Here is a 268,790-nt window from a genome sequence, read left to right as displayed (position 1 = left end):
GGATGGATGATTAAACTTGACATAAGCAGATAGATAGAATTAAAAAAAAAAAACAAAAGAGAAGACTGGGAGAAAATGATGAAACTGTAGGACTTCCTGGTATGAGCTTTCTGGCTGTTTAACCAATGTACAGTTGTATTTAACCGTGACCTAGGTTCCTGCTAGTGTCAGGGACTGTAGCATTACCTCCTCAAAAACTTCCTGTGGCTGAAGATAAGATTCACATTTGATCTGAAGAGCAGTGTTGGCAGTATAAGTATCATGAATCCATAAGTCTGTCCATGATCACCTGAGTCTCTTCCCTCAAGTGAACAATTTCAAAGTGTACTCCACCATAAACAAACATCTGTTTACAAACAGAGCCGGGAGGTAACTCAGGCATCTTCAAATTATCAACGTGCATTGTGGGAAGCGAAGCTCCAGCCATTTCCGTGTCGTGTTTGTGTGCAGCCATATGATATCATATGGTTATGGCTGCATGAACCTCCGCTTTCTATGTTTTATATATAGATGTATAAAAAATGTTGTTTTATCTATCTATCTATCTATCTATCTATCTATCTATCTCTATCTATCTATCTATCTATCTACTATCTATCTATCTATCTATCTATCTATCTATATCTATCTATATCTATATATATATATTTGTTGTGGTGTGTGTGTGTGGTGTGTGTAGTGTTATGTGTAAGAATCTGAATCCGAATTGTTTTTATTGTCATTTGACAGCACACTACATCAAACGAAATTAAGATCGATGGGGTATAGTTGGCACAAGGGGGTAAATTTAGCACAGCTTGAATGTAAATTGAGCATGTAGTAGATTCAAGCTGTACGCAAATACTAGTATGCAGCAACTCATCTCAAGTGGATCACAATAAACAAATCCATCTTATATCATGTTTATTGGAATTTGCCATTAACAATCACTGGCTGTGTAACTGTAAGAGCACAGCATAATAATCCTACATCCATTCACTTTTACTGACAAAAACCATGACAACCAGAGAAATGAAGTTAACACATGGTTGAATGTTATAGTGATCCCAATAATATGGAAATCGACTTGCCTAATTTTTACTGTTTTCTTCGGAAAATCTGCACAGGGGTAAATTCAGTATGACAGGTTTCACTACCAGATGTTTACATTGAAAAGAATGCGTTTGCGCATGCCCAACGGTTTGGAGTATGCACATAATCCTTAGGCGGTAAAAAAAATATGGGGTAAAAATTGTACGTGGCAACGGTTCTGGTAGGACTGTGACAGGCTGTGACTCACTATAAACTTGAATATTAGTCATATTAAGAAACATCATCTGAGCCTACAATATAACATCTTATCGTCCGCTGGCAATAAACGAGGCTGTCCCTTTCATAGCAGCCAGGTCATGCATTTCCACATTCAATTATGAGCCAACAACAACACATCTCACAGTGACAGCAGTTTTGTGTCACTTCTCTAGTGTGATGCTGAACTACCTCGAGTACGCTCCTACTCGAAGTGTCAAGTAGAGAGGTAAGTTGACTGCCAGCTCCGATGTTAGTCAAACTCTTTCAGTGGTTCAGCACTGAGTCCAACCGGGTATTTCCTGTGATTGGCTGGTCGATCTGTCACTCAAGCTGATCTGACCTATGTGTTTACTCTTTGTGTATTTGGGTAGGTTCCTACTTGCTTAAGTTCTCTCTGGCTGATCTGTAGAATTTCTTCTGATAACTGGCTACTTTGGTTTATCTCATGAAAAGTGTGGGGAATGAAATCGTCACTTCAAAAAGTTGAGGGTTTATAACATCGACGCCCATGGTATATAATTATTGTCACTTAATGATTTAAATCATACTGATGAATCAAAAATAATGTAGGAAATGTGATGCAGCGTGAACCAAACAACCTCGACTTCTGTCTGCTGATACACAGCAGAAAACAATAAATCCTTAACTTTGGTCTGTGGGGAAATAAACAAACCTGGAAGGATTAGTTTGGGTCTCAGTGAGGAAGGAGACAAAAGAAAAAAGACACTCATGTCATCTGCCGCGTTGCTATGGTTTCATCTGTGAGACTCAACAGCCAGTTAATGACAGAGGGCTTCTTTCCATTTTGTTGTTGGTTCTATTTTCCATGTCTCACAAACCATCATTGTTACATCTGACAACCATCCAAGCAAATGAGTTAAGACAGAAACTGGAGTTTGACTGTGACAAACATCTGACCTCAGGGAAGAAGGATACAGGAAAAGATGAATGTGCAGAATATGCCAGCCATGGAAGGAGTATAAAAGAAGGGCGTGATGTGGGAGGAAATAGTGTTGTGCAAGTTACTTCCAAACTGTAATCCATTACAGATTACTTGTTACTGTCATTTAAACGTAATTCCTTACCTTAATATTACTGTCTCAGAATTGTAATGCCTTACATAACTCCTGTATTACTTTTGAGTTATATACAGACTCTCATCATAAATGGTGCATACACAGTAGAACCCAACCCCCCAAAGTCAAATAATACCCTCTCCCCCAAATACAGGAGATAGGAGAGCCTTGGGATGGATAACTTTGTGCCCTGAAGTACATGTAGATGGATAGTTCAGAAAGTAACACTATGGTCTATGACAGTGTTTCTCATGGGGGTGGTACCAAGGGGGTGTTAGGATACCATCGGGGGTGTTTGGAATGAGAAAGCTGAGACCAAAATGGGGGGTGTTAGTCTGTGTAAGTATCAATATCAAGCAGCATGTTGTGTCAATTATGGCAAATTTCTGTGTGTCCCCCCCCCCACACACCACCACCACCACTACCACCACCACCCTTCACAAGGGGGGCACTACCTATGCAACGTATATAAGCTCCGTCAGACTCAACCCCCCACCCCGCTCGAAAACTTGTCATGGAAAGGTATACCCCCCCCATCCAGTCGCAAATGTTTTTTTTTTTGGGGGGTGGGGGGTGGGGGGGTTAGCAGGAGGTCATGATGATGTAAAAGGGCATTTTCTTCAAAAAAGGTTGAGAAACACTGGTCTATGATGTTCAAATCCCAGCAGGAACGCTTGCATTTTTCAGCATTTTACATGTTCAAACAGGGGGCGGGCCAAGAATGCCAGTAGATAAATCCAGTTGATAAAGAATTCTAACTAGTCATAGAAACGTTAGCTTACCTTGTCATTGCTGATTACAGGGATCATGCTAACTAGCTTCTGTAAAGCAGGGTTAGGGTTAGTAATGAGCATGTACTACATGGACAATGGACTGCTTTCTGCTGTCTTCACTCATTGGCTGAACACAAACAGGAATAGAACTTTACAGACGCATTTTTGATTCCTTAAGGTTTCACGGTCTTGCTGTTTTTTGTTTTTTTCATTTGAGTAATTAATTGTGCATGAAAAGTATGTTGTAACTCAAGCACTATTGAATATGTACCAAGTAAAATATTAGAGCCCGACCGATATGGGATTTTTTGGGGCCGATGCCGATACCGATGTTGGGGGCTAAAAAAAGCCGATATCCAATATATTAGCCGATATCCGATACTGGCCGATATCTGATATTGGCCGATAACCGATATATTGGCCGATATATGAAATAAGAACAATGATCTACACAGGATATAACAATCTTATTTTAGATAATTGTGGACAGGTGGATTAACAGTTGCATAAATCTTTGTTTATTTTACTAAGATCGTTTACACAACTTTCAAATGCAAACTATGCAATCACAAAAATAATTAGAGCAAAAAATACTGACCACAAAATTATGTTTTCACTCACAAATTTGGATGTGTCTGCCTCACAGCACTACAACTTCCCATGTGGACTAAGGTCTAAACTGAGCATGTGCAGAGTGAATTAGTTGAGTCCTACGTTGTTCCTGATTGGAGCAATAGCAAGAGTTACAGCTGATCCGTGTTACAACTGTCCCCAGTCTCCCCTACACTAATAACACCAAGGCCTGCCTGCAGAATGAAACTGTGAGGTAGACAGGAAGTGCACGGACTTGGGTGTGTGTGGGGGGGGTGAATACTTCATAAGACGGGGGGTCCATGATTTTCAGGGGGGGGGGGGAGTAGGGGGGGTCAGCGTGCGGTAGCGGTCTGTGATTTTCGCCGGTGGGGGTTGGGGGGTTGGTCAGAGCGGGGGGCATTAGCAGTCCATCTTTGTCAGAGAGTGCAAGGGGGGGGGGTAGCTCCGTGATTATGTGATTGTGTGTGGGGGTGATAGCGTCATTGTCTGAGCAGGAGTGAAAGTGAAACTAACTTGCTTTACTGTTCGTCTGACTCTCCAGCGCGCACACACACACACACACACACACACACACACACAAACAGGAGCAGCGAGCGACACAATCTCCGCGCAGCAAAAAAGTTAATACATAGGCTAAATATTGGCTGATGTTGGTTAATTGGTGAAACACTATAATCGGCTCGATTAATCGGCCGGCGATTAATAGGTCGGGCTCTATAAAATATTAATGAAAATTGATTAATGCCTTTCACTACTGCATTACAGCAAAATAATCTGTTACTGTAATGCATTACTTTTACTGTGTTACTCCAAACACTGGAAAATAGCAACATAAAAATTTTGGAGAAAGTGGATGATGAATGCAGGTGAAGTGATGGAAAAAGTTAGGCGTAAAGGATGGCTGAGGATAGATGGAGAGACCAAAGAAAAAGAAGGGAATGAGGGGAAGAGGAAAGATGGATAATTCTAGCACACTGAGATAATCACAAGGAAAAAGAGTGATTGCAAACGAAGGCAGAGGTAGCAAGAAAGAATAAGAGAAGAACCTGGAGGTGAGGGAGAAAAGAGTGATGGACGTATGGAGCAGAGCGACGTGAGAGAGAAAAACACAAAGCTGCCAACAGATGCCTCTGTGGGGATGAGGGAGCAAACAAACACAGGAGGGAACGAGTGTTTCATGGAGCCCCTGGTTGTTTTCAGCCCGGGTGGAAGACAACGATAAGGGAGGAAGGTGTGTGTGTGAGTGTGTGAGCGTTAGAGAGGAAGAGGAGAGCGATGAAAGAAAGAAAGAGGACAGAGGGAGCTGGAAGCTTAATAAGTCATTTTCAGTCATATTAACACAGCAGTGCATGCTGCAGTCTGCCAGGAACACACACACAGACACAGACAAAACACCACACAGCACTACTGCCACTGAGACAGCCTCTGTGTCTACTCTGATATTTAACTACTATTTATTTATCATTATTATTACTATTATTTTATTTCAGGGAAAAATGTGGCCATATTTGGAGAAAAGGTTGGAGGAGTGAGAGTGAAATCAGCCTTCAGAAACTTACCTTAACCCATAAAGACCCAAACAGCCACTGTCGACCAAAAGCATCTGCTGATCTAAACTGTTTTACCTGTTGATCCACTAATCCTATCAATACATGTAAAAAAATGTTGTAAAATACAGTTTGTTATCTTTTCATGGTCATCAGATATGACCCATTTGGACGCTGAGGCTCCGTAGTTACCATGGAAACACCGTCATCGTCTACAACATTGATTTACCGGTAAAACCCATGGAGTTGGATCAATGACGGTGGATGGACACATTTAGTTTATGTTCAGTTAATGACATTTTGCTTAAAAAAAAAAAAGATTTTTCTTCAGTTTTTCTGTTTTAATATAATAACCTTTGAATTTACTCTGAGTTTTCATGAGCATCTACATTAAGTATAGGAAACCAAATATAGGAAAATACATGATTTACAGTGAAAAGTGGAAAAATACGTAGGATAGTATTATAATAAATGGTGATCAATCACTTAAGAAAGGTTGTCCTTTATTAATCCACTAAAAACTCCCCCTGATAACTCATGAATTCATGAGTTCTAAGTTAAATCATGAGGGACGACGTGTCATCACACAGCCCAACACAGCCTCACTTGCTCTGAACTCTGGCCCGTAGACCAACTCCACTCTTGTTTTCATTTTGTTTAATTATTTATGCCTGATGAGTGTCATACCTACTAATATTATAGTTTTTTTTGGTTCATTTATTTAATTAATCTCAGACTGGGATGCATTACTGGGGAGTTTGTAGGGTGGGGGGAGGGATGGGGTGGGTATTGTATTTATGTTATGTGAAAAATCCATTGTTTTTTCTTTTACGACTGTCACTTTTTTTTTTTTTTTTTTTTTTAACTTTGATTCCAAACAAAAGGGCATTGAAAAAAAAAGTTTTTTTCTTCAGTTTTCTCTGTTTTGATATAATCACCTTATAATAACCCTTGAATTTACTTTGAGTTTCATGAGCATCTACATTAAGTATAGAAAATCAAATATAGGAAAATACATGATTTTCAGGGAAAATGCAAAAATACATAGGATAATATTATAATAAATGGTGATAAGTCACCTAAGGAAGGTTGTCCTCTATTAATGCACTAAAAACTCTCCCTGATAACTCATGAATTCATGAGCTTAAAGTTAAATCATGAGGGACGACATGTGTCATCACACAGCCCAACACAACCTCACTTGCTCTCAAATCTGGCCTGTAGACCAACTCCACTCTTGTTTTCCTTTTGTTTAATTATTAGCCTGATGAGTGTCATACCTACTAATATTATTGGATTTTTTGGATTTATTTATTTTTTAATCCCAAATTAGGATGCATTACCTGGGAGTTTGTTGGGTGGGCAGAGGGATGGGGTGGGTATTGTATTTCTGTTATCTGAAAAATCCAAAAGCATTGTTTTTCTTGTATGACTGTCACTATTTTTTTTTTTTTAACCTGGATTCCAATATAAAGAGTGTTGAAAAAAAATCTTCCGTTTTCTCTGTTTTGATATAATAACCTTTGGATTTACTCTGAGTTTTCATGAGCATTTACATTAAGTATAGGAAATCAAATACAGGAAAACACGTTTTACAGTTAAAATGGAAAAATACATAGGATAATATCATAATAAATTATGATAACTCACTTAAGAACGGTTAAATAGAGAGAAAAAAATTCATTTGGGAACAGACACAAAATTAGAAATGGGTCTTTATGGGTTAAAGGGCAGAATTTTTTTTTAAAAATTACCCAAGTGTCCTTTGAGTTTTTAGTCCAGATGGAGGAGGCAGAATTTATGACCTACATTCTCAATTTTTAAGGACTTTTAAGGACACTGACTTCTTTCTGATATCAAAAATGAATGCTACAAGTGTACCCCAGGTGCTGAAAACAGATACCAGGGGCTCATGCCTAAATGACAGGTTGTGATGACTTTGGAGTGAAATGGAGCTTGACTTATTTTGCCACCAGCCACTAGAGGACATGGTGTTGTTTTGGCTTTACCTTTGGGGAACTGTCACTAACACAGACTGTAGATGACATTACACACTGTGGCTTTCAGGATTCATTTACACAAACTTCGTCCAGGACTGTTCCAATGTTCAGGATCCTTCTAAGGCACAAGTGTCAAACATACGGCCCATGGGCCAAACTGGCCCACCAGAGGGTCCAGCCTGGCCCGTTGGATGTATTTGTGAAATGCAAAAATTACGCTGAAGATAAAACAATCAAGGATGTTAAAGTCATTTTAGTTAGTTCTACATACAGACCAATTCAATGTCAAATGAGTCAGACCAGTAAAATTCTAACTGTAAAACATAACAACTTATAAATAATGACAACCTTTTTACTTTGTTTTACTATTAAAAAAAAGTAAAATTACATGAAAATGTTTAAATTTATAAACTATCCTTTCACAAAAATTGTAAATAACCTGAACAAATATGAACAACCTATAATGTCTGAAGACAAGTAAGTGTAATTTGACCATATTCGGTCTGTTACAAAATGTTTTGTGTATTTGTAGATCCACGGTGATCTGTACATTGTAATGCAATTGTATGTAATTGTTACCACAGAAATCATGCTAACTAGCTTCTGTAAAGCAGGGTTAGGGTTAGTAATGAGCATACGTCCATGTGGACAGTGGACTGTCTTCTGCTGTCTTCACCCATTGGCTGAACACCAACCGGAAATAGAACTTTACAGACACATTTTTGATTCCAAAATCCATGTTTCCCAACCTTTTTGGCTCGTGACCCCATTTTAACATCACAAATTTCTGCGACCCCAGACATTCAAAACAGAGACTTTTTTTTTTGTTGAAATTAATTTTTTTGATCATCTAATAGTTTGCTATACTATGTTGCAAATAAAGGTTAATTTTTTAGTCTATATAATGTATATTATTGGACGGAGGCAGAAAAGCCAGGTGATTACTGCACAAGTGAGAATTTTATTTATTTTATTTATTTTATCTACAGTCAGTCCAGCTGGAATTTACAAGGCCGACAATTAATACTGAACAAACAATAACTCAAACTATGAATTATGAAAGAGCTGCAGCATCTGAAACCCACCACAATGAACACTGGAAAGTTACATGATCAGGTCAATCAAAATATGCCGTCTCAGATACTATGTCCTGCATTTTTTTAAGCTTGATTTTTATTAGAAAAACTGTGTGGTTTATAATTATAATGAAATATATTGAATCATTACAAAATATTTTTTATCAGTAATTGTTTTTTTTTTTATCAATTACTAGAAATTTCAGGCAACCCCATTTGATTTCCAGGCGACCCCACATGGGGTCGCAGCCCAAGGTTGAAAAATGCCTTAAGGTCTCACGGGCTTGCTGTTGTTTTTTTTATTTTTTTATTTTTTATTTGAACTATTAAATTATGGGCAAAAAGTGTGTTCTAATGCAGGCACTATTGAACATGTACCGAGTAATATATTAATGAAAATTGATTAGTAATGCCTTTCACTACTGCAATATGGCAAAAAGTAATCTGTTACTGTAATGCATTACTTTTGTAACATGCCACTCCCAACGCTGAAAACAACTAATGTATTTCTGAATGAAAGAATGCTGAAATAGCCAGGTAAGCTATCTGAGGAAGCAAAACAAAATGTACAACACATGGGTTTTACAGCTATTGAATATTTATTAAACTCAACAAAACACTTGAAGAGGTCAAGGTACTGGATTCAAAACCATGGAGGAGCTGGAAAAACATGACTGAGACTCATCTGGACCATCGATGAGGTACAAAGAAACAACACTTCATCTGATAGAAGAGACATTAGTGACATACAGCTAAAAACAGAGACTTCAGAGCTAACAGTTGGAACTGAATCATCTGATTACTCTGAATACAATGCACAAGACATGGAAGATGAAATAAACCCAGACAATATATTGTTTTTTTTATCTGTCAATATTAAGTGTGACTTCTACACCAACAAAGAATATGATTATTCCATTGAATTAGAGGAGAAAATGTCAATTATCTATTTTTATAATAAAAGTAAGAATGCAAATCTTAATGCCATCAAACAGTATTTAGTAGTTTGTTCATCATTTCAACATTCTAACAGTTTATGAAACTCAGTTCAATAATGATGAAGGTATGGAGTTGGATTTAGAAGGACATGAAATTAATTATGTAAACAGTTTGAATAAAGCAGGCGGTGGAGTCGCCATATATGTTATAAAAATTTTAAATGTAATAAATGATGTGTCAGTAGCAGCCAAGGACACACTGGAGCGTATATGAGCTGAAATCTATGATGAAAAGGAAAAAAAGTAGTCATTAGTTGGTCACTGGGTTCAAGTGTGGAACGGTTTAATGAGTGGATGGGAAAGGGTTGTCTCCTTTCTGTCCATCTGTCCCACTGTCAGTTACACAGAAAAACTTGAATTTTTGATTTCTAGAAGGATCCATCTTATGGTGTCATATACTGATATTCTACACTATCTGGATTTTTTTTTTTTTGGTTATTTATTTATTTAATCTCAGGTTGGAATGCATTACCTGGGAGTTTTTGGGTGGGGGGAGGGATGGGGTGGGTATTGTATTCATGTTATGTGAAAAATCCAAAAGCATTGTTTTTCCTTGTATGACTGTCACCTTCTTTTTTTTTTTTTTTTTTTTTTACCTTGATTCCAATAAAAAGAACATCGAAAAAAAATATTACACACACACACACACACACATATATATATATATACATATATATAATATATAATAATATATATATATATATATATATATATATATGATGTGTGTGTGTGTGTGTATGTATATATATATATATATATATACATATATATATATATATATATATATATATATATATTATATGTAATAATTTTTTTTGATGTTTTTTTTATTGGAATCAATATATATATATATATATATATATATATATATATATATATTATAATATATATATATACATACACACACACACTAGTGGTCAAAAATGTTAGAACATCCCAATTTTTCCAGTTTTGTATGTATCTTTGAAATGCTTTGGACATCATTATTTTCAGCTCCTCTCCTAAATGAAGCAAGCCTCAATATGTGCTTCACAGAAACACCCCCTCCATTATTTGACACAGGCTTCAAAGCCTCGGCACATCCCGAAACATCACTACAATCCCATATGTATGCTAACGCTATTAGTGACTTCCGTTAATGCACAAAAATAAAAGTATTAAGTAACACAAGGAGCCTCAGCTGACTAAGTACAGTGTCTGAACATCTTAATATATGACAATACTTACAGATGTTTTTGTAGGGCCAAAAAACAGGGAAGTGGTCTGTAACTTGCGGTGGCCCAGAGGTGCAACCAGCCCAAAATTATCCATATGAGAAAAAAACAAGAGAACAGCCCAGAAAATTATCCACTATAAGAAAAAAAGCCATTATCCACCTTTTCAATTAAAGGGGGGGCTGTTTACCTGAAAGGTCTCTTGTTTAAAATTAAGGCCACCAGAAAAAATACGCATAGCAAAATTTAAGGCCTTCAGCTAATGTGGCTAATGCTAACAAAGTAACCCACCAAAAGCGGAGGTCAGTGCGCTAAAAATAAACTTATTTTAAAATAAATAGTGGATAATTTTGGGGGCTAGTGGATTATTTTTTGGGCATTTCTCTTTTTTTTTTATAGTGGATAATTTTTTTGGGCTAGTGGATATTGTTTTGGGCTGTTGCACCTTGGGCCACCGTAGTAACTGGAACCAAACTGACCAGACTTCTGTAGCAGTTTAGCAACTACAGTAGCTGTGAACAGACAAAACACACCAACCCAAACTGAATTATCTGTGTCCACAGGGGGCAGCACACCCACCTTTACTTCATTGAATGCCACAAAGTCCCAGTTGTTGTCCCAGTTGTTGGCTGGAGCGAAGGAAAACCAGACTTCCGTCTGTAAACACAGTGCGTGTCTGTGTGGTCTCGTATTCCGTCAGGACCTCTTTAGTGCATGTGGGTCACTTCAGGGTCACATTCAGTTCAGACTCAAAACTGATACAAGTCACATTTAATGTAGAATATGAACCAACACACCACACAAAAAATCAGATTTCACCAAAATCTGATAGTGCAATAGCCCTGCCATGTGGACAGAGCCTCAGTGATGTTTTCGATACTTTAAAACATCAGTAATTCTTTAAAATACAGATTGGTTTTTGTGGTGGTTTTCATCTACAGGGTCCGATCTGAATGGAGGTAGAACAGAAACAGAACCCAAAAGTTGATTGTTTATTGTAAATATTGAAGATTCAACTCTGACTTTGATCAAACGTAAAGCAAACTTCTCCCCGCCAACAGTAGCAGCATCATGGGTAATTTAGTGTTAAGAGCAAAACAGCAAAGTCCAGTTTAGAAACATCCTCATGAATTATAGAAGCCCCGCCCCTTTGGTTTGAACTGTTAGCCATAGCTCCATATTTGTGAACCAATGGGTGATGATGCAGTTCCTCATTCACCGATGTATACGTCTGTAATAAAAATAAGAAAGAGGAACTGTGTTCATAAAGACGACGATCAGCATCAGAACAACATGAAGAACCCATCTGTTCTTGGGTGAGTTCAGACAGTTATAGTTCTTAATTCATTTGTTCATGAATTTGTTCGTTCATTTGTTCACTCATTTACTCATTCATGTGTTCATTTGGTCATTCATTTTGTTCATTCGTTTGTTCATTCATTCATTCATTTGTTCCTTCATTCACTCATCGTGCATTTGTTCGTTCAGTCATTCGTTCATTTGTTCATTCATTGTTCATTCATTTGTTCATTCGTTTGTTCATTTGTTTGTTTATTCATTCATTCGTTCATTTGTTCATTCACTCATTTGTCATTCCATCTTCCAGTCCTGTCATCTGTCTTGTCTTTAAACTCATCATTCTCGTATAAGAGTTGCTTGTCAGCGTACAATGTGATTCTGCTGATATTTGACCTTTGAACGTCACACCAGCTGTTGAATGATGTGGGTGAAACTGCTCCTGGACCGTGTGGATCCACATGGATCCACCTCAGATCCATGGTCTGTTTGGGTGGTTTGACTCACTGATGCTTTACAAACAGACTGAAGAACGAGGGAAGAGGAAGTCGAACCAAGGCCTCACACTCCACTTTCAACTGTCAGTGTGCGACCACAGGAAGTTTCAGCCGTCGGAGACGAACAGAGACCAAGATGGTTTGAGGACTTTAGAACCAACTCAGGGTTCCTCAGGGTTCTCTGAATGTTCTCCCATACCCAGTAGAATGTGGAAGCTCAGACCAGTAGAAGACGCTCTAACAGTCAAATGACTGCAGATGTTTGACTTCCTGTTCCAGGAGGCGGAGCCCAAACACATGAACCTGATGTCATCCAGTCCATGATGTCACTGTCTGTGGTCTCAGGTTTGTCCACCTCTGGACAATGTCCAACTGGTCACATCAATGACAGACACAGAACTGCTGAACAAGCACTATGACTCTGACCTGTGTCCTCTGTCCCCTGACCAGTGTCCTCAATTCTGTGTCCCCTAACGTGTGTTGTCTGTCCTCTGACCGGTGTCCTGTGTTTTCTTTCCTGTGTCCTCTTTCCAGTGTCCACTGACCTGTGTCCTCTGTCCTCTGTCTTCTGCCCTGTGTCCTCTGACCAGTGTCCTCTGCCCTGTTTCCTCTCTCCTCTTACCTGTGTCCTGTGTCCTCTTTCCAGTGTCCTCTGACCTGTGTCCTCTGTCCTCTTCAGGTGTCTGTGTCCTGCTGCTGTCTGGACTGACTGTTTCTGCAGGTGAGATGAAGTCCATTTATAGACTGTCTTCTGTCTATTATGAATGAGTGTAAATGTTGGACTTCCTGTTGGGGTTTGTTCCAGTTCTGTCCAGACTAAACAGAACCATGTATCTCCAGCGATGCCCCAAACCAACTCCATATCAGAACATTCACACATTCTGTTTGAACAAGAACATTGTGTTTCAATATGTTTAGGTCCTGAAACATCAGATTATTTTCCTAAAAGTACTAATTTGAATCTGCTTCATGGACTTTGACTCAGGTTCTATTAAATGAATGCGGAACGGACACCGTCATTGTTGAGGATCCTGACAGGAACCTTTATGTGCAGATACAGAGCAGAGTTCTGCTGATCCTCAGGTCTGTCAAATGTTCTATTGGCGCTGATTAATCCAACGCTGTGTTTGGTTCTGGATCCAGTTCTGATGAACCCGTGGACTGATGGTAGATCAGGAGCTAACACTGATATCATGTTCTGTTGTCTCCTACAGGTTTCACCACCACTACCTCTGGTCCTACAACTCCATCTCTGATCCTATAACTTCATATCTGGTCCTATAACTTCATCCTCTTTTCCTACACATTCATCTCTGGTCCTACAACTTCATCCTCTGGTCCTATAACTTCATCCTCTTTTCCTACACATTCATCCTCTGGTCCTAAACTTCATCCTCTGGTCCTATAACTTCATCCTCTTTTCCTACACATTCATCCCTGGTCCTACACTTTCATCCTCTGACCCTACAACTACATCCTCTGATCCTGGTTCTTCGGTGTCCGTCGTGTGGCTGTTCTACCGCCTGCTGGTCATGAGTCCGTACTGTGTCTCCACTGTCCTGATGGTGTCAATCTACTGGAAAAGAAACACAGGTTCTCCAAAGTTCTAGATACTTGTATGTTCTAGGTTCTCATATGTTCTCGGTTGTTGTATGTTCTAGGTCCTCGTGTGTTTGAGGTTCTGGTATGTTCTCTGTATGTTTCTGTGCCCAATCCCAGCTTTTAGTCCATCCAGTCATGTGGATGTTTGGTCTGCTCTAATGACTGGTCATTCTAGGTTCTAGTATGTTCTATGTTCTTGTGTGTCTAGGTCCTCATATGATCTAGGTTCTGGTATGTTTCTATATTTCTCTCTGTCCAATCCCAGCGTTTATTCCATCCCAGTCTTGTGTCCTCATGTGGATGTTGGGTCTTGTCTAATGATGGTCGTTCTATCTGATTCAGAACTCTGCAGCTAGGTTATTAACCAAAACCAAGAAGAGAGAGCACATTACTCAGTGTTGGTTTCCCTGCACTGGCTACCGGTAACCTACAGAATTGATTTTAAGATACTACTCCTCACGTATAAAGCTCTAAATGGAACCGGACCAAGTTACATTGCAAACTCACTGATCAATTATGTACAAACTAGAACACTGAGGTCATCAAACGCAGGGTTACTAGCGACTCCCAGAAATATTACAAAGAAAATGGGGGACGCAGCCTTTACTAACTATGCACCAAAGTTATGGAATACAATTCCAAAAGACATTAGAGAAGCCAGTTCGCTGAATATATTTAAAACCAAATTAAAACATTTTTATTCTCATCAGCCTTTGAAAGGAGATAAAATGGGGTCACAATTCAGGAACCAGGAATGTGCGGTTTTCATTTTTATTTTATTTTATTGTATTCTGTTTTTATTTTTTATTTACTGTATTTCAAATTTCATCTTATTTCTTGCAGTTCAAAATTCTATGTATAATCAAATATTTTAATGTGCGCGCTTTTATTTTTATTTTATTGTATTTCTCTCACATTTCATCTTATTTCTTGCACTTCAAAAATTCTATGCATAATCAAATATTTAATGTGCGCTGTTTTTATATTTTTATTTTATTGTATTTCTAATCAAATCTAAATGTATTTTAATATTGTATTTTTTTCAATCAATGTGAAGCACTTTGGGCTACAATTTCTGTACGAAAGGTGCTATACAAATAAAGTTTATTATTATTATATTATTCTTATTATTATTATTATTATTATTATATTATTATGTTCTCATATGTTCTAGGTCCTCGTATGTTCTAGGTTCTGGTATGTTCTAGGTTCTCATATGTTCTCTGTTCTGCATGTTCTCTGTATGTCTCTCTGTCCAATCCCAGTGTTTAGTCTGTCCCAGTCCTGTGTCCTCATGTGGATGTTGGGTCTGGTCTAATGACTGGTGGACACAGTCACAGGTTTGGTTCTGATGTGATGTTCTGGTTGGAGTTCAGCTCAGTTTTAGTTGGAACCCGATCACAGGCTTAGGCTTAAACCTAGGATTAAAACACACTCACTGGATTTCTCCAGATTTAACTAAACTAGAGTTTTCCTGAAGTCCAACCAAAGAGTTTGGATGGTTTAAAGCTGAAAGTGTCCAGGAGTCTGGAGTGAACCGGATCGATCCGGATCCTTCAGGTTCTGCAGGTCTGACTCATGTAAGAGGTAACACTTGGTCTGGATCATTCTGGACACCAGCTGATGTTCCTCATGGACTCAGTGGGGACGCCTAGTGGCCGTCAGCAGTACCACATGTTCAAGCACTGGTCGTGAACACCTGGACCTGAGCTGTGTTTAACTCCCACAGGAGGCAGAGCAGCCGTCGCCATGGAGACTAGGCAGCGGCACGTCAGAGACGAAGAGTACGAAAACGTGGCTGCAGACGTCGCCGTGGAGACGAGGCAGTGGTACGTTGAAGACGAAGACTACGAAAACGTGGCTGCAGGTGTCACCATTGAACACGACTTCTGAAGAGATGAGTCGACTTCGACACCGAATATGTTTTTATTTCTAATTTTACACTTTTCATCTGGAACAGAAACTGAAAAACAAAGTTTTTTTTTCTTTTTTATACATGATGTGATTCCCAAACTGAACAGATAAGTTTGTAAATAAATGTTTCATAAACTCTTCAATACTTTTAATCTGGTTTATCTGTTGGTCATATTTTAAATATCAAACTTTACTCATTATTTCATTATTATTCCTTTTTTCCACTCCACCTTTATTCATTCTAATAAATCAAAAATAACCTCACTGAGTTTGTGTTCCATTCTTCATCAGTTGAACTCAGATCTCAGTCTGTTTGTGTGTGTTACTAAAGGCTGTTTGTGTCATATTGTTCTAAATCTGTGTAAATGTGTGTTAGTGAACACTGAGAATCCATCCACCTCACAGCTGGACCATCCACAGGATGAGTGGACACAAGGACTATTGGACAGGTGGACCTTAGGGTGGACACTAGAAAAGGACAGGACTATTGGACAGGTGGACCTTAGGATGGACACTAGAAAAGGACAGGACTATTGGACAGGGGACCTTAGGATGGACACTAGAAAAGGACAGGACTATTGGACAGGTGGACCTTAGGATGGACACTAGAAAAGGACAGTCTGTGGAGCGGCGACTTTCGTTTGCGTTCCACCACAGTATTGCAGGCAGTGCAGAACAGTATACTTCCGCTTTTGTGTAACACATGTGGAAACTGACTTCCATGAACTCTGGCAGTGATATTTGTCGGTAAATATGAATGTTTTGAATCGCACGTCTTCATCTTCTCAACTGTCAACAAGGAAGTGAACGTGATGACGTACATGTCACGTAGACAGGGGTGGGTGAAGGGGGACTAAGGTGATTAGTCAAATTTGCACAAAATTTGCAGTGATTGACGAAATTGCAGCCCCACACAGAATTTGCGGTGATTGGGTGAATTTGCGTTAATAGTTGCGATAGCAAATCGTGAATTCCTGGAGGGGCTGACTACATAAACGCGATCCAAACTCTACTATCCAAACTATCCAAACTCTGTTCAAACTCTGCACTGACCGTAACTCTCAATCAAAAACCCACATTTTGAACGAGCCTGAGGGGTTTATACTGCTGTCAAACCTGAATCAGATAGAAATATCTCTGAACCACTTCGCGAAGCAGTCACGTGGTACAGCGGGCAGCGAGGCTTCAGATGTCAGTATTTTCGGCTCCTCCCCTAAATGAAGCAAGCCTCGATTTGCGCTTCACAGAACACCCCCTCCATTACTTAACACAAACTTCAAAGCCTTGGCACATCCCGTAACATCACTAGAAAATTCCATATGTATGCTAACACTATTAGCGACTTCCGTTAATGCACAAAAATAAAAGTATTAAGTAACACAAGGAGCCTCAGCTGACTGAGTACAGTGTTTGACAATCTTAATGTATAACAATACTTATAGACAGATGTTTTGTAGGGCCAAAAAACGGGGAACTGGTCTGTAACTTGCGGTGGCCCAGAGGTGCAACAGCCAAAATATTAACCATATGAGAAAAAAAGAGAACAGCCCAGAAAATTATCCACTAAGAAAAAAAGCTGTTATCCACCTTTTCAATTAAAGGGGGTGCGTTTACCTGAAAGGTCTCTGCTTTAAAATTAAGGCCACCAGAAAAAAATAAAAGCATAGGCTGAAAATTTTTAAGCCTTCAGCTAATGTGGCTAATGCTAACGAAGTAACCCACCAAAAGCGGAGGTCAGTGCGCTAAAAATAAACTTATTTTTAAAACATGTAGTGGATAATTTCTGGGGGCTAGTGGATTATTTTTTGGGCTGTTGCACCTCTGGGCCACCGTAGTAACTGGAACCAAACTGACCAGACATCTGTAGCAGTTTAGCAACTACAGTAGCTGTGAACAGACAAACCCAACAGGAAACCCATATTTCCCTCTGTAAACACTGTGTGTGTCTGCCTGGTCTCGTAGTCCATCAGGACCTCTTTAGTGTCCTGTGTCCCTGTCCACTGACCTGCATCCTCTGACCTCTATCCTGTGTCCTCAGTTCTGTGTCGTGTGTCCTCTGACCGGTGTCCTGTGTCTTTTAACATCTGTCCTCTGTCTTCTATCCTGTGTCTCTGACATGTGTTCCTCTGACCTGTGTCCTCTGTCTCTTCAGGTGTCTGTGTCCTGCTGCTGTCTGGACTGACTGTTTCTGCAGGTGAGATGATGAATTCAACCAGTCAGACTCAATAACAGTTGGACATTTGGTCCATGTGTCTTTAACCTGTTGAATGTGTTGACTCTGTCCAGTCTCTGTGGACGTCCGTCCAAACCGTCAGCAGTTCTTCAAAGAGACAGTTTGTCTGTGGGTTGTGCAGATGTTAAGACAGATGGATGGACAGTGAAGAGGACACAGACGAACGGAAACACTCAGACATGTGGAGACAGAGAAGGGAGTTTGGATGGATGGGCTGGTCATCCTGCGTCCTCTCACTTCTCTTTCCATCGTCCAGTGGAGTTTACTGGTGTGAGACCAGTTCAGGACAGCAGAGTGACCAGGTGTCCATCACTGTAACAGGTGAATAAAGTGAGCTGTGATTGGTTGAACTGTGTCTCTAACAGGATTGGTGGTTCCTGAGGGAACTCCAGCTTTAACTGTAAGTTTCGAGTGTGGCCTTATGGGTAGCAGGTTCTGTTCCAGACAGTGGACCACAGCTCAGTCTGACCACCCAATCAGGTGTCTGTATAGTTGGTGTGAGGACAGTGGGCGGAGTCACAACATATTATGTTTATGGTGGAAGGACTGAAGTGATGGTTTGATGTGAGAGAGCACAGAGGACATAAAGGTATATATTCTTTTTTTTTTTTTTACATTTGGAATCAATCTTTTAAAATATTCTGAAGTCCTTGCACCATAAACCGTTCTTCTCGCCGGTGTCTGTTTCTTAGATGTAAACTCAGTGATGCCCCTGGAGGCCTGGAGCACTTCTGTTATGTGAGTGGATATGCAGCGTTTTCTTTCTTGCATTTGTTTTAGTTTCTGCAGCACTCTTTTCTTACAGCACATTTCCGTATTTGCAGCACATTTCTATATTTGCGGCATTGTTCTCTAGCATTCCTTTCTTATATGCAGCACATTCTTTTTTTTTTTTAACTTGTCTTTGTTCAGCATCATAACAGCAGTCTGGCTGCCTTTTGGTGCTGAACAAATTTGCTTTGCTAAGGGAAACTTCATGAAGTATCTGAGGCTCCCTTTGATATTTGACTGTCTTTATTATGAGTTTTGTTGAACCACATTTCGATGTCGGACCTGACATGAAGGAACAGGGGGGAGGAGAAGAAAGGGGAGAAGAGAATGAAAGAGTGAAGGAAGGGGAAAAGGAAGAAAAAGGAGGTGAAGACCCTCACAAGAGAATATCAACAATACAAACAATAAAACCATGGTATAATTAGAATGGTAACAATAACTAGAACAAGCACTGAGTAAACTGGACAGAAAGACAGAAAAAAAATTACAATAAAATTAAATAACTAATACCTTTTAAATGAGGAATATAGAAAAGAAAACATGAAGAGAATATCATAAACAACGACAGCGCAAATAATACCGGCAACAAATCCACACAACATCAGTTGTTCACATTAAGTGACTTCATCAGAGTAAAGTAAAGAGAATAAGGCAAGGAGCAGCACATTCTTTCAATATGCAAGTCGTTTCTGTATATGATGCGTGTTTGACCTGTCGGCCACCGGAAATTATTACTATAAAATATAATACATTTTTACCTTACTTACAAAGACTTCCACTAACGTTTAACAGGACTGTTTCCTGGTCCGTTACCCAGTGTGTGTTGGGAATCAATCAATGCACCTTAAATGTCAACATGACCTTTTCCATTTTATTCTACTGGTCCTGAGGGAGAATAAAAGTACTGGAGTGTCTTGTAGGTGTACTATGCCTGTGAAGCACTAGTATATTATGGCTTTTTCAAATACACACATGTCTTTCAAACACCTAAGTATGACTCCATCTGTACTGCAGTGCAACCCCATGATGCATTTATGTTCATATTAAAACAGTTTGGCCCAGAAAGCCTCTGAGTGAAGTCCAGTGGTCTGTACTATAGTGTTAGGTTGAATCAAAGACCAGAATGGGGTCATAAACTGTAAAAAAAAAAAAAAAAAAAAAAAAATGTAATATTCCAGCAGTTCGGGTGCCAAAAAATACTGTTAAATAATGGAAAATAACCATCTCATAAATTAAAATATACTTTTTTGCCCTAACTTTACATGAGATTTTGCATATTTTTTTGACTTTTTAATGTTTAATAAAGAATATTTACATGTATTAAAACAATTAAATTACCTATAAATATGGACGAACATTGTCACAAAACAAATAATAGGGCTTAAAATTGCGGAAAAGTTCTGCTATTAATTGGTGTTTATCACATAATTTTATGTTAAAACTCGTATATCACTTCTCTAGAGTTAAACTTGCAAAATGTTCCCTGACATAAATCTATCTGCGACAGACGCAAGCAGGCCCCAGCAACAATATACCGCATGCTATGGTCCAGCTCAAACTGACCCCCTTCTGGAACTCTTTTTTTGATTTCATTTCCAAGGTATATGGGTGCCGTATTCAGCCATCTCCGCTTACTGCTAATTTTGGTCTCAATTTCATGCCCGGATGACTCAGTTCCTTCAGCTAACCTACAAAAAGTTGTGGCCTTTGCATCTTTACTAGCTAGGCGTACCATTCTCTTCAAATGGAAGGACTCATTACCTCCAACAACGATCCAATGGATAGAGATATCATGTTAATATAAAGTTAGAAAAAATTAGGTACACCCTAAATAACCTCTATCAATAAATTTTACAAAATATGGGAGCCTCTCTTACACTGTGTGAATATGTGCCTGGCCTGGAACTTTAAAAACATTTTAGGTGTTATATTGGTTATTGACCTGTTTATTCATTTATGTATGTATGTATGTATGTATGTATTTATTTATTTATTTATTTATTTCTTTCCTCCTTTAACAGTACCAGAATGCACTGTCTTGACTGTCTTTATGCGTGTCTTGTTTGTATTGCCTTTTTTTTTTTCTTCTCTTGGGTTCTGTCTGTTTATCATGTCTAGTGTCAGTCTTTGTATTATGAATAAATTGCTTGAAATTATAAATGTTAAACTTGTGAAATTAAAAATTCTGTAAATGTTGAAAAGTTCTATAAATAAAATTAAAAAAAAAAAACAAACAAAAAAAAAACTTGTATATCAATTAATATTGGATGTAATAAAATGATACACCACACATAAAACATTTGATTTATCTTTCAAAACCTGTCAATTAACTGTTAATAAACTAGTTGTCTGGATTTAAATTCCAACAATTTACTGTTAATTTAAGATCATAAAAAGTATAAACCTTATATTTATAGGTCATTTCCCATTTAATCATGTGGCTTTCTTGGATAATTTCTTAGAAAAGTACAGTTTTGACATAAAGTCACACAGGCCATGGAACAATAAGATGTCAGCCACAGTGCAACTTAAAGAGCACAGGGTGTGTTTTTAATTTGGTAAGTTCAGTGTTGACATCAAGTAGAACTACACGCCTACGCCTGAACAAAAATACAAAAACAAACACAAAAAGGACAATAAACATTACCATACATATATTAACCCCAAATTTACACTAACACCACAACCCTGCTGAAACCCCTGCACAGAAAAAGAACCACACAATCACCAATATGCCCAATACCCACAATGCAATGCAAACATACCACAACATTATCTTTCAGCCTGATCACAATCAAGAGTACCAGAAAGGGTGCATATATAGATAAAAAAAAAAAAAAAAAAAAAAAAAAAAAAAAAAGAAATGCTCTATCAAAAAATTAGAGAGGCCATTTATTTGTCTGATATTTCTCTTTTAAAGCCCCAAATATTTTTGTATTATGGTGTATTCTAAAAATTTCGCAGGCTTGTACCCTGTCAAATCAGAAATTATTGGGTGTACGGACACTACAGCCTAATAGCCTCCATATTTAATGCCTACAAAGATATATAAATGTTTCAGCACTCAGGATAATCATGCAATTGTTTATTGCATAGATGTCGTGTCCAAGCATGCACGCTGATAAATTCCATATATTGACAGAAACAATAAAATTAGACCCACATATTTTGAATATGGTTACGGACACTACTTTGGTGTACAGACTCTACAAGATTGGAATGGAAATCTGGCTTATCACATGGTCGCATCTCTGTTAGATCTGTAACTAAGTCTTTCTGGTACTGGAGTAAATAAACGTTTGTGAACAAGTTATAACAATACATCTATAAGGCATACAACGATATATTGATGGAAGTATATTGGTGTACGGACACTACGTGAATTCTGGTGAACAATGCACCATTGAAAACATGCGGTTTGACGTAAACATCTGTTTGCCACATTGTTACCAAATTTTCTGCAGCCAGGGAGCAGACCCAAAATCTATCTAGTTGTGCATATTTAGTCATAATTATACTGAAATAACAGGTTCCCATTCTATTATTACAATTAAAGGGCTGTAAAAGAAGGGTTTTCAGAACAAAATGGTTGATTGTCTTAATTACTGAAAATAAGAATTGATAATCAAACAGCTGTTCACAAAAATGATCAATAAATGAAAAGCACTGTGATGTGTGTATTTTGTAATAAAAAAGACACAGGAGTTGAGTAGTAGTTATTATTGTGTTACAAAACATTATGTACAATAATTTGCTGTCTTATAACAATAAAATTGTGCACATGTTTTCATTGGGTCGCCATTTTATCAGTTTTTTATCCGATTTTCTTCAAATTTGGAGGATTGCAAGATCTAGTAATAAGATGGCCAAAGAAAACAGTTTGGAATGGTTTTGGGGGTATCTTTTTGCAATACTGATTAATAACTGATGTAAATATACTGTACACCTTGATTGTTATCAGGCCGTTTGCTTTTAAAAACTGTCATAATACAGATAACCACAACCGTTTATATTTACAATATTCTACTGCTAATTTAAGAATATGTGAAGTGTTGTGGTACTGCTGCCCACTATGAAACGAATATGACAAGATGACGTTGAGCAGAATGCACCTGTTCCATGTCCCTTTGCATTTCGGGTACGTGATCAGGCGTCAAACACCTGCTGAGCTGTCTGCATATATTAGTGTTTGTTTTAACGTTCCACTGGAGAAAACGTCGCCACTCCTGTGAACTGTAATCTTCCATTTTAGCATCAAGAGTAATTGAGGATTTGACAAGCAGCATTCGGAGCTTAGAGCACCCTTCACTTTTGACACACAAACACATATATAGTATACTCATACACACTCCATCTGTTGCAGTCACTCACACAAACACACACACATACACCAATAAAACATAAGCCTGGAGGCGCTGAAGGAAATGAAGTGCTTGTGTGAGTAATGATGGGGGGAGTGAAACAGAAAGGAAAAGAGGAAAACTGAGAAAATAAGAGGAAGACATGAGGAAACAGAGGCAAGGAATGGAGATATGAGATAATATCTAAACTCATATGTGTTTTAGGTTACTACAACATACACTGTACAGGGTGTCCCAAAAAATTTGACATCATTTCATCACCTAATAATTTGTTTAAAATGTGTTTACTTTTTTTGCTCAAAAAAGTGTAATCATTTTTATTGTTCTGCTTTCAGGAATAGACTTGCCGTTTATTGCAACAGAAAAGGCATTCTGTGTATTGAAGTACACCTAAATTCAGTCAAATGTAAATTTGTTAGAAAATTTCATAAACAAGCGCCAACAGGAAAGTAGATTTGGACGTGGCATAAGAAGTTTCAAGAGGGAGGGCTGTTTGTGTCAGAAAAAAAGGATCTGGACGGCTGGCAGTTTCAGTAGTCACTCCGATATGGATATCTCAAATGATGTCATTTTTTTTGGGACACCCTGTACAACATACTGAAGAAAAAAAACATATTAAACAGGTGGTTCCAGGCACAACAAACCCCCGCCCCTCACATGTATTGTAGCTTATTTTGGCATCAGTCCAGCTCATGTCATCATGTCTATGTGTGTGCTGGTGTCAGCATGTCAACTGCCTCTATATGTGTGCCAAGTTTGAAGTAAATTGAAACAAAATTAAAATTTCGACCATTATAAGTAAATGGGAGAAGAAAAATAGGTAAAAAAAAATTCATTAAAAATGTGAACTTTGGCCTACTTTTCCCAAAATGTAATCACCATCTGTTCTGGGTCACTAACAATCTATGAACCCAATTTGGTATGAATTTGACCAATAGCTTTGCTGGTAGAGTGTTAACAAACAAACAAACAAACTGAACCAAAAACAATGATGAATGAGTTCAAGCAGATTAATGTCAGGTTTTCATCCAAATGCATCAGAAATTTTAAGATAATTTTTGGAAAATCAGTTAAGACAGTGAAGGACATGAGACATGGATTAGTCATGTGTTGTGTTCAACAGATCCGTTTCTAAGAGCTGATGCTTTCCAGTGAATCAGAAGAGATTCCTATGGAATGAGAGCCAGATCCCCACTTTTTTGTCCTTTGGCTGCTCAGCTCTCTCTCTCTCAGTGACTCATCTCTGCTCACAGCAGAACTTTGTTTCTATTGGGCAGCATGGTGGTCATGGGGCCAAAATGAGATGTTATCCTGAGGAACCCCTTATCCAACCAGCAGTGGAGCCACTGTGGGGCGGTGTCAGGCCTAGACCTCAGTCTGCCCACGTCTGCTGAAGGTGATGGAGGGGGACGCTGGCTATTCTGGCAGCATCTGATTTGTCTCATTCTTACTGAGTTTGGTTCTGTAATGGTTCTGTCTCTGTTATGTGGATTTATTAGCAGTGTTTTTTTCATTTTGTTTTTGTGAAATTACAAGTTTGACAGTAAATCTGTCTTCATGCACTACTTACTGCATTTCCACTACATGGTACCGACTCGACTCGACTGCGTTTTTGCGTTCCATTACGAAAAAAGGACCTGGAATCTGGTACTTTCTGTTTTTTTAGTATCAACTCTGCCAAGGTTCCAAGACTGGGGGAACAGATACTAAAACATGATGTGTAACACTGCAGACCACTAATGGGTCAGAGAGTTGTCTCTGTGACCCACCATTTTACAAAAAACAGATATGGAAGTTTACAGTAAATATACCGGTAGGTTAATCCACATGATGACAGCCCGTAAAACTACACCATGGTTGGTCAAGGAGATTCAGTCTTTGGTGGCCGACGTAAAAATTCAGCATGAGCTTGATGAGACAACATGCAACAAGCTAGTTTATCAGTGACTCTCTGAAAAGATGACATGGAAGTAATAAGCCACATCGCTATGATGTCCAGGTACTCAAGTTCGTAGTATCCTGTAATGGAAACTGTCTCCAGGAACAGTACCTGGTACCCAAGTCGGGCTGAGTTGAGTTTTAGATATTTCCCTCTTCTAGCACACCTAGTCCAATTAATGATCAGCTCATCATCAAGTTCTGCGAAGCTGAAAATGATGTAATGGCTTCCAGATGTGATGGAAGAGGGAAATATCTAAAACATGCAGGATATCGGCCCTCGAGGACCAGAGTTTGACCACCCCTGCTCTAAGTCTTTTACTCACTCAGGTGTTATAATGCTACATATAATATCCAGATAAAGAAGGCCTGAAAAGCTGATGGCTGACATCTTACATTAAATCTATGGTGTTAGCCTGTCCAGCCATCTGGTTTTCTCAGTGTATTCAATACTGAGAAAACAGTCTGGAATTGGGCCAATCATTATGAAATATGCATGATCTATTCTATACCAACCAATCACAAGTCTGGGGGTGGATGTTTTGCAATTTGCCATACGAACCAACGTCTTTTTGTCACGAGTCAAAGTCAGTTCAAAGTCCGCAAAAACTCTCTCCAACTGTTGTTGGTTGTTTACTTGATACAAACATTAGGGTAGAATTACAGATTACACCCTGTATTCTCAAGTTTCTGTGACAAAAGCAGACAGTAATCATTACCTCCACCAGGAGGTGTTGTGATCACTTTGCATTGTGTGTTTGTTTGTTTGTTAGCAAGATAAGTCAAAACGTTACGGACGGATTTTCATGAAATTTCAGGAAATGTTGATACTGGCACAGGAACAAATGATTAAATTTTGGAGGTGATCGGGGGGGCACAGATCTGTCTTGGTGGAGGTCTGCACTCTCCGAGTGATTTTCTTGTTCAATGAAGTTTGTACTCAACCACCACCACCACACTATGATGGAAACATGCTGAGGTTTGTTGACATTAGGGATCTGCTCATCGCATAGTTACAATCACATCCGTCTTATCTGTGATTGGTTTACCTCTGCGCCTCTTAGTCCCACCTTCATATTTTGATTCAAATCCCGCAATTCCAGACAAATTTCTCATTGAGAAAGACGGATGTCTGACCAGGCTACTATGGGGTCACTTTGTGCTCAGACAACCGTGGCATTTGTAGGAACAAAATGGTTTTAAATTCAACCATAGTCAGCAAAACTTCCTAATAACTTGGACGCTGGCCTCTTTCTTGGCAGAACAAAAGGCAGTTCCAGTGGTGAACAAAATCCAATGAAAGTCAAGCCAAAGCATTTACTGCTCAAGCTAGGGATGTGTTAGTCACTGGTGCTATCAACAGCCTAAGCTCAATTTGATTTACTTGCAGATGAAACAAACCAAAGACCCCTTACATATCAAGAACTGCCTCAACCACTTTTGAAGTAATGCAGTGTTTTTATTTGCTGCTAAACTCAAATGCCTCACATCACCAGCACAGCCCAGACACGATGCAGTGAACTGGAATAACTCAAATGTCAAAACACATCACAGTGAAACAGTCGAGGTGAGGAGGTGGAAGAAGACAGGTAGGAAGAAAGGGAGGAGGGATGGAAAGGGTGGAAATAAAGGATAGGGAGAGGAAAAGGGACAGTGTTGTGGGTGTGCTATAAAGTGGAGGGCAGCTGGGACAGTTTGTCCAGAGGACGGAACAGTCTCCACACACCATAAAACACTGTGATTCAAGAATGGATGAGTAAAGGTCAAACAAGGAGACAGAAAACATTTACAGTGAAACACAGAAACAACAGAAAGTCTGGGAGAAAGAGAGGGAGTGAAATTTTGAGGAATACATTGGAGAGTATTTCCTGTGGTGTAACATTAAATTTGGAGGGATTTAAATTTGTTGTGAACAGCACTGAAAGATGACAAAAAAAGAAAGTACAAGTCTTCCAGATAATACGGTAGTTTCCAAAAGTTTGACCTTTTAGCACAGTCAGCTAGAATGTGTACCAATGTAAATACATATTGTTGTTTTTTTAATTTTAGTTTATCAGAACAAGTTTGACCATACTGGGCAAAATCGTACCAAGTTCCAAGACTTGCACAGGTCTTGGATTCTCTTCCACTATTCCTGACCTTCCTCCACTTTGTGCTTCAGGCTTCATGGATGTTGGAGTGGTTTCAGATGAAGCAACATCTAAGGACATCCCATAAGAAAGGCAGTAGTCTATTGGTGGAATGCTGAGGCTCATTGTCATGCTAAAATACAGCTCAACGACCAAGTTTCACAGGAAGTGCATTATCTCCTTCAAAATGTCTCGGAACACAATGGGATGAATTTGACCTGTCCAGGGCTGCTAGTACTGGACAGGTCTTCAAACTATGATACTAGCCCAACCATGACTGTTAATGCTCCACCAGACATACTGAGAACCATCAGATCCAAACAAGGTGCGCTGTGTGTCATGGTATTAAGATAAGATAAGATAAGATAAGATAAGATAAGATAAGATAAGATAAGATAAGATAAGATAAGATAAGACATTATTGATCCCACCATGGGGAAATTTAACGGTATACAGCAGCAATATGTAACACACCAGTGCAAAAGAAAAGGCAGGTAGGAATAAACGTTCTTAAAAGTATAAAAAATTAAGTATAAAGTTTTATGTATGTATGTAAGTTTTATTTATGTATTATGTCACTATGTCTCACTGCAACAGTTCAAGGTTCAGTATGAAAGATTTGTACTTAGAGTGAAGTTTGTGTCCACTGAGCCTGTTTTTTGCTGAGAACCTTTAGTTTGTCGATGTTAGTTAACTTATAGCTTGCTAATTTCAACTGAACTGGTCTTAAAAAGAAGTTAAAAACATTGGAAATTCAAAGGCTATAGCTGTAGTAATCACCTCCTTCTTTGGCTGATATCATCAGCTTTTGACCAGAGGTCATGTTAACTAAAGACAAATCCAAAAGCTGTCCATCATTTTGACAGATTGGAACTAAGGGCAAAGTATCCTAAGATTTAATCATTTAGTTGCAGCGCTGTGTGGATAATATCTTACATTTAAATCTGGGTGCATTCAGTGCACTGAAGAGCTGCAGACTGAAGGCCTTGGAACATATCATGGAGCAACATGGCAGTTATTTCACTGCACTGCTGTGTATTGATTGTAACTCATCATATATTTACACTTGGTCACAACCCTTCAGACACTGGACAGACATTATAATATCATTATAATATCATCTATTATAATATCCATTTTCAACATGCAGAGCTGTCTGATAGTGGCTGCAGCCGTTCTGTGTGTGTGTTAGGGACCAAGCAGTAATGCAGCAAGGAGGCACGACTAAAGGCTTCAAAAATGGCTTTGGACATTGTCATTTTCAGCTCCTTCCCTAAATGAAGCAAGCCTTGATACGTGCTTTGTGGAAACGCCCCCTCCATTACTCGACACACACTTTGAAGCCACGGCACATCTCATCACATCACTAAACAAAAGGATTAATATAACAAAATATAATCAAATAATATGAGTAATTTTGTCACTCTACAGCAGTGTTTTTCAACCTTGGGGCTGCGACCCCACGTGGGATCACCTTGAATTCAAATGGGGTTGTCTGAAATTTCTAGTAATTGATAAAAATAAAAAATTAAAAAAAAATTACTAATAAAAATATTTTTTGCTGATTCAGTATATATTTCATTATAATTAAAACATCACATACTTTTCCTAATAAAAATTCAAGTTCAAATAAAATGCAGGATATAATATCTGAGAAGGCATATCTTGATTGACCCGATCATGTGACTTCACTTCAACCTGCTTCAACCTGCCTGGACACAGTCACAGTCAGAAAACTGGACTGAAAAGAGAATAGAAATATTTCTTCGCCCGCCTGATCACGCTAAGACGTCTATTAGAAACTGAGAAGCAGACACCAAAAAGGTGCATTATATACATTGTATAGTCTAAATGTCATCTAAAAGTAACATTTATTTGCAACATAGTATAGCAAACTATTATATGATCAAAAACGAATTACTTTTAGCAAAAAAAAAAAAAAAAGTCTCCACTTTGAATGTTTGGGGTCGCCAGAAATTTGTGATGTTAAAATGGGGTCACGAGTCAAAAAAGGTTGGGAACCACTGCACTAATGTGTTGTTATGTGTGTATGCCATAAAACATTGTAAGGTTAAAATCAATGTAAAATGAACTAAACTGTGTTTGTTAAATCACTAAATGTGTGGTTGGCTGCAACTGAAAGGACCATGTGGTGATGATAAACTAAAAGTAACTGAAAATGAGAAAAAACTGTGTGGAGTGATAAACCAATGAGGTGGAAGTGTGTTTAATACTACCCCTGTGTGGCTGTGGTCACCACAGTGCGCATGCTGCAGGATTTCCTCCTGGTTATTTGAGTGCTTGGGGAATCTCACATTAAGACACATCACAGTTTTACAGCTTCTAATCACCTCTCTTGAAAAATGTTCCTCAAGTTCAAGCGACCCTGAAAATGCCTTTTTCCAGTCTGGCAAAAAGGCACAAGACATGTTTTAGAACAGTGTTATTATAACCACGTATTGTCTGTCTGAGGAAAAGACAAGAAACAGAAAGACTATTGCAAACTCTATTTCTGATTTCTAAGGCCTTCACTGCAGAAATGCCCCATTTGAAACAAGAAAAACTAGAAAAGCACTCAGAGAGCGCAGACCTCCGCCAAGGCAGATCATCCCCCAACACCACCAAAATTTAATCATTTGTTCCTTGTGCCTGTATCAACATTTCCTGAAAATTTCATGAAAATCTGTCCATAACTTTTGAGTTATTTTGCACACAGACAAACAGACAGACAGACAAACCCTGATGAAAACATAACCTCCGCCGTTACACTTGGCAGAGGTAACTAGAAAAGCACTTGGACCCCCCCAATCACCACCAAAATTTAATCATTTAGTCCTTGTGCTAGTATCAACATTTGCTGAAAATTTCATCAAAATCCTTCCATAACTTTTTGAGTGATCTTGCCAACAGACAAACAAACAAATGCACAAAGAAAACCCAATGAAAGCATAACCTCCTTGGCAGAGGTAATAATCCCTAAAATGAGGTTAAAATCATGTATTTCAAGCCAAACAATCTGCCAATGGGGTAAGCATTTTTTTCTTGGTAAGAATTCTCTAAATTAGCATGACATTCTTGCCACTGACATTCTTACAGGAACAAGCAATCACTCTCACATTGACACCAAAATTACACAGATTGACCAATTACTTGGTGCATGCAACATACAAACTCCACACAGAAAGGTCGTCTGGTGTTGAAATCGAACCCAGGACCTTCTTGCTGTGAGGTGGCAGTGCTAACCACTGCACCACAAATGTCTGTTCCCCATGTAGACAGAGACTGATCTCATGAAATGGCGTTGTATGTCACCTCAGTTCTTATGGCTTTTGGCGTCCTATACCTGTACGTATGCATTTTCGACCGTTTGTGTTATTCAACGCCATTTGATTGTGTATCAGTTTCTCTCCGGTTCACATAACCCTAACCCTAACCTTCAGTGCGTGGAATATGATGCAATGTGAACATCCACGCAGAAAGGTTATGATGTGTACAGATAACACACCAATTAAAAGTGGCATGTATATTTACGCGAGTCATGAGATCACGTTGCTAATGTGTCTTCACCAAGGGGAAAGGACCTCAGCTCCAATGTGAAGCCAATGCTTATTAATGTGTGTCTTAAAAACTGATGTTGCGCTTTATTTCTCATGCACTTTACCACTGTATTATTTATTTGAGATCTGCCTGTGTGTGTGTGTGTGTGTGTGTGTGTGTGTGTGTGTGTGTGTGTGTGTGTGTGTGTGTGTGTGTGTGAGTGAATGAATAACTAATGAAGAGCTTTTTAATTTTGTTGTATTGTACATTGCAATGGCAATAAATTATTCTATTCTATTCTATTCTATTCTATTCTATTCTATTCTATTCTATTCTATTCTATTCTTTTCTATTCTATTCTATTCTATCTCCATTTCTTCAGGAGTCATTGTGGTTCCCCTTATATGGATTCACTTATATGGTCTCATGGTCCCTTTTCACATTACTCCATTAATAATACTGTATTTTCAGGCTAAGAGAAGGCTCTGGCATCAGCATGTGAGCTGTGATTGACAGGTGTGTATAAGAGATTTTCACAGTTTGTGTTTATTAAATAAAGATGATCTTTTCCTGACATATAGCTCAGCTGGGGTTGTGGTTCCATAATAGGCTGTAATATTAAATTACTCTCATATTTATTACACTCACACTCATACTGTTTTATTTAACCAGCAGGTAACAAAGTGAAGTGGAGAAAAGCTCAGCATAGGACTGTACATCCAAAAATCAGAAAACACATAACTTTTCTGCTTCTTCATCACAAGAGGATGGTCCAGATGTAACACTGACATTTTTGACAAAACTAGAATAATTGTTTTTTATCTATATGTTTTCTATTGTCTCCACTCTCAAGGTCGGTTTATGCTTCAGCTTGTTCTCTCTTTCTAAAAAAGAAAAACTGGGCTGCCAATCATTCAGTTTTCTTTACTAGAAACTTAATTGAAACAAGAAAACCACTCGGAGGGCGCAGACCTCCGCCAAGGCAGATCAGTTGCCCCCCCCCCCCCCCCCCCCCCCCCCCCCCCCGATCACCACCAAAATTTAATCATGTGTTCCTTGTGCCAGTATCAACATTTCCTGAAATTTTCATCCAAATCCGTCCATTAATTTTTTTAATAACAGAGGATTATCTGTTTGTAATGGCATAAAATGTTATTCTATGGAATGATTCAGAGGTTAAATGTTAACTACATCATGACTTTTTGGACAGTTTTATCGTGTAGTGTTGTATTTACTCTTTTCTGATATCTCTTTAACCCATAAAAACCCAAACATTCACCAGTGTCCAAAACCTCCTACTGATATAAACTGTTTAATCCTTGTTTATCCATTCATTCAATCAATACATATAAATAATTGTTGTAAAATACAGTTTGTCATCTTTTCATAGTCATCAGACATGACCCATAGGCTATATTCTGATGACTCAACTTACTTCAGTGTTGTTCAATCAGCATGATTAATTAGTGCAATTTTACCACTTAAATATGTAGCTGTACCTACCCAGTCAAAATAAGTTATCCATGATCATATTATACAAGTTAATGTGACCCAAGACAATTAAGTCAAATCCTTCCTTAGTAAATATGTTGAAACAACTTTTACAAATAAAGGTGGACCCAGACATTGCAAATAAGTGATACGATAACACTTTACAATAACGGTCCCTTAATTATCATTAGTTAGTGCATTATTAAGCCTTAATTAACTGTTTAATAATATATTAACAATCACTATTATGTATTACTTAGCATTAGGTAACATTAGTTAATGTATTAATAAGCAGTTAATTAATGTTTACTACTCAAAGTTAGTTAATCAGTTATTAAGCATTAATAAAAGTTGAATAATGTAATTAGTTCTCATTATGTATGCACTACTCAGCATTAATTAACACATTGTTTATATATTAGTAAGCTGTTAATAATGTCTCTAGTAATCGTTTACTAATGGTGCTGAGAAGGGCAGCTGTCTGCTACTGCGTTCCCAGTGCCATTGGCAGTACCAGTTGCTTTCATTGGTACTGGTGCCATCACTGTTGTCATTGCTGGTACTGGTGCCGGGCTGGTCGGTCATGGGAGCACATGGAGCTCATGTGTGTGTGTGTGTGTGAGGGGAACAGGGAGACTGGACTTGAGCTCAGGCTCTGAAGCACAGCAGAGTTTAACCCTGTAGAGCCTGAACCATTAAACCATTGACAGAAAATTCCAGTTCTTTGAAACTGGAGCCTATATTGGTCCTTCTGAACAACCCAATATATATATATTTTTTTCAAATATCAATTTCCATGTATGAGTTTAAATTTTGTATCATATTTGATATATCAGGTCTCAATGCTCAAATATTATTATTTTTGAACAAACAAAAACATAATATAACACAAATATGTCTAACAAATTGGTAATTCCTTTTCAAAATTGTCAAAGTTCTTCCTCCTTCCTTATTAATGACAGTCTTGTACTGTCACTGGAAAGGCCTCTGGTGAATAGATTCCTCCCCCCGGTGGATTATCTGTGTATTGCATGTATCTAATTGTATACATCAGGTTTTTCAAGAAAAAAACATTCATACTGATCATTTGGAGGGCGTCAAAACTCATATATCAAATATGATATGTTTGACATTATAGGGTTAACATTAGTCACCTGACCTAACCCTTAATAAATACTTAACTGCCTCCTAAACATTATTTAACCATAGATAACCATTAGTGAATGCTTGTTGGACCCTTAGTATGAAGTGTAAACATGTATCCCTTAGGAAATGCATAACAGTGGTGAATAAGCATCACTTAACGATTATTATTTTGTCTCCTCACAAGACCAGGCTACACACACAGAAGAAAAAAACAAGAACTAGGAAATTCATCTGGACAGATGGGTAGACTGACTGAAGACAGGCTGCTATTTTCATGCTCTCTCACCATTTTGCTGTTTTTCTTCCATGTTCTTTTCTAAATATGAAATCAGATCTTCATGTTTAAGTAATGCTTATGAGCCATGCATTTATTAAAGGTTAGGTCAGGTTACTAATGTTAAGCTCCGCTGAGCTTCAGAGCCTAAGCTCCAGCCCAGTCTCCCTGTTCCTCTCACCCAAACACGAGCTCCAACAACAGCAACTGGTACCAGCAATGGCACTGGGAACGTAGTAGCAGACAGCTACCCTTCTCAACCCCATTAGTAAATGATTACTGGAGACATTATCAACGGCTTATTAATATATAAACAATGTGCTAATTAATGCTGAGTAGTGCATACATAATGAGAACTAATTACATGGCTCAGGTGGTAGAGTGGGTCGTCCAATACCCGAAGGGTTGGTGGTTCGAATCCCGCTCCGTCCTAGTCAGTCCGTTGTGTCCTTGGGCAAGACACTTCACCCTCCTTGCCTCCAGTCACTCACACTAGTGTATGAATGCGTAGGAATGTTCGGTGGTGGTTGAAGGAGCCGTAGGCGTAAATTGTCAGCCACGCTTCTGTCAGTCTGCCCCAGGACAGCTGTGGATACAGATGTAGTTTACCACCACCAGAGGGGGAATGTGAGAGCGAATGAATAATGGGTCAATAATGTAAAGCGCTTTGGGTGTCTAGAAAAGTGCTATTATTATTATTATTATTATTATTATTATTATTATTATTATTATTATTATTATTCAACTTTTGTTGATGCTTAATAATTTAACTAATTTTGAGTTGTAAACATTAATTACCCACTTATTGATATATTAACTAATATGTTACCTAATGCTAAGTAATACATGATAATGATTGTTAATATATTATTAAACAGTTAATTAATGCTTAATAATGCACTAACTAACATTAATTAAGGGACCATTATTTTAAAGTGTTACCAGTAATAGTAACACCAATACTTTATGTTCACTCAACAGACTTAAAATTAGTTGGTTCAAAAAAATTGTGTCTCATGAAATGAAAGCATCTTAATTAGGTGGAAATTCTTTCCATAATTTTATTATGTTCATCCAACAAATTGTTTCTTTGGGTGCATTTGGGTGTTCAGAGGCTCCGTTGTCAATGTGAAAACACCATCATCTTCTACAACATTGATTCACCAGTAAAACCAATGGAGTTGGATCAATGGCAGTGGATGGACACACTGGGTTTATGTTCAGTTAATGATAGATTTTGATGAAAACGTCACCTTTTCTTCAGTTTTCTCTGTTTCTCTAATAATAACCCTCAATTTTAATCTGAGCTTTTATGAATATCTACACAATCTGTGAATTAAATATAGGAAAATACATGATTTACATGACACTTCTCCTTGCTCCAAACCCCAAATCTCATCGTCTGCTGTCTACCTTTTCCTTTTTTTCACACTATTCCCTGTATTCCTTTCAAATCCATGAAAAAATTCCAACATGTGTTCATGTGTACTGTGTGAAAACTGTATGATATTTTATATTTGTGCTTTGCATTATCTTGTGTTCTTCACTGCAAATTTCGAAGAAAAGGGTTCAGTGGTGGTGCACCAGTTAGGAGCAGCGGCCCGATGTCCCTATCGACCGCAATCTTGTTTGATGTACTCTGTGCTGTATGTACACTGTGCTGTCAAATGACAATAAAGCAATCTGAAATCTGAATTTTACTGAAAAAGCACAAAGTAAAGAGGATCATATTACAATAATACGTGATAAATCAATTAACAAATGTTAAATATAGAGAAAATTTCATTTGGGAACCGCCACAAAAGTAGCACTGGGTCTTTATGGGTTAAGACAATCCCAGTGTTACAAGGTCAGGCGGAACAACCAAGACCTGGTCCCATCTCAGTCCTAACAGAACACAGTTTTATATTTTATAATTGTTACATTGTAGCAGTGAAAGATGCTTAATCTTCTATTCCTAAAATGTCCATATAAAATAGGAAGGGAGAAAGAATGTCCCCGAGCAAGGAAAAGAGAGAGTTTCCTCCTCCAATCTCAACTCCTCTGCTGAAGCTAAAATGGCATAAATATAAATCTATTTTCTCTGGGTATAAAAATACCGCCAGTTCCAATATTCTCGCTGTCGGGTAATAGCTTCCTTATCTAGACTCTCTGTAGTCTGGAATTAAAGGAAAGTGAAAAAACCATGTACGTCCATAGCCCTTCCCACACATACTCCTCTGCTGCACACATACGCCTGTGGTAATACAAAGTTAAAGCCAGTTAATGGGACGCTAATTATTTGTCCGGCAGAAGACTGGTGCCCTGCCATTCTGACTTTAGGCCTTCTCCGTTCAACAAATCAAACTTATTAACAATCCTTTCCAAGCTGTTGCAAACCATTGATTATGTCTAAGCCTTCCTGAGCCTTCCTTCTGCGATACCACACCAGGATTGGCTTATCTGGGCTCTAGGATCCAATAGATGACTTTAATTTAAACATGCTGCACACAGGAATTAGAATGGAGTCCCATTTAAAAGTCAGCAGTCACAGACGAGTGTATGTACTAGTATCAGAAATAAGGCAGATGCAGAAGGCAGGCAGACGTCATCCTCCACAGTCAGGGTCTCCTCCAGGTATCTGCCTGTTAAAAGGAAGTTCCTCCTTCCACTGTCGCCAAGAGTTTGCTCCTGGAGGATTCTGTTGGTGTCTGCGAGTTGGCTCTTTAAGAGTCTGGTCATGAGCAGCTCTAAATGTAAAGTTTCATTGGGTAAGTTATTATGACTTAATGCTGTGCTAATGGACTGGACAGTGACTGATGAATGTGAAGCTCCACAGGTTTAACCAAACTTAAGGCCATTTAAAAACATTTACTTCATTGTATGAAAAGGTGCTGCAGAAGAATGCATTTTCAAGGAAAACCTTTTAGTTCAAGCATTTACTCTTAAATGAACATCAGTCACAGAATATGACAATTTTTTAGATCCTAACAGATGTTTTGGCCACATACGTACATACATACATATATACATACATACATGCATACATACATATATACATGCATACATACATACATTCATAGATTACATATATACAGTACATACATACATACATACATACATACATACATACATTACATATATACAGTACATACATACATACATACATACATACATACATACATACATACATTACATATATACAGTACATACATACATACATACATACATACATACATTACATATATACAGTACATACATACATACATACATACATACATACATTACATATATACAGTACATACATACATACATACATACATACATACATACATACATACATACATACATTACATATATACAGTACATACATACATACATACATACATACATACAGTATGTGTATACAGTACATACATACATACATACATACATACATACATACATACATACATACATACATACAGTACGTATATACAGTACATACATACATACATACATACATACATACATGCATACATACATTGCATACATTACATACATTACATACATACATTACATATATACAGTACATACATACATACATACATACATACATACATACATACATACATAACATAACATAACATAACATATATACAGTACATACATACATACATACATACATACATACAGTACTTACATACATACATACATACATACATACATACATGCATTACATATATACAGTACATACATACATACATACATGCATGCATTATATATATACAGTACATACATACATTCATACATACATACATACATACGTACGTACGTACATACATACATACATACATACAATACATACATTCAGTATATACATACATACATATATACAGTACATACATACAAACATACATACATACTGTATGTATGTATGCATATATATACACACACACACATTCAGTACATACATACATTCATACATACATATATACATACTGTATATATATATATATATATATATATATATATATATATATATATATATACATACAGTACATACATACATTCCTACATACATACATACATTACTAAGGTGGCCTTTAGATCTGTTGTTTCTGCAGCATTGAAATGAACATGCATATTTATTTCTGTCTCTTTTCAACAACACAGGAAATATGTGCACAGCCTTTATCTTGCACAGACTTTAACCTTTACAACCCATTTAGTTCTATTTTTTACATGTCTTTTAAGGCTGTGCACATATTTCCTGTATTTTCTTATAACACCAATCATATACACTATAAATAACACTGTGGCCACTGACAGCTGAAGTGGTCATAATGTTTGTACGTGTTGTTACAACACCATCTGTAAGTGTGGAGGATACATTAGGCTGCAAGTTAACATTTAATCCTTGAAGTTGATGCGTTGGAAGTAAAAAAGACAGAAATGAGCAAGTTTAGTGACGTAAGCGACTGTGGCAAGGGACAGACAGACAGACAGACAGACAGACAGACAGACAGACAGACAGATAGATAGATAGATAGATAGATAGATAGATAGATAGATAGATAGATAGATAGATAGATAGATAGATAGATAGATAGATAGATAGATAGATAGATAGATAGATAGATAGATAGATAGATAGATAGATAGATAGGCAGGCAGACAGACAGACAGATAGATATTGAATATAATTATAACAAGAATTTTTTATATGAATACTGGACATTTATATAATAGTATCTCATTTGTAAACATGCCATTCACCTTTTGCTCTTAAGTTACTTACAATTACTCATTTAAATAGAAGCTATAACAAACACGCATATTCTGAACTTATTATTAGCTTTCATCCTGCATACTGCGTGGCTCAAGGCTAAGTAAGTTGAATCACTCAGTGTGCTTTAAAGAAACATTTATTCAAACCTGAATAATTTTCTTCCTGCTCACTGCTGTATAAAAAGAAAACTGAAGCGATCTATCTTAGACAAAGATGGTACTCGAAAATCTATTCACAGGCATGACTGCATAGCAACGTATGACACCTCATATGCAACACATTTGTTTGACATTGCACAGATATCCCTCCAACAACTTTGTTAATACTTCCTCTTGCATCTGTGGTAAGATTTTCGCAGTTATATGTTCTCAATGAAATGTCAGAGGACAACTTGTGAACTGACACAAGTTTAGTTTGAAATGTCATACTATGAACTACTGAAAAATGTCTTTGTTATGGGAAGTGGTTACTTATGAGCTCACCAGCTGATAGGCCATGAGCTATTATGAAGACGTTGTGACTGACATCGTCTTCATTGCCGTCTTCATTAGCAATTTCTTCAAACATCGTCTCTGACCAAACTACTGGTTGGATTGACGAAGAAAAGTGGAATGTTGCAGTGCCCAGTATTCCCATTTTAAACATTGCATAACTGTGGACCACCTGCTGTGGAACTTGTCAAACATATCAAGCTTGTTGTTTCCTTCACTGTCCACTTATTGATGAGTCACAGACTTACTGTCTACCACTACTGACTTCCCCAACCAAGTATCTTCCTTTTACTGTTTAAGGTAAAATGTATACATAGGTGGAGTTTACATGTAACCAATTGTTAGTTACCCTAACATGGGAAAAGACTAAACTTATATAAGCTTTGAAAATTCTTCTGTTGGTCAGAAAGCAGGGGGTAAGGCTTTGGACAATTGCAGTCTGTTGTCTCAATATTTTTCCATGTAACAATATATTTGCTTTAACCCCAGTTCAGTGAGTTTTTGTATTCTTGCTTCAGAATGGTGTCCAGAGTGCTAGAAACTTCCATGACAGGATTCATTTCAAATTTCATATGTAGCTTCCTTTAGGATAATGTCTACAAAATCTTTGCAAAGTTTACCACTTTATTTAGTTTACTACTAGATACTTAGATTTTTTAAGTTCTGATTCATTTTTGAAATATTAAAAATGTGCCTGAAAATGGTCCATATTTTGATGGCTTGTAACATGTAAATAGTCAAAGATATCAACATAATTCCTATTGATCACTGATAGGAAGTCATATATGCACTTTCATTTATTTGTTGAGTTCTCCTCCAGTGAAAGTACCACCCACTTCTGTTGGGAGATGGATCTCCTGCATCAACACCACAAGACCCTAACATAGAGACAAGGGATGGGAATTGTTAAGAATTTAACGATTCTGATTCCATTATTGATTTTGCTTATCGATCCATTTCCTTATTGATTCTCTTATCGATTCTCATTGGGTGAGGGAATAAAAGAGTACACACAGGTGTGTTTGCATTAACTGTCTTTTATATTTCCATCTGCACAGAAAATATAACATATACAGTATGTACAAATGATAGCAACAGGTGATGCTAGCCCCAGTTCAGGGGGCGGAGCGGCAGCGCCGTGCAGTGAAAGTGAAACTAAAGTCATTTTACTAATTCCTCTATTGCCACATGTCCACTTTGTCGAACCAGTTCGACTGGGCTTGGATCGTCTCCCGTTGTTGTGCACCTCATTTCCTTTCCCTACCTTCGCAAACTTATATTTGGGTACGACGTTTGTTGCCCGCACCAGAACCGGAACTGGGCCCGGCATTCACTCTGCTGCTACATTCACTAAATAGCATATCAAATACGTGACATTCCTGTAAATGAATCACATGCTGTGTGGACAAATGTTGGAGCATATTGGAGGGATTCCACCCTAAATGAAAGCTTTGCAAGTGTTACAAGTGGACCTGGTGTCGTCTTTTTAGGCTGTTTCTGCTTCAACACCACGTTGGCTACATTCTGACCAAAACAATGCAGCGTACGCATGACGTCATTGCCCATGCGCAACGAATGTGGAATCAATAAGCAGAATCGTTAATCAGGCAGGCAAACGATTCCAAGGAATCGAGCTTCTGGGATCCGGTTCTCAAAAAGAACTGGTTCTCGATTCCCATCCCTAATGGAGACAGAACCTGACAACCTCATAAATTCAACTGGGGATTGATTCTTGATAGAACATGCTGGTGAGACACAGGGATATTGTTCCTATTATTTATTTTATTTTATTTATTTAGAACATGCAAAGAAACAAAATAAAACAAAATGAAGCAAATTAAGACAAAAACAGAAAAACATTTAAATGAACAGAATCTATCTTCAAGTACATGCAAGTCTGAGTTTTGCATGGTCGATAATAGGAAGCTGGTATGGTTTTCTGAGTTCTGAATCTTTCCACTTCAGCAATGTGTAAAGCGTGTCCCTGTTCATACATCCTTCCTTAAAAACATAATGGCTGTCATCAACACAATAACCTTCTTTATTAATGGTATTATAGTGATACTAATCTGACATAATGGAAAATAAAACACAGCTTGTATAAATAAAAACAGGACCGCTATCCCTGTGTCTCACCAGCACCTTCTATCAATAATCAATATCAAGTTGAATTTGTGAGGTGGTCAGGTTCTGTCTCTGTGTTAGAGTCCTGTGGTGTTGATGCAGGGGATCAATCTCCCAATAAAAGTAGGTGGTACTTTCACTGGAGGAGAACTAATTCAACCAAAGTTCATATATGACTTCCTATCAGTGCTCTATATTGATATCTCTAACCATTTCCATGATATAAGCCATCAAAATATGGACCATTATAAATAAAAGCACATTTTAAATGTTTAAAAAAAATATGGCAAAAATTTGGCAAAAATGTAAAAATCTAAATTTCTCCAAAGTGTGAACAAATTTTGGAGGCTAAAAGCTAAAAAGGATAAGACTGGAGGAAAGGAAGGGAAAATCATCTGTTTAGACAATCTGGTAAGTTCTTAAATGTTCCAATATATAGTTGTGCTTCTAATAAACAAAGTCAACACTAGTGTTAGACAGTGGTTCCCATTGGTTTCTAAGGGTGAATAATATGCCCTATAAAACAGGACAAACTCTCCAGGGCCTGTATCCTCCAAGGCAAAAGTTGGCTTTGCATTTGGTCTGAACACACTGTTTCATGTTTCATACAAGATGATTTTCTTGCAACACCAGGATCAACATATTAAAAAAAGACAAAAATCTTCAAAACTGATGATAATTACATCACTTTCAGAAGTACTTGAGTATGCACTAAGTAGCAAACATTAGCCAGATGGTGGGATGGAATTGAGCATAAACACCCACAGCTAAAAATGAAGCTGTAAAAGTCCAAAAAACTGAAGTAGCTCAAATGGCCACTTGAAAATGGCTCCAAAAGACAGTAAATTCCCACAGAAACCGTACGTTAAAGAGGTCAACATTACAACAGTGTGTAAGTGTCTACATAATAGAATCTTCATAGGACTTCACAAAAAAAAAAAAAAAAAAATCTTTAAAAATCCTTAATAAAAAAAAAAAAAGTCACATTCATTTCATCACTGCAACATTTTAGTTAAGTAGGCTCTAATCTGCCGAGGGGACTGTGAAGTGTCACAAAGAAAAACACTTTAGGACAAAATACACTGTCCATGAAGGGAACTACCATTTTATCAATTACAACAGGAGAATGCTCCACATATCCTGTCTTCAAAACTCAAACCAAACAGTGGCTAAAAGCAAACCAGTGTTGTGATCATTTTTAACTTTTAACTGTGTTGTACTTTTAATGTGTTGTATTTTTATTGTGTTGTTCTTTCATTGTTCTATTTTTATGTTTTAATTGCGATGTTTTATGTTACCTGCCTAGGGGCTCCAGATGCAAATTAGCATTTTCACTATAATCTAGCAAATTTACATCTGATGTTGTTCAATAAAGATGATAATTAATGTGTATTGTCTGTGCCAAATCTGAAGCCGTGATTCTCGCCCGGAAAAAGGTGGTTTGCCCTCTCTGGGTCGGTGGAGAGTCTTTGCCCCAAGTGGAGGAGTTTAAGTATCTTGGGGTCTTGTTCACGAGTGAGGGAAGGATGGAGCATGAGATTGACAGACGGATCGGTGCAGTGTCTGCAGTAATGCAATCGCTGTATCGGTGGGTTGTGGTGAAGAAGGAGCTGAGCCGAGAGGCGAAGCTCTCGATTTACCGGTCAATCTACGTTCCTACCCTCACCTATGGTCATGAGCTTTGGGTCATGACCGAAAGGACAAGATCCCGGATACAAGCGGTCGAAATGAGTTTCCTCCGCAGGGTGGCTGGGCACACCCTTAGGGATAGGGTGAGGAGCTCAGTCACCAGGGAGGAGCTCGGAGTAGAGCCACTGCTCCTCCACATCCAGAGGGGCCAGCTGAGGTGGCTCGGGCATCTGTTTCGGATACCTCCTGGACGCCTCCCCAGGTAGGTGTTCCGGGCATGTCCTGCCGGAAGGAGGCCTTGGGGAAGACCTAGGACACGTTGGAGAGACTGTCTCTTGGCTGGCCTGGGAACACCTCAGAGTCCCCCTGGAAGAGCTGGAGGAGGTGTCAGGGGTGAGGGAGGTCTGGGCGTCCCTGCTGAGACTGTTGCCCCCGATAAGCGGCAGACAATGGATGGATGGATGTCTTTGCCAAATAAATAAATATTAGAGAGAATTCATGGAAAACATTCCCTGATAAACATTAGATTATTATCATTATTGCAGTGAGTATTGTGCTAATGTTAGCATTTAGCACACCTGTGATCACACAATGTGATCATGAATGTTTGATGCTGGATTGATTTCATTTCACTACTTGGCTAGCTTAGAGTATTAGTCATACTTAAAGGGATCATATTTTGCCAAACTACCTTTATTAGTCTTGGGCTCATTTATTTGTGTATTTGGACCCTAATAGTTCCAAAATTCTGAATTTAAACCCTCCAGGTGCTGCAAAGCTATCTTATTCATTTTGGCAAAAATCCAGGGGATTTCTACAACCCATTTTAATTCATTCTTTATTTGTTGCGTCTATAACTAGTTACATCACGACATTTGCACATATAAGGTCAAGACTTCCAATGAATATACACAACAGGGATTCAAACATTGTGGACTGGAGCATTACTTACTGAGCTATCTGTCCACATGTTCTTTGAGGCACAAATGTATGTGTCCCAAGGCTCTCCTTCCTAGCTCCTGTACTTCGGAGGGGGGTTATTATTTGACTTTGTGGGGGGTTGGGTTTTACTGCACACATGCCATTTAATCTGTGATGAGAGTCTTTATGTGACTCCAAAGTAATACAGGGGTCTTGTAACACATTACAATTCTGAGACAGTAATATTGTAGGGAAAGGAATTACTTTTGAATTGCAGTAACAAGCAGGAAGTTATCAGTTATTGGTATCGGTTGTAAAAAACATTTATCGTGTATTCCTACTTTGGTTAGTTTGTCTCTATTACCTTCTTGGTTCAGTGGACTTGGCCCAAAGTCATCACCAGAAATACTTTCAGTTAAAAAAAAACGTCCGGCAGATGAATTAAAAATCAGCAGTGAACTTTTCAACCTCATAAAGACAATTTGAACAGATCTCCTTATCTCATCTTTTTCTCATATCTCCAAAAAATCTGAGTTGCTCACCCTCTGCGAGAGGTGCATTACAATCCGTTCATTGGTGAGCATGATTTAGAAAAATGTCACTTATCTTTCAGAGACAGAAAAAGCGCAGCCACAATTCATCATCTAACATCTGCGACGGCTTGTGGGGGTGTTATCACTGTCTCAGGCTCAGGCTTAAATTACCTGCAGTCCTTGAAAATGTACCATGATGTGTTTCAATTTTGTAATCAATCATATTCAAGAAGGGACTTTTTTATGACAGTGAAATCATCTTTAAAGGAATCCAGGTAAAGATGATGGATGTGACAGTGGAGTCTGCGGAGTTTAACGCTGGAATGAGAATGCTCACTATTTCTTACTCTTTTTCAGTAAATTAGAATTAGCTTGATAAGATCTTGTCTAATAGTCTTAAGCTCATCCCTCTTGTCCAAATACATGCACATGTTTATTTATTTTATTTATTTAACTTTTATTTAACCAGAAAAAAATCCCATTGAGATTAAGAACCTCGTTTTCAAGGGAGTCCTGGCCAAAAGGCAGCATGAAATACAACGCACAAAAATTTACAGGACAAGTCAAACTATGAAAAACAAGTGCAAGTTATTGACTTAGTCTCTAGCGCTTTGAGTTTGGATTTAAAATCATTTAAGGAAATCAGTTCTGTCAGTTTCCAGTCTTTTAGCAACATATTCCATGTGCAAGGAGCAGAGTTCACTGGAAAAAGTCCAAATCTTATCAAGTGTATTTTTTTTAATCTCTAGTCCAAATATCTCATCACACTTGAAAAAGGACATAATCACCTAAAGAGTAACTTTTCAGTGAGATAGAAGAACTTATTTTTAGACAATAGATCTGGAAAATCTTATTTCAAGAAATCTTACCAAGATAATTACCTCCACCAAGGAGGTTATGTTTTCATCAGGGTTTGTCTGTTCACAAGATAGCTCAAAAAGTTATGGATGGATTTTTATGAAATTTTCTGGAAATACTGATACTGGCACAAAAAACAAATGATTAAATTTTGGTGGTGATTGGGGGGGCTGATCTGCCTTGGTGGAGGTCTGTGCTCTCTGAGTGCTTTTCTAGTTTTCACTTGTTCCATTTGCAGATTTTTTTTTTGCTTGAATTAAGCCAAAAAAATCTTGAATTAATTTTGATGACAATATAGGACATACACTTAAAATACAAAAAACACAGTGAATAACATTATAATAAATGGTGATAAATCACTTAAGAAAGGCTAAATAGAGAGAAAAAATTCCTCTGGGAACTGACATAAAGTAGCACTGGGTCTTTGTGGGTTGAATATGTAATTTGTTTTGTGGTTCTTTTTTACTTCTCTTTTTTTCTTGTTTCTTGTTTCCTGTTTGTGCAGTTTCAAGAGTGAACAACACAAACGATTACTCTTCTCAGACACAGAGTGTTAATTAAACCCAGGTGCCAGACTTTCTGGTCATGTTATCTCCTTTTTTGTAGATACATCCTTAAAACTGAAACATGTTTCAGGCCCGACTGTGGCAAAATTCATTCTTTGTGAATATGGTCTTGAATGTGCATTTCACCCAATAACATCATCTCATTTTGCCTTGACTTCCTCCATCTTTGCTCATTTTCATACTAGTACATTGTATTAACACTGCAGATATACTGTAGGTCCTGGTCTGTGGACTTGTAGGTGCACCTCTGCATTGGTCCACATGGGCTGATATTTATCCAGGTGTAGAATATTCACTGTAGTGGCTTGGTTATTCAAAAACATTGCAACATAATAAAGTACTTATTTATTAATGCAGCAACCATTCTGTTCATGACTGAAACTAAAAGTAGTACCTGATAGTACCTACAATTACATAATGAAAACAAAAAAAACAGAACTGTGCTTTTTGATGCTTTTTGAACCTGAGTTGAGGTGAAGCTGTCTGTGCAAATGCAGCTTAAGTATGATTGGCTAAAATGACAAACTTTAGGATTCAAAGTGTCACTCCAATCATGAGTGGGGCTTCATCTATGTCGGTTCATAAAAGAATTTAAGGTAATCACATTACTGGTCTCAAAGCCCCCAAACAGCTGAGCTGGTGGCAGTAAGCCATGATGATATCACAGCGATTGGAATAGTTTCAACACCGTAGTACTTATGCATTATATTTACTTTACTGTACTTTACTTTACTATTTATTATTGCACCTTATTGTTAAATTACCCAGTTCTATTTGTACTTCTAATTTATTATGTATAGCGCTGTGTATAGTTTGCTCTTGTGTTTTATTTTTCATTCTTATATTCTATTTTTTACTATGTCAAATGCTGTTGCTGCACTGCAGTTTCTCAAATTGGGATAAAGTCTGTCAGTCAGTCTGTCTGTTGGTCTGTCTATATATCTATATACCAAATGTACATGATGTGTATAATCTATGTATACATGTAGGCAATGTGGGTTTTCATGGGAAATTGAACTACTGACTGTAACACGGTGCCAAACTCATCTTCAACATCTTTTCAGATCAGAGGCAGCAGATTTTGTCACAGATCTGTTCTACTGCATTCAGATGGTGGCAGGATTTGATTTGCTAAAGGGGACGGTTTTCATACTGCATGAGGCTGTTCCGCTTCTAATCTCATCAGACATGTCTACAGGTTGAAAGGATTTGGTTTTTAATTTGTTTATGTCAGTGTTTTTGCATTCTTATGTAAGTTCTTCATGTTTCCTTCAACCGTTTTAGTTTGCTGTTGATAAAACCGGCCGAGGCAAAACCAACCATCCGGTTTTTATGAGTGTTCTCATCATCTGAGACTCCATTGTTAAATTAAATTCATTATAAAAACTAAACTCTTCCAACCAACTTTGCACTGTCTTATTTAAATCAAAGTCATACTTGTTTCACCCTTCTCCCCCTCTGCACAGCAAAGCAATTTTTAAGGCTGATTTTCATTTTAATGCCAAAATGTTAAATTGCTGCTTCCTCCTGAGAGGCTGCAGTCTCAGACTCCAGCTCTGTTGGCAAGGGTCCTGGGTCTGCTCTTGCTGCTGTGTGTTTTGGATTTTATTTCATTTTTAGCTGGCAAATTTACCCTAGGTATCTCAATCAGTCATCTTTAAAGAGGTCTGACAGGATTTAGGGGTTCTGATGGATCTGACTGACAGGAGGACTGGATCCCACTAATCACAGCTGTCTGTGTGCAGTTACCGTAACAAAGGAGATCAGAAGTTTGACTCATGGTCATTCACTTTGGTTACTTTAGTTCAGGATGGTATTCTTCAGAAATGGAATAACGTGTAATATTATTATTTAAGTATTAATGTCATTTCTCCACACTTTTAATCAGATTTAGCATGCTCGCTTCTTCTACAAATATGACAAAAAAGCTTAAGTACAAGCCACTTGTAAAATGTGAGCGTGGCATTTGCAGACACAGAATAACACTGATAGCATTTAAAAGGTAATATAGCTGCTGCATTTCAGCTGAGACATAGCTCAGCTTGGCTCCATTTATGCACAAAAACAACTCTGGGTTCGGAAAGGATTGAGATTTGGGCCAAAACAAGAAATGCGCATGATAAATCTTAACAAAACAAATAGATAAATAAATAATCTCCATGTCATCAGAGGTCTTATCCGTCTAAGATGTGTCATTTTTGATAACATTATTTGATTGGCATCGCATTTTTATTCATGTACTTATTTCTATAACCACCAGGGGTCATTAAATAGCAACAGGAGATACTGTCCATTCTAGTGGCCTTCAGAATAAAACCGGCATCATTATTTTTCTGTTAACCCTATAATGCCAGACATATCATATTTGATACATGAGTTTTGAAGCCCTCTACATGATCAGTGTGATTTTTTTTTCTTGAAAAACCTGGTGTATACAATTAGATACATGCAATACATGAATAATCCACCAGGGGGAGGAATTCATTCACCAGAGGCCTTTCCAGTGACACTACAAGACTGTCATTAATGAGGAAGGAGGCAGAACTTTGACAATTTTGGAAAGGAATTACCGATTTGTTTGACATGTTTGTGTTATATTATGTTTTTGTTTGTTCAAAAATAATAATATTTGAGCATTGAGACCTGATGTGTCAAAATGTGATACGTGGGTAAGCACCTCACTGGTTCAGGAAAACTTTGACTGTCTTTGTTGTGATCACACTGTCAGCGATGTGATACAAAATTGAAACACATACATGGAAATTGATATTCGAAAAAAAAAAATTGTTTTTTCAGAAGGACCAATAAAGGCTCCAGTTTCAAAGAACTGGAATTTTCTGTCAGTGATTTAATAGAGCAGGCTTTACAGGGTTAAGGTCAGGCTAGACAGTCAGGGAAGGTACTAATTTTAATTTTAATTCATGGATTTAAAAAAAAACAAAATAAAATAAAAAGATAAACAAACAAATAAATAAGTAACAAGTATAAAGAACAAAAGCAATTAATGCACATAAATGTTTTAACAAATATTACCAATATATAACAGCAGACTTTAAAAACATAGCATCCACTCTGATTGAATACAATTAATTTCATTAGCCCTATATCCTACAGAGATGAACACATTTGAAACAATATTCAATATGAGCCATTCCACTGAATATAAACACTACAAAAAAGGAATATCTGTCTAAGATAAACTGACTTTAATTTGGAATATTTATCTTGAAAGATCATTTTTTAGATTCATTTACTTACTGAGACTTAATCTTGTTCAGATTATTTCACTAACTAACTTTAATTAATATTTATAACAAAATAAGCTCCATTGTTGGGAAACGAGTATGGAGGACACAGGAACTGTTGGCCCTCAAGAAATTTTTACTTGTTTAATGCGGTTTTACCTATAAATTTCTGAGTCATTACATATAAGAGTTATAACAAATAAGAATTTTAGCATTTTTTAAATTTTAGCATTCTATAATCCTTTGATTATATTTTCTTATTTTAAGAAAACTTTATAAGTGCATTTTTCTTACTGCACTTTACCCAATAATGAGTTTAATTTTCTTATTTTAGTACAGGTCTTTTTTGCAGTGAAGGTAATTGATACAGAACAATACTACTTACCTGAATAGGCCAGGGTGCTTCTCCAAACTGGAGCCATACTGCCACCTACTGTCAGTAACAGAAAATGGCAGCAAGTTGGCCTCAGAAGGTATCATTTTTTGCCTGTGTCTTCACGCATCTACCTAACGTGGTCTGCAAATTTTGCTGTGGGGATATTTCAGATAAAATAATGGATCACTTTTTATTCTCATGACAGAAGCTGAACTCTGTGACACGCTACAGCTTTAGCACACATGCACATTTCACCATGTTAAGTTATTTTATGTTCTTTTTGTCAGTGTTTACATTTCACTACATCATGCCAAGTGTTACTTACTTTTATGTCAGATTTATGAGGCTCTAACAAGTTCTATCCATGAGAGCTGGGCTGTTCCTAATTAAAGCACAGTGTGAAAGAAACTCTAATTTCAGAGGTAAATCCTGTTACCACAATACTTTCAGTCTTTTGGGAGACAAAAGCAGGTCAAATCATGCTATAACAGACCACCACAGTCTGTTTAATTCAAACATTTACATATACACATACATATACATAAACATATATAACAATATAACATAATAATATATAACTTAAGTCAACTCCAAACTTTTCTCTATGTTTTAGAGTGGGAAAAAAAAGTAAATTTACATTATGAAAAGGTTTACATCTGCAAACTATCCTCTCAAACAATGTGAATAACATGAACAAAGTGAAAAAATAAGTGTAATATCAACAATATTATGCCTCAGTTTATCATTTACACATGTTCATTATAATGTTCAGATGTTCAGTGGATCAACAAATACACAAAACCTTTAATAACAGAATAAAATTGTACTTACTTCTCTTAAGACATCTCAGGTTGTTCATATTTGTTCAGGTTATTCAATTTTTTTTGCGAAATTATACTTTGTTTTAGTGTAAATACATGAAAATGTTTACATTTACGAACAGACAAATTTGGAGCTGTGAGTATATATAGATTATTATAATAGTATTTTACTGGTCCTGCCCTCTTGAGATTGAATGGGTCTGAATGTGGAACCTGAACTAAAAGGACTGTTAATATCTTAGTGTCATTTTTGCATTTCACAAATTCATCCCAAGGGCCAGACTGGACCCTTTGGAGGGCTGGATTTGGCCCCCGGGCCACATGTTTGACACCTGTGGTTTAATTGATGGGAAATGGGAAGTAACAGTGACAACTACAGTTGTACACTATCTCCCAATGATGGTGTCACCACTCCATAATGTACCACCATTCCCTGTACAGAGTCTGGATAAATACAGTTCCATGCACAACACAATCTAACCTTTTAAGCTGTTACCTTTATCAGAGATAGGCATCAGGGAGCCTGCTAAAGAGCTAAAATCAATCCATTTATTTCCAAGTTATTACAGTTTTTCTCAGTCACTTTGGTACATTTCTTTAATCACCCCTGACATTCGCAAAACAGTAAGTGCATTTCTCAAAACAATTCATACAAATAGTAAAACACCATGGATTACCTGCAAAAGTCAGTCTTTTGTTCAAAATCCTTAGTTCATCTCTCAAAAGTAAATATCTGTGTCAATGAACATGTCAGTGTCATCAGAATGACAAGTCCTTGTGTCATTGTGTATGGATAAGACAGTCAAAGCTTAGTCATGTTGTTAATGTAACAGTGCAGTCTGGAGGGATGCTCTGATGTAAACTATGGCTAAAGTTTGGATGACAATTATTGTAAACTGTAAATTACACCTTAGTGTAGTAAGTGGGAGATTGTTTTCAAGAAACTGGACAAGATTCACATTTACATTCTTATTGTTTGTAACATAACTGACAGAACTGCATAGCACAAAGAAAAAAATTAAAAACCAAAAGTAGAAATGTGAACATAGGACAATCTCCTTTGGGATAACTGTCCATGCAGTGCTGTAGGGATGACAGTGCAGTCTTCCTACACCTCCTGATGTTCCTGTCTGTTGGGCCACAAATTTTCATCCACATCTCAATGAATATCTTCTCTTCGTTAGAGAAAGTCAAGATTCACTTGGGAGCGATTTATCAATTCAGGACAGATTTAGAAAAAAGTCTAATGGAAATGTATAGAAATATGCTTGACTTATGACAACTTGTCCAATCATTTTTCACATAAAGACTTAAATGATGAACTAATGCCTAAATGTTGTGGGTGGTGAGACAATTCAACAGAGACCCTTTACAATACATTTGGATCAACATGACATAAGCAACTGATAATGCAGGAAACAGCAGAGAATTGTACATAATAATTTGCATGGATGTACCAAAGCATTTGCAACTTATTCAAAGAAATGAGAAACTGCTTTTCTGATGCACGAGTGACACAATGATGTGAAGACTGAACAAGTAGTTTTGAGAATTTCAATTCTGATCTGAGAAATGTACCAAAGCGACTGAGAAAAACTGTAATACTGCCTCAGTGGCAGTGGCGAATAACAGGAATGGATCTACATCGCAGACCTCAGAGACCTCTCACACCAAATATTTTACAATACTACCCTCAAGTGGTGGAGCTCTGTTCTAACAGTCCTTGTGTTGCTTATGTGGTTTAACAGTCAACATCTGATCAAATATCTGTGTGTAAAGTGAGTGTGTGATTAACCTACAAGAGAGCTCACGTCGGTGATTATAATCGTGGTGCATGTGCCACCGCAAGCCAATGCTAAGGTTGCCATGGAAACGCTACACCACTCCATTAACCAGCAGCTCTCGGCACACTAGGACTCTATTAAAATCACAGCAGGGGACTTCAACCACACAAACCTGAAGTCTGTCCTGCCAAGATTCTACAAAAACATGAGTTTCCCGACGAGGGAAAACAACACTCTTGACCAGATCTAAACCAACATTCCAGATGCCTACAGGGTGGGGAAGCAAAATTTACAATATTTTGAGGCAGGGATTGAAAGACAGTGTATGACCAATTAGTTTATTGAAAGTCATGAGAATTTATTTGCCACAAGAAAATTCACATAATAGAAAATGTTTTTATTCTGTGTCCTCCTTCTTTCTCAATAACTGCCTTCACACGCTTCCTGAAACTTGTGCAAGTGTTCCTCAAATATTCAGGTGACAACTTCTCCCATTCTTCTTTAATAGTATCTTCCAGACTTTCTCGTAATAGTTTTGCTCATAGTCATTCTCTTCTTTCCATTATAAACAGTCTATATGGACACTCCAACTATTTTTGAAATCTCCTTTGGTGTGACGAGTGCATTCAGCAAATCACACACTCTTTGACGTTTGCTTTCCTGATTACTCATATGGGCAAAAGTTTCTGAAAAGGTATGGATAATAGTGTTAGGTATGATTATGACATCAATATATGTTTGGTTTCAAAACAACTGACGTAGTGCCTGCTGAGAAAATACAACTAAATGTTCATTGTAAATTTCGCTTCCCCACCCTGTACAAAGCCACCCCCTGGCCACATCTGGGACTCTGTGATCACTTCTCTCTGTCCCTGATTCCTGCTTATAAACCTGAAGTCTGTAGGCAAAGATCAAGTTCTAAAACAGTCCAGGTGTGGTCTGAGGAAGCCACCTCAGCCCTACAGGACTGTTTTGAATCTACAGACTGGAGAGTATTCTCAGAGGGGACACATCTGCTGTGCTCTCCTACATCAGCTACTGTGCTGACAGTGTGATCACAACAAAGATGGTCAAAGTTTTCCTGAACCAGCAAGGTGTGTACCCTGCTTAGAGCACGAGACGATGCCTTCAAGTCAGGTGACCAGCAAGCTTAAAGAGAGGCACACCAGTCCCTGCAGAAAGGCGTCAAAGATGCCAAGCATAAATACAAACAGCACATCAAGGAAAACGTTGACAACAACAATACCAGGAACATGTGCCAGGGGATCAAAGAACTCACACAGACACCAACAGACTCCACAGACACCACCCTACTGGACACCCTGAACCAGTTCCTCACTCGCTTCCACCAACGCATCGGAGAAGCCAACACATGCACCGCTCTCCTTGAGGTCGACGCCCTCATTCAGCTGCAGCAGCATTAGGTCAGAGGCACCCTGCACAGAGTCAACACGAGGAAAGCTGCTGGTCCAGATGGAGGTGCTGGAAAGTTGCCTAGGGCATGCACAGACCAGCCAGTGGGGGTTTTCACCACCGTCTTCAACCTCTCACTGCTGCAGTCTGCGGTTCCCACCTGCCTTAAGTCAGCCACTAGTTCCAGTACCCAAGAAGAACACAGTGTGCTGCTCAAACGACTGTCGCCCAGCTGCCCTAACCCCCACCATCACAAAATGTTTCAAGAGACTCATCTTACCCCACATCAAGGCCGTCATCCCTGCTGACCTCGATCCACATCAGTTTGCATATAGAGCAAACAGGTCAAAAGAGGATGCCATCACAACGGTGCTCCACAATGAGGTTATAATAGGTTTGGGGTTTTCATTATATTCATTCATTTTCTGAACCCACTTTATCCTCACTAGGGTCACGGGGGTCGCTTGGAGCCTATCCCAGCTACATAGGGGCGAAGGCGGGGTACACCCTGGACAAGTCGCCAGTTCATCGCAGGGCTGAACATATAGAGACAAACAATCACTCTCACATTCACACCTATGGCAATTTAGATTAACCAATTAACTTTTCAGTGTATGTCTTTGGATGGTGGGAGGAAGCCAGAGTACCCAGAGAGAACCCACGCAGGGAGAACATGCAAACTCCACACAGAAAGGTCCCACCCCCCGTCGACTGGTGTTGGAATCGAACCCAGGACCTTCTTGCTCTGAGGCACAAGTGCTAACCACTGCACCACTGTGTCGCCCAGTTTTCATTATAGTTTAGTTTTATTTAGTTTGGACTTTTTTTCTCTAATTCAGTTAGCTTTAATTAGTTTTTAGAGCAGGTTTGATAGTTTTTATTAGTTTTTGTTATTTTGTAAATACTTAGTTTTAGTTTAGTTTTAGTTTTTTTATATCGTTTCTCTTCTTCGCTGTCAAATTCAAATAAATCCGAGACAGGACTCTGCTGCTTTCTCCCAACTTTAGTCTCCATGTTTCCAGGTAGAGTGAGGACGAAAAGACGACTCTAAACCACAAGTGATGAGATGTGACGGACCGTTAAATATCATATGGTGCCACCAGCTAAAATTGCTTGAGGGAAATAAATTGATTTCATATCAATCCGACATTGACAAAGACGAAAACGAAGGGAATTTTATCCATAATTTTTATGCGTTTTAGTTAGTTTTATAACCACACAATACAGTTTCAGTTAGTTATCGTTTTTTTCTTTTAATTATAGTTTTATTTATTTCAGTTAACGAAAATGTTTTTACAATTCTAGTTTTCGTCATTTCGTTGGTTTTCGTTAAAGATAATAACCTTGCTCCACACACGCCTCACTCACCTGGACTATAGAAACACTTATGTGAGGATGCTGTTTGTGGACTTCAGCTCCACCTTTAACACAGTCATACTACACAAACTGGTGAAGAAGTTAGGCAACCTGGGTCTGGGCAGTTCACTGTGCACGTGGATACTGGACTTCCACACCATCGGACCCCAGAACGTCAGGATAAGAGACCACATCTCATCCACGCTTATCCTGAACACTGGTACACCACAGGGGTGTGTTCTCAGCCCCCTCCTTTTCTCAGTTTTTATCCATGACTGTTCCCCCATCCACACCAGCAACACCATCATCAAGTTTGCCAACGACACCACCATCATAGAACTGATCAAAGACAACGAGTCAGCCTACAGGGACGAGGTTCGGCATCTGTGGTGATGGTGTCACAACAATAATCTGGACCTAAACACCATACCATACCAACTTTATTTATAATGCACTTTAGGAACTTTACAGCTGGCCAAAGTGCCGTACACCAAACATAAAACAAGGGATTAAATAAGTAAATAAGTAAGTAAAACTAATGGTAACACAGGGTGTAAAGAGGGCTAAGAACAACAAAATACAACCATCATAAAAACAAAGACAAATTAAAATCTGATAAAAACAGTGTAAAAAAAACCCGACATGTCACTCATTGATTAAAAGCCAATGAGAAAAAGTGTGTTTTTAGATGGATACTGGTTCCAACTGGTTCCACAACTTTGGGGCGACAACAGAAAAGGCACAGTCCCCACGAAGCTTCTTTTTAGTTTCTGGAACCACAAGCTGCAGCAGATCTGCTGACCTGAGAGCACGAGGGGGGGGGGGGGGGGGGGGGGCGTAGAGGTGAATCAGGTCAGACAGGTAGGAGGGGGCAAGACCATTCAAACATTTAAAAGCAAATAGAAGAATTTTAAAATCAACTCTAAAACGCACTGGCAAAAAACACATCTAAAACCAAGGAGATGGTAATGGACTTCAGGAGATCCAAACTAATTGAGCACTCCCCCCTCTACATCAGTGGAGATAAGGTAGAGAGGGTGGAGAGTTTCAAGTTCCTTGGAGTCCATATCTCAGCAGACCCCACCTGGTCCACGAACATCTCTCACCAGGTGGGGAAGGCACAACAGAGGCTGTACTCCCTCAGGAAGCTCTGCTAGGCCCACCTACCCTGACCCCTGTTAATAAACTTCTACTGCTCCACCACTGAGAGCCTCCTGACCTACTGCTGTACAGTGTGTAACTGCTGTACTGCAGAGGACAGGACAGGTGATCAGGACAACACTACGCCCCCTCAGTGACACCTACAATGGCAGACTCCAGCGGAAAGCCAGTAAAATAATCAAAGACCCCTCACACCCTGGACACTCCCTCCTCTCCCCCCTCCCCCCCAGAAGGAGATTCCGAACACTAAAAACAAGAACAAACAAACTGAAGCACATTTTTTACCCCTCAGCGGTTAAATGTGCGATGAACTGGTACCCCGCCTTCGCCCCCATGTAGCTGGGATAGGCTCCAAGCGACCCCCATGACCCTAGTAAGGATAAAGCGGGTTCAGAAAATGAAAGAATGAATAAATGAAGCGGTTAAATGTGGCCTCCCACCCCCACCACTGACAGAACAACCACAATATTCACCCCACCTCAGTGCAATAGCCACAACACATGTGCCTTGTTTTTTTTTTTCCTTTTTATTCTACCTTGTACATATCCTATATTATCTGTATATATCCTTATTTGTTGTACATATTCATCTGTAGTATAAGGTTAGCTTTTGTATATTTCAGTGGTTCTAGTAGTACTTTAGTAGCATATGTTTTTATTTGTTTTATTCTGGAGCTTTTGCACATGCCTATATTTTTCTTTAGTATTTTGTGTGATATTTTTATACAGTCATTTTTGCTGTGTTTTTGCTGTTAAATAGAACAGAGCTGCTAAACTGATTTTCATTGTTCCTGTGACAATAAAGATCTATTCTATTCTATTCTATTCTATTCTATTCTATTCTATTCTATTCTATTCTATTCTATTCTATTCTGCAGGAATATAGTAGCTCTACACAGCTTTTATGTTGTTCTGTTTGAAGTTTGAGGTAGTTGGGCTGTATTGCCTCCCCATCACCTAACACTTGCTTTAGAAATGTTTATATTTTAATCCAGATTGTCAGCTGTGGTTCTATTACAACTCTTCAGTAATCAGTCAGTCAACTTTTATCTGTGCTCCAGACATCACTTAGAGGTAACCCTTCTTTAAAATGATGGTCAAATTCAAACTCAGCAGAAGAAATACACAGTTCAGTTGAGAATTGTTGTCAGTTGGTGACAAATGAAGACTCTATAAGAGGGATTTTAAGAAAGTAAAAACAATAGAATACATAATAACAAAATAAAACAGAGCTACATAGTTTGTTTTTTATGTGCTCATGGGTTTGTTCCCTACAGTTGTGGAAGTTCAAATATAATAGTCATTTTAAAACATGCTTCTAATAGTGTAATATAGGTTCAAATTCAACATGAAATTTACTATTAACAAGAGTATGAGCAAGAGATGGACTCCAATAGAAACAAGTAAATAAGCTATAACTAGTATGAGCGCAACAGGATAGCCATTGCTCTGCCTATGGCTCTCACTCAGGGTGCAACTTTACAAATTACAAAAATACAGAAAAAATAAACAAAAAGGCCAATAAGCATTGCCATACACACATTAAGTCAAAACTAGTACCAACACAACAACCCCGCTGAATTCTTGTGCATAAAAATAACACATTTACAACAAAATACCCACTACCCATAATGCACTGCAGCAAACATGCCACAATATGCTTTGTCTTGTTTATTGTTTTAGACTGTACAACAATGAACATATTTTCTCTTAACTAACTTAACCCTCCTATTACCCTCAAATATTACTAACACATTTATATTTGCCTCCAGAAAATGATTTACATAAAACTGTTGACCAAGTTTTTGTGTCAGGCACTTTGTTTATTTGTTGAATACATAAATAACCCCTTGATAATGAAACCTGTCAGTGAGTTGACCTGTCCTCTAGCACCACCATCAGGGCAAACTTTAAATAAGAACTAATGTATGTTGAAAAGTTTTTATATAAATCTTCTCAAATTTACTGACATCATTAATGACCACAAGAGTATGAATCTTATTGGTTTTGGTGATGACATGACCTTTCCTGTAGCGCCACCATCAGGTCAAACTTTCAGTTTTCAGAGTTAGTGTATCTTGAAAATCTCTTCTAATCTGGGGTGCACATTCATGACTCTCACAGAATGAACCATCGTGATTGATGCTGATGACCCCCCCTTTCCCGTCATAAACATTAATTTACTTATTCTCATCTCCTTTTTTGTAACATGTTTGTGGTTGACTTGGATGTGATCAACTCCAAGCATACATTGGCTTCCTCATTTTGGCAGGAGTTCACAGGTCAAGTTGTTTCCCACATGGAGAATTATCAAAGTTCTGGTGGGAATAGTTGTGTTCCCCTCCCCCACCCCTGTTATGTATCAACTCAAAAGCATCAACTCTGTGTGTGGGGATGTTAGGTCCCCAGAGGAACCCAGAGGAACAGCAGTGTGTGCTATATGTGGTCAGCACATTGAAAAAATATCATCATGAGAATTTTTGCTTAATCAGTTGTCCCCATCAAATTAGGAAAAATCATGAAATACGAAACAAAAAAAACAAAAAAAAAAGTCAACTGTTATTTTTTGAATGATAAACATTGAACAGGGTCATACTGACCCCAAAGATAATACAAGGTTTAATGCATTTCATTTGTAAATATAAATCTCAGATTCAGCCTGAAATACATTGAATACATGATAAGTGAAATAATTAAGCATGTTTCAGGGGTGGTTTTAAAGTTATAAGGTACATAACATTGCAGAGTCTTCATTTTCACATTTTGCGTTTCCAGATGTGAAACACTTTTTCTGTTTGGAACAAGTGGGGACCAAGGTTATTATCGTTAACGAAAACTAACGAAAATTAGAATTGAAAAAACACTTTCGTTAACTGAAATACATAAAAACTGTACTTAAAAGAAAAAAACAATAACTAACTGAAACTGTATTGTGTGCTTACAAAACTAACTAAAACTTATAGAAATTATGGATAAAATTCCCTTCGTTTTCATTTTTGTCAATGTTGGACTGATATGAAATCGATTTATTTCACTCAAGCAATTTTAGCTGGTGGCACCATTCGACACTTCACCGTCCGTCACTTCTTGTCACTTGTCGTTTAGAGTCGGGCTATCATCCCCACTCTATCTGACAACATAGAGATTAAAGTTTGGAGAAAGCAGCAGAGTCCTGTATGGGATTTCTTCAAATACGATGGCGAGGAAGATAAAAGATATGAAAAAACTAAAGCTAATACTAAAACTAAACTAAAACTGAGTATTTAGAATAAAAATTAAAACTTATAAAAACTAGCAAACCTGCTCTAAAAACTAATTGAAACTAGCTGAATTAGAGAAAAAAGTCAAAACTAAATAAACTGCCTGTTAAAACATAATTTTTCAAAACTATATGACCAAACGAAGAACAATATAGATAAATGGATGAATCTCCCAATTTCATTAGCGGGACGAATAAATATTATTAGAATGAACATTTTACCCAAATTTCTATTTTTGTTTCAAAGTATTCCAATTTTGATAAATAAAGCTTTTTTCAATAAATTAGATACTTTAATATCTAGTGACTATGTCTCTCGGCTGGCCTGGGAACGCCTTGGGGTCCCCCCGGAAGAGCTGGAGGAAGTGTCTGGGGAGAGGGAAGTCTGGGCATCCCTGCTTAGACTGTTACCCCCACGACCCGGCCCCCGGAAGAAGCGGAAGATAATAAATGAATATCTAGTTTCATATGGAATAAAAAAACTCCAAGAATTAAAAAGATTTTCTTACAAAGACTGAAATCTCAGGGAGGTATGGGACTACCTAACTTTCGACTTTATTACTGGCCCTGTAATATTTGCTCTTTGTTATTTAGCCTTTGTACCCGAGAGACTGAGTGGACAAGGATGGAGAACCACAGCTGTTACCCTTCCTCATTACAAGCATATATTTATTTAGCTCTCCCTATTTCTAAGTTAAAATTTAAGAACCCAGTAGTCTCTCACACAGTCACAATCTGGTCTCAGATAAGGAAGTATTATGGATGGGATAGTACTTCTTTATTAACTCCATTAATAAACAACCACATGTTTACACCATCCCTTTCAAACCAATTCTACCAGTGGAATCTCAAAGGAATAAATTCTATAAGAGATTTATTTATAAATAAAGTTTTCCCTACATTCCATTAGCTACGAGAACAATACAACATAGATAAAAGAGACTTTTTCAAATATTACAGCTCCGAAGCTTTGTAAAAACTATATTTCCGTTCTTTCCTGATCAGCCTCCTGATTCCATAATGGATACATTGTTTTTGTCTGATCCTTTTAAAAAAAGGTGCAATAGCTAAAATCCACAATGTGCTGTCACAGTTGGACTGTACTACCACACTGGATCATTTAAAGAGGGCCTGGCAAGAGGATTTGGGTGTAGACATTGTATACAATCAATAGTTAAAAGCCCAAGAACATGTTCACTCCTCCTCTGTATGCATCAGACACGGTCTATTGCAATTTAAGATTCTACACAGACTTCATTTATCAAAGCTGAAACTATCAAAGATGTTTCCCTCAGTAAACCCCTCCTGTGACAGATGTAAACAGGGGCCGGCCTGACTTGCACATACAGGGTGGGGAAGCAAAATTTACAATATTTTGAGGCAGGGATTGAAAGACAGTGTATGACCAATTAGTTTATTGAAAGTCATGAGAATTTGTTTGCCACAAGAAAATGTACATAATAGAAAATGTTTTTATTCTGTGTCCTCCTTCTTTCTCAATAACTGCCTTCACACGCTTCCTGAAACTTGCGCAAGTGTTCCTCAAATATTGGGGTGACAACTTCTCCCATTCTTCTTTAATAGTATCTTCCAGACTTTCTCGTAATAGTTTTGCTCATAGTCATTCTCTTCTTTCCATTATAAACAGTCTTTATGGACACTCCAACTATTTTTGAAATCTCCTTTGGTGTGACGAGTGCATTCAGCAAATCACACACTCTGTGACGTTTGCTTTCCCGATTACTCATATGGGCAAAAGTTTCTGAAAAGGTATGGATAATAGTGTTAGGTATGATTATGACATCAATATATGTTTGGTTTCAAAACAACTGACGTAGTGCCTGCTGAGGAAAAACAACTAAATGTTCATTGTAAATTTTGCTTCCCCACCCTGTATGTTTTGGAAAAGTCCTTGTATCAAATTATACTGGGCCAAGATATTTCAGACTTTATCCAAAATCTTTAAAAAACAACTTAAACCAGATCCAGTTTTTGCTTTGTTTGGTGTGAAGCCGGCTGCTGTAGAGCTTTCCAACAACCAAAACAATATGATATGGTTTGTGGTGTTGCTAGCGCGAAGATAAATCCTATTAAATTGGAAACAAAAAACTCCCCCCGCCCATTCAGCCTTAATGAGAGAAGTAATGAAACACTTACAATTGGAAAAAATTAAATTTTCATTAAAAGGGAAATTAAATGCATTCCACTCAACATGGCAACCTGTCATTGATTATTTTAATAATGCAAATGGGTAAACAACTTAGGATGGGCAATATATGATGTCCTCAGTTTGGTTTTTTGATGTTCAGTGTTTGCTGTTGTTTGTGTGCTTTTTGTTTTACTGCGTGTTCTCATTTTTGTTGCATTGAGCACAATGAATGTATATGAACACGTTTTTGTTACTATGTGAAAAAACTCAATAAAGAGAATTTAAAAAATGAATAAATAAATAAATAAAACTAAACTATAATGAAAAATCCAAAACTATTATAACCTTGGTGGGGACTACATCAGCCCGGTCCAGGACCCAGACCTTCTCCTTCCTCAGCCAGACCTTTGGAATGTGTGTACATTGCACTTATGCACTGACTTATTGAAATATTAATACACATCCCTTGATAAGTTGCGGTTTTGAATAGAGCCTCAATTGTGCCAACGACCTTTGACCCCAGACCATTATAGACCTTGGCTTGTGGACTGGCTGGATTGTGGTTTGGAGCACATGGCTTCCATTCCCTCCAAAAACTCAAGGATAGTGTCTGGCCCAGGCCCGGACTGGCTAATCGGGAGGACCGGGACAATTCCCGGTGGGCCGGTATAATATTTGGGCCGCGAGGGCCGGAGTTCACTTTAAATATGTATTTAATATTTTATTTATTTATTTATTTTTTGGGGGCCGGTGTTCAGTCATAGCACTGAGTTGACCACGTAATCTGCAGCTGCTGTTCCTGGGCCCCACCCCCTCTACTAGTAAACTGTTTGTTTTCTTCCTATTTTTTTTGCGGACACACCGTGACCTGGCGTAACATCTCCTTGCATACGGTTAGCAGCTCTATACTGTAGCTGTGGAGCATATACGATATGTGCTCTGTAGGCTATGTCGATGCTCAGCTGTGTTTGCTGTTTGAGACATGGATAATAGAAAGAGCAAAGGTGGTGTGGAGAAGGCAAGAATTAAAAAGAGGAAAGCTCTGGAAGCAAACGCAGCCAAATGTGACAAAATCTGCAACTTTTTCACAGAAACGACCTCCGGTTGGAAACAACTAATGAGGACGATGAACCGGGTAAACCACCTTTCAAGTTAGTTAATTATCGAGTCAGTGAATTATGTGGCATTGTGACGTGGAACATAATGTTATGTCATTTAAATAATAGTATGATGTGACGCCACGTAAGTGGGAAACTTTGTCTTGTAGCTCCTCAGATTTAGAAAGCAGATCCAGCAGCAGACACCAGCCATGAGGCTTTGCAAAATAGAAGATTTGTGCTGAGAATTATGAGCATTTTTAAACTGTGCTTTAGTGTCAGAAGCAGAGCCAGGAGCCAGTAGTGATGAGGGGATTGTTCCTGTCAGGATGGAAGGAAAAGGTGAGCTGTCGGAACAGACTGTGTAAACAAACATTAGTTCCAGTAAAACCACTTTCTATACCCAAACGATAATACTGGCCTATTTTATTTTTTATTATTAAAAGTGAGACAGTAAATACACAAAGCCCACAACTGAAAGGCAATAGTATAAAGTAATATTAAATAAGCCTGCATATTTTGCCAGTGTAAAGATCTGAACTGGTTCAGTAAGTCCAAATGTCTGTAGATATTATTTTTTATTGTGATCCAGGTGCAGGCGAGTCTAGAGAAACTGGTGGAAGTGTGAAAGGGAGAGCAGAGTCTACTGATGACAGAGGAGCAGCTCAGCAGCACAACCCTGAACCACTAGGCACAAATGACACAGATGAAGATGAGTCTGCTGTTAGCTTTGATTGCTTTGCTCACCCTCAGTCACAGGATATACATATTTTTTTCTTATCATCCTCATCAAACCCCTAATATCACTATACCAAAAGTTTTCAATAGCATCGATGGAACAAACCGCAAGTAAGTTGTGATGGAAATCTTTTGTTGCAGAGGATACCAAAATAATAGTTATTAGAAAGTGCAGCAAGCTTTATTTATTTATTTTTTTTTAATTTTTAATATTTTTATACTTTCATTTCATTTCAAACATTTTAAAGGTTTGAAAAATGTTAACACTTATAAGAACAAAAATATAGATTCTGTTATTGTTGTGTTGTGAGGAATAATAATGTTGGAGATGTCAATGTGCACTCACTTTTGAAATAAATCCACATTGTGAAACAACCTTTACTTGCGCTGAATTGGAAATATTTTAGAAAATACACTGAATTACAAGGCTGTGCAGAACAGTGTGTAGACCTAACATGTAAGGTTATAATTGCATGATTTTAATAATAATCGGTCGTGATCTAAAGTGGGCCGGTCTGAGGTATGAAACTCCAGGGCTGAAAATGAGTCTCAGTCCGGCCCTGGTCTGGCCTGAGCTGATCCACATTTCCACTGACTGCTGGTCTATACCAGTCCATGACGCCTCTGAACACAGTTTAACATTAGAATTCCCTTTGGGTCAGTAAAGGTCGAACTGGCCTTTGTGGGATTAACCTTATATTGTGGAGCTTGACCCAGGTCCTCCACGGTAATTCAGACCCATGTGGTTCTATCAGCTCCAGATGAATAGTGGCTCTCCATATGGTGTTGTCTGAGGGATCAGAGCTCATGATGTTCAGTTTAGGCTTGAACCTTTGCCTTTTAACTGAAATACATCCTTGAATCTTATAATTCTGTTCTGTAACATAGTGGCTGATTTATCTAAATCTCTTCCTGTATCACTGGTTTACAAGTAAAATGCTTCCAGAATAAAAGTAGTGAAATTTTACCACACTGTAAAAAAAATAATAATAATTTAACAGAATTTTCACTGTTTATTTTACAGATTTTCCTGTATTTTTAAGATATAGGAAAATATCAATGAAATGACAAAAATAGACTGTGATTTTACACGTCAAATGTAAAATAACATGAAAAAACTGTAACTGTGAATAACCATAAAATTTCCATTTTTTAAAAGATTTTTTTTTTTCACAGAAAAATACAGTTAAAATATATTTGCAAATGTATCGTAGTTTCACAAATGTTTATTTTCTATTTATGAGATTAAACTGTTAATTTAAAGTTTAACTATGTAAAAAATAATGATAAAACGAGATAAAATTACTGACAATTAACCGGAAAAGAAGTATTTGTTCTGTAAGTTTAACAAGACTTGTTTGTTAATTGACAAATATCTTGTGTAATTATGGGAGGTTTCACAACAAAAATGTTGAATATGTTGTGAATGTGTAACATGTATAAGCACTGATAAACTGTCCAAATACAGTTTTTATCAGTGGATTGTATAACTTAGTCTCATTGAAAATTGTTTATATATACATTTAGAGGTAATTTGATTGTTTTAATGCATGTAAATATTCTTTATTAAACATTAAAGAGTCCAAAAAAATATGCAAAATCTCATGTAAAGTTAGGGCAAGAAACTGTATTTTAATTATTGAAAATTACCGGTTTTTTTAATGAGATGGTTATTTTCCGTTATTTAACAGTATTTTTTCGGCACCCCTGCTGCCGGAATAATACCATTTTTTACAGGTTTTTCTTTTTACAGTGCACGTGTGAGTGACTGATAAAGAAAAATCAAGTCATACAGTCGTGGAAAACATTATTAGACCACCCCTTGTTTTATTCAATTTCTTGTTCATTTTAATGCCTGGTACAACTAAAGGTACATTTGTTTGGAAAAATCTGATGATAAAAACAAAAATAGCTCATATTAGTTTAATTTAAGAGCTGATATCTATCCATTTTCCATGTTTTCTTGATAATAACCAAAATCACCTCAGTTCTTCCATCAATATCTGTGGCATTGTACTGACAAAATCAGTGCTTTTAGGCATTCTATGTTTTCTTTTCTGGCTGTTTTAGTCACATGATACCCACAGGAGTTAGTACTTGATTGCATAACCATTGTTTTTGATGACTTTTGATGGTCTAGCAATTTTTTTTGCGACTATAAATGCTGGTTGGCTGAAGTTTCCAAGATACTGTCTTGGGTCAAAATGTGAATTTGAGAATTAATGAGAGAATGGGTTTAACGCCAAAGGAAAATTAGTGTCAGAGCTACCAGACCTGCTACAAAGCACTGTCTGCACATGACAATACAATCACTTTACAGGTTCTATTTAGTGGAACATTTATAAATCTATTGTATAAATGTACATAAACCAGTATGTATGTGTAATAGAATTTTATCATATACCTTAAAAACATCAGCAAACCAGCACTTTTGTAATTTGTTTTCCATTTAATCTTATTAAAATACATAACATTTAGCACATTTCATCCCTGAAGTAGTTAATTTCTAAAAAAAAAAAAAAAAAAAAAAAAAAAATTGTAGACCAGTGATTCATTTATGTACTGGAGATGGAGAGATGAGTTTCAGCTTCAGCTCAGTCATTACACTTGACTGAAGGACTGGTACAAAAATTAAAATGGAAAAAATGAGCTGAATACTGATGTTGTTGCTCCCTTAATGACTGGCTCTGCACTAGTGTGGTTTCATTGGTGTGATCCTCTGGTCACGTATCACACATACACATCCTGTATGTGAGGATCCTCACGTAGACTGAGTGCTGCATGGTATATGGGTTTTTTAGCCCTGCAGGATGACTTACATAAATGTAGAACAGATGTCCTGACGACCAATGGTTTGATTATTGTACTTTTTTCAAACTGATACTATTTTATTTCAGATGCAACAGGGTCATGGAGATGATCATTCACAACAAAATGTGGAAAGGGTTAACTCCTACAAATATTCAATTTTTTTATTAAGTTTAATGATGGTCTTAAATTTTATGTAAACACAATTAGTGAGAAATGAGAAAAACAAGGTATTTACCGTATCTATAAACAAAACTCCTTTTCAGGCGAGTCCTGCCATTGTTATATGACTGCATATTAGAGCCACATAAGAAAATAAAAACACTCGTCACTATGAGAATAAAGTTGGAAAATATCAAGATAAAACCCATCATTTTATGAGAATAAAGTTGAATACAAAAAGAGTCACAATTTTATGAGAATAAAGCCATAATGTTATAAGAATAAAGTTGTAGTTTAAAAAAAAAATTACAGCTTTAATGAAAATAATACCGCACTTTTATGAAATTAAAGTCATCATATTTTGAGAATTAAGTCATAATATTATGAGAATAATGTCGTAATTTAAAAACAGGTGGGTAAAAAATCTGAATTTACAACAATAAGGTCGTACCCCCTGTTTAGCCGCATTATGTAATAAATTCTCATTATGTAATAAAAGTTCAAAATGTAATAAGAATGTCACGTCATCTTGTAATAAAGCCGCATTATGTAATAAACTGACGCATTTTGTAATAAACTACCTCAGTGCATTGTGTTGTAAATTTTTTCACATTATGTAGTAAATTATTACAATTTGAGAAATTTATTACAAAATACACTTGACTCATTCAGTCATTTAGACACGTGTTTGGCACTGATTAGTGTGTGTTTATCAGCAAAATACATTTTAGTTACAAGTTAGGTGTGTGACAGTTTAGCTCTTTTTTTATATCTAGAAATGTTGTTTACATTGTTAAAGACACTTTCCTGAGTATTTTTTTTTTTCAGCTGCCATAAACACTTTATATTGATCGAAATATATTCAGCAAAATACATTTTAGTTGCAAGTTAGCCACCAAAGGTGTGACAGTTTAGTTCTTTTTTATATCCAGAAATGTTGTTTACATTGTTAAAGACACTTTCCTGAGTTTTTTTTTTTCAACTGGCATAGACACCTTATATTGATCAAAATATTTTAATTTGCCTTAAAAAGGTTCATTTTAGAAATAAAGCCATTTATTGTTCAACATCAGCATTTTCTACTTTGTGTGTGCATGTTGGAGTGTGTACTAATTGCGAATGTAATGGTAATAGGTGGGCTATCATTATCACTACTACAACTACTAATCTGCAGGGCTACTTCAATTAAAGAGGGGAAAAAAATCTACTTGAGTGTCGTTATTACATAATGAACCATGTAATTACATTTTCCTGAAAATAAAAATGTGTCAAGTGTATTTTGTAATAAATTTCTCAAATTGTAACAACTTACTACATAATGCGAAATAATTTACTACATAATGCACCGAGGTACTTTATTACAAAATGCGTCAGTTTATTACATAATGCGGCTTTATTACAAGATGATGTGACATTCTTATTACATTTTGAACTTTTATTACATAATGGGAATTTATTACATAATGAGGCTCAACACCCCCTCATCGCATAATGGAGAACTTGGAACATCTTGTGAGGTTCTACTTTCATTTGGGGTTTATGTACGGCCAGATACTGAGCCTATTAGCCTATTAGCTCAGTTCTTCTATAAGACTGTTTTAGGAGGCTCTCTGTTAACATGCAACTGTTAAAACATACCCCAGCATGTGGTGCAGCCTCTCCCAGTGGTGGGGTACGTTTTAAAAAAGGAATAGCATGTATTTAATATGAACTAAACTGTGATATTCTACCATCAGCAGCAGACAAACGTGGGTTCTTTTTATCAAAAAATGAGTGACTTAGCTGAGGTACAAAGTATTACAACCATTCTTATTGTCTCTTACATGATTGTGTAAATGAACAAATGTCATTCAGTCACCTGATTAAAATAAATAAAAGAACAGTCTTGATTTATTGCATTGTCACAGTTCTTTCGCAACTATGACAACATGGGCTGAAGAGAATGAGGAAGGATATTTCATAAAACCTTCACTGTTTCCAAAGGAGTAACAGTGTGGTGTGGGTTTCAGTGATAAGAAATTTAAGACATCTTACCACTAAATAAGTGGGTTTATCTGTACTCTAGACTGACACTGAGCTAAATGTGAATAGCAAACTGAAACAAATAGAAAATATGGTGATCTGTTCACAAATTCATAAGCTTAAACTAGATTTAATTTTGTCTGTACTGCCTTGACTTCACTTTTTAGCTGTTTTTTTTTCTTTTTTCATTGGGTTTCTGAGGTACAGAAATACTTTCCAAAGACTTTTACTGTAAATTAATGCAAGGAATTAATTTGCATCACTGTAAAACCTTTTGGATATAACTGTAAATACAGAGGAGCCATGGGCAGATCTAAAGTCAGACAATAAGTGAGAATCTCCATATATACAGTATATGAATGGATTTTAAGACTATTTTGTAGGATGATATTTTGTGTTTAAAAAAACGCAAAACTATGCAGCTCAAAGTAAAAATGTTGAAATCAAAGTATTCCACACAAGTAAATGTCTTGCTCTGTATAAAATTACAATAACTGGATTTAAGGTGTGGTGAAGAACAATGAACCCTGTTGGAGCTTGTAGACATGGTGGCGGTTTGTTTTTACAACCAGATATTTAAGAGCACAGCGCATAGGGGCCATGTATGGCGCAAGGAAGCTGTCCAAATATCTGTGTGCATAAGACAGATATGTGTGCATATTAGCCTATAGTTGTGCAAAATAAATATAGTTGTGCAAAAAAATAAACATTTGTAAACTCTTGAATGACTTCAGTCGTACATAAAATATATTGTGTGTATTTTATCTGTCAGGATAGGAATGAAAAAGTTTTGACAACAAGAATTACAAACAACAAAACAATGCAACTTTATGATTATGCTTTCTCCGTTATAAATACAAATTCACCAACGTGACTCAAAAATATGTCACCGCTTCACAGGTATTATGTAGCGAGCGGAATATACATGGATTCCACAGACTGACCATGAGTTCAGGTTCCCTCTCATGGCAAGATTGGGCAGGATCACTGTGCAAGATAGCTGACGAAATCAGAAAACGAAATCAGGTCAAACTAGAAGTACTCGGAGAGCGCAGACCTCTGCCAAGGCTGATCAGTGGCCCCCCCCCCCGTGGGCCCCCCCACGCCAAGGAGGTTATGTTTTTGCCAGGGTTTGTTTGTTTGTTTGTCTGTCTGTTTGTCTGTCCGTTAGTGTGCAACATAACTCAAAAAGTTATGGACAGATTTTGATGAAATTTTCAGGGTTTGTTGGAAATGGGCCCCCCCGTGGGCCCCCCCCACCCCCGATCACCACCAAAATTTAATCATTTCTTCCTTATCCCATTTCCAACAAACCCTGAAAATTTCATCAAAATCTGTCCATAACTTTTTGAGTTATGTTGCACACTAACGGACAGACAAACAGACAGACAAACAAACAAACAAACCTTGGCAAAAACATAACCTCCTTGGCGGAGGTAATCAAACCATTTGTACATTGATCTGACCACAGAGAAGGAACCTGAACACATGTTCTATCTGTGGAATTCATGTATCCTCTGTTCCATAAATAATGCCTGTGAAGTGGTGACATATTTTTAGCTTACGGCCTGTCGGCCGTAAGCTATTGTCATCATGCATCTGGTTTCGTCGTCGTCTGTCATCGTCTGTCATCGTCGTCTGTCGTCCGTTACAAACTTTCAATCGTCTTCTTCTCCTAAACTACAATTTCGATTGACTTCAAACTTGGTATACAGCTTCTTTATGATGATGTCAACAAAAGTTAGTGAAATTATTTGGATCTGGATCTGATTCTGGATTTGGTGCGACTTTGAAAAATTTCCCCATTATAAGAGATAGGAAGTGGATCGATGCACTAACTCAGTAAATATAAATGATATCAAGTGTAAATTTCTACAGTCCAGCCCTGATGGGGAGATGACCAAAACATAATGTCCACATGCTGATCAGGATCTTCTTCTGGATCCGGGAACTTACGGAAAATTTAACATGGGCTCTTATGGAGAAAAAATTTCAATCGTCTTCTTCTCCGAAACTCCAGTTCTGATTGACTTCAAACTTGGTATACAGCTTCTGTATGATGATGTCAACGCAAGGTATTCAAATTATTTCAATACGGATCTGATTCTGGATTTGGTGCGACTGAAAAATTTTCCCATTATAACAGATAGGAAGTAGATTGATCCAATAAATCAGTAAGTATCAATGATATCAAGTTGGAATTTGAATTTTTTACAGATCTGATTGGAATATGACCAAAACATGGGTTATTTCTGTAATATAATAAATACACAGAACTGGGTGATACTAAATGGCATCTGGATACATTTCCCCAAGCTTTTAATTTGGCCGGTAAGCTACAGGGCCATTGGTCCTATTTTTGACAGTAGAGTCACGTTGGTGAATTCGTATTTGTGATGGAGAAAACACAATCATGAAGCTGCATTTCGTATTTGTAATTCTTGTCAAAACTTATTCAATCATATTCTGACAGATAAAATACACACAAGACATTTTATGTACAGCTGAACTCATTCCAGAGTTTATTTATTTTTTGCACAACCACAGACTAAAATGCACACATTTCTATCTTAAGCACACAAATATTTTGACAGTAACCTTACCCCATAGCGGTGGCGCCTGATTGGTCTTTTTCAAACCAGTTGAACTAGTTGCCTGTAAGACAACAATAAGGGACAACAATAGCCTGTGTGTCAGCATCCCCGCTCTGCCCTCACTACGACACATCCACGGCGGGCTGCTACTGGATGACGTAGTGTGCGTCACTGCTGCAGGCCACGCCCCTCCTCCTCCTCCTCCTCCTCCTCTCCGCCTCTGTGCAGTTCGTCCTTCTCCATCTCCGTCACGTTACAACAGCAGCTTCCCGTTCCTGCCTCCTCCTGTCAGCGAGAAACTACAACCACTCCGGTGAGTTTTATTCTTTTTCTTTAATACTAGAGCTCACGAGGGAGTACAGTTTTCTTCTTCTCCACTTCCTGTAGAGTTTGTCACACTAACTCGTCATGAAGCCAGAAAAAGTTGCGGAATAGAAAGTGGAAAGGTGTGGCCTGTGTGTTTTTCTAAAGTTTTTTCTGTAACTGTAATCCTCCCACTTCATTTTAAAGTCACTCAGTAGACTCGATGTGGACGCGGAAGTGGGCTGCCGTGATCTGTCACACCTTAAACTTCTACTTGTACCGTGTAACTGTTCCTGTTGCGTCCATTGTACCTGAACAGGAAAAGAAAGGCAGGTGATAGTGAAGTTAATGAGCCTGTGTCCTCCACGAGCCCTCTGAGGTCAGATGTCCCCGCGTGACACTTATATTCCTCACAGGATGACGTGTGACGCATTTGGAGCTCGTGCACTGTAAGACCGGATAGTTGATGTTACTTAAAAAATCTCAGGTAACTCTTTGCCTTAAAAAATGTAAGTAATGAGTCATTAAAACTTGAGTGTATTAAACTTAAATGCTTAATTTGAATGGAATTGCTATTTTAAGTACAACACACTAAATGCCAAGTTTACTTAACCTAAAATTTGTGGCAATGTCAATTGCTTTGTATAATCATTAGACTTACTATCATCAGTTCATTGGACTCAATTCCAAGTTTATTTAAATTAAAATCTTTTGCAATATATAATAAAGTGCTTTGTATAGTTAATCAACTAAATATATTATGGCATGGATGGAAGTTAGCTCAATGCTACTTGCCAGCTTAGGAAATGCTTTTAATTTGGCAAGGCATTAAATTTTCCATTGTACAAGAACAATCATAGATGAACAGTAAATCCATTTTTGGGCCTATGGCTTTGACTCATAGTGCAGCTCTACAAAAATCCAAAAACAAACACAACTAGAAGCAGTCAGAGAGCGCAGACCTCCGCCAAAATTTAATCATTTGTTCCTTGTGCCAGTATCAACATTTCCTGAAATTTTCATCCAAATCCATCCATAACTTTTTGAGTTTTCATGCACACAGACAGACAAACAGTCAAACCAACACCGACAAAAACATAAGCCTAACATAACTTAAAAGGCCAATAAACACTGACATACACACATTCAGTCCAAATTAACACCAACACCATAACCCCACTGAACCCCTGCACAGAAAAAGAACACATTTACAACAACATGCCCAATACCCACAATGCAATGCGGCGATTAAAAGGTCTGGTCATCACTAAAACTGAGTGATTTAAATCCATTCAACTTTTTTGTACTTTCGACTATGTCTACAAATTAGTAGAGTATACTTAACATTTTATAGTAATGGAATAAAACTTTAATCATTTAAGTACATTGTAATTAAAGCATTTTAGTAAATACAACTTCTGGGCTTACAGTGTGGGAAAGGAGTGAGTGGATAGAAGTTATAAACGTTGTAAATGATGTAAAAGTGGAACATAACTTACTAAAAGTCATGGGTTTTCGTGAGCATTTTTTCTCCTACCTTTACTGGAGTTTGAATGTTGAATGTATAGGCTAACGCCCCTGGGATCATACTATGTCTATTTGTTTTTTTGTTTATTTGTTTGTTTTGATGATGCCTATGTCATCATTATTTATATTTTTAGATTTTTTTTAATTTATAGTGAACGAGTGATGTACTGTATAAATGTTGGCTGTTTTATGTTTTGTTTCTGTCACCTGCCTAGGGACTGCAGATGAAAACTAGTTATTTTTACTAATTCTGGCATATTTACATAGGTATATGTTTTATACAGCTATGTTCATAGGTGTACATGGCCCCTATTAAATAAACCAATAAAATAACTAGAAAAGCACTCAGAGAGCACAGACCTCCACCAAGGCAGATCAGTGCCCCCACCCCACCCCCATCACCACCAAAATTTAATCATTTGTTCCTTGTGCCAGTATCAACATTTCCTGAAATTTTCATCCAAATCTGTCCATAACTTTTTGAGTTATCTTGCACACGGACAGATAGACAGACAGACAAACCAACACTGGCAAAAGCATAACCTCCTTGGCGGAGGTAAAAATAAAAAAATATGTATCATATGTTACAACCACCTCAAATTCCAGATTATACATCTGTGTAAATGACAGTAATGAAACATTATAGTTGTATATTGACTTATGAAGCCTTAATTTATTACATTCGATTTTTCAACAAAATATATCCATTTTTAACAGTGCCTCTGTGCTTTTTCTTCAAACTCTATAATGACAGGGAACTTCAAGCAAAAAATGAACACTGAATGAATCACAGACATTAGCAATATCAAGCATATAAACTGTAATTTCCCAGTTTGGGATAAATAAAGTACATCTATCTATCGATCTATCGATATTACATATTAATACAAACATATTATGACTGTATATCGACAGCTGAAAGATATATTTGGTGTATAATGTAACAGAAACATTTGGTGATAAGTTAACATGCTAAATCTCCAGTAAAGGTCAGAGAAAAAATGTTCACAGAAACCCTCAACTTTTAGTATGTGCCTGTAAAAGTGATTACTGGAGTCCTTCGGGGGTCATTTTGACAGTTTCCTTACCCCTGGAGACTTTTCTACCGTTAAAGGGTTAAATACATTTTGATTGTCAGTCTCAGATTTCCACATCCTGTAGTATTGTTCTTTTCCACTGTTATCTGGAGAGGTGTAAATATACACAGTCTGGTCAAAATAAAAAGTCACCACCTGAATTTAACTAACCAAAGATAAGATGTGTTTCAGCTGCAGCAAGTTCTTTCACCCTAACTGTTGCAGTGTAGCTTCTCATTTTTGAAACAACCATCATTTTGTAGAGAGCATAAAGACTGGACTGTGTTTCAGTGGAAAAAAAAAGTCATGTGGTCTGATGAGTTCAGACTGAAGGGTGCATCAGAGTGAGAGGAGAGGTGGATGATGTGATTACCCATCATGCCTAGTACCTACAGTACAAGGCTGTGGGGGCAATGCTGTCTGAGGTTGCTTCAATTAGTTAGCGCTAGGTTCAGCAGTGTTATTTGTCCTTAAACTAACGCTGCCTTCACATGCTATGGGAATTATGGAAAATACTAGTTACAAACTCGAAAATTGCACATGAACGCTCCCTCAGGTCGTATTTTCCATTGGAGAACTGGTAAAAGAATTTGATACACAAGCTGCTGAGGCAAAAAAAAAAAAACCTTTAAACTTTTCAACATGACGGAGAGCAGCGAGGGATTCATGGCAAATGATAAACAATGCTTTTATTAATGTTCTGCTGCTGTTAGGATACATGATGATTTTGCACAGTCTGTTAAAACAGAAATTTTAATGTGCGTTTGTTTTCATACGCCTTTGTGACTGAAACAATGATTATCTGGTACTAAGTCTTAGCTACATTAACTGTTTGTTGTAAACTGTATGTTTCCTAACATAGTGGTGTTTAATACCTGAGATTTGTTGACAGCTGTAATATGTGCTGTGATTTCTTTCTCTTTTCTGACTCTGTTAGGCTGTGATTTCCTAGAAAGAAATTAAATCCTCCCTTCACTTGCTATGGGAGTTATGGTAAATACTAGTTACAAACTCAAAAATTGCACATGAACGTCCCCTCACGTTGCATTCTCCACTTGAGAAACTGGGAAAAAACATTTGATACACGAGCTGCAGAGATGAAAATAGCCTTTGAACTTTTCAACATGACAGCAAGTAATGAAAGATTCATCGCAAATGATAAACAATGCTTTTATTAACATTCTGCTGCTATTAGCTGATGATTTTGCACATTTATTGCATACACAATTAGCAAAACAAAAATAATTAACAAAAAAATGCTGTAGCAGATGAATTAACACGTCCAAAACTGTTTGTCCAAAGTAGCAGGTCACCATAAATTGTGATCCATTTTTTTTATTTCACTACGACAACAAAAGCACTTCAACAAAACGCACTTATTATTTCAAATTCCCAAGTGGAAAGGTTCATCTTCCCGACAGCATGTGAAGGCAGCATAACTTGCAGATTTCAGTTTCATTGAATCCCACAAAAATGTAGGGATAGAAAGGAGTGGGGTATTAAAAAACGGCCCCTCTCCATGTCTTTTCATAAACCCTTTACAAGTGGAAGAAAGTTATGTAGAAATCTTGTGTTGTGATTTCATAAGATTACACAATCACCTCTGTCACATGACTTCCCATCGAACTAATGTGGGGCAACTCCAACATGGGTCAGTAGTAATTGAAGCCTGTGTTTTGTTCATTTGTTTCTTTCACAGTAACCATGACTCACGCCTATCCATTCCTGAGCACTGAGCAGAAGAAGGAGCTCAGTGATATCGCTCAGAGGATTGTGGCTGCAGGGAAAGGAATCCTGGCGGCAGATGAATCCACAGGTAGGACACAGTTCAGACTTGCGCAGGAGAACTGCTGTGCCATGCTTATCCTGTTAACATCAACAGCTACTGCATTCCACATCACTTATCATGACATTCAATTATAAACGTCTTTTCAACAATCCTCTTCTCCAAAACTACTGGTCAGATTAATTTCAAATGTTTTATGTAGCTTCCTTGGAACAATGTCTACAAAGTTTGTTCACATTTTTGAGAAATTTTGTTTTTAAAGGTGTCGTACATAGGATTGTGGCCAAAACTGGTACTACAATCACATTCAAAATCCTGTAGAGCGTGGTATTCCCTCCGCCTCCCCCCAGTCTAGGGGTTGCCAGATACAGCATGAGCATCTACTAGTAGCATTTCCACTAATCCTTGCCACCACACCATAAATTTCATACAAAAAAAATCATCACCAGACTTATTAGACATAAGTATAATAAGTATAGGCCAGGACAAACATCCTGCCCACTCAAATGAAAGTTTGCAAAGATTCAGGAGATAGGGCAAAGGTAAATGAGCCTTAAGTTTCACCTTTACTTCTGTGAAGTACAAGCAGCACAGATCGCTACCGTACCCACGCCCCCATAGTATTATAAGAAACTACTACCCCCCCCCCCCCCCCCCCCCCCCCCCCCCGGCCAAAACACAGACACCCCCCCTCCCATTTTGGATTACACACCGCTACATGAAGAGGTCACTTCCACAGAAAACACTGTACTACAAGGAGCTACCATGGCAAGAGACAAGTCCTACACTGGTACCCGGTCTCTTCACCAGTCCCGGACCGGCAGTCTCTTCACCAGGGCCAGGAAAAGAGACCATAGCCCGGCCCCGGGAGAAGACACCACCGCACTGAGACTGTCTGGAGACACCACGGCCCTGGCTCTCAGTGGTTCTTATTGGTGGTCAGACTAAGGCAGAGCCAGTGTCAGTCTTCAAATTCTTCTCTGCTTTCAGCCGTCTCCATGTTTCAAAATCATCTCTTATACATATCCTTGTTTTGTTTCTTTGTCACAACATATTTGGGAATAATAAGAGGCCTTTTAGGTTGATTAACGTCAGACATTTGTGATCAGAAATGTTCCGGCTGCAGCTCAGTGGGAACTGGCAACCTGGATGCTGAAAGGCTACTGACTCTGATTGGCAGACAGTTGATGGGCGGAGCATCAGACCAAAACACACAATGACAACATAAACATCATTTCGGGGCTGACACTGAGCTTTTCAAATGCAAATATTCTGGCTGGACTGCTGCTGTCAGTGATATCAGTATTTGAAATGAACATGATTCCTTAATGTCTGGTGACAGTCAAGGCTATTTTATAATTACTTACAACATAATTCCTACATACTGCACCTTTAAAATTTTTGCCGAACTTTTGAAATATTAATAATTTATCTTTTGTTATAATAGGCCATATTTTGATGGTTTATAAAAAGGAAATGCTTTGAGATATCAGTAGAGTTACTATTGAGCATTGATAGGAAGTCATATATGGACTGTCATTTAATTAGCTGTGTTCTCCTCCAGTGAAAGTACCGCCCAATTCTATTGGGAGTTTGACCTCCTACATCGAAACCACAGGACTCTAACATAGCAGCAGATTCAAGTTGTTATTGATTCTTGATAGAACATGCCGGTGAGCTACAGGGTTATTGGTCCTATTTTTTTGGTATTGTACCCTCATAGTCAAACCAAACCAATTAATCGGTCTGTCTCCAGTGCATAATTAGTATCAGAGACACACAGTTCACAACACAACACAGACCACAGGAGATTCATAGAAGACACCTGATTAACTCAGCTCACTGTTACTGAAACAGACCTGCAGCTACAGTTAGATGCTGTGGCTGAGTGGGATCCTATAAAGAAGTAATATTGTGCTTTTTTAAATGGAATTATACATTTTAAAACATTTCCCTCTGGTCTACATTAACTGTAAATGCTCTGCTTGGGTCTGAATTCTTCATTAATTCAACTCCACAAGTCCATCTTCAACCCTCGTCTAAGTAATGACACCAGAAAGGTTGTTTTGAGCACTGACCCTTTAAAGCCACTCCACACCCCACCCCCTCCAGGTTGTTGCCTATGCTTCTCTGTCCCATTCAGCTACTTATGTTTGTTAATACAACCAACAACTGAACATTTTAGGTAATCGGCTCAAAGTTTAGACATATTTTCAGTATGGACAACAACCACTGCTGCTGACAAACAATTATGTCGTACTCGGAGAAATGTTTGTCGGAAGTCTAGACCTTATATGTGCAAATGTCGTGACGTAAATAGTTATAAATGTAACAAATTAAGAAGGAATTAAAACAGGTTGTAGAAATCCACTCGATTTTTGCCAAAATGAATATAAAGATAGCTTTGCAGCACCTGGAGGGTTCAAATTCAAACTTTTTGAAATATTAGGGTCCAAATACACAAATAAATGAACCGAAGACCAATAAAAGTGGGTTTAGATAAATATAACCCCTTTAATACAACAGGGTCAAGTCACGCGGCTATGTAGGGAGTGCCCGACTACATTTTATACTGTAATTCAAAAAGTATTTAAGATAGAGACATGAATAATACACAGTTTTAAAGGTATTAACTAGTACTTGAAGCTTATAAAAAGAAACAAAAGATATAATGCCATCTTTTGCCGTAAAAATTTGAAAAACTGCATGGTTATGTAGGGAACAAAAATTAACATCTAAATTTTCCTTTTTTTTTTTTTTAACATTTTAAAAGTGCAGTTGCAAGTGTCTCCTAACTATGAAAATTTGCTGAGATGTTCTTTAAGGTGTCTATTTTGATAAACTATGGATGCATTTTTTATTTTTTAAATAAACAACCCCTGTCCTGCTGCTGTCGTTAGTTAATTTAATTAGCAGACAGGCTAGTAACAAACACATAACTACAGTATGTGTTCAGCTTATATAGCTTATACATTGGTGCAGCCCTGAAAAGGAAGTGACAAGATCAAGCAGAAGATGTTAGGCCTGTATTTAATTCCCTAGTTGGTTCCAAAAACACTTTTCTTTGGACACTTCCAGCCTGGTAAAGACCCTCTTGTTTAAAGTCCTGGTTGAAATGCTGTGTCCACCTCCACATGTCTTCCGGTACACCCAGGCAGTATGGCCAAGCGCTTCCAGGGCATCAACGTAGAGAACACAGAGGAGAACAGGAGACTTTACCGCCAGCTGCTCTTCACCGCTGACGACCGGGTGAACCCCTGCATTGGTGGCGTAATCTTCTTCCATGAGACTCTGTATCAGAAGACGGACGATGGCAAGCTCTTCCCCCAGCTGATCAAAGAGAAGGGCATAGTGGTGGGTATCAAGGTGGACAAGGGTGTAGTGCCCCTCGCTGGCACCAACGGAGAGACCACCACTCAAGGTGAGAGGTGTACTTCACTATTCTGTGGTTAGTCCAGATCCCTACTGCTTTTTATTTGACTAAATCATCCATGTCTTGAAAAGAAATAGCAAAAAACCAGACCATCACCATCAATACTTTAAAGGAACATTTAGTATTTACATGGATGTTTTCACACTACACTGCAAAAATCTAAATCTTACCAAGTATATTTTTCTCATTTCTAGTCCAAATATCTCATCACACTTAAAATAAGACATAATCACCTAAAGAGTAACTTTTCAGTGAGATATAACAACTGATTTATTAGACAATAGATCTTGAAATCTTATTTCAAGAAATATTACCAAGATAATTTTTGCTTGTTCCATTGGCAGATTTTTTTGCTTGAATTAAGCAAAAAAAAATGTTGAATTAAGAAAAACTCTTGAATTAAGCAAAAAAAAAAATCTTGAATGAAGCAAATAAAATCTGGCAAGATAATTTTCACTTAATCCACTGGCAGATTTTTTTGTTTGAATTAAGGGAAAAAAATTGAATTAAGCAAAAAAAAATCTTGAATTAAGCAAAAAAAAATCTTGAATTAAGCAAAAAAGTCTGCCTTTCTGTGTGGAGTTTGCATGTTCTCCCCGTGTCTGTGTGGGTTCTCTCCGAGTACTATGGCTTCCTCCCAACATCCAAAGACATGCACTGATAGGTTAATTAGTAAATCTAAATTGCCCATAGGTGTGAATGTGAGAGTGATCGTTTGTCTCTATATGTCAGCCCTGCATTGAACTGGCGAAATGTCCAAGATGTACCCTGCCTTCACCCATAAGTAGCTGGGATAGGCTCCAAGCGATCCCCGTGACCTTACTGAGGATAAAGCAGGTTCAGAAAATGAATGAATGAATGAATGAAATCTGCCAATGGAACAAGTGAAAATTATCTTGGTAAGATTTCTTGAAAAAAGATTTTCAGGAGCTATTGTCTAAAAATAAGTTCTTATATCTCACTTAAAATAAGACATAATCAGCTAAAGAGTAACTTGTAAGTGTGATAAGATATTTTGACTAGAAATGAGAAAAATACACTTGGTAAGATTTAGATTTTTGCACTGTAATGTTTTTATCAGTTAGACCTTATGTCTTTGTGTGTCTTTGGCAGGTCTGGATGGACTCTATGAGCGCTGTGCTCAGTATAAAAAGGATGGTGCTGATTTTGCCAAGTGGAGATGTGTGTTGAAGATTACTCCCACGACCCCATCCAACCTGGCCATCCTGGAGAATGCCAATGTTTTGGCCCGATACGCTAGTATCTGCCAAATGGTTAGTCACACACATACACCCTCTTAACATCCATTACATCACTAGCTATTCTGGGGTTAGGTTTGCAGGTGAGCCTTGGTTTAGCCACATGTTAAACACAGAAACTAGAAGATCCCTTTCAAATCAAGTCTAATATGAGCAGTTGTGTTCTCAGTTACATGTCAGTCTAATCTCTATTGTTTCTGTCATGCAGTTATATTGTGCCTCTTATCATACTGCTGGTATTAAATTTAATTAACTAGCAGCACATTGTATGACACCAAAAGTTAATAATGGATAGGATTTATTCTATTTTATGACCTCACTGATTTACACTGACTCCATTATTCATTCATCCAATCACACACTGGTGATAATCTGTACATCAGAGGATACATCTGGGCGAAGTCAAGGGAAGGTTAACATCTGGTCAAAAAAATTAAATTACAGTAATGTACGCCATGGGTTCATTTTATAAACTCTCATAAATAAACTAAATTTATTCCAAATACAGTGATATTTGACTATTATATTATTTATGTCATATTCTAGCCACACAGTGTTTAAAATTAATAAATGCATATATCTATGTAAAATACATTTGAATATAATGTTAATATTATTTGTGTTGTAAATATTGTAAAAAAAAAAAAAAAGATATATTGATAATTGAAATAAAAAATGATTAATTTAATATTTACTTTCGTTGTTCATCTGTGATGCTGCCATTTATCAAAACTCTTTCTATTTAGGTATGATCAAATATTTTTTTCCTCTAACCAATTATTTGGTTTTAAAATAGAGGGTTTAAGGTATACACTGAATACGTTTTAGGATGAAAATGTTGTAGGAACTTCACTCTTCAGAATTTCGTAATTCTTGCAAAAAATGTATGTTAATTTTTTTGTCCATCCATGACACAGTGGTTTTTAATATTTTTTATTTAAAAATATATGAAACTAAATTTTGCCCTTTGAGTGTGTTTAAGATGGCATTCAGACCTTTACAGTTATGTGTAATATTTGTCTTGAACTTGTCTGGTTCAAAAGTTATGAATCAAAAAGTAGTGGGCGGTCCATCCGTGACACCCTTGGCCTCATCCATCTCCCTCTTCAACCACCACCAAACATTCATAGGTTTTCATACACCAATGTGAGTGCCAAGGTGGGTGAAGTGTCCTCCCCAAGGAAGTGATGACCCTCTGGTTATTGGACAACCTGCTCTTTTTCCTGAGCCACAGACCCCCCCCCCCCCCCCCCCCAGGTTCATCCATATATGTTTTTTTGTTGGTTTTTTTTTTAACTGTTCCTGTGTTTCCGGACCAGCCTTTGTTTATTCCTGTTGACCTCCAACCTCCTTATTAGAGACCCAGCTTTTTGATTCCTGGTTTTTATTCAAGGGAGTACGATAGAATTGCCAAAGTTCAGCTGTGGACTGTGTTTTTTTGACAGTGGTGATGTAACTCGACATGTTACTGTGCACGAGCTCAGACTTTTCAGGTCACCACTGCCCCATCAGCCTCACTACTGCGTACACAGGCCACAACCAAAAGGAGATGTGTTTTTTGTTGTCATGACACTGATTACTGCGTTCTCTGCCATCTGCTGCTTAATGCCTTTGCCTTTGTACCCCCCCAGCATGGCATCGTGCCCATCGTGGAGCCAGAGATCCTCCCAGATGGAGACCATGACCTGCAGCGGTGCCAGTATGTCACTGAGAAGGTGAGTAATGATCAGTGTCATAATAAAACCTAATCACTGCAGCCAACGGTTCAGGTACAGGAGCAGTCTCATGACTGGACAGGTTGGTGAAATCTGCACAGCATATACAAGGATTTATTAGCTGGAGTCACTTTTCCATTGACCCTCAATTTGCGCGAATATAACTTGCACATAAAAATTTACCTAATGGAAAAATGACAATTTCACCAAAACTCTCATTTTTCGATTAAAAGTTTTGGCACTGGCAAGAGCTGGTTTTTCAGGCGTAGTGCAACTGGTATATCATGCAAAACTGCAATGAAAAGACCGTTTTCCGAAACTAGAGTCACGTGAATAAAAAAAAAAAATTGGATATTGACAGACGTTACAACAAGCAAAGAAGAAGAGTTTTAAAAGAAACGTGTCCGGGAAACTGAATAATTTTTTAATTTAGCATGGGACAGAGGGGTAGTATACAGGGTGTCCCATAAGTCTCCATACATAGGAAAAATAAACGTTTCTTGACATAAACCATTTGTATTTATATAATATGCTCTATATGACTGCCATTTTGTCGGGAACACATTTCAATGCGTGTCCTCCACTGCTGAAGAACTATAAAGAAGAAATATAAAGAAATACATGTTAGAACCATATATGTATGGAATGTATTATGTCTCCTATGTATGGAGACTTATGGGACACCCTGTATAATAATTATGAATATATCTGTAAATCAACACATTATTTAGGTTCGTCACTATGTTTATGAAATGACTTCTTATGTCATCTCGCGATAATAAATAAACAAATCATTGCATTTGTGATTTAATGGAAAAACTGACATTACGCACTTCTGTTTTTTCGACATTTAGTAAATATTGGTAAAGTTTTGTACATATGTCCAATGGAAAAGCGACTTGTGCTGTGGTGGCTATTCTATGTTAGAACACTGAAAACAAGATAATTTATAGTCTTTTTTTATTTTGAAAAAAAAAAAAAAAGGTTACTTGATTTTATATGGCAAATTTTGAATAGTAAATATATGTTGTATGTGTACAACTTAACCCTTGTGTGGTGGTCAGATTTTTATTATTCACCCAGTGTACGTGGGTGTGGTGGACCTGCTGCATCTGGGGGTTTTTAATTCAGCATAATCAAACAATTTAATGTTAAAATACTCAACAGATGTTTATTTCATCCCAATTACAAGCAACATAAAAAGCATATATGTTTAATATCTGCCATTTGCTTTTGCTAGATCACATTTATGAATTAAAGTGCTACTCATTTTTATTTATTGTTGTTTTTTTTTTAATAAAATGTAGTGTAATCATGATATGAGATGATAAAATTAATAAAAAATTAATTACTCATTTTTCTTAAAAGAAAAATGAAAACAGGTCCCATAGACCCAAACACCATACAAGGGTTAATGATATCCATTCAGTTTGACTAGTTTGACTTGGATTAAGTACAAACATAGAATCTAGTGCTCAGGAGTTTAAACATAACACAAAAAATGTCTGTCATAAAACTTTTCATGTAAAATGTAGAAACATATACTTACAAAACTACTAGTAATTCATAAAAATGAAAAAGGTGGGGATGTTGCAGCACAGGTTGAGCAGGACAATTTGTACACATGGCAAATGGCACTGCACTTCCATTAATTTAGAGTTTCTATTTTGATTTCACATCTGGCACAATCTGCCAAAATATGTCTAAATAATCTACCGCTAATGTAATTCAGACAGATTATCTTTCTAATGTCTGAACCTTACAAAATATTATTCATGTGTTTCTGAATATATGTGGAAATTTCCCAGACACTTTGGTACTGCTGTTCTGTACAGACAGCTGGCAGTAGCATCACACAGGAGATGAAACCATTAGTGGTTAAAAAAAAAGGCTTTTTGCTCTTACACGTGGCGTAGCAGTGACTTCATTAACACCACATTGGTCAGGATCTGTCAGGCATTAATGCTGTACGTTCTGTTCTCTGCCGTTACACGCACATTACAAACAGTCCTGTCCTCTGTGCTGTCAGGACACATTTATTTTTACGTAGCTAACCGTCCAAGATAAGCCACAGATCATCTGATTCTCCTAAAATCTGGTGGAAGAGTTCACTGTTATATCATTAAACTTTAATTCAACATCACCCAAGCTACAAAAACTTTAAGACTTGAAGAAAAAGAAAGTTCTTTGGCTGAGCAGTGTGTTTACACAAGTGAAATACAACTGTTAACTACACCAGCCTAAATGTATGCTGTAAACTGCATTGATTTTTGACAAAAGGGTCAGATCAAGCCAAAGTGAACATTAGTGTCAAAATTAGTTACACATCATTTCTCAAATAGGCTCATTTTTTGTAGAAAAAAAAGATATAAAGATGTTATCACTATAAAATGAAACCTAAAAAGGACTAAAATATGTAAATGAACCATTAACTTTAATAATGATATTTTTTTTCTTGCTTGTGTCAGTGATTTGTTTAATCTGTGAATCTGTAGGAACTAATTATTCAACAGTACATGAATATACAAAGGTTCTGTCCAGTCCAATTATTAGTCAAATATTCTCCGCTATTATCTGTTTATATCACCTCAGTTGTAATATGTCTGTTCAATAAAAGTTTATGATCATATGTTTACTTTTTTAGTTCTAGTAAAGTCTTTTATTCTGATACTGAACAAAGGTCCAAACTGCTGTCCCTGTGTCACAACATATGTGTTCATAAACACGTATCATTTAAACATTTTTTTCCAGTATTGATCACAATTGTAGTTTAACATCAAAGCTAAAACCCTATGTTTCATTTAGGATCCATTTATGATGAGAATAGCATTTTTTGTACATTTGTGTAAAGTGAAAAAAAGATGTTCATTTTGAGTCCCTGTGTCACGCAGAAGTAATTTAAGTATTTTTACCCCAAAATTTTATTTCTATAAATTGTAACATGTGTCATGTGAAAGTAAGTACTCAGACCTATTCATAGATGTATTAAACATGGAGATCAGTTATTTAGTTTAAACACAGAGACTATTGAACAGGACATGTGTCCCTGTTTCACTGCTTGATCTGGCCCTTGCTGAGCTTGTGATGAATTTCACCCTTGTGGCTACTTTGTAAATCACACACACACACACACACACACACACACACACACACACACACACACACGCACACACACACACACACACACACACACTGCTTTGTCTTATTAACGCTGGTTTAGCAGCTGCAAAAGCCAGAGTCCTTTTATTGATCTGACCCACTGGTTTGTGCATAGATCCATTAAAGGGGTCATATTTTGCCAAGCCCACTTTCATTAGTCTTTGGTTCATTTATTTGTGTATTTGGACCCTAATAGTTCATGCAGTTTGAATTTGAACCCTCCAGGTGCTGCAAAGCTATCTTTATATTCATTCTGGCAAAAATTGAGTGGATTTCTACATCCTGTTTTAATTCCTTCTTAATTTGTTACGTTTTATAACTAGTTACGTCACGACATTTGCACATATACTGTAAGGTTCAGACTTCAGACTTCAGACTACATTTCTCAGAGTACGACGTAATAGTTTCTCAGCAGCAGTGGCTGTTGTCCATACTGAAAATATGTCCAAACTTCGAGCAGATTACCTAAAATGTTCAGTTGTAGGTTGAACAGGGCAGAGCAGCACACCCAACAACCTGGAGGGGGCGGGGCCTGAAGTGGCTCATTTGCATTTAAAGGGACAGCGCTCCAAACCACCTTTCTGGTGTCACTAGTCAGAAATAGGGTTGAAGATGAACCTGTGGAGTTGAATTAATGAAGAATTCAGACCCAAGCAGAGCATTTACAGTTTATGTAGACCACAGGGCAATTTTTGAAAATGAAGAATTCCATTTAAAAAAAGCAAAATATCACTTCTTTAACACTTGCCTGGTGGTGAGGTGGATGTGCTAGTGCCAGACACAGACACATCTGTGTGGAAGTATAGTTCCACTGTTCACCAACTGCATGTACATCATCCTGGTGTTCTGGCTTTCATCCTATTCATATCTAATGGAGGACAGGATGAGGTTCTGTTGTCTGTTATTTGAGTCTGTGTGGTTCAGTGGAGTGTGTTTGTGTCGGTCAGGTGCTGGCTGCTGTGTACAAGGCTCTGTCTGATCACCACGTCTACCTGGAAGGGACGCTGCTCAAACCCAACATGGTGACCGCTGGACACTCCTGCCCCACAAAGTACAGCCCTCAGGAGATCGCCCTGGCAACTGTCACAGCTCTGCGTCGCGCTGTGCCCCCCGCTGTGCCAGGTGAGATGACATATCCATGTTACATGCACGTTGGCATGATTATGACGTCCTTCTAACCCTCCTTTTCATCTGCCTTCCCCTCCAGGTGTGACCTTCCTGTCTGGTGGTCAGAGCGAGGAGGAGGCCACAGTCAACCTGAACGCCATCAACCAGTGCCCCCTACACCGGCCTTGGGCCCTTACCTTTTCTTTTGGCCGGGCCTTGCAGGCGTCAGCACTCAAAGCCTGGGGAGGGAAGAAGGAGAACGGCAAGGCCTGCCAGGACGAGTACATCAAGAGAGCTCTGGTAGGACACCTGGGAACCCCTGACTTTTTCTAAATCTGCCCAAATTTACCCAATTAAAGAGTGAGTCAGTGCAATATTCAGGTCAGAGCCAAAGTTAAAATGAAAGAATTTACATGTAGTCATCCAATTAGCAGCCACATAAACAAATAAATGAGCTGGAAATGGGGTTACCAAGCACAAACCCCATAGTTTGGCAGAAACGTCTCCTTTGCTTTCATTCTAAACTACAGAAGAGCCAGATCTAGCAGTGATACATGTCCTGTTCAATAGTCTCTGTGTTTAAACTAAATAATTTATCTCCATGTTTAATACATGTATGAATAGGCCTCAGTAAGTCCTTTCACATGACACATGTTACAATTTACAGAAATAACATTTGGGGGTAAATATACTTAAATTACAGCTGCGTGACACTGGGACTCAAAATGAACATCTTTTTTTTTTTTCACTTTATGTAAATGTACAAAACACACTGTTCTCATCGTAAATGGATCCTAAATGAAACATAGAGCTTTAGCTCTGATGTTAAACTACAATTGTGATCAATATTGGATAAAAATGTGTAAATGATAAGTTTTTATGAACACAGATATGTTGTGACATGGGGACAGCAGTTTGTACCTTTGTTCAGTACCAGAATAAAAGACTGGCTGGAACTAAAACAGTACAAATATGATCATAAACTTTTATTGAACATACATATTATAACTGAAGTGATATATACAGATAATAGCAGAGAATATTTGACTAATAATTGGACTGGACAGAACCTTTCTATATTCTTGTACTGTTGAATAATTTGTTCCTACAAATTCACAAACTGAAAATATCACTGACACAAGAACAAATATTATTATTAAAGTTAATAGTCTATTTACATATTTAGTCCTTTTTAGGTTGTATTTTATAGGTTATATCTTTTTTTTTCTACAAGTGATACTGACATTTTGTAAACGGTTCCATAAAATACAGTTCTTAAACTAAAAAATGAGCCTATTTGAGAAATGACAGGTGAAATTTTAATTTTTGACACTGATGTTCACTTTCACTTGATCTGGCCCAGAAACAGATGCGCCACTGATTTGCTTCTATTCTATTTAACCCATAAAGACCCAGCACTACTATTATTTCCCAAAATTCCCAAATGACTTTTCTTTCTATTTAACCTTTCTTAAGTGATTTATCACATTTATTATACTATTATCCTCTCTATTTTGCATTTGTTTCAGTATAAATCAGGTATTTTCCTATATTTAATTTACTGATCATGTAGATGTTTGTAAAACGCTCAGATTAAAGTTGAGGGTTATTATATCAGAAACAGAAAAAACTGATGAAAAAGTGACTTTTTCAGCAAATTTCTCATAACTGAACATAAACCCAGTGTGTCCATCCACTGTCATTGATCCAACTCCATGGATTTTACTGGTGAATCAATGTTGTAGAAGATGACAGTGTTTCCATGGTAATTACAGAACCTCTGAATGTCCAAATGGGTCATATCTGATGGCCATGAAAAGATGAATAACTGTATTTTACACCAATTATTTACATGTAGTGATAGGATTAGTGGATCAGCAGGTATTAAACAATTTAGATAAGTACTGGTAGATGGTTTTGGTTGGTGGTGACTGTGCGGGTGTTTGAGGGTTAATTTAATTCAAAACCCAGTTTTCAAATATGTTATTTATGTGACAATTTATATCTTGAATGACGGAGTCCAGTGACACATTGCAGCTTTTCAAACAAAGTGTAACAGATGCAGTGGTGCCCATTAATTTGTTGATTGGTTTCGGCTGTTTTGAGTTTGGTATTTTGACACCCATTACTGGAGAAGTTTTTAAAATTTGGACTTTGAGTTTGACTGTCCAAGATGTGACAAGAATGAAACAAAAAAACAAAAAAAAAACACATGCATGAGTTTGTCTCACGGGAAAAAATCAAAATCTTACCAAACGTATTTTTCTCATTTCTAGTCAAAATATCTCATCACACTTAAAATAAGGCCTAATCACCTAAAGAGTAACTTTTCAGTGAGATATAAGAACTGATTTTTAGACAATAGATCTGGAAAATCTTATTTCAAGAAATCTTACCAAGATAATTTTTACTTGTTCCATTGGCAGATTTTTTTTTTTTGCTTAATTCAAACAAAAATATTAAATATACAGGGTGGGGAAGCAAATTTTGAGGCAGGGATTGAAAGACAGTGTATGACCAATTAGTTTATTGAAAGTCATGAGAATTTATTTGCCACAAGAAAATTTACATAATAGAAAATGTTTTTATTCTGTGTCCTCCTTCTTTCTCAATAACTGCCTTCACACGCTTCCTGAAACTTGCGCAAGTGTTCCTCAAATATCGGGGTGACAACTTCTCCCATTCTTCTTTAATAGTATCTTCCAGACTTTCTCGTAATAGTTTTGCTCATAGTCATTCTCTTCTTTCCATTATAAACAGTCTTTATGGACACTCCAACTATTTTTGAAATCTCCTTTGGTGTGACGAGTGCATTCAGCAAATCACACACTCTTTGACGTTTGCTTTCCTGATTACTCATATGGGCAAAAGTTTCTGAAAAGGTATGGATAATAGTGTTAGGTATGATTATGACATCAGTATATGTTTGGTTTCAAAACAATTGGCGTAGTGCCTGCTGAGAAAAAACAACTAAATGTTCATTGTAAATTTTGCTTCCCCACCCTGTATATTGTAAAGTGTCTTTGAGTTCTATGAAAACCGCTATACAAATAAAATGTATTATTATTATTATTATTATTATTATTATTATTATTATTATATTCAATTCAATTTTATTTGTAGAGCCCTATGTCAAAACAAGGTTGCCTCACAGGGCTTTACAGTAACCCAATATCTTGTATTAATTTGTTTTACTTGTTTTTAGAAGGGCATTTTTCCAGTGCTCACTGTCTTTTGACTTTGTGTGTCTGCAGAATAACAGTATGGCTGCGGTTGGGAAGTACGTGTCCTCTGAAAACAAGGGCGCAGCAGCTCAGGAGTCTCTGTTTGTGGCCGACCACGCCTACTGAAGTCACCTCACACCTGTAACATCCAACAGCGTACAACAGCACTAATAAGTATCAGCCGTTACCCTTGTAGTAGTGTACTTCCTGTAGATTGATTTTAGAAATGGAAAACGTTACAGTATTTGTGTTTATGCACTTAAACGCCACATAATCCAGAGAAAAACAGTTCTTTCACACTTGTTCTCAGATCTTAATAAATATGAACCTGTGCCTTCATGAAACATCTTGAACCAAATGCAAGGCCTTACAGAGAATGTTACAGTGCATATAGAATTTAAAGTGTATACACTGGAAAGACTTGGATTAAAATTACCTGCAACTATTCATGTGTTGTGTCCTTCAGTATCAGGCTGGGCTGAATGAGTGCATCACACTGTCAGACTCCACACCAGGGTACGAGTCTGCCTGGTAAAAGGAAGGTTTCCCTCACCACTGTCACCAGTCACAAATGTTTACTCCTGGAGGATTCTGTCGGGTTTCTGTAAATTGGCTTGAGAGTCTGGTTTCGACCGGCTCGATATGTAAAGTGTCATGATAAGATAACTTTTATGATTTGGCGCTATATAAATAAAATTTGACTGATTGATTGAGTGACGAGTTGACACAAGGTCTAAAACGATAAGCAAGTCAAAGCATATTTTATTGACTGCTTTATTTTTACTTTCACAACTTTGGGGTTGTAGGACCAAACTCATGAGCACTTAAAAACACTGTGTATTTCTGTTTTATTTTTATATATCCTATTGTTTTTACTTTCTTAAAATCACTCTTACAGATTCTTCATTTGTTACCAATAGACAACAATTCTCAACTGAACTGTGTATTTCTTCTGTTGGGTTTGAATTTGACAATCATTTTAAAGAAGGGTTACCTGTAAGTGATCTCTGGAGCATAGATAACAACAAGGTTATTATTGTTAACGAAAACTAATGAAATGACAAAAACTAGAACTGAAAAAACATTTTCGTTAACTGAAACAAATAAAAAGTATAATTTAAGAGAAAAAAATAACTAACTGAAACTGTTTTGTGTGCTTACAAAACTAACTAAAATGTACAAAAATTATGGATAAAATTCCCTTTGTTTTCATCTTTGTCAATGTTGGATTGATACGAAAGCCATTTATTTCACTCTAGCAATTTTAGCTAGCGACACCAAATGCCACTTCACGGTCCGTCACCTCTTGCCACTTGTCGTATAGTCGTCTTTTCGTTCCCACTCTACCTGGAAACATGGAGACTAAAGTTGGGAGAAAGCAGCAGAGTCCTGTCTGGGATTTATTTGAATATGACGGCGAAGAAGAGAAAAGATACGACAAAACTAAAACTAAGCATTTAGAAAAAAAATGAAAACTAATAAAAACCTGCTCTAAAAACTAATTAAAACTAACCAAATTGGAGAAAAAAAGTCAAAACTAAATAAAATTAAACTACAATGAAAAATCCAAAACGTATAATCTTGGTTGACACATCACAAAAGTACAGGACGAACGACTGAGAAACACATGAAGAAGCAGGGTCTGATTCCACCTGTAGAAACCTGCCATGAATCTGAACTCCAGGGCTCATGGTCATTATTCACAAAGCTTTCCTCACATAAAGAGTTTGTGTTGAAATTCCCAGAAAAGAACCTTAAACACCCAACCTGATATGGTGACTGGCATAAATATACACACCACTTTTAACTGGCGTGTTGTCTGTATGTATTATAAGCTTTCCGTGTGTATGTTCATGCTGTTATTAGCCCTCCTGTCCAACCTGAATCGATGCGTCAAATACCACACACAGGGTTAGGGTTATGTCAACCAGAGATCTTGGCATAAATTAACACGCAATCAAATGGCGTTGAATAACACGCGAATGGTCAAAAATGCATAGGTATAGCACGCCAAATGCCAGAAGAACTGGTGTGACATACAGCGGCTTTAATAGAGATCAGTCTGAAACACCAGTCCAAAAGGGTCCACATACAGAATATGCATGGACCCAACAGGGTCTCATATTGAACCTGAGGCAACAATTGTAATATTTGGCATTACATCACATTCTTTTCATTGCCTTCACCACTCTTGTAGCTCATAGACTAATCGTACTTAAATGAAAACATAAACAACCAACCTTTAAATCTTGGTTTCTGGATCTTTTCTTTTTTTTTTTTTTTTAGACTTTTTTATTTGTTTTTTTCAACAAACAGACAATACAACACACAAAACACACAAACCAGGGGTCACTGGTTGAACACAAAATATTTAAATCCCAGACAGAAGTAACTGAGCATCGTTTTGTTTATAGTCCAGACATTTTCTCCAGCGCTTCAGGAAGATGTGTTCCTTGAGTCATAGGTAGTAAGTCAGTGTTTCCATGGAGCAGATTTCCTCTATTATACCCTTGTTATGGCCTTTTTGGAAACAATTATAAGAATTTTAAAGAGGTATTTGTCTTCTGTCTCTAATACATTTCCAGGTAGCAGTCCCAGCAAAAGGAATTTGGGGTCCTTAGGAATTGTGAAGGTCATAATACCCTCAATTATTTCAAAAAGCCTTTGCCAGAAAGATTTCAATTTTATACAAGTCCAGAAAATGTGAGAGTGATTAGCATTTTTGTGCCCGCACTGTCTCCAATAATATTGTTGATGTCCCCTACTTTATAATAATAATAATAATAATAATAATAGCTTTATTTATAGAGCACCTTTTAAAAACAAAGTTTACAAAGTGCTTTTGACAAACAAGTAAAGGGCACAACAGCAGGATACAAGATGTAAGTAAAAACACTAAAACAGAAGCAACACCATAGGAGAGATGCGTACCACAATGCAGAAACATGACACTTCGAATAAATTAAATCAATTGGAATAAAGAGGGCAGGGATAACGTAACATGATGCTGTTAAATCAATGCAAAAATAAAGGCGTGAGATGAAACAACATCATGTATGAGAATATAATATAACTTTAGTAGTGATATGTGGTGGAATAAAGAATCTGTTCAGGCTGTTCCACCCAAATTCCCTCCATCTTTTAGAGCTCGTAGAAGTTTGTTGTGTGTTGCACATTGTAAACCAATCACTCTCAGACAAGACAATACCCAGCTCATCCTCCCATTTTGACCTAACGTATAATGTGTTGTTTCCATTTGATTTCTCTAGCCACTTATATAATTTAGAAATAATTTTACTTGGCAGAGGTTTCTGGATCTTTTACATCATTTAACATTAGGAAAAAATTAATATTCTATAAGAGGATGTGCCAGTAAGTGTTTTCAGTACCTGGGAACCTGTTCTGAATCACATAAAAGAGGTCCATCCCTCACTTATTCCAGAGTAATTTTAATAAGAATGGATTGGATTTATTTAGCGCCTTTCTAGACACCCAAAGTGCTTTACATTACACTGGTCAACAACAAATTTATTAAGTTTTTTGAGCTGATTTAGGATAATTTTGGTGTGCTGAATCCAAAAATCACATTAATTTTGCTCAATCAGGTCAACTTTCTGAACTATGCTACATATTGGCTTTTTAACATTTTTGCTTATATTTATGGGCATTTTCACATCATATGATACAAAATTCTTTCATATTTCTTGCAATAAACGAGTTCTGAAGATTTTACTTTTGCCAATTTATGATTAATGTTTTTTTTAATATTACAGGTGAATGAAATGGCTTCGACTAGAAGATCTTGCAAAAATAAGCCTGACATATTCTGCTACATCTGCGGTGAATACACCATTGTACCTAACAGGAATCAAGTGATCAAATGATTTTTTTTCTCTTAAAACCTATTTTGGGTGAGAACTATATAAAAAATCAACTGATAAAGTCACAAAAATGTAATCAATTTTGTGAGAAGATCAAATGTTTCAAAATCAAATTAGCAAAAAAGCCTGACCTGATTGAAAAAAACAGATGTCATTTTTGGATTTAGCGGTGCAAAATGGTCCGAATTCAGCTGAAAAAACCTAGACAACTTGCAAAAAACATTTTTTTGGAACCCAGTGTTATTGACCCATTATTCATTCACTCTCACACTGGTGGTGGTAAACTACATGTGTAGCCACAGCTGCCCTCCGACCACCACCAAACATTCATACACCAGTGTGAGTGGCACTGGAGGCAGGGAGGGTGAAGTGTCTTGCCCAAGGACACAATGGACTGACTAGGACAGAGCAGGATTCGAACCGCCAACACCTCAGTTATTGAACAACCCGCTCTACCACCTGAGCCACAGCCGCCCCCAGTATGAGTCTGTGGCTAATGTCTGAGTTCCTTATTTTTTGTTTATTTATTATTATTCTTAATCATCTTTTTTATGCACCATAAAACAGGGTGGGAATGTTCATGGGTTTGGGTAGAAAAAAAAAAGACTGTATTGTGCTTTTCTGGATGACTCAATGTGTAATAAAAACACTTTGAACAAAAAAAAAACAAACAAGAATATGCATCGACCATCCATTCTTTCTGCAGCAAAACTTACTACAGGACTGCAGACGTTAGACGAGGAGACTAAAGCTGGATGTGAAATCAGTGACCTGCTAAAACCCACATTCACTAACTTTTCTGAATCATAATACACATAATCTAAAAAATGCCTGATATTTTCCATGTAGATTTTATTTATTTATTTAGAACATGTAAAAAACCCCAAACACAAACAAAAAAACAAAACAAAATAAAAACAAAATAAAACATTCAAATGGACAGAATCTATTGCCAAGCACATAGAAGTCTGAATTTTGCATGGTCAAAAAGGAGTAGGAAGAAGTATAAACTTATTTAATCCTACCCCCCAGTGCTTTTACACCTTTATCACTAACTTGATACAAGACTCAAACAATACTATTTTCCTAATTTTAACATCAAACCACAAATTGTAGTCAACATCTGGATACATTTTTACACACTATAGAACAGTGGTTCTCAAACTTTTTACAGCGGAGTACCCTCTGAAATATATATTTTTTTAGCCAAGTACCCCTAACTGTCACTTCAGAATTTTTGATTGAAAAAAAATTAGGTAAAATTTGTTCCTGTGCCAAAGGTGTTAAAGGTGTTTGTTTTTTGTTTTTTTTTTCAAATGTTTGTAAACAAACAACATATATTTAACTTTAATATATTAAAAATAACAAATCTTTATAAGTAAATTTTGTGTGCAAAATACAAACTGAAAAGTGCCCTCGTTCACTGATAAGAAAAATAAATGAATCGGTCATTAATGAATAAATTAACCTTTCATCAACAAAAAAAAAAAATAGTATCCTTATTACTCAAACTCATCTTGAATAATATAAAATAGAATTGTTCTTAAAATGTTACTTAAGCTTAGGAGGGGCTCAGAGTTTTTAAAACCATTCAAATGAAATACAGTCAGGAGTGTCAGTTTTATTATATGAATGTATTTAGTGTGTTTTATTATTCAGCATTAATCCTCATTATTTATTTTGTATTCTGTACATGATGACTTATTTAATGTATTTTTCCAAAACAATTTCAAGTACCCCCATTTGAGACAGACTGCTATAGAACGTAGATTGGACTAAGATGCAGATCTGCTGGACACGTTCCTCAGTTCAGGAACACTTTGTCAGTTGTTGGCCACAGAGCTCAGATCTGCACCCAGATTCCAACATTACTGTTCCCTCCTCCTCACCTTTCCTATACGTCAGGGGTCGGCAACCTTAAACACTCAGAGCCATTTAGACCCATTTCCCACGGAAAGGAAAACACCGGGAGCCACAAAACCCTGCTGACGACTAAAACGAACATAAGACTGTATATGTGGTTTTTTACCTTAACCCTTTCATGCACAAATTATGAGAACCTTAATCAAAATTTTTACCTGAGTGTTTTTATTCCTCTTCAGGCATGAAAAAAAATAATGTGATTGAAAATTTTCTTCTGAAAAATAAATTTAAAAAAATAAATAAAATAAAAAATATATTAAAAAAAAATACATAAAAAAAAAAATAATAATGAAAAAAAAAAAAAAATCTTATGAACCTATTTTTCATGAAGTTGCAAAAATGTCCACTCAGCTGGACACCACACGTTTAATTTTTGACGCACAGAAACATGTATTTACTGATAAATTGTGAGAAAACTATGGGGAGGGCTTGTGATTCTGGGGGTTTATGGTCAGTAGAGATCTACATAATGTTACCGATTCATGTCAGAAAAGATATGTAGTATCTTAAAACTTTAATAAAGATATGTGTAAAAAAAAAAATCAAAAAAAAAAAATCCATGAATATACAGGAGAACAGCTGTAGAATAGCTGTCCACTGTAGTGACCAGTGTGCATGAGAGGGTTAATGCTAAGTATTAAAAAACCCTACAGTGTTACATTTATGAAATCAGTGAACTGCTGTGGAGGAAACCAAATTTTATTTCTGTATGCAATAAAAACATTTTGAACTCCGAAAAAAAAAAAGACGCTGGGTTGAAGGTTACGTTCCAATAAAATACTCATTGTCTGTTTGAGTCCTCCTCGTACAGCAGGGCTCTCAAACTCATGTTCTTTCAGGTTCCACATTCAGCCCAATTTGATCTGCAGTGGGCCGGACCAGTAAAATAATAACAGAATAACCTATAAATAATGACAACTCACCATTTTTGTCTTTGTTTTAGTGCAAAAACCCCCATTAAATTATGAAAATACTTATTTTTACAAACTATCCAAACAAAACAGATGTGAATAACCTAAAAAAAAAAAATGAAATTTCTTAAGAAAAATAAGTGCAATATTAACAATATTCTGCCTCAACTTATCATTTGTCCATGTGCATTATGGATCACATCTACACAGACACTAAACACTGAGGAACAGGCAGAAAAGAGTTCAAATTGTGCTTAATTTTCTTTAGACATTTCAGGTTGTTCATATGTGTTCAGGTTATTCACATTTTATTGTTACAGGAAAGTTTGTAAATGTAAATATTTTCATATTTTAATCTTATTTTTCACACTAAAACAAAGACAAAAATTTGAAGTTGTCATTATTTATTGACATAATGTAAGATTATTTCCACATCAAACCATGAAGAAAATATGGAGTCATTATTTTTACCTCCACCAAGGAGGTTATGTTTTTGCCAGGGTTTGTTTGTCTGTCTGTTTGTTTGTCTGTCCGTTAGTGTGCAACATAACTCAAAAAGTTATGGACAGATTTTGATGAAATTTTCAGGGTTTGTTGGAAATGGGATAAGGAAGAAATGATTAACTTTTGGGGGTGATCCGGAAGAAATCCTGGATTCTGGATCACTTTGAAATTTTCGTTAACATTGTGGTAAATGGGGCCAAAATTTTCGTTTCCCAATATCTCGCTTAATTATTGACCAAAACTCATGAAATTTAACTCAGGAATTGACAATGGGGTCCTCTATCACATTTCAAAGGCTGATCCGGATCTGATCCAGAAGGCGGATTTTATCTCAATTTATATAAAAAATGGGGGTGCCCTTACTTTTTGGCCTACTGTGCCTTTAATTTGGATAAAAATTTCAGGAAATGTTGATACTGGCACAAGGAACAAATAATTAAATTTTGGTGGTGATCGGGGGTGGGAGGGCCCACGGGGGGGCCCACTGATCAGCCTTGGCGGAGGTCTGCGCTCTCCGAGTGCTTCTAGTTTGGAGGTTATTATTATTTGACTGCAGATCATACTGGTCTGTATGTGGAACCTGAAGTAAAATAAGTTCCACAGCCTTGACTGTGGAATTTTTGCGATTTGCAAATTCATCCCACGGGCCGGATTGGAACCTTTGGTGGGCCACATGTTTGAGATCCCTGTCGTACAGCGTTCATGAAATGAAAAACCACATTCAAACTATCATGCAAACCAAAAGTGCCGTCTGTTTCTTTGTGTCATCCTTTTATCTCATGTGCTGGAGCGTGCAGTCAGCTGTCAGCCTGAATAAAAAAGGACTATTTCACTAAAGAATGTCAAAATAACAGCCAATTAGAATATTTATTTTACCAGGTTTATGGGATTTTAGCTCCTGAACCTCTTTTTCATGTTCGTATAAGTGTCAGAGGTTGCATTCCATTCCATCCGTCTGCAGATCGGGTTGGCTTCCACCTGCCAGTGCACTCATATTCAGCAGGATGGACCCACAGTCAGTTCAGTGACAGGGAAGGATCATGTTTATTTCCTCTGAACTCAAATTGTTTCCCAAATGACCTTTTCATTGCATTGACTGCAGACTGTAAAAACTATGAAAGGATCAAATTATGAGCTTGTATTTCAGCAGGTTCAGGTGCGCTGCCATATCTACCATCAAGTGCAGCTTTTCCAGCCACTCTGGACGTTCCAGCTCAGGACAGGTGAGCCCTTCGTCGCCCAAGAAAGTTTTCAAACCGCAAACAGTTTCAGCCCCTCCCCTGTGGACAGACACCAGACTGTTGAACAGCAGGAGATCAGAAGACAGGCTTTAACCTCATCCACTAATGGAACTGACGGGGATTTAAACCTTTGGCCACTATTTTATTGAGAGACAAAAATTTAAAAACGTTGAATTTTAATGTTACAAGATCACCATAATGTTCAAATATAGACTTATATAAAAAAAAACAACAACAAAAAAACTAACTAAAATAAAATGAATTTAAATTTAATACTCATCATTAGAGGGTTAGGGTGCAGTGGATAGCAAGGTTAGAATAGTTTTGGATTTTTCATTATAGTTTAGTTTTATTTAGTTTTGACTTTTTTCTCTAATTCAGTTAGTTTTAATTAGTTTTTAGAGCAGGTTTCCAAGTTTTTATTAGTTTTTTATTTTCTAACTGCTTAGTTTTAGCTTTTTAATATCTTTTTTCTTCTTCTCTGTCATATTCAAATAAATCCCAGACAGGACTCTGCTGCTTTCTCCTAACTTTAGTTTCCATGTTTCCAGGTGGAGTGGGTACCAGAAGACGACTGTAAACCACAAGTGATGAGAGGTGACGGACTGTTAAATATCATATGGAGTCAGCAGCTAAAATTGCTTGAGGGAAATAAATCGATTTCATATCAATCTGACGTTGACAAAGACGAAAACTAAGGGAATTTTATCCATAATTTTATACGTTTTAGTTTTGTAAGCACACAATACAGTTTCAGTTAGTTACCGTTTTTTCTTTTAATTATAGTTTTTATTTATTTCAGTTAACGAAAATGTTTTTGTTAGTTTTCGTTAACGATAATAACCTTGGTGGATAGCACTCGTGCCTCACAGCTAGAGGGTCTTGGGTTCCATTCCAGCGTTTCTGTGTGAAGTTTGCATGTTCTCCCCGTGTCTGCGAGGGTTCTCTCTGGGTACTCTGGCTCCTCCCACCATCCAAAGACAGGCACTGATAGGTGAATCAGTTAATCTAAATTGTCCATAGGTGTGAATGTGAGTGTTCGTCTCTATATGTTCAGCCCTGCTGGGACATGCTCAGGGTGTACCCCGCCTTTGCCCATAAGTAGCTGGGATAGGCTCCAGCGACCCCCGTGACCCTAGTGAGGATAAAGTGGGTTCAGAAAATAAACGAATACTCATTCATGTTCCCAGAGCCGCAACCGAGGATGAAAGAGTCTGCTCTATTTGAACATGGATCCACTGACAGCCCGACTCCTCCGTCCACGACAGCAGAGTGATGCAGAGAAACAACAGTGTCAGGATGGATGTTTTGGAACGTGGTTTTATTTTAAAAGCTTCTTTCTGTTAATGAGACCTCCATCACAAGTGCCTCCCCTTAACTGCTCACATTTCATCTAAACTCAAAGCCCATACCTCTGGACTATCAAAGGGATCCCACCCCTCCAACTCAGGACTAACAGAGATCAAGTCTGTACATTGTGTGTTCAGCGTCAGACAGAGGAGGTGTGGGTGCTGTTGGTGAATGTTTTGGGGTGATCCCCCCTGGCCTCCGTCTGCTCTACGGCTGTTGTCAGCGGTCACCATGCAGCTTTGAAAGGGACCTGGTCCTCACATGTTGGTGCTCATACGGGTCTGGCTGTTGGCTGGTGTCAGTTCGCCCTGACTGCCTTCTCTGGGGGGACTCTGAGGGGAAGACAAGATAAGATTATCAGTGGAGTTTAGGTTTGGCATGTAGAGACGTCAGGCCAGGCAGTTCAAGAACCCCCCAGATAATGGAGGCCTGTACTCGGGGGTAACACACATGGATGTTAAAGTCATTTTAATTCAGAGGCAACGTACCGTCCAATATGACCTCAAACAGGCCGGATCAGTAAAACAACAGCATAATAACTTGACAACTCTGAAATTTTCTCCTTATTTTAGTGCAGGGGTGTCAAACTCATTTTAGTTCAGGGGGTAATTCAGCTAAATTTGATCTGCAGTAGGCCGGACCAGAAAATAACATAATAACCTATAAATAATGACAACTCCAAATTTTTGTCTTTGTTTTAGTGTAAAAAAAAAAAAAAAACTATTAAATTATGAAAATACTTAATTTTATAAACTATCAAAAAAAAAAAAACTCCAGAAAAAACTGAAATTTAAATTAAAAACATAAAAAAATTTAGTGCAGTTTTAAAAATATTATTCCTCAATTCATCATTTCTCCATGTGCATTATGGATCAGATCTACAAAGACACTAAACAGTGAGGAACAGGCAGAAAATAGTTGCTTAATTTTCTTTAGACATTTCAGGTTCTTCATATTTGTTCTGGTTATTCACATTTTATTGTTACAGGATAGTTTGTAAATGTAAATATTTTCATAATTTAATGTCATTTTTTGTACTAAACAAAGAAAAAAATTAAGTTGTTAATTCTAGATTTTTTTTTGGCTTAATTGAAGATTTTTTTTTGGTTTAACTGAAGATTTTTTTTTGGCTTAATTGAAGATTTTTTTTTTTAACTTAATTCAAGACTTTTTTTTAATTAACTGAAGATGTTTTTTGGCTTAATTCAAGATTTTTTGCTAAATGTGAACTTTTTTTTGGCTTAATTCAAGATTTTTTTTACTTCATTGAAGATTTTTTTTTTTTTTGGCTTAATTCAAGATTTTTTTTTACTTAACTGAAGATTCATAGTCTGTGTTAGACTATGGGGATGTGCTTTATATGAATGCATCATCCAAATATCTTCAGATGGTTGACACAGTTTATCAAGCTGCTCTGAGGTTTATTACAAATTCTAAAGCCAGGACACATCAGTGTGAGTTGTACTCCAGAGTGGGTTGGCCTGCCCTGTCCAATAGGAGACTGGGACACTGGTACACTTTTATTTACAAGGCCATACTTGGGCTACTGCCTCCCTACATCTGCAGTTTAATAACAAGAAGAAATATTGAATCTTATTGTCTGAGATCAAACGAACATTTGCTCCTCTTTGTGCCATTCGCCCGTACAGAGCTGGGAAAAAGGGCATTTGTGTACTCTGCTCCTTGCTCATGGAATATGCTGCTAAGAGACTGGAAACTGACTGAACTGATCTCTCTGAATGCTTTTAAATCCAAACTCAGAGTGTTAGAGAATATCTCAATGACATGCATGTGTTTTACATAGGTTGACTGGTCCGGTAAATTACTGTATGTTGTCACTGTATAATGTAACTGTATGTTGTAACTATGTGTTGTGCTGCCTCTTGGCCAGGACTCCCTTGGAAAAGAGGTTCTTAATCTCAATGGGATTTTCTTCCTGGTTAAATAAAGGTTAAATAAAATAAATAAAAAAAATTTTTTTTTTTGGCTTAATTCAAGATTTTTTCCTTAATTCAAGCTAATTTTATTTTATTTTTTTGCTTAATTCAGTTCAAGACTGTGGAATTTCTGTACTTGGCAAAAACATCCCAAGGGCCAGACTGGACCCTTTGGGGGGCCGCATGTTTGACACCCCTGTTTTAGTGCCAAAAGAAGTAAAATTACAGAATGAAAAAGTTTACATTTACAAACAAGTGGTGCCAGGCACAACAAACCCCAGCCCTCACACATATTTCGCCCATTATAAGTAAATGGGAAGATTTTTTTTAAAAATCATTTTTTAACCTCTAAGACCCAGGAAATGTCAGCGAAGTACAAGCTTTTTTTTTTTTTTAATTAAATAAGTGCCTATGTTGGAAACACCATGATGCAACAGTTTTTTCAGATGCAGTTTTTAAATTTTTATGGAATGTCCTTTGTGGTGGACAGTTTTCTTTTCTTTTTTTTTGTATAAAGTTGTGAAACTTTTGTCCACAAATGTGGACAGAAAACCCATAGCTGGGTCTGAGGAGGTTAAAAAATGTGAACTTTGACCTACTTTTCCCAAATGTAATCACATCTATTCTGGGTCACTGGCGATCTAGAAACTCAATTTGGTATGAATTCAACCAATAGTTTTGCTGCTAGATTGTTAAACAAAGAAACAAACCGAACTAAAAACAATACCCCTTTGCCTCTCCCTTCGAGGGGCGGGGTAATTATTGCTTCACAAAAACCTGAAATTCCTCACAAGAAATAAGTGCAATTTTAACATCATTATGGACAAATGGACAAAAGTATTCTGACACGTTGAATTCAGGCGTTTGTCTTTCTAACAGGGGTCTAGGATACAAAACAATAATGACAAATGCCATAATATAGTTTTATATTGTGATAAATGTCATATTGATTATTAATATTGATATTCTTATGTCCAGTCCTCGTGAACAGGACATCTTACAGCTGTAGACATGATGTGTCCCAATATTTTTGTCTATATAGTTTATAAACTTATTTCCTTAAAGTTTAATGGTAGATTTTTCTTCCTCAGTGAGATGTGAATAAAGTACATGGTTAGTTGTGGAAGAAAATTATTATTTACAGTCAGAGCAGGAAAAATATTTTTAAAATTTAGAGGTAGAACATTTATAATCAGAGTCATGGATTTTAAAAAAAAATGTTGAGGAAAATTAAGTGAAAACCATCTCTGGTTTAAATCATTTTTGTTTCCAAAATGCTTCAAACTAACAAATGCAATGATATTTATCCCAATATAAAACTATATTATGACATTTATCTTGTTTTTTTTTTTTTTTTATCCCAGACCCCTATTAAAAAAGAAACACCTGAATTCAAAATGTCCACATACTTTTGTCCATTTGTGTATGAGTTAGGTAATTATGCTATGAGGCTAACTATATGTATAACAACTTACAGATCACAGTGGATCTACAAATACACAAAACATTTGGTAACAGGCTACTAAAAAATACTGAAAAATACAGTAAGCTTATGACGAAAACAACTTGTTAAGACTCAATGACACCCACAACTGTTAACGTCTTTGTGTAATTTAGTAAATTCCTCCTACAGGCTGCATTGGACCCTCTGGTGGGCCGGTTTTGGCCGGTGGCCCCTACGTTGGACACCCCTGCTGTTCCATATCACACCGTGTCCTTTAGCTCTGAATCTGAAGGAACTTCAGTACTTGGAACAGCAGTTAGCCTTCCAGTGTGGCTCAGCTGAATCAAGTCGTCAGTTTCTAAGCAGTGTCTTTGTCTTGTACCTTGACATGGATCTGGTTGCGGAGTACGGCAGCTCGGAGGATCATGGCTTTGGCTCGTCTCTGGAACTCTTTGCCCATATGCAGAGATTTCTCAAAGGTGGTGCTCCTCTGGTCCACATCCCTTGCATACAGGATCTGGTGGTGACAAGAAACACGGCCGAGTTACGGGGCTTTGGATCACACCAGACTTGTGAGCTGGTGGTGGACTGTGTGTTTGTCTCACCTTGCTATGTGAGTCAATGCGAGCGTTGATGAGTCCCTCCAGTATGAGCTGGGTGAGCTCGTCCTCTAGAGCCGCCACTGTAGTGTTGAAGGCCTGAGCCATCTTAGTCATGTCTGCTGACACGTATGGGCTGAAATACTGAACACACACACACACACATAATCAGGGGTGTAAGAAAATATTGGTTCTGCAATATATCGCGATATTTCATTTCACAATACTGTATCGATATTAAAAAGTACTGTATCGATATTTTTAGGTATTTATTCAAATGCAGATATTGTGGGGGTTCATTTTTGGTTTTTGTTCTTTTTGTTTATATACAGCGTGGGGAAGCAAAATTTACAATGAACATTTAGTTGTTTTTTCTCAGCAGGCACTACGTCAATTGTTTTGAAACCAAACATATATTGATGTCATAATCATACCTAACACTATTATCCATACCTTTTCAGAAACTTTTGCCTATATGAGTAATTAGGAAAGTAAACGTCAAAGAGTGTGTGATTTGCTGAATGCACTCGTCACACCAAAGGAGATTTCAAAAATAGTTGGTGTCCATAAAGACTGTTTATAATGGAAAGAAGAGAATGACTATGAGCAAAACTATTACGAGAAAGTCTGGAAGTGGAGGAAGCAACAAAAAACGTACCAAAGCTTTTATTAAAGCTCTCAAATCCAAAATTCTAAAGGATCCAACCAAATCCATGAGAAAAATGGCAATTGAACTTGAGGTAGACAAAAAGACCGTTAGAAATGCAGTAAAATATGATTTTAAGTTAAAATCTTACGCAAGAACACCAAAACACTTGTTGACAACAGCAACAAATCCAACTTTAGCAATTTTTGGGAATCATGTTTATGGCTGCCTTCTAGCCCAGATCTAAACCCTCTGGATTCTGCTATTTGGAACGTTTTAGAACATGCTACCAATAGAACATCACATAGCAATGTCAACTTTCTTAAAGATACTATCATAGAAGAATGGGAGAAGTTGTCACCCGAATATTTGAGGAACACTTGCGCAAGTTTCAGGAAGCGTGTGAAGGCAGTTATTGAGAAAGAAGGAGGACACATAGAATAAAAACATTTTCTATTATGTAAATTTTCTTGTGGCAAATAAATTCTCATGACTTTCAATAAACTAATTGGTCATACACTGTCTTTCAATCCCTGCCTCAAAATATTGGAAATTTTGCTTCCCCACCCTGTATATATATCTATATATATATCTATCTATATCTATATCTATATCTATATATCTATATCTATCTATATCTATATATATATATATATATATATATATATATATATATATATATATATATATATATATATATATTTTTTTTTTTTTTTTTATTATTATTTAACACTCTTTTTTTAAATAATGTTAGTTCCTTTGTTGGGATTGCACAAAAATCATGAGTTATGAGCAAATAGAATACAAACATTTGAACAGGATCTTAAACTGTAATGTCTGTAAAACATCATTTAAGTTTGAACACAGGAACATTTTGTGATATAGCATTAGATCCTGTTGTGATCAAATAAAAATGTGTTTAGTATTTGTGCATATTTCTGGTGTAATTCAATTCTTTAAGGAGCTAATAATTTTTTTTAAAAAAGAGCCAAACAAAAAATTGCCTTTCTAACAGTATCATGATATATCGTGATATATCGTATCGTGGTCACAGTGTTGTGATTTGTATCGTATTGCCAGGTTCTTGCCAATACACAGCCCTACTTATAATACTGTCCCATATGTCTGTCACACTATGATAAGCATTTTCAAGTACTGCAGTATTACCTTACACATTTTTAAGTTACTTTTATAAATTTTATAACTGCTTCCAACTTTTTTGAGATACTGTTTCATAGTGATACTACATGTGTCAGCAGAGACTTTTTTTTCCAACTCTCTTTATTGGATTTTCACACTTTTAGAACACATTCAACAGATAATGTAAACATTGCTTGTTCTACGTGTATATACTTACACTGCACATCACCCTTCACCCAAATTTAAGTTGGCAATCTTGATTAAAGTATACAAAAATATATGTTATATTCACACCTATATAAACCAATGCCTTATAACCATCAGGCAAAAGACGGGAAAATAATAAAAAAAATAAATAAATAGATGAATTAAAAGGGGGGGGTCTTTCCTCATAATAGTGCTACACAATAATCCTATATCTTGCCACCAGGCTCCATATTGCTTTTAAAATAACCAATAAATGGCTGCCAAATTCTATAAAATTTGCTTTCTTGATTTTTCAATACAAATCATATTTTCTCCACATCCATATGATTCATAGCATCTTTCAAAAGATTTGGAAGAGTTGGGGGTGTTTTTTGTTTCCAATTAAGTAACATCAGTCTTCGTGCCAGCAAGCTAACAAATACATTTTCAATACACGCGAGTCAAAAATTCCAAGAACTGCCCCTAGAACAGAGGTGTCAAACTCATTCCTTCCAATTCAGCCAAACTGGATCTCAAGTGGGCTGGACCAGTAAAGTAATAGCATCATAAACTAGAATTACTTTTTCTCTTTGTTTTAGTGCAATAAAAGCATTAAATAGTCTGAAAATCTGAACATACTTACATTTACAAACCAGCCTTTCACAAAAAACATGAGAATAACTTGAAAAAACGGAAATTTTGTAAGAAAAGTAAGTGTAGTTTTAACAGTATTATGCCTCAACTTATCATTTGTACAAGTGCATTACACACAATGTTACCCAAACATTAGGTAACATGTATAATATTGCTAAAATTTTGGAGTTTGGAATTAAAATAAGAACAATTTCTCATTCAGTTTCTCATTTATCCAGCTCATTGTTCTTCTTGGTAGTTCTTTGAAGTTCAACTGGACTAGATTCGCTTCAAAAGAGCAAAACTAGTCCAGTTGAACCTAGAAAAATGTACAGTTGTCACAATGTATAGGTTATTGTGCTATTATTACCTCCGCCAGGGAGGTTATGTTTTCATCAGTTTGTCTGTTCATCTGTTTGTTTGTCTGTCTGTTAGCAAGATAACTCAAAAAGTTATGGATGGATTTTGATGAAATTTTCAGGAAATGTTGATACTGGCATAAGGAAAAACTGATTAAATTTTGGTGGTGATCGGGGGGGGGGGGGGGTTCCTAGCTTTATTATGGAGCTGAATGTAGAACCTGAACTAAAAATGAGTTTGACACCCTTGATTGTTAATATCTCCAGTGTAATTTTTGCACTTTGTAAATTCATCCCACAGGCCAGATTGGACCTTTTCGCGGGCCGGTTTTGGCCTCCGGTTTGTTTGAGACCCCTGCCCTAGAAGGTCTACATCTCAGCAAAGGCTTTTAATCTGATGCAATGAGCACAAGAGTTGGAGATGTGTGTTAATATTCACTTGCCTACAGCAAAAACTCAAAACACTGATGGAAACAGCGTTGGATCTCACCTGAATCAGAGCTCTGTTCCTGATCTGGCTGTACAGTGTCTTCACATGGGGAGCCAAGTACATGTCCAACAGCAGGTTATCCTGGAAAAGCACACATTGGACAGGGTCATGTACTGCTATCATCAGTCCACAGTGACTGAAGCTCAGCTCTAATTACTGTGTAGATCATAAAAAAAGACTTCACAGCACCATCTAGTGGACTACACAGGCAAGGGCGGCAGTAGTAGTCAAGGCTTCAAAACAACATTCAGATCACAGATGATCACTTAACAGAACCGTGGGTAATGTTCCACCTGCACAGAACACTACAGTCTGAGCTGAGATGTAGGCCTATAGAAGGGAATTTCACTTGTCTTCTGTTTCCCTTTGAACAATGACTTGAGGTTGATGATGTAAGGCAGGGGTGGCAAACACGCACCCCTTGATAACCAAAATAGGGGACCCCTAATGGAAGAACCCTATTAACTTCAGCTTCTGTAAGAGTATTATAAGTCATCCAAATGGGGGTGCTTTAGTTAAAAATCTTTTTTTTTTTGGACATAAATCAAGTAATAATAGCATGACTGAGATAAAATTGGGGTCATATTGATGGTCTTACAAATGTCCATTTTCTGTCTACTATCCATTTTCATTCACTAGGTGGAGTTTTATTGTGGATAGATTTATATAAAACAGAGGATTGGGGGGATTCCGGGGATATACCCTCGCTGTTGGCCCCTGACAGCATAAGCCTCGTTGAATATCCTCTTTGTCACATGGCAGTTAAAGTGTGTTGAAAGAAAAGCCAGATGGTTGCAATATTTGACAAACTATTGGTACCAGCAGAATTTGGCTCCAATAACAGCCAACAGTTAATATTAAGATTCTCAACTGGAATTTCTGACTGTGAAAAAATAAAAATGTAATGATGAATTTCATCTCAAAACTATGATGATGGTTTTGAAGGCAGAGCTCGGATAAATTTTAACAACCGCAGGTAATATAATGGCACTGTATCTCGCCGGTATGTTCTATCAAGAATCAATAAGTTGAATTTGTGAGGTTGTTGGGTTCTGTCTCTATGTTAGAGTCCTGTGGTCTGGATACACATATAACTTCCAATCAGTGCTCAATAGTAACTATATTGATATCTGTACCCACTTCCATGTTAAACCATCAAAATATGGCCCATTATAAGTAAATGTACATTTTTAATAATTCAAATATTCATCAAAAATCTAAATTTTCATGTCTAACATATTTAGCTTGTACAGTTTCTGCATAAATACCAATAAAAAACACTTTGAGCAAAAAAAAAAAAAATTCTCAAAACTATGAACAAACTTTCTAGTCACTGTCCCAAGGAAGATACACATAAAATTTGAAATGAATCCAACCAGTAGTTTTGTTGGAGAAGATGTTTGAAGAAATTCCAAACACAGACAACGACAAAGACAGCGATAAAGACGTCACCTTCACAACAGCTCATGACCTGACAGCCGGTAACCTAAGAACCTACACTCACTCACCTTCATTTCATCCAACAGCTTGAGACAAGACGCATACTTGGACTCATAGAACTTGAAGATGATGTCACGAATCTGAGGCTCCAGCTCTAAAAACAACTTAAAGGAGCTGAGGAAAAGGGGAGAGATGTTTATTACAGATATTACTGGCTGGTAATAAAAAACAATAAGTAAAAAACAGCTGAATAAAGAACCTCCAACAATCATAGAATGGAAAAAAAATAATTCAGGAGATTCACAGTATGGAACTATTGACATTTTCTCTAAGATACACCCCCAAAAAAGAATAAGAATATTGGAAAAACTGGATGTCATATTACAACTTGGAGCAGTGTTGATGTTTTTGTTTTAGTTTATCTTCCCCCTTTATTTATGTTTGTTTTTTGACTTAATTGACCATTATGGACTCCAAAGAAAGGACTTGAAAGAAACATGGTCTTGTACGCCCTGATGTATCTCATCTGATTTTCTGTTCATATATTGTTTTGTACTTCTGCAAGCTCAACCTTACATCCTGGCAAACTTCCTGATTGTTATGATGACCCTGTCTGTCTGTTTTCAAATGTTCCGTTTTAGTGTTTTTTGTTGTAATAATATAAAAATAAAGAAAAAAAAGAGCTGAAGAAAGGAAGTACACTGAATTGAATTTCCTGTCACCATTTTTGGTGTGTTCGTCATGACGCTGCTGTCTCGGTGTAGTGTTACATATGCACTTCCTGTGGTATTGCCTCCTACCTGCTAGAGATGACGTTGCGTTGAAGCTCCTGTCTGTCAAATGTGGCCAAAGCACATAAACCTCCATACACAGCTACATTACTGGGTGACAGAAGCTGTGGAAAGTACATGTATCATTAGTGCCATTGGTGCAAATGAAGAGCACATTTCTCTATGTTTAGTAACAACAAAGTTCCGACGAGATCGACATCTAGCCATTATATGAGGGGGGACATGCATGCCCTATCCATTGCTGCTTGAGCTATCACTGCTTTAATTAATTATTTTAGTTAATGTATTTGCAGGTCAACATAAACATCTGCAATAGGCTACGATGACAATTGTGGACCCTGCATGTGAATCACAATGAATGAAACATATATTTCTGACTTCCCATATCTAAAAGCTGTGGAAATGTTCTTCCAGAAGCCCAGCACGATACACTACAGCGACAAAAGCTGCACACTTTGTGGATAATTATCAAAAAAAGAAACGGGCAGTTCAAATGATTGTTAGATTGTTATTATTGTTATATTGACAGCTGTCATTAAAAGAAACAATGAGCACCATGACCCCCCCCCCACAAAAATCTGTAAAGTTTGGGCAAACACTGGCATCTCTATCATTTTGTGTTTGACAGGTTAAAAGCATGTTGTATATAAGCACAAATAGAAGCGTGGTACTCACCTCTGGACAGTCACAGTGGTCAAAGGAGGCCTGCAGGAAGCACTTGGCAGCTGGTTTGTATTTTCGAGAGGCCAACTCTGCCAAACCTGAAATGCAAATAATAATAATAATAATAATAATAATAATAACTATATATTTAGAGGCTATAACTATGCCATGAAAAGAGGAAAAAATATTCACGTTTAAGGAGCACAATTAGGCCCAATCCTAATTCACCCCTTGCCCCCCCCACCTCCATTTTTCATGTTCAGGTGAAGGGGTAGGGGTGTCCCGATTCTGAATGAGTTGAGGGGGAAGGGTGAAGAGGGAGGGCTGTTTGACCCTCGAAACGGAGATTTTTCAGGACCACACTACAAACCGAGGAGTATGAGAAATCTCCCATAATTCTGTTTGAATGATTAGCAACATGGAGGTAAACACAGCAAAAAAGTGCAGCAGGGTGATGAAAGAAACACACAAATGTACATTTTTCTTCATAATCAACTTAATCATTTGATCGACTGTTTAATGCGTTGTAACATTTATGCGGTTTGTGGTTGATAGCCACAAAAAGATGCCCAAAGCCCATGGAACAGAGACGGTTACAGCTACTGACGGCATGGGGAATACTTTAGTAAACAAAGTTGTCACATCTGTTTATAGCGGCATTGATGACTGCTGATGACATAACAGGTCTCAAAGGGTTGTCTCATTTCATAGGGAAATGTTTCAACCCCTACCCCTTGCAACTCCATTTCAAGGGGTAGTCCCAAGTGCAAGGGCCAAGGGGTGGATTGGATTGGGCCTTAAAGAATGTTGAATTCTGAATTACAAAAAGTACTTGAAAGATTATGAAAATAGTTGTTGTCAATTTAAGAGTTGGCATCTAATCAATTAATTGTTGTAGCTCTAGTTAGTTTTGATGCTTTCCACACTGACTTGATATTCATCTGCTTATGTGCTCTATGTACCTCAGCTTTATTAATAAAAGGGAAAACCATGCACACATGTTCTCACTGAGAATGTTTATCTTATGGTTCACTTACGCTGCTTTTCCACAGATGGTATCAGCTTGACTCAGCACAGCTATTTTGGCTGTTTTTTTCCTACTGCATGACAGCAAGGACCACCAAGTACTATCACAGACTATTTCTCATGTCCCCTTTGTGGAAGTTTCAAGAGAGCCAAGACAATAATAAACATGATGTAAAAATATAATAATGAAATAAATCACACAGATTGATTGATCCAGAATTATCACCTTGTCGGTATCTATCTGGGTGAACAATTTGTAAGGTGGATAACCAAGCCAAAGTAACAGGTGATCTCAGAGAAGCAAAGAGCAAATTTTCAAGTAATTTCTATCTTTAAAAACAAACCACAGATTTGAGTGTAAACAACTATATTCTAGTTTGAAAAAAAAATCCTGAAATAAGTTTCACCTTCCTTCATTGTTGCATCACTCATAGCTGTAGTTACACAGAGTATGATGTAGCCATACTTTCAATTATGGGCGGTACTGGGGGGGTCTGTACCCCTGATGAAGACCCAGGCCCCCCTAAAGAAACAAAAAATATCAGTTGAGGGGGGGTAATGCTTCTGATTTTGTGAAAAAATACAAAATAAATAAATAAAAGGTAACTCCCATTTTTTAGTGAAGGAACAGTTTAATGTAAAACAATTTCAGACACCCCTACAGTGGACCGTACCTTTTTAACCACGTAAGCTAACTTCTTAGCAAGATACACTAAGTCTATATTTAAACCAAGCTTATTACATTTTTGTGAGGTAAAATCTATCACAATTTTACACAGAGATAAACTCAATTTGTTTCCATTCTCATTTTATTGTGAATAAATTGTGTAGAAACCTCACTTATCTCGCACTTCAATACTAATCGTGGTGGCGAGTGCAGCTATTTGTATTGATGTGGTAGTAGACCAAGATGGTCATAGAAGAAGTGAAGGGCATATCCCCCCATTATGGAGCTGTAATTCACACTCTGGATGTAGCACCATGCTGAGGAAGGACTATACCTGCAGTGGAAATGCAGTGTGCAAGGTGTTCAAAACCAGGCCAGGCTGAGCTGATACCATCAGTGGAAATGTGACTTTAGCATTAATCAATCAATTCATGAGCACAACGATGGTCCACTGTGGAAAATACATGCATGAATCTATGACAACAAGCACATTTTCCTACAGGTGACCAGTTGTGATCTTCTAATTTCATTGTAAAGGTGAGGAGTTTGCATCACTGAGAACACAATGCTCTTACCTGCAGCACACTTTAATTTGGTGAGGACTGCTTGATTTTGGCTGTCACGCTCCCCTCTTTGCTGATAAAAAAAAAAAAAAAAAAAAAAAAAAAACACACACAAACAAAAACAAAGCAGAAACAGGATCAGATGAAGGGGTATTTAATCTTTGTAAAAGCCAGTACATCAGTGTCCATCAATGTCCTATTTGTCAATATTATGTTGACAATGATGATAGACATGGCATCGGAAAAGAACATGAATACTTTAGGGTACGTCACAGAGTGAAACGCATACAGCCTTACTGTGAATGGTAAGAATGAGCTGCCACTGTGATTGACTCATGTTAAGACATATTAAACTCTGTTGTGATACTTAAGTATGGGGTGAAAGTGAAACATCGGAGCTGATCTGTGTGTAGCTGATGCTTACCTCTGCGATCTCTGGCGTAGATTCTGCTTTGTTGACATAGCTCAGTACATGGGACCAGTTCTGGAGGTAAACACTAACCTATGGACACAGAAAAGCCAATGGCACCAAGAGAAAGGTATCAGTATCACACCTTTTCTTTGACACCACGTTGGTGTGAGCGCTCATGAAGCTCTGTCCTTTCTGCTTTACCTTGATGACATTCAGACACATGTTAATGACATGCTTTGCACTGGTACAGTAGTCTCTGGCACGGGAGTAGCACTTGAGGGCATTACTGAGGTCACCACAGTCCAAGTAGTGGTCTCCTAAGTCATCGTGGCCTCTCCTGAGAGGAACAGGGGAGTACAAAGGTATAAATGACCATTCCTTGAATATGACTAATAATCAACTATGTTCTGCAGTCTCCATTATTAATCTGTAACTTTAAAACATCAATCATGTTATGAAACTCCATGACTTGTTTTATTACAAAACTATGCAAATAATGTTCCGAGCCAAACAAAGGTCATTCCAAACTCTGTTCAAAAGTGCTTTTCAATACAGGGAAGCAGGTATGATTTCAGAGGCGTTTGTATGTTTACTGCACAAAAAGCTGTTAAATGTATAAAAAGATGCATTTCTGTTATTGGGGTTAAATTATGGACTAACACAAATATAAATTTAAAGATGTGCAATTCACTTTTGTTTTTCAAAACATTGGTTTGGAAAGATATTTTCGAGAGATAAGAGCAGGAATGACTTTTGCTGTTTTGATTGGTGAGTAAAACTGATCTAGTGTAGGCAGGCATATAAAAGCATTTAGCTTCTGCCTAAGCTTATTCAGTCTCAACATAATTCACAGTCGGGTGACTTAAAATTAGCCTTGTTGATTGTATTTTCTGTATTATGAATGATGACTGAATAAACATAAACCTGAATCCCCCTGGTTTTACCTGTAGAAATTTGCTCTAATTGATGAACTAGATATTTGCTGTTCTAAATCTACCAGTTAGTGTTAATTTAAGTCAAGTGAATTTTTATTCCTTTAATTCAGTGCATTTTAACACAAAAGACTGCAAACCTTCATACCTAATGCTCTCTTTGATTGAGTTGCCCTTGTAGTTTTTGAGATCAGTATCCAGTTTCTCCAGTTTGAGCAGAGCCTTTTTCCTGGTGGACTCTGCCCAGGCTGAGTCCAGAGGAGGAGGAACAATGCCACCCTCAGGCACTGTGTCAGGAACACCTTGTACTTCCCTACAGGTGAAAAAATAGTTTCAGAAGCACTAAATAATTGAATCAAAGAATAGTGAGAAAGAAATTGAAGAAAAGAACAGAGGACTGTTGTTCTGACCGTGTGGCCTCTGTGAGTTTGCGGTGAATCTCCTCATAAGTGTCGACATTGAAAGTTCTTTGGACAAAGGTGAGGGCCATCTTCAGGGCTTCCACTCGGAGCTGAGGACAGTGCTCTGCAATGAACTGGAGCCTCTCAATGCGCATTAATCCACTGTAGCTGGTAGCATACTGCTCTAAATCCTACACACAAAGAGGTGAACCATTAGAGAAGGAAAAAAATGTTGGATTAAATGAAATGATGCCCCACTACCTTCCCTGTATTTGGTAATATATGATCAGGTGGTGTTTTCAAGGGATATTTTGGATAATGTGTACACAATGTTGAATGCTTAGCAGTTTGTTTTCAAAGTTCAACTGGACTGGTTTAATCCAAAAGGCTTCATCAGTTCAGGAGAAATCTTGACTCAATAATCTGTATTTTTCTATTAGAGGTGAAAACAAATTCCCATAAACAACAGAACTGCTGCAGGAATACACAAAGAAAATGTTGCCCCTGTCACGTTTTTTATGTCTTCAATGTTAAAGCAATACTACAAGTGTAGGTGTAGCAAATAACTTATCACTGTCTTCATTTATATTTAAGACGGTATAAAACAAAAAAACCCAACAGTTCATTACATCTTCACATACTGATCTGAAATGGCAGGTCTCAGAAAGACCAGAGCTTTGTGAATAGTTGCACCTTGTACCTCGTCTTGTTCTAATTTTGGATTTGAACTGGGCTTTAGTTGCACATTCATCTGAATCCCCATCTTATCAATACATTTTGCAGAGGTTTCAGTTACTCTGTTAATTTTTTTGCTTTTCAAAATTTCTTAAAATTTGCTCATTGACCTAAATGCTATCAATTCAACCTGTAGAGAACTTCAGTTCTTCAAAATAAGAGTTCATGTTCTAAAAAACTACAGATTAGACTTGCATATAGTCACTGTCAATGAGCAGTAATCCCATTTGCACCTTTTATACTATATCACATTATTAGGTCAGTACCAGTGTTGGGTTCTCCACTATGTAATTGGTGTCAGGAGCATTTTGCTGGTCCTCTTGAGGGTCTGCATCAATCTGCATGGGCTCCACAGCCCCCTGAGAAAAATGTAACACAAAGAGATATCAGACTTTACTGTGCAAGAAATGCTACTTCACATGACTGTTAAATAATACGAAACAAAATTCTGCTAAATCAGCAGTAAAACAAGGACTAGTGTCAGACTCACGATGTGCAACTTCAACCACTGACCCAGAAAATAAAAAAGTGTGCAATCAATCACAATCAAAATCAGAATACTTTTTTTAAGCCCAGGGGAAATGTTTGTCTTTCAGCATAGTTTAACCTGGCAAGGTCTTGTACCAAAGTTTCCTTTACTAAAAGTACACTTCGACGGTTGCTTCAGCTTCCATACAGTAAAAGGGAGAGGCTACTGGAATTACATAGAAGATGAATGTGACTGAGCCAATTCATTGCTTAAAAAAATAAAAAGAAATAGTACAGCTGAAGGCTTTCATCAGGGTGACATTCCTGCTGTTTGTAATATAAGATGGTTGGGTAACTTCACTAGGGACCTAGGGATAAAATTAAGTGACCTTTAACATTTACCCACATATAAGAACAATTGTTAACCAACAAGTGTACAATTCTAACCACAGTTTCCAATGTACAGTCATGGAAGAATTAAAAGAAGCTATATGTAGGTTACTACTTTATAACATTCAAACATGACCAAAGAAGAGTGGTCAGAATAAAGAGTTCAAGCAATATGTCAAAGATGTCATTGTATTGTATTGCAGAGATATGACCTGAAATTATTCACAGCTGTAGGCTGACATGTCAGTGTGAATGTGTGACTACTAGAAGGAGCAGTGAGTCACCCTGCCAGTCTCCCATCGTCTTGAAAACTAAACTTAACACAGCTCTAAACTCAAAATGAATTTGCGGTGCAGCTATTGACATAACAAACCATACAGAAAAATTTGGTGATTTGTGATTTTACTGTGGTTGTCTGGTAAGGCTGTGGTGTCCCTTCCTACTTCTGGATCAACATCTGTTTATTACTCTATTCAATATAATGCAGTTCTGTGTCCCTGTGTCTGTAGAACACATCCAGCTGACACTGTATCACTGTCCATGTGATAATTAACAGAACAGGAAGTGGATGAGGTAGATAAGTGAAGTGACATTTCCAAACAGCTGAGGGGGAAAAAGTTGGTGCTAGTAAACATTAGCACATTAATGAACTGAGGTTAGTTCCCACTGCATCTGTAAAAGCAGCTATTAATGAATTCCCCTGTTACAGACTATGACTGTTATGAGTTGTTGTTGTATCAGCCCTTCATCTGGACTATCCAGAACCAGACAAAACTGAAACGATAGGGCACGTATACATATAAATACAAGACCCTTGAGAAAGCTGAGAGATTTGCCAAATGGAAAAGGAGCTGAAGCGCTACTCATGCTGTCCATTACATTAGACTCATTGTATTAGAGACAAACTAGTGCAAAACATACAACCTATGGTGCTAACAGGAAGTTAGCTTGTCAACACTAGCAAGCGTTAGCTACAGGCTACAATGATAAACACAGATTGTTCCTTACATAGCTATTATCACATAGCCATAATCAAACCTGAAATGCAAGTTTCTTAATAACAGACAGCTACTATTTTTGTCGTTTAACCCATTTTCGTTTCGGTAATGCGACTAACGGTACCTTAACAGTTAATGTTGTACTAAACAGGCCGGTGAGTTTGCTAGCAGCCAGGACCAAACTCCACTAATAAGTAGAATGCGACAATTTCAAATAACCCGTTTCACGTGTGATTAATGCAGTTAAGTCATTTAATAAAAGTGCCAGTCACTGCTTATCTGAACATGAGTGGATATGAGTTGTATACTGTAACCCATCTACAAGGCTAGCTGATTAGCATTACTCTACTGCTCCGTACAGATGCACTGGGTAAAGCTAAAGGAAACCATTGCAGTCATTTACTAGAGCACACATCTAATGTGTTCTTTGGTTTGGTGAATGTTTTATATTATCAACACAACGAAAGAAGCAAATGATGCATGTATGAGCCCAAATTATGATGTTTATCCATAACAGAACTCCAGGTACGTTTCATTAGCTTACACTACATAGCTAGCAGCTAGCTAAGGCTGGTTTAGATCAAATCATGTTTAATTTCCACCCTCTCTACAGGTGAGACCTGACAAAAACAGCAATGGATGAGACTCACCTGAAAGTTAAAGACTTGCACAGGCAAAGGCATCTTATTCTTTCGTGACTTAGGTAACGTTAACGTTTGGGGGAAGGTGAAACATAAAGATGAAGAGCGGCGTATGGTGCAGGAGCCGAGCCTCTGAAGTGGAGCTTCAACCCGGAGAAGCCTCAGCAGGCAAACGGTATGGAGCCTCAAGTGTTCAGTATTAAACCAAGGAAAGACATTACTTATGTTTTACAACACAAGGTTTTTTTTATTTATTTTCACCACTGCATTAGATTACACAATACTTATTTTGTCATTTTTTATAAATCTAAGGCATTGTATACAGTGATTAATAACCTATTAGATATATTTGGTGACTAATAAACTAACTCTTAATTGTTCAAAAACACAGATTTCTCACAAAGCAGACAAAGATGTGTTTCAATTAGAAAAAATGTCTTTCGTGGAAATAATTGAAACTGAAATATATAGAATATGAAGTTTAATGCTTGAAGATAAAAATGATGCCTCCAGAGGTCAGTAAAAGATCGGCTTCTGTAGTGAATAAGGCTCCAGTACATCTGTTTTTTGTGTGGATGCTTTGGTCTGTCACTATATTTAAAGAAAAAAAGATAAAATAGTAAGTTAGTATCACATAATGATAACCTAGTAATCAGAAACTCTCTCAAAATAATGATGCAGTATCTTGAAACCTCATTTCGTTATTTGGAGATGTCACAACTAAGGCTTAAATGGATTTCTGTATTTTCGACTATATTGGCAGTAAGAAAATCCCTTTACTCTCTGCAGATGGAAACAACTGGAAAAACTGGAGTGGTCCTGATCCACAGGAGATAAGGGCTCACAGAATGGTTTGATGAAAATAATAAATCATGTGTTACACCCTTCTCAGTCACCACATAAGATAAAGTGCAAGGAAATGTGCATAAAAATAGTACAAAAAAACAAAAGATACAAAACACAGTAATAGTAATAAATAAATAAATAAATAAATGGTAATAGTAGAAAAACTCTGTTGCAGTATCCAAGTCAGTTTTCAGCTGCACTATAACCACATATCACCACTAGGATACACCAAAGTACATGCATCACTATTTTAAAATATTTAAATTAAAATAAAAAAAATACACAGTATGTGTTTTCAGTCATGTATTTTTATATGTAAATTTCAAAGTCTATCCGTCAAACATGAACATTTTTTCTCTGACTCTATTGTTAAAGTCAGGCATGTCCCTGACAAATGCCACTGCTGGTATTGACAATGCATTTAGACCTGGAGTGAAGGTAGTACAAGTATAGATCGCATGACATTAAAAAATTAGAAAATCAGTGTAAGAGTTCAAAGATATCCCTGATACCACCCACACCAGAAAACGATCCTGTTGAAGTCTGCTGTGATAACCACTGAACTACCCAGCTGTGTTTACTCTTTGCGCAGTATTACTTATCAACCTATTCGGTAATTCCATTTCTGAGGAAGGTCTTTTTGGGATGTGACGTTTACTCCTGTGGGTGGTGCTTGGGCACAAGTTTTTGCACCCTGAGACTCTCCTATGTCTTGTATTGGAGGGGGGTCCACTGCGCACGCACAAGTGGCGGTGCCCCAAACAGGAAACATATGATTTAACTGCTCATTAAATGATCAAAAACATTTTTAACCCTTTCATGCATGAATTATAAGAACCTTAATCATGATTTTTCCCCTGTTTTTATTCCTCTTTAGGCATGAAAAAAAAAACAAAAAAAAACAATGCGATCGACAGCTTTTTATGAACCTATTTTTCATGGAGTTGCAAAAATGTCCACTCAAATGGATACAATGCGTTTAATTTTTTAAGCCAAGAAACGTGTATTTACTGATATACTGTGGAAACTACTAAATAAAAACACTTTCAGTACTGCTAATCGGATGTTTTCTCATTTAAACATACTCTAATACTATTTATTACTCACTTCATGGAGATACTGTACAAAAAAAGACCATTTTGTTAAAGAAAAAAATGATAATTGCAGTCTATTAACAATCAGCAATTGATTTACACTCAAACATGTTACTGCAGATCAGGTTTATCAAGAACAGCAAAGTTACATGATGCGTAAGTGTCCACTGTGTTGGCTGATATGGAACTAAAACAATTAAACCAATGACTATACAAGAGAACAGCTTTGAATAGCTGTCCACTGTAGTGACCACTGTGCATGAAACGGTTAAACTACACTTGAATGCAGATTATACATGGCACTCACTGGCTGTATCATGTATGGCTCATTTATTGAAATATTAATGTTTTTGTAAAATTATTTTAGGTGATTCCTGTCATCATCTTCTTTCTGTGAGACAGGTTGGGTGGTGGCCTAGCGCCCTCTATTGACGAGTTACCACTGCTCTATAGGCTATTTACATATTTGCATAAGAAATAGAATTGCAGTATGTCAGACAGTACAGATGGGAGACAAACAGGAAAGAGGCCTGTAGTAGTGCTTATAGGTGTTGCACTGAAGGAGCTGCTCAGAGCCTTCATGGTCTGATACAGTGGGTGGGAGAACATTTTGAGCTGAGCGTTCTCCACCTCCATTATCCAAAGTACACTCAATGAGGGAATACTTTGTGGAGGATTGGTGGTCATCCCTCCAGAAGAATTCACACTCTATCTATTCTGGGGTTACATGGTGCCCAAACACCTCACTAAGCCAGTTTATGTTGACTTTTTTCCTTTATTATGTCACCTACCCATATTGTTATCAATGTCCATATCTTTTAATTTGTTATAGATGACAGATATACGGGAGATGGTGATATAAACAATTTGCTGATTTAAAAAAAGGAAAAAGGAAACAAAATAAAGTAAAATGTTTAATTGTAAGCCTACACACATTGAAAGAGTTCAAGTAATTTAGATTTAATTACTGAATTTCATCAAAGTTGTTGTGGCCTACTATGAGTAAATACTTAAAAAAGTGATGTAGGCTGTTCAGATTTAATTTAATTACACTGTGTTACACTATTTGGAGGATATTTGCATAGGCACGTGCTACTTCGAGATCTTTATTTTGTGGCCTCTTACAATTCTAAAACATCTGACTATATAAAATGAAATCAGTTGATTTACTGATTTTAAAAGTACAACAAAATTCAAGGAATAACTTGTGAAAGTAAACATGCACGTGATAATAAAAACCTAAAGCTCTGTGTGAAACACTGACCCCTTTAATCCTATAGCTGCTGAGGAGACACATTGTCTTTGCAGTGCGTCACATCTGACAATCCCTGTCTTATAAGGTTACAGCTATTAATAGTCAATAAGCTATCAATGGTTCATTTTAGAGAGACACACAACACTGTTATAAGGGGCAGAAACTAAAAAATTAAAAACTACCCAATGTAGACAGAAATGCATCATGAATTCAATTCTTTTTAGATACTCTTTTTTTTTCAGCAGGAAATCACAGTCATGGTTGATTTTTTTTGAAGAATAAAATGATTTATTTAGAAAGCTATGAAAATGTAATTGGGCTTACAAATTGGCTTAAGCTCTATTGTTATGTCCTCTAAAATACAATTTCTGATCCAAAGAGTCCAAAGATTCAACAAGTAAGAGTGTGTTTTAAAAATGAACACTAAAGCACTAAATAAAGTTAAATAAATACATTTGATAGACTTGGGGTACATTTGATGTAAACCAGGCTTTATTCTGCTTGAACTCATGTATTCTCAAAATCTCAACGTGGAACATTAATTCAATATTTGGGACAAAGTGGTGACATGGGACCAAAATACAGTGCAGTCTTCCAGAGAATGGGACACCTGGTCCACCTCCCTTCATGTAACATCTGCCTTTTTCTGTCACACCATCCACAACCACTGGGAGATGGTTTACAGTCTGTAACAGTAGGCTATAACATACTATTTTTTTTCAATCAACATCTCATATAAGTAAAAGCACATTTATATTAAAAAGGAAAATAGATCAGACTACATCATTTACCACAAATCTTAGGTGTCAGGCTAGTAATGTAGTGGAGGCCATGTTTCTGTGAAAGGCGCAAGATAAAAAAACAAATAATAAAAATAATAAATAAATAAATAATCGTAGTGAAGGCTTGTTGTTCGCTGATCTAATATGTTATATTTTTTTATTTTTTACTTTAAATTTTAAAAAGTCCGTATACTCTCTCTACTCTTTCCATCCCTGTGCGTGCCGACACCTGTGAGCGCGCGCGCCTCATACGCCGTGCGCCTGCTGTATATAGCCTATCGCGTGATGCAGCAAAGTCGCGCAGCGTCAGCAGGCAGTATGGGGAAATTATATTTGGGGAGTTAAATGTTTTAGAGTGACATTTTATTGGTTTCGGAACACGTTTTTTTTTTTTTTTTTTTTTTGCTACTACTGATAAAGAAATTAAAATAAAAGGCAAAGTCTTGTAACCTGACAGCGGCTAAAGGCTTGTCGCGCGCGCAGAGATGTGTTAGCGGTGCTCGTGCGGACTGCGGTAAAAAGCGAGCTCCTCCTCTGACGGAAACTTTAATTCACGTGAATGAGTTCAGGGATTTGCGCGTGCTCGTGTGGCAGAGAACGTAACTGACACGGGGATTAAATCTCATGAGAGCCGGTCTGAGCCACAAACACCCCTGGACGGACCCACGGGCATCCACGCACCGCACTCCTCCATTTAGCTCCGTGTGCTCCCGTTATGGTGGGAGCACGCGCGCCGCTCTCTGTTCCAACACATTCTCTGCTCTGACTGTGTTATGGTCGGATGGGAAACTAACAGCCAAGCTCAGCGACTAAACACCGGCTGTCGTTCTTTCACATGGGCGAAGACCAGGACCGGTTCAGCGCCCGGACTCGCCGCGGAAGAAGTGAAGACAACGGAGACAACGGAGCGTCTCTGGACCCGGAGAGGAAGAGGAGATATGAGGAGCTGTTCCAGCAGCTGGACCTAAATAAAGATGGCAGGGTGGACATTAGTGAACTGAGGACCGGACTGGCAGCCCGAGGTTTACACCGAGGAGAGGCAGAGGAGGTGAGCAAGAGAGTGGAACAGCAGGAGGGATGAGAACACACACACACACACACACACACACACACACACACACACACACATACATACATTACCTGTTTATTTTTATTTATTTATTTATTTTTTAACCCTTTCATGCATAGTGGTCACTACAGTGGACAGTTACTCTACAGCACAGGTGTCAAACATGCGGCCCGGGGGCCAAATCCGGCCCACCAAAGGGTCCAGTCCGGCCCTTGGGATGAATTTGTGAAATGCAAAAATTATACAAAGATATTAACAATCCTTTTAGTTCAGGTTCCACATACAGACCAGTTTAACCCTTTGATGCATATTGGTCACTACAGTGGACAGCTATTCTACATCTGTTCTCTAATACAGGGTGACACAAAAAACCGGGAACTTTTTAACAATCCAATAAAACCAAGAGTGATGGAAGAAAAATATTTTATTCATAGTAATTGAAACCTTAAAACATGCCATTTAAGAAACAATGATGGAATTTTCATTTTTTTTAAAATTACTTCCTGTAGATGGCGTCCTCCTGTACGAATGCATTCTTGAAATCTGCTGTTGAGATTCCTCATTGACCGTTGCAACATCTCAGCTGGGATACTGTGAATTTCATCCTGAATTCTCTGTTTTAACTCATCCAGAGTTCTTGGTCGAGTCGTGTACACTTTACTCTTGAGATAGCCCCACAAGAAAAAATCACAAACGGACAAATCTGGCGATCTAGGGGGCCAGGGAACGTTACCGAATCTTGAGATCACACGGTTACCGAACAATTCTCGCACAGCCGCCAATGGTTACTAAAATGGGGGTGTGTTTACTTGCTCAAGGTCACTGTCTCGCAGTGCTACCACTTGCTCATGTCTGCCAATACTCACTTCAAAAATTCCCGTTTTTTTGGGTCACCCTGTATATTCATGGGTTTTGTTGTTTTAGTTTGATATGAGTTAACTCAGTGGACACCTATGCATCATCCCATACACTGACATTCATACCATTACTATAACTTTACTGTTCTTGATAAGCCTGATCTGCAGTGACATGTTTGAGTGTAAATGAATGTCTAATAAAAATTGCGCATATGATAAAATGTAAGAAAACATCAGATTAGCTGCAGTTTTGGTTTTGTATATCACTTTCTGATATTCAGAAATTAAACACGTGGTGTCCAGCAGAGTGGACATTTTTGGAACTCCGCAAAAAATTATGAAGGTAGATTTGTTTCTTTATTGCTTTAACCGAAAAAAAATATTTTCATTTAAAAAAAAAATCAATTAAAATTTTTTTGCATTTAAACACTTTTTTAATTGATTTTTTTTAGTTAAAGCAATAAAGAAACAAATCTACCTTCATAAAAACAGGTTTATTAAAAAAATTCAATTGCATTGTTTTTTCTAACCCTAACCCTGCCTAAAGAGGAATAAAAACACTCAGGAAAAAAATCTCGACTAAGGCTCTCATAATTCATGCATGAAAGGGTTAATCTCAACTGGGCAGGACCAGTAAAATACATCATAATAACATAAATAATGACAACTCCAATTTTTTCTCTTTGTAAATGTAAATATTTTCACACATTTACACTAAAACAAAGTATAATTTCACAAGAAAAGTGAATAACCTGAACAACTATGAACAACCTGGAATGACTTAAGAGAAATAAGTACAATTTTAACAGTATTCTGCCTGTTACTAAATGTTTTGTGTATTTGTAGATCTACTGTGATCTGTAAGTTATAATGTACATGTATAAATGATAAACTGAGGCAAAATATTGTTAAAATAATTAAAATAAACTTATTTTTTCAGTTTGTTCATGTTATTCACATCTTTTGAAAGGATAGTTTGTAGATGTAAACCTTTTCACAATGTAAATTTAATTTTTTCGCTCTAAAACATAGAGAAAAAGTTTGGAGTTGACATTATGTATATATTACGATGTTATTATTTTATTGGTTTGGCCCACTGCAGATCAAATTTAGCTGAATGTGGCCCCTGAACTAAAATGAGCTCGACACCCCTGCTCTACAGCTTTAATCTTGTTTATTCATGGGTTTTGTTGTTTTAGTTCCATATCAACCAACACAGTGGACACTTCCGCATCATCTCATAAACTGCAATTCATACCATTATTGTAACTTTGCTGTTCTTAGTTGGTTCTTGAGTGGAAATCAATTGTTAATATTTATTTTTTGCATATTATCTCCATGAAGTGAGTAATAACTAGTATTAGAATATGTTAAAATGTGAGAAAATATCAGATTAGCTGCATTAAACATGGTTTCATTTCACTGTCTTCATATCACTTTATGATATTGGGTTTTAAATACATGTTTCTTTGCTTCAAGAATAAAATTCATGGTGTAGCTGAGTGGACATTTTTGTTACTCCATGAAAAACAGATTGATTAAAAAAAAAAAAAAAAAAATTCAACCACATTGTTTTTTTTTCATGCCTAAAGAGGAATAAAAACACTCAGGAAAAAAAATCTTGATTAAGGTTCTCATAATTCGTGCATGAAAGGATTAATATCTTTTTATTTCACAAAAGAAAATCCTCCAGATACAGTATATACATAGTGATACTGGGTCTTACTTTTTACAATTCTCCTTTGTGCACTCTTCCCACCTCCCACCCCTAAAAGAATAAACCAACTAAATACACTCAAAAGTAACAGGCCAAAAATATAAATGTCTAAAGAAAATTAAAAAAAAAAAAAAAGAAAAAAAAAAAAGAATAATAATCATCATCATCATCATCATCATCATCATCATCACAATAACCTTAATAAGGGTAACAACATATAAGCATGAGCATAATGATGCATACTGTAACATAAATAGCAGTAATAGGGCAGTATTCATGATGTACAAACTCAAACTTTCTTCATACTGGAAAGTAAAGGCATCCAAAATTCATTAAAAGAGATGGCCCCGATTATATTTATCCAAAGTCAGTTTTTCTAAAGGTATAAAAGAAGACAATTGATCATGGAAAATCTTAAAAGATGGAGGGGAGTCATTCTTCCAAAATAAAAGTATGCATTTCTTTGCGAAGTAAGTGATCAAAATTAGTTATTTTTATTTTTATTTAACCTTTATTTAACCCTCCGGTATCCCGTCCAGCAAGGCCCTTACTAAGCACCAAGTATGCCTTTTTCGCACACTTGTGGAATAATGTCAAAAAAAAAAAAAAATTCATACAGTTTGTTTTTAATTCTTTTACACTTTTTTTTTTCTCTTTCATCAATTTGAGCCGTAAATAAAAATACCAAATACTCAATAATTGTCACTTTTTTTTTTAACCCTTTAAATGCCGTGTTTGTAATGTAAACAAACCATTTTTTTGGATGCAAAAAACAAAAATTAGATAAATTTTTTTTCAGTATACTACATAAAAATTGGATCACATATTATTTGATTTTTGCAGCCTGGCATATGTCAATGATTAACTCCAACATTGGTTAATTTGCATTATTATTTTTGGTGCTAAGTCAAATGTTCAAAAATACTAGCATCTGTCACCAAGTGTGCATAAAATGCACACCTATAAACCAAACTGTTAAATATTATATATTGATTTATTTTTCTGCTCTAATTTGATTTTATTTTTGTAAATCAATGTCAGCCCTAATCATACATATCAAATGGATGAAATAGTGTGTTTTAGGCACACTAGGTAGACAGATGTTAGTCTTGTAATTTTCTTTTGTTTACAATGTGCAAATTTTAGTTGGTGGCCAGAATTTTAAAGATCATGCAAAAATGAACAACTTTTGAATTCTGAGCTTATTTAAATTGTGAAAAATAATATGAAGTTTTTTAAAAATGAAGTGCAAAGTGTACCTAAAAGGCGCACCTGCATACCGGAGGGTTAACCAGGAAAAAGATCCCATTGAGATTAAGAACCTTTTTTCCAAGGGAGTCCTGGCCAAGAGGCAGCACAACACATAGTTACAACATACAGTTACCTCATACAGTTACAACAAACAATAATTTACAGGACAAGTCAACCTATGAGAAACACATGCAAGTCATTGAGTCACTTTGAGTTTGGATTTAAAAGCATTCAGGGGAGATCAATTCAGACAGTTTCCAGTCTTTTACCAACATGTTCCATGTGGATGGAGCAGAGTACACAAATGCCCTTTTACCCAGCTCTGTACGGGCAAATGGCACAAAGAGGAACAAATGCTTATTTGATCGCAGACAATAAGAATCAACACTTTTTCTTGTTATTAAACTACAGATATAGGAAGGCAGTAGCCCAAGTATAGCCTTGTAAATGAAGGTGTACCAGTGTCCCAGCCTCCTAGTGGACAGGGCAGGCCAGCCCATCTGGAATACAACTCACAATGATGTGTCATGGTTTTAGAATTAGTAATAAACCTCAGAGAAGCATGATAGAGTGTGTCAATCATCTGAAGATACTTGGACGATGCGTTCATATAAAGTACATCTCCATAGTATAACTGATAAAAAAAGTGGCAGCGACAAGGCACTCAGTGTACTGGTAAACCTCTGAACACACAAGCAAAGGCACCACGGTCAGTCTGGATTACAGCAGCACCTTAAGCCTTTTATGCATACTGGTCACTTCAGTGGACAGTTATTCTACAGCTGTTCTCTTTTACTGATATTCATGGATTTGGTTGTTTTAGTTCCATATGAGCTGACACAGTAGACGCTCTTGCATCATCCCATACACTGGCATTCATACCATTACTGTAACTTTGCTGTTTTAGATAAACCTGATCTGCACTAACATGTTTAAGTAAAAACCAATTGCTAGTTGTTATTAGACTGTAATTAACAGTTTTTTTTTTTTTTAAAGACAAAAAGGTTTGTTTTTGTATATTATCTCCATGAAGTGAGTAATAACAAGTATTGGAGTATGTAAAAATGTGAGGAAACTTCAGATTAGCTGCATTAAAAATGTTTTTATTTCATAGTTTTCACACAGTTTATCACTTTCTGATACTGTGTTTCCAGATGAGTGGACATTTTTGTAACTCCATAAAAAATAGGTTGATTAAAAAAAATTCAATTGCATTGCTTTTTTCAATAAAAACACTCAGGAAAAAAAATCTTGACTAAAGTTCTCATAATTCATGCATCAAAGGGTTAAACTAAAACTTAGAGGTGCCAGAGGTTTTTGTGGTCTATTTAAAATATACCAATCGGCTACCACTTAATGATATGACAATTACGAAGGGAAGATTTTAACAATGAATTAATCCTAATTACCCATGACTTAGTCTACTAATCTTACTTACATCACTAGTTACTGTTTACTAATCATCATTACATCACTTTTTAGGAATTCAGTAGAATTAGGGATAATCTGTGCATTCGGATTATAAATTAGGTATTTCTTTTTTTACATGCAGACTTTTCTAATTTGTTTAATCTAACTTTTTGTAAAGAACTGATGAACTGGTAAATTTTAAGCACTTTATAAATGACTTACACTGTTACATAACTGCAGCACTGATGACCTTTGAAATTATTAACCTAAAACCTGCAGTAGGATATCTGGAAACTACTGAACACAATAGTAGTTTTAGAGTTTAGTTTGTGGCTTACTAGTCAGGCACTTGAAAACCACTATATAGACATGAAGTACCACCCCCTCCCCATGGGAATTTATTTCATAAAACAAGTACATAACCTTCAGTAGAGACCCACAAGTATTTCTTTTATCCAGTTCTTGTAATTGCTGATCACTGAAGCTTTTTGCTAGGATGCATCTGAACTGCTATTGAAACATGGATGAATTTAGCTGAAATGGCTTTCGTTAGAAAGTATTGCTTAAGTGACAAATGAACCCTGAAGGAGCTGAAAAAGGTAGAAAAACTCTGTCAAAGTGAATATCTAAGTTGAAAGAGGGGCTGAAATGGCTGTAAAGGGAAAGTGCTAGGTTTTGCTGGAACATAATCATGGCTGAATTTAGCTGGAATAGCATATCTTAAATTAGAATGTAGTACTGTTAAAATGAAGGAATAACTTTGAAGAAGTTGAAATAGTCTAATGAAGTAAAGTTTGATAAAGTGAAAAAAGTAGAAACTGAAAATGTTTAAAACAGAAAAGTTTGTCAAAGTTCAAATTCAATGTACAAGTTGAAACCAATTGAAGAAGAAAATTTGTGTTCAACTTGAATTCCAGAAACACATCTAAAATGGAAAAATACCATAGTGTGATTATGTAGAAACACACATCCTTGGTTTGTCACGCAGTTGTAAATTACCATCATATTTCGGTGTAACACTTACCGTATTCAATTATGTCGCCAGGGGCTGTTAGTTTACCACTGGTCTGTTAGCCACATTGATTTATATTAGAATTGGATTCTGGAAGGGTGCCCATTCTTCTGAAAACAGAATCTGAAAGGAAATCATTGGCAGCTTAGCCAAAAAAAACTTTCTGCCCTCTTTGTTTCTTCTGCATTATATAGCCTATTGCTTATGTTTACTCGGACCACTGCACACTCAGACAGGTGCTTCAGCCAGTGGCCCTGCACATGCTTTTCCACTACAATAATGACCACTTATACTCTACAATGCAGGCTCATCATTGGGTTTATTACTCTTTTGCTATTGTTTGTCATCCAGACAATTTAAAACGGTAAAAATATCCATGTTGTACAAATTGATGGCAGACAGAGTAATATTTGACCTTTTTTGCAGTTAGGTGCATCCCCTGGCCCTCTCTCTTTTGGGCAGGGAAATTGCTGTACTGTGAGTGTCCACTGGGGGAGTTGGTGTCAAGGCGGAGCCATGGTCTGTGTTTCAGTAGCCTCTTTTCCACAGCACTTCTGTTCCAGGAATATTTCACCTTTATTCTCGAACGATGTCTGCGTAAACAAAATGGTGGATCATTTGTTCCCACCTCTGTCACGGCTCTGTAACGCCTCTGGAGGTGGTAACAGAGCCATGATAAAGGTAGAATCATGATTCCGGAATGCTATGTAAAAGAAACACCCCTTGTTCTGCAACCAAGATGTGACGTTTTGATGACGTATTGCATTTGCGACCCCCGTGCCGGGGGGGTTTGAAAATGAGCGTGGGCTGTGTACAGTAAACAAACATTTCAACGCGACCAGAAAGATGTCGAACTAGGGAGACACCGAGAACCGTGAGCTGTTGTACTTTGGGCGGAGGATTCTATCCATGCTAACATTTGTGGAACAGTGAAAGATGGGCAGACTCTGGAGAGGTTAGCTATGCTATGCTATGCTTGGAGTATTTCCAACTCGCAAGGTGTACATCACACTATACGTTGCGCTGTGTCACTGCCCCTTTGATTCCGGAACGCAGGTCCGCTGTGTAAGAGTCCAGCCTGTCTCACCTCTGTTACTCCTTTGGTTTGGCTGTGGAAATCGGTCAGTGGTGGCAAAAAGGTGGGATCACCATCTCACCTTTTTTCTGGGATCTCTGTGTAACAGTGGCTAATGTAACACTTACTTATACAGCTTATTACTGGTCTGTCAGTGTCCAGAAGTGGACATTTGTAACGTTCTACCTGTTGTCTACTTTCAAAAATTGTTAGTGCCGTGACCAGCTCCATTTATTTAAAAAAAAAAAAACAAACTGTCCTCACGATAATAGTTTTACAAAATCTATCCCTAATCTACACAACAACACAAAAACAACTGCACACTAGAACAAACAACTGGACAAACTGAGGTTCGTGGCAAACATTAAAATGTGGATAATATTGAACTCAGCAGATTCAGAGGCTTTGGTCTGTCATGAAGTTGAGCAGCAACAAGTTAAGTTATAAAATAAAGTTGTCTTAAGTATTGGTTTGGGTTATCAAAGCGTATTATTTGTATTTTAATACATTTCAACACATTTTCTAATCTCTTTCCTCATGGATGCACACAAAATAGAGTTTTTAATAAGCTCGGGAAAGCATTTATAAATGTCCCAGTTTTTGAGTCCTAAGATATCATGTATGTGGTGATGAGAGGCTCAGTCATACAGAAGTATATACATTTTCCCCCAGAAAGAGAGTCATCTCAATACATACCCTCTCTTCAGAATGTATAGACATATTATTAACATCAGGTGATATTGCACTGTCGTATTCATTTACAATGATTACAACTAAAGGGAGATTTTAGCATTATGCCTGAAAAATAATCTGTCTAAAGCAGGGGTGGCTGACCCTGGTCCTGCAGAGCCCCACTGTCCTGCATGTTTTAGATGTTTCCCTCTTCCAGCACACCTGACGGTTGTTATCAGGCTTCTGCACAGCTTGATGATAGGCTGATCATTGGAATCAGGTGTGTTGGAAGAGGGATACATCCAAAACATGCAGGATAGTGGCTTTCCAGGATCAGGGTTGGCCACCCCTGGTCTAAAGGGTAAATGATTAATGTAGCAAGAATATTGTTGTTGTTTTTTTTGTTTGTTTGTTTGTTTATTTGTTTGTTTCGTTTTAAGTTCAGTCATGTACATGTCAAAAGATCCATATGGTGGTTCAGTTTCTTTTGTTAGAGTAGGAGCCTTCCTAATTATATTAAAAGACCTTCTTCAGTGAACTACTTGAGTTTAAGTGCTTTTCAATAAAGTATGAGAGCACTTAGCGCAGTGTGTCCGGTTGAATTGGTTTTCTCAACTGCAACCAAAAGAACCAGAACCAGATTCACAGTCATTTTTATGTTCTTGTATGAAGGGTGATAATTAGTAAAAATGGATGTGTACAGTGTAGACACCTTTTAAAAAACAGAGAAGGACAATATCACTTAAGAAAAACATCCATATTAGTTAGTACAGGACTGTGGGAAAACATGAGTACCAAGTTGAGACCAATTGAGAAAAAGTACGGCATGACTATAACACAATAAAGTATAAGAAACTACTTTACCTTTTCACTTAGTGTTCCCATGATCCCACACTACTTCATGACAAACTCAGCCTTTTATTATCGCTTTGATTGAGAGGCACTACTGTCTGAGCTGACATGCTGTGTACTTCAGAGTTATACCATTAAACAGTTGTGTCTTATAGAATATAATATATTTTGTATATCATTAGTATAATGTGTGCTACTGTGATATTCTAACATTATAATTTTTCTGCCTCTTAAATAGTAGCAGTCAAACTGTGTTGTCAAATCCCTCGAGTCACATTGTCATTTCATGTCATTAATCACCTTCTTACAGGCCACTTACTAATTTTCTTGGCCTGGTTATTACACCAGATTGACGAAACCTGACTGTCCCAGTTTGCAGAGGAATCCAAGCCTCTCTGGATGAATATTTTAACAGGGTGTCTGTAACTCACCTGCTACATTTCTGACCCTAACTCTCTATTTGGTCCGGTTGTCATATCAGTTTACCAGAATCTGCATACTTCTGCATTTGTAGAGTTTCAAAGACTCTGTAAATATAGAGTTTATTTGAAAATGACCTGACCCAGACCTTTTATTGAGGGATCCCAATATAAAGTTTACTTTTTTGTTTTGGATCTTCATAGCTTTTATCTGTTCCTACTTTACATTTGAATCCTTTCATAGTCTTGACAGGCTTGATCATTTCTTCGCTACCAGATTGCTTAAGATCCATGCCTGGCATTTAAAGGAGTGATATTTGCTTTTTTTAAATGGAATTATGCACCACATACAGTTCCCTGTGGTCTACATAAACTGTAAATGCTCTGCTTGGGTTTGAATTTTTCATTAATTCCACTCCACAGGTCCATCTTCAACCCTATTTCTGAGTAATGACATGAGAAAGGGGCTTTTGAGCGCTGGCCCTTTAAATCAAAATGAGCCACTTCACACCCCACCCCCTCCAGGTTGTTGACCGAGCTTTCTGTGCTGTTCAGCCACTTTTGTTCATTAATAGAACCAACAACTGAACATTTTAGGTAATTTGCTCAAAGTTTAGACATATTTTCAGTATGGACTACAACTGCTGCTGCAGACAAACAATTATGCTGTTCTCAGAGAAATGTTCATCAGAAGTCTTGACCTTATATGTGCAAATGTTGTGGCATAACTAGTTATAAAAAATAACAAATTAAGAAGGAATTAAAACAGGTCGTAGAAATCCATTCGATTTTTGCCGGAATGAATATAAAAACAGCTTTGCAGCACCTGGAGGGTTCAAACTGAAACTTTATGAGCTGTTAGGGTCCAAATACACAAATAAATGAACCAAAGACTAATAAAGTGGGTTTAGATAAATATTACCCCTATAATGTGAGTTAAAATTTTTAAACAATTCATTTCACATTTAGATTATGTAGTAAAAAAAAACAAAAAAAACAACACTATTATGACACTATATTTTTATCAGAAAAACAAATTTCCGACAAAAATAAAAATTAAATTACTAATAGGAAAATGATAGAAGTGGTAAATGTACATTAAAACCTGACCATGAGAAGGTTATCTTTGCAGGCTTAGTTATCTTGGGAAGAGCTAAACTACCTATGTGATGCAGAAACTCAAGCGTTAAATCAAACTTGCTTTGGTACAATTTTAAGTGTGTTTAGTGGTACAAGCCATAGGTGCCTTATCTTGACCAAACCACAGCTGAAAACTGGAAATAATCGAGACCCAACATATCTATAAGGTCCTCACTGTATGGATCTTATTTTTTCTTGAAATTTCTTGGAATCTTGGAAAATTACTTAAATTAAAAAAAAAAAAAAAAAAATCAGGGCAGTGGAGACACCTGTTGGAGACTCTGTGGGATAAATAACACCTGTCACTATCATATTTTCTGCAGTTGTCCAATGATCAAACCATTCTGGGAGCAGCTATGTGAACATTTAAAAAACATCTTTACTGAAACATTCCTTTTGAGTGTGAAACCCTGTGTTTAGGAGATATTTCATGTAATAACAAGACTCTAAATGATAAAAAAAAAAACTGTTGTTAATGCTTTTGCCAGCAAGCAAAAAGACTATCACTAGAAAATGGTTAAATCCTGAAGCACCCACAACTGAAGAATGGATCGATATCATACAGGACATTTACATTCTGGAGAAGTTGACATTTTGTTTTAAGGGTCAAAGGGAATCTTTTTTCACTATTTGGTCAAAACAGACAATCTATGTAAAACCTGTAATTAATGTGAAAATATTCATATGATATATATTTCTGTTTAGGTTAGTGTAAGCATACACATCTTATTGTGTCTTATCTTGTTGATGAAGTGGCTGAGCTAGCCCTCTCCTCCTGCCCATTTGTTACCTCCGCCAAGGAGGTTATGTTTTTGCCAGGGTTTGTTTGTTTGTTTGTTTGTTTGTTTGTTTGTTTGTTTGTTTGTTTGTCTGTTTGTTTGTCTGTCCGTTAGTGTGCAACATAACTCAAAAAGTTATGGACAGATTTGGATGAAATTTTCAGGGTTTGTTGGAAATGGGATAAGGAAGAAATTATTAAATTTTGGTGGTGATCGGGGGTGGGGGGGCCCACGGCGCCCACGGGGGGGCCCACTGATCAGCCTTGGCGGAGGTCTGCGCTCTCCGAGTGCTTCTAGTTATTTTTGTTCTATATGCTACTAAAAAACTCGGATTAGTAACTCACTCTTCGTTCACATTTGAGGTGGGGACATTGAATTGCACCCGAAAGGAAAGTTTTGTGTGACCTACTTTTCTGAATAAACAAAGAATAAAAAAAGAAAATTTAAAAAACAAAAAATTAAAAAAGAAAAAAAAAAAACACATTTCTACTACCCATCTTCCCTGTATTTCTCCCCAGCCATACCCCTAGCACACCTTTACAGTTAAGTTCCTTAGAAGGTAGTCAAATTGCACTGTTATTAATTCAGAGGATCTTACTTTGACAAGATTCTGCATGTCCTAGTTATGTAGTAATATGTTATACTTTTACCTTATTGCTTTATCCAAACAAAACATACATTGAACAATAACTCAGAACTCAATGTAACAGCAACGTTCTTACTCCCACGTCTAAAAAAAAAAAATAACATGAGCACTGTTTTTGTCTGCAATTATATATGGATCAGACACAATGTTGTATAAGACAAGACTTGACTCAAAATCAAACTGGTTCCCACCACTTTCAATGAAGAAACTCAGTAGCTTTACATAAGTAGCTGAAAGCATTCCTTTGACTTTGAGGGCTCTCAGAGGTCCACATTCAGCATCTGTCTCTGCATAGCACTGAGCTCCAAATAATGAAGCCCCTACAATTCAAAGTAAAGAGGCTGACATGGCATTTAAAGTGTCTGGCATACTGTAAATACATAATTAATATATTATTAATACAGTAAATGAGATCTCAAGGGTTAAAATAGTAAGTTATGTGAAACAAATAGAGGTTTGAATGAAGTAACAAAAGCACACATCCTGTCAAAACAGACGGATTTATTAATTTTACCCGCAACTGGATCAGCATCTGTATTGTAAAACATACCAAATAAATTAAATACACATTACTGAAACAGAAGTCAAGCAATAGTGAAATAAACCACATAGTGGAGCCACATACAGTCCTACAAAAAAAGGAAAAATGGTTATTGTCAACCACAGTGTCTGCAACACTACCTAAAATGCACCACAGGGTGAACATCAACATGAAAAAGTACATTTGCACACATCAGTTATCGAGTGGGCTCATTTTTAGCTAAAGATCTCTATTTTATGGAACTGTTATCCTTTTTAAAATACCACCTGTAGAAAAAAAGTGACAACTGATTTTATCGATTGTACTTTTTACATTATAGCCAAAGCTCGAATTTGATGCTAAAAATTATACCCTCTAGTGTTTCTTTAATTACCTATTTTAATTTCATTTATTTTATTTGTAAATCCAGCAGTGGTCATGTGTTATTGTTTTTTTTGTTGTTTTAGTTTTATTTTTTTATTTTTTTTTCTTAACAGTGGGTGGGAAGGGATGATAGTTAATCATGGTTCATTCATAGAAGCCGTTCTGGCTTAGAGAAAAACTGTTGTTGTTCTCAATATACATTGTATAAGACAACTGCCTATTACCTTTCAACCAGATCACCTGGAAACATTCTACATGTCAGATTTTGCGTGTGCACAAAAATCCAATAAAAAGATTTAAGATTAAAGATCTAAAAAATTGGAAAATTTATTCATTCTGTTGATTATATAGATGAGTTATAGAGATAAGTTTCAAGTATTAGATTTTCATTATTTTGTGAATATTAGGGATATTTATGAGTTTGAACATTTGTGAGTTGCCTAAAAGGCCCTATCCACATGTTGCCACAAAAATACTAATTTTTAATTTTCAAGTTTCTTATATTTCAGATATTTGAGTGAAACTAATGAAAGTAATGTGAAAGTGAAAGTAATGATCTTTTGATAAATTTTGGGTGATTTATACGACGGTAAAGAGTCGTCCACGTGTTACTATGGCAGCCTGTCCACGTGGTACTACATTCTCATGTCAGTAAAACAGAGACTTTGCAATATTTTATTCCAAAATTTATTTTCAGCTTAGTTGAACATAATGTCTAAAAGGTTTTGTCCTACTTGATATCAGTTTCTGTTGAGAACCTCATGTTTTGAATGTTTGCGTAAAGCTTAAAAAATTGATGTCTGTTTCAAGTCCACGTGTTACTGAGCAGTAATTTCACATTTTCGCCTAAAAAATGTATCTCTGAAAAATAAGTAGGTATACATGGTACACCCTGGACTACACCACTGAAAGTAAGCTGTTCAAATATAAAATAAAACAAAAAGAAAGAATATTATTTTTCTAATGGAGTCAGCATCTGGACTGAAGCATTGTGCAGTACTTTATAGCACTGTTACCTAATGAGCCTTCACATGTGGTAACAAAGCATACTGGTACAGCACTTAATGTCTAAACTGAAGGTAAATTGTCTATACAAGAACTAAATGCATTAGATTTGATCTTGTGATCCCGGCAGTTAGATGTTTTGTTGGTGAGAAATAAATGCAGTCATGGTGTTAAACGGCTAAAACTGACTGATGCACTTTTAGTTCCACCTGTGATGTATTTGTATGTAAGCAAAGCCAGTCTTTCATTCTCCGTCTTTCTTTCTCCGTGTCCCCTAATAAAGAGAGGACAAATTGTATGTATGTCCAGGTAAGCTATGTTTTAGTTCCTCACTTTCACAAGGAGCACAGACATTGTGACTCTCCTCACTGTTGCACTGCCTGACCACCCCTCTGTCCATCTGCACCTCCACTACCTTCACCTGCCTCAGTCGACCACAATTATCAGTGTCAGTCATTATCATTAAATGTTAAATCATGATTTGTTTCCACTTTAAAGGCCTCTATTTGGCCCTGAATTAAAGCTGAAGAAACCGGATTTTTCATATTTTTATGTTAAGTTATTTGTAAAAGACAAAATAATATGTTTATATGTAAAACATGCAAAAAGTTTAATATGTTATAAAGGGTGAAAAAGAGATGAAAACAAAGGGAAGATTTTGCAGTACATGACAAAACATTGTAATGGATGCAACAAGATGAAAACATTGTACGAGACATACAGTAAGATGAAATGGCGTTAAAGACGAAAGAGAAAATGATGATGTAGTAGAAAAGCAAGGTAAGACTCTACAAGACAAAAAAAATGGTAAAAGACAAAACAAGGTAGAAATAACAAAAAAGACCCTAGAAGATTAAATGATGTAAAAGACGCAGGACCAAAATTATGTAATAGATGCAAGAGGATGAAAATTTGAAGATGCAGCAAGAAAAAAATAACACAAAAGACATAAGGTGATTTTTGATGAAACCAAAATAAATGAGTGAAATCTGAGTGCACATTCACAAGATGAAAATATCTAAACATTTTGCAAGTGATTTATCTGAAAATGTGAACAACATAAACTCAAAGGACGAATGTGTATAATGACAAGATGATCACAATATGAAAATCATGGTAACAGTTATTACTTTAACGAATGACCAAAACCATCTGTCTGCACCCACAGATTGTCCTTGAGAGCGACATCAACCATGATGGACTGCTGGACCTCGAGGAGTTCTCACAGTACATGCTGCATCACGAGAGGAGGCTACAGCTCATGTTTCACAGCCTTGATCGCAATAATGATGGTGTGGGCACGCTAAACACCCACAAAAGCACACATGTACACACTCAGTCCAGTTCTCTGCCAGTTCCTACCACTGGTTTTTAACTTTGTAGCCAAAATACACTGAATGATACTTGTCTTTGGATTGAATTAGTCTGAAAGTATTCTGTTGTGTTTTTAAGGTCGGATTGATGTTGGGGAGATTAAGCATTCACTGCGAGAGCTTGGAGTGGAGGTTACCATGGAACAGGCCTCCAGAATACTGCAGAGGTACAGTGAGTGTGTGACAGAAAGCAGGAAGTGACAAGTGTGAACCAACTAATTACAAATACTATACAGGGTGTCCCAAAAAAATTTGACATCATTTGAAATGTCCATATCGGAGTGACTACATCAGGGGTGTCAAACTTATTTTGGTTCAGGGGCCATATTTAGCCCAGTTTGATCTCAAGTGGGCCAGACCACTAAAATAATGACTCAATAACCTACAAATAATGACAAATCCAAGTTTTTCTTTTTGTTTTAGTACAAAAAAACCCAATTAAATTATGAAAATACTTACATTTTACAAAAAAAGTTTTGAATATCCTGAAAAAACAGAAATTTAATTTGAAAAATTAGTGCAATTTTAACAATATCATGCCTCAACTTATTATTTATGCATGTACATTACACACAATGTTACATAAACATTTGGTAACAGGCAGAATATTGTTAAAATTGCACTTGATTTTGTTTAGACATTTTATGTTGTTCATATTTTATTGTTAAAGGATAGTTTGTAGATGTAAATATTTCCATTGGAACTAAAATTTGAACAATTTGTACAATATTACATCTCTTATTAACACAACTACAGATCACAGTGGATCTAAAAATTCACAAAACATTTAGTAACAGACAGAATATTGTTAAAATTGCACATTTCAGGTTGTTCATCTTTGTTTTTATTTATGTATTTATTTGCATTTTATTGTGAAAGAATAGTTTTGTAAAGGGCGACACGGTGGTGCAGTGGTTAGCACTCACAGCAAGAAGGTCCTGGGTTCGATTCCAACACCAGTCGACGGGGGGTGGGACCTTTCTGTGTGGAGTTTGCATGTTCTCCCCGTGTCTGCGTGGGTTCCCTCCGGGTACTCCAGCTTCCTCCCACCATCCGAAGACATGCACTAATAGGTTAATTGGTTAATCTAAATTGCCCATAGGTGTGAATGTGAGAGTGATTGTTTGTCTCTATATGTTCAGCCCTGTGATGAACTGGTGACTTGTCCAGGGTGTACCCCGCCTTCGCCCCTATGTAGCTGGGATAGGCTCCAAGTGACCCCCATGACCCTAGTGAGGATAAAGCGGGTTCAGAAAATGAATGAATGAGTTTTGTAAATGTAAATATTTTCAAAGTGTTACTTTTTTCACTTAAATTTTTTCCACATAATTTTTCACAAAGAAAATTTTTCATTGTCATTATTTATGGGTTATTGTGTTGTTATTTTTACTGTAGATCACATTGATGTGTATGTGGAACCTGAACCAAAATGATTTTTGTCAACCTTAACTGTTCAGGTTAATTTTTGCACTTTCACCCACAGGTCGGAATGGAACCTTTGGTGGGCCAGATTTGGCCCCCGGACCGGATGTTTGACACCTGTGGACTACATAGTCAGGAGAAATGAAACTTAATAGGATTTATTGTGCACATAAAATGTTTTATTCCACAAATTTCAAATGAAAAATTCTGGGGGATGGTAATTTTATGATGTTCCAAAGTTATTACAAATGTTCAATGTGTGCGCCGCTTGTGACATGGCACACATCAAGTCGGTAGTGGAGTTCCTGCCACACTCGCTGCAGCATGTCATGTGTAACATTCTCCAGAGCCTCAGTGATTCTCCTCTTGAGTTCGTCTACACATGGCACTTGTGTATGAAATTTTCTAACAAATTCACATTGCACATTCACATTTCACTGAGTATGGTCATACTTCAATACACAGAACGCCTTTTCTGTTGCAGTAAACGGCATGTCTATTCCTGAAAGCAGAACAAAAAAAAATGATTGCACTTTTTTGATCAAAAAGAGCAAACAAATTATAAAAAATTATTTGGTGATGAAATGGTGTCAAATTTTTTGGGACACCCTGTACTTCAGAACAGTTTTGAGGTGTCTGCACTTTGCTTGAGTTTTCAGTTTTCTGACAACTATTTACTTTTACTCCAAATATTTTGGTACAGATTTGTATTTTCTGTTCTTTACAATTTAGTCTATGAGTCCATTTATTGATTTGTTTTCGGAAAATCTTACATACTTTGCCTTTAACCCATAAAAATCCACCATCGACCAAAACCATCTACTGATCTAAACTGTTTAATACCTGTTGATCCACTAATCCTATCAGTCCATGTAAATAATTGGTGTAAAATGCAGGTTGTCATCTTTTTATGGTCATCAGATATGACCCATTTGGAAGTTCAGAGGCACTGTAGAAACACCATCCTCTTCTACAACATTGATCCACCAGTAAAACCCATGGAGTTTGATAAATGACAGTGGATGGATGCACTTACTTTATGTTCCGTTAATGATAGATTTGACTAAAAAAGTCACTTTTTTTTCAGTTTTCTCTGTTTCTGATATAACAACCCTTAACTTTAATCTGAGCTTCTATGAACATCTACACGATCAGTAAATTAAATATAGGAAAATACCTGATTTTCACAGAAAAAAGGCAAAATATAGAGGATAATGTTATAAAAAAAGATGATAAATCACTTTAGAAAGGTTAGAGAGGAAAATTCATTTTTGAACTGTCATAAAAGTAGCAGTGGGTCTTTATGGGTTAACTAAATGTACCTCTATCCGTGGTATTCTGACTGCAGGTATGTTGATTAACTCATGTGTCTGTTATCCTAATAAAATCTGAGAGGCGTAATCCATACATTTTATCTGACTGTACTATTCTGTTTGCAACTCTTTACTCCAGTATGGACAGGGACGGGACTATGACGATCGACTGGAATGAATGGCGGGATCACTTCCTGTTCAACCCTTTGCACAACATGGAGGAGATTGTCCACCACTGGAAACATTCTCATGTGAGTCGTCAGCCCACAGTGATAATATTCTAGTTTCTACCAGGTCTTTACCAACATCTACCCGGTCACCAGTCAAGTATTTTATGTGTAGGGTTAGCATTATCACATAATTGTCAGGCCAAAACACATGTATTACAATGGAACATCTATTGTCTGTGTTTAACATGTGGGTAAAATACAACCTAAACTACATCAGTTAAAATGTGGGTCATCATGGAGAGAGATAGTTCTGTGTTCAAGATATGTTCATCTATCATGTTCATCATGATGATTGCTGTAGACCTGCATTTTGTACAGTAAAATATTATGGCATCAATAGATTTTTTTTTAGATATTATGGCCTAGTTCTGTCCTTTTCTCGACACATTTCCGTATTTTTTGTATATTCCAGTTTTAAAGGTGCTGGAGACTTTCATGACCAATTTTTCATCCAATCTGTAAAACCTCAGTCATAGCCTAAGTATCACGAATCTGTAAGTCTTTCTGTGATTACTCACCTGAATCTCTTGCATTACGGTCAACAATTTCGAAGTGCCATCCACCATAAACAGTCCATGTGTTTACAAACGAGCCGGGAGGTGACTCGGGCATCTTCGGAATTTTGTTGCAACGTGCTTTGTAGGAAATGAAGGCTTGTGCAGCCACCTGACAGTGGCAGCTGATACAGACACGATCGGAAACAGCAGGAACTCCCTTCCTTCCATGCATGTTCCTCTAGCCGTTTACGCATTTCCACATGTTTGTTTCATCCATATAATACCATTTGGTTGTGCTGCCGCTGCCGCTGTTAAGTGGCTGCACGAACCTCCGTTTCCCACAATGCACGTCGCAACAAAATTCTGAAGATGCCCGAGCGACATCCCGGGTCGGTTTGTAAACACAGAGTTTGTTTATGGTGGATGGCACTTCGAAATTGCTCACTGTAATGCAAGAGATTCAGGTGAGTAATCACAGAAAGACTTACAGATTCGTGATACTTAGGCTATGACTGAGGTTTTACAGATTTGATGAAAAACTGCTCATGAAAGTCTCCAGCACTTTTAACTTTACTTATTTATATATTTATATTTTTATACTTTAAGCCTATTTTCTTTGTATTTATACTTTTATCTTTCATGACAGGGATTGTTGTCGAACAAAATTTTAATCTATCTATCTGTCTCTGTCTATCTGTCTGTCTGTCTGTCTGTCATTTTGTCTATCTGTTGTAGATGTTTGACATTGGAGAACATCTGACGGTGCCAGATGAGTTTTCAGAGCGGGAGCGTCGCTCCGGTGTGGTTTGGAGGCAGTTGGTTGCTGGAGCTATGGCAGGAGCAGTGTCACGGACAGGAACTGCTCCTCTGGACCGCCTCAAAGTCTTCCTACAGGTGAGGACAAGGACCGCTATACAGGCCCAGTGAGCCTGCTAATTATAACAAACTATAATGAACCTGCCAGAAACACATTAAAGATAAACACACCTCAGAAAACAGGCAATGCCAAATTAAGGGTATAACATAGGTCAATCCAGGCCCAGTTTTATGCATCTGATGGTCCATACAAAATATGGATGGGGACCTAGTTGACCATCTGTGGACATGCAATAACCAATAATCTTGAACATCTGGTCATGATCCATTTTGAATGTTTATGAATGTGTAAGAAAAGGTAACTATCTACACTCTAGCCTGGATCCCTTTTTGAGGTTCACTGAGGTTGAATATTTGAAGAAATCTGAAATGCGTCACTATTGCATCATTGAAAATTTTGAGTTTTTGTACAAATAGTCATATGAAATACTTACAAAATTACAAAAATTATCAATAGAAAGGTTTTGGGGAATTTTGCCCAATTTAGTGGAAGTGAAGTGTTGCAGCAGCTACTCTACAAATACTCTGCATACATTATATATTCAAAGTAGCCAGAGTAGCCGGTAGCCTCACAAGCTGCAGCTTCAGTGATATTCACTTACACTGACTCACAGAAAATGAACAGATTGTGGGTAGTTCAGGTGGGTGGTTGGAGTATTCCCAGCTAAAACAGAACAGGATTGGCACTGTTTAAAAATTTAGAAATGTCAGCTGCCAGTTAGGTAACAGAGGAGTGATCAGCAGTTCTCACAAAACGTCTTTATTGTCAGTGAGGAGCAGCATTTACTGTGGTATGTGGTTAAAATACTGTTTTTGTCCAGGGTGTCTGGGGAGTTATAGTCCATTTGTTCCTTAAAGCTGCGTATGACTTTTCGTCACCAATTTTTCATCAGATCTGTAAAACCCAAGTCATAGCTTAAGTATCATGAATCAATAAGTCTTTCCGTAAGAACACACCTGAATCTTTTTCCTTACGGGGAACAATTTCAATTTGTACTCCACCATAAACACGCCATGTGTTTGTGTGTTGATGATGAAAGTCATACACAACTTTATTGTCAGTGTCTGTAAAGAAGAACTGAAATACTGTAGATTCTAAATTTTATGCATGTAAAAATGTGATTCATAAATTAACTCAGAACAGAGAGGAGCAGCATTGACTGTGGTGTGTGGTTAAAATACTGTTTTTGTCCAGGGAGTCTGGTGAGTTTCCATATGTTCGTTAAAGTTTTCAGTTCACATTTACATTCATTAGCGCACAGACTGGAAATGATGAACATGTTTATTTGTATATCAAGTGGGGAAGTTACATATGATTGCAAATGATTATTCAAGACACATATGGTGATATTTTCAGCTCCAGAAGAGCTGCACTTGGAAGGCCCACTCCAGGTTGGATATCTCAGGACACATGTTAATCAAAGGTGACTAATGCCGCGTCTCCACTACATGCTACCAGCTGGACTCGACTTGGCTCGACTCAACTCAGCCTTTTTGCGTTTCCATTACGAAAAGGACCTGAAATCTAGTACCCGGTATTAGTTTTTTGGTATTTTTTTGGTAAACTACACCATGGTCGGTCGAGGAGGTTCAGATGTAAAAATTCAGCATGAGCTTGACGAGACAACACACAATGAGCGAGTTTATCAGCAACTCTCTGAGCAGACAACACGGAAGTAACTCGCCGCATCGCTATGACGTCCAGGTACTGTAAAGTCAGTAGTATCCTGTGATGGAAACAGTCTCCAGGAATAGTACCTGGTACCCGAGTCGAGCCGAGCTGAGTTGAGTCGAGCCGGTTCCACATAGTGCAGACGCGGCATAAGCCACTAAGGTGGCCATGAATGTTGCCTCCTGGATCTTTTTTTCTGTTCTAATGGCAGTTTCTTTTCAGTTTGGGTGGAGTTTGAAAATAGGTATAAAATTAACTTTCGAAACTATAAAATGTCTGTTTTTAACTATAAAAAATGACTGACCAAGCAGGGTTTTTGTGCATCAAAGGTTCATGGTTCTTCATCGCGGGGGATCAATCTGTGGTCAGGTCTTAGAGGGATGGTCCAGGAAGGAGGCGTCTTCTCACTGTGGAGAGGAAATGGCATCAATGTCCTCAAGATTGCACCGGAATCTGCCATTAAGTTCATGGCATATGAACAGGTTAGTGCAGTCCACTGAATCATTGAAGTAAATCATACTCTTAATGTGTTTGATCTTTAAACATCTTACTGAAGGAAAAAAATGTCATGAATCTCAGAAGTCCATGAATTCTGTACCTTTATCTGTTGATTTTTTTTCAAATATTTACTGTACACGATATTTGGAATAATTCATCTAACTTTTTCCTCACAAACATTATGTTCTGTACTGTTTTTTTCTTTAGATTAAGTGGGTGATGCGTGGCAGTAAAGAGGGGGGCAGTTTGAGGGTCCAGGAGAGATTCATCGCTGGTTCTCTGGCAGGAGCTACGGCCCAGACCATCATTTATCCCATGGAGGTCAGACATTTACATCTTTTGAATCTTTCAATCATTTCCTTGTAACGTTTTATTTTTTTATCTTACATATTATTCCTGGTTCTTCATAACCTTTTGTAACCTTTTCATGGCCTTTGTGTAATTACAGGCTTTAAATTATGTAGACTGGGCTGATTTAAATCACAACAGTTGAGGTAAAATGAGACATTTAAGTAACGTATGTTACCAAGGTTTGTGGACAACTGTGCGAAAATGACGCCATTGCAGATGTATTCTGTCTAGTATTCTACCACTGACAGCCACTCGCTGCTGGCTCCAAAAACCCTAGCTCCAGTAGCCCTACTTGTTATAGTATGGTAAATATAGTAGTATAATAAGTATATAGGGGGTGTAATAAGTATATAGATATACCAGGAATTCCCTCCGTCCTTCCATCTGTCCATCCATCCGAGATTGTTGCCCAACCTCAACACTCAAACACTGTTCACCCGATTCTTTTAAAATTTGACACATGTGTTTTTCTCCCACTTTTTGCATTTTTAAAAACATTTTTTAAAAGTTTTTCAAAAGATTGATATTTTAGCTTAATCCCTGGGTAGGCAGGGTATAAGTGAGCAGGAGGGGCAAAGTGTCATGTGCTCTGCTTACTTTTTTACTTATTTAACTTAATGAATTTGGTTCATTTGTAAATTATTGCTCTATAAATAAGACTTTCACTGTGTTTACTGGATAGTAGGGGAGAGAGTCAAAAAGTTCTTAGACAGTCCTCAAAGACTGTGTCAAAGACAGCTCCAGCAGTTCTTCAAAGACGTAATCTACCGTTGGAAACATAGATTGCGAAAGTGTTTAAACTCTAATGGAGCTTATGCAGAAAAAATATTTTGGCATTTTCATAAATAAATGTTTTATTACATTTGTCTGAGAACTTTTTGACTCTCCCTCTACATTAAAGGTGTGGTTTCCAAATTACACAACGTGATCATTCAATGAGAGCACAAATAATGAAGATACTGTTTTGTAATGTTAGTAACTTAGCAATTAATATTAGTTCACCCATGACCTCTTGGTAGCTCTACCCCTTTGTCAAAGTGTGGTAACGTCCAGCTTTTAAGAGCCAACATGGTGACAGCCAAACAAATGTCTAACTAAGAAACAAAACAAAGCAACTTTCCAAAAAGCAATGGGTAACATTACAGTAATCATGATGTACAATACCCTCACCATGATGTAGCTGAGTTGTAGAAGGTCTGCACTGTATAGTAACTGTCTCTAGAGTATGAGTAACTATAGAAAATTGACAAAAATATTAACAGATGTTTTTTTCTTTGTATATCTTTTGGTCAGGTGTTGAAGACTCGACTTACATTAAGGAAGACTGGCCAGTACTCAGGTATGGCTGATTGTGCTCGACAGATTCTGAAGGCTGAGGGTGTTCGGGCTTTCTACAGGGGCTACCTGCCAAATACACTGGGCATCATTCCCTATGCTGGCATCGACCTCGCTGTGTATGAGGTGTGTTTACACTATTAGCTCTTTTGCACATGGCAACATGAGTGTCTGATTTTCTAAAGCATTTTGACCCAGATAAATTGATTTGAAACATGGAAAGCTGGTTCACAAATGGAATCAATAAACAATTGGACTGTTATGGACCTTTCATTTAGAGAACAATAAGGGAGAATAAAGGAAAATAGCAGAAAAAAGAATGGAGAGTTTAAAGGGGTCTGTCAATGATACCCAGTGCTCAGTGACGTTCGGGTATTGACTGAGTTTGAGCAAAAGCTACAAAGTTGCAAAATTAGAAGTAAAACATATAGTATGTTGTGTTAATTGAAGACTTTGCTATGGTTGGTTTTACTCAAATAAACAAACCATACTAAAAAATAAACTTGGGTAAATGCTGGTATCAGTTGATATGTTGGTGGCCATCAGCCTATTGGTAAAGAAGATACCATCTTCAGTGGTTCTTGTGTGGAAAACTGTGTCCTGATGATAAATGCTGACACCAAATGATGGTTAATTTAAATCATGTTCCCTGTAAGTTCAGCAGATAGCATGTTAGTGGTTAATGAAAAAACAACTGCATAATTTAACTGCCTTTATATTATTTTATCAGTATCCCTGATCCGTGACTTTTGGCCACCCAAATCCGATCTGTTCATCCTTGAAACATTTATGTCAAATTTGGAAAATTCACTCAAGGCGTTCCTTCGTTATTGCAATTATGAGAATGGACAGCCCTGATTATTTCCTTGGCCACAAAAGTCTTTTCAGTTCTTTCTTCAGTCTAAATTAGTGTTTTGCATCATTCTATCGTGCCTGACTCATTTGTTGCATAGTGCCAAGGTTCTGACAACACTAACTGTTCTACCATACTGTACCGTACTGTCTTCTTCTGCTCATCTGGGTTGGGGTCGTAGGGGCAGCAGCCTCAGCAGAGGAGCCCAGACTGCCCTCTCCCCAGCCACTTCCACCAGCTCCTCTGGGGGAATCTCCCGAGGTGCTCCCAGGCCCTCCAACATGTCCTGGGCCAGCGACAAGGTCTTCTCCTGGATAGACATGCCCCAAATACGTCCCCATGGAGGCGTCCGGGAGGCACCCTCACTAGTGCCTGAACCACCTGGCTCCTCTCGACATGGAGGACCAGGTGCTCAGCTGTACTCTGAGTCCCTCCCAGATGTCTGAGCTCCTCACCCTGTCTCTAAGGCTGAGCCTGCCCACCCTGTGGAGGAAACGGCAGGGTCTGCCGCTTATACTCGCAACCTCGTTCTTTCGGTCATTACCCAGAGCTCATGACCATAGGTGAGGGTCGGAACATAGATCAACGGGTAAATCAAGAGCTTTGCCTTTTGGCTAAGCTCCCTCTTCACCACAGTGGATCAGTTTAGCGCCACCCTGATTGGCCTATTGATCTCCCGCTCCATCCTACCCTCACTCACGAACAAGATCCCAAGATAGCTGGAGACAACTAACTGGTCTAGTGTTCCAAAAATGTATAGAAATTAAAAAAAAAAAAAAACTGCATTGGAAGAAGTAGTCTTGATAGTTTGTCAAAAGAAGGAGAAAAAAAATGCTGCTTGACATCATGTGCTGCATTATTTGTGTTAAATAGATTCCCAAACTTGTATATTTAGTGTGTATTACAATGAATTGGACAGCAGTGTGCAATGTTATGACAGTTACCTACTATTTCTTTCACTCCCTATCCCTCAAGACACTGAAGAATGCATGGTTACAGAGGTACTGCGTAGCTTCAGCAGACCCAGGAGTCTTGGTCCTCCTGGCTTGCGGAACCATCTCCAGCACCTGTGGCCAGTTAGCCTCCTATCCCCTTGCACTAATCCGGACCCGCATGCAAGCACAAGGTAAGTTTCACTTCACTCATATACTATTGTCAACGCTTATCTAGGGGTGAATCTGCTCATGTAAAGACCTGCAACTTCCATCATTTTTCCTCTTCTAGCCATCACTGAAGGCATACCGAAGCTCACCATGGTCGGCCAGTTCAAATATATCATTTCCCATGAAGGGGTACCTGGCCTGTATCGTGGAATTACCCCCAACTTCCTCAAAGTCATTCCTGCTGTCAGCATCTCCTATGTGGTGTACGAGCACATGAAGAAAGTTCTTGGGGTGGGCTACTAGTCTTGCACAAAAACTGGGTCTGTGACTTGAAGAGGACAGTGAACACGAAGTCATATTTTACCTCAGAGAGGAAAAAGAGGATGTATGAAGATGGGGCAGCTCCTCAGACATATGAAGAAAACAGCTGGATGTTGAATCAATCCAAGAGAGAAGATGCACCACTAGATGTGGATGGTGATGTGATATACTGTATTTCCTGTGCAGCTTGCAGATATTTTACAGGACATTATATTCATTGGTTGAAGTTGTAGAAGACCGTGAGATGAAGCTTTCCTCTGTCACTTATGCACAGATATTTTTTGTATGTACTTGGTCAAAAGAGATTCAGAACAATAATTTCCACAGTTCAGTATCTTCATGTTCTTAGCTTTACAGTGTAGAGAGTTTGTTGACAAATTTCTGAGATGGTACTGTTAAGGGTATCACCATAAAAGCTGCCGCAGGTAGTCTGCGAGAAGCACAGCGAGTTAAATTTTTAAAGGAAACATTTTAAATCCTGCTTTTTCACCCTGAAATTAGAGCCTCTGGTATAGGCCAGTGACGAGCTTGTATATTTGCATATTGAGCAGGGAAAGCAGACCTAATTATTGAAAGTAAAGAGATCACTCAAGACACAATTGTAAACACATTTTAATGCCAGGTGTGAACAAAACCACTTCAGGTTGGATGTCTCAGGATGCATGTTAAGGTCTGAAGGGCCGGATTGGTACATCAGCTGCTACTACGTTTAAAATAATATGGGCTAATACAACAGGTGTGCTAGTACACTGAACACATCTCATTTTAACACAGTACATGTTGATGAAGCAGTGCAAAAATACTAACAGAAGCATTTGCCTTCTTTAGTATACATACCCAGTACATATCCTCTTCACACCTATAGCCACCAGTCTGAGAGCTATTCTCCTTTGACAAAAAATAACAATACTACCTTGCCAAACACAGCTGCTGGTCAGGTTAATTTGACTGTGAAGTTTTGAGACTCTACAGTCTCATATCACACTAATAACACAAATAATGGAACCTCAGAAGAACCTCAGCCACCAGGCTGGTATATACTGTATATATATAAATGACAGGTACAGGTACCTGGTGCAAAACATTATCCAGATTTTTATGTACTTTAAAATCAATCAACCAGCTATTTTGAGCTTAAAGGGTAAGTTCGCAATTAGTTCTAGAACAATGGTCATGTGACCATATAGTAATTACAAAGGGCTTTATTTATTGTATTCATCCATTCTGTTTATAGTGGCTATTAAAAGATACCATCTTAATAATACTCTTAACATCCATTAAGCCACCAGCAACCCATGTCAGGATTAGGGTAACGTTTAAACCATGTCTAAACTGATGTGTAGGCCATGTCTCAGCCACATGTTAAAGGTCTTTCAAATCAAGTCTGATACGTGCACACTGGCCTTGCACATCAGTTCTTACTCTAAATCTGTACTAGGGTGAAAAGAAGGGGTGTTAAAAGTTCACAGTTCAGCTTTCCTTTACCTCAGATACACTTTTAGAAAAACTTTGTCCTACTAACACTCACAGTGAAAGATGAACTGTCCCATTTAAATGAGGAATAACGACAGTAAACTGTTCATGTGGACACCTGAATAATAATAATCAGACTCAAAAAACATGTCTGTCTTTTAACTGGAGGAAAACAGACCCAGGCAAACAGCAGTGTCCAGGCCAGAAAAGAAGAGCCATCATTTTCACCAAAAAACAGTGATACCAGGATGTGAAATCTGTTGTTAGATGCATTTCTAAATACAAACGCATTTCAGTTTCTGTAGAATATTAACAGTGGTTAACCCTGTACATCTTTTTGTGAGTTGGTTTAAATTAAAAGGAGGTCGGCTGCACATTTGAATAGTGATACATCAGTGTTTGGTGACTGCGCTCAGATCATTGTCCTGTGATGAAAGTGTTTGAAGTCGAAAACACTCAAAGCGTTGGATTAAGTTCTCATGATGAAGAGTCAAAGGCGTCTGGTTTCATGTGTAAATGCTGGCAGTAATCATGTTTCCATAAAATGAAAGCCAAACTTTCAAAAAGTCACAATAAAGAACATTTGTTTTTTCCATAAATAGGTTTTGGGGGAACAACTGCTTCAGCATTTCACTGCTTCCATCATGACTCTTAATCCTATCAAACACTTAAAACAATCTGAATTTTAACAGAAAAGTCAGAAAAAGCCTACTGAACTGTTTTCCATATCTTGTCCCATGTACTACAGCTTTGGCCACAAAACACTCTGAATTGAAAGCATTTGCAGGTGGAATCATCTGCTGTTTTAAGAAGAAAAAAAATTAGCATTTGTAATTTGCATGGTTTTGGTAAAACCTATATTTGCTGCATAAACTGTAGGGGTTTTTACCACTCTAATAGTTTCTTGGTGCAGCTGTGAATCAGCTGCACGTAAAGGAAGTGTGCATACATTTCCATAAAGTTTGAGCATACATAGAAGGAAAATAATTATATCTGTATATTATGCTTATGAATGCCTAATTCCCTAAAGAGTACCTTTGATTTTTTTTCCCTGCAAGCATACATGAAATGAAGATTGCTTATTGCCAATGAGGCCTTGCAAGCATGACATATTTTTATAAGCATGAGTGCATGTTTCTGAGCCTTGTGTGAAACTGTAGCCAGCCAGCTTCAGTGTGTGGACTCTTTTTGCCTTTCTTCTATGAGCTATTTTCAACCCCAGAATACAAAGATGTTGTACTGTAAGTTTGATAACAAAGGCAACAAAAAGAGCTTTCTAGTTTTGATAAATCTTCTGTGTACTATTGAATGTGTATGTGCACTTTACATACTTTGATGATGGACAGAAATATGTTACAATGTTTGAAGAAGTTAAAAAGGGCATGTTGTCACCATACAGGCTGTTTCTATCTGTACACCTGCAACATCTTTGACAGTTGAAAACATTAATATAAAGCTAAGGTAATGTCAGCAAAAAAAAAAGTTATTACAACTTATATTTAAACAAATAGTTGCCTATAGAGTGCAGGAATCATACATTTCTATAGGGTAAGTCAGATGTTAGTATTACTCCTTTTCTCTCATCTTGAAGATAATGAGGTTTTTGAATTGGTGTTGAATGGAAAAAAAAACAAACATTTTCATATTTTGCTGTACAACATAAAATACAATATAACAACCTGTTCACCTGCCCATCCTAACAATCCTTTTTGTACTATCTTTAAATGGACCTGTCATTGTAAATATGTACTTGTAACCTCAGACTAGTGTGTGTTTTGGCCATCGCCATGTAGCCAGCAGTGACCATATTCAGACAAATGGAGAGTCCCGTAGGAGTTTGAAGGTTGTGCTAATTCCGGCCTATCAAACCTCTGCGTAGCAGGACACATTTACAATCGAGATGTTATTCAGGGAAAAAAAACTCCAACGTGGCAGGCTGTTCATGAGAGTTAATGAGTTTCAATCAAAGCCTGACACAACAGATGTCAAAGCTTCCTTTCTACCCTAAATTATCAGTGGAAAAATAATTAAAAGATGGACCACTATACTTATTCATACGGCATAAATAAAGTAAAACAGGTGAGACCAGAATGACTCCTGGGAAAAATATTGCTAAAGCATTCTTAGGCTACGTTTAGACAGCAGGTCTTAATGCACAATTCAGATTTTTTGGTGAAATCCCATTTTTTTGTGTGTTGGTTCATGTTACACATTAAATGTGACTTCTAAGAGTTTTGAGTATGAACTGAATGTGACCCTGAAGTGACCCACATGTGCAAAAGAGGTCCTGATGTAACACGTGACCACGCAGGAATGCACTGTGTTTACGGTAGTAAATATTTTTTCCTGCCACTTCTCCTCCTGGGATGCAAAATTGTGATGATTGTCGCATTTCAATGATGTAAAGGTCAGATTAATGCGACCTGGCCATTCAGACTGAAGTTGCATTGTAAAATATCAGACATGTATCGGATTTACGACCACATATGAAAGTGGTTTGGGTTGTATTTGAAAAAATCAGATTAGTGCTGTTCAAACTGTCTTTAACAGATCAGATACAGGTCACATATGGGCAAAAAAATCAGATTTGGGCCACATTTGCCTGCAGTCTGAACGTAGTCTTAGTGAAAAGTTCAGTATAAGTCTATTTATAAAGTATTTCACTTCAGCATACATCATCCAGTCCCTGCACTTTGACCAAGACCAATGGTATTTTATACACTGTCTTATGGATTACTGCAGCAGACAACCTCTGTGGCCAAAAAAATGTAATGATATTTTTTGATCAAAAATGGACGGTATCCCTTGGGTTGAAAATGGACACCAAGTGCTCATGACCAAGTGGGAGAATTTGATGGAGTGAGAATAGGCTCTTAAAGTGTGTATTTTAAGTTGTGTGCATGAAATGCATGAAAATCTCTTGAGCTTACGCTAACCACAGACCATATGACCTCATCAGAACTGTAACTGAAAACCCATTCAGAAACCCACTGCATCCAAAATGTCCATTCACTTCTGAGTTTCAGGACTCATTTCCACTGCACCCTAGATACACAACCACACAAATGTATCATTTCAAGTGATGTTTTTAATTTGTGAGCCTTTAATTCATGGTAAATTGTGTTTATTTGCTGTAAAACTAAGCCATCGTCAAATCTAAGTGTGTCCAGGGTGCATAAGATTCTCACTTCATTTTCTTAAAATATATTAAAAATAATTTTGCACAAACACAAGTATCAATATACTCTGGAATTATGTTACTGCAATGGAAGGCGGTTTGGTTCAGCAACTAAACAGCATCTTATTGTGACAGTTAAAAAAAAGAATCTTTTTTTCCTTTTCTTTTAGAGTTTAGAAATGTTGCAGTGATTAAAAATAAAGCAAAAGCAAAATGGAGAGAAAATGTGGATGAGCTGCTGATTGTATGCTACAGTAAAGAATAAAAAGAGTAGATGAATGGATCTAATGGTTGATAAGTGGAGTTTGTTTTATTGTGTTTTATTTCTGTATATTATTTTGGGGTTTTACAGAGTGAACTAAAATTACAGCACTAAAATATTTTTGTGTTCTTTCACAGTAGAGTGTTTGACTCACAAAGGGCTCATAAACTGCCCTCTTTGCTGTCACTTTCATAATGTCAATTAGAGTTGGACTCCCATTGAAACTGCACATTCCTACTGCCACTGATACACAAATACTTAAACCGTTTCACTTTAATGACTGGACTAGATCCACCTTCTCTTACAAATACATATTCAGCTGTGAGGGACCAGACTGTTACGCAATTACTCATTTGTCCAACCTTACTTCAACATGTGCGGCTATGTCGAGTCATGCTTATTTACAGAGCACTTTAAATACAAGGAAGCTGATCCAAAGGGTTTTAGAGCACACAAATAAATATAAAGGAACAAGGTAAGACTCAAAGACAAAAGGTTAAAAACAGGAATAATTTAATTACAAAGTGCATATTGCATCTAATGGAGTTAATGTATACATAGTTAAAATTTATTTGCCAAAACTTCTCAAATGTTCTATGAATAAATGCTCCATAAATAATCATGCACTTTCTTTATGTGTAAAACAAAATGCTCTAGTTAATGGTGTTTTATAATTGCAACCAAATTTTAGCGTTTGTCAGTGAATCAGGACATTTCTGATATGCTCAGGAAGTGGGAAATTAGCTTCATACAAAAAAGTTAAATATGTTGTACTGTATATTTCATTAGAGATATTTGTATTAATAAAAACTGAAATATCCATCAGCTGCCAGGGGCAATCATTAGATGATATTTTATAAATGTGTAGAACTGGACAATATGGCCAAACATTGTCGTCAGCATTCTCATATCACTTCAAACTGATAATTATCATGTAAATGTTACATTCAGTTGTGATTATGACTTTCCTTTTTAAAGGCTGATTTTTGGTCCAAAGTAAAAATTGAAAGTAAGAGTGGGCCATCAGTACAAGTGCAATCTGAGTTATTATTCAACGAGACAAAAACATTCAAACCTTTTTTAATGTTTTTGTTTTATGAACTTGAAAGATAGTTGGAATGAGAAAATCTGAAAATGGTAACTTTGTTTTAAATGGTGTTGCTGTAGCTTCATTGTAACAATCCGAGTACGGAAACTGAACCCAATTGCAAGACCCAGAGACAGACGTAAAATTTACAGTGTTTATTAAACACAATATCAACTGACAAATCACTGATAGTGTAAATAAGCAGATCCTTGAAGACACTGAGTCCCGGATTCTTCACAGGATCTGGGAATTGGACCGGAGACGGGACCGCACAGCCCGGACCGGTAACACACGTCGGGAACCCGACTAGGGGAGAGCAGAGGGTAGTCAATAAATGAACCTGGTCATACATGGGAAGGCAAACGGAAAGGCAACAGGACATAAGGAACAGGCAAGCTCACGTACCAGTAAATCAGGTGAAAAGGTCGAACACACGTAGAATCGTTGGAGGCAGAAGCACAGACAAGGGTCAGGCAAAAGGGAGGAGTCAGAAAAGGCAATCCGGGTCAAAACAGGCAAACAGACAACAGGATCCAAAAACCACTGATAAGTATCACACGAGGGCAAATACAAACTGGCACAAACACAGGAAACACAGGGCTTAAATACACAAGAGGGAGGGAAGAAAACGAGACACAGGTGGAACAAATCAGGGCGGGGACAGGTCATCACACAGGTGGGGAAAATTAGTAACAGGAAGCAAAGACACCAGACATGACACATGAGGAGGACTTAACAAAATAAAACAGGAAATGACAGACAACACAGACAGAACCAGACTAACATCTGGGGGCAGATGTGACATTCATGGCAACTAGTGCCCCCTGACCCCTGTCTGGATTAACCTACTTGTGCCGAATTTGATAGGCATATGTTTCATGAAAAAATATAGCTCTTTGAGAAGGCAGTGAGCCATATTGTGTTAATTTTGCTACATGTGTGCCAGTTCAAGCCATATATAGTCACAGAAAAAATTAGTAGACCATCAAAAGTCATCAAAAACAACGGTTATGCGATCAAGTACTAACTCCTGTGTGTATCATGTGACTAAAACAGACAAAAGAAAACATGGAATGCCTAAAAACACTGTTTTTGTCAGTACAATGCCACAGATATTGATGTAAGAACTGAAGTGATTTTGGTTATTATCAAGAAGACATGGAAAATGGAAAGATGTCAGCTCTGAAATTAAACTATTATGAGCTATTTTTGTTGTTATCTTTACATTTGTCCAAACAAATGGACCTTTAGTTGTACCAGGCATTAAAATGAACAAGAAACTGAAGAAAACACGGAGTGGTCTGATAATTTTTTCTGCAACTGTATAACTCCTTTGAGCAACATCCAAAAAAGTGCTCAACTGGTAGCAGCATGTGTTGTCAAATTTGACCCAATCTGATCTGTAACTCCAGTAAAAACATTTCACTTGACATTCTGTTGAGCTTGAATTTCAAGGAGTTTTTCCCAAAGTGACCAAAAATTGAAAAGTGAACCCAATAGTGTCCATTCCCATAATATATGAAAGAAAGAAAAGGATGATATTTATTTGTCTTTAATTTAGAAACAATTAACATCAAACTGACAAAGTGTGCTGAAGCATAATCAATCCCACACCTCCAGAATGTTCCTATTATTTTCCAGTTTCAATCAAACTCATCATGGGTTTTATGTTTTGTTTTGTTTTGTTTTTTTAACTTTTTATTTTAATGTTTGAAATCACTTTTACAGTGCAGTCACAAAACAAAACAAACAAACAAACAAACAAACAAAAACAACAAGGGGGGGATGCTGTTCCTTATGCATTCAACTGCTTTTCCATACTTGATCTGATATGAAGAATTAGTGTCCTCGAATATGGTCCATTTCTCCCATCTTTGCTTAAAAGTTCCCATCGTAATCCTCAATTGAAATTTTAATTTTTCCATGGTATATATTTCCTCTATAATGTCCAGCCATTGTTGTGGTCAAAGAGGGTCACTTTTTAACCAGTTCCTTGTGACTACCATTTTGCAGGCAAGAATTAACATTTTGAATAAGTAAGTGTCTTCTCTTTTAATCACATCATCAGGTATTAGACCCAGGTAGATAGTCTGGGGGTCCATTGGAATTTTATAATTTAAACTATTCTCCATTGTCTGAACAACATGGTTCCAAAACATTTGCATTCCTACACATGTCCAAAAGGTATGCGAGTGGTTGGCATTCATGTGACCACATCCTCTCCAGCATTGCCGCTGTTTTCCCAATTGTTTACTTTTAATATTTGGTGTAATAAAAAAGCCAGTGAGGTTTTTCCTGCCAAATTCTCACCAACCTTTAGAGCTGGTGGATGGGGTTTTATGTTTTTAGGTCAAATAAGACAGTAGTAGAGTTCTGTAAATGCTAAAAAGACAAAAAGGATACTCTTTTTGCCAGACATTTGTTTAGGTATCTGTGTGACCTGTACCATTATGAATCAATGGCGGATTTACCTACCAGCATCCTCAGCACTGTGCCCCCCCGTTCGAGAATCTGCAGAAAAAGTTACAACTTCAACCAGAAATTGAACTCCAGTCTTCTGTGATGCAGTCTGAAGCATTACCTATTGAGCTAAAAACCTGCTGGTCTAAAAATCCAACTTATTTGCTATTTGATTGTCTTGCTACTTTTCAGGATGGGATGTTTGTATCTAAGTTTCAGGGTTAATAAAGATGAAAGTGTATATTGTGTTGTGAAATATTGAAATATCACTATAATGCACAGTATGTTCTATAAACAAAGTAAGCAGTCCTTGAATATGACAGTTCAGAAAAGGATATCACACATGCATATATAGCCCTGTTGAGCCGCATTATGTAATAAATTCCCAATATGTAATAAGAGTTCAAAATGTAACAAGAATGTCACATCATCTTGTAATAAAGCCGCATTATGTAATAAACTGACACATTTTGTAACTAGAAGCACTCGGAGAGCGCAGACCTCCGCCAAGGCTGATCAGTGGCCCCCCCCCGTGGGCCCCCCCACGCCAAGGAGGTTATGTTTTTGCCAGGGTTTGTTTGTTTGTTTGTCTGTCTGTCTGTCTGTCTGTCTGTCTGTCTGTTAGTGTGCAACATAACTCAAAAAGTTATGGACCGATTTTGATGAAATTTTCAGGGTTTGTTGGAAATGGGCCCCCCCGTGGGCCCCCCCACCCCCAATCACCACCAAAATTTAATCATTTCTTCCTTATCCCATTTCCAACAAACCCTGAAAATTTCATCAAAATCTGTCCATAACTTTTTGAGTTATGTTGCACACTAACGGACAGACAAACAGACAAACAAACAAACAAACAAACCCTGGCAAAAACATAACCTCCTTGGCGGAGGTAATAAACTACCTCAGTGCATTATGTAGTAAATTTTTTCACATTATGTAGTAAGTTATTACAATTTGAGAAATTTATTACAAAATGCACTTGACACATTTTTATTTTCAGGAAAATGTCATGTGCTAAATTAATCTTTAAACTGTGTGGTTAAAGTTCTGATTCATTTACCTGTAGCTCCTGTGACTAATTTCTTCTAAATTGCTCTGAAATTATATTAATTTGGATTGTTATTACATAATGAACCATGTTATGACATTTTTTTTAAAAATAAAAATATGTCAAGTGCATTTTGTAATACATTTCTCAAATTGTAATAACTTACCATATAATGTGAAAAAAATTACTACATAATGCGTTGACATAGTTTATTACAAAATGCGTCAGTTTATTACATAATGCGGCTTTATTACAAGATGACGTGACATTCTTATTACATTTTGAACTTTTATTACATAATGGGAATTTATTACATAATGCGGCTCAGTAAGCCCCCCCACCCCACCCCCTTTCCATTTTTTCTGGATCCGCCTCTGTGAATGGTATGTAAAAGTTAATTATGTTATTACCACTCTCCACAACAATTCTTTAAGAATTATTATAATTATTTTGATCTCATTTTCTCTTTTCTTAATCTCTGTAAAGCATTCAACTGGCTGAAAAGCATAAATCCACTCTCACACATGCTCCTATTTATTTATTTATTTATTTACTTATTTATTTATTTATTTATTTATTTATTTATTTATTTCCACACTGCTAAAGTGGCTATCATCAAAAACTGTTTGAGATCCTTCTGTCTGCAGTCAACTGTTCACAGTCTGGTTTGTGCAGCACATTTGTAACCCCATTTCAGGAGGATTACAGTTACTTTTTGTCCAGTTGAAGGTGTTTATAGACTTAAACTTTATAGTAAAATACATCAAATATATGCACATTTCACAGCCACAATTGTATTTGCTGACTCATTGACTGATTTGTTGCCGTGTTCATTTGCCATTCAACACCTACCGGCTCCAATGAGTGTTTGCACTTCTCAGACAGGCACATACATGTTGGTGTTGTGGTCTTTCATTGAAATGTGGATTTGGTTGCTCTGGTAAAGTCACATCACTCTGTGAAGACTTCAAAACTCCTTTAAAAAGAACAAGTCATCCATGAATAATTCCGTGAACTTGTAAATGGACACATCAGAGGAATGAATGGGCTTGTGCTGGGTTCATGCAGTCTGAGAAGATCCTGCCCTCACGGAAAATATGCACTAAGTTTTTCCAGTGCATTCAAGTGCTTTGGTTGTTATATGTCAATGATTAGCATTTTGTTTTTGAACCCGAGCGAGGCATTGAGAATAAATAAAGGAGACGGTGTGGGTTTGCTTGTTTGTCTAATATGTGCAAAAATTAGTGGTCTGATTTTTATGAAACTTGGTAGAAGAGTCAGTCATGGAGCAGGAAGGACTCCAGACGTTTGTAAGCGTGACTTTTTTAAGGGAGTTTGGTTGAACTAGGCTACGTTCAGACTGCAGGCAAATGTGGCTCAAATCTAATTTTTTTTGCCCATATGCGACCTGTATCTGATCTGTTAAAGAAAGTTTGAATGGCACAAATCCAATTTTTTCAAATTTGACCCAGGCCACTTTCATATGTGGTCCTAAATCCGACACGTATCTGATATTTTGCAATATGACTTCAGTCTGAACAGCCAGGTCACATTTATCCGATCTTTACGTCATTGAAATGCGACAAACGTCACAATTCTGCACCAAGATGAGGTGCCTCCATATTTACTTTCATAAACACAGTGGTCACATATTAAGTCAAGACCTCTTTTGTGCATGCGGGTCACTTCAGGGTCACATTCTGTTCATACTTAAAACTCATAGAAGTGTAATGAAGTTTAAAAGCTTAATGTGTAATATGAACAAGTACACACAAAAAACATCTGATTTCAAAAAACCCAAATTGTGCATTAAGACCTGCTGTCTGAATGTAGTGTTAGAGACCTGTGGGGCTTCAGTAACATATGAACCTGAAGTATCCTACTATTAACAACTGGTGAATTAATATGTAATCCATACATAAATGCCCCATTTATTTAATACAACAAGTTACTTGTAATAAATAATGTGTTTAAATACAGATTAATAAAAGACATATTGATTGATTTGTGACCAATTTCAAAATCCATCCATCCATCCATCCATCCAAGTGAAGCAGGATCTCCAGACTTCCTCCTCCTCTCCACTTCCTCCAGCTATTTCAGGTCATGCACTGAGATGTTCCTGGGCCATCTGAGGTATAATCCCCTTCACTGTGTCCCAGGTTTGACCCAGGGGCATGAAACACCTTTACCATGGAAGCATCAGGTGCTGAGTTTCTCACCATATCACAGACACGTATTCATGATGAAATCATTTTCTCGGTCACTCCCCACACCTTATTCTATAGGTGTTTTGTATTTGTTAGATTACTTTTCGACATCCTTTAGGATGTGACAAAGTGACACATGTCTGTAGAGTGATCAGTGACTCCAAACATACGTAACCAGATCGAATAAATACAATGTCTCTTTAACTGAACTGCATGCTTCTTCTATTCTTTATATAATATTTTAATGTCCAAAAAAAAAAAAATCATGTTTTTCAGTACTGTAGGTTTTGTGTTAAGTGATAAACTATGCACCATTGTAGTCATCCCAAAGGTACGGTGGCCCAGAGGTGCAACAGCCCAAAAAATTATCCGCTATAAGAAAAAAGAGAACAGCCCAAAAAATTATCCACTATAAGAAAAAAAAGAGAACAGCCCCAAAAATGATCCACTAGCCCAAAAAATTATCTACTATAAGAAAAAAAGAGAACAGCCCAAAAGTTATCCTCTATAAGAAAAGAAAACATCATCCATCTTTTCAATTAAGGGGGCGCTGTTTACCCGAAAGGTCTCTTGCTTTGAAATTAAGTGCGCCACAAAAAATAAAAGCATAGGCTGGAAATTTTTAAGGCCTTCAGCTAATGTGGCTAATGCTAAGGAAGTAACCCACCAGAAGTGGAGGTTGGTGTGCTAAAAATAAAGTTATTTTAAAAATATTTTTATTATTATAGTTTGCAAAGTGATTAAATGATTAATTAAGGTTCCCGTGCCTGCTTAAGGTTAGGACTGGGTGTTAAAAAGTTTTAAGGTTAGGGTAAAGGGTATGGTTGGGGTAGTTTTTATTGGTAAATGGCCCTTGTGTGCATTGTGTGAAGGTTTGTTGCTAAGCTAATGCTAATGCGAAAAGTGGATAATTTTTTGGGCTGTTCTCTTTATTTTTTCTTTTGTGGATAATTTTTGGGTGTTTCTGTTTGTTTTTTTTATAGTGGATAATTTTTTGGGCAGTTTCCTTTTTTTTCTTGTATGGATAATTTTTGGGCTGTTGCACCTCTGTGCCACCGCACAAAAGAGTCTGTTTAATTTTTTAACCCTCCGGTATCCCGTCCAGCAAGACCCTTACTAAGCACCAAGTGTGCCTTTTTTGCACACTTGTGGAATAATGTCAAAAAAATTTTCATACAGTTTGTTTCTAATTCTTTTACACTTTTTTCTATTTCATCAACTTGAGCCTTAAATAAAAATACCAAATACTCAATAATTGTCACATTTTTTAACCCTTTAAATGGTGTGTTTGTAATGTAAACAAACCATTTTTTGGGGGGGGATGCAAAAAAACAAAATAAATATTTTTTTTCAATATACTACATAAAAAGTGGATCACATATTATTTGATTTTTGCATCCTGGCATATGTCAATGATTAACTCCAACACTGGTTAATTTGCATTATTATTTTTGGTGCTAGGTCAAATGTTCAAAAATACTAGCATCTGTCACCAAGTGTGCGTAAAATGCACACCTATAAATCAAACTATTAAATATTATATTTTCATTTATTTTTCTGCTCTAATTTGATTTTATTTTTGTAAATTAATGTCAGCCCTAATCATACATATCAAATGGAAGAAATAGTGCATTTTAGGCACACTTGGGAGACAGATGCTAGTCTTGTAATTTTCTTTTGTTTATAATGTGCAAATTTTAGTTGGTGGCCAGAATTGTAAAGATCATGCAAAAATGAACAACTTTTGAATTCTGAGCTTATTTAAATTGTGAAAAATAATATTAAGTTTTTTAAAACAAAGTGCAAAGTGTGTCTAAAAGGCGCACCCGGATACTGAAGGGTTATTATTATTATTATTATTATTATCATTATTATTATCATTATTATTATTTTAAAATGTATTATTATTATTATTATTATTATTATTATTATTATTATTATTATAGTCTAGCTCATTGTGGGGTTTTCCTCTGTTTTTGTAGGTGGTCTGTCTGCATCCTTCCGCCTCCTCCGGTTTGACCACTTGACACGCGCAGCTTTCACGGCGGTGCGTGACGTCGTCGCTGCCAACGTGGAACGCACGTACGCCTCTAAACCAGGAAGTAAACTATCCGGCTGTCCTGTGTGCACACTAGAGCAATAAGACAGAGCAGTAAACATTCAGCCAGTAAATAATTTCAGGGCGCTTTCCTCAGAGCACCGGGGACAGGACTTATCGCTGTGGCTCTTCCATTTTTCCTGCGGGTCTTCGTAGAGTCCGTGGCGGCTGTCAGCCGTGGGCACTGACGGTAAGGAGAGCCCGGTCAGCTGAGACTGGATATCTATACTGTGTGTGTGTGTGTGTGTGTGTGAGTTCGTGGAGCTAGCTAACCGTGCGTATCAGCAGTGTAATGCTCTGACGTGTCCGTATACGTGTGGGCTCGTGAGGTGTCTTGGGCCCAGCTGCGCGTGAGACCGATGAGGAAAACGCCGTGTTTGAAGCTCCCGTGTGTTTGTCCGTGTGTCCGTGTGTCCGCAGTCTGACAGCCGCTGACATTGCAGCAGACTGATGAATGTTGTCAGTCCTGCTCATCTCCACACAGGACACAGACTGGAGTGGACAGACAGGATGAGACTGCACCTGCTGCAGGGACACTGTGGATATTTACCTGTTAGTAATAGATGAGGTGAACCCTTAAAGAACCACAACATCCACTGATCCAAACGGTTTCATACCTGTTGGTCCACTAATCTTATCAATGCATGCAAATAATTGGTGTAAAATACAGTTTGCTATCTTTTCACGGTCATCACATATAATAAGGACAAGGACACTGTACAAGGACAAGGACACTGTACTACAAGATAAACCAGACAAGGCAAGGCAGGTTTTTTAATATAGCACATTTCATGTACGAGACAATTCCAAGTGCTTTACATAAAACATTAAAAGCATTACAGCTAGGAAGCAATGAAAAGTACAGGTATGAGAATAAAAAAAAAACACAAAAAAAACCAAAACATTAAACAGATAAAAAAACAACAACAAAACTTTAAGCTTAAAAGAAATGGTGCAGAATTGAACTGATGAACAAAAACTTTATTCAAATGCAGCTGAGAACAGGTGGGTTTTTAACCTGGAGTTAAATAAACTGAGTGTTTCAGCTGATCTGAGGCATTCTGGAAGACAATGCATAAGATACAAGGAAGTAAACAAATAGATAAAAGAATAATAACGATATATAGAAACAAGAAAAGCACTCAGAGAGCGCAGACCTCCGCCAAGACAGATCCCCCCCCCCCCCCCATTCACCACCAAAATTTAATCATTTCTTCATTTCTCCTAAACTATGGAACGATCTGCCTCTCCATATCAGACAGGCCTCCTCTCTGTCTGTTTTTAAATCCCTTCTTAAAACCCATTTTTTCTCCTTGGCTTTTGAAACCATGTGAGATGTTTGAAGGCACTATCTTTATTCTATTTTTATTTGGTAGTGGTTTATTGTTCTTATTTATCTATTTAATTTAATTTATTTATTTATTCATTTATTTATTTAGTTATTTATTTAGTTGTTTTCAATTGTATGGCTTTTTAATCTATCTTGTCTTTTACTTTTTTATTTGGGTTTTATTTATTCTTCTTTCCTTTTTGTGCAGTTTCTATGTCTTTAAATCTATTCTGTATTTTATTCTTCTATTTTGGTTTTAATCATTCTTCTGTACAGCACTTTGGTCCACTGCAGTTGTTTTAAAGTGCTTTATAAATAAAGTTGGATAAAATTGGATTCTTCCTTGTGCCAGTATCAACATTTCCTGAAAATTTCATGAACATCCGTCCATAACTTTTTGAGTTATCTTGCTAACAAACAAACAAACAAACATGCAAACACACAAAGCAAAGTGATCACAATACCTCCTGGTGGAGGTAATGAAGGTGTAAAATGGAGAGTAAAACTTATGGTGGGTAGGCTGCTCTGAAAAGGTTAGTTTTGAGTCTGGATTTGAAGTCACTGTTATGGATGGATGGTGAAAGGGAGTACCAGAGCTGGGGAGCAGAGCGGCTGAAGGCTTGGCCTCCCATGGTGCTGAGGCCAACAGGGGGTCACAGTGAGCTGGATGGAAAAGGAGGACCTGAGGGATGGAGTGGTGATATGGAGGAGGTGTGACAGGTACTGTGGAGCCAGATTTGGACGGATTTAAAGGAGGAGTTTGAATTCAATTCTCTGTTTGACTGGGAGACGATGTAGTTCCTGAAGAATAGGGATGATGTGGTAGTAGGAGGGGGTTTTGGTGATGAGCAGAGCAGCAGAGTTATTGACCAGTTGCGGCTAATGGAGGGACATATGACCCATTTGGACGTTCAGAGGCTCTGTAGTGAATGTGGAAACACCATCATCTTCTACAACAGGGGTGTCAAACTCATTTTAGGTCAGGGGCCACATTCCCCCCTAATATGATCTCAAGTGGGCTGGACCGGTAAAATAATAACAGTGAAAAAAGTAAAATTATATTATGAAAATGTTTACATCTACAAACTTTCCTTAAAAATCTTAATAACATGAACAACTTGAAATGTCTTAAGAACAACAAATGCCATTTTAACAATATTCTGCCTATTTGGGCGCGACCAAGCGAAAGTGAACATCAGGGTCAATTTCTTTGTTCTCTAAAACAATATTTTTGATTACTCAGCATGAAAGACATATATCTCTATTTTCTAAAACTGTGTTTATTTAATTTGTACCTGAATTACAACTGGATATATAAGAAAATATATGAGAATACAGTGTAAATTAAGAACAGTAAAGGTTGAAAATGAACGTATACAGCATAAATTCAGAATGTAAATAGCAATGTTCAAAATATATGCCTGTGTCTAATTTTATATTTCATAATAATCAAATACTGTGATAATTTTGAATGTTGTTTATTATAAAAAAAACAAAACAAAACAGCAGAGAGATGTGTATTAAGTATAGTAACATATAGAAACATATGTCTCCAAAGACTGATCATTTTATCAGCATCTTAATCAAATCTTTGATTATTATTCTGGTGCATCACACTGAACAAACACCTCACTCCATTACTTTTTTGGATTGTCACTCCATCACCATGAATTAATGTCTTTTAAAACTAAAATAAAATCACTCTCTCATATATTAAGAAAAGTGTGGTATGCTAAATATCTGCACTTTCCTTAAGCAAGAGAAAAATTAACTTAGGAACTTCCACAAAAGTAACACTGGGTCTTTATGGGTTAATCGGCTCTCTGGCACCTGCTAGGAAAAAAGGTCCTGTGGTCTGATGAATCCAGATTGACCCTGTTCCAGAATGATGGGCGCATCAGGGTGAGAACAGAGACGGGGGAAGTGATTACCCATCATGCCTAGTGTCTACAGTACAAAACTTTGGGGGCAGTGTTATGATCTGGGGGTGCTTCAGTCGGTCAGGTCCAGGTTCAGTAACATTGTGTCCAAAATATCATAAATAGAAATGTTGTGACATTGCATGAGTTAATTTGAATGATGTCATGGGATGGCAGTCTGTAGTGGTGGCAGAACCAGGCTTTCTGAAACTCTGAACCTTTTTGAACCATTGGGTCAAAAATTGGTTCAGTACTTGAGGCTTCATTCAGTGCACTTGGGTGACATCTAGTGGCAACAGTGGTAGTTGTGGCACAGTCAAATGAAGCCCTGCATGTGACGCACCTTTCATGTGTAAAAGACGCATGTTGTGAGTTTGTGTATTTGTGTGATGTATTTATTGCTTGGATTCCATATCAAAAATTATCTGCCTGAATAATTTCATCTATTTATTATGATGATGATGATTATTGTAACATTATTATTACTATTATTATTATTATTATTATTATTATTATTGTTATTGTTATTGTAACATTTGAAATGTTTTCAAAATGGGTTTGGTTTGTCATTGATTCTAAATTCTATACTGGACAGGGAAGATATTTAATAATAACGCATCAGTGCAGTAGGTGTGATTGATATGTTGCCTTTTTTCCTCTTTGTTTGATGTACTGGATATTTTCTTTGGTATTGTGCTTGGTGTACTATGCAAATCAGGTGTTTTTATTCAGGAATAATAATTTTTCCACAGTAGATGGGCTTAAACAGTTTCTCTTTTTTGAGATACTAAATCAAAAATATTCCCACACTTGGGAATGCTGCCTTGATGACAGTACATGCAGTAACACACAGTAACAAATAGTACACACAGTAACACACAGTAACGCACAATAACACAGCACATTTGGTACAAGACACAAAATGATGTTTCCGCCGTCTTAAATACACTGAATATTGCGCCACAGTTTCAGAGCTATGTCTGTCAAATCAGACCAGTCAGCTGATTCAGTCTGAATGAAGGAATGAAGTGGTGAACGTCATCATTGACGTCACCTGAAGCAAGCTTCCGCCCACTGCTTCACAATAGTAACCTATCGAGTTCGAAGCCTCAGTGTCGAGGTAACATCACTAGGCTGCGGTTACCAAAGCTAAAGGCAGTCCAATGAAATGGTAACATGTTTTTTGGTCAGGCTGTGTTTGTGGCAGATTCACTAATAATAATTCATCTTATAATGATATAACAATAGATAATAAAATAGCTGATTGCAAATTGGATATGTTGTATGCATTTAAAATGTATTTTATAATTATGAAGGACAGCAACAACAATGAAGCTACTGAAGCATCTGATCTTGACTAAATCAGTCAAATTAAAACAATATCTGCATCACAATTTTAAGTTACATGATTTTTTTATTTATTTATTTATTTATTTATTCATTCATTCATTCATTCATTCATTCAAATTGTTAGCAAACACTTTTTGTATATTCACAATTTGAACATTCTACGCTGGTCAAATGTATGTAGATATAAACATCCAGCTCAATACAGAATAAACCCTAATAATTACCAGAGCCCGTCAGCTTGGCTCAGTATTGTTCCAGTGTTTCAGATACTGTCTCTTGTGGGTTGTGACAGTTTCTCACTATAAGAGCCAACAGTAATCGCTTATTATGTCTGTGCTGAAGTTCATTTGTACCTGGTTACCATTTGAGAAATATCTGGATGAAATAATTCACAAACTACAACCTATATTAGATTGTAGTTTGTTTCCTATATTGAATACTATAGAACACTGTACACAGTTATGTAAAACATTTTTCATGAACAACAATTTGAAGTGATGAGCTTTTTTTGCTCTGTGTATGCATTTTGAGCTTCTCCAAAAGCCTCTTCACTGTCAGTAGCCTCTTGATGAAAGCTGTGTAGAACAAGTCAAAGTCAGCTTTCCAGTCAGTTTTGCTATATGTACAGCACATACAGAAGATGAAATTATGTAAGTCTAAGGCCCACAATGCAACAAAGGAACAAAACACAACAATAGAAAAGGAGCAAAAAATTTAATTATCTATTTTTATGGGGGGGGGGGGGGGGGGGTTGTAAACAACAAAGGGATGAAGAAACGAATAAATAAAACTTAACTTAAGCCACCTAACAGAATAAAGTTTGAAACGTGGAGGGAGTGGAATGTGAAAAACATCCAGCGGTGAAAAGATTGAGTTGAATTTATTATTTTAGACCCATATCATAAGTTAAAATGTGTCCCTCCTGTGTATACAGTCCACACTACACAGTTTCATTGTGTTATCAGTGTGTTAAACTGCTGCTGCCTGCTGTCCTGCTGTCCTCATCACTACGCACATTACAAAATCAAACATAGTAGGTTTATTAAAGACCTAGGAAGAAAAAAGATGACAGGTGTCAGACGTTTTATAAGATAACTCCAGCTATACTTCAATCCTTTTATGGCTCAGTGTTCCTCCCTCTTCTACTCAGATACACTTTAACATGTACGTGTATGACATTACGTAGACTTGAGCAATCTGTAAATTCATATCAGTTCAACTCAAGAGGCTTTATTGACATGACCATTTTAAACACACTGTTTTTCATAAATAGCAGATAGATGCCATCTGATTTGTCTGCTAGATATTTGTACTACCAAGCTGCTGAACAGGTGTACCTACAGAACCTAAAACTAATTGGAAGTACAGAGATTTAGCACAGAGATTAAGTAAACAAAAATGACTAAGTAAGGAGCTAGTTATAAAGGGGTATATGTACATTTAGCTAGTACCAGTAAATGAGTATTTACCACCTTCATAGAATGAACAAATCATTTCACATAGAGGAATTTCAGGTACTGCTTTCTGTCTGAAGTTCAGTTTGTTGCCACTGTTTTCCAAAACCACACCAATCTCACTGAACAAGAGGTTTGTCAGAAGTGGGATTCGAACCCACGCCTCCAGGGGAGACTGCGACCTGAACGCAGCGCCTTGGACCGCTCGGCCATCCTGACATCCAAGTAGCTTGCGAGAGGCAGTGGTTTGATTCCTGGCCTGTGCAAAGGCTTTCCAGACGTTAATAAAACTATTTGCTCAAGACATTTTACCAAGTAGCAAATTTAAAACAAACTCACAAATATTTCTTAGAGTTGTAGCTGCAGTCCAAAACTCTCAAAAACCTAACTCTGAAATAATTTCTATGCGGTGGTAAAGTCACTTTAATATCTCACCTCAGATGTTTTTTGCCACCTCTTGTCTCTATTCACATTCATAACATTTCTTGAGCTTTCGGAAGTAAACATTACAAGTGTTGGTGGTTCAGTTGTATAACTCTTGTCTGACATGAAGCATTTTAATAATATAATTCAAATATTGCTGCAGTTATCATTTATTTTCATTATCTTTTTATATGTTGTTGTAACCTACAATCCAAATTGAATATGTATATAAATAGGTTAGATTGAAAGGTGAGTGGGAGAGTAGCTACAGAACGTCATAATAAGTTTTCATGCATCACAATTTTGTTGTAATTAAAGGAGTAGCTGCATTGGCCAGGAATCGGACCCGGGGCTCCCGCGTGGCAGGCGAGAAGTCTACCACTGAACCACCAATGCTTACACAAGATGCCTGATGACATCATCAGATAGCTGTGTACATTGTTTCCCTCTGTTTCACTCTCCCACAGTAGGCGTTTTCCAGACTTGTCAAAAGAGTCATGCAGGTAGAGGACCCTGCTAAAACTGTTGTAAACTTGAAGGTGTACAACTGACCTAATATCTGGTTTACTGAGAGATAGGCAAAAACTATTTGATTTATTGAGTAGTGAATCAAAAGAAGTAGCTGAACTCCATCTATGTGACGTTTGCTTCCTTCTGTTTCACTTCAAAGGACAACGAATCTCACTTTCAGTTGCTGCCTGAAGTTCAGCTTGTTGCTAGTGTTCACCAATAACATACAATCCTCACTGAACGAGGGGTTTGTCAGAAGTGGGATTTGAACCCACACCTCCAGGGGAAACTGCAATCTGAATGCAGCACCTTGGACCGCTCTGCCATCCTGACATCTGCGATTCTTGTTAGAGGCAGCAGTTTGATTCCCAGCCTGTGCAAAGGCTTTCCAGACATTAATAAGAATTATTTGTTTAAGATAGTTTATGAAGTAACAAATTCAAAACAAAGTCATAAATATTTCTTAGACTTGTAGCTGCAGTCCAAAACTCTCAAAACCCCTAACTCTGAAATGTTTTCGATGCAGTGGATAGTCACTTTAGTATCTCACCTCCAATGTTTGTGCCACCTCTTGTCTCTACTCACATTTATCATATTTCTTGAGATTTCTGAAGTAAACATTTCACGTGTTGGTGGTTCAGTTGCATAACTCTTGTCTGAGATGAAACATTTAAAAAAATATAATTTAAATATTGCTGCAGTTATCATTTATTTTCATTAACTCTTTATATGCTGTTGTAACCTACAACCCAAACTGAATATATGTATAAAAAGGTCAGATTGAAAGGTGAGGGGGAGAGTAGCAACAGAACATCATTATTAGTTTTTACGCATCACAATTTAGTTTCATATTTTTCTATATTTAAAGAAGTAGCTGCATTGGCCAGGAATCGGACTCGGGTCTCCCGCATGGCAGTTTTGTTAAAAATTAATCCTGTCTCGTACAATACCTTTCTTAAGCTTAACTGTTCCCAAAACCCAAATTGTCATTAGACAGCAAAGATTATCTTTTTTTTATATATATATATTTCTTGTTTTAGATCACCCTAAATCCACCTGGACCTGGACTTTTAAATTCCCACTGTATGATTTTGCAGGCTGATATTGGAATGTATTAATTGTACAGACTTCTTCAGTATCTTTTAGAAACAGGAGAAAATTCCAAGTAAAAGTAAACTGGTAAATGCAACAAATTCTGTTTAATTATTTGCCACAAATGTGTTTAAGGTTTTGTAAGATCTTTTAAAGTAGTATATAATTAAGTCCTTACTGATGTTGCATCTTTGCCAATATTTATTTCCACTGCGATTGTTCTAATGTTCTCTTTAACTCTCTTCCAGCATACACATACACACATCTACAGACTGACCTAGACGATGGTGGACAACACACTGGTTCAAGTGGGCAAAAATCTGAGCGATGCCATGAAGATCTTGGAGAATGGACAGAAGTAAGAGTCAGAGTTACAATCCACAGAAAAGATTCAAACGTATACTATTTACAGTACACATATGTGTTTGTCCTAACCAAACAGCACATGAATGCGACATAGCATACCATAACTCCCTAAACTGACACCTCTTTGTGTATTTGTGATGTTCAGAGAGCTGGATACAGGGACAGAGAGACGGCGCTTCAGCAGAACCACTATCCCTGGACCACTTCAGGGAGAGTAAGACCCACATATACACTGTTAATGTCTCCACATATGCACACCATAAGAAAATTTGTTTCCTATTAGATCGGTTTCCAAAATTTCACTGATCTTTTCTTAGGAGACTGTTATGTCTCCTTAGAACCCAGATTTATAAAAATATATATATATATTTGAATTCCTATATCTACATTTTTGCAAAAATATCTAATAAAATGCATATCTATTATAAAAACATATCTTTTCTCATTGTTTTCAATTTGCTCTATCATTTATATCATTTTTACCCCTCCCCCGAAGAGGAGGCAAGGGGTATTGTTTTTGGTTCGTTTTTCTGGTTTATTTCTTTGTTTGTTAATACTTTAACAGCCAAATTATTGGTTCAATTCATGCCAAATTGGGTTTATAGATTGCCAGTGACCCAAAATAGATTACATTTTGGGATTTTGTCATTACATTTTGGGAAAAGTAGTTCAAAGTTCAAATTTTTTATGAATTTTTAAAATCTTTTTTTCCCCATTTACTTACAACGGGCAAAATTACACGTCTATAACAACACCTTTTTTTTTTCAAGTTACTACAAACTTGGCACATATGTAGAGGTAATTTATATGCTGACATCAGCACACGCATAGACACAATGACGTCAGCTGGATCGATGCCAAAAATAAGCTACAATATGTGTGAGGGCTGGCGTTTGTTGTTTCTGGTACCACTTGTTTTCTTTTATATCATTTCCATCTTGTCAGGCCTTTAATGTTATTTTAGTAGTAGTAATTCACTAGTAAGTAATGTCAGCAGATGTACCTCCACTTCTATGAATATATATTTAGCCCCTCCTCTCACCACATGGACAACTCAAGCAGGTGAAAATAACTTGCAAAATATGACCTGATGCTTCAATATAAAAAAAATGTATCAGGAGAGTTAAGGGAGCAGTGCTGCAAAAGCCTTTCCTATGTACAGTATGTACAGTCAGACATCTGACTTTTTTGACAAAAAATCTAATTTTTAACTTGAAGAACATATTATTTGCCAGTTAGTTTGGATCTGAACTGACAATTAATGTTTAAGATATATTCAACAATGTGTTAAAACTCAAAAGTCACACACAAACTAACACGGTGAGTGAGGTAAAGTGACTGGTTTTGTCAAAGGGGTCTGGTGACTTTTGATAGAATAATGGAATAATGGCTTCAGTTAAACAGAAAGCAGTGACAATTTTAAATTTAACATACCCTTAAATGGACATTAGTGTTTTTAGGTGGCCCTTTTCCATTGGTTAAAGTGTAAGAGGGACAACATGGATGACAGGTGGAGCATTTCACAGGCGTCAGATACTACTGTGATCAAATTTTCCACCATTTATGCAAGTTAGCATTGGTATTACTCACTAGCATAAACCACTCAAGAACTTTGTATCTCATTGCAGTGTTTGGGTTTGGGCTCATTCTAATTATGGTTCCAGTCTATGGTTGACCTGGCCAAAAAATCCTGACCACAAACTGCTGAAAATCCCAATCAAAAAGCACTTTGTGTGAGAAGACAAGATTATGACTGTTTAGAACCTTTTCCGTTGAGTGTGGAGCACAGGAATGTATCTGTAGCAAATCAGTGCTTTGTACTTCTTACAGTGGTCAGGATGTTTCTACTGTACTGCATCTTGTTCACAACCTCATTCATGAAGAGGAGGAGGAAGATGAGAAGCCCAGCCGGTAGTAAGTACAAATGAGAAATAACACTTCAATATCCATAGTAGAGTCTTGTTAAACTCAGACTGTATATAAAATGAATGCTGCAACACCATTTCTTCTCACCATGTAAAAAAAAACCAAGCCAAAATCCTACATTTATGGGACTTGCAGTCTGCCTGATCAGTTTGTAATCGGTCCGTTTTTATAACATTACATCGTATTAAAAACAAACCCTACATCAGAGAGTTGAACACAAATCTTGCGGAACTGCACCCATTGTCAGGCACTAGGGTCCATTCTCAGACACATCTGCTGTGATGCTCTTTGTTGTATTTTCTTTTTCTGTGGAAGAAAAGAGGAAAAAATAGTATTCTTTCTGTGTCTTTGTGTTAGTAGTTCAGACTGCAGGAAGAAGACTAAAGCTGGACATCTGGTGATGTGCTCCAGTCCTACCCCTCAATCAATCAGAAACACCATGCGATCGTTTTTATCCATAGTTAAAATGAAAATATCATAGAATTTTAACTAAAAGTGTCTGAGGTTGGGCGCGGTGACATTGCATGATGAAATCAACATGAACAGACTGAATCACCACTGGAAAACTTTCTTGGACTTGGTCTTTGAGTTTCCAGTATCCTTGAAATCCCTAGATTAACATGGACACAGAATATATGAGCTGTACTGCAGCCAGCCACCAGGGGGAGATCAACATATTTTGGGTTCACTTTACTGAGTGCTGTCACTGTAACACTGTAAGCAGTATGTGATAGAGTAGTTTTTATCTCCAGCAGGATGCAGAACGTTGGTGAGCAGGGTCACATGGCCTTGCTGGGTCACAGTCTCGCAGCCTATATCTCAGTTTTGGACAAAGAAAGACTGCGTAGGCTGACCACTCGGATCCTGTCTGACACTACACTGTGGCTCTGCAGACTGTTCAGGTAAGTCTCACAGAACACACAGTGCATTTCTGCAGCAGCTCATCATGGTATCTGATAAAGGCCATGGATTATAAAATGTGCTGAAACTCAAAACTTCTCGTCAGCAGTCAACTTTATCCCTCTGCATTGGATTTGGTACATTCCTCCTCCCCCTGCACAAGACACAACTCAGTGGTTCCCAACCTTTTTTGACTCCTGACCCCATTTTACCATCACAAATTTCTGGTGACTCCAGACATTCAAAACGGAAACTTCTTTTTTTTTTTTTTTGCTGAAATTAATTTGTTTTGATCATATAATAGTTTGCGATACTATCTTACAAATAAACATTAATTTTAGAAAACATTTAGGCTATATAATCCTACTATATAATACACGTTCTGTGTCCCATCGATGTTGCAGCACAGGAGGGCATTTATACGGATTTCCCTCAGCCTTCACAGGCCCGATTGCTTCCAAACTCGCCAAATGAATAGAAACATTACCTGACTGTCTACCAGGCACAATTTTTTATCCGTATTCAAATGTTGTGAGGTATGCTGGGTGATTTTAGCCTCTCTCTACTTTGAATTCTTTATCCCTGCCGCCATACTCCCATTTTCGGAAGTGGTTATGCTGCCGTTCAATTTTGTTGAAGAATGCAAATAGGCAGTATTTCACTGCATATACTATAAATTGATGGTACTGAAATGCGTAAACTGCCTAAATGCATAATTGTGTCTTGAAAATATTCCTTAAATATCCACTTCCAAATAATGTGAATAAATAACATCACGACAATTTTTTACAAAATTGTTGCTGCTCTTGCTGTGTCCATTTACAATAATGTATAGGCACTTTTCACACACAATGGCACCACGGGTACAATGCTGCTAGTGTATATAATGCACCTTTTTGGCATCTACTTCTTAGTTTCTCTTGGAGATGTCTTAGCGAGGCCAGGCAGGCGAAAAATCTTTCCATTCTCTGTTGGGTCTGGTTTTTTGACTGCGACTGTCTGGGCAGATTGAAGTGTAGTAACGCACACGGTCACATGATTGGGTCAATCGAGATATGCCCTCTCAGATATTATATCCTGCATTTTATTTGAAGTGGATTTTTTTTAGGAACAGTGTGTGGTGTTTTAAATAGAAATAAAATATATATTGAATCATTAAATTTTTTTTTTTTTTTTTTTTTCAATTACTAGGAATTTCGGGTGACCCCATTTGAATTCCAGGCAACCTCATGTGGGGTCTCGACCCCAAGGTTGAAAAACACTGACATAGCTTGATTCAACTTAAAATCCTTTTAAGAGTACACTGGACTAGAGCCAAACTAGCAAAGACTTTTCCTGATGTTGACCCCTCGTGTCCCTGTTGTAAAAGTCAACCTGCGGACCATATACACATGTTCTGGTCCTGCCCACGCCTCAGAGCATTTTAGGCAGACATTTTTCAGGTCTACTCAACAATGTGTGGTGTTCACATTTTTCCAAATCCAACATGTGCCATTTTTGGCTTTACTGACGAAACCCGCTCACTTAAAGGCAAATTTCATGTTGTCATGGCTTTCACCTCTCTTCTTGCCAGATGTCAGATATTGCTTTTATGGAAAGAACAAACACCACCCACATTCAGTAGATGGATTAGAGACACCATGTCATTTCTGAAATTGGAGAAAATCAGATACACTCTGAAAGGTTCTTTACAAAACTGAGAGAGTTTGGAATCCTTTCCTGTCATACTATGAGAGCATTCAAAGCCCATTACAAGTAGGGTAGATGCTCCCCCACTCTTATTTTTTATTTGTAGTTATATATTTATTTTTTTTCTTTTTCTATGTGGGTGTCTGCCTGTATTATTCTACATTTGTATTGTACCTTATTGTACTTGTATTGTAATGTTTGACTAAGTATATGCCCCTCTGTTTTGTATTTTTTTGTTTGTTTGTTGTTGTGTGTGTGTGTTTGTGGATTGTATGGGATAGGCTGGCTGAGAACGGATAAGAGGGTGGGATGTCTGGGTGGGTGTTATGACGATTGTATTTGTAATGTGTAATTGTAATTTTTTTCTTTCTTTTTAAGAAAATCAATAAAAAGTGTTAAAAGTATGTGCGTCCCTCAGGTATGAGAACGGCTCAGCCTACTTTCATGAAGATGACCGGGATGGCCTGGTCAAAGTGTGTCGTCTGGTCATCAATACACGATATGAGGAATATGCCTCTGAGGGCTATGTGGTACTCAGCTCCAAACAGCCTGTCATCTACTTGAGTGCATCCTGCAGGCCTGGTCTGGGACAGCACCTGTGCAGCCAGGTAGGAAAAGTGGAACAAACTAAGTCACACCCCAGCCAGCATGTCCATGTGGGCCCCAGAAGGGTTACAGTTGGGCTGCATATAAGGGTCCCATTTGGGTTTGTCTGCAGTTTCCATGGTGACCCCACATGTGTTTGCCCATATTAGAATCAGAATCAAAATTAGAGAGCTGAATATCTCATTATTTATTCTTCACACTGTTTTCCCACGGTATTTGACTTTCATGTCATTTGCACTACTTAAATTCTATGTTTTACAAATATCTTAGTTTGCAATGCTTTTTATTGTTTAATGTAAATAATTGTGCCTTTTATTGATATTTGTTGTTGTTTTACTGATATTTGTTGTCTGTCTGTAAATTCTTGCACTGAACCTGAGAGCATATACCTCAATTTCCTTGTACTTGGTAAAATGACAATAAAGTGATTTTGATTTTGATTCTGATTCTGATATGGGCAAACACATGTGGGGTCACCATGGAAACTGCAGACAAACCCACATGGGACCCTTATATGCAGCCCAAATGTAACCCTTCCGGGGCCCACAAGGACATGCTGGCTGGGATAGAACTGAAATAATGAACATTAAGATTATGGAGAGGAGAAGCAGAGTTTCAGCTTCAGATGTTCAGAATCTGAATGCTTGTGTCAAGTACATGTAATTAATATCAGTGTCTGTCATCAGCTTGGCCTTCCTCTCTCCAGTTTGTGCACTGTGCCATGCAACACTGTCTTTGGATCCCAGCACCAAATGGTAGGAGAGGACAAATAAGAACACAGAATTGTCCCATGTCTCCAAGGGAAATGTTCTTGATTCTTATTTCATTTGTCGTCCCCAGGATGTTGCCCTTTTGGACAAATTAATCAAAGAAGACCTAGATGCTAAGAAGCTTCCTTTGTTGTTGATTGCCAATGCAGGTAAATAAAAATAGACACTTTGATTTTTGAAGAGTCCAACATGCTATGAGTTAGTATGAACAAATGGACATGTATGTTTTTTCCCAGGTACCCCAGGAGCAGGCCATACAGACAAGCTGGGTCGTTTGAAGGACCTGTGTGATCAGTACAACATGTGGCTCCATGTGGAGGGGTGGGTCATTGGTATTACTTTATACAATTTAAAAGTCTTAAAGGGACAGTTGAACATGTTGGGAAGCCCAGCTGAACATTAAGACTGGAAGCAAGGTCTGAAAGGTTTAATTTAGAATAAAACACATAAAAATCACATAAAAATCATACTTTACACCAATGGTTCTCATCTTTTTCTGTGGGCCCCCCCTTTGGAGGACGAAAAATCTCCACACACACACCCAATCCCAACAACATTGTAACAGTGGTGCAATTATAACTTTTATTGAAAGAAACATCAATATTGTAACAATACTTTTTGCTTTTCCTTGAATAATTTGTTGTGCAAATTAAAGATAACTTAGGTTTTGGCTTGAACAGTACAAACAAACTCAACAAGACTGCTCCTTGAGACAATATTTTTCCAAGTAAAAACTGGAAATTCGCAGTTATCTTACAACTATGACAATACAGTTACTTTTTTTAGAACAACAAACACATTTTGGTAAGAAAGATGAACATTTTAACAATACCAGTGGCTGCAATGAGTCTGTTTCCATTACACATCTCAGAACATTTGTGCAAACTGTACAAAATGTAAAAAAACAAAAACATGTCCCATGTTTCTTTTCCAGTCCAATCCTTGTCCATTGTCTAAACCTAAACTCTTTGTCTAGTTTAGTGACAGATCACCATGGCAGTAGATTTGTTTCTTGTACATCCCTGAAATGAGTCCAGGGTGCTCCAAAACTAAAACAAAAGTTCCACCTGCTACATGTTCTAACCTGAAGAAAATAAAAACACCCAGGAGTGATCCCATGCCCCCCTGGCAAGCCTTTGCACCTCCCCTAGGGGGCCCATCCCACAGTATGAGAACCTTGCTATATAATCAGTGCTTTCCCACATGGATCTAAAGCCTCGGAGTACTTTTCAAACCAGACACTGACAGAACTGTAACTCTGTGTCTCTGTGGTCATTCAGCCCACTGTGGGACTGTATGACTTTGGTTTTATTAATGGAGTGTGGTGACTTTGAAGACGGTCTCCTTGTCAGAAAAGTCTGCCTGATGGCAAAGTACCAGACACAGTGTACACATTAACTGATGGTGACTGACTCAGAGTGTGTCAGTGGACATTGACATCATGTCTTTCTGATAAAATGCATCCACTTGTAATCTTACATGTTTTACCATTAATACATGTAATTACTGCAGCTTATTACCTTCAGTGTCTACTGTAGGTTTAACCATCACTGTTGTGATTTCTACTTCAGGGTAAATCTGGCAACCCTGGCACTGGGTCAGATCCCCTCTGCTGTGATGGTAATTCTGCTCTCTTGTACTATTTACTACTGTATGTTTTTTGTATGTTTTGTATGTTTGTTTTTGTTTGGGTTTTTTTTCAGTTTTTCCATTGATAGAGTCTAATCCATGTTCCCAGTTGGCTTTGTTCTGATACAACAATAATTGTAATGATCATAATTTATAATAATCTAATATTTTTGGATTGTGATAGTTATCTTTACCATGATGTACACTTTTCTTTTGTCGTCACAATTTATTTTGTTCACAGTGTCAGAGAAACCACCTCTAAAATGTTCCACTGTTTTCACCATGTTGAGGAAGAATTCAGATTGTACCCAGTTTGTTACTTTGGATTTAGTGTTTTTCACAAAATTAACAAAATAAGCAGTAAGTCTCAAAATTGCACAGTAAAGTTTGTTTTCTTGGTGTCTTTTATAACTTTTCTTTCATGTTGCATCCTTTAAGTCATTTTTCTTTTCTTTTGTGCCTCGTAACATTTTAATTTTTTATTGTACTGTGGCTTCTTTTACATTGTCTTTATTTTTCATCTTGTTACATATTTTACGCGAAATATTAATTTTTCATGAAGGAAATCATGTATCTGGGTTCTTCAACTTTCAGTTAAGGCCAAGAATAAGTCTGTAAACTGGAAAGAAATTATGATGTGACATTTACCATGATAAATATCAACTGATATGAAAATGCTAATCATGAAAAGACTATTGTCTTTATTGTCCATCTCTATTGGAAAATGAAGTTAGCTTTAGTGTAACTGAAGAGCTATAGAATCATGTCGTGCAGTAACCAGGAACAGAGACAGAGAAGTGTTGGTGTTTCCTGTCCTGTGTACCATACCTCCTAGTGTTGTTGTCTGGCCTCACTATGATTTTCAAAGCCAGGAAATGACATATCTGCTGACATCCTCTTGTGACTTACGTGTATTTGTATTTGTCTTTCGTCTGCAGGCAGCCACCAGAAGTGACAGTATGACACTGACTCCAGGTCTGTGGCTGGGACTACCTGCTGTAACTGCTGTCACCCTGTACAGACACGAGGACCCAGCCCTGGTAGGTTTGTGTACCATCAGGTCACATGTTGCTGGTCATTGTTAGTATTTGGTTGTCCATTTGTTTAGTTGTTAAAGGTATAACTAGGTCACAAGTTTACAGACAGTGTGCAAAGACTTTCTAGAAGCTGTAAGTATTTTTTTTGTTCTCTGAAAATAGTCACATTTATGGATCTCCAGAAAACTTCAAACACTCATCAAAAGTGGCATGTATAACAGACATGGTGAAAAATGTTTACTCAATGAAATTTGCAAATGAGCACTGAAAATAGGTAATTGCTGCCCCCCACTCAAAGCTGGCACCGAAATACAACATAAAAAAATATCAGCATAATTTTCAATTATGCTGATATTTTTTATGTTTAATTTTGTTATGTGTTTATTGGGTTTATTCTTTTTTTAAACACACACAAAAAATAAAATAATGAAACAAAATACAAGCTGGGAGTCATCAAAAAAATAAATAAAATTATATACATACATATTCACACACATGAGTAGACACACACGTACATAAACACATAGATTCTATATGTATGAGAGGTACAATATACATTATGTCATATGCAATACAATACAATGGAAGCTGGATAGAAAGAGAATAATTTTTATACAAATGCTCTTGTCATTATAGCAGACATGTTGACATTAATATAGTCAAGGAAAGGTTTCCATATTCTTTCAAGGTCAAGCTCAATTTTTTTTTTTTTCTTTTTTTTTTTTTAATTAATTTTTTTTTTTTAATTTGTTGTATAGCATATTTACAGCAACCAGCGATGCCCAAAGTGCTTTACAACCATACTAGAAGTGCCGATGCAGAAATTAAGAACAACGCTAAAACAGTACAAGCAAATACAACAGGCAAATAAAAACGAATACAACAAATAAAAACAGAATGTCCTGCTCAGCTCGTGTTAAAAGCCAGTGCAAACTGACCAATGTCTTCTTTCAAAGGCATTAGTCTTGTGGTGTATAAGACAGGTGAGAATGAATTCCATTAATATCCTATGCTGCCTCACAACTGAGGGGGCTTTAGCTGAAATCCAGTGCTGTAGAATATTTTTCCTAGCACAGAATGCCATAACGGTATACAGTTTTTTCTGATATGCATTAGGTACACAAACATTAGGAAGGCCCAGAAGCAGAGAAAAAGGGTAGAGTTCAAGCTCCATTTTGAGAACTTTTTGTTTTTCAGATAATACAGGCTGTCCCATCATCATTGACATCATTTCTCCTGGCCATGTAGTCACTCCAATGTCAATTTTTTTGGGACACCCTGTACATCATTCCAGAATTTTTCTATTTTAACACAAGACCAGAGATAGTGAGTAAGATCATCAATTCCTGTCCTACATTTATGACCAACTGGAGAGACGTCCTTTCTATATTTGTGAAGATGGCTTGGAGCAACATGTGCTCTGTGCAGTATCTTCAGCTGCAATGGTCTTGCATTCTCCTAGATGTCTTCCCACATCTCCTCAGTTATTACAACACCCAGTTCCTTTATATTGTATTTTAACAAACTCCTCCTTCACCTTTCAATCAGTTGATTTCAAATTTGGTCAGTATTGTTGGCTAAGATATGTCAGATGAAAAGTACCGATCAAAGGCTGGACTTAGACGTTCAAGGTTTGGCCTTGAAACGTGAAGTTGTTATATCTCAGATGTACATCTTCTAAATTGCTCAGGTGTCTTATGCTTGAAACATCCAATGTGTCTGTTGATCTATAACAGGGGTGTCAAACTCTTTGAGTTCAGGGGCCACATTCATCCCAATTTGATCTCAAGTGGGCCAGACCAGTAAAATAATAACAGTGAAAAAAGTGATCAGGTTTACATCTACAAAGTTTCCTTAAAAATCTGAATAACATGAACAACTTGAATTGTCTTAAGAAAAACAAGTATAATTTTAACAATATTATGCCTCAGTTTATCAGTTTATCATTTACACATGTGCATTACAATCGGAGTAACAGGCAGAAAATTGGTAAAATTGCATTTACTTTTCTTAAGACATTTCCGTTTGTTCATATTTGTTCAGATTATTCACATTTTTTGTAAAAGTATAGTTTGGTAACGTAAACATTTTCATGTAATTTTATTTTTTTACACCAAAAACAAAGAGAAAATTTGAGGTTGTCATTATTTATAGGTTATTATGACAATATTTTACTGGTCTGACCCACTTGAAATCCAACTGTGTAACTGTAACTGGACTGTATGTGTCTGTATGTGGAACCTGAATTAAAATAATTTTGACACCACTGATAGTTAATATCTTCAGTGTAATTTTTGCATTTCACAAATTCATCCTGCAGGCCGGATTTGACCCTTTGGTGGGCCGGATTTGGCGCCCGGGCCACATGTTGGACACCTGTGATCTATAATGTGGCACAGTTTCTCAATAGTGTCAACTGCACCTGTACCAAATGTAGTTGATGTGAGTAATATGTCCAGTGCTCAAAAAGCTATTCTGACTCAAAACTAGTCATTCTCAACTCATCTGACCTTGGGACCCACATTTTTCCACAGTCATTACGTCATGACCCAGGGTTTTAGAATTCAAACCAAGGAAATGTATTTTTCCAAAATAGTCTGACTATGTGTAAGAGCTATTGAAATTCTAATGCCTTCATTGTTCTCTTGTGTGAGTTCTAGTGTTTCAGTGCCTCTTTGTAATCAGTGAACCTGAATCTGTTTTTACAGAGTCAGTCTCACGTCACAGAGTATACAAATGTCAGAAGAAACTTTAGTGGGGAGGGAGCGCCCTGGTGGCTCAGCTGGTGATTTGCATCCGACATAGGCTTAGGTGTTTTCTCACTGGCCTGGATTCTAATCCTTTCAGTACTTGTCTTTCTTCACTTAAATCTGCCAAATAAAGGAAAATGCCCCCAAAGAAAACATAAACATTAATGATCAGCTTTCGGTCAAACGGTGCTGTTACCATGTCAGTGGTCTACTAAGGTTATAATAGTTTTGGATTTATCTTTATAGTTTAGTTTTATTTAGTTTTGACCTTTTTTTCTCTAATTCAGTTAGTTTTAATTCGTTTTTAGAGCAGGTTTGCTAGTTTTTATTAGTTTTTGTTTTTTTCTAAATGCTTAGTTTTAGTTTAGTTTTAGTTTTATTATGTCTTTTATCTTCCTCACCGACGTATTCAAAGAAATCTCATACAGGACTCTGCTGCTTTCTCCTAATTTTCGTCTCCATGTTGTCGGGTAGAGTGGGGATGAGAAATCAACTCTAAACCACAAGTGACGAGAAGTGACGGACCATGAAGTGTCGTGTGGTGCTGCTAGCTAAAATTCCTGGAGTGAAATAAACCGATTTCTGACGTTGATAAAAACAAAAACAAAGGGAATTTTATACATAATTTTTATACGTTTTAGTTAGTTTTGTAAGCACTTAATACAGTTTCAGTTAGTTATCTTTTTTCTTTTAATTGTAGTTTTTATTTATTTCAGTTAACGAAAATGTTTTTCCAGTTCTAGTTTTCGTCATTTCGGTAGTTTTCGTTAACGATAATAACCTTGTGGTCTACCCACTGCATGTCTAAATAAAAGATGTAACAACAGGGCACTAAGCAATACAAATTGTTCTAACCACAGACTCTGCAGCCCATTCAGAATGAGTCCACCAGCCACCAGTTGAGAAAGCCTGCATTAATACAAAAATCCAAAAAAGAACTTCTAATTATTATTTTTTTTTTACATTAATCTCCACTGACTGCTGTTTCTTGTAGCTGCCATAACCACTGTCCTTTGTCCTTTGTCTAAGTGCTCTGTGTCTGTGCTTTGTCTCAGTCTCTGGCGGCAGGTTTGACTTCCAGCCAACCTGTGGAGAAGCTGCGAGCTCTGCCTCTCTGGCTCTCGCTGCAGTACCTTGGTCACAATGGGATTGTTCAGAAGATCCAACACACTGCCGCTCTGGTGATAGTTCTGACATATTTCAGTTGAATTATTTCAACATTATAAATGTAGAAAGTCTTTTCAGAAATGAAAAGTGCATTAATAGGATTGTGAACATAAAAGTCATAGACGGCCTTGCTCTGTTAAATGTGTTTAACCTTTTAATCCTTCAGAGCCAGCAACTTCTGCAGAAGTTAAAAAGTCTGACCTCCATCAAAACATCGGTAAGTGTTAAAATTGTTTGATAAACATTGTGTGGTGATGTAATGAATACTTGGCTGTCTGGTGAGGCTGCATATATTCTGTGATGTTTCTGATGATGCAACAGTTAACACAGCAGCATCCACAAGAACCACTAGAGCCAGGAATAAGTGATTTACACTGTGAACCTTGTGCAACAGCCACTTAAACTACCTAATTTATTCTTAAATTACACACTCAGTTCAGGAGAACTTGCTGCATTCACTTTGTTTTTATGGATTTTGATTTTTGTTGTTTTTTGGTTGGGACATTTGTCATGTTCATGTGGGTCATATAGACAGTTTTCTGATGTTACAAGCATTAGATATGTACCAAACATTAACATTATTCAAGTCCCATAAATTAGGGAGACATTATGTGCATTTTGAATTTTCGCATTAGATTTTTTTAAATGGAAATAACAAAGTTTAGAAAATATAATTCCCAAATTTCACACAAGCTTTTTGCTCAGTTGAGGTGTTTTGGTTTTTCTTTTTGGTCTTTTTCAAAAATGGCTTAATGCCCTTCATAGGAAAATGGAAACATCTTTCTCTGATGGAATTCTGACGTCGTGATCATTTAATTGATGTCACTGACCAGTTGATTGCAGCTTCTTCCTAGAGACTGTTAAAATGTAAAAAACTGTTTGCTACAATAGGTCATGTGGACTGAAAAAGGGACTCAGTTATTCCTTTTTCTCATCCATGTAAGGACATCACAGTCATTTTGGGTGGAAAACAGTAACTGAATGCTCTCCTTCTTCTACTCTGTTTGGTAGAGCTACAGTATGTGTAACGTAGCCTGAAGTGCCAACTTCTGACAGAACCAAACTGCATAGTTTATCCCCAATGAACCAGTTTATTTTTTGCGAGGTTATAAGTTTTTCAAATTTCGCTTGACATTTAACGGAAGCGCAGCTACTGTCAACTCTAAACAGTGATGACCTTCGTGAAATCAGTAGCTGAGATGAATCATAGAATGAGTCTATAAAGGCAGACTAGTGAGTATGAGATTTCATGTTCAGCATGATGACTTTTGTACTCTCGTTTAGACACTTGTTAGCAAACAACTTTTTTAAGAGATGTAAATGCTTGAAAATTTCTAACTTGTTTGATGCAGAACATGATGTGAAAACCTTTTAAGCTTACAGTAACTTCTTACCGTATATCAAGCATCAAACCAAAACACATTCAAAAACATATTTACCAAGTTAAAAGACTCATTTCTCCAGCAACTCAAACCCCACATATGTTGCTCACATCTCACATAAAAGCCCAAGACAGAAAAAGTTGGGAAAGTAGGAGAAATGCAAATTGACGAAGACATTTTAATATCACTGCTGTTTTTCCCCATAGCATTCCAGCTATCACTGATCTGGAGTTAAATTACTTAATGTAGTTATTATCACTCTTGTGTGGCACTTACTTACTGTATCTTGTCACAAATATATATTTTGTTCTGATGTTTTTGAAGCTCTTCCATATGGTAATAAAAAAATGGAAGTTGGTTTAATGAAAGGATGTAAACCTGTTGTGTTTATAGGATGTGCTTGAGATGAAGATTTCTGTAGCCGAAGCTGTGAACATGGTAAAAGAGACTTGGGTGAACACTAAAACCTCCTCAGGGGTAGAAACTAAAGGCCTGTTCACTGACATCCATTGCAGCTCATCCTGGTGAAAGAACTGGAATTATAGTAGGAATACTGTAAGCTGATGCAGTGAACAGTCATTGTTGGGGGTTATTACACAGTGGTACTTGAACTCACAGAAGACAAAGGTCAAAGCTGGATGAATATCAGTTCAATGTCAGAGTTTGTAGTACCACTGTCCTGCTAAAAACATGTTTTGTGTGATTGCCCACATTAGTATGACTGTGTGCAAAGCTGGAGTCATAGTTAGTGTGGGTTGCCTTGGTTCCAGGGCGTGGTGTCGCCGATCCCGCCTATCTCCGGGGCTTCACTGCGGGACGTTCTGGGCTCTCTCATGCTCTCTATTGTAGGTGGGACCAAGCCTCTGCCTGTCTCCCTCACTGCTACCCCCACCCCACCCCACCCCCTCTTTCCCCTCCTACACCTCCCTACTATCTTCCTTTTCTTTCTCCCTGTCACCCCTGACCATCTCCCTTCACTCACATCAGCTCAGCGGTATTTGGGTCTCCATTGGCTGATGGACTGTTCACTTCTTCCTAATTGTTTAGGATGTGGACCACTCAGGCATGTTCTTTGAGGTACTTCAGGGAATGCCTCTCCAATCATTACATTTTGTCGCCTTGGGAAGAAACACAAGGGTCATGAATAATGAATGAACTTGTCATGTACTGTTGTATCCCATTATTCCTGTTGTTTAAAAGGCAAAACAAGTCAATTAGATGCCTGATACACTGAAAGAACAACATGTTAGAGTGCCCAGTGGTTCTTCTACCAACCGTGCTGTCCCATCAGGCACAACATCCATCTGTCTTTTTCAATAGTAGATGCTCATTGGCTACTGTTTCCCAGGTGGGAAACTCAACTGAGGGTTTGGGTATGTGAGGTTGAAGACAGCTGCATAACTCCTCCATCACAGATCTATTAAGAGACCTGACCTACAGTGCTACTCATAGACTGTTGTAAAGAAATGGATGTAATCACATACCACCCATTCTGCTCTGACATCATGCTCAATATGTGAAGCTCAAGTGTTCTTACCAGACTGAATGTCATGTTTAAGTTGTATAAACAGGAAATCTGACAAATCACTATCACAGCTGGATACTGAAAATCAAAAATCAAAATACAGTTACATACATAAAACTACCAAATGGCAAACATCAGCATTCGGCCACATCTTAGCTAACATTATTGTCTGATATGTTAGGAACGGTGTAATTTAATAAGATAAGATAAACTTCATTGATCTCCCAAGGGGGAAATTCAAATATACAGCAGCACAAGACAATTTGCATTAAATGCAATAGAAAAATAAAAAAATCTTTAAAAAATTTGTTAAAGTGATAAAAAAAATAGCAATAATTATGATAAATAAAGTAAGAAGTGTGTAGTAGGTGACTTTTAAAAGTGTGCAAGTGAGTGATGTTTACAGATGCAAAGTCTGTTCAGAGCAGGATGTAATTCAAGCCAAGCTGCTGTTTTACAGTCTGATGCAATAAAGGAACGTCTGAAACATTTTGGTCCTGCACCTGGGTGGGATAATACTTTGAAAATATCTAACCATAAATTCCGTCGAAATGATTGGAACACATTTCTGTGTTGGATGCCATCTGTATATGTCAGGGTAGAGACTGCGATCTGGTAGGATCGGCGATTCTACCAGTAGAGACTCCGATCGTAGTCTCTACCAGTAGAAACTCCGATCAGAGTCTCTACTGGTAGAAACTCCAATCCAAACCCTAACCCTAACCCTAACCCTAACCCTAACCCTAACCCTAACCCTAACCCTAACCCTAACCCTTCTACTGGCAGGATCGGAGTTTCTACCAGTAGAGACTACGATCGGAGTCTCTACTGGTAGAATTGCCGATCCTACCAGATCGCAGTCTCTACCCTGACATATATATATTGCATTGAAATTTAATTAACCCACTTTACTATTATATCACATAATCCTATCAATCATCTTAGCTAGGAAGTGGAGTGGTTAGCTGTTATGAAACATATGTATCAAATATGTTGTTTTACTTTGAGATATGGTCTAATACTCATTTAGATTTACACTACCCTCTGTGTTTTCAGTTGCCAATCAGTAAGTGTTGAAATGGTAATAATTTGGAGGTTTGGTAATAATAACATTTATAGATTCAGATTCAGAAAACTTTATTTATCCCATATGGGCAATTCATTTGCAGCTTACCACAGACATCAGCCCAGACATCAGCCCACATCCAAAGTGCAATGTGACAAACATAAATAAATCAGTGTACAAATACAAGATTATTGAAAGCAACTACGAGTAAATGCATTTAAATAATCAACAATAAATAATCAATAAATACCAATGCAGACTAAAAGACTAACTGAAAGACCCTAGTGATTCCGCTAATATTTAAAAAAAGAAAAAACAAAAAACAAAAATCAAATAAAATGACTAAAATGGCTTTATACAAGTTGGACACAGCAGTATGATATTACTCCTTTGGTTGTATCTTTTGCGATTTCAAATACTTCCTTTCCACAACCTGCCAAAATGGCAAGAACCTCAACTTCTCTGTCATTGCTTCCATAGAGTGACAAGGTAAGTGTAGAAAAATAAAAACATTCATGAATTGAACATGAAAAGATTAAAGATATGGAGAAGCCAGGCTACTTCCATTTTTGTCCTCTGTAGGATCATGGAGGGAAAAAATGGCGTCAATAATGGTGACGCCCAGCAAGCAGTACCTGTGCAATGTAAAGGGGTTTTTCTAGATTAAATGTAATTGAACAAATTTGGGTTTTTTTTGACTGATTGAGCACTATTTTATTCAGTTATAATCAATAATTAGATTGATTATGAACACTACAAAAATCTTACACACTGTACCTTTAAACCTTAACACAGTTTAAACAGCTGATATGAGTAAAAAAAAAAAAACAAAATACAGGAGACAAAAACTGTTACTTTTACTTGAGTGCAGCAGAAAATTTAAAGAACATTACACTGCAAAAATCAAAATCTTACCATGTGTATTTTTCTCATTTCTAGTCAAAATATCTCATCACACTTAAAATAAGACATAATCACCTGAAGAGTAACTTTTCAGTGAGATATAAGAACTTATTTTTAGACAATAGATTTTGAACATTTTATTTCAAGAAATCTTACCAAAATAATTTTCACTTGTTCCATTGGCAGAGAAAAAAAAAAAAAAAATCTTGAATTAAGCAAAAAAAATCTGTCAATGAAACAAGTGAAAATTATTTTGGTTAGATTTCTTGAAATAAAATTTTCTCTATTGTCTAAAAATAAGCTTTTATCTCTCACTGAAAAGTTATTCTTTAGGTGATTATGTCTTATTTTAAGTGTGATGAGATATTTTGACTAGAAATAGGAAAAATACTCTTGGTAAGATTTAGATTTTTGCAGTGCAAGTGTTAAACTCCTCTTAAACTGGTAAGGAGTGTGGATTTGCCAACTGCACTAAAGTGCTCCCACAAAACGGCAACAATATTTGACCAAAAATGTTCACATTAATGAACTGCAAAACATTGGGTGGTGTATGTGTGGTAGCCACTGTTACTACTGATCAGGAAAGGTTTTACTTAAAAATTCCTGATGCTATCCCAGTGTAAAGTTATCTGCTCTAGTCAGAAACATATCCATACTTTACTAGTAGAATAATATAATGTATTACTAGACTAGGCAAAAATAGGCTGAACTCAGCTTCTTTAATTTACTTGGTGTGATGCTTATCATGTTGAATCATTCTCACTGCAGTGATAGTCTGTTTGCTGTCTGCATTGTAGTCTTTTTTTTATGTGGTTACTTGGTAATTTGGTATGATAACTGTGGTTAGCTTTGTATGTTCAGTGGGCTCCTGGTTTGGTTGCATTTTTGTTGGGTTTTTTTGTGTTGTGTGTCTTACTTCATTAGCTGTTATTGGTCAAGGTGGACTTTGGCTCTTAGGGAAGAGAGATAGTTACAACCTTCAAGGTCAGTGGTTCTCAACCTTTTTTGGCTCATGACCCCCTTTTAACATAACAAATTTCTGGCGACCCCAGACATTCAAAACGGAGACATTTTTTTGCTAAAATAATTTGTTTTTGATCATATAATTGTTTGCTATACTATGTTGAAAATAAACATTAATTTTAGACAGCATTTAGTCTGTATAATGTATATTATTATGGACGGAGGCAGAAAAGCCAGGTGTAGATTACTACACAAAGGGAGAATTTTACTTTCCTTGATCAGGATATGTACAGTCAGTCCAGCTGTGATTTACAAGGCTGACAATTAATACTGAACAAACAAGAACTCAAACTATGAATTATGAAAGAGCTGCAGCATCTGAAACCAACCACAATGAACATTTGACAGATAAACAGTACCATAGTGCTTCAGTTTCAGCTTCACAGTTTGTCATGTCTTTTATGTATTGTGATTGTCTCTCTCAACTCACCATATTTTTTTTTATTAGTAAGTTTATTTATTATTTTTATCAATTACTACAAATTTCAAGCAACCCCACATGGGGTCTTGACCCCAAAGTTGAAAAACACTGCTCAAGCGGCCTGGTCATGTGACCAAAAAGGGTTGTTTAGGTGCTGTTAGAAAGCAGCTGATGACCTGACAAACACTTGGTTGGAAGCATATTGAGGCCTGCCCTGGGTACAACAACCATTCCTTTTTTTATGTGCTCCATTTTGCTAATTTACTAACCTGGCAACATCACACATGCTTGAAAATTATTCATGACCCTCACATTTGACAGTGGACACTAGCATTCATCTCAGCCCCACCCAGGCATGATGCTTAACCTTTACCTGACTTTACTTAACCTTAACCTTGTACCTGCATGTCATCAGTGATGGATTTATTTCCTGTCTAAGTGGTTATTAAGACAAAACCCTGACGTCATGCATCTCTCAAAACACCATAGCTCAATCTGACAAATAATGATTCAACGCTAATCGCATCAAACACCAAAGTCACAGATGTATCCAGGTCTGCCTGCCTCAGTCCCCTATGTGCATGGTTCATAGACTCATGTTGGACAGTGTTCATGAATCAACTGAAATGGCCTGTGCTGAATATCATTACATGTGTTGTGGAAAGTAGGGATACTCAGATCCTGAAATTCTGTGTCCAGTCAGTTCCGGTACATTTGGCCAATAGTTGATCCAGATACTTTTTTTTTTTTGTATCTGCCAAAAAAATTGGCAGATATGTTTTTGGGGGTTTTTTGTGTGTGTGTGTGTTTGTTTTGTTTTTTTGGCTATTGAGTGATTGCTGTGACATATACAGCAGTCACTCAGAAATATTCAGCATTATTTTGTCCCATTGAAAACTAATGGAGATTGTTAGAGTGCTAACGTCACACACAGTTTAGCTTTCTGTGGGTTGGCTTTTATAAAATCTTTCTCACTGAAGCTCTTACATCTCTCACAAATTGATCTTATACATCCTATAAACGTAGAGAAATTGCCCACATTCCGGGAGTACCAAGATTAAAGCTGTATGAGTTATACTTTTTGAGATTTTTAAACTCAAAGCATCTTGATCCCACACAGATGACACTGTACACACTCACACACTGCCGCTCAAACACACACAGAGGGGGTACTGGTGGTTCAGGGGTTGGATTCCGGACTGTGTTAGGCCTTCCTCCTTTAAGTTTCTAGTTACATTTATTGCTATATACATTTTTCCTTAGTGTTTCAGGATTATTTTGTACATATTTTTGGTAAAAACACTTTAAAATATTTCAGTATTTTGTTGGCCTTACTTAATTTTACTACATACTTTGATGTTGAACAAACAATTTAACATAATACTTCTGAATATTTACCTCTAATTTGTTAAATGTTTTGCTGTTTGGTAAGTAACTGTAATATTCATCCAGTAATTGAATAGGAACTTTGATTGCATTCATGCACACAAACCACAAGTCTGGTTACTTTCACTCAGGACCAAAAATCAGTCTTAAACTTCAAAGAAATGATTTGACATTTTTTGTGAGATTTTTCCATATTGACTGATATGAAAATGTTTTATATTTTGACTTCCGTTGATTACTGTTAAATGTCCAAACTGAAGACAAACAAGACATTAAGGCTAGAAATATAAACTACTCGCTCACTATTGGCCAATAAATCGGTGCATCCCCAGTGGAAAGCATGTTTCAGATGTTGTTTTGAGAATGGTGAGGTGTAAATGCAGCATGTGGCTCCTGAGTCCAGTCAGACCTGTAACTGTGTTTTGGCTGCTCCATACCACTTAGAGGCAACAATCCATGCACCACAGCCATACGGAGCAGTTTGACAAATCAAACCAGTGCTGTACTGTATGTGACATACAGTTACAGTCACCATGGACATGACATACTGCAGCTTCTGGATGCATGGACACAAACCATATAGTCCAATCCATGTTCACATTGCACAATTTTGACTGATGCTTATTGGTTTGCATGTCATACAGTATAAATTGTTTAATATAATGTTATATGAGTATATGATGATGATACCTGAGTCTCAGGTATCTAATCTGTGTGTTTGTTTGTCCAACAGGTGGAGGATGAGCTCAACTCTCCTGTGGTACTGTTCAAGTTCTCCCAGGAAATGAGTGCAGGTACAGTTTCCCTTCAATATGTACACGCAATCAGGCTAACTTTAGATTCTCTGTTCAGGGAAGAATACATCTATCTGCTAATAATAACAGTGCACTGAAACACTAACCACAAAACCCTCACTTTAACACATACTGTCTGGTAGAAAAAAACTTTGTGGACATCCCATGCATTTGTTTCATTAAGAATCACTCCTAATTCATTTAACTCTGCCAAGTATTGTTCCATTCTCCAAACCCACATTCTTCCTTCTGCACATGCTCTGTTCCGTCAAGGTCAGAAATGGATGTTTCAGCAAGAAAATGCCCCTCGAAACACATCTAGGGAATGATGTTGAAACTATCAAGAATTTAGTTGTTTTTTTTTTGTTGTTGTTTTTTTTTTACTTTTGGCAATAAACAAGAAAAAATTACATTTGTATGTGTCTGTCTGATGCAGTCACACCTTTTGAAACACAAAAAAGAAAAAAAGATTTTTCCATAAATAGTTTATGGTAATATTTGAGGTTATGTAAAAAAAAAAAAAATGTTGCAACTTTCTCTTTATTGAAAAGCACAGGCTATCACATGACCTCAATTACAATCTGACAAAAAAGGGAAAAAAAAGAAATACTGTAATATACTGTGTGTGTGTGTGTGTGTGTGTGTGTGTGTGTGTGTGTGTGTGTGTGTGTGTGTGCGTGTGTGCGTGCTTTTGTGTGTGTGTGTGTGTGTGTGTTTCCGGGGATTCACACAATATCCGTACAGAGCTGACTGCAGCAGTTTGTATACTTATGTATTTTTGGCAAAGGACAGACTACCAAAAACAGCAAGTTGATAGGACCAATATTTTGGGAGATATTAGTAATTTTGGAATACAATAACCTTACAATTACATTGCTATGGCCAGAATGCTTTGGCAGTGACTGCTGGAAAAATGCAGTAGAGCACCAATCATCATGAGCACAAATGCACAACAGCATAAAAACTACCAGATCTAGAACCCATGAATCCTCATGGGTCAACGTGCAGAAAATTCCAATAAAATACATTAGGCTTTCAATAAATAAATACATAAATAAATGAAAAGAGATTGTGTAAAATTTTAAGGGTGTCCAAAACTTTTTTCTGTTACTGTATTGCTGTTGCAATACTGCAGATTTTGTTGCTGTATTTGCTTGTTGCTAAATGCTGAAGCAGGAAAAATATGTCACTTTCTTGGCTTGTGAGATGTGAGATGCTTCTTTCCTTGACATTTCCCTGTCTTGTGTCTTTAGCATCCAGCGGGGGATCTGTAGAGGGTTACTGTGCTGGAGAGAAAGAGGTGCTTGATGCCTTTAACAGATGGGTGAGTGTATTCATTTGTTGAGGGTTAACTCAGTAACAGTACAGATTATTATCTTTCTCCTCAACATAAACACAGATTTCGTCCAACATAAAACATGTCTCTTGTGATAAACCCAAGCAACACTGCAGTTCCTCTTAGCTCTGCCTTATGAACACATCATTTAAGTGATACTAAATACTAAAATATGTTTTTGAGCTGTAAATTCAGTCATATGGCTGTTGGTGCTCGTGGTTATAGAAATAAAAATTCAGACAAATTTATTGTGAAAACGGTTAAAGACATCTATATCTGTCTTAAAAAATTTACCTTTTGGGGTAACTTTGCATCATGAAATTAACATAAAACTTCTTTATTAATGGCCTGTAATCATCGGGATGTAGTCCACCCGTACTCAACTGGTGTAAGTTTGTCAAATCTCATCCATTCTCCAGCTGGGAGCTGAAGTTGTTATATGGCACTATTTTGAACCAGATTGAAACAACAACATTCTCAGCTGTATGTCTTTTACAGCTGCTAACTGGTGTGTTTTTCAGTTTGAATCTGAACCAACATGTTAAAACCCCAAAGTCATGGAGTAACATAGAGGGTTGGATGATCGACAGCACACAGATTTCCCTTCAGTTCTCTTCCCCAAGTATAAAATATTTAAAATATGGCTGTATATTAGTCCTCTCCCCATCAGGTGGACACAAACATGACTCCATATAAATGACATTGAAGCCCAGTGTCTGTCATCTTTTTTACGTCATTACATCCCCGAAATCGAGTTTCAGGGATATAATGGTTTTACCAACCACCACCGCTGGATCTGCCACTGGATCTCCTTGTTGTGAACGCGATAACTAGGACAGATTTGGTTGGATTTCTTCTCCCTTGATAACCAACATAGTGGACCCCTAGTAGAAGAACCTTATGGATTTCAGCTTCTCTATGAGTATTATAAGTCTTCCAAATGGGGGCGCTGTAGTTGAAAATCTGTTCTTTAGACATAAATCAAGCAATAATAGGCTGATTGGGATAAAATTTGATTCATATTGATCGTCTTACAAATGTCCATTTTCTGTCTACCATTCAGAGTTCATATGTGTCATTTTCATTCACTAGGAAGAGTTTTGTGAGGAAACATTCTCTGACCATTATTCTGCCACTATCAGGTCAATGTAGCTCAAATTGAGTTCATATCGATTGTCTAACAATTATCGTGGATAGATTTATATATAGCAGAGGATTGGGGGATTTCAGGGATATACCCTTGCTGTCGGCCCCCGACAGCATAAACCTCATTTATTTTTATATTTTTTTTAACACATATCTTTCTTAAAGTTTTAACACATTACATATCTTTTCTGACATGAATTGGTAATATTGTGTGGGTCTCCCTTGAGCATAAACCCCCATACCCCCCCACCCCCACCCCAAGACCACCTCTGAATTTTGAAACAGCAGTGAAAGTAAAGAACTAAATAATAATTGACAGACAATGTAAGTAATAGTGACTTGAATAGTTCTCAACATCCATTTTTGTATATCTGATACATAATCAAACATCTTTTTTTTTTTTAAAAAAAAGGGTATTGTCTCACTTTGTAAGTTATGTTGATGAGATATTAGGCCTTGATTCTAAAAATTTTAGAAATGAATTCCATATCTTGTGGAAGATATGAGTTTTCTGTTTAATTGTGTATGTGAGCCTTTCAATAGCACTACAGGATGAGAGTTCCACAATCCATGAATTTATCGATGGATAATCAACACTTTTCCAATGTCTAGCTATAAGACGCTTTGCATGTATTAGACAGAGGTTCACCAGCCTACATTCATGAGTTTTAAGTGCTAAAGTTTCTGGAATAAGACCTAGAATACAGATCTCTGGGCACATTGGGATTTCTTTGTCTATAATATTAGAAATTGTGTTAATTATCCTCCTCCAAAATTCTTGCATATGTTCACATTTCCAAATACAGTGATACAAAGTACCTGTCAGTTCCACATTTTATACAGGTATCTGGGATATTGGGGTTGAATTTGTTGAGTTTTTCAGGAGTTATATAGGTTCTCATAAGCCAGTTATATTGAAATAATTTAAATCTGCTATTAATGGATATTGTTTGCGCCTGGGAACAATCTAAACCTCATTTATTTCATGCTCTTTACAATATACTATTGGCCTTAAAATGTATGTGTTGCATGAAATGTGTTGTCTTTTAGCTGGGTGAGCAGCTGGCTCAGCTGGTTCCTACCAGTGGTGTGGATGTGGTGGAGCTTGAAGATGAGGGTACCTGCATTCGATTCAGCCCCCTCCTTACTGCAGCAGGTAACATGAACCACACAAACAGAATATTAAGATGCAAACCACCAGGAATCGGTAATCATCCGTCACCATAGGACATCCAGAAGTGTAAACCAGCAGCACCATTATGTCTTCCAGTTCTGGGAACCCAGCATGAGGATGTGACAGAGCTGGTTGAGAAGCTGTCGGAGCTGGTGCCAGTGATGAGTTCCACTATGTGCCTCAGACAGGACTTCCGAGAGGAGATCCATAGACACCCCGCTGTCCTCAGATATGTGGAGGATATGAGCTGGCCTGGTCTAGGGGCTGTGCAGTAAGACTTCATACTGCTGTTTGACACTGGGGGGAAGTTTCTGTTAGTATGCATGTGTAAGAATTTAATGGACCCACATTTAAAATACTTAAAACACTGGACAAAGTTATTAGCCCCCCTATGAAAACTGGAAAATTGAAAAATACTTCCGAAGTGTTGTTAACCAGAACAAATTTTTTTAACAGAGCTTTTTCAAACATCCTAGTTTTATTCTGGACACTTGCATTATTTTGCTTTGCACACAGAACAAAATTATTCACAAAAACCAAAAATTACAATGGTCAAAATTATTACCCCCTTAAAAACTAACCTTTTCTTTGCACTGTAGCAAAAGGCACTGTTGTGTAATGACAACTTAAAACTTGAAGAGTATCTCTCAATTTACACAGAGTATAAGAACTTCAGTAAGGGCATGAGTTGTTACTTGAGAAAGTGTCATGGCATGAAGAAAAGAAATGAGTTTAGACTTGAGAAAATAAATTGTTGATGCTCATAAAGCAGGAGAAGGATATAAAAAAAAATTATAGCATTTAAATATCAAGAAATGGAGTGAATACTATTATCAAGAAAGTCAGAGAGTCACACAGTACAGAACAAGCCTGGCAGAGGTAGGAAACGAAAGATTTTAAAGACTCTAGAGAGAAAACTAGTGAAAGATGTGTCTGAAGAATCCATGATATCTGCCAAGACACTATTGAATGGCTTAGCTAAGAAAGGGAATAGTAGTTTCAAAGAGGACAATCACTACAACTCTGCAAAGGAACAGACTGCAAGGTTGTAGACCAGGAAAAACTCACCCTAACACCCTCAAACCAGACTGAAGTATGCCAAGGACAAGATGGAGACAGATTATGTGTACTGGAAACATGTGTTTTGGTCAGATTAGCTGAAACTAGAGCTCTTTACCCATAGAGACACTGATTATGTTTGGAGAAAGAAGGGAGAGGTGTATAACCCAAAGAACACCATCTCCACTGTGAAACTAGGCACTATGAGTATTATACTGTGGGGATGCGTCAGTGTGTCTGGGACAAGATGGAAGGAATCATGAAGAAAGAAGCACATGTGAAGGTTTTGAAAGAAAACTTCAAGCAGTGAAGTCTGTGTAGGTTCTCATTTGCCCAGGTCATTGTTCTTCTAGGTCGTTCTTCTAGGTTCAACTGGACTGTGGTTTAGCTCTTTTGAAAACATTTCATTTGGACATCCAAGTTAATCCATATGTTAATGAATTTAAGTGTTAGGGTCATAGAGAAGGTGTGATCCTGGGGGTAGGGTCATTGGTGGGTATTGTGTGTGAGTTTCAGGGTCACTGATGGCAGGGGGGTTGTTTGCTCTCAGCAGTGATGCAGAAAACCTGGGTGTGAGTCATTGCACTATCTTCCAGCATGATAATGACCCAAAACATACAGGAGGAGCAGAAGAAGGAGCTGGGATTTCTCACTAGACATGTTTGAAACTTGTTGAAAACTACAACAAATGACTACAGGCTGTTGTACAGCAAAAAGGATGCATAACTGGCTATTAGCATCAGGGCAGGGAATAAGTTTGACCTTTTTTTGTGAAATCATTTAACCCATAAAGACTCAAATATCCACTGTCTACTAAAACTATCTACTGATGTAACTGGTTAATGCCTGTTGATCCACTAATCCTATCAATGCATGTAAATAATTGCTGTAAAGTACAGTTTGTCATCTTTTCATGGTCATCAGATATGACCCATTTGGACGTTCAGAAGTTCCTTAGTTAACATGGAAACACCGTCATCTTCTACAACATTGATTTACCAGTAAAACAGAGTTGGATCAATGACAGTGGACGGACACACTGGGTTTATGTTCAGTTAATGATAAATTTGACTGAAATAATCAGTTTTCTCTGTTTTTGATATAATAATCATCAGCTTTACTTTGACCTTTTATGAACATCTACATGATCAGTAAATTAAATGTAGGAAAAATAGCTGATTTTCACTGAAAAAACACAAAATCCAGAGGCTAATATTACAATAAATGGTGATAAATCACTTAAGGAAGGTTTAATAGACATAAAAATTCATTTGGGAACTGCCATAAAAGTAGCACTGGGCCTTTGTGGGTTAAGATAAGATAAATCTTTATTGTCATTGCATACTATGTACACAGTACAACCAAACTGGAGCACTGCCCCACACGGTGCCTCCCTCCCTCCCTCCCATCTCCATCAGAGATGAGCCCCACCAAGGTGGTGTCATTGACAAACTTAATGATGGTGTTATCTGGGTGGGCACTCTGTGTGAAAAGTAAAATAATGTAAGCATCGAAAGTAAAACTAGGATGTTTGTACAAGCTGTGCTTAAAGATTCGTTGCTCTGTAAACAGCACTTAGGAAATACTTTTTCAGAAAATTACATTTTCATAGGACAGCTATTAATTTTGTGTTTTGCCTGTAAGTTAAGGGGGCAGTCAAAAGTTAAGGGCATAGAGACACATGTCTTTGGTCAAATTGTGTTGATGGAGCTGTCTCTGAGCATATACCACATAATCCACACACCAATGGCTAATAACAAAATGCAGTGGATTTGTCCATTTCACACATAGGTCTGAATAATGTTGAAAAACATGTATGAATGTGTCCTGTGCATAATGATATTTGTCCTAAAAACACTTGCTGCCACACAAATTAGACACAGATGGATTTGTTACTGTTCAGGTATGAGCCACAGACTGAGGGAATGGATGACAGCAGCAGAAAACAGCAGCTGGACAAAATCAACAGTGAGATCCTGAAGAAACTGCAGGGACTGGACACTGACATTAGCTTCTCTACAGGTTTGTACCAGACATGACACTGACAGCGCTCTTCTCACCCTTCTTTTTTGTTGCGTCTGTCTCAGTCTTTCCATATCCTTTTTTACTGTCCAGGTCCTGAGTTCGGGATAGAGAAGGAGTGTATCTTTGTCGGCATGGTAACCGAGGATGTGGATGTCTCTGAGCTGGTGGACACAATAGCCGCTCTGGGGCGGGACATTGAGGAGAGTGGAAGGGTAAGAGTTATTTTCATCTTAATGTTACCACTCATTCAGTGTTGACAAGGTCACAGATGTGGCACAGCAGCTTTACTGGCTCTTCTTTTATGGTCCAAAAAAGCTCATTACTTCCCATGTAGCTCAGAGGAAAGGTTTTTGACTCAGATTCCAAAAATACAAAGTTCAAAAGAATGTCCTTTGTTTACAAAAACTGGCACTGGCATAGGTTTCAAATTAGCCCACTACTGATACGTGAATAATGGGTGTACTGCTCATATGGTGTCTGTGTAGGTTCTTATTTGCCCAGGTCATCGTTCTTCGTCGTTCTTCTCGGTTCAACTGGACTAGTTTAGTCTAGTAGTTTCAAGAGACTCTTGGATGAGAGACAAAACGTTTTCAAAAGAGCTAAACTAGTCCAGTTGAACCGAGAAGAACTACCAAGAAGGATGTTCATATGGAGGCTCTACCATACAGGGTGAGTCAGAAAAAACGCTCTTTCCATTTAAAGAAATTGTACTGCTAAAACGGAAACACTGATTGTTCTTTTGACCATACAGTCATATTGATGTGGTTATTGAGCATGTCTGCTGATGCAGTCATAGATTTATTGCATTGCATAAGAGAGAGAAGGTCCATTGTTTATTGGGCACTGAAATACCTGCCAACACAATGTATGCCACAGTGAACAAACTTGAAATTGACAACGATTACAGGAGTCGGGGCTTTGCTTTCACACTCAGGACATAGGCCTACATGACAGTGCCCAGGGAGTTTTCATCATGGCAAGACCACAGCGATTGCAGGTATTATTTCCTCATCGAGTTGTCTGTTTGGGTCAGGAGAGAAAGTGGCCGCCTAGATCCCCGGACTTGACCCCCCTTGATTTTTTCTTGTGGGGGTATCTTAAAAACCGTGTGTATCAGACTGTTCCACAAACTCTTCAGGAACTCCGAAATCGCATCACGGCTGAAATCCAAGCCCTACGACGAACACGAATGGCGAGAAGAGCTGTGTTAGAGATGCGACAACGAGCACAGATTTGCATCAATCTGAACGGTAGCCAGGTTGAAGGTCATGCCGGACGACTTCGTTGAGACAAAACATTTTGATGGCGAGTAAACATGCTGTAATGGTTGACAATTTCAGTTTCATTCACGGTGGCATAAACTGTGTTGGCAGATATTTCGGTGCACAATAAACAATGGACATTCCCTCTGTTATGCTATGCCATAAATCAATGATTCAATCGCCAGACATGCTCAATAACCACATCAATATGACTGTATAATCAAACGAAAAATAAGCATTTCCATTTCAGTGGTACAACTTCTTTAAATGAAAAGAGCGTTTTTTCTGACTCACCCTGTAAACAAGTCTAAGGCCCAATCCCAGTTCACCCCTTGGCCCCTCCCCCTTGGCCCTTGCACTTGGCACTACCCCTTGACATGGAGTTGCAAGGGGTCGGGACAAAAACATTCCCCTATGAAATGGGACAACCCCTCGTGACCTGTTAAGTCATCAGCAGTCATCGATGTTGCTATAAACAGATACAACAACTTTGTTTCCGAAAAAATTCCCCATGCCGTCAGCAGCTGTAACATGCGTGAGCTTTGGTCATCTTTTTACAGTTATCAACCACTAACCACAGAAATGTGATCTATAACGCACTGAAACGGCATTAAATGGACGATCAAATGATTAAGTTGTTTACAAAGAAAATACGTACATTTGTGTGTTTCTTTCATCACACCGCTGCACTTTTTTGCTGTGTTTACCTCCATCTTGTTGATGATTCAAACAGAATTATAGGAGATTTCTCATACCCCTCTGTTTGTAGTGTGGTCCTGAAAAATCTCCGTTTCGAGTGTCAAACAGCCCCTCCCCATTAGCCCTTACCCTCAGACTCATCGAGAATCGGGACACTCCTATCCCTTCATGTGAACACACAAAATGGAGGTGTAGGGGTAAGAGGGAGGGGCCAAGGGGTGAATATGGATCGGGCCTAAATTTTTGTGATAGTTTAATAACAGTTTGCCAGACTAAAGTAAATTGCCAAGTAGAATAAATGTCATTAATTCATCAAGTTAGGACAATTTTGTGATTGTCATTGAGTAATACAGTGGTTCCCAACCTTTTTTGGCTTGTGACCCCATTTTAACATCACAAATTTCTGGCAACCCCAGACATTCAAAACTGGGACATTTTTTTGCTAAAATTAATTTGTTTTTGATCATGTAATAGTTTGCTATACTATGTTGCAAATAAATGTTAATTCTAGATGACATGTAGTCTATATAATGTATATTATTATGGATGGAGGTAGAAAAGCTAGGTTGAGATTACTGCATAAAGTGAGAATTTTATTTATTTATTTTATTTTGTATTTGTATTTACAAGGCTGCAAATTAATACTGAACAAACAATAACTCAAATTATGAATTATGAAAGAACTGCAGCATCTTAATCCGACCACAATGAATATTTGAAAGATAAACAGTACCACAGTGCTTCAGTTTCAGCTTCACAGTTTGTCATGTCCTTGATGTATTGGGATTGTCTCTGTCAGCTCACCATATATTTTTTATTAATAAGTTTTTATTTTTATTTTTATCAATTACTAGAAATTTCAGGTGACCCCATTTGATTTCTAGGCAACCCCACATGGGGTCCCGACCCCAGGGTTGAAAAACTCTAGGATAATAACTCATGAAGACATTGAAATCCACATACACACATAGGAAATTCGTAACATATGTCTAGACATGTGACAAATCACACTTTCTCATATAACTCAATAGTAATTTGTTGGATTGATAATCCAACACTATTGGATTCAAATCCTGTCTCTTCCTCAGTATGCTTAGATTAGTCATATTTGATGCTCTTGACATGTTTTTACAATCTTTGGCTTCAATAATGCTCAAAGTGGTTTGGGTGCTACTTTGTGATACTGAGAAAAACCTTGCTTCCACAATAATAGAAGTGCACATTTAATCTTGAGTCATTGTGTCATGGACCTGTTATTACTGTGTGTTCCTATTTTTTTTTTTTCCGGTGTAGCTTCTGGAGAACATGACAGAGGTGGTGCGCAAAGGCATCCAGGAGGCGGAGCTTCAACTTCAGAAAGCCAGTGAGGAGAAGCTCATAGAAGAGGTGTGTAGTGGATGAGGATATGTGATAAAAATACTGAAATGACAAAAGCACATTAGCTTATGGACACTTGTTTGAGTCTAACTGAAGTATTTATACAGCTACAACAGCATGGTGTTGGTAAACAGAGCATGTTAGAGAACTCCTCAGTTGTTAGTATAGGTTTAGATATGTGACTAGTAGCCATTTTCTAAAAGACAATTACATTTCATTTGTAATGCTTAACCTCTCTGGTGTGTATGTGTGTGTTTTAGGGGATGCTGAGGCAGCTCCCTCTGGTCGGCTCTGTATTAAACTGGTTCTCCCCATTTGAAAGCTCAATAAAGGGCAGGACCTTCAATCTGGCAGCAGGTACTGTGAGTCTAAATGTTCAATGTTAATGTAAAGCAAAAAGCCTTAAACAATGAATAAGCTTTGTGAACTTCCAAAATGCAAGGTCCAAGGTTTATTGAAACAAACTTCATTAAAGTGGTATTATTGTAAGATTATGTAGAACTTATTTTACACTTTAACAAAAATCTTAAAGAGGTGTTACAAAAAGGTGAGATAGGGTTCATAGAGGTGTTTATGCCATTAACTAAACCCGGAGCAAACAACAAAATTATTTCCAAATTATTTAATGCCAAAAGAAAGTAAAAGAAGTGAATGTAAAGATTACACAGGAGAGCTGGGAGAAAATATGCCAACTACAATGGTTCTCAACTGGGTCAAACACATGGCACGAGTTCTGCTGGAAAAACATTGCAAGATTTTTTGTCACACCCATTCAGAAGCGACATCAAGGCAACGGGGAAGATTGTTAGAGACTTTGTGGAACTAATGGCGCCAATCACTTCCATATTTTTTGGGACTGTCCAGTTATAAGACCTTACTGGAAAGAGATTCACAAACACATACAAAATGTATTTAATGTAAACATTTTGTTTAAATGTGAAACCATGTATTTGGGCAATCTACAGTTTGTGTCATGGAACATCAAAGACAAAAAATTATTAGCTATACTATTGGCAGCCAGTAAGAAATGTGTTACGAGGAAATGGTTAAAAGTAGAACCACCCACAATTGATGAATGGTTTGGAATTGTCTATGAGATTTATGTTATGGAGAAGATATCCTTTTCCCTCAAAGTTGAAAAAGAAAAATTTTATATTATCTGGTCCAAATGGACTGAGTACGTAAAACCAACCAGATCTGATTTCATCTGATCGTATTTGTGATGTGTGCTTTGTGTGAATCTATTTCCTTTTATATGAAACTGAGATTGTGTGAGGTGGTGTGCTCCCCTGTTCTGTTCTGTTTTGTTGTATAAATGTTTTACCCGAAATTAACGGTCCATAAAGAAAAATTCTAGAAGGGCAATATGGATATAAGCAATGAAACTCTCTGTATTCATCCTATTACATATAGATATATAGACATATATATATATATATATATATATATATATATATATGTATATATATATATATATATATATATATATATATATATATATATATATATATATATATGTATATATATATATATATGTATATATATATGTATATATATATATATATATATATATATATATATATATGTATATGTATATATATATATATGTATATATATGTATATATATATATATATATAACTTCTTTTACACAGTTAAACATCTGATTACACACCTACAGACTGAGACAGATGTACACAACATTTGCAAATAATATACTGCAGCCTTACCCCTATACTTTGGACAGGAATGACTGGAATTGTTTAAAGAATATTGTACTATTCTGCTGTCACCTCTGACGTGGAAGATTCTATATGCAAACAATCCAGACAAATTTAAATGAGCGCACAAGAACAACCAAAATATATTGTAATTATAAAACATATTTCTGCCCATATTAGGCCAATCTCCTCCTGTGTGTAAAATAACCTCCAATGGAAAGAAGCCGATGCATTCCATATGCATTTCTTTTTCAGAACACATCATTTCTATTACAAGCTTTATTACAAAATGGTAACAGGCCTGTGGATGTAAACACTAACAGTTGTGTTGAATGGTAGCAAGTGTTGTGTAATGATAAAACTGCACAATGTCAAAGATCTCCTTGTTATCTCGACCTCCATTACAGTGACTGCTAAAAACTTGAACGTACCTCATTGGGGACAGGCCTTTGTCAATCATAACCCCAACCGTTTTCCAAGATGCATGTGGTACACTCTAAAACAGGGGTGTCAAACTCATTTTAGTTCAGGGGCCACATTCAGCTAAATTTGATCTGAAGTGGGCCGAACCAGTAAAATAATAACATCATAGTATATAAATAATGCCAACTCCAAACTTTTCTCTATGTTTTAGAGCAAAAAAAGTACATTTACATTATGAAAAGGTTTACATCTACAAACTATCCTTTCAAAAGATCTGAATGACATGAAAAGCCTGAAAAAAATATGTGTAATTTTAACAATATTCTGCCTCAGTTTATCATTTACGAATGCACATTAGAACTTACAAATACACAAAACATTTAATAACAGGCAGAATCTTGTTAAAATTGTACTTATTTCTCTTAAGACATTTCAGGTTGTTCATATTTGTTTAGATTATTTGCATTTTTTGTGAAATTCTACTTTGTTTTAGTGTAAATACATGAAAATATTTACATTTACAAAGAGAAAAATTTGGAGTTGTCATTATTTATATGTTCTTATCATAGTACTTTACTGAATCCTGCCCACTTGAGGTTGAATTGATCTGAATGTGGAACCTGAACTAAAAGGATTGTTAATATCTTAGTGTCATTTTTGCATTTCACAAATTCATCCCAAGGGCTGGACTGGACCCTTTGGCGGGCCAGATTTGGCCTCTGGGCCGCATGTTTTGACACCTGTGCTCTAAAAAATAATTCAGGGCCTTAGTAAATATCACAATAATAAAAAGCTATACTATCTTAATAAAATCTCTGAAAATCACTAAAATATATATATATATATATATATATTTTGCTTTTATAACTGGAATTATGCATTTTAAAACATTTCCCTGTGGTCTACATGAACTGTAAATACTATGCTTGGGTCTGAATTCTTCATTAATTCAACTCCACAGGTCCATCTTCAACCCTATTTTTGAGTAATAACACCAGAAAGATCATTTTGAGTGCTGGCCCTTTAAATCCAAATGAGCCACTTCACACTCCACCCCCTCCAGGTTGTTGACGTTGCTTCTCTGTCCCATTCAGCCACTTTTGTTCGTTAATACAACCAACAACTGAACATTTTAGGTAATCGACTCCAAGTTTGGACATATTTTCAACGTGGACTACAACCGCTGCAGCTAACAAACCATTATGTCGTGTTTGGAGAAATGTTCGTCGAAAGTCTTGACCTTATATGTGCAAATGTCGTGACGTAATTAGTTATAAAACATAACAAATTAAGCAGGAATTAGAAGGGGTTGTAGAAGTCCACTTGTTTTTTTCCAAAATGAATATAAAGATAACTTTGCAGCACCTGGAGGGTTCAAATTCAAACTTTATGAACCATTAGGGTCTAAATACACAAATAAATGAACCAAAGACTAATAAAAGTGGGTTTAGCTAAATATGACCAATTTAAGGGATTATTGGAGTTGGACGTACCAAAATAAATGTTTAAATATCCACTAGTTAATTTTTGTCTTATATTTACATCTATTAAGTTTATTTCACAAAAAGAAATGAGTATTTGTGTAACAAATTATATTTTTAAGATATCCGTAATATTTTCTGTAAATACCAGTGAGAATATTTGAGTATGGAGCAATTATACCGATCAGATTCAAGAACTTTAATTATTACTCATTCTAACTCAATAGGCTTCATCTGTAACAACTTAAGTGAGTAAGTTTTGTTACACAGAACGTCATGAAGTGTTCCATTCGCGTGCAAAGAGAGTGGATTATAACCCTAACCCTAACCTGACGTGCGCCGGCTAGTGCTTTGCCTTTGGCTTCTACTTTAAACTATCTGGTCAGTTAGATCAGGCAGAGGGTGGCTCATCAAGAAAGTCTCACTCAAAACTAATCCTAACCCATATATTGACCGGAAGTACCTCTACATTAAAGAGTAAATGCATTTTAAAAAATTAACTAAATGTAACATATTTACTCTGATATGTGATAGTCCAATATGAATTACATTCTGTTAAAAACATAAAGTAAATGTGGCAGATTTGTTTTGTTAAATAATAATCTCATTTTCAGTTGCATCTACCTAACATTTTAATTATATCTACTTATTTTTTGAGTGGTTTGACCTTAGGGTTATTATTGCGTAGGCTTGAAATTTTTAATTATATCAACTCAGTTTTATATTTCAAGGTACTCAGTGTAGTTATTCAGATCTGCTCTAAAACTAAATGATTTCACAGCTTTCAAATGTACTCAATATTTTTAAGTGTAAAAATGTTACACAGATTTACTTGAGTAGAGCATAATTAAAGTTCTTAGAGTGTAACTGACCCACATTTTTTTCCATAAGTGTATAATCACCTGAAAACATGAATTGTTGTGTTTTCATTTCTTTAGAATGAATGGTTTATATCTACAGACAGAGCAGGTCAGCTCCATTACGTTGCATTGCTGTGTTTCTAACAGTATCTTAGAAACACAGTAGATATGAAAACACCTGAGATTTATTGGGATTCATTATGAGAGTTTGCAAACTCTCAAAAGCCAATGAGTTAAAGTCAATAATGCAAGCTGTGATCATTGAAGTTGTGACTCTTTCAAACCTTCTCAACCCTAAAACTAAGTGCTTCTTTTCATTTATTAATATTTATTCAGCACCAGTCTGGTAACATCATAAAAATGGTTGATGTCAAGAAAAACCAAGTCTGATCATGCAGTAAATACATTCCAAAAACCACAGAATTCATTCAGTTCAGGCATTGTGAACAGAAACTTGAAGTTCCTTCTAAGTGTTTGGCATGTATTGGCCTTGCTTCCAAATCTTTGGCCTGTTGTGCATCGTCATCCTCTTATCTGGATCTGATAACAGGGGTAGCCACCTAAACAAAGAAGCCCAGACATCCCTCTCCAGCCGAGGGATATAATCCCTCCAGTGGATCTTTGGTTTGCATTTGTGCCTCTTCCCAGTTTAACATAAACAAAACACCTCACTAAGGAGGTGTCAGGAGGCATACTGATCAGACGCCTGAACTGCCTCTGGCATCAGGCAGGCCATTCCTCTGAATCACACTCCTTCAAGTCTCACTGTCATTGTCCATGGGAGTATCGAATTCCTTCAGTGGTGATCTCAATGCCCCCATGGAGTTCCCATGTGGGGCACCTGCCAGAACACCACCTAGAGACTCCAGAAGGCCGGTATTCTGAACTGCTGTTTGGTGCATAAGCGCAGACAACAGGTCTGAGCCTGATCTGAGGGCACAGGGGAGCTATCCTCTGGTTCACTGGGCTAAATTCTAACACACAGGCGCTGACCTGGAGAGCTTTGAGTAATCCCCACCCCCACCACTGGTTTTTGGTTTTAGAGTCTGAGCTGTGCAAAGAGGTGAGCCCAACTACACCGAACTGGCACAACCTCAACTTGACACACCAACTAATGCCGCGTTTCCACTAGGTGGAACCGGCTCGACTTGGCTCAACTCGGGTACCAGGTCCTATTCCTGGAGGCTGTTTCCATTACAGGACACTACCAACTTTACAGTACCTGGACGTCATAGCGATGTGGCGCCTTACTTCACTGTCATCTACTCAGAGAGTTGCTGATAAACTTGCTCGTTGTGTGTTGTCTCGTCAAGCTCATGCCAAATTTTTATGTCTGAACCTCCTCGACAAACCATGGTGTAGTTTTGCAGGCTGTCATCATGTGGATTAACCTACCGCTATATTTACTGTAAACTTCCACTTCTGTTTTTTGTAAAACGGCGGGTCACAGAGACGACTCTCTGACCAATCAGTGGTCTGCAGTGTTTACACGTCACATTTTAGTATCTGTTCCCCAGTCTTGAAACCTCGGCGGAGGTGATACCAAAAAACTAGTACCGGATACCAGATTTCAGGTCCTTTTTCATAATGGAAACACAAAAGGGCAGAGTTCAGTCAAGTCGAGTTGAGCCAATACCATGTAGTGGAAACGCGACATAAGACTCCTTCCACCTTCAGGGAGCTTAAGTTCCATGTCCCTAGTGCCAATTTAGGTAAGCAGGGATCAGACCACCAGAGCCTCCTCACCTGGTCACCACTCAGCCCACTATGGCTCTTCCTGTGGGTGGTGGGCCCATAAGAAGGCCTAATAATGCAGCAATAGAACAACTTGAAAATGATCAGAGGTATATTGGGTTATGGGGTGTAAAACGTTTGTATTTTCTGGTGTTTTGTGAGAAAGATTTTTTGAAATCAGAATCTTAATACTGTTTTCATCTCAGGGGAAATTATTGTGTGTTACAGGTGCTCCATGCAAGTATAATTAAAGTAGCAGGAAATACACACATATATATGAACACTATTAAATACAGATAGAAAGGCAATTTGTACAATATGTACTAGACAAATATTATCAATAGGATAAAATTTGGAAATGTAGATAAAAAAAAAGTTTGCAAAAAGTTGATGTGTGTAATTATAATTATGATAAATATAATAAATAAATATGATATGATAAGATACCTTCCTGATGCCCAGCAGTTCATTTTTGTCCTCTGTCAGGGACAAGAAAAAAAAAAAAAACGCTGGCCACTTAAAGGGACATAAAAAATAAAATATGTATCTGACAAAAACTGTTGCATCATGCTGTTTCCAATCAAGACAATTATTTAATGCAAAAAAGCCCAAATGTTTCTGGGTCTCGGGAATATGACATTTTTCAAATCAGCCATTATTACTCAAGGTAGCCTTCAAAGATGCAATGAGGTTGCTGCTTTGTGTCCCCTGGTGTTATAGTGCCAGTCAATTGTTTGCGACCACAGGAGTGCCAACTAGTGACGCACTATTAAAACAGTTGATGTTTAGTTTTATGTGTCACCTGGATAAATCAGAGAAGCACATAATAGAAACCGTGGTCAGCCCCTGAAAAGCTGCGATCGTTTCACTTCTAAACTGAGACGGCATTAGTGCAGTAGTCTGTATGTCTTATAATGTGCACAAATTCTGTATCACCTTTTTATTCTATTTATCCTGTATGTTGAGTGTATGTTGTAGGCTTGTGTTATATGGACTTGTGTCTGTAATAAAATTATTTTTATTATTACATGATTACCAACTAAAGATGAGAAAACCATGTCTTTAAACAAGAAAGGAGTTAAGTTTGCATAGGATGTGCAAGTGGACAGTGTTTTAAGGACAGTACAGAACTGTTTATGAGCGTATGTTAATGCTGACGTGTGTGTGTGTGTGTGTGTGTGTGTGTGCGTGCGTGCATGTGTGTGTGTAGGTTCCCTGGACTCCACAGAGATTACATACACCACAAAGGCCCAGGGAGTCAAACCTTCAACAGAAGACACTCCAAAGATCTCGTCAAAGAAACAACCTGGTACCACCATCAAATTTCAAATATGCAAAGCATTCTGAGAGCACTAAACACTGTAAAACAGGGTTCCTGCGGGGTTTTAAAAAGTCTTGAATTTTCAAATCTGCATTTAATACCTTGAAAAAGTCTTTAAAAGGTATTCAATTTGATATGGTAGGTCTTAAGTTTTGTTGCCATAAACTGGTTGACTGTGTTGTGTTTAAGTGTGTCTGTTAAATGTCCAAGCTGCAAAGAAAGTAACGTTAGTCTACTCAGTTCCACCTGTTCCAACCTGATAATTTATACTGAAATTAGGAACCAATTATCGCTAACTTTGTAGCCCTCAGTGAGAAATGACTCAGAACGATGGCAATCAAGGCGCTGGAGTAATGAAATACATTTTCCTAAATTCTAGGAGTCATGAATTTCTGCCAGTATGGCCATGAAATAAGATGTGAAATAGGCATTAAATCAGTGGTTCCCAACCTTTTTTGGCTCGTGACCCCATTTGAACATCACAAATTTCAGGCAACCCCAGACATTCAAAACGGACACTTTTTTTTTTTTGCGAAAATTAATTTGTTTTTGATCATGTAATAGTTTGCTATACTATTTTGCAGATAAACGTTAATTTTAGGTGACATTTAGTCTATATAATGTATATTATTATGGATGGAGGCAGAAAAGCTAGGTGGCGATTACTGCACAAAGTGAGAACTTTATTTTTTTCAGGGTATGTACAGTCAGTCCAGCGTGTATTTACAAGGCTGACAATTAATACTGAACAAACAAGAACTTTAACTATGAATTATGAAAGAGCTGCAGCATCTGAAACCGACCACAATGAACATTTGAAAGATAAACACAACCACAGTGCTTCAGTTTTAGCTTCAGAGTTTGTCATGTCTTTCATGGATTGTGATTGTCTCTGTCAACTCACCATATATTTTTTATTAGTAGTTTTTTTTTTGTTTTTTTTAATCAATTACTAGAAATTTCAGACTTTGAATTCCAAGCGACCCCACGTGGGGTCCCGACTCCAAGGTTGAAAAACACTGCATTAAATTCTGTTCTGAGTCGTCTTAAAAAGGTGTTAAAAAGTCTTAAATTTAACTTGTAGAAGCCTGTATGAACCCTGGTAAAAGCAGCTGGAATTCACACAATTACATAAAATCCAATCTGGCGTGTGCAACAGTTGCATTATCTGTTAACCTGTTAATTTCCTCTACTGTTGTGTTATAATCCAGATGTGTGTCATGCCTCTGTTTCACAAGCAGGAGCAGTCGCAGAGGAACAAATTATGGAAAATAGAAGAGCCCATGTGATCTGACATTTATGTTGTGCATTTCCTGTCATAGGTCAGAGGTTGTTCCGACGTTCGGGTGCAGACTCCTTCAGTGAAACCAGCTCCGTAGGACAGGCTGAGGAGAGCAGCAGGGAGGGGAACAGCACTGTGAGCAGCACCCAGCCACCGGGATCCGAGTCCTCTCCACCTGACGCCTCCTACTCTTCGGAGGACAGCCAGCAGTCCACTGGGCTGGAGGCTCAGGAGGCCTCAGAGGAGAGCACCGCTGACAACCCAACAGTGGAGCTGAGCAGCAGATAGGAGCGCTCAGTGCATTTCAGGTGTCGTCCAGTCCACCAGTCCAAACCCAAGAGTCACACAGAAGTTTAAAAAAAGGAATTGTAACTTTTTCGGTTCTGAAAGGAAGCCAATTGAACTACATTGGTTCTGTTTGTCCTCAGGACTGTCAGGTCACAGTTAAGGAAAAATCCACCTCAGGACGCTTTAAAGGGCCTTCCACACCAACAACTCTAACTAATGATGACTATTACATAGTGAGCTTCCACACTAATGAATGGTAACATAGTGTAAACAGCAGCTACAGCTGAGGTAAACTGTGTGCAGAGTGTCAACCTCCATGTCTTTCTTGTGCTCTATCCATAAAACTCACTTTAGGTGTGTGTCTGGAATGAAGTTTGCAACACAGTTTTTTTTCATTCACTTGAGGTGTTTTTTTTTTTTTTTACTTTTTGGAAAAAGAGTAAACGTACATGAGGAAGAATGGAATCACATTATGTCCTTGCTGCTGTTTCCTTATTCTTCTTTATCGTCTTATTAATTGTTGTATTATGACCAAATTGCTCAAAGTGATTCCAATAATATTGCTCTCCTCTGTCCTCATGGTCATACTGTATTTGTGATGTGGACTCTTCTATCCATTTGAGTTAGAATGACTTGAAAATCTTAATTGTTTTAGTTACAGTTATAGTTCTTGGTGTGGATGGGAATTAATGCTGTGTTCCAACCAAATGCAAAGGCACCATTAACCAGCTTGTGTAGCTTGTGTGAATACGACCACATGAGTGTTTTTGTCAGATGTGAGTCTTTGCCCTTAACAGCCAGTTTTGTTCATAGTAAAGTACAAGTCATAGTAGTAATTAAAGGTCCAGACTGTAATAGTGTCCAATCATGAAAATGAGAATTGTGTGTTCATTACATCTTAATAAGTCATTAATATTTACAGATGGAGCAGGTCGCCTCGCAACAAGCTTCCTGATTTTCTTTATTTTGCAGAAGAGTAACAGCTGCATTAAGGTGCATTATTGTCACCTATTATATCTGAATAGGACAGCGTATTAGGGCCACGTAAGACAATTAAAAACACTTGTCACGATGAGAATAAAGCAGAAAATTATTGAGATGAAACCCTTAATTTTATGAGAATAAAATCGAATAGAAAATGAGTCTTAGTTTTAAGAGAATAAAGTCAGAATATTATGAGAAAAAAGTCAACTCATAATTTATCAAAAATAATGTACTTTTATGTGATTAAAGTCATAATATTTTGAAAATAAATTTGCAAAAGTGCAATAAAAAGTCATAATTTAGAAATTGTAAGTCTTAAGCCTTGTTGATGACAGAGTTTCCAGTTACAGCGAACTGGCTTTAAAGTCCTTAGACTAATGTTAATATGTTGATGATGGGCAGAGCTAATAGACTTAGTATTTGGCCTTTGTGTGTAAACCCCAAATGAAAGTAGAACCTCACAAAATGTTCCAAGTTCTCCATCATGCGACAAGTGGGTACGACTTTATTCTTGTAAATTGATATTTTTTCCCACCTGTTTTTAAATTATGATATTATTCTCGTAATATTGTGGCTTTATTTTTGAAATACGATGACTTCAATAAAAGTACATTATTTTTGTTAAATTATGAGTTTTTTTTAAAACTACAACTTTGTTCTCATGATATTATGTCTTTATTCATGAAATATTACGACTTTATTCTCATAAAATTATGACCCCTTTTGTATTGGACTTTATTTTCATAAAATTACGGGTTTTATCTCGATATTTTACTACTTTACAACACAGTGACAAGTTTTTATTTTCTTATGTGGCCCTAATACGCTGTTGTATCCGAGTATGGACTGAAGGGAGTATTTTAAAGTATAATATCACTGATGAGAGGCTCCCATAACCTGACATTGAAATTCCCTCTAAAAATACTCAGTTATTAACTTTTTCCCAAGAGTCATTCTGTTCTCATTTATTTGGAACCTCTAATAATCAATCAGGTTAATCTTAAAATCATTTCTCCATTATTGACATTTGAGGGTAAATGGGAGGGTTTGATATCTGCTGTGTAAGAGCTTGTGTTAATTGAATAAATACAGATAGCTCTACTGTAGTTGAAGTCAATAAGTTACACTCACTCCACCATCAAATTACTGTTTTAAGTAAACGTTTGATGACGTTTACTCTTTTACTGTGTTAGTAAGTTAGTATTGAGAATTAGCTCACTCTCCCAACAGCCCCACCATTTTATCCAACTATTTTCTGTCCCCAACAAGATGTGGAAACTCCTGGCTGCAAAAACGTCAATTCAGGGGCACCATTCACTTTATGATCCAATCTATGGTCGATTCACATTTTTGCATAGATTTTTTTATGTAATTACACAGCGCAAAACGTAGCTTTGCTTTTGGTTTGAATACAGATTGTTGTTCCTATGTGCTTTAATATTTTGGCGCAGCGGCTGATGTTTCAGAACCACTTCCAATGGGGGAATGTGAGTGGCCTTCATTCCATCTAAAATCCAAAGTTTCACCTGCTCTGTTAAAGAATTTTGACAGAACATTGTGTCACATCGCGTCCAAGGAATCCCAAGACTACAATAACAGAATGTAAGCAATATGCCGCTGACAGCGTTTTAGGGTGGATTTTTCCCTCCAGCTTTGTGTAGCTATTAACACTGATACAAGATGCTATATTGCACATTGAAGATTTTTTTGTAGCTTTAAAAATAAATCTGATTCAGGACCATCTATTCACTCCCAACATGCAACTGGAAAGAGAGCAGCTCGGTAGAGTTATGTATGTATATAATCTGCACAGATAATATAGTCTATCTAATCCATCCAGTTATTCACAGTAATCATTTCTAATTAAATCTGTATCAGACAATAAGAGTTTTATGTAAAATTTGACTATTTAATAAAAGAAATAACTACTGATAGTAACAGTTACCTGCTTACAAACACCTGACTCATGCGTTCACTAACACTGAAATACTGGGATGGAGGATCATGGCCACTGCTCAGAAAGTCAGATAAAGAATAAGGCATAAACTGCAAAAAAAAAAGAAAAAAAAATACAGCTGCAACTTTCCCCAAAAAAACCCCAAAACCCCATATCTATCACATATTCTCATGCACTTTTATACCCTACCCTGTGTATCTGTGCATCTGTGTCTGTCCATCAGCATCAGCGTAAATACTCTTCACCAAATCATCTGATCTCCACATTTGGTATTTAGGTGCAACATGTGAAACTCTTTGAGAACTTGATGTATTAAAATATTTCATGTTGTAACATAACTTGCTTTGTTAAAATGTAAAAAGTCTCTAAAATGAAAAACTAATTTCACGAACAGCTTTTTACTAACAATATAGTTCATTAAAACCTGGAAAATATCACATAACATGTACATATATATATATATATATATATATATATATGTATATATATATATGTATATATATATGTATATATATATATATATATATATATGTATATATATGTATATATGTATATATATATGTATATGTATATATATATGTATATGTATATATATATGTATATATATGTGTATATATATATATATATATATGTATATATATATATATATATGTATATATATATATATGTATATATATATATGTATATATATATATATATATATGTATATATATGTATATATATATATATATATATATATATATATATATATATATATATATATATATATATATATATATATGTATATATATATATATATATATATATACATATATATATATATATATATAATATATAGATGATAGATATATACATATATATATATATATATATATATATATATAGATATATATATAACACATATATATACATATATATATACATATACATATATATATACATATATATATACATATATATATATATAGATATAGATATATATATACACATATATATACATATATATATACATATACATATATATATACATATATATATACATATATATATATATACATATATATATATATATATATATATATATATATATATATATATACATATATATATATATATATATATATATGTATAGTTATACTGTAACACATCTACTGTAGTGTTTTAATGAAAAAATCCTATCAGTATCATGTTAAAATAATTTCTGGGATTTGAAGAAACTTAATGTAAATGTCAACTTTGATTTCATTGGCAACAGTTGTTAATATATTCAATATTCAACTTTCTTCATCAATTGCACATTACACATACATCATAAATACACAGCATTAGCTAGCAAGCTACAGTTACCTAGAGAGCTAACAAATTAACATGAGATAACATTTGTGTCCAGAGCTGATGTTTATTGACGAAAATGGAGCTGATGTACTACATCCTCCACCATTTATTTTACACTCTTCACAAACGAAAAGCATATTTATTTAATGAGAAATAATTTAACTCTGCATTACATAAGTTGTATAAACCAAGATAACATTAATTAAATTTACAACACCACAGATTGCGAAGCAACAACTGCTAGGAAGATAACATCAGCAATTTGCTTCTAACAGTGAAACGCAACATTAACTCTAGCTACACTAACAGATGTCATAGCATTGCTAAGTATTTAAATTGTCAACCCAAGAACACTTTGGTCCCTACCTTAGGTTTAGGAAAGACAGCCTTAGAGAATAATTCCTTATAAAGCAGGACAGAATGTCAAACAGTAACCTGAGCAGTGGCCTTGATGCTCCATCATCAACACAAACTTCAGCCACAGCTCAACTCCCTTTAGAATTGCACTTGCAACTTTTTTATTGTCATGTATTTTTTATTGTTTTCAGTGATGTAGTTTGAGCAAAAAGTGGCCTTTAGTCACAGAAGAGCATTGATTTGTGGGTATGTCAACTTGTGAGGAAGATTTCTTTCTACTGCCAAAACACCCTGCTAGACCTGAGTCAAAGTGCTCCCTGTGGACTGAGGATCACCCTTTAAACACTTCAAGTGCCATGTTGGTGTGTTTTTGCACTTTTTTGGACAATTCACAAACCTACTTTACACAGTTCCATAACTGCCTCTCAGCATTTTGTCCGAGAGAAAACATGAAGTGTACCACTTCTCTGGACTGAGTCTGTAGAACATCTCCGTGGTGGGTGGGAGGGTTTGACCTCTTACAGGTGTTTTTAGAAGGCAGGGTTAAATACCTGATTGAAAGCTGTCATTATGTATCGTTAAGGTTTGACCCTCTTGACCCACTTGAAAAAGAGGCTTCACTTTTTACACACTGGTGTGAAAAAACATCCAATTCAACTCATCATTTGATTTGGAGTGATCAGAGAGACTGACAGAAGGAAGGGGTGTATTATACATACAGTTTATAAAACACGTTTTAAACATTAATTGTTGTAAGACACCTCAAACTCCAGTGTCAGTAACAAAATTGTTTTTAAAGATACTGCAGCATTTAATCAATAAATGTTTAAGATGTCAGCTATTACAGATTATTGTTTAAGTCATTCAGATTCCAGCCTGTTAAATTATTTCCTCTTCTTTCCAAGACAATGACAGTGAACTGACTACATCTGAGCTGGAAAACTTCTTGAGTTTGTGGAAACATTTTTCCAGATACATTGTATTTTCAGGCATTTTTTCTGTATTAAGAACACAGAGAGCGGGCGTGACATGCAGCAAAGGACTAGGCTGGTGTAAGACCTGGGCCTGTGTGGTACATCAGGGGTGTCAAACATTCGGCCTGTGGGCCAAAACCGGCCCTCCAGAGGGTTCAGTCCAGCCCGTGCGATGCAGTTGCAAAGTTCAAAAATTACACAGAAGACACTGACAATCAGTAGTGTCACTGAGTCTTGACACGTTGTTTTGATCATAAAATGAATGCGATATTTTTCAGTTCCAGACGCCTGTTATTAAATGTTTTGTGTATTTGTGGATCCACGGTGATCTGTAAGTTGTAATGCACAGACTAAGTGATAAACTGAGGCATAATATTGTAAAAATTCACTTAAGAAATTTCAGGTTGTTCATGGATATTCAGGTTATTCGCATTGAGATGTAAACATTTTCATACTGTAATTTAACTTTTTCCACTAAAACAAAGCCAAAAAAAAAAAGTTATTGTGTTATTATTTTACTGGTCCAGCCCACTTGAGGTTAAACTGAGCTGTAAGTGGCCACAGAACTAAAATGAGTTTGACACCCCTGTAGTACATGCTCTACTCACAGGTACTTTCTGGAAATACTTTTTCACTCTTTGACTTTTGTAAGACTGAACATTTCATTCATTAATTGAGAAAATAATCACAAGATGAATCGTTAGTTGCACCTCAAGACACTGGGATTGGATTTGTCTCAACTGAAGGTCAAGAAGTTATATTTTCTGAGTGTCAGTCCAAAAACTAGGGACAAGAGTTGTTTTTCCATAAGCATCCTCAATTTGCATTTACAGAGTCACATAAAAAAATGTTCATGCAAAATTTAAAAGACTTTTTTGAATAAATTCTGAAATTTAACTCATAACTGATTAGCTGTACTCCACTAAACTGTGAAAACATATCTGGTAACCAAAAGTAAAACTGATGAGGAGACCGAAATATTCCTTGGTCTCAACAAAGAAAAAAAAAAACAAAAAAAACATCACAGTCATTGTAGATTAAAGCAACAACAAAACGCTCTACTTCTGTTACTCTATTTATGAGAGAGAAGTGTAACCTAGCTTACAGCAGAATCTCGTAGCTACATGATGCAGTCTAGCTAAGTTTTCTTTTTGCAACATTTTAAAATTCACTTGAAATTCACTTGATGTTTTATGGAAACACAGCTAATATGAGAGGCCACTAAGAACTGTGTCAAAATTTTGTTTGTCAGAGGTTTAGAAGCAAATCCTCACTATTTGACAACGTGAAGTGAGTGAAAACGCACACATAGGTGTTGATAGTCGTTCCTAAATGGTAACCAAAAATGTCCAAAAAAATGAAGACAAAGACCGATGTCCAAACATGCCGAACACATGCAGCACTTTGAGCAGACTCTGGTAGAGCATTTACTGTAATGACTTTCTCATTGCTCTGATGCAGAAATGAACACAATGAGGAAGATATGGGCTTTATTGCACTTGTTCTGTAGATAATTACTTTCCTACTGTCCTTTATTTGGGGTCTAATATGGTGTAAATGAAGTAGAACTACTTAATTATGATTATTTTCTGTTCTGTGATTATATTGCAAAGCTAAATGAATATTTTTTATCCTCGAAGGACATCTCTGATGAAGAAATATGACCTGTGATTTGATATGATAAAATGCTCTGTCCATGTCTGAATGACTGTATTTAATAAGAGTCTTTTTTCTGGAATGTTTTCTGCCTTTAGTTTACATTACACCAACCCTTTCAACAGCACAGGGGCACGTTGTGGTCTTAATGTCGGGTGGTCTCTTCCATCCGACTGAAACATTTGGTTTTCAAGCAAAGCAATAAAAAAAAGAACAAGAGAAAGGTCAAATCTCTGTGTTGTCACAAAACAAAGTTCATGTTGAAATTAAATGTAAATTCACGGTTACAAAAAGGTGTCTTCCACGTTATAATAACATATTTCATGTTAGAATTACATACATTATTTAACATAATGAATTGTTCAAAGCATTTCTTGTTATAACAGTTTATTCAGTTAAAATGTTACATGTCGTGAAAACAAAAATATCTTGTGAAATTTAACATTTCATGTTATAACATCACCTTATAACATAAAAATAGCTTGATAAAAACATCTTGAAAATATTTTATTATACCATGAAAACATTTTTATAAAATGAAAACATCTTGATACAACTTGAAACATGCTGATAAAAGATGAAAATACCTTTATATACCATGAAAACTTTTTATTTTCATCAACATAATTAGTGATCAGTTTTTCTTTTTCTGGTTTGACACACAGGGCATGTATTTCATGTATTTTAAGACTTTAAAGAGAAGAAGAAGAGTTTTATATCTTGGTTTAAAGATACATTCATATGAGTTTGGAATGACGTACATTACTGGACACAGGTAGCAACAACATGTACATGTATACAAACAAATGACAGATATGATCCCAACAGTGTTACTTCAGTTCTGTGATGAATTTTGGTGTTCATGATGGCTTTTTCTTTGTTTTTATTAAATTACATTTGTTGACAGGTCAAAAGGTGCAACTTTTCTATAAAACAGACAAGTAAGTCATGAGTGTAGAAATGAATGATAGGAATCATGACAAAGTGAATGTACCTTGAACAAGCAGGTTGGGTTGTTTGTGTCCTCTGATGTTTACACCCTTAGGTGTCTTTTAATGTATTGTCCATTTTCTTATGGCTAGACTTGTATTCACATGGTTTAATGTCAAAAGTGACATTGAAACCCACAAAATATTTTGGAATGTCTTGGACCCAGGGTAAATGATTTTGTTTCAGACGTGCAACAACAACAAAGTAAGCATAGTAGTCATGTCTGAAAGAGAGTAGGAAGAAAGCCTACCTCCACTTCTTGTTCCACAGACTATAGTACATAATCACACAGGTATACATATATAAATGCATATAACTATATACACTGTATATCTATTATATTACATCAATATATAGGTATTATTTGATCAAAACAATACCAAAAATAACATTATTCTTATTACTACCACCACCAACATATAATATAAAATAATAATATTATTATAATTACATCCATATATTTACTTATTTACTATTTACCTATGGAAGAACAAGATCATTATTATTGCCATCAACCTTATCACTATAACAATAGCAATTCATGTTTTATCCCCAACCCATTCACACAGTTTGACTCCTCTCTCTCTCTCTCTCTCTCTCTCTCTCTCTCTCTCTCTCTCTCTCTCTCTCTCTCTCTCTCTCTCTCTCTCTCTCTCTCTCTCTGTCTAAGTAGTCTCTGAATATTGGCAGGTAGCTCATTTTTGTTAGTTTTATACAAAAGTTGTATCATATAAAAATTGACTAAATCAAAGACGTTTAACAAGATCTGTTTATCTGTTCTGTGTTGATGGGTTTAAATTTGCGGGTAATCAGGGCCTTAAATCACTATGCTGTGTTTTGTTTTTGGTTCCTCAGTGTAGTTGACTTATTCCAAAGCTGTGATACACCTCTTGTATCCAAATGCAGTTGAAATACATTCATGGTTGAAAGGGAAATTCAAATGGGATAGCTTAGTAATAGTTGTTAAGATGTGTGTGTTGCAAAAATCAAACTTTTTTTTTAATCAGACAGCTGCTGTTGTCATTCTTTCATCGTTTCAAGAATTATGTTGTGTCATATAAAATATTTAGTTTCTTAAATTAGTGGGAAAAAAGTTGCACACCAATGGCCGTGAATGAAAACGTGGGCTGTTTAAAATATGACTTTAGGTTCACCAATAGTTGGCAGTGCAGACACTACAAATGAGTCAGTTAAGTTGTATTAACAAGCTTTCAAAAGACATTCTCCATTAACAAAACGTGAAGCGAATCTGCGGTTCTTGAAAAGGTCAGCGAATGTTGACGTAAACTGATTCTAACTATTTTTTTGGGAAATGTAGTTTTTGCCGCTTTGAGTCTTTTCAACGCTGAATAACTGTTCGATTTAAGGTAAGACTTCATATCCCAGAGGTCATTGCGCGTAGTTCGCTGACTGACTGGACGCATTAGCTCACGCGGACGGTCTCTGGGAGTGCTGAGTCGAATATCCTCCTTTGGCGTCTCACCCGACAGAAACCGGCCGCGTTATTTCACCTAAATCGGAGATAAAACATAACGCTCTCAGTTGGGACGGTTTCACTCAACTCTTGGGGCGACCATAACATCGGGTTTTGGGTGGACATTTACGTAGACTGAGAACTGCGTAGCTCAAATCTCACAGTTCTGAAAATCCAAGACCCACGATGGACCCGAGAGACACTGCCCCTGATTCCTGGGAACAAGAGGACGATGTGGAGGCCACAATCGACGGACAACTTGAACCCGCGTTCACAACCCTAAATGTGAACGCTAAACCGTTTGTGCCCAATGTAAATGCCGCTGAATTTGTTCCGGCTTTTGCCATGAAAGCACACTCGGAAAATCTCGACGCTGCTGGTAAGTTCAGTCACGTTGGGAGCTAGCTTTTAGCTAGTGGCTGTTAGCTAGCGGTTAACGGGAACCTGGGTTGGGTAGATGCTAGCTCACTAGCTAGCGTGTCATCTTTATAGACACGCGTTCCATGTAGCGCGACAAACCAGCTAGCTGCTCTTACGTTAGCAGCAAATTAAGAGCCAACTGCTCCATCCGTGTTTATTGCACTATATGGCATTCATTGTGTAACTTGTTAATATAAAGGTGTTGTTTGTTGTTTGGCGCTGTCCTAACTGTCTGTAAAGTTACCAACTCAGCCGGCATTAGCTTGATAAGCCAGCCGGCGGTAGCTAGTTTGTTAGCTAACTTGTTCGTTGGCTGGTGTGGTTTCGTATTTTGAACAGTAACCTCTCGTGTTATACGTGTGGTTATTACATCTTAAACATGTATTAGTACACGGTATCCATAAATAGGAGCTATTGAGAACTGCCGATACTCGTCCTGTTGTAATTGTGTAACGTCCATTTTCATCTGATAAGAAGCAAAGCTCGTCATTGGAAAGAAATTGATGAGAAGCAATGTTTGGCATGAGGTGGATCTTGTTCTAACGCAGTGAAATGTAATGTTGCTGCAAACCACTGGAAGTCGTAGCAGACACACAAACGAGGTCAAATGCTCTTGTATCACGACGTTCATCATAGAAACAATGTAATTTCTCACATTTGGAGACCTCCCAAAGAGCTGACTGAACAACGTGTTTGTTGCTCGGTGGCGTCTGCCCCATATACGTTATCATTTTATAGATGATAAAGCTATTACCAATGGAGATTTGTGTTCCCTAGTAGGGCTGGGCAGAAACATTACCATTGAAAATATTAACGTCAACGAATGCCCTAATCATTACAAATAATGAAGTCTCGTTTCTTTGAAGTTTAAGGGTGGTTTGTGGTCGCGAGTAAAGTTTGAAGAGGCCAGATGGTTACCAGCCAGTACTATATGTTTAATCTGTATAAGATAAGATACTGATTCAAAACTAGAACATATGGTAACAGACCTAACATGGCGCAAATGATGCAATAGGCATAATAAGACAAAAAGCTGAAGTCTGGTTTCAGGATTTAATACGTATTTTGTTCAGTTTTATTTTGTGCAACATTAAGTCAGGAAATGAAGGGAAATGACCATGTGTGCAAAGTGAGCTCTTATTCAACCAGATAAAAAGAAGATAAAAGTCAGTTATTTGTAGTTTGAGACACTTATTTATAGTTAGGCAAGGACCTCAACAGTCTTGCATTTTAAAAATGGAGACAATTCCATGTAATTAAAGGGTGTTAAACATGTTAGTATGCATGATTATAATAAAATAGCAAAACATTGAAACATTTTGTGTTGTGGGAAATGTAAAGAAAAGGGGAAAATAGCAATTATTTTATTAGTGGAGAAAATGGCATGGAAAGGTATTGAGATTCTTGGAAAATGTTGGCAATTGATCGAAGTGGATGAGGGTCAGCCTCCAGGCCTGAGTTGAGGTGGTCTGTGTGAACATCTGCTCATGGTGTACAAGGGAAACCCTTTAAGTGACTGGCCTGAAGCTGGTGGAACAGGTTCTGCAACTTAGAATTTAACTTAAACATTAACAGAGCCATTGTTTCTTTTCACAGTTGCTGTTGAAGCAATATCCACCATGGAGGTGTCAGAAAGTGCTGGTATGTATGGAGGCAGGCATCCCTCTGTGTATGTGTCGCATACATGCGACTGTTGCGTGCCTCATTGTACAGACATGCAGTCCCACACTGAGCAGATGGAATTAACAAAGCCTATAGAGGCAGTTACATCATATGGGTAATGAGACCCAATTACAGAAGTTCAGTTTTCTCTAAATGCTTTGTCCCCTCCCCTTACATGCCTGGTCCTTTGATGTTACGGCTTTACATAACTTCATCATTTGACATCTGTCACTTGGAAAAGATTTTGATATTAAAAGTGTGACGTTAGTGTTTATGCACAAACCAACTGGTGAGTTGAATCTTATCTGGGTCTTAATTTGCACATCCCTCAGTCTACTGTTCCTAAACATTGAAAACAGACAGAGGTTTTATTTATGTTTTTTATGAGAAATAGGGTGAAGTGCATTTCTTAAATGGCAGAACAGTTGTATAATGTCAAGTAAACATGTCCTCCAGGCCTAACCAATGAATTTGGAAGTATAACTTTTCAGGTGTCTTCAAATTGAATTCTCTAGTTAACATTTGCTCATGTTTGTGTGGTCATGTGGAATTTGTGCTGGAAACTGTACCGTTAATGTTAGTGAATTCAGCACAAACTAACACAAGCTAGTGTTGCACTCTGTGGCTGCTGTAGAAAGAAATAGGAAAACACGAAAGACTGGAAAAATAAGAACTTGAATCTTAGTCTTTTACATAGAATGAATATAGACAACCTAGACAGTAGATAGAAATCGCGTGTGTATGTATATATCTATATGTATATGTATGCGTGTGTGTGTATATATATATAAGTCTTCACCTTAAATATTGCACCTTTTAAGTGTCCAGTGGACTGGACACATCTCCGTTGTCCGTTCTCACTAAACGCTAGAGGATTCAGGGTTCTCCATGAATCTTTTATTTTTGACCACAGTTTGGTTTCAGACTAGGTGCCATGTCTCAAAGCTATAATGAACACTAAGGTGACATTATTTTGTCTGACTTGTAGTTATGATCTATTTCTATTAGCTTTGACATCATGATTCCCAAGCAATGTATTACTCAGTTCATTGTTATTTATCAACTGTATGTAGTAAAGTTCAAAATTAATCCATCTTTACAGAAATATTAGAGTAATTTTCATGCTCAGCCCTTGTAGTGTTGGCAAAAAATAATTTGCATGAAGGTTCTCATAATAAATAAATAATAATAATGATGTATATACGTTGCTTTACAATAGAAGGTTTTGGCCGCATCACCCATGTTCATTTTCCATTGCCTGTAACATCTAGAATCATAGCATTAGTTTGTGTACAAACTTTGTGTTCAGAATGAACTAGAAATTGCTTGTTTTTGAGAAGTGACACAATATCACAAATTTCAGCAGTAGAAGCGTTATAAAATCAGCTGTGAGTATGTGCTTGTATTCTGTTTTTTAGGACTAATTCTATTTTCAACATCAGGCAGTTGTTTTGCTTTACTGTGTGTTTTAGGTATCATGATGGGGTATAAGTACCAAAAAAGACAAAAACGGGAATAACATTTTACAGGTTTTTACTGAATAAAGCACTCAGAAAATATGTCAAAAAAGCATTTAGGATGTTTAACATGAACTGAAATTTAACACACTGAACAACAAGATTTGAATTTTGGCCCAGTAGTTTTATGCTGCGTTTCCACTACATGGTATTAACTCGACTCGGCCTTTTTGTGTGTCCATTACGAAAAAGGGCCTGGAATCTGATAATTTTTTGGTATCACCTTCACCGAGGTTCCAGGACTGGGGACCAGATACTAAAACGTGACGTGTAAACACTGGAGACCGCTGATTGGTCAGAGTCGTCTCTGTGACTCGCCATTTTACAAAAAACAGATCAGTAAGTTTATAGAAAATGTAGCGGAAGGTTAATCCACATGATGACAGCCTGCAAAACTAGACCATGGGTTGTCGACGTAAAAATTCAGTGTAAGCTTGATGAGACAACACGCAGCGAGCGAGTTTATCAGCAACTCTCTGTGCAGACGACACAGAAGTAACACGCCACATCGCTATGACGTCCAGGTACTGTAAAGTCTGTAGTATCCTGTAATGGAAATGGTCTCCAGGAATAGGACCTGGTACCCGAGTTGAGCCGGTTCCATGTAGTGGAAACGCGGCATTTGTCTTGGGTCTCTCTTTGTTTTGTTGTTCTTTTTTCCTTTTTTTTTTTTTTTTAAATCAGTCCAGCTGTTTTACACCTGGTTGAACTCACAAAAGCAGTTCCTCTTCAGCTGTAAACAAAGGCCTCCAGTGCACTGCTTTCTTCCCTTGCTGGCCCTTTGTTTTTTTTTCATCTCTACAGTACTTGTGGATTTGCAGACTTGCCATTCAGGTGAATACACAAATCTCCATTAGTGTCAATGTCCCTTCATCAAAAAACATCCTAAAAATGAAAGATCACATCAGATTTATCTCAAAGACAGTTCTGAAGAATAAAAAATAAATAAGTATAACACTAGTTTCTAGAATCACAATACAAGCAATGGTATGTCATTAAAATAAATGAATGAATACATAACAATAATAATGACATTTATTAATAACAGTAATAAGGCAGTAGTATTAATAGCAGCAGCAGTAGTAGTATATAGTAGTGACGTAGCAAAATGGAGTGAAACAAAAAGACTAAACAGTCTTTACTACTTACTCACTCAGATTCAGTTGTATTTCCTCCATCTGCAAATCTGTTGGGTGGTGTTTTCTTTCTTGTGGACCTCCTCAACATGTTTGAATGTATGTATCAACAAAAATAAACAAACTCGATAAAAACAGTAAAAAAAAAAAAAACAATGGAAATCATGACAATAAAGCAAACTTCAGTAAAAGTGAAACACGACAAAGAAAATCTGTGTAAAACAAAAATCCCTTCTGTTTCATCTCCCTTTCCTCTGCTCCCACATTGCACAGGCTGCTGTGGTGCAGTGCCTTTGACTACTGTAATATTCCGAATATCAGTGGAAACCGGAAGGTCTTTTTGTTCAGCAAAGTTTTGGATTTTTTTAAAGTTGAGTAAACTGTTCAGTAGTTAAAATAAAGCGAAGTGTGCATGAAAAAAATGTAGGTTGCGCTGATATGTTTGTCTGAAACTAGACAGCTGTTGTGGATATAATAGCCTACCATAATAGACCATATGTGAAAGCAAAGCTTGCGTTCTCTACTTTCAGGAACCATTTGAATTTATTCTCTAGTGTGACAGGTTAAGGACTTAGGGTTCTTTGAACAGTACATGGTCTGCCACGTCACCACTGACATAACCGGAAATATAGGGTGAAAGCTACCGTGATGCATAAAATGACTCCTGCTTAGTGATGAGGTGCTTTGAAATATCTGACTCAACAAAAACAGATGAGTAATCAGAGCTCGTTGGCCTAATGTAAACTCCCTGGTGACATTTTGTCAGTGCAGCTGGTGTTGACATAGTAACTTTATCTATGACTGGGAGATAAGACCCAAAATGATATCACACTACACATTTTTTATGCGAGTTGACATTGGTAATAGTCATAATAATGTCACATCATTATTTCTTTTCACAACTTTTTTGTTTTGATTACAGACCGATTTTGCTGTAGTCGTCCAGACATAGGTGGATTTAGTCCAGAGATGGAATATATGTAATAAGCAGTACACTCACATGTACGCTCACACCAGAATTCCTGTTGTTTTTGTTTTTCATTACCTCCTACACACAAGCGGGTCGCCTCCCTGTTGCACCACCATCTTTCTGCAGTAGCTCAGAGCGAACCTCATCCTATTCCATTTCATAGCCGGTGGTGTCCAGTGTTATCATGCATTATAGTCATTTATTTTGTTTGAATGTTGACCAAAATTATTATTCCTTCAATTATATAAAAAGACCAGACACACAAAACATTGGTTGGGAAAAAAATGTCACTGTGCCTCATCCATTAACTGAAGACCCATCACAGTTCTATGTTTGTATCACAGGTGTAGTTGTTGTGTGTTTTTTTTAAATGCATTCCACTGCATATCTGCTCTTCTAATGGTTGTAGATACACCTGACCTCAGGGATGACTTACAAGATCCTATTGCTGTGCATTTATTGTTGTATAATAAGGCAGCACCAATTAACTATAAGAAAACCCTGACCTAAGTTTTGAGTTGAGTTTTGTAAGTGGCCTTGGATATTTAGTATGCTGCTAATCAGGTCATTGCTTTATTTTGAATATTCTCAACAGACACTGTGGCGGTTGGAATTTTCTCCTGTATGTTTATACTTTCACTTGTTTATGTAATACTAGCTAATATAAATTCTGATGCCCATATGAGTAATAGCTTGTCTGTGTGGAAAATCTCACTTGAAATATGAACTTTAGTGACATTTAAGAGTAAAACAACCGTTCAGAAGTGAAATCTTCCATTAGTAGTAGGCCGCCCACCAGACGGACTTGAAATTTGTTTTCCTATGGCTGTAGTATCACCCATTTGAGTTGTTTTCAGATTCACCCCTTGTATCTGTATTTAGGCGGTCCTGAGGTGGAACAGTTCTACCATTTGTTCAAACCTTGGTAATAAAAGGCAGCACTTGTGACATAGGATCTCTAAATAAACACCAGATTCATTGTTCAGTAAAGGTGTGGAGGCAGAAAGATGTGAATTGTATTAGAAAGTGTTTAATTTTGCAGCCATGGCGATACCCTAAATATGATTCTTTTGTCTGACCAGCTGTTTGTCAGTACAAGACCAACCCTAAATACTACATTGAGGTTTTTGGTGCTGTGTACATACCATCACATACTGTTGCATTCAGAGTCACACCTGCACAAGCAAAAAACAAAGTTTCAGATTTCATTTAGAAGGAGCCTGGTTCCAAACTGATCCAGGATCTGTTCTGTGCAGCACTGTGAGCTGTGTAGGAGGCTTTGTCGGTGGTGCTGTTGTGTTATTTCCCATTTTGTGTTCAACTCTGGTGTCGTGAGTTCATTTATCATTGCTATGCTGTTGTGCACTTTCCAGACATAACTTTCCCCCTGTGCTGTTTTTGCATTTTCACTGTTTTCCAGTTGAGAGGTTTTTGACCATCTTGCCCCTTAGTTTAAAATCAGAGGCATATGAAACTGGTTAACAAAATATGACACTGTTTTTTTTTTGGTCATTTCATGCCAACTTACTGAGGACTTCCCATTTAATGGCATGGGTTTTCATGAAAAAGTTAATACTAAAATTTGTATTGAATTCATGGAACTTGCAAATCCTAAAGTTCTTCTTCAAAATCTTTTCTTGGTTCACACATTTTGAGTTCCTTTTCATCATCTATGTGAATCTCTGTATGTTTCAAAGCTTCATCAGTTGCGTATTTTTCATCGGACTTTGTTGGAATTTAAGTTTGTACCCTTTAATTTCCCTTAAATTACAACCAAAAGTTATTCTGTATTATTTGATTTTGCATTGAAAAAGTTCTATAGTATTTTTGCCTGATTATTTTCTCAAGAGGGATTATTTTACTCGGTTTGAAAGTGATGTTGTTCATTTGAAGTCCTGAATTTTGGTTAAATCAACATTTAATGACCTTTTTTTGTTTATAATTATCAGCTTTTTTTAACATACAAAGGAGATGGCATTTGTGGTCTGTATACATAGTGTGTGATCCTTTTGAGTAGAGTAATGACAGCTCTGTTTATGTCTGTGCAGCTCCAGTGGAGAACGGTGACACAGAAATGACCACAGAGGAACCATGGGACCAGAAAGAGGCCGAGCCCAATGAGGAAGAGCCTGGAGGTGGGGACCGGGGACCAGCGTCAGCACCAACAGAGGAGGCGGCTCCGGAGGTTATGGAGGAGGAGGAAGAGATGACGGTGCCTAAGGTTTCAAACGTACAGCCAGACGCCCCCAAAAAGGAACACATCAATGTTGTGTTCATCGGACACGTAGGTCAGTTGTATGTTAAATCAAAATATAAAAAGTATCTTCAAGGGGTCATATTTTGCTAAACTCCCTTTTATTAGTCTTTGGTTCATTTATTTGTGTATTTGGACCCTAATCGTTCAAAAAGTTTGAATTTGAACCCTTCAGAGGCTGCAAAGCTATTGTGGCAAAAATTGAGTGGATTTGTACAACCCGTTTTAATTCCTGCTTAATTTGTCACGGCTATAACTAGTTACGTCCCGACATTTGCACATATGAAGTCAAGACTTCCAGTGAACATTTCTCAGAGTACCCCATAATTGTTTGTCAGCAGCAGCGGTTGTAGTCCACACTGAAAATGTTCAAACTTCAAGCCGATTACCTAAAATGTTCAGTTGTTGGTTGAATGGGACAGAGCAGCACAGGCAGCAACCGGGGGGCGGGGGGCATGAAGTGGCTCATTTTCATTTAAAGGGCCAGCGCTCAAAATGAGGTTTCTGGTGTAATTACTCAGAAAAAGGGTTGAAGATGGACCTGTGGAGTTGAATTGATGAAGAATTCAGACCCAAACAGAGCATTTCTAGTTTATGTAGACCACAGGGAAATGTTTTAAAATGCCTAATTCCATTTTTTTAAAAAGTTAAATATCACTCCTTTATATTCATCTACTTAAACACACTATCGTTATTTTTCCACAGTATATCCAAAACACCGCACAAAGCAGATTTATTTCTCTCCACAGTGACAGAGGAGACACTAAAACGCTGTATCCATTGTGCTAAACAGCAAAGCAGTTTTGCAGAGTTAGACAAATGGGCAATTGTCAATTGTTTTGCATCTTTTCTGGAACAGAGGACTTCTCCTGGTTGTTTTAACTTTGGTCTGAACCTGGACTCTGTCTCCACAGTGGAGCCTCAATTAACCAGCGTAACGTTCGCCGTAGCTGTCAAAGAATAGGAAATCAGACATGTCTACCAGGGACATGAGCCAAATTTGACATGACATCCCAATTCTGCAGAGCACTTCTCCAGTGAAACAGTAGCAAATCCCCCAGTATGAAACTCTAATGACACACCAGCTGCACTGCTGTGACCTGTAGTGGTCAGAGATCCTTCAGAGGCGCTTGTTGACAGTGTTGTGCATGAATATAATATTACAGTTGTCCTCTATCACTTTGTCCGGTCTGTTAAAATGATGGATGGCCTTCAGATTATTCTGGTGGTTAAAAAATAAAATCAATGAATGTCAGAAAATATTGATTTACTGCAGTCCGTAAATTTTCAGAGCTGAAGCATAGGACTAGAGATGAGCCCACTGTGAGCACAGATGGTGAGAATTAAGAGATGGTCAATGCGGTGGTCAAAATTCAGGCTCTGTTCAATAGAATATGACTAGAATGTGATAGAATGTACATTATGATTTGATAGTTTTCTGCAATTTTGACCGTTTTGTGTTACTGATATTGTGAATCAACTCCTTATAAATCAGATTATTGTGAGCAACTCGTACTGTTAAGCTCCCTGCTGTGTGTTCTTCATATGAATAACTGCAGTCGTGTCAAGTCTAAACTGTGTGTTCCTTCTGCAGATGCTGGCAAGTCTACCATTGGTGGACAAATCATGTGAGTAGCACTGTTTCCTGATAAACTTTCAGTGGAGGCAGTTAAACTGATGAGGCTTTTAAGAGCTCTGTATTTCTGTGCTGTTCATCTCTACTGCAGGTATTTAACAGGGATGGTGGACAAGAGGACCTTAGAGAAATATGAGAGAGAAGCCAAGGAGAAGAACAGGGAAACCTGGTGAGTCTCTGCTGCCTGAACCTGAGAGTCAAGCCTATAACATGAAACAGTTGAAATTTCCCCACACTTTAGTATTATTTGTTTGGCTTCCAATTGCTTAAAGTTACAACTAAATCTTTTTGTAAAATCAAGAGCTCACCAACAGAGTGACTTGTGTTGTCAGGTATCTGTCTTGGGCTCTGGACACCAACCAAGAGGAAAGGGACAAAGGAAAAACCGTAGAGGTGGGCCGAGCGTACTTTGAGACAGATAAAAAGCACTTTACCATCCTAGACGCCCCTGGACACAAGAGCTTTGTACCCAACATGATCGGAGGAGCATCACAAGCAGACCTGGCTGTACTGGTGAGTCCAGAGAGTCTGTTAGTTCAACACTTAACATGTACGTTGAGAAGTTAGAAATGAAAATCTACAAGCAAACCAACTCACAAATAGAAGAATATCCAATGTCATCTTAAATGCACCCATCAGTATTCTCATCAGTGTAATTATATTCGATGACCTCCATCATGCAGCAGGATTAAGGGGTCAGTGAGGGAACATCTGGTTCAAACCTGGATTTTCTGTAGTGTGAAGGTGGGTTAATTCTTACTAGGGTAAATCTCCATGATAATTTGCCCTTCAAATGTAGATCGTGATCGAAGATGAAAAAAACCTTGGTGTGCAGATGGTGAGAGGGTGATACAGATAAATCTAAACCCTTTCATATTCCCTTGTTTAGTGGCATTATATGTAGCCCTCAAAACTAGAGGGTGACAGAATTTTAAAGGCTGAAAAAGTAACTATAATAATAGATTAACTATAACGTTAGTTCTTAACAAAAAAAGCCAATAATCCATTAAATGGCTGATACACCTCCTTAACTGACTTAAAAAAAACAATTTCACACTTTTTTGGCTGCTGAGCTGAACATCTAAGTTACAGGAATAGATCAATCTATATAACCTATATCATAATACTGGAAGGTCTCTGTGTGAGTGTATGTCTGCACAGTTCTGAGAAATTGGGACGTTTTTAACTGGCCAATTTGATACCTACAGTTGAGGAATCATCCCATCTCCACATTAAATATCTCAGCAAGTTGATAGGACCAATATTTTGGGAGATATTAGTCATTTTGGAATACAATAGCTTTACAATCATGTTGCTCGGTTGACAGGAAGTGCAGTACCACGCTGCGTGACGGGAAATGAAGTTCAAAACAGGAACGACGCATTTACTAACTTCACTCCCTAGATATTGGTATTAGTATGACCCTGGTTGACCCCTGGGTCCTCACGGGTCAACGAGCTAGGAAGTAAATATATCTGGATCACTGAACAATATAACTGAACGTCCCACTCACCATCAGGTCTAGGTAATTCTAGTCTGTGCACACAATTAGTGGGCAAGTGAGTAATTTTACTGTGACATTTATACACATATTTTCCAACTCTAAACTATATACATTTCATTTCTTATTGGAATTGAACATTCTCGGGTGATATATTTGTATAGGACAGGGTGTGAATTAAAATGATTAATGTCCGATATTTAGGTGGGAAAAATTATTAGGCAGCTTCTTTACGTGAGGGAAAATTGGTCAAAAAAGATTTAACGAACATTGAAAATTAAAAATTGTAAAATTCCATTTGGACAGATGAAATACTTTTGAAATATCTAAACTATTGATGACCAACCAGATTATCACGTTTTGTTGCAAATACTCAACTGGGTCACAAAAAAAAAGCGAAGAAAAGATGACATGACATGACTGCTAAGAAGTGTGGCTATTGGTCACAGATTTTTGTTTTAAATATCAAATATTTATTTGGACATTTTAAGTGGTTTGTTTATTACTCTTGTTTTAATAGATGAATAGAAACAAGTGAGATGGGAACATTTTCAATTTTCATTTAGTTCCATAATCATTCTGCACACTGTTGTGCACATACAGATATTTTCTAAAGAAAGCCAGAACATCTGTTTTTCTTTCTTAAACATTCAGGTTGGCGGTTTATTAACATTTTGAATTGACCGAGAGCACCGTAGCTGTTCAGTAATAAACTGAATCCTCAAAAATACAACAATATCAATAGTGTGAAAAATTGGCTTAATCAGGGACAAAGCAGTAAAGCCTTTGATTTCTTGATCAATCACCAACTCACCAGTAGGATTTCTGGTTTTATATCTAAGTGTTACTGACTTCCAAACTGTTGAAAGGTGCCAGGTTTGAACCACTAGAACAGTGTTTCTCAACTTTGGGGTCGGGACCCCATGTGGGGTCGCCTGGAATTCAAATGTGGTCACCTGAAATTTCTAGTAATTGATTTAAAAAAAAAAAAAAAAAAAAATTACTAATAAAAAATATATGGTGAGTTGAGAGAGACTATAAGAATCCATAAAAGACATGACAAACTGTGAAGCTGAAACTGAAGCACCGTGGTACTGTTTATCTTTCAAATGTTCATTGTGGTCGGTTTCAGATGCTGCAGCTCTTTCGTAATTCATAGTTCGAGTTATTGTTCGTTCAGTATTAATCGTCAGCCTTGTAAATCCAAGCTGGACTGACTGTACATATCCTGACCAAGGAAAATCAAATTCTCACTTTGTGCAGTAATCTCCACCTGGCTTTTCTGCCTCCGTCCATAATAATATACATTATATAGACTAAATGTCGTCTAAAATTACTGTTTATTTGCAACATAGTATAGCAAACTTTTACATGATGAAAAAGCAAATTGTTAGAAAAAAAAATCTCCGTTTTGAATGTCTGAGGTCGCCAGAAATTTGTGATGTTCAAATTGGGTCACGAGCCAAAAAAGGTTGGGAACCACTGCACTAGAATAAGGCTACAATGGTCCAAAAGGTAATATGAATTGTTGAGTTGTAATTATGTACTTGTGCCTGAGTGATGTGATATTGATACGAATCTTAGTGGGTTTGGATCTCCTGTAAATACTGTCAGACTGTATGACATACAGTATGAGTGGTGTTTTGTGATTATCCAGTCTACTATGGCTAAATGTGTTTTTGTCACTGATCAAAAGTTGATGTGAAACGATGAAGTCCACTTTCTGAGCATGTAGAATCTGTTGGTGTTTTGCAACAATTCATTGACAGGATGTTGTTCACACAGAATGTTTTCCTTAAGTGTGAAAAGACCTAATGTCCTTTATCACAGTCCAGCTTACATCTGAAGAAACAAGACATATGAAATGTTTGACAGAGTCAAAACTGTAGGCGTTTGAAGTATAGAAACAAGTAGTTCATTTTCACATCCAGAGCCAGCAGGTCAGCTTACATAACTGTAGTTAAAATGGCAAAAATTCAAATCAGTCCTCCTCCAAAGTCATGTTGACACTGACAACAACCAGGTGTTATTTGTGTGGCAGCTGTCTCCAAGGTTTGATCAGGTCAGGACTGTAAACTGACACTGCACACACTACTGTTGAAACCGACTGAACAAAGTAGCTCTAGTTGAGTTCTTAGACTGAAAACAGTGTTGAAATTAATAGCCTGAACTGGTAATATATGAGTTTGTAACATATCAAAGTTCATCTGATGAGTGCTTTTCACTGCGGCTCCCTCTGAAAAATTGCTCTTTATTTCTCTGCTCACATCAACAGGAATATTTAACAAAATACACTAAAAATGAGCACTGTGTTAGCTAGGGATGGGTATTAAACTCTACATGGGCCACAGGAACAAACTACCGAAGACCGAAGTGTCGATAAGCTCAGACGTTATCGGGTTTCCTAACTACTTGAGAAGGGAAAAAATAGAAAGTTTTATAGCAAATTTTTCTCACTAAATCAGTTTCATGACTATAGTCTGTGATGCTATTTTTCAGTCTTCAGTCCAGATGAGAGATGTTAGTTCAGGTCTCTGAGGGGGGGGGGGTCTGCTGTCTGTGACACAGCTCTGAGCAGCTCAGACACAGGGAAACTAGTAACAGCGGAACAGGGAACTACACAGGAAATTGGACACTTCACTCAATGACACGGATTTCCAAGCAGAAACATGAGACTGTATGTCATAAAACGAGTTGAACTTCTGCCAAGTACAGTTGAAGAAACGTACAGTTGGATCTTTAGCTCGTACTTCATCTGTCCTGTTAATGTTATGCACAGCTATGCTAACAGCCTGGGGCCCAAATACAAACCCGAGTTAATGATTAAGTGACCCAGAGCCCACTGATTGTATCACTGTGGGTTGGTTCATACATTTAATCTTCAAGGGTCAGAGCATCACATGATCTGTTCAGTTTCAGAGCAGGATGATGTAGAGGTCAGGAGGCTGCAGGAAGACCACCACAGTGTCAAATACTGACAGTTCTGCATTCAGTTTTATACTTACAAATGTTTAATGGCAAACTATTTTCTATGTATGTTTCTGTAGTAAATCTATATATTTTTGTTTCACATTATAATCATTAAAAAAATCTGTCTGAGGGATTAGTTTAAAGCAATGCATTTGCACTTTCTTTATAAATATTAATTATATAAGCCTAAGATACAAATGAGAAAATAATTCTGTTCACAATTTAAACTGTACCCCTAACCTAAAAGAGTTGTATCTATAAAGTCTTGAAAAGCCCATCCCTACTGTTAGCCCAGTTTGAGTTTAAATCCATGGTTAGTATCCATTCCTGTCCAACTTGTGTCTGTGCCTGTTTAGATCTAATTTTGTATTTCAGTCTTTAATTAACTGTGATTCTATACTTTAATTTTCACTGGGTTTATTTTGTATGATTTGTCATTTGAAATGCTTACTCAACATCACCTCAATTCCTCTAGGATCCTTTAAAGTTCAAACAAAGGTATTATGTTGATTTAACATTGCCTCCAATTTTGATAAGATCATTTGTCTTTTAATGTCAAACAAGAAACAGCCTGATAGAACTTTTACAGTAGACACACTAACTCCAAATAAATGTGTGTGTGTGTGTGTCGGCCCTCAGGTGATCTCTGCCAGGAAAGGCGAGTTTGAAACTGGGTTTGAGAAAGGCGGTCAGACACGGGAACATGCCATGTTGGCCAAAACAGCTGGTGTCAAACACCTGATTGTTCTGGTAAATAAAATGGACGACCCCACAGTGAACTGGAGTATTGAGAGGTGAGTACAAAGATCCCCACTGACTACATAAATATTCATACCCACTAGTGTAAACCTCCACAAACTGCATTGGATTAGAAAGGAATATTCTGTTGAAGCTAAAAACTGGGTGAATGTTAGAGAGGTTCTTTTTGTTTTGTTTTGTTTTGATTACATATTTGTGGATGAATAAAATGTTCCACTTCTTGTGCTACTACTTTTACTGTTGCAGACGTTGACAATAAGGAAATGTTTGATTGTCTAGTTCTCTAGTTTTACTGCAGTATTAACTAATGGGGATTCTTGAAGTTTAAAATAGAATAAATGAATAATTAATTTGAAAATTAATGTTACCTTTGGTTTTATTAGTTATGAAATATAAAAAGCAGACATTAACTAATGTAGGTGAGGTAAGTGTGTGTGTGTGTGTTAAAATATTTTGAAAATCTAAAATGTTAATTATTATTCACAACTAATGCAAAATAATCTAGAACTTGAAATATACTTGACAGGAAGTTGTATTTTTGCATGTGCATTGAATAAATCAGGTTTCCTGTACAGATTGGGTAGTGATGACAACAAAGGTAATGGTGTTGGAGCTTTTTCCTGACCCAGGTATCATTTTACTGGTAGTAAACGGACTCTGTGACATTAAATCTACATAGCCTTCTCTCCCAGCCAGACGTCACCATGCATCCCCACTTCCTGTATCAGTTGTTTCAGTTTAAACACTTCTACAAAGTCATTTGGTTTCATGATGCAGTGTTCGATCAGATTCTGAAGCAGCAGTTGTACTACCGCTGCAATTTGTTAAAGCAAACCACGTATCATGATTACACAAAATTGTCCTGCCAGGTCTGTTATCTGTTAGTTAATAGTTTATCGTTGTTTCTCTGTAGGTATGAGGAGTGCAAGGAGAAACTAGTGCCATTTTTGAAGAAGGTAGGCTTCAACCCGAAGAAAGACATCCACTTCATGCCCTGTTCTGGTCTGACAGGAGCCAACCTGAAGGAGCCCACTGACATGTGCTCCTGGTACACGTAAGTCACGTCCATGTGCTGCCTGTCAACATACACACAGATTGGACACTCATGGAGCAGGTTCAACATTCACTGCTTGACATCATGTGTTTCTATTGCAGAGGATTACCTTTCATTCCACACTTGGACAGTTTGCCAAATTTCAACAGATCCAGTGACGGCCCAGTCAGATTGCCCATTGTAGACAAATACAAGGTAAGACTTTGAACTGACTTCACTAGGTTTCTTACATCATTCTTGTAGTTGACAGCAGTGGAATAAACAAACAGGGTGAGTTTCACAGAATAAGGATGAAAATATCATCATGAGTGTCAATTTTTATAGAGGATCATTGTGGAGTTTGATGTGGAAGTAAAAAATTGTTCCTGGTTCAAACTGTATATGTGTTTCTATGCATACAAATAAGCAGCAGATAGTTGACGTTCAACAGTAAAACGTTAAATACCTCAAACCACCAGATTCCACTATTTACTTGTGTTTGACAGCTTTTCTAGTACACAAAAATTTACAGTCATTGTGTTAACATATTCTCTCCTCAAAAGAATGTCTCATGTCAGTTGTATCACCTGTTTTCTGGTCAGGTGGTCTTGGAATTAATGAATCTTTAACAACACTAATGGCAGTACAGAAACGTTTGAAATCATTTAGGAAATGAGTATTTGAAGATGATATTTCTGCATCTTATCCATTGTAAACTGTTGTAAATATCTTGACATCACATACTCAGATCACGCACTAGAGAAGGCCAGTCACCAAATAAATACATTTATGTTATGGTCAAAGATATTCATATATGTTACTTTAATTTAGTAACGTCCATGAAAGCACCATCTGCTGCACTTTTGACTAGAGATGTAACGATTAGAGATTTTAGTGCTACGATTATTGTCAGAGAAATAATTGCAGTTTTACAATTACTATGATTATTTTGTGCAAATTCATTTCACAACAGTACTTATTAGGGCTGTCACTTTTTATTCGAACTTCGAGCATGAGGTGAAAAGTTGGTATTTGAACTGTAATTATCTGTTCAAATGTCGGCTGTAGCCTCTACAGGTGCATCAGACTATTTTATGCAGTTTGCCTAGTGATCAAACAGAGTCTAGTAATAGTAAAACAAAATCACCAATCACTAACATAATTTGACCAAATAGTTTTGTTTATCGTTCAGTTCAGCTTATATAGCTGCATGGTGATCCCTAAGGTGCTGTACTAAATTGAAGGTATTCGATCCTTTTGCCGCAACTTTTCTCCTGCACGTTTTGCATGTTGGACCCCCGTAGTCATGAATGTTGTCACTTGCATCTTTTGGATAACTAAAGTAATCCCACACTGGTGATTTTACCCACTTTCAAGGTGGATATAGATTGTGTTCTTGAAATTGGATAGAGACAGGTGGTCAGCTTGTTTCTTTGGTTGGCAGTCTTGACGATTAATTAACTGTGATGTTTAAAATTGCAATTAATTGTAACACCATGACATTGTTACAACCCTACTTTTGATGCAAAGAGCTGTAGATACTGAGTGATGTTTATCAATTGAATGAATGTCAGAACCTGTCAATTCCACATACAGCAGGCATCAAAGCCGGCTATTAGTCCTAAGATCTTATCAGTTGAATATGGAATAGACTATTCACTGATTAGAGGGTGTATATATAAAATGAAGCAGACCAGAGTGACCTCGGGGGGGGGGGTGGGGGGGGGGGGGGGGGTGGGGGGGGGATTGATAGAGTATTTTTAGAAAGAAAGCTTTTTGGAACAGCATCTAGTGGCTGTGAGTGATATTACACTTGAACCCAGCCCAAGTCTGTGTTTTCGATCCAGCTGTTTTTAAATCACCGTTTTCAACTTGTGGAGTGGAAACTTAATTTGAAAACTGAAAATATCATAACATAATGTTTTTTTAGTTTGTTTTCTTTATTGGTGCATTCAAAAAAAGGTAGTTGTGATTAATGCAGTGGAAACAAGTTGACATTTAATAATGACCCACCATTATAAGGCAGGTGCAGCACTAAGCCAGGAAGTCAAATCAACATTTGGGATGCTGGTTATCATTGGCTCTCGCCTTTCCACATGTTTGTACAAAAATAGGGTTATAGTAGTGATAATAGTCCATGTAGATAATGGGCAGTTATGTGACATAACTGACAGGTGGAAACATGTCTATTGCTTTTCTCTCCAAACTTGTGACACTGTCTTTCTTTCAGGACATGGGTACTGTAGTTCTGGGCAAACTGGAGTCTGGCTCCATCAGTAAAGCACAGCAGCTCGTCATGATGCCAAACAGGGTAAGATTTACAAAGAGCATGTTACGGTTGCTGCCAAACTACAAACATTACATTGTTCTATATTGTTCTTCGTCCAATGTGTTTATTTAGATGATTACTGAATATATTTAGCTGTTACTTGAGGAGTGAGTGAAATTAAAGAATTTAGCAAAACATGTAGCAACTAGTGATGATAAGCATATTTAATGAGATGAACAGGCTTTAACAGCATCATCAGTAGTTTAAGGAATTTGAAGGAGAGAAGTCTATTAGGATGTACGGCTTCAATTAATGACCATTTCAATTGTCCACTAGTCAGGTTATATTTATTGCAGCAATAAAACACATTTTCTTTCCCTTAAGAACATTTATTGCACAACAACTACAGTGCATAACAAAGTTTGCTAAACAAATATTAAATTCAATATTCATCAAATATTGCAGGCGCAATAAAATCCTTTTTTTTTTCCTCCCTTAAATAAAAGTACATTTTGTCCTAACAAAAAAATTGAGTTGCAATTGCCAATAAAATTTTAAAAAAAGTTCCTAAAATAAAAGTGCATGATGTCCCTACCAGCCTCTTGATTAGTAGTTGACTAATTTAGTAGTCAACGAGTCGTTGCAGCCCTATTATGATGAATGAATAGAGTCTCCCTCTGTCCTTGACTGGATGTCACCACACAGATTAGAATGCTTTCTTATGTCCATCATTTGAAATTAGAGAGGACACCAACAAAATGTTAACATGTAGCTCTGTGAAGTTTGCTGTGTGTTGGTTATTGTATGTGTCTGGATACATATTTATGAGATAAAGGTTAAAAAGATGCAGCTGTAGTACTGATGGTTCCAAACAGATGAAATGCATGTTGAATCTGTCAGAAGCAGGAGTGGTGTTCTTCGCTCCTCAGCTTTCCTCAGTGTCCCTCTGCCCCTCTCATGTTTGTCTTGTTAATGTCCTGCAGCATGTGGTGGAGGTGCTGAGCCTCCTGTCGGACGACGTAGAAACAGACGACGCCGGACCAGGAGAAAACCTCAAGCTGCGGCTCAAGGGCATTGAGGAAGAGGAGATCTTACCAGGCTTCATCCTGTGCAACGCTGAGAACCTGTGCCACTCAGGGCGCACCTTCGACGCCCAGGTCAGACCCTACAGACCACCCAGCACCAAGCTTGCTCTGCTTACTGTGTTTATGGACTCCTCATGTGACACTTAATGTCTTCCACACAGATCGTCATCATCGAACACAAATCCATCATCTGTCCAGGTTACAACGCAGTCCTTCACATTCACACCTGCATTGAAGAAGTGCAGATCACGGTAAGGATCTACAAAAACATGACAACAGTCTAACAAAAGATGTGTGCATTGCCTGATGTTGTGTTGTTGATGGATTCCCTTCAGGCCTTAATCTGTCTGGTAGACAAAAAGTCAGGAGAGAAGAGTAAGACACGACCACGATTCGTCAAACAAGACCAAGTTTGCATCGCCCGTCTGCGCACAGCAGGGACCATTTGCCTCGAGACCTTTAAAGAGTTTCCTCAGATGGGACGGTTTACCTTACGAGACGAAGGTACAGCTGCTCCCACATGACCTGCACTGGCCCACATGCTGACCCTGTTCATCTACCAGTTAGAGACTTATCACACACCTTCACACAGTGTCACATGTTCAGTCTCATACTGTCTCATAGATGATGACAGGTCTGTTTCTTTTCTCCCTAATGACAAAGACAGTACGTGGTTCCATTTGCTAAAGTCATTTTAATCCAGTATTGACATTTTGACTAATAACCAGTGCTGATACAGGTGTTATTTTATTTATGTAGGTTTGTTTGTTATTTATCTCCCAGCCAGGGAAAATATCACTTTATATTTTATATATTAAAATAGGTTTACTCAACTGATTAAAAATACTTCAGGCCTTCATTACACCATTGCCATCTGAGAAATGATGTTTTATTTCCTGACATCCACATTGGCTGATATCAGCTGATACTGATTCACAGCTGTGACAAAGGTGGAGCCTGTGGTTTGATAAAGGACATTTAAAAACACAGAGTGGAAATCAATAAAAGTTAGATGAAAATCATGGAAACAGATTCAGTGAATAAAAATAGGTGTGCTTATGTGTGGACTGACGAGACTACAACATTCACTGAGTTACTATGAGAATATAAGAAATTATTAAGTGTATCTGAGGAGCTGCACAACCAAATGTCTTTGGCAAATTGTTGGTATAATCCAGATGGTTCAGGTCAGTTGGAAACCAAACCTAAAAGCAGCTATCACCTCCTCAGTTAACAGCCCAGATCATTTGTTTCTGTCCCAGCTGTCGTTGTGAGTTAGAGTGATGATTAACACATTTTAAGCTCCTTGAACCATATTACGTAGCTACTGGGTAACAGATCTATAGCTACAAGACAATGAAATGTGACAAAGGTCACCAAGGTCAACACATAGAACTGTTTAGCCTATTTGAAGATTACATCAACAGATGTTAGTTAACAAAATGTACAACATTACCACTGCAAAATATAGATAGATATAGAGATCCTTAGAGTAAATAACAACTGAAACTAGCAGTGAAACAGTCACAGATCAACTGTTGGGTTTTGTTTACTGGGAAGTAAGTGTTTTTTTTTGTTTGTTTGTTTGTTTTTTTATACTTTGGTTTTTTTATTTGTTTTTTTTTTTCAACAAACAGACAATAAAGCCCACAAACCTGGGGTCACTGGTTGAACACAAAATATTTAAATCACAGACAGCAGTGATTGAGCATTGCTTTGTTTATAGTCCAGCCATTTTCTCCAGTGCTTCATGATGATATGTTCCTTGAGTCGTAGGTAGTAAGTCAGTCTTTCCATGGAGTATATTTCCTCTATTATAGCTAGCCACTGATCCACACGAGGTGTGTCGAAAGTAAGTGTTTTTTCATGATGAAAAGGAACAGAAAATGCACAGTAAGGGAACCTTTAAATAACTTGTGATTTTATAAATATTGGTAGGCAATTGTAATCCAAATGTTTGCCACTTGAATTAATTCCTGGTGAAGTAAAACTACCTGTGTACTTATAAAACTAAACTAATGAAACCCCACCTGGAAAAGTCAATAACAAAGTGACTATTTCAAAACTCAGAACTCTAAAAATTTTATTAATTCAGTATTTATTTCTGATCTTCGTAATATTTGTTAAATATGCTCACAGACTTTCTAATTATAATTGCTTATTATAGTTTTGAAATTGTCCTAACTCCTTAGTTACTTTCGTTGTCACATAAGATTGTGACCGTTTTATTTTTCAAATGAACTGACTTCATTAGATTTTCATCTGATAAATTTTCTTTCAGTTTCAGGGTTCCCACAAGGTCTTATAAAGTCTTAATTCTTGAATTTACAAATCTGCATTTAATACCTTAAAAAAGTCTTTAAAAGGTATTAAATTTGATGCGGTAGGTCTTAAGTTATGTTGCCATAAACCTGTTCGCTGTGTTGTGTTTAATGTGTTAAATGTCCAAACTGCGAAGAAACTAACGTTAGTCGACTCAGTCCCACCCGTTCCAACCCGACTGTTTATATTGAAATTAGGAGCCAGTCATCACCAACTTTGCAGAAATTAATACAGAACATTCAACACATGTAGCCATTAGTCACCCGAGAAGCTGTCTTTGGGAACTTAAAGGGACGGCTCGCAAGTGAAAAGTAAGCGGAAGGGGAAGTGCAAATTTAATAATGCCGGTTTGGAGAAATGAAACCTGGTTGACACGAGTAGAGGGGAACGTGTTTGAACCTCGTTGCACTTTGTATAAGAAATCAGTTCAACTCGTAACAGTGGGAATCAAGGCGTTGGCTTAAATAAATACATTTTCTTAAATTCTAGGAGTCAAACATTTTTGCCAGTATGACCATGAAATGGGCAGTAAAAAGTCTTAAATTTAACTTGTAGAAACCTGTAGGAACCCTGGTTTGTCCAAGTTTGAGTTTTTATTTAGATGAAATGTTTTTTCTTTCAGATGAACAGTCATTAAAAGTCTGATGTTATTCAGATCCATTTGATTTTTTACTGTGACCCATGAACACTGGAGTTGAGCCCAAAGCCAAGTTGATCTTACTCTGTTTCATAGTCATTTGGGCCCTTTAGTCTTAATTTAATTGACTGTAATATATTTTTAGTATGTGTTTAAAACATAAATCAATGATCCAAAATAGAAGTTGAATGAAAATGAATGGACATAATAATAATAATAATAATAATAATAATAATAATAATAATAATGATATAAGATTAGATTCATATGAGGGTTTCTGCTGGTCACTAAAAAACATTAACAGTCATTAAATAGATTTTGTAAAAATTAAAACGCATTGAATTCAATGTCCAGAGGCATTAAAAAATGTAATACACTTGATGGAGAGAAAAAGCCTTGTTAGTTACAACTTATTTTTAATATGTAAATATTTAATAATTTTGTTTGGCGGTATAGTGTGATGATTGACAGGCGAAACCCTTTAATTGGCTATTGTTTATGGCCGATGCACGAAGTCATCAACACCGGATGCGTGGAATGCAACATGCTGTGAGCGTGCTCATGCTGCGGCGAAAGAGTGGAGGAAATATTAGCAAATGTTGTAAAAATGGGAAAATGCAAGTTTCAGCAAAACATGGTTAAAGCCTATCGACGGTAAACCGACATAAAACTATATATAAAACTGTATCTGCAGTTGGACATGGGCGTTACATTTATCTGAAGTGGCTTTTAAAAGGACATTAAAAAGCATTCAGTTAGATTTGCTGATACCTGCAGAAACCCTGTATATAATGTTTTTCTATTTACACATACTCAGAGCGCGTACAGTGGATCCATTCATCATTCACTCACACATTCACACCTGTAACTGTCTGTCTGCTCATAGTCCACGCGTAGTTGCGATCCTCACACGTTGTGGTTTGTGTTGTAGGTAAGACAATCGCCATCGGGAAGGTGCTGAAGCTCGTTGCTGAGCGGGACTGAAGCGAACCCAATCTCCTGGGAAGACCTGGTGAGACGGAATGAGCGGAGCTCGGTCCTAACCCGCCCACACTGTTGTCGGCGGCAACGGCCCCTCCCTCTCACGCCCCCCCTCTGCGTGCCGAAGATCAGCTTCAGACAAACTTCAGTGAAAAACGAAAATCTGTTTTTAAGCAAATGACAAACCAAGAAGTCCACACGAGTCAGCTTTCTCATATTGAGAGCTCAGCTATGCCATTCTGGGTTAGCCCCTCCCCTCACTAGTCCACTCATCATGACACCATTTATTTTGTTCCACTTCTTTTTTTTTTTTTTTTTTTTTTTTTGTGCTTTCATACATGACAGTGACATATGGCTGAAGTTATATCTGTAAACAGATGTGGACCAGGATTTTTGCTTGGAATATAAAAAATGATTTTGAGAAGTAAATTGCAAAAGAAATTGTTTGATAGAACTTAACCAGTTGAAACCAAAATGTTTATCTTGGGTGTACATGTCTCCCTTTGCTTTTACCCAGTTTTTGGTTTCTCATGTGGCGTTCTGGCAGTGTGCTTGAGCGTGTTCAAATGTTATTAAAGCAAACAACTATGACAATAAAATATGGAATTGGGAAATGGAGCCTGTTCCTTTTACAAAGTGTATTCCAGTGCCTGCCTGCTTCTTCTACTGTTTCCCAGTTCATATGGTACCAAACACTGACTACATGTACAAAGGGTTGACTGATAAAACAGCTGTTATTGTTATCACGTGATCATTTTATTTCTTTATTTGCTTTACAGTGAAACAAACCGCACCCCTCACACATAATGTAGGTTATTTTGGCATCGATCCAGCTGATGTCATCATGTCTGTGGGTGTTCTGATGTCAGCAAAGACAAATTTTGCCCATTATAAGTAAATGGGGAAAAAAATGTTTTAAAATTAATAAAAAAACTTGAACTTTGACCTACTTTTCACAAACTGTAATCACATCTATTCTGAGTTTGTGACAATCTGTGAACCCAATGTGGTATCAGTTCAACCAATAGTTGTGCTGTTAAAGTGTCAACAATCAAAGAAACGTGGTGCCAGGCACAACAAACCCTGCTCCTCACATGTATTGTGCCTTTTTTTTTTTTTTGGCATTGATCCAGCTGATGTCAGCATGTCAGTTGCCTCTATATATGTGCCAAGTTGAAGTAAATTGAAACAAAATTAATGCTTTTATAGACGCAAAATTTCAGCCATTCTAAGTAAATGGGAGGGGAAAAAATATTTTTAAAAATTTGAACTTCAACCAACTTTTCCCAAAATGTAACCACGACTATTCTGGGTCACTGGTAATTTATAAACCAAATCTGGTATGAATTCAACCAATAGTTTTGCTGACACGTAAAATTTCACCCATTATAAGTAAATGGGAGATGATTAAAAAAAAAAAAAACGTAAACATTGACCTCCTTTTCCCAAAATGTCTTGACATCTATTCTGGGTCACTGGCAATCTATAAACCCAATTTGGTGTGAATTCAACCAATAGTTTTGCTGCTACAGTGAAACCAAACCATAAACAATACCCATTGCCCCTCCTTCAGGGGGCGGGGTAATTCCCAGCAAATCACAGAATCAGAAACTGTAGATGCATTATTGTCTTGTGACTTCAGAACATTGATGTCAAAAGTAATGTTTATTTTCCTCGTTTCAACTTTTTAATTTAAAACTACGAATCATCTGTTTTCTTCAACTTTCAGACAGGACCAAAAATCAGCCTTCATTCTGAGAAGAAATAAAGAAATTGACATTTATTGAGATCTATTTGTATGAATTTATATAAAAAATGTTTTAGAGCATTTTAGCCCCATCACCCTGCTCTACGTTCACATGCATACAATGTTTGTCTTATTGTACCTAAGACCAAAATACACATGGAGCTGATAGCATGGTTATTGAACATTCCACAGATATTTCTGTTTACGACAAGGTTCAAAGTTTGAGTTGCATTTTAGTGACATAAAGGGCAAAAATTCAAGTTCTTGGTAATGGACTGAAAATATATCAGTTTAGGGTCAAATCTTCTCAGGAACCTGAATCTGAAATCATTCATGCAAAATCTTTTGTGGTTTTTAAATCACTGAGCCTTTATTGACACAAGGTTGAAACAAAAAAAACATGAAATTTGGCCTATGCACTACTTGATTTAACTGTTTTATTTCTGTCAAAAATCAGACATAACATGCTTTCTTCTCTTCATCTGTGAGCTTTGAATCCTCCCCAGGAGGCCTTCCTTCCTCCACCCCAGGATGGCTTTGGTCTGGGCATCTTAGCCCTATTCAGTCAGTCTGAAATTAAAAAATATATATCAATTAGGCATTACTCCATAACATGTACAGGGGTTGGACAAAATAATAGAAACACCTTAAAAAAATCAACAAAATATAATTTAATATGGTGTAGGTCCGCCTTTTGCGGCAATTACAGCCTCAATTCTCCGAGGTATTGATTCATACAACTTATGAATTGTTTCCAAAGGAATTTTAAGCCATTCTTCAGTTAGAATACCCTCCAACTCTTTTAGAGACGATGGCGGTGGAAATCGACGTCTTACTTGAATCTCTAAAACTGACCATAAATGCTCAATAATGTTGAGGTCTGGGGACTGTGGCGGCCATACGAGATGCTCAACTTCATTAGAATGTTCCTCATGCCATTCTTTAACAATTCTAGCTGTATGGATTGGGGCATTATCAGCTTGAGGTGAAGGTGTTTCCATTATTTTGTCCAACCCCTGTAAGAGTTGTTTTATTAGTTTAACCATAAATTGATATATAGAAGCCTTCCTAAAGTGATTCTGGCTGCTTAAATTGGCTTCATCATTGACAGAGCAAGTCAAAATCTAACAAATTGGTGGGCAGTTTCAAAAACAAATATGAACATTTGGTTGTAAAAAAAAAAACAAAAAAAAAACTTGATCTCACTTTAGGAAAGTAAATGGACCTAAATGCTATAAACTAATTGTAGCCCATGTAGGTGGGCATAATTGATTAAATTTTAGAGGCTAGATATTGAAAATTGAGTGAATGCAAGTTTTTTTTTACAGTGGTATGTATTTTTTTTCACAAACTAAAAACTGATGGGGGTAGGGTTAGTAAAAGTAATGATTTGACTGATCTAATATTAGAATATACTTAATTGTTGGGTAATGCTTTATTCACAACAGAAAAAGAAAGAGAATGGTGTATAATACATACAGATTTATAATAATATCAACTCTACATAAAGAATTATAAGTCCAATTCTTACCTAGAAGCCAAAAAATCCAAACCAAATTGTCCCAGGTCGTCTTCTGAGGAACTGGCTGATATGACGTCACTGAGTTTGAACTGAAATCACTGAAACTGATACTCATTTAAAAGGCCAGACCATAAGCTCTTCATCTAAGGTTAAAAGGAAGCAAGTTCAATGAAAATTTGCAAGCAGCAACAGGATTAATATGGGTTTTCAAATTATTTGTCACCGAAAAAGGGTAATTTTTGCCCACTTTTCTGCAAACATCATGCAAAAAGTCACACAAGGATGTTATATTCTGAAACTACACAATTTTTCCAATAAATTCGACACAAGACACTGCATGAAAGGTATACATTTATTCCACAATATTTTTTTCACAATAACGTCACAATAATGATTCTCAAGTTTCAACCTTGCCTTATACTTATACTCATAACAGTAATGACCACAGCCGCCCTCTTTCTGCTCAAATACTTTCCTGAAACCATCTGTTGGGGTCTGTGTGGATCACCGGTCTTAAAAGAAATTTAGATCCTGATTTTCAAGACCTTAAAATATGTGAAAAAGTCTGGAATTGAAGTCAAGCAGGTGTTATATTTGATGCAGGACAGTGAATGAACATGTTGTGTTTGCTTTTATTTTCAATTTTGAATTTTTCGCAGTAAAAACCATTAACGTTTCGACTGGAAAGACTTTACTGAACACCTGTGAAGTGGCAAAGTTGTACCTAAGACTGGAAGGTGAATGTTTGGTACCAAAGACACGTTTGGGCTTTTTATGCTGCCTTCAAGTGCTATAGGGAAAACGAACCTTTCCACTAGGGAATTCTTGGTGAAATGAAAAATGGCTGACACACAATTTACTGTGACTAAAACAGTTTTGGATATGTTTATTCATCTGATTCAGCACTTCTTTTTCTTTTTTTTAAATCGTTTATACCAGGGGTGTCAAACTCCTTTTAGTTCAGGGGCCACATTCACCCCAGTATGATCTGCAGTGGGCCGGACCAGTGAATTAATAACATAATAATATATAAATAATGACAACTCCAGACATTTCAATGTGTTTTATAGTGAAAAAAAGTAAAATTACATTATGGAAACGTTTACATCTATAAACTGTCCTTTTAAAAATGTGAATAACATGAACAACCATGAAAAAACTGAAATTTATTAAGAAAAGTAAGTGCATTTTTAACTCGATTTTGCCTCTGATTACACTGGTCTACAAGGAAAATGCTTCCAGAGTAAAAGTAATGAAATTTTACCACATGAGAGTCACTGATAAAGAAAAGTCAAGTCAAAAATGCTGATTGGCTGAACTTTCCAAGACACAGCCTTGGGCCAAAATGTGAAATTCAAGAATTAACGAGAGAATGGGTTTGACTCAAAAGGAATATTTGTCTCAGAGCTACAAGATCTACTTCAAAACACTGTCTGCACATTAGAATACATTCACTTTACAGGTTCTATTTAGTGGAAGAGTTATAAAACTATTATATAAATGTACATAAACCAATATATATGTGTAATAACACTTAATCATATACCTTGAAAACATGAGCAAACCGGTACTTTTGTCATTTATTTTCCAATTAATCTCATTAAAATACGTGTCATTTAGCACATTTAATGTCTGAAGCAAATCATCTCTAAAAAATTGTAGACCAGTGTTATCATTTGTAAATGTGCATTAAAACTTACAGATCACAATGGATCTGCAAATTTATAAAATATGTTAGTAATTGGCAGAAAATTAGTAAAATTGCACTTACTTCTCTTAGGACATTTCTGGTTTGTCATTTTTTTTGGGTGAAAGGCTCGTTTGTAAATTTACACATTTTCATGTAATTTCACGTTTTTTTTTTTTTTTTAATACTAAAATAGAGGAAACATTTGGAATTGTCATTATTTGTAGGTTTTTATGGCAGTACTTTACTGATCTGACCCACTTGAGACTAAAGAAGGGCTTTATATGGGCCCTAAAGTAAAGCGATTGACTGTTAATATCTTCAGTGTAAGTTTTGCATTTCACAAATTCATCCCACGGGCCGGATTGGACCCTTGGCGGGCCGGTTTTGGCCCCCGGGCCGCATGTTTGACACCTGTGGTTTATACTATAAATGTGCAAAATCATCAGCTAACAGCAACAGAACGTTCATTAAAGTATTGTTTATCATTCATATGAATCCCTCGTTGTTCCGTCAAAGGTTATTTAATCTCAGCAGCTCATGTGTCAAAATCTTTTCCCAGTTCTCAGTGGAAAATATGACGTCATGTGCAATTTTGAGTTCAGAACTAGTATTTATCATAATTCCCATAACACATGAAGGCCGGTTTAGACAGTTCATTAGGAAGTATCTGAAAGCAGGATGTCTGTGGACCTCAGTGTTCAGTCCTTCAGCTGCGGTGAAGGCAGATCATGTGTGACCAGCAGGTGGCGTCACTCAACTACAGGAAGTCCTTGTGTCCCAGTCTGATGTCCATGTGTGACTGTAAGTTAAACCCATAAGGACCCAGTGAGACTTTTGTGTCAGTTCCCAAATGATTTTTCTCAATATTTAACCTTTACTAAATGATTTATCACCATTTATTGTTATATTATCCTCTGAATTTAGCATTTTTTCCAGTGGAAATCATGTTTTTTCCGATGTTTAACCCTTGTATGGGGTTTGGGTCTGTGGGACCCGTTTAATTTTTTATTTAAAAAAAAAAAAAAAAAGATGAGTAGTTATTTTTTTATTGAATTTTTTCCTCTCATATCTTACGGAAAAAGGATTAGGGCCACTGGGAAAAAAAATAAATAAATAAGGTCCAATATATTTTTATTATTATTATTCTGAGAAATAAGTCAGAATTCTGAGAAAAAAAAGTCAGAATTCAGACTTTTCTCTCAGAATTATAAAAAATATATATGTTGGACCTTTTTTTTTTTTTTTTCCAGTGACCCTAATCCTCTTCCATACATATCTTGATTATATTGCATTGTATTAACCCTTTCATGCATGAATTATGAGAACCTTAATCAAGATTTTTTTTTTTCCTGAGTGTGTTTATCCTCTTTAAGCATGAAAAAAACAATGTGATTAATTTTTTTTTTTTTTTATGAACCTATTTTTCATGGAGTTAAAAAAAATGTCCACTCAGCTGGACACCGTGCGTTTAATTTTTGAAGCAAAGAAACATGCATCTACTGATATACTGTGTAAAAACTATGAAATAAAAATATTTGTAACCTCCTGAGACCTAGCAATGCATTTCTGTCCTCTGTAGGAGACAAAAGTTTTACATAAAAAATGCTGTCCATTGCAAAGGACATTCCATTAAAAAGTGAATAAATAAATAAAAAGAATTAAAAAAAAAAAAAAAAAAAAAGTTAAAAAACAAAACAAAACAAAACAAAATGTTGGATTATGTAGTTTCCAATCAAGACAGTTGTGTGATGGAAAAAAGCTAAAATTTTCATTTTCCTGGGTCTTAGGAGGTTAATTCTGCTAATCTGATGTTTTCTCACATTTTAACATACTATAATACTAGTTATTACTCACTCAGATAATATGCAAAAAAAAACAAACCTCTATTAATTACAGTCTGATAACAATTAGCAATTGATTTAGATCAAAGAACAGGAGTGTTACAGTACTGGTATGAATGTCAGTGTATGGGATGATGCATTGGTGTCCACTGTGTCGGCTGAAATGGAACTAAAACAACAAAACCCATGAATAAAAAAGAGAACAGCTTTGAACAGCTGTCCACTGTAGTGACCAGTATGCATGAAAGGGTTAAAAAAAACAAACAAAAAAAAACTAAAAGCGAGTAGCACTTTAATTCATAAATGTGATCTAGCAAAGGTAAAAGGTAAATATTAAACATATATGCTTTTTATGTCGCTTGTAATTGGGATGAGGTAAACATCTGTTGAGTATTTTTAACATAAAATTGTTTACGTTGAGTTAGAAACCCACAAATGCAGCGGGACCACCGAACCCACAAACACTGGCTGAAGAACAAAAATCTGAACACCACACAAGGGTTAATTAACTGATAATGTAGATGTTCATAAAACCTCACAGTAAATTCAAAGGTTGTTATATCAAAACAGAGGAAAAAAATGAAGAAATAGTGACTTTTTCGGTAAAATTTCTCATTAACTGAACATAAACCCAGCGTGTCCATCCACTGTCATTTATTAAACTCTATGGGTTTTACTGGTGAATCAATGTTGTAGAAGATGACGGTGTTTCCACGGTAACTACGGTGCCTCTGAATGTCCAAATGGGTCATATCTGATGACCATGAAAAGACGAATAACTGTATTTTACAGCAATTATTGACATGCACTGATAGGATTAGTGGCTCAACAGTTTAGCTCAGTAGATGCTTTTGGTTGACGGTGGATGTTTGGGTCTTCATGGGTTAAAGTTAGTTTCTAAAGAGCTTGTCAGTAGGGATAAAAATGTTGATAATAAACATTTTAATATGAGACAATATCAGTAGTTATCACGATTTGTTATTTCTTCCCAGACTTTCAGCCATGATATGAAGCTCCGAAAACAGTTATTTATGGTTTTAAGTTACAATTACATATGATTGTGATTTAAAATAAGATGAAAAATTGTAAAAGCTGTCACAAGAAGAACATGAAAACATTGTAAAGGATGCAACAAAACAGAAGCGTAAAAGGTAAAAATATGGAAGACCGACTGACATACAAGACGGAAATGAAAAAGATGCAACAAAATTAAATGATAGGATGAAAAAAAAATGATGACACTGTAAACGAAACTCCAAGACAAAAAGATATTAAAGATAGAAAAAATGTGAAAAAGAACGTCATGGACAGGAACAAAATGGAAACATAGAAGACATATCAGGAATCAACAAGATACATGTGATTTTCTGCTCATTTTGTTCATTTAACCCATAAAGACCCAAACATCCACTGGCAACAAAAAGCATCCACTGATCTAAACTGTTTGATACCTGCTGATCCATTAATCTTATCAATACATGTAAATAACTGGTGTAAAATACAGTTTGTCATCTTTTCATGGTCATCAGATATGACCCACAATGTAAAAAAAAAAAAAAAAAAAAAAAAAAAAAACAGTAAAAAAAACTGTATTATTCCGGCAGCAGGGGTGCCAAAAAAATATTGTTAAATAATGGAAAATAACCATCTCATAAAAATACAGTAGTTTTCCATAATTAAAATACAGTTTTTTGCCCTAACTTTACATTAGATTTTGCTTTTTTTTTTTTTTTTTTAACGTTTGAATGTTTAATACAGAATATTTACATGTATTAAAACAATCAAATTACCTCTAAATACATATTTATAAATAATTTTCAATGAGACTAAGTAGTACAATCCAGTGATAAAAACTGTATTTGGACAGTTTATCAGTGCTTATACATGTTATACATTCACAAAAATACACTCATTCAACATTTTTGTTGTGAAACCTCCTGTAATTACACAAGATATTTGTCAATTAACAAACAAGTCTGGTTAAACTTACAGAACAAATACTTCTTTTATGGTTAATTGTCAGTAATTTTATCTCATTTTATAATTTTTTTTACAGTAATAAACTTTAAATTAACAGTTAAATCTCATAAATAGAAAAGAAATATTTGTGAAATTATGATACATTTGCAAATGTATTTTAACTGTATTTTTCTATGAAAAAAGAACAAATTTCTTTTAAAAAAAATGGAAATTTTATGGTTATTCAGTTACAGTTTTTTTGTGTTATTTTACATTCAACATGTAAAATCACAGTCTATTTTTGTCATTTCATTGGTATTTTCCTGTATCTTAAAAATACAGGAAAAAGCTGTAAAATAAACGGTGAAAATTTTATTAAATTACAGATTTTTTTTACAGTGCATTTGGATGTTCAGAGGCTCCGTAGTTACCATGGAAACACTGTCATCTTCTACAACATTTATTCACCAGTAAAACCTATGGAGTTGGATCAGTGTGAGAGGATGGACACACTTGTTTTCACGTTCAGTTATTAATATATTTGCTGACAAAAAAAAGTCACTTTTTCTTCAGTTTTCTTTATTTTAATATAATAACCTTTGAATTTATTCTGCGTTTTCATGAACATCTAAATTAAATACAGGAAATTAGAATCAGGAAAATACATGAAAAATGTGAAATACAGAGAATAATAGTATAACAGATGATGATAAATTACACAAGAAAGGTTAAATAGAGAGAAAAATGAACTTGGGATTTGTCACAAAAGTAGCGCTGGGTCTTTATGGGTTAAAATAAATACAAGTGCAATCTGAGTTCTTAGAAGACAAATGAAAACACTGAAACATTATGGAAGTGATTTATGTGATGCAGTAAATGAAAGAAACGCTCAGGACAAAAGAAAGCAGGACGCTGTGAATATAAATATGATCTAACATTAGTGATGGTTTTGTTGTCCTGCCAGTCCTGAGCCCACTATGATCTGATCCACAGCTGCTGCTTGGCCCTCTGTGCAGACATGTGACAGAGCCGCCTCTGACCTCTGACCTCTGGATGTTTGACTGGAACATCTGTCAGCGTGGGCTACATTCAGTGGATATGTTGAATTCACGGGGAGGAAAGCGGACATGTGACACAGAATGAACAAATCAAAATGACAAACCTTTGCCTGGGACTGTGCTGTGGTACGTGAACATATGCCAGTGTGACCCACAGGGCAGTCGGATCACATTTGCCATCAATACCATGATTGGAAAACTCAGAGGGAAGAGGAAGTGTTTTAGATGTTTTAGATCATCCACATGTGGGCCACCACTATATTTGCATCTGAAGCATTTAAGAAACAAATCAAGCAGTGGGTTTTTATCGTGAATATTTACCATGTGATAAGACTGAGTATAGTGTGCAGGGTTTTTTTTGTTGTTGTTTTATTAGGGATGTTGTTTTTGGTTTGTTTCTTTGTTTCTTTGTTTCTTTGTTAACACCTGAGCAGCCAAACTATTGGTTGAATTCATACCAAACTGGGTTTATAGCAGTTGTGGCTGCTCATCTTTCAGAGGGGAAGCTCATTGTCGGCTTACATCAAAAAAAAAGTCAGGTTATTTAAACATAAATTCGGCCCTCCGTTCCTTTTTAAGAAAATGGTCAGTGATTGTATCAAGTAAACAAGAAAATGTTGAAATTATGTTAAATTGAAACAAGGAAGCACAATGAGTGTGTTTTATTTACAGTGCAAGAAATGAACGAGTAATTTCGTAGTGGTTTCGCTCTTGATTTCACAGCAGAATGTGTGACGGTATTAAACTGAACTGTGTCAGTGAAGGAGCAGATCTCAAAATAGCTGTCAATCAAACGGGATTCAGCCTTTGGACTGATCCTCCAATCAGCATGTGGAATCCCAGCGTCCAGCCGGGCTGAGCTCCGCCCACAGCTCCATTCACCCCCAGAGACACCGGGCGTCGGGGGTGGGACAACATCGTGACATTTATCCAATTACCGTCCAGTTTTGAGGCAATGAAAAAAACTGTTCCACTCAGTCCCATTGAAGTGCATGGACGCTGAACGTCTACGGACAAATGCACTGAGCAGAGATGGAATGAGAAAACAGAGACACTGGAATGGAGGAGAAGTGAACAACATCCAGTCTGTTGGTTTGGGATAAAGCTGATTCTGAACGAACTCATCTGTGAGATGAACGTGTTCGAACACATTTGTAGTCAATGAAATGTCAACACAACCGAACAGATTTAACCATTTAATTTTCATAATTTTAGGGGAAGCCAGGCTTCCCCTGCAGTCTGTGAGAAATCACCACTGGTTTATAGATTGTCAGTGACCCAGAAAAGTAGGTCAAAGTTTAAATTTTTTATGAATTTTTAAAATCTTTTTTTCCATTTACTTATAATGGGCATCATTTGTCTATGCTGTCTCTGTCTATGCTGACATCAGCACATGCATAAACATGTTGACATCAGCTGGATCATTCCAAAATAAGCTACAACTAGTGCATTGACCCGTGGGGATCCACAGGTTCTAGATGCAGTTGTGTATTCATGCATGCTGTACCACATTTGTCCAGCAGTCACCGCCAAAGCGTTCTGGCCTTAGCAACGTAATTGTACGGCTATTGTATTCCAAAATTACTAATAAAATTACTAATATCTTAAAATACTGGCCCTATTAACTTACCATTTTCACTTGTCTGTTCCTTGACCAAAAATACACAAGTATGCCAAACTGCAGCAGTCAGCTCTGTACGGATTTTTTGTGAATACCCCGACACACACACACACACACACACACACACACACACACAGAGGCCACTTGGCTTTTATAACACAGATACCTGCCAGGGGCGGGGCTTGTTGTGCCTGGCACTTGTTTGTTTTATTTACTGATGAGAAGGAAAGACGTGAAAGTTTGTAAACTGTCTAAATGTGTTTTGTCACATTTTCAGTGCATACAGCTAAGTTGTGATTTATGACATATGTATCTCTCTTCTTGTTTTTTCTGTTTTTGATAAGGGAACATGTTACACATCTTTCTGAATGTTCAGTTTTTTTTGCTGCTGCTGATGACAGTGATGGAATGACAAGCGACACGAGGAGCAGGTACAAAACCTCAGCTGCATCTCAAAAGGAGATCTGCTGATAGGACTGAAAAAAAACAAAGAGTCAAAATTATAGTGTATCACTGTATCAGTTTTAAAACACAGATTTCAACATCTATGTCCAGTGTCCAGTCTGAGCACCCATTAGTCCAAATAGGAAGGCATGAGGGACCGAGACACCATTAGCACCTTTTAATTTTCAAAAGACCAGGCAGCATTTTGGAGTCTGGGGTCCAGTTCCAATAATACATCCATGTATGAGACATATGTTCCAGCTCAGATGCTAATTTATTACAGAAATGTGGCCACAGAGTTTAAAATACTTTTGATTCAAAGACTTTGATATTAAGTCACATAATCAGGCAGTGACCGGTCCAGTCATCACTGCATCACTTCATTTGGTGGAAGAGTGACCCTAAGGACTTCTATATAATACTGATATTCTGAAGCAGCGATTCTCAACTGGTGGGTCATGATCCAAAAGTGGGTCTCAAACCTGTTTTCAGTGGGCTGTGGGCCTTTTGGGAATTAGTAATGTTAAGAAACCAGTCCTGTGTTTAATTTTTTATGGAGCTGAGCCCCATTATTCACACTCCTCAACAGTAGGTGGCGGTAATGCGCTGTAATTATAATTAACACCAGACATTTCACACCGTAAAAGAAGACCCAAAAATGTATATTTATATCATGGAGAAACTCAAATATGACAAAGACTCCATCAGATGTGGTTTGACCTCCATTGGACAAAAACCTCAGTGTGTTTTTTGAATATGTGACTGAATGTGCAGAGTTACAAAATGATCTAACTGAACTGTACAAGCCCTGGTCTGTCCCAAGAGCAGTTCTGTAAGGTTTACTTCTAAAATGTGTCTCACTGGCCTTTATTTGTAAGTAACATATGGATTTATGCTATTTCTTTTTTTTTTTTTTAATTATGTATGTTTTTTATCCTATCCTATGGACCTAGGTTTTATGTCCTTAATAAAGCTTGAATGAATGAATGAATGAATGAATGAATGAATGAATGAATGAATGACTGTACTTTTAATTTTTTATTTTTTCCAGCCTTTGCTTATTTGGAGTTTTGTAGAAATTGGGCAATACAAACACTGTATCATATGTGACACATCAATTGAAAATAAATTGTTGCACAATTTTCTTTTTTTTTTCTTTTTTTTTTTTTTTTTTTACATGCAAACAAACCCAAGAACAAGTACACCAACCTTCTCCATTTACAAAAAAAAAAAAAAAAAAAAAAAAAAAGGGCTTGAAAGGTTCACATTTAGAATATTGATGCATTAAGTGTTACACAAGGTACATTACTGAATAGAAACAAGAACGAAGAGGACCAGGTGGAAAAATTACCATACAGGTCAATCTGGAACAAAGGGGAAATTGTTTTTTCCGACTGGTTGAAACAGAGGATTCCAGATTTGTGAACATTTATCAGCAGAGGCATAAAGTGTCATTCTAATTTTTTTCAATGTGAGGAAATACTTTTAATTTTTAACTGAGTTAAGTGTTTAGTGTTAGTACGTTTAGTGTTAAATGTTAAGTGTTATTTCCATATTTCCCATCACCACCTGCTGGTCACTTTGGTCTTCTGTGTTTTCATACTGTGTTATTCTGTATTATCTCAGGTTCAAAACACACCATCTTTTTATTAAATAAACTTGTGAAGTTTAGCTTTAATCATTTTGGGTAACAACTTGTCATTGATGGGTGATAGTGGGTCCTGAGGTCAGACCAGTTGAGAACCACTGATCTAAACTATCAACAGCAGAGGGGAGTCATGTACCAGAACACACTCACAGCCACTAATGCCACTAATGAACGTTACATCCTACAGACTGGATCACTCACTGAATACAGAAGCACACAGTATATATAAATATTTTGCCTGCTACTTTGATTATACCTGCATCTTGCTTGGAGTAACTGTAACACATAATTCTCCTGGGATTAATAAAGTATTCTGATTGTGATTTAGACAGAAAACAGTAAAACCAGATCAACTTGGTTGTTTACTCTACAGTTTGTGTTGAACAACAGCTGCACTAAAGATCTGTTTGGAATCGTCCCAGCAAGGTCAGAACTGTCAACACAGTTTAGTTTGAACCATAATAACAACTCCATATAGTAACTTTAGACCCCATGAGCTTCAGAATCAACCCCACCCATGTAGAGTAAATATTGTCATATCATCATCAAACTTCCTTGGAGCTGTATCCAGGGGAGAAGACACCAGCAGGGCTTCTATACTGACAGTCAATAGAAACTTTGAGGTAGAAATGTCTGCATATTTCTACTTGTAGGGGGGGGGGTGCACTTATTCATTGTGGATTTATTGATGACTTAGTGCTCGGGTAGTTGAGATAATGAGTTGTCATGTTGTCATGGTTCATTGCACATGGGTTGGTCTCTTTGCAAAAGTGGACCAAATACACACTGAGCAATACTCAGTGGGTATCTGCACAATTTGAGGATTGGTTTTGAAGGCCTATATAAAGGCCCAAAAAAGGCCACCATTGTTAGTCCAGTGAACGACATCATGCCACGTCTATCACGTGAACAACGTCTCCAGGCACTGGGTATGATGGAGGCCGGTTTGAGCTACAGTGATAGAGCCAGTCCAATGTATAGGCTGTCCCCAACCCACAATCACAAACCTGGCTGAACGCCACAACACCACAGGCTCTGGTGACCATAGACCGCGTCCAAGAAGAGAGAGAGTGACAACTGCAGACCAGGACCGCTACTGTTGTGACTTTGTGTTTGGCAGGTGCCATTTTCTTTTGTTAAGTTTTTGTTTTGAACTTATTCTTGAAACTTTAGATTTTTGTTTCTGTATGCCAATATCCTAAACAAATGATTTATATGAAAAAATTCCAGTTCAGGGTTTCAAATTAAAAATTATGTAAAAAAATATGGTCTCAAAGTTTTCATTGACTGTGAGTGTACTTTTATCACTTTGTCGAACAGTAGAAAGTCTTTTGGTGCTGATGCTCTGGATGCAGATGTGGGTAGGGACTGGTGTTGTTGTTGCTGATGCTGATGATGATGGTTAAGCTTTGTGGGCGTGGCTTTGGTGGTGCAGCTGCTTCAGTCAGTGTGTGGTCAGCATCAGTCCAGCAGAGACAGAAAGGCAGCAGGTAAGAGCAGAGACACATCCCATATTTCATCATTCATTGTCATTTTTATGTGTGATTTCAAAGTCCAGTTTCACCCAGGGCTTATTCAGGGTGAAATGTTAATATTATAATAAGTATTTGTTTTTCTTTTGTCTTTATTTTGCTTCCATTACCACATAAATCCCTTGTTTGGTTCATCACTTGTTTTATTGAATCTTTTATGTTGTTTGTCTTGTTTTGTCTTTTACAAATAATTTAAAGCTACAGATGTGGTTTCTTTACTTTTCACTAAGGACTGAAAATCAGCCTTTTAACTGAAAAAAATAAAGTTCTGATTCCTTCATGACCTTCTCTAGGTGGTGACGCTGTGTCCTGGGGTGTTTGTGTGTCATCAGATGCTCTCCTCAGTAGTTACTACATCCACCATGGAGCCCTCCTCTCAGGACGCTGACACTGGGGCGTCTACAACCCTCAGCCCCCTCCAGGATGTGGACCCCAGTCCTGCACCGCCCTGTGGGCTGCTGTACTGGCGCCCTCTGTTGGCCATGGCCGTGGGCGCTCTGATGTTTGGCTCTGGTACCGTTGTGTCTCTGTTGTACTTCACCCGGGTGGGGCATGTCCCTTACCTGTTGGGGCCACTGTTCCTGTCTGTGGGGCTCATGCTGCTGGTCACCGGTCTGGTCTGGATCCCGATGCTCAAACAGAGCCTTGAGCACAAGAAGCTCAACAAGGCCAACCAGAGTGAAGTGAACCCAGAGGAGCTCCGACACCACTGACCGGACTGGAGGAGTGACTGTCCACTGGGGTGGAGTCCAGTGGAGAACGATGGTACTGGACTGCATTATGGGAGGGTGATCATCCAGGAGAAGTCTGAGGAAATTCTGTTTTGTTCAATCATCAAACCTCATGAAAAGATCAGAGGACCCATGAACACACAAAAAAACCTGTAATTTAGCAGAATTTTCACCGTTTATTTTACAGATTTTTCCTGTATTTTTAAGATACAGGAAAATATCAATGAAATTACAAAAATAGACTGTGATTTTACATGTCAAATGTAAAATAACACAAAAAAACTGTAACGGTGAATAACCATAAAATTTCCAGTTTTTAAAAGAATTTTTTTCGTTTTTCAAAGAAAAATACAGTTCAAATACCTTTGCAAATGTATCATAATTTCACAAATATTTCTTTTCCATTTATGAGACTAAACTGTTAATTTCAAGTTTAATACTGTAAAAAAAAATAAATAAATAAAATGAGATAAAATTACTGACAATTAACTGTAAAAGAAGCATTTGTTCTGTAATTTTAACTAGACTTGTTTGTTAATTGACAAATATCTTGTGTAATTACGGGAGGTTTCACAACAAAAATGTTGAATAAATGTATTTTTGTGAATGTATAACATGTATAAGCACTGGTAAACTGTCCAAATACGTTTTTTATCAGTGGATTGTACAACTTTGTCTCACTGAAAATTATTTATATATATATATATATATATATATATATATATATATATATATATATATATATAGGTAATTTGATTGTTTCAATACATGTAAATATTCTTTATTAAACATTAAAAGTCATGTAAAGTTAGTGGAAAAAACTGTATTTTAATTAAGGAAAACTACTGTATTTTTATGAGATGGTTATTTTTCATTATATTACAGTGTTTTTTCGGCACCCCTGCTGCTGGAATAATACTGTTTTTTGTTTTTACTTTTTTTTTTTTTTTTTTTTTTACAGTGCACATCACAGAGAACATTTCCTCTTTTTTTGACTAATGGTTAACTAGATGGTTTAGATTTTCTGACTTGATTTGATATATTTGATGGTTTGTCATGTTACCCTTCATTTCTATGGGCTTTTGAAACAGTCATGACGGTGTTCATCTGTTGTGGTGTTGCGTTCCAAATAACACAGATGTAAGAAAAACTCACAGGTTCATGCAATATCGACTTAATTACTATCGATATCAATATTTACTCACCATCATCTTTTTTGTTTTGTTTTTTGAGCATTTCATCAATTGTATTTTTCAGAAAGAAATAGTTTGTTGTGAAATACTGTCTTCACTTCTGCTGGTTTGTTTGAAATACTGAGATTCTGAAAATGTGTCATTATAAAATATTTTCATATCAACCAATATGAATGCGTATCACAATAAATGTTAAATTTTCATTTCTTCAGATTTAAAGACTGATCTTTTGTTTTTGTTTTGTTTGATCATTTTGTCTTGCTGAATCTTTGAGGCTGTTTTCCTCCGACATTAAGATAAGTTGAACAAAATAGGAACTGGATATCAAATCTCAAAATAAGAAAAAATGTGTTGTGTTCCATTTCCAGTCCATTTACTGTTGTGTTGTGCATGTTTAGCCCATGTATTACACATGGATCACTTTGTGTTGTCCATCTGTCTCAGTGTGACCCACAGAGGCTGCTCTGTGTCATCCTTCCATCCCATTTATTTCTCTTCTTCAATCTGTAATCCGTTGGAACTAGATTGGCAGAGAAATGCTAGTGGATGGATCCATCTCTGATTGTTCTGCCTCTGCACCCACTCACAGAGCTGTAAGGCTGAACTGTGACGAGCGGATGGAATGAAGAGACCCAACCTAACTGTCAGTTTGTACAGCTGTCTGAATGCACCATGCAAATATTTAACAAAAGGAGAACAACCTGGACACAAAGGAAAGCATGGACACATTAGAACTGGATGAGGTGGACTTTCATACTTCCTCCATGTCTCTGGCAATGTTTTTGTTGAATTGGTTAATTTATTTATCTATTATTGTAGTTTTCAGTCAGATGACGACATGGAACCCACAAGGAAAAAGTACCAGCCAAGCCCTGTCAAGTTAACACACACTGTAAAAACAAATCTTTAGAATCTACTCAATAAAAGTGAGGTAACAGTTTGCACTCATTTTGGCTGAGTAGATTTTACTCCATATTTTGAGTAAAATGTGACTAAATTTAACAGCTATAAATAACAAACTAAAAGAAATGAGGTCAAATCCACCTAAGATTACACAACCAATTACTCAAAAAGTGAGTAATATTAACTCCCAATTGTTAATCAGAATATGTTCATCTGTTAGTGATGTGATGTTCACGAACGAATCGAATCTTTTGAACGGCACTTTGAAACGAATGATGGGAACCGATTCTTTGTAAAGAGCCGTTCATATTTTTTTTTTTTTTTTTTTTTAAGGAGGGAGTGTCCTATTGCCTGTCAATTTAGCGTCACTGGGGAGGCACTGGGCAGGAGGAGAATGTTCGAGCAGAAAAAAGAAAAGTGCACTGCGATCTGCGCATGTCTCCTGGCAAGAAGTTAGCAAAACAAGAACAGTTTGAAGCATGAGGTGAGCATAGAAAAGTCTGAGAGTGAGTGAGCGACCACCTGTGAGTAATGAGCCAAAGAAAAAGGAGGAGTATTTGGATGCACTTTTCAGAAAGAAAAGATGGGCATGCAACTTGAGAATTGCACAACAGTTCAGGTATTTAAGTAACTGCAGTGATTAATCACTGTTGTGTTTTGTGCATTTTTTTCCCGTATGTTTACACATATTTATGACCTCCGCCAAGGAGGTTATGTTTTTGCCAGGGTTTGTTTGTCTGTTTGTCTGTCCGTTAGTGTGCAACATAACTCAAAAAGTTATGGACAGATTTTGATGAAATTTTCAGGGTTTGTTGGAAATGGGATAAGGAAGAAATGATTAAATTTTGGTGGTGATCGGGGATGGGGGGGCCCACGGGGGGGCGCAGACCAGAAAATTTCATCAAAATCTGTCCATAACTTTTTGAGTTATGTTGCACACTAACGGACAGAAAAACAGACAGACAGACAGACAGACAGACAAAGAAACCCTGGCAAAAACATAACCTCCTTGGCGTGGGGGGGCCCACGGGGGGGCCACTGATCAGCCTTGGCGGAGTTCTGCGCTCTCCGAGTGCTTCTAGTTTTTCTTGTATTGAGGAGAATAAAATGTAATTTCACAAGAAAACATTTTATTTTCTTCTTCATTTTTAGGCTACAGACTAGTCCACATAATGTACCGTGATGTTTTTGGTCATATTCCAGCATTTGCCTCATGTCACCTCTCATGTCATGGATTTAGCCCACACATTTTGACTAACTACACTTTTTTACGATAAGATAATATTTACTGCCGTGCCAATTAAACACCTTTAAAATGTAATGTCAATCATCACATGTAGCTTATTTAGTCATTAAAACACTGGTGTTTCAAAATAATGCAAAAAACATAAAAGAGCCAGTCTTTTGAACGGCTCTTTTCAGTGAATGACTCCTGATTGAACCGCTGCCTTTAACGCCAAAAGTCCCATCACTATCATTTATTTAATTTAGGGCAGGGAGTATCTAAATCTAAATATTGAAGGTATCAATACCAAGGTGTGTGTATTAGTATTGGGTTGATACTAATGTGATGAGATTAAAACCTCCCACCCAAAATAAAACGTCATTACAGAGAATAATGAAACAAAGAAGCAACTTAGCTCATGGTTCAAAAATATGCACCTCAACAGAAATATTCATTCAACAAAAAAACTAATAAAAACAGTCAAACACACCATAACTGTGCTATATATAAAAAGAGCAACACTTCTTATCAATTCAGAACACATAAAAACTGACCCAACTAGTTTGTCCCAGTGCATGCTGGGAAACTCCCCCCAGCTGCTCCTCGCATCACAATATGATGGGGTAGATTCTATTATATTCTTTTAAGTAGGAATTGTTACTGTTAACAAATAGGTAGACTTTAATCAGTCAGAACAGATTTCACTGGCTAACTATTTATTAAAATGGAACTGATTTCCATAGTTTGTATTTACCAGCCCCCAAAACTCTTTTTCACAGTGCATGTTTCAGGCCAAGAATACTTAGATCATCCCTCAAAAGAATTAAAACAAAGATTTCTGGTAAGTTTTGGACACTTGAATGATCTGGGTCAAAACACAGTATTCAAAGTCCCTCTGACGGGACATTTTAGAGACAATTTGACAGATTAGTTTTGCTAAATGACCTACATTTTTACTTTTAAATTCATTTTTGCTTTAGTTGGACCATAAGGGATTATCCAAAACAAGGAGCTACTTTGTTGGAATGACAATCAAAGTTCGCTCTCTGACGGGACATTACTGTGTTTTGACCCATCCACAGTATTCACCACAGTATTTAAAGTCTGCGCCATGGCCTCATGTTTACATACAGGATGTTACAGTCCAGTGTGTTTTACATGTGGTTGGATTATTGCTGCTGCTGCTGCTGTTTGGGAAGAGAACAGCGATATTCTTCATTGTCAGAGGTGATGCTAATTTGTAAATGCTGGACTGTCTTCAGCTTTGATTACAGCATGAATTCACTGTAGCATCATTTTGAGATGCTTATGCAATGTCTCAATTACCGTCATTTTTTGGACACATAACATTTCTAAACCTGCACCTGACCAACTGAAATGACCTCAGATCATACCACTGCTCCCATTGGCTGATACTGTGAGCACTTAGAACAGTGGCGGATCCAGAAAAAAAAATGGAAGCAGGGCCACTATATATACATACAAATATGATATTCTTCTCCGAATTGTCATATTCCCGAAACATACTATGCATTACGGTTATATTTCACAACACAATATACACTTAAACCCATAAAGACCCAAACATCCACCGGCAACCAAAATCATTCACTGATGTAAAATGTTTAATACCTGTTGATCCACTAATCCTATCAATACATGTAAATAATTGAGTTAAAATACAGCTTCTTAGCTTTAAATTATCATCAGATATGACCCATTTGGATGTTCAGAGGCTCTGTGGTGAATGGAAACACCGTCATCTTCTACAACATCGATTCACCAATGAAACCCATGGGGTTGGATCAGTGACAGTGAATGGAGATGCTTATTTTAAGTTCAGTTAATGATATATTTTGCGGAAAAATCTAACTTCTTCTTCAGTTTCTTTTTTTTTTTTATATAATAACCCTCGATTTTTATCTGAACATTATTGAACATCTACATGATTAGTAAATTAAATATAGGAAAATACATGATTTTTCACTAAAAAATACAAAATACAGAGGATAATATTAGAGTAAATGGTGATAAATTACTTTAGAAAGGTTAAAAATAGAGAATAATTCGTTTGAGAACTGGCACAAAAGTAGCACAGAAGTCTTTATGGGTTAATCTCAATCAACCCTAAGGCTTAGATGTAAACGTCACATGCCGAAAAGTACCAAGACAATCTGATAGCAAATAGGTTGATAGGTAGGATGACCAGGATTCAGCTCAATAGGGAACTCTTTGGACTGTGATGTGGAAGACCGGGGTTTGAACCCTGGACAAAGCATCATTTTTTTCTGCAGATTTTCAAACGGGGGGCGTGGCACTGAGGGTGCTGGTAGGTAAATCCGCCATTGTTAGCATGATGGGTAATCACTTCATCTGCCTCTGTTCTCACTGTGATGCCCCCATCACTCTGGAACAGGGTCAATCTGAACTTATCAGACCACATGATCATTTTCCATCGTTCTACCCTCTAATCCAGGGGTGTCAAACCCATTTTCACACATTCAGCCCAAATGGGCCAAACCAGTAGAATAATAACACAACAGCCTGTAAATAATGACAACTCCAAATTTTTCCTCTTTATTTTAATGCAAAAATAACTTATGAATAACTTAATAACTTATAAATTAAGAAAATATTTATGGCTGTAGTGAAAGAGGACATGAAGGTAGTTGGTGTGAGAGAAGAGGATGCAGAGGACAGGGTTCAGAGGAGGGAGAAGATTCACTGTGGTGAATCCAACCCAAAGGAAAAGAAGAAAAAAATCTGGTAAAAATAAATAAATAAATAAATAAATAACACACACACACACACACACACACACAAAATGTCTGCAGAGGCTGAAGTCCTTGTTTTACCTTTAGATGTGCGTCACTATCAGCGGTGTCAAAAGTATTCCCATTCATTCCTCAGGTAGAAGTGTAGAAACTTCAGTTTAAAAAGACTTCTGCAGAAGATGAAGTGTCAACTCAAGCTTTTTACTCCAGTAAAAGTGTAAAAGTACTGGGTTCACAACTACTTAAAGTATAAAAGTAAATGTAAGGGGAAAAATGCCATTTGGACATAAGCTTAGGCAGCGCCACATGGCTCACGGATCCACATGTGTACCTCATTCAGTCTCCTCCGACACCCCCGCTCTTACAGAACAGCCCCAGTTCATACCTAGCTGGCCAACGTAACATTCCCTAGTGATTTCTGTTCATGACAAAACAGTTTGCCAGTCAACTTTCCATCCTAATATAGCTAATATAGTAAGCTCTAGCTCTGGCTTTGTTTCCTGTACAAGTGCTCCAAGCCTCTGAGAACGCATGATTCACGTGCAAAGGGGGGCATGCGCAGAGGGGGGAGGGACAAATGGCAGTTGAGTTTGATAGACATATCACTGTTCAATCATTTCGATGGGCCAGTTAAAATGATTGGATGGTATTTTTTCAGTCCTGTCCATTCCACAGGTGACAAAATTTTTTTATTTTCATGTCAGAGCATTTGATTAATTGGTTGTAATCGGGGTGTGAAGGAGATTTTAAGCAATATAATTAAAAAAAAATGCTCCAGGAAGACATCTCCTACCCCACCTTTAACGCACAGTTCATTCCTGGGCTGACAGCCCACACACTGTCCTTGAGGCTTCCAGTGACTGTAGAAGCAGAGGCGAGAGGACCAAAGGCCACCGACAGTGCTGAGGTGCCGACGAGGATGAAGCAGCAGGTAAGTCGAGGCCAGGTGAGGGAGTCGAAGCTGGGGGTGCAGACAGAGGCCAGGAACACAGAGGCAGGAGATGTGGTCAGAGACAGAAGGCAGGTCAGGGAACCAGGCGGCAGGCATGAAGAACAGGTCAAACACAGGTAAGGACGGCAACAGGAGGTCAAGCAGGAGAAGAATGCTGGAAAGTCTTGTGTGGATACAGTAGAACAACCTGGCAAAGACAGGAGAGTTAGTGAGGCTTATGCCCCATTTCCACTGCGCAGTATCGACTCGACTGGGCTCGACTCGGCTTGGCCTTTTTGCGTTTCCATTACGAAAAAGGACCTGGAATCTGGTACCCGGTACTAGTTTTTTGGTATCACCTCCGCCGAGGTTCCAGGACTGGGGACCAGATACTAAACTGTGACGTGTAAACACTGCAGACCACTGATTGGTCAGACAGTTTTCTCTGTGACCTGCCGTTTTACAAAACACAGATGCAGAAGTGGACAGTAAATATAGCGGTACATTAATTCACATGATAACAGCCCAAAACTACACTGTGGTCAGTCAAGGAGATTCAGTCTTTGGTGGCCGATGTAAAAATTCAGACGAGACAACACGCAACGAGTGAGTTTATCAGCAACTCTCTGAACAGACAACACAGAAGTAATGCGCCACATCGCCATGACATCCAGGTTCTGTAAAGTCTGTAGTATCTTGTAATGGAAACGGTCTCCAGGAATACCGAGTTGAGTCGAGTCGAGCTGGTTCCACGTAGTGGAAATGCGGCATTATATACAGGGCTGATTGGGGAATGAGCTGCAGCTGAGTAAGCAGGTGAGGAGAGCTGGCCTGATGGGGTGGGTGTGGCCGGCAGGATGAGTGGATCAGAGGAGGGGAGAGTGGAAAGTCACTGCAGCAGGAGACTGGGACTGTGACAGAGAGGGTCAGATATATAAAGAAGGACATCATCTGTATATAAAGACATTTTGAGTTCCTTATCTGACCTGAAGATCCTCCTAACCCTCCTGCTGCCCTCATATGTCATTGTGTACCACCCCCCCAACCCCGTGTGCATTTTCAGTGAAGTTAGAGGCTCTGAATCTTTAGTTCTGTAACAATGTGGCAACAGACTGAGATGGAAACTATCTCTGGCTCCATCTTATGGCAGTAATGAGGAAATACACACAGTCCCAATACGTGAGTATGGTCACTTCATCTGTTACTGCTCTATAGCCTGTATCTGCAGCAAATTAGATTCATGCCACTAAGATGGTGGCGCTGCCCTCATCTCTCTGTCTCTCTCTCTCTCACCCCATTTAGTCTTGTGTGGCTGCATGTGTGGCAGACTTTTGGTCACAGCCACCAAAGTTCACTTCAAGGGTTTTTGAAAAGTTGGCAGCCCTGTGACTAGTTGTTTTTAAGTATTGTAAAGGTGCAAAAAGCCAAACTTCAGAGGCATGTTATCTATAACCTTCATAGAAATGTAAATGTACATTCAAGCTTAGCTGCAGGAATCTGTGAGGGCAACGGATGTACGTAAGATAAGAAAACTGGACTAGAAAACTGGTGTACCCAGGGCAGACTTAGTAACAAACGGCTTCCACAGAGTCGGGCGTACTGTGCACATACAGTGAGCGGTGCAGACTCCGCACAGACTGTCCCCAGATGTTTGAGGTTTCATAATTGAGCGTACCAATTTCCTACATTTCTTGTGATGTATCAGGTCATATCAGCTTGGTGTCACATTTAAAACAGGTCAATGTGAAGACTTCCCGTCTAGCAGTCTATTGTGTGACACCGAGTATACGAATGTGGAGTCCGTGCAGTCGTAAAAGTTGAGCTTTGCGCAGACGTGTCCGGCAGACATCTGCTTTGGGTCCACATTGTGCCCACCTCAAGAACACCGTCCGCGAAGTCCAGTACGCCCAACTGTGTGGGGGCTTTTACCCTTGTGTAACAGGGTCAGTTATTTCGCAGCAATGTGGGTATATATGATGTTGTGTATTGTTATAATTACACAAAATCTGTTCATTTTATTTTCATTTCGTTTGGTTGGTACCTGACATTGTGGGCCTCCAGGTCAGTGTGTGGAACTTTTGGTTTGGGTCTGTTCCCCAGCGAGTGATTTACAGTGTAACACTACATGTATAACCAGAGTTTTCACGCCTTTGCCTATTCCCTTTTGTTTGGATTTCTGTGGGAGAGGTAAGCAGCCGTGCAGTTCGTAAAAATTTTTGGTTTAGCTTCTGTTAATTTAATTTTTTAACATGAACTAGATAGTTCAGGCTGTACCGGGTGCTTATAATGTGCTTAAACACATTTCTTTATCATTTGGTTTGTGCAGGAGTATGTTTTACGGGGGTCGCTGACTGGAGGTTTTTGTGTTTTGTCACTTTTGTCAGCCAAAGAAAAATAAACGGAGACTGCTTCCAAAGACGTATGTGTGGGTCTGGTCATTAAAAAGAGCACAACGCAGAGTCCCACACCACCGGTTACACTTGTATGGTTGTCTGTATACAGTAGAGTGGTTGGAACATTTTGCTCGAGTTCTCTTGAGTCTCTGCCATGGACATCTTCATACTAGGCTACATACATCTGCTATGTCCTCGCTGGAGTGTGATATGATTTGTGTCATGTGCAGGTGTGATGGATCGCATACAAACCAATAGGATGTCAGAATGGTATATGTTTACACTTGTCATCCAACCAAACTTTCTACTTAAGTAAGTTAATGAAGTATTTGTACTTTGTTACTTGACACCTCTGGTCAATATGAGTGTATGACATCACATTAAAACTATGAATTGACTGGAAAAGTCAAAAAACAGTGACGTCCCTAGACCTGTTCATCTAAGGCTCCAGGTGTTTTATGATTAGGTTAACTATTCTACTAAATACCACTTCCTTCTGCAGCCTGTGTGTTATCAGTGTGGAAATCCTTTTTGCTACATGAAACAACAAGCTCCGAACTGCAGCTTTTGACACAGACACACTTATGTACTACTATGGTTTGCAGGTATTTGGTCATTTAGCATCCTGCGCTCAACTCTACTCAAGAACTAGACAAAAAACCTTTTATTATCATTTACCCCAGTTCCACAACACAAGTAGAGGATTCCAGATCTATTATTAGCACTTGTACAGAGCTAACAATGATCTGGAAATGTGAGGCTTCCAATCCACAATAACACTGTAAGCACTGACCGTTGAAGTGGTAAGAATATTATCTAATGGGGGCAGCCAGTTAATATTTAGACTGTGTTAAAAATGGCACACTACACACTACTGGCATACAGTAGCACTAGTAGGTAGGCATTAACCACTACAGACCAGGAAAACCCTTCACATCCTGAAATCTGGACAGAAATTTGGACTTCATCTGCGCATGTGGTCTGTCATATCTAATACTAGCGCATTGGGAACCATGGGTTCTACATGTGGTAGTTTTTACGCTGGGGAGAGCTAACTTTTGGGAAAAGATGTTAGTG

The 268,790-nt window shown here is 37.1% G+C and overlaps 5 protein-coding genes, 1 long non-coding RNA gene and 3 other non-coding genes across 12 annotated transcripts; 4 read left to right on the top strand and 5 right to left on the bottom strand.

The window, feature by feature from the left end:
* The first annotated feature begins 70,817 nt into the window (after positions 1 to 70,817).
* Positions 70,818 to 89,647, top strand: LOC115423931 (fructose-bisphosphate aldolase A-like). The gene is made up of 8 exons (XM_030140973.1): positions 70,818 to 70,926; positions 75,219 to 75,335; positions 78,460 to 78,726; positions 79,852 to 80,012; positions 81,629 to 81,712; positions 85,819 to 85,993; positions 86,079 to 86,278; positions 89,233 to 89,647. Exons 2-8 carry the CDS (start codon positions 75,224 to 75,226, stop codon positions 89,326 to 89,328), a joined length of 1,095 nt encoding a protein of 364 aa, XP_029996833.1. The 5' UTR covers positions 70,818 to 70,926; positions 75,219 to 75,223; the 3' UTR covers positions 89,329 to 89,647.
* A 9,315-nt stretch (positions 89,648 to 98,962) lies between these two features.
* gps1 (G protein pathway suppressor 1) lies at positions 98,963 to 116,753 on the bottom strand. The gene is made up of 14 exons (XM_030140974.1): positions 116,583 to 116,753; positions 114,343 to 114,435; positions 113,351 to 113,532; positions 113,089 to 113,253; positions 112,210 to 112,345; positions 112,021 to 112,098; positions 111,609 to 111,669; positions 109,353 to 109,438; positions 108,687 to 108,781; positions 107,955 to 108,060; positions 106,447 to 106,527; positions 102,999 to 103,136; positions 102,776 to 102,910; positions 98,963 to 99,344 (listed from the first exon to the last, which is right to left on the bottom strand). Exons 1-14 carry the CDS (start codon positions 116,613 to 116,615, stop codon positions 99,270 to 99,272), a joined length of 1,464 nt encoding a protein of 487 aa, XP_029996834.1. The 5' UTR covers positions 116,616 to 116,753; the 3' UTR covers positions 98,963 to 99,269.
* A 4,212-nt stretch (positions 116,754 to 120,965) lies between these two features.
* On the top strand, positions 120,966 to 150,295 carry LOC115423929 (calcium-binding mitochondrial carrier protein SCaMC-3-like). Its single transcript, XM_030140966.1, has 10 exons — positions 120,966 to 121,598; positions 136,527 to 136,650; positions 136,811 to 136,898; positions 139,606 to 139,717; positions 140,929 to 141,087; positions 143,071 to 143,223; positions 143,447 to 143,560; positions 144,884 to 145,051; positions 146,754 to 146,904; positions 147,003 to 150,295. Exons 1-10 carry the CDS (start codon positions 121,386 to 121,388, stop codon positions 147,182 to 147,184), a joined length of 1,464 nt encoding a protein of 487 aa, XP_029996826.1. The 5' UTR covers positions 120,966 to 121,385; the 3' UTR covers positions 147,185 to 150,295.
* Positions 150,296 to 160,998: 10,703 nt separating this feature from the next.
* On the top strand, positions 160,999 to 210,810 carry pdxdc1 (pyridoxal-dependent decarboxylase domain containing 1). 3 transcript variants are annotated; one of them, XM_030141961.1, is made up of 24 exons: positions 160,999 to 161,208; positions 169,345 to 169,454; positions 169,608 to 169,676; positions 171,293 to 171,376; positions 172,141 to 172,290; positions 174,396 to 174,585; positions 175,270 to 175,338; positions 175,424 to 175,502; positions 175,590 to 175,674; positions 176,925 to 176,973; positions 177,921 to 178,022; positions 181,825 to 181,950; positions 182,103 to 182,153; positions 184,089 to 184,163; positions 190,376 to 190,436; positions 191,690 to 191,760; positions 193,969 to 194,074; positions 194,189 to 194,363; positions 197,055 to 197,173; positions 197,267 to 197,388; positions 200,431 to 200,523; positions 200,775 to 200,871; positions 207,942 to 208,040; positions 209,375 to 210,810. In XM_030141961.1, exons 2-24 carry the CDS (start codon positions 169,381 to 169,383, stop codon positions 209,620 to 209,622), a joined length of 2,394 nt encoding a protein of 797 aa, XP_029997821.1. In that variant the 5' UTR covers positions 160,999 to 161,208; positions 169,345 to 169,380; the 3' UTR covers positions 209,623 to 210,810. The 3 variants fall into 3 exon arrangements, with proteins under 3 accessions (XP_029997821.1, XP_029997822.1, XP_029997823.1); XM_030141962.1 differs by lacking the exon at positions 184,089 to 184,163 and adding an exon at positions 183,712 to 183,756; XM_030141963.1 differs by lacking the exon at positions 184,089 to 184,163 and having other exon boundaries at positions 209,375 to 210,808.
* Positions 167,208 to 167,290, bottom strand: trnal-cag (transfer RNA leucine (anticodon CAG)). The gene has a single exon. It is a non-coding gene; the product is annotated as a tRNA-Leu (tRNA).
* Positions 167,820 to 167,890, bottom strand: trnag-gcc (transfer RNA glycine (anticodon GCC)). The gene has a single exon. It is a non-coding gene; the product is annotated as a tRNA-Gly (tRNA).
* On the bottom strand, positions 168,255 to 168,337 carry trnal-cag (transfer RNA leucine (anticodon CAG)). The gene has a single exon. It is a non-coding gene; the product is annotated as a tRNA-Leu (tRNA).
* An 8,472-nt stretch (positions 210,811 to 219,282) lies between the features above and the next one.
* On the top strand, positions 219,283 to 243,140 carry gspt1l (G1 to S phase transition 1, like). 2 transcript variants are annotated; one of them, XM_030141229.1, is made up of 14 exons: positions 219,284 to 219,728; positions 221,366 to 221,410; positions 227,103 to 227,342; positions 228,903 to 228,936; positions 229,036 to 229,113; positions 229,277 to 229,457; positions 234,055 to 234,209; positions 235,088 to 235,228; positions 235,330 to 235,423; positions 237,438 to 237,518; positions 238,460 to 238,633; positions 238,723 to 238,812; positions 238,897 to 239,065; positions 242,452 to 243,140. In XM_030141229.1, the coding sequence occupies exons 1-14, from the start codon at positions 219,536 to 219,538 to the stop codon at positions 242,502 to 242,504; spliced, it is 1,728 nt and encodes a 575-aa protein (XP_029997089.1). In that variant the 5' UTR covers positions 219,284 to 219,535; the 3' UTR covers positions 242,505 to 243,140. The 2 variants fall into 2 exon arrangements, with proteins under 2 accessions (XP_029997090.1, XP_029997089.1); XM_030141230.1 differs by lacking the exon at positions 221,366 to 221,410 and having other exon boundaries at positions 219,283 to 219,728.
* Positions 242,306 to 249,990, bottom strand: LOC115424127 (uncharacterized). The gene is made up of 3 exons (XR_003936053.1): positions 249,979 to 249,990; positions 246,721 to 246,722; positions 242,306 to 242,382 (listed from the first exon to the last, which is right to left on the bottom strand). It is a non-coding gene; the product is annotated as an uncharacterized LOC115424127 (long non-coding RNA).
* Positions 249,991 to 268,790: the final 18,800 nt, after the last annotated feature.

Source organism: Sphaeramia orbicularis, chromosome 8 (genome assembly GCF_902148855.1).
Source record: "Sphaeramia orbicularis chromosome 8, fSphaOr1.1, whole genome shotgun sequence".
NCBI classification, from domain to species: Eukaryota; Metazoa; Chordata; class Actinopteri; order Kurtiformes; family Apogonidae; genus Sphaeramia; species Sphaeramia orbicularis.
Note: the sequence above shows the minus strand (reverse complement) of the source record. Positions and strands in the feature narration are given on the sequence as shown.

Coding starts and splice junctions, on each gene's coding strand:
- LOC115423931 (XM_030140973.1), top strand. CDS start 75,224: ATGACTCACGCCTATCCATTCCTGAGCACTGAGCAGAAGAAGGAGCTC. Junction 85,994..86,078: donor TGTGCCCCCCGCTGTGCCAG/GTGAGATGACAT, acceptor CTTCCCCTCCAG/GTGTGACCTTCCTGTCTGGT. Junction 86,279..89,232: donor AGTACATCAAGAGAGCTCTG/GTAGGACACCTG, acceptor GTGTGTCTGCAG/AATAACAGTATGGCTGCGGT.
- pdxdc1 (XM_030141961.1), top strand. CDS start 169,381: ATGGTGGACAACACACTGGTTCAAGTGGGCAAAAATCTGAGCGATGCC. Junction 176,974..177,920: donor AGATCCCCTCTGCTGTGATG/GTAATTCTGCTC, acceptor TTTCGTCTGCAG/GCAGCCACCAGAAGTGACAG. Junction 194,364..197,054: donor CCTGGTCTAGGGGCTGTGCA/GTAAGACTTCAT, acceptor GTTACTGTTCAG/GTATGAGCCACAGACTGAGG.
- LOC115423929 (XM_030140966.1), top strand. CDS start 121,386: ATGGGCGAAGACCAGGACCGGTTCAGCGCCCGGACTCGCCGCGGAAGA. Junction 141,088..143,070: donor GCCTCAAAGTCTTCCTACAG/GTGAGGACAAGG, acceptor TGTGCATCAAAG/GTTCATGGTTCTTCATCGCG. Junction 146,905..147,002: donor GACCCGCATGCAAGCACAAG/GTAAGTTTCACT, acceptor TTCCTCTTCTAG/CCATCACTGAAGGCATACCG.
- gps1 (XM_030140974.1), bottom strand. CDS start 116,615: ATGCCTTTGCCTGTGCAAGTCTTTAACTTTCAG. Junction 108,061..108,686: donor CGCAACGTCATCTCTAGCAG/GTAGGAGGCAAT, acceptor CCTTTTCCTCAG/CTCCTTTAAGTTGTTTTTAG. Junction 99,345..102,775: donor GCAACCAGATCCATGTCAAG/GTACAAGACAAA, acceptor TCTTCCCCTCAG/AGTCCCCCCAGAGAAGGCAG.
- gspt1l (XM_030141229.1), top strand. CDS start 219,536: ATGGACCCGAGAGACACTGCCCCTGATTCCTGGGAACAAGAGGACGAT. Junction 235,229..235,329: donor GACATGTGCTCCTGGTACAC/GTAAGTCACGTC, acceptor TTTCTATTGCAG/AGGATTACCTTTCATTCCAC. Junction 238,813..238,896: donor TTGAAGAAGTGCAGATCACG/GTAAGGATCTAC, acceptor GATTCCCTTCAG/GCCTTAATCTGTCTGGTAGA.